Raw genomic sequence first — 283,320 nt, forward strand, 5'->3', positions numbered from 1 at the left:
TGCTGCGCTGCCTCGTTGCTGCGGGGGAGCAGAGCTGCTGCAGAAGAAAAGAGGTCACCTGGAAGTTGATTTTTTTTTCTTCTTTCTCTTTCTTTTGCATTTTTTCAGCAGAGCTTTATAAATAACAGACAAAACCCCTGGGGAAAAACCTCCCAGCCAGCTGCCTGTTGCAAATACTCCAGGAAATGGGAGGTGGAGGGGGAAGAGGGAAGGAAGGCTAAATTTGGTGGCTTTTATTTTTAACAAGGGCTATTTCAATTGGCTTTAAACCCATGTTAAAAAAAAAAAATTAAAAAATAGAGCCATGGCAAACTTTTGCCAGCACCAGAGGGGCCTGTGGAGCCAAGCACTTGCTCTGGCCAACATGGCACAGACGTGGGGTCTGTGCCAGCCCTTGCTCCAGGACTTGACAGCTCAGACACTGCCAAGGCCATCACAGGGACGGGGAGCTCAGCAACAGTGATGAGGAGATATATTTCAAGGCCTTGCAAGATTTCTCCAGCAAAGCCAAGAGAGGCTCAAAACTTTCCAAAGCAATGAAAGGAGGCATCTGCAAGTCCTCGCTTTTCTGCAGGACTGCTGTACTTGTGTGCAGCACAGCAAAGCTGCAGTTAATGAACCCAAACAGCCAAGCAGAAAGCAAATCCTTTCTCTTATTTTGCTTTTTAAAAAAATTCAGTGACAACTCTTTCCTTCCTGACTGGCCCTTGCTAAATCTTAAAAGAATAAAGAATTTATTCCCAATGTTTGCAACACCTGAAGTCGAGGCGTATAAAATGACTTGGCATCATCCCTCTGACGTTCCCCTGGCACTTTCTGGAGAGCAAAGGTGTTAACCTTGGTGTCCTGGCTGCATGCCAGGGTAAGTAATTACATTTGGCCTCTATAAATTAGCCCATGCTCACAGCCAGGGTGCTGCAGTGTCATTTCCTCCTGGCTGTGCCATGCCCGACACGCTGCACCTGGGCACTGGGTGCATCTCAGTGGAGGACAGGCACGGGGAGCAACGTGGCTTTGCTGGTGCTAATGCTCCCTTAGATTGCTCAGAGGTTACAGGTGTGGCTCTGGTGGCTTTGCTGGTGCTAATGCTCCCTTAGATTGCTCTGAAGTTACAGGTCTGGCTCTCAATGCTCCTGTGCTCAGAGAGTGCAGAACTTATGGTAAAATCAGGATCCCTGAGGCAGGAAATGATTGGCATCTGACTCCAAGGCTTTGGAATGCTGAACACTCGCTTTATTAAAACTGTATTATATATTACATTATACTACTATTTCTATACTAACTACTGAAAAACTCATGGCTGTTGCCGACAGTCTCGACACACACACACATGGATCCAACTGGTCAATGAGTCAAAATCACCTGAATCCTATCAAGCAATCCCTTCAGGTAAATAATCTTCCAGCACATTCCACAAGTTCACAAACACAGCAAATGAGGTAAGAATTGTTTTGATCCTTCTTTTCTCTGCTCCTCTCACAGCTTCTCTCCGTTCAGAGGGCGTGCGAATACCAGATCCCCACCCCAACAGGGTGACCTGAGAAATCGCCACCAGTCAGCTGAACCTCAGTGACTGCCTCTCGGCTGGCAGCTAAAATTAGCTGAAATGGCACGAAGAGAATTGCTGAAACCTCCAGGAAAGTGATTTAAGGCGAGGCACGTGACGGTGCATTTGTCACGGGCCGCAGCACGCACGGGCTGCTGGCACGGCGCAGGTGATGCACGGGTGAGGGTCAGCCCCCAAGTCCTGAGCTGCAACTCCGTGCTTGGATTGCCTGCTCCGCCTGTGACCTGGTCCCACTGTTCCCCAGCACTGACTCAGCTTAACCCCTGCAGCTTTAGGGGTTTTGGCTGGTGTCTGGTTATAGCTTTGGAGTTGGCTTTAAAGTGTAGTTAATTTATCTTTTTTCCCCCCAGAATGAGCTAAGTTGGAAAAGACCTTTTGAGATCACCAAGTCCAACGTATGACCTAACACCTCCTCATCAGCTAAACCATGGCACTGTGTGCCACATCCAGTCTTTTTATAAACACATCCAGGGAGGGTGACTCCACCACCTCCCTGGGCAGAGGACATCTAATTTAAGGTTAGGTACAATGTGTTGGTCAGCTGTGTGCATTTCCCACTGCGGACACCAAGATGACCCTGTCCAGTCTGGGCTGAGATGGAGAGTGCCTTCATGTGGGAGATGATAAAGCAACCAGGGCTGGAAGGTCTAATCAGGAGGAGATGTGGTGCCATGCTCCAGACTCATCATCATCCCTTTCAAAGGTTGTCTGCTTGGTCTTTAATTTCTGTGGAACTGCTGCACTTGGGATGGGGCAACGCTGGATGTAGGGGAAGACTGGGAGTGAGATGCTGGGAAGCAGTGCTGCAGAGAGGATCTAGAGGTCCTGGTCCATGGGAAGTTGAATGTGAGTGCCCTGGCAGCCAGGAGGGACATCTTGCCCTGGGGGGCATCAGACAAAGCACTGCAGCCTGGGCCAAGGAGGGGATTGTCCTGCTCTGCTTTGCTCTGGCATGGCCCCACCTTGCATATTCAGTGCCACAATATATGAAAGATATTAATCTGTTAGAGAGGATCCAGAGGAGGGCAGTGAAGATGGTGGAGAGCCCTGAAGGGAAGCTGTATGAGGAGTGGCTGAGGGCACTTGGTCTGTTCAGCTGGCGAAGGGGAGGCTAAAGGGAGGCCTTATCACATCTACAACATCCCTGTGAAGGGAAGAGCAGGGGCAAGCACTGATCCCTTCTCTGGGGTGACCAGTGACAGGACCTGAGGAAATGGCCTGAGGTTGTGCCAGGGGAGGTTTGAGTTCAATATTAGAAAAAGGTTTTTCCCCCAGAGGGTGGTTGGGCACTGGAAGGGGCTCCCCAGGGAAGTGGTCACAGCACCAAGCCTGACAGAGCTCAAAAAACATTTGACAATGCTCTTGAGATTGGTCCAGGAGTTGCACTCGATGATCCTTGTGGGTGCCTTCCAACTCAGGATATTCCATGATTCTGTGTTCCCTGCTCTCCTCTCCCCTGGCTGCAGCTGCCCCAGCGTGGGTGCCCTTTCCAGGCTGGCAGCACAGCCTGCGGCTCCCCTGGTTGCCCACAGTGGAGCAGTTCCACCTTTGCATGGCTGTTCTGTGTGTGGGAAAGGATTTCAAGAAACAATTGACCAAATGAAACCTCCGTAATGCTTCTAAATACTCAAACACATTAGACATGCCTGCCCAGCTCAGAGATAAATTAGAGCTATTATCACTAGAGCCCAGACAAACAAACTGAGGGCTCTCTCCAAACAAGCCATTCACTCAAGAGACTGGATTTACAAGGGTCATGGAAGCAGCATGAGCTGCAGGCACCTGCTTTCTGCAGAAATCTCTTTAAATTGGCCATATTGACTGGTGCAGAAGGAGGGGAGAGAGCACACCTCTGCCCTTTGGGATGTGGGGAGTCACCTCCAAGCAGGGGCTGTGCTGCTGGGATGTACTAACTGGCATTTTGCTGTCTTCAGTCAAAGCTGGAAGTCAGAGACTGGTGCATTTTGCTTTTCTCCTGTGTGATGGTTGGGATATCAAAGTGTGCAGGAGCACGTCAGGGATGCCAAGGCCATTTTGCTTTGCCCTTGGATTTTTGTGTCTGTTTCCAAGGAGGGATGGGGAGCCAAGCTGGTGGTGAGGCGGCATTTGCGCAGACATCTTTTATGGAAAATCCTTTCCTTAGGATTTTTCCTCCTGAGAAGCTGAGAGGCCTCAGGAACAAAATGTAAACAATGGTTATCTGCTGCTGTGGAATGCAACAGGTGGATCTGTGATTGGTCTCATAGAGTTGTTTCTAGTTAATGGCCAATCACAGTCAGCTGGCTTGGACTCTGTCTGAGACAGAAGCTTTTATTATCATTCTTTTCTATTCTATTCTTAGCTAGCCTGCTGATGAAACCTTTTCTTCTATTCTTTTAGTATAGTTTTAATGTAATATATATGATAAAATAATAAATCAGGCCTTCTGAAACATGGAGTCAGATCCTCATCTCTTCCCTGATCCAAGAACCCCTGTGAACACGGTCACAGGCATTGAGAGAGAGGTCAGTTCAAATCAGCACCTTGGCCATCAAGGAGACTGCCTGAAAGGGTAAATGGAAAGTCAGAGCATGTATTTTGGGCTGGGGTTTGCATGGCAGCTACAGGAAAGGAGCAGATGCAGGGACAGAAAGGAGTGAAGAAAGAGATAATTATTCTGCTAGCTGGCTGGGATGGGCAGGCAGTGCCCTGGAGCAGGGTGGCCAGCACAGCTTGCCACGGTGGCCAGCAGCACCACGCTGGGGCCGAGCGTGACCGAGGCGTGACTCAGAGCCTGGCCCAGGCAGGGTGTCTGGAGAAGGGCCATGGTCACTGCAGGGTCTCAGGGCTTGGCTGGACCCCCAAACCAACCTGGGGGAGTGTAGCATTGACGGGGGTAGCACGGTTGGGACAGACGGAGACCAGAGATCTCTGCAGCCAGGTTGTGGAACTTGTGGTTTATTGCAAAGGGCCTGGGTGCAGGGCCCTGCTGGGAGCTGCCAGGCACAGCTCAGAGCAGGCCCCAGAGAAGAGAGGGGGAGAGAGGATGAGAGGGTAAGAGAGTAAAAAGCAAGAGCTGAGAGACAAGAGGTAAGGGTAAGAGTAAGAGGTAAGAGTTAAGAGCTAAGACAGTGAAGTTCCCATTACAATACCATAAATCATCTTCTGTGTTGAATATTCTGATTCTCACTAACCAATCTAATACAAGATACAAATCCTATAGCATTTCCATACAGCCTATAAGAATCATTACTGTGCTACACTTTAAACCCTAAAAACTCCTCTTTGGACCCCTTCTGCCAAGCTAGCAGGGTCTGCTCGGACCCTTGGACCTGTCTGCAAACAGAGGGTCTTGTTTGATCAAAAGGGAATTACCTTCAGTCAGCCTCATCGTTGTTTTCCCGTTGTTCAGTAACTGAGGGATCTCAAAGCTTGCTTTCATTTCAATCTTGCTTATAGTTTCTATATTCTCAAAATCTTTTGCCAGACAATCGTCTTTATAAGGCTTTCCTGTTTCATCTTCCCCAAGAGGGGAGCCTGGAGGAGCCAGGCTGGGGGGAGAGGCCGGGCTGTGAGTGCAGCACCTCACCCGCCCGCCTGGCAGCTCCGGCAGCCACCCACGGAGGATGGGATGCAGGGTGGCATTCTCTTCTCAGGGATGCTCTTGAACACAAAAACTTGTTCCTCCACCAGAGTGGTGCTTTTTGGAAGACATCCAGTCCCCATGCACGACCTCTGACTGATGATGAATTTGCCATTTCCCTTGGTAACTGGAGCTCCTGATTAACTATCCTCCCTGCTCAAAATTTTCTTTTATTTCCCATGCAAGGTTCCCTCGCTCGGTGTTGTCAAGTCTCACTATTTATTCTGGGTTTTGCTGCTTACTGTGCCTTTTACCTGTGAGCCTAACGAACATGCCAATCTCAGCTATTTTCACTCTGTGGGTATCTGGGATCAAGTCACGACGAAGATTTTCTTTGACTGCTGAGCAGACAGAGCCCTTTCAGTCTTTTGCAGGGTTGAGCACAGGCAGAGCAGAAGCTGTGCTTGCCACTGCCTTGAGCATCTCCTAGTGCGTGGGATTTTATTTAAAGTCCCAGCCTCTGGACTTGCACCATTACAAGGACCTTCCTTTTTTATCTTTTTTTTTTTCTTTTTGTCTTTTTATTTTTTCCAGAAACCTGAAAAACACAACCTAAAAGACAAACAGAAATAATAATAATAATTTGGGGATTTTTTTTTTAAAGGCATCAAGGAGCTCCGTGTTGTTTTTGTTTATTGTGAGCAGAAGAGGGACTAGATGCTGGCTTGGTGACTAATTTGCAAAGATGCAAACTTGCTGAGAAGACACCATGGGGCTCAGGGGTGTCTCCTTCTATGCTGTGTGGTTCTTGCAGGCAAGGCAAACACTGACCTGAAATTCCCACAGCTCTTCTACCTGCACAGTGCCAGGGTAGGTTTAGTTAATGTGGGTGGCCTATATGGCCTTGACAGCTCTGAATTTCTAACCTTCATCATCTGCAGGTTCTTCTGTGTTGCTGGGCAGGCTGAAAGGCACAAGTGGCCTCAGCATCAGTGTCGTGCACATGGAGAGAGATGGAGTTTATTTTCTGGCTTCCTTCGAGGGTCAGAGGTGCACTGCACTGTGTCAGCCTCTCTCAGCTGAGTTAATGTGCTTCAGTAATCCCGTGGATTCAGCTTGCTTTGTCCTCCACTGTGTTTGGCACCCTCCCCATGTCTCCTGGTACAAACCAGGAATGTTTCACACTGAAACAGCAAGATGTCTTGTCTAAAAATATTGAAATTATGTCTTCCCCCTAGATTCATTCTTCTCTTTATACTTCTTCAAAGGAAAGAAATTTGTGAAGCTGGATCCAGAGCAATAGTAGCTTTGGTGGCTGAACCAAGCTGGTTTTTGGTTGATTTAAAGCAAGTCCTCCTAATTGCAGCCTGCCCCTCTTAAATTTCTCCAGCCCTTGCAGTGAAGATCTACTTCACTCACCATTTCCAAACTTCAAGATTTGGGTACCATTATCTGTCATTTCTGCTTCTAAAAGGTCTCTGGAGACTGAGAGATTGGGAGCATTCTCCAGCCCCCTGTAGATTTTGTTATGTGTTATCCCTTCCATAAAGGAATTAAGGTGGTGGTCAGGCCCTGAAATGCTTGATTGTTACTGAATGAAAACAAAAAGCTGCAGCAAAAAAGGTTTGTTGATGTCTTAGGGCCTGGAAAAAAAAAAAAAAAAGAGGGAAGGATGTGTGTGTCCATATGTTCCACGTGTAGAGGGTCAGGTTTCCTATGAGGTGAAGGAAAACCCTGTTTGCAGCCTGTGGTTATTGTATTTGCTTCAAACTTATCACATGAGGCCTAAATGAGGGTGTCAATAAAATATTCCATGATGGGCATGTAAGACAGCAGTGTTTTATGAAATGACCCAAGGAGCAGAGAGGAGATGGGTTGTGTCCATCTGGCATGCCTTGATGAGCCATGGAGAGGCTGCTTTGCCCTCATTTTCAGAGAGGAATGCTTGAAGATGCCCAGCTCTGCTCCTGTCCTGGTACCCAGGTGCTAAAGACATTGGTAGGGGCTTAGCTCCTTGAAAAATTACCCTGCTTATTTATGTAATGACAAGTGAGAAATTTCTGTTTGGAGGCCAGTGAATTAATGAATTACAACACCCAGAATCAAACTTGTGTTCATTATTTTCTGTAAAACAAACACAGCCTCGACTTTCATTTACTGCAGAAGCGTTTGAGAGGTTGTCCAAGCAGAGATCAGAGCTCCAACCCTGTAAGGAGGAGACAGACAGACAGACAGACAGACAGCGTAAGGCAAACAGAAGCAATGAGTGGGGTTTGAGCACATTTAAAAGAGCCGAGGAACAGGGCTGGGAACCCCAGGCCATGGAACCACCCTCCTTCCTCCCACAGCAATGCTCCTGACATTGACCAAGGCACGCTCGTTCATGTGTTGCCCCTGGAGTCAGCGGCTGGAAAGCGCTTTATGAGGCAGCAGAAACACAATGGGCTATTATTTTTAGGCTAGAGCCGTTCACACATTTTCTCTGCAAAATGGGTACCCTCCCCTCTTTGTTGTGTTTAGTTGTTTGTGCTTGCCTAATATTCCCTGCCCACCCAGCATCTAACCAAATGAGATGCTGGTCTTGTCTGGGGAGGTAAAATAGTGCAAATTACCCTCATCTGGAAACCCTTGGGGTCTGAACCTGAGCGCTGCGCTTCTGTTGTAGCTCGGTGTCCAGAGCAGTGGAGCTAATGACCTGAGGCTGCAGGGAAGTTTGGACGCACACTGCAGCTCCTTCTCCCAGAAATGCTCTCCTCAATGGATTAGAAGAAGCTTCCCCAGCAAACTGGGAAGGAGTCCAAGCTGGGGAGCTGGTGTGATAGGAACTGACAGGGCTGGAAATTTGATTTCTGACTCTTTGTGCGTGTATTTCTTGTGAAAGGAGAGGGAGAGGGAGCCAGGGGTACTTTGAATCCTGCAATCATTAAAACCAATTCCACTTTTCCTGCCCCTGCCCACCTCCTGATATGTGTGTGAAACAATCTTTACAGCTACACAGCCATCAGATGGTATCGACCCTGCGGTGGAAATTGCTATTGACTGCTGCTGGTGCTGCTCTCTGCACTTCCGTGGCTTTTAAAGCGACACTCTTCAGGTGATTTCACTTTGCACTTGATACAGCCCGAGAAGCACAGCCTGAAATGGGCTGGGAAGAGCCTGGGGGGGATTCGTGTGTGCAACAAACACCCTCACCACCCCTCGGCCACAGGAAGGGTGTGTGAGCAGGTGGGAAGAGATGCTCCTGCAGAAGCGCTTGTCTAATGGGAAGATTCAGAAATTTGATTTCTTTTTTTTTTGCTTTAGTCCATCATGAAAGGATTCCTGTGTCCCACTACAGGACACAGTTTTTTTCTGCTGCAATGGTAACATAAAGCCAAGACCATTCTTCTATCCTTTTGAAGGATCCATCCACTTCTACATCAGCTGAGGTTGGACTAGGACTAGGTTCAAGACTAGGTTCACTGATTTCTTGTTTTAAGGGCCACCTCTGATTCCATATTACAAATTCTCTCTCATCTGCTCTCATATTTACCTTTGAGGCAGGTAAATATTTCATTTTGTGCAGTTTAAAGAGCTCTTCTCTCTCACAGAGCTCTGCCTTTGCTCCCTGACTTCAGCCACACGGCATTGCCCAGGAGCAGCAGCTGGCCAGATGTGTCCAGTGCGTGTGTGCAAGGAGTTCCCTTTCTTGTTATCTGGAACAGTGGCTGCCTAAATCTTCCGAGGCAGCCCCTTAGCTTGAATGCAAATAACCACTGCTATTAGCTCTGAGCACTCCCTGACAGCCTTGATTTCAGGTCACAAGACTGGCAGGCTGCTGAGGTGTCAGGAGACGTGCCTGGCATTTCCCCACTCTCCAGCCCAAGCCCTAGGAACAGCTCTCACTGCTTTACACTGAGCCTTGATGCTCATGTGTGGAGTGTGGCTCTCCTCAGCCTGGCTCTGCCTCAGCTGAATGGGAGGAAGAGGTGGGAATAGAAAGGGCTGGATGCTGAGAGCATTTCTTGGTGGGACAGTTGGTATTCCCAGCCCCAAGCACCAAGCAGGCTGGGAAGGGAGATGGGGTTAGCTGGAATTCAGCAGGGCTCAGGGATTTGCTATAGGGGCAGTAAAAGGCCTGGCCTAGGAGGGGTTTAACACGCCAAACACTGCCCTGCATGCCTGGGGAGAAAGTAAGGACATTTGGGGTGAGCACATGGCCCTTTGTCACCTTGATTTTTTAAATTTTCTAAGCCATTCTTGTAACGGACTTTCTCACAGACTTTCTGTAGATAACTTATTGTTTTGTATTCTTTTATGGAGGAAGAGAAATTTGATAGACTGTTGGTTTGTCCAGTGTCATTGGAGAGGTGGCACTGCCACCCTCCAATCCAGTGCCACTTTTGGAAAACTATAAATGTTGGAGTCAGATAATAAACTTTCCTTTTTTCTTCACCTTAAGAGCAGTGGTGTGTGTGCTCCTGTTGTTTTGTGTCCTGTAGTGACAGCCCTTTGCTGCTTTTGGATGCTGCTCACCCCTGGGATGGCCACAGGTCACAGCTGTGACAGGGACTGAGGGCCTTTGCCTGTCTCATGGCAGGTTGCATCTCCCAGCACACTTTCCCATTTCCCTCCTCCCACCCCGTTCCCATCCAGCTCCTGGAAGCGTGGTACTGCTTCTTCCATGGAAACAGTGGGGACCTGGGATGACTCTTCTCCTCTCTGCTCCTCCTTGGACTCTGTCACTGTCTTCTCTCTGTCCTGATTAATGTCTTGCTCCAAACCCAGACTATCCAACCAGGGAAAGAGCACTTAGCTGGGAGAAGGGGCTGGACAGCCTGGAACAAAGGAGTTGTTTCAGCTTTTTTATTTGAGGCCAGGGCAATGTGAGCCAAGTGGGATCTTCCCAGCCTGGACCTTGAAATCCACGTCTTCTGTGAGTTAAATTGGGACTTCTAAAAATTAGAAAGCCATGTCTTTACTCTGAGTTCAATTGGTGCTGCTTCAAATGAGATTTATTAATTTACATCCTTTGAGGACCTTCCCCAGTATGAGACTGGGGGAAAAGCAGCGTGTTAGAGTTGTCATTAGCTTTTTGATTGTTATATGTCCTTTTGTCTTCCCCATTGCCAGAACCACAATGCCACCTTTGTTTTCCCAGCCCTCTGTCCCCTGTCCCTTGGACACCTTGACTTTTGTGCTTGCTGAATTGAGGCTGGGAAGGCTGAAGCTGCTGCTAAATAGGCCAGTGTGGGAGGCTGAAGGCTCATTCCAGAGCAGTGTCCAACAGCTCCACCTCCTTTGGTTCCACAGGACCTCCTTCCAAAGCCACAATCCCAGTGAATTTGCCTTTCCATTCTCAGGTCTGAGGCTTTCTCTGCCTAGCAGAGCTGATGGGGCAGCTGTGCCCCTCCTGGAAGGTGAGTGTGGCTTGGGGCTCACTGCAAGATGTGAACAGTGTTTGCTCTGCAGGTTTTGCTCAGCTCCAGAGGCGGTGACAACCTGTCCCCTTCTGGCTTCCCCTCTGGAGAACAGTGCCCAGGAAGGGCAAGCTGCTCCCTCAGCCCAGCTTCCAGCTCCACATGTCCCACAGTAACCAGGTGCTGCTGGAGTGTACGTGTGTCCTTATCAAACAAGCAGCCTTTGATAGTTTCTCTTTCTTCCGGGCTTAACCTGCCTAAGTCTTTTTGGGGTGAGATACGATATGTGACTTGACAGCAATTCGAGGTGAGATTTTTTCCTCCTGGGAAAGCATGGCAAGAAATTAAGCTTTGCAGGTTTTCTGCCCAGTCGACCAAGCAAAGAAAAGTCCTTGGTGAACTTGGGTTGGGTCTGGGGACAGGAGAGCTACTGCTGTGATTTGTGGTTATTCTCTCCGCAGCACTGCCTGCGTAGTCACAAGTGAGAGGCAAGTGGTTTTGACACCTCTTTACGACCTGGGAGCCACAGGGAAGTAGTGGTGACTTGTGTTCTGGAAAGACAAGGTCATTGACAAGGCTGGTGCAAGCAGCTTTGGGTCGTCTGACCATGCTAGAATCCAAATATTTTCAATTCACAGGAATTAAGGTGAACATCCTACTTTTAGGCTGCTGGGTATTCCAAAGTGGGTGCTTCCCAAGGTGGTGTGCAGTACAGGGATATTACAGGGAAAGCTGTTGATAAAAGCAATAGTGAAAATGGATGTCTGGTTTGAAGCCTATCTGTCCTACAACCTTCTGGGCCTGCCAGGGGACGTGTTTCCTGGGCTGTGAAAAACCAATATGGGACACAATCATATATCAGTGATTATATCGATCACTGTCTCAGGCCCGTTCAGTCCAAGGACACCAGCACCTTTTGGAGGAGGTGTTGCTCCTACTCCTCCTCTGGGAGGATGTGGAATGTGTGGCTGGTGAGTGAGGGGAGGTGACTCTCCTTTAGGGGATGCTGGGTCCATACTCAAACCAATTAGTAGAATGGAGCTGAGCAAAGTACAGGAGGGACCTGACTGATAATAAGCAAAATGCTCAAATATGGGAATTTGGGGAAGAAGCCAAATGAAAATGAAATGAAAGGCTAAGGTCCAACTACAGCAGTTGTGCAAAAAGGATGGGACAGCTGATAATAGGAAAGCCTGCAGGAACAAGGGGTCAACCCCCAGGAGAGAGGCTGCAGGAGTCTGTGAACGAGCCAAGCAGGGGTGGGGGGAGGTTTATGGAAAAGCATTTCAGCAAATTGGAGCTGTTGGCTTGCTTACCCCCACGGAGAGCTGTGTGACCTCTTTGTTCAGTTCTCTGTGCTGATGGCCAGCTTGAGAGGAGCATGGGAGAGTAAGACCCTGACTCAGGGAGCAGCAAGGGGATCCTTGGCAGACCTTTGTATGCGAGGACACTTCTCATAAACTGTGGTGCTGCAGACGGGCCAAAGGTGTTGGTTCTATCCCTCAGCCCAGGGCTGGTGGGAAGTGTCTTTGGGGACAGCCTCAGACCCCCCTTTTATGAAGGTGATACCAGAAACCTGTGGCTGAGCCTCTTCAACGGCAGCATTTCTTAGTCTGGGAAATCCATGGAAAATTCAGGAGAGGAAAACCCAACTTCTGACTGCAGATGAACTCCATAAAGACCATTTGAAGGGAGATGGTGGTGTGGTGGAAAATATATCCCAAAACCATGAGTCTGCATCTGAGATGCAAAGGAAGTAATTCTGGTTAGCTCTAGCTCACATGGGGCAGCAGGGATGTCTTTCACTGTGCTCAAGGCAACTCCATGAGACCTTGGAGTGAGAACCTTGGCTCTTGCTGGTGGTTCCCAGGGGTAGGGCCTTAATTTCTCTTGTCTCTCCATGTCCCTGTCTGTACAAGAAGTCTGGGGATAAACCTTCTCAGTAAATCATCTGAAAACAGGCTTCCCACAAAAGAGAGCCCATCCTGATGGTGGTGAAGAGGTCTGGAGGTCTCATTAGGAGGCTTGACTTGTGGGAGCTCATGGACAAGCTGTGGCATACAGTCATGTGTTCATACCTCTAATGTGGCTTTTTATCTTTTTTTTAAGCACTGCACAAATGTGAGACTCTCTAGATAAAAGTGAATTTAACAGCTATTTGTATCCTTTGAGGAACATCAGTACTGGTTGAAAGAGGGTAAAAGACCTTTTTTGTTGAGTCTGGAATGGACCTGCTTTTATTGGAGGACTCTATGACTGCTTTTGTTGCTATTTCCACTGACAGCTTTTACCTGACTTGTTTTCAAAATCCTTCTTGGAGGATTTTTTTTTTTCTGTCTTGAAAAACTGCATTTTCTTGCTGAAATTCAAGTTTGGGGTCTGGAAAAATATCAAAAATTACTTTGCAGATGGCTTTCTGTGATATAGAAGTCCCAGAAATGGGAGATTCTGTAGGGGAAGTCACCTGTTTATTTCCAGGAGGGTAGACAATTTATTTTAAACAATGCCATTTTCTTTTCAATTATAGACGTTTTTGTGGGAAAAAATTGCAGCAGTCTCTAAGAAGGAGCACGTGACCACAATTAAAGGATGTGCTGTGCTGTATCAGAAGGTAGTATTTAAACCAGGGAAAGTCTGAATATTGGCTATAACTCATTGTAATTATACCATCCATTTCAAACATGTAAATATGTTTGGTAGCACTTACATGTTTATGTCAGCTATTGGGAAAAGACGTTTTTCTTTTTGGTAAACTTCTGGTGGTAGGAATGTTGTTACTTGTATTTGAATAAGTAACAAAACAATTTACGCACCACAAATTTTTGGGTGAATAGAATTTGTTCCCCTATCTTGTTGTTTTAGGATTTTGCCTGTGGTCAGTTTATTTATGAAAATTTCATGAATAGGTACTATTAATAAGCAATGTATTAATGAAGATATGTATTTCTTAATAGAACAGACCATGACCATGGCAGAGTTGGTGTGACGCACGGGTTGAAGGTGAGGCTGGGAATGGAATGAGTGGGAATATATCCCATCCTGACTGGGATCAGTGGTATTTAGCTCATTTTGAAAGGGCGTTGAGATCCCTCCAGAAGACCTACAGTCTAACACACAAACCCTGCAAAAACCTGAAGGCTGATTTAACCTGGCACCTGGAGTGAAGCTGTGTCTCTGCTCAAATTGATGAGAAAACTCCCTTTGCTGCTGGGGACTGGGATCCTTCGCCAGGGGAAATCATTCTGAGCCTATTTCCCGTCCCTTTGACATTTTCTGTCTTATCAAAAGCCAGAGGAGCAAGGAAGAAGGTTAATGACTAAGCTGATAAATAAACAATCGGTTCAAAGCAACAAGACATTTCCAGGAAAATTTTAGAATTTCCTCTGGAAACCAGTGAGGAATGTAAACACTGCCACACTTCAATATAAAGGGGACCATCTATATGGCACTCATTGTGTTACAGGGACATAGAACACTCGTGCTACAGGGACTATTTCTGGGAAACAGAAAGGGCTTTGGGTTTTCCATGGAAAATTTTCTGTTAGAGGAAAGTTGCGGAAGAGAAAAAAATTAATTTGGTCATGGTGAACAAAGAAGGGCACGGCCAAAGCGGTGTCTGAGGGAGAGCACCTCTGATGGTGTGAGGTGTGATCTGTGCACTGGATGGCTCTGGGAGGTCAGGTTTGGGGTAGCAAACCAAAGGAGTCTCTCTTCAGCAAAAAGGAAATGTTTAAGGAGTCCCAGGACAGGAAATTGCCTCTCATCCCAGTGGCTTTGTGAGTGTTGAGCGATGGTGACAGTGGGATGCTTCTCTCGCGCTCGGAGAATGAGAAAGAGCGTTTGGCCTTCATTTCCAAGGGCTCCACTCTGCCACAGTAATGGTGCATTAACAACAGCTTGATTTTCATTTAATAAATAATAGGAATTATGCTGTGACGCGGCCAAGATTTTAAACAAGAGGCTCCCATAAACATTTTCTGCAGGAATCTGTGATAAACCAAAGATAGCTCGACGTACTCGGGGGGAGTGGGGACGCCAGACTTGGACGCTGTCCATCTGCTACGCCATTGAAACAAAACCACTTTATAATAACCACAGAGGAGAGGAAGCGAGGCAGCTTGGCACATACACTTACACTATGTGTGGTGGAAATGTTTATTCTTTATTTCAGAAAGATTTAGTGGGTGTAGAGATAATAGAGCATAGTGCTCACTTGTGTCTTGGGGAAGGAGGGGTGATGGTGTTTGGGTTTTAAGGGAGTCCAGTGTCGGCTCCCATGGGGAATATTTTTGGTAATACCTATTGCAATCTCATGCACTTGGAAGGCAGGAGGAGACAGAGGAATGAAATGTGCTTTTCAGGAGAGGTGTTGTAAAGGCCCCAGGATTAGTTATCTCTGACAGGAAGGATTTAACAGACTCCAGCAGACAGCAGAGGCAGAATCCTGGCCATTTCTGCACTGGCACGTAGATCCTCCAAGGTCCTGTGCCGAGATGCTTCCCTTGGAGCAGCTTGGAGGGTCTCCTGGCTCCTGCTTTCTCCAGCCTGATATGCTGAGGCATCACACTGTGACTCAGAAAATAGAGAAGGATCTTCAAAACAAGAGTCAGGAGGGTCAACAGGCCAGTGCACCCTACAGTCCCCAACGTCAGTGTCATCATGCTCCCTTTCCCGCCGCGCATGCTCAGCTCTGCTGCACTGCTTGTCTTTGGAGCTGCTCAAAATCAAACCCAAGAGACCCTGGGCTGACCTGTGGGGGTGGGAGAGTCCCTGCCAGGGTTTGAGACAGCAAACGTCTAGACTTGGTATGTGAGCAAGCAAGTGGAGGGATGACTAAGTGTCTGAAAGTTTGGACCTTTGGAGAGGTGTCCCTTGGCTCTTCGTTTCTTGGATACAGTTCTGCTTCCTGTGGAGCCATGGAGATGATAATATTTTTTCTCCCTTTTTTTTTTTTTTCATTTTTTTCCCCTTTTCAGAAAAGTAAAAAACATCCAGATATGTCTTGGGCGAGAAAGCAGAAACCTTTGAAAATTTTTGGCAAATCAAGACACATGAAGAACGTGTTGAGTGAAACATTTCAGAGCGACAAAAATCAAAACATCTCACTGTGCCTTCAACCGCTTTAAAACATTTTAATGGTTCGAAAGGAAATTTCAAAATGAAAAGTCGTGTTTTGCTTAAAACACTAGAAAGTGTTTCATTAAAAAGGAAGAGTGGAAGCAAAACAATTGCCTTATATATTTTTTTCTCGCCAATGAACCTGATGGGTCTTTCCCCAGCTGATGGTGAAGTCAGGAGCTGGGACTAGACACATCTTGCATTGTGTTACAAGGTGCCTGGAGTTGGCATCCTTGGATCTGAGAAAGGGACAATCTGATGAAGCCATTTGCCATGCAAGACATTCTTGAATCACGATAACTGTTTTATTTATTCATTTTTAAATGCAAATTTGCAGGCCAGCCCAGTCCTAGGCCCATGCCTGCTGATCAGCTGGTGCCTACAGAGATCTTTCCATACACAGGATAGACTCAGATGCTAGGGAATGAAGAAAGGGGCTGAGGAAGTCCTTCCTTGCCGGAGTGCTGTGACATGTAGGTTGGAATGGTGGTCTTGGTGGCCTTGGGATCTCTGCTGGCTGTTGCTGTGCTGTTTGGGCAGCTGAGGGGCCATCAAGTGTGAGATGTGGCACTGCTGGCCTGCGTAATGTGCTTGGACAGGCTCTGCACCGGGAGAGAGAATTACAGAAGCAGTCCTAAATTGGAAGGCACCACAGTCGGCCATCCGGACCAAGGTTTAGAGAGACAAACAGCACCATGAAGATGCGCTGGTGCCTGAGATGAAAGGATCTCCCTGGGGGCCACAGTGGCTAGGGAACCCTGCTCGTTCCTGGGAGACTTGGGGACAGCGTGTGGAGTCAGAGCCAGCTGGATGGCAGAGGGGCAGCGGGGAGGCACAGAGACTGCCTGGGGGGCACCAGGGGGCCGAGGGGATGGGGAAGGCCGACAGGAGGGGAGGAAGGCTCAGGGGAGGTGGGATGGCTGGCTAAGGGGAGGTAAGGAAGACAGGCTGAGAGGAGATGGAGAAGGCTGAGGGGAGGCAGAATGGCTCAGGGTAGGTGGGGGGCAGAGAGGAGCCGGAGCAGCGGCCGGGGGGCCGCGATGCTCCCGAGGGGCGGCGGAAAGGCTGAGGCAGCGCTCGGAGGGGCGGGGAGCGCGGGCCGGGGCCCGGGCGGGGGCTGAGGGCCGGCGGGGGGCCCCGCATCCCCGGCCCGGGCCGCCCCTTCCCCTGCGGCGCCGCGCTCGGCCGGGCTCGGTCGCTTTAAGGCGCGGGCGGGGCGCGGCCCCGTCCCACCTCTGAACCCGGAGATTGACGGGCGGGCGCGCAGGGGGCGGTGCGGCCCGCGGGCCGTCCCTCCCGCCGCCGCCGCCGCCAATGGGGCCGGGGGGGCGGGCGGCGCCGCTGCCCCTTCCTCCCCCCGCCCCCGGGCTCCTCCGTGCCAGTTTGAGGAGTCCGGAGCCGAACAAAAGCAGGCGGCGAGGGCCGGAGCGGTGCGCGCAGGCCCGGCGCAGGGGGGCCCAGCCAGCCCCGAACGCGGCCCCAGGGTGGGGAAAGTTTGGAGCCCTCCCCCGGTGCGCGGGGGCTCCGCCGCGCTCCGGCCGCGGTAGCTCCGGCGCTGCCATCGCGGGCGGCCGCCCCGCCGCGGCCAGCGCTGCCGCCGCCGCCGCCTCCCTCCCCGGGCGCAGCCCCTGCCCCCGGCCCGCCCGCTGCCTCCCCGGCGCGGGGCTGAGCTGCCCTGCTTTTGGAGTCGCCGCCGTTTCCCCTCCCTTCCCCGGAACCCCCCTTTCCCTCCCTCCTCCTTCCCTCCCTCCCTCCCTCCTCCCTCCTCCTCCTCCTCCTCCTCCTCCTCCAGCAGCCAAAGGGATTTTTTCCCCTTTCTTTTTTCTCTCTTTTTTTTTTTTTTTCTTCCTCCCCCCTTTCATTTTTCTCCTCCTCCTCTTCCTCCCCGCCGCGGAGCCGGGCGCCAGCGTGAAGGATAAATAAAAAGCGAAGAGGAAGAGGCTGGGGAGGAGGAGGAGGAGGAAGAAGGGGGGGGAGGAAAGAAGAAGAAGAAAGCGAGCAAGAAAAGAAAGCGAGGAGCCAGGCGGCCAGCCCAGCCGCGCCGCTCCCGGCAGCCAGGGCAGGAGGCGGCGGCGGAGCGGGGCCGGCGGCCGGCGATGGATGACCAGCCGCGGCTGATGCACACGCACAGCGGGGTGGGGATGCCGGGGCACCCGGGCCTGTCCCAGCACATGCAGGATGGACCAGGCGGGGCGGAGGGGGAGGCAGGCAGGAAGCAGGACATCGGAGACATCTTACAGCAGATCATGACCATCACGGACCAGAGTTTGGACGAGGCGCAGGCCAGGTGAGAGCGGCGGGGAGCGGAGCGGGGGGGCAGGTGCCGGGAAGTTTCCCCCGCGCCCCGGCCCGGCCTTTGTTGTCCGGCGGGGGGAGCGCGCCTGGCCGCGGGAGCATCGGGGGACGGGGGTGCTGCTGTTCCTGCTGCGGAGAAATGTGGCCAGGGAGGACGGGGAAAAGAAAGGGGACCGGTTAATACCCCCCCCTCCCCGTTTATTATTTCCCATCTTTCTCCCACCTCCCAACTTCGGGGCGGTTTCGAGGGGTCGCCGCGCCCGCAGCCTCCCCCTGCCTCCATCCACAAACTGGGCCTGGCTTTTCCCAGCCTTTTTTGGGGTGGGGGGTTTAACTCTGGAGGGTGGTCGTGGTTGGGGCTCCGCTCCGGGCTCCTCCGAAAGAGCCACCAAGTGCTGCCCCGCTTACTAGGGCTGCTATTAATGTTCTTTCTTAGGCCCCTGTAGTGGTGTTATTTTTTCAGCGCGTTTCTGCGCCTTGAAGATGCTCATAGAAGCTCTGCCTTTTTTCCTTTTTTCCCCCCCTTAATTGCAGATGTATTTAAAAAGGAAAAAAATAAGGCTATAAGAGCCGGTATCTGAATTGCCCTGAGCTTCGGAGAGTGCAAACCTAATGCGCACCTTCAAAGGCACTACCAAAAGTTCAGGGAGGGGAGGGAAAAAAAAAAAACCACCTCAAATCAAGGAATTAGAACAAAAAAGTTGCCCTGAATTGCCTGGGTTACACTTGATATTTCTTCTGGGCTGCAAAGCTGCTTGGTGTGTTGTCCTTCCTCCTGATATTTATGCCCCGAGTAGAAGCGGATTGCTCGAATACATTGTTCCTGGAAAAACGCACCGCACAGCCCCCAAACTCGCTGAAGAACTTGCAGAAGGATAAAAGTACCCCAAACCTCAGCGTCCATCCTCCCTGCCTCCACAGCTTCTCTAGAGCTCCTGCTTACCAAAAATGCTTGTTGTAGGGTTGATCTTAGTCATTTTCTTATGTTCTTGCAGGGGCAGAGTAGCTGGGAGGAGAAGGAGGAGGAAATCATTCACTTTCTCCCCGGCCAGACCCGGGGCAGTGAGGGGCTCTTCCTTTGGAAAGTTGCAGGAATCGTGTGTGTTCCTGCCTGGATAATTTAGTGTAGTTAATCAAATCAATAAAACCAAAGCAGAACAGAGCTAGGAGAAGGCTTTATGGGTTTGCCTTGCTGGTCTATTTCAGCTGCTTCCTCACAGTGCCCTTTTTTTTTTGTAAATTATTATTATTATTTTTAATTCTGAGCTGGCAAACACGCCGTATTTATCAATAACATTTGGCTTTGCATTTCCTCCTTCCCTTCTACTATGGCAAGGTTGTTTTGCTGCCTCTTTTTTTTTTGTTTGTTTGTGTTTTCTTCTTTGGTTATTTTTTTTCCTAAATTAAGTTTTTGTAAGATGCAAAGTGCCAGCATTATTTGTAAGAGGGCCCTTACAGCGTATGTACGTGATTTGCGTATACCCAAATGTCTGCGCCCATCTGGGTGTGCTGATAAGGGAGCACTGTGGTTCTGCAAGGGTATATACCTTTGAGAGACTTCATCAGATATATAAATCTTTTTAGCATGTTGTGGGTGGTGGGGTAAGTAGTGTGAATGTTTGCCAGATGTTCACATCATCTTTCGCGTGTAATTTTGGTTGGTAAACAGAAATCCCCGCAACCGGCGCCGGATAGCAACAGCCCTGTGTGCAACTGAACCCTTGGCTAAATCACCCCATGGCTCAAGAGAAAAAATGAAAATCACGCTGTTTCTTTGCCTCGGCGGGCGCGTGGTGGGTTTTAAAACCAGCCAATTAAAGCGCCCCCTCCCCAAAGTCTCTCCTCAAAACCCACAGGAGAACGGTCAGCTCTGGAATAACAGCAGCCGAAAGGAGCAGCGTTGAATAGCATTCCCTCCCCTTCCCAGAAGCAGCCGGCTGTGATTTTTTAATGTGTTTACTGTCCCTATTGTAAAGAATTAAATTTTAACACCTGCAAATAAGCTGGATGTAAGTAGCATGGAGGCAGAGGAATGGGCTTCTCTGTCCATGTGTCTTCCTGTGCTCCACGTTGGGCGCTGAAATTCCCTGAATTGACAGCTCTAAGCAGGGGATGTTTCCAGCACTGGGGCAAGGAGGAGTTCATTTCCCCTCTGCCTCACAAATAAAGCACATGGCCTGATGTGATATTGGAGATGGAGGACAGGGAGAGCCCAGTGCTGTGTATTGAACAAGGCAGTTGATATGAGCTTGGCTCCCAAAAGCTGCTGGCTCTGCCGTGGAGCATCGCCTGCCTCGTGCTGGCCGTGGAGCTGCTCGGTGGCAAAGGCGCTTTTCATTCCTAAACTGGTGACATTCACCTCCCCTGCCTTGGGTAGGTGGCTGTTTGCAGCACTGGGGGCTCAAACCTGCCCTCCCTTCAGCAGCCAGCGTGAATTTGGAAAGTTGTTGCTCGTGGTGACATCCTGAGCTCACCCTCCCCTTTTCTTTTCTCTCCAGGAAACATGCTTTAAACTGCCACAGGATGAAGCCGGCGCTTTTTAATGTCTTGTGTGAAATCAAAGAAAAAACAGGTAGGAAATCAATGCTGTTGGTTTTGTATTGTTTTTCTTTTTGTTCTTTGGGGATTTTATTTCCCAAGTTTGTGTCCCCCCCCCGCCCCAATGCAGCGCTATTTAAGTGGGGAGAAATAACTCCTTGGTATTTAATGCTTCTGGCAGTGGACTTGCATGATGTGGTTTGTGTCTAGAAGAGAAAATATCGTGGTTTAATTTCTATTGTATGGCCTTTCTTTATTTATTGCTTTTTCTGGGGAGGAAAAAAAAATCAACCCCCTTGCAATTTGTGTCTTGCTCTAGTTTCTTCTTTAAGACATGGCACTGCTTAAAAAATAGCAAAAAAAATCTGAATGCAGAGTGGGTGCGTGGGAAATAATCGCAACAAAATGAAACTGTGCAGTTTTATTACCATTAGTATTCAGGTAAACACAAAGGTTTCTTACATTTTTTTTAAAGAAAGAGTTAAAATGCTCTTGTCTGCCAATCATCCAGGCTAGCTCATGTAAGAGCAAGTTGTCAGTTGCCTTTAGTGAAAGCAATATATTAGATTGTTAGTTACTTTAGGGTACTGTTGTTTTATGGTGTGGGGTGTTCTCAGGCTTCTTTAGAAGCTAATGGCATGAGAGCGTTGGTTCTGCTGTTTCCCACTTTCCAGACCTCCTACCATGTACTAACACACTTATAACACATCCCAGGGGGGCATTTAAATTTTAAAAGCAACAATTAAAAAATAGCAGTCATCAATCAAGGGTGATCTTAAACAACAGATGCTCAGGGAAGGACATTTAGCAACATGCACCACTTATTTATGTATTTGTTGGAATCTTTTTTTTTTTTTTTTTTGGATATAAATGTAAAAAAAAAAAAGTGGGGGGAATGATGGAAATTTGGGGGTGGTTAATCTCTCCTGTTGGCTTTCTGAGCTGACCAGAGTTGATCTGTGGGCTTTCCCAAGCCGCCGTAGCTGCCTTGTTTTAGCACACTGCAAAGTACTTGACTTTTCCCCCCCTTCCCCCCTCTTTACAACAAGGACTGAAACAGTCAATAATTCATATCTAAGCCATATAAGCAAGGGCATGACATGAATGAAAGTGACAATAAATATGATTGCACACCCAGTTGATATACATTGATAGTTACACATAAAAGGGGAGCAGCTTTCAGAAACCTGAACTGGGTCTTATTTTTTTTTTTCGCTGTTCTTAAATATATATATATCTAAAACCTCCCAGCATGAGCAGCTGATTGAAAATACAATTACTTGACTCCTGCAATATATATAAAATGACTAAGAGGGCCCTTTGTTAAGCGTTGTTTGTGCAGCGTGTAGCCCAGACAAAGCACCTACCGATGGCATTCGGCTCTCCCGAGTCCTCCCGGCTGCGGGGCCGCCTCTGACCTTCCCGAGGAGTCCTTCCCTACAGACTTCCCATAAGAACCAGCAGTGGGTTTGGTATGGGGACCTCCAAACTCTTCTTATGCTGTAATGTGAGAGAGTCTACGTAGAGAGAAAGGTTCAGGATTTTACAGCGTTCCCCCGCGCGCCTCCGCAAAAAAAGGGAGCCACCGAGTTCCTTTCCCTCTTCTCTCTTTCTGCTTTAATTTTGCGTGAGCCAAGGAACCTTTGCCTGTCTCTTCCCTAAGTGTGTTTGATGCTGTATTTGATGCTCCATATGTTGCCTGCGCAGGGACACTTTTTGGCAGAGTAACTGTTTAATCCCAGCTCAGCTTCGCTATCAGCGCAGTGGCAAAGTTAGGGAACAAGGAATCTGCTGGGACCAAACTTGGTGGGGAAAGCCAGGTGAGCTCAGGGATGCTGTGAGGTAGCAGTGAGCTGGAGAGGGATGAGGAGCTGTGCATAGCCACAGTGCCAGGGTGTGATAATTCCTGTCTGCGAAGGAAAATGGAAAGAGATGGTATAGGGCGAAGCAGGCTGCTGGAAATAAGGATATTCAGGTGTGAACTGGGGCTGTTTTACATTTTTATAAATGCTGTTTGTTGGTGTTGTGCCTGGATTACTTGCCTTACGGGGCTGTGCTGTGGAGGTCTCCAAAGAGGTTGACTCGAGATGGCTTTTGGAGTGTTGTTTATCTACCCTTGGATATGTTTGCGGTGAATTCTTTCACTTTGCAAATTCAAAGACCTCCTCCTCTCTCCCCCCTATCTGCGTCCCCAAAAGTCACACTTCATAAGAAAGCAAACAGCCAGATGGTTTCGGTTTATTTTTATTATTTTTTTTTAATCATTGCTTTGTGGGCCCAATGCTAGGAGGAAGTTTGCCTTGTTTTTTCTGGGGCCGAGGGTACCGCCTGCGTCTGTTTGCTTACCCCTTCCTTGCGGGCAGCGGCGTGAAAGTTGAGCCAACTTCTCGCTTCCCACTTTCCATTTAGCTTCCCAGATTTTTGCATGTGTGGCGTTTGAAATCCTGGTGATTGTTTGTGGTCACTGGTGGGTGTTTGAAAGTGCGTGCGTACATCTTCCCCCCGGCGTTATGATGTGCAGAAATGTGCGTTCGGTTACCCCGCTGCCTGATTTAAGTGACTCCAGAGCCTTACAGAGACTTTACCACCATCTCTCGCAACATTATGGCTACTATTTCATAGTGTTAACCTTGTCTTGAGCAAACCCAAAGTGTCCATAAAGTTCTCACAAAAATAGGTCATCTCTACTGGCCAAAGAGTCGCCTTTTGCATTTGGGCTCTTCTGGTTTTTTAAAGTATTTATTATTGCTTCTAAAAATTATAATGATAAAATGCAACCCCCTGAGCTTTTTTTTTTTGTCTGCAGACCTTTGGGGTGATATCTGTTTAAAAGTAATAAAAGTTGAGAGGTCTGATCCAGGCAGGAGTATGTAGGGGAAGGAAAAAAATTGCTGCTAAATATACATTGAAGTTGTCGGCGTTCATTTGGTGTGTTTTCACTTGCTGTTGGTCGCTTTGTTGCGAGGGAAGGGGCAGGACTGCCTTCAAATGGCTGGCTGGCTGGCTTTTTGGAATAATAATTATGGAAATGGGAGGCATTGTTGTCCTAAATACAATTGATTCCTCCATCAATAGGGATTGAAATCGGAAATTGCATTCCTGATTTATAAAAAGTTTGAAGGCAGGGGTAGGGTCTCTGTCTTTACGGCTGTTTATTTTTTTTCCCTCTTGTTTTTTTCCCCTCTCTCTTGGTATGTTTTTTTTTTAAGCTGTTCTCTGCATGAGCAGAATAGCTAAGCAGAAGAATCAGGCAAGGCGTACGCAGACGTGGGGTCCTTGGATGGCAAACTGGAAAATATCTGCTGTCAAAATGCAGCAGCATCTATTTCAGCTGTGAGCCTTTCCCAACTCCCATCTCCTTCGGCAGGGACCGGTGGGGAGAGGCTGAGCACAGGATATATGACCATTTAATCTGATTCCTCCTCCTTAAGAGCTTTTCCCATCGTTTCACTTTCTCCGCTCATTTGGGGGAGGTGAGGGCATCGGGCAAATTCTACTTGTTAAGAAGACCCTGACTTTGCATTTGAAATCCCACAGTTTTTATTTTCTTAGCCTCCTCTCCCTCCTGTGTCGAAGGAATTTGGGATTAAAAGGAAAATGTACCTAGCACCAATGGGGGGGGATTTACAAAGTGGAATGTTTATAGACAGCACTGATTAGCCATGCAGTTGTTTTTGAATAATGGGTTTGTTGTCTTTTTTTTTTTTTTTAATTTTAGAACATAATAGCTATATAAGGTGCCTCTTAGCTACCTTTCCCTGTGCATTATCTTCAGCAAACTTAACTCAAATCAGATCTTTGGAGGAGGTAGGATTTTTCCCCTTCTTCTCTTCCTTAACACCCCTTTGTTCTCTCCAGCTCTGTGTTCAATTAACACCCCCATCGCAGAACTGTAGTCTTTTTTTTTTTTTTTTAATGTCTGTTACTGTATTTCACTTCTGACACCTCTCTTATTATTCTTGCCTGCTATTTCTCTTTAATATAGCAATTATGATATGGGGTTTCTTTTTCTCCCTCCCTCCCCTCTTTTCCCCACGCCCCAAGTAAAACCCCACCACGAGCAGCATGGGGAGAAGAGGGGCAGATGGGGTGTGTGCAGTGCTGGGGTTTTTGGGGTGTGGGGCAGAGCTTTAACAGGGGTGCACTGGCAAGCCTAGAGCCCCTTGGCTGGAGCATTCCTCCCAGCAGGATGGGGCAGCTTGCTTTCCTTCCCCCCAGCCCTTCCCCAGGGTATCAAATCCTGCCCTCCTCCTTATCCTGCCTTTCCACTGAGGAGGTTTCCCAAGGCGCAGGAGAGAGTTCAAAACCCCGATTTGAATTTCAATGCAATTCTTGCACCTAAGGCATCATTCTGCTGCTTGGAAAGAAAGCTCATCAGGAAAGTGCTCAGTCCTCCAGCCCTGCAGGATCTGGGTCCCTGCTCAGCTCTGGGCAGGTCCAGCCCTCGCCCGGCTGCTCTCCCTCCTGCCCTTCAAAGGGGAGGAAGCCTTTGCTTTGATATTTGTTATTACTGATTTTTTTTTTTCCCTTCCAGTTGAAAGGCTTTGAAGGCAACAGTGATGTTTCTCTCTCAGTGCCAGGCAGAGCCTGCAGGGTCCCTGGTGTGGCTGCCCTGGGGGGAGGTGAAACATTTTGGGAGAGCGGGGCCTCCAGCTCCATCCACACTGCCTGAGGAAGCCTTGCTATAACTCACAATTAAATTGCTTCCAGAAACCTGATGTCTTCAAGGGAAAGGAGGGGAGGGAGTGTGCAAGGGACTGGAAGATAGGGATGGTTTGATAGACCTTGTCTTGGTGGAGGAGTGGCTACCTCTGGGACTGGAAACCATTCATCCTGATGGGAGGTGGGACATGTCCCAGTAGGTCCTGGCAGCTGGAAGGAGCAGGGTCTTCAGGGCTGGACCTGTCCCTAAAACAAGTCAGTTTTCTGGGCTTTTATCTTCCAGTATGGTGGTGTCCATCAGGGATCTGCTGGGGATGGGTGCCTTTGGAGGAGCGTGCTTGAGGGCAGGCTTCTCTTTTTTACTTTTAATTTCATATTTTCTTTTTCTCCCCTGGTAGCATGTGGTAGGAGCTCTTTGAATGGAGCAGGCTTAATTAGTTTAATCAAAATTGGCCTCCTGCAATCCTCCAGGGGAGGAGGTGGGAAGAACAGGGCTGCCAGTGGGCTCTTCTTCCCACCTCCTCTCCCTCAGCCCTGCCATCAAAGCAGAGAAAACAGGGCTGGCTCTGGCATAACATTCCTGCTCCTGAGGGGCTCCCCATGATTTGGGGTGTAAGGGAGCAAACCTGTTTGCTTTTTATTTCAAGCAATTTGTTTTGTTATGGGTGCCTGATGCTCAGCAAACTTTGTTGTGATTGCAGCAGGGCAGGAAGGTGCTCTTGGAGGGTCTGCTGTGTCCTGTTGCTCCCAGCCCTGTCTGTTTTCTCCTGGGAGGTGGATGTGACAGTCTTGCAGCTCTTGATCCCCATGCTCCAAACTTCCAAGCCTTTGCTTGCACTGGCCTCCCAGGTTTTGGATGGCTTTGGGTCCAGGGAAAGAGGGTTCCTGAGAGCAGCCCACTCTTTGGGTAATTCCTGCTGACAGCACTGAACAAGGCACAGAGGAGAACAAATCTGCGTTCACTATTAATGCATGCTGGAAAAATACCTGTATTAACCAGATGTGGGCATAAACAGCAGCTAAGCAGAGCATTGTGTTCCCTGAATGTTGAGTGTTTTCCCTGCTACCATGGGTCTCTCTCCAGTCCATCTCCCCTTGCCTCTGCATGATCCTGGCTGCAGTCAGTTTGTGGGTGAGTCCGGGGAAAGAGATCCTGTTATTGGGCCTTGTAGCTCCAAATGAGAAACTCAGAAGATCTTTCAGGCCTAAATTTCTCCTGGGAAAAGTGGTTCAAGTTCCCTTGTTTGAGACCTGCAGAGGGATTTCCTCCTTGGAGCGCTGAGTGTCTGCAAGCAGAGCTTTTCTAAATGCTCTCAAATGTGAAATTTATTCTTGTTAGCAGGACTCGTGCCGGCCCTGGGTTTGAGGGCAGCGGTTGTAAACAAAACACAGAGAAACTCTGAGACAATTTCATCATGGTTTGTTTTTTTTTTTCTTCCCCGTCACAAGGAAATTACTGCATGCAGCAATCCTTGAGGGGAGTAGGGTGGTGGTTTAAACATAAATAGGTTTGTTTGCAGTGAGATATAGTAGGCTGTGCTGCTGCTGGTGCTTCTGCTGAATCAGAGCTGTGGATTTTGGCAGGGAGAAGGGAGGAAGACAGGATTCCTCATCTGCCTTTGGTTCAGCACCTTATTCCCCAGTTCCTCCTTTAATCCTGGAACTGCTGCCTTCTCTGCTAATGAAGCTCTGCAGAGGGTTTCGTGATCTCTTGGAAATCTGCTGAGAAGCATTTTACTGCTACCTTTTTTTCCTTCTTGTGCTTGGAGTTAGGGTGCTTTGGGAGACAGGAGTGCCTGTCTTGTCTGCCCTGTGCACTACAGGGGTGGTTTGCAGTTGATGCAAAATAAGAGGAGCCCAATAGGAACAGGGGCTGAGTTTTCCCCAGAAGATGTGATGTTATCTATTTCCACCTTTTTTATTATTTGTAAATTTTTTTTCCTTCCTGCTTTGCATTCCTATGGCAGTGAGTTTCTCTGGTAACATGTTTTGCTTTGGGAGTTGCTGTGGGGAAGGTGGGCTGCACAAAACTGGCTCTGTGGCACCCAGAGCAGGATGCCCACACTTTTGGACTGAGTCTTCAGGCGTTTGGGTGCTGTGCAGGGAGAAGTGATGCTCCCTTGTGCTGCAGGGATGTGCCCTGTACAGCGCCTAGCACAGGGGGACTCCGTGCTGGGTCAGGGTTTGGAAGGAGGTAATGTGATTTACAGCAATGGATCTGGTTAATAATCTCCAGCAGCTTCTGTATACTCAGGGGCTGCTCGTATTCCCAGCCAGGTGTTTGCAGACCAGATCAATATGGCCCTATTTGCATGGGGCTGTCCTTAATCTAATAAACCAACCTCAATCTGCATCCTTTGCTTTCCCTGAGCATCCATCGGGTCCCGGTCTGGCGAGTGTTCCCCGTGGTGGGAGAAGGTGTTTGTGAACACCTCCCCACTGTGCCCCCATGGCATCAGTATTGGGGGTTTTCTGTGAAATCCACATTGCCTTTGGGGAGCATCTGCTGGGAACTCCCTTGGAAACCAAAACTGATGGTGTTGTGGGCTGGGTGGTCGGCGGCTTTTGCTCAAAACTGCCTCGGAGGTGCTGCATCCCCCGGCGACTTAATCCAGGGTGGCGGGTGCTGTAGGGATAAATTACAGAAAGCTGTGGCCTGAGGAGGCTGTGGACTGAATACATTAGTGTGTGTTGTCAGGCCAGGCTGAGGAGGGACTCAGGTGATGCTTTCTCCCAGTGCTGGGAATCGCTTGGCCTGGAATTATTGATTTGCAACTGTGTCAAGTAAAAAAAAAAAGGAATAATAATATCTCTTGGCCTTGCGTTTGTGAGCTCTGCCCCTGTATGTGTGCATATATATATATTTTTTTTTTTTGAGCTGGAACAGAAAGCCACTTCTCCTGGCTCCTTTTCCTGGTGGGAAAGGCAAGGCAGCCAGGGAATGGGCAGCCCAGTGGAGGGTTTGGCTGCCAGGAAAGCCGTGTCTGCCGAGGAGCAGAGTGCTGCTGGTGATGCTCTGTGTTTTGGGGAGCCAGCATGGATAATAGAAATCCCCTGTGACACCTTGAGGGAGCCGTACATTGTCACTGTCCCCTCCCTTCCCAGCCTTTTATTTATAGGAGAAGCCTTACCCAAAATAGCTTTTTTGCTTGCGCTAAGCTGATGGGCTCTTTCCAGCCCTCTCCGCCCTTTTTTTCCCTTAAATCTACTGATAAATGGAAAACCCTTGGAAGAGCCAGTGCTGTGAGGAGCTGCTCTAATCTAAAATGATAACTTTGCCATTTTACTTCAGCCTTGTTGAAAAACGAGCGGAGCTGCCTTTGCAAGTGGGATCAGCCTGCTTAAATGCTGGTGCCTGGATTTTTGTTTCTCACCCGAGTAGAAGCCTGGAGACTCAGTTCATCGTTTCCACATCCCATTTTTGGTTTCACACAACCTGGCTGGCCTGCCCATCCTCGTTACCAGAAGAGGAAAATCAAGTTTCTCTCCTGGTTGGATAACATTTTCAAATTCCAGAGTGATGTCGATTAGCAGAATTAGCAGTGGCAGGTTACCCAGCAAAAATACCCTTCCAGTTGTGAGGTGTTCCTTGCTGGTTGCTGCTTCTTTCCCAACTCCAGCAGTCCCGATCCCAGATATGTCTCCACAGCATGGGGATTTTTCTCTCTTAACTCAGTGCAGTTGTTTCCTTTTGACATTTGATATTTACAAGGCTGGAGCCAAACTGAAAGTGAATCTGCCCATAACTCTACTAAATGTGCCTTTCTAATTTCAACATTAATGTTTCAAAACCCAAGCTGCTGGTGGGTGTACCTTTGCTTGTTTACACACATCTTTTTTTTTATTTTTTTCCTTGTGCTGTGATTCTCTGGTGGAACATTAGGAATGATACAATACCTGGAGCCTCTGCATGGATTGCTTTCTGCCTTTCAGCTGTAAATTTGGCTTTTAACCCCTAAGTCTCTAATTTAAAAAGCCTGCAAGTGTTTTAGGTTAGTATTTTTTTTTTGTTTGGTAGGAGCCTGCTTATATGCAAAATTATTATTGTAATATATGATTCATTACAATAATATTGCAAGAATTTTCAATAAGATGATTGATTGCAATATTGCAATAAATTGCAAAAATATTATTTCAAATACTGCGATAATGTGATGAATTTGCAATACTCTGATTATTGCAAATCTCTAGACAAAAGGCTAGAGATTGCAGTTCACAGGGTAAAAGGAATTAGCTGGAAAGAGTTGTGGCTGTCAATCCTGACTTGATAGCACAGGACACAGCCCTTCCCCGGTAGGTTTAGTGCGGAGCTGGCGCTTTCCAGAAGAGCGCTCGTTCACATTTAGGGAAGTTACAGGCAGTGGGACACGCTGCATGGTTGGAAGTGTGTTTTGAGGGGTTTATGACCCTTTCTTTGAAGGGGTCACCTCTTTATTTCTGATACAGAGGCTTGTGGGTGCAGCGTGGTGCTGTGCATGTGCCGCAGAGAGCGCGGAGCCGCTCCCGGAGCAGTTGCGTGTTTGGGGGGAGCAGGTGGCAGGAATGGTGTTTTCACTGAATGTATTATTCCCCCGGAAAATCCTGGCTGTTAGATCTGGTCAGCAGATGTGGAGTGTCGATCGCTATCGGCGGTGGGAAGGCACTTGCAATATACTTTGCTAATGGAGAAGAACCCGAGGAGCAATTCCCTGATTTACGCTTTCGGCGATGTGAAATGAAACCGTCTTGAAGCGCTTTGCTCGGCGAGCTCGTAGCAGACCACTTCTTCCTCCCTACTTGATGCAGATTTTTCCAAAGAGGCTTTTTATTGGCTCTGTTGCTGGGTGGACAGAGGTGGCTGGGAGGCATGGACCCCTTAAATGCATCTGGAGGCACAAAGCATCCAGCATGGGGGAGCGGGGAGCAAGCAGCACCCGCTGTAGCTCACTCCAAAGCCCCGGTACAATTCTGTCCCCAAGTGGCTGAAAAGGTCATTTAGCACAAGAGCAAACGTTTGTTTTTTTTTCATTCCCTCAAATAGTCAAATTAGCATCCCTCCTCTGCCACAGGAGCTGCTGGAGGGGGCATCCTGAGAGGGATTATAGGTAGGAGCGCCTGGGCCTGGGCTGTTCCTCTCCCGAAGGTCCCCGGCTGCTATTTGCACATCCCAGTGTCTGACTGCGGCTGGCATTTCCCCCGTTTGCTGGAATTTACTTTCTGCCTGGCGAGGGCATTGGGTAACATTTGCACACCTGGGCTGCTTAAGCTGCACAGGGGCTGGGGGGGATGTGTTGGAGAAGGTCAGGGGTCTCTGCTTTCCTTGTGGGCAGGAGGGAGCAGGGAGAGCAGCTGCTGGTGCTGTGTCCTTTCCAGAGGCAGCGAGCAGGAGGGGGAAGATGGTGTTGTGTAATGTCACCATATCTGTGCAACCATCTGGACCTGCTCTGATGCTGGGTGGCTGCAGGCTTGGCCCTGGCTCTAGGGAGCTCAGACCCTGCTGGTTTTCCTCTTGTGGATGGATCGGTTGGGCAGTGGGTGCCTGGTTGGTTTTTATTGTGGTGGAGGGGGCTGTGTTTCCTTCTGGATAGGATTGCAGTGCATGTCTGGCAGGTGCACAGCCTGGGGTGGGAGTTTTCCTTAGAAATAACTCTTCTGCATCCAGGTCTAGGAAGTCATGGGATCCTCACCTGGGGGCTCTTGGGGATAAGGATGTGCAGCGGCATGATGGCTTGGCTGGAGGCTTAGAGAGACTATGCCAAGGGCAGACTGGAATTGTTTACCATGAAAAACTCACAAGTGGTATGGAAGAAGGTGAGGCACAGCAGAGGGTGGTGGTAGGGGACGTCCTTGGTCTTTCCATGTGTCCTGAGGCAAATCCACATGGATAGAAGGGTAGATTTTTATTTCCCTTTTTCTGGTGTTCTTGGTTACACCTTGCAGATGTCCTTCTGCACAGGCAGCATATCCAGGGCTCTGAGAGCCAGGGGCCAGGACAGAAAGTGAAGCCCATGGTGCCACAGTGCTCCCAGACCCCGTTGGGAGCAGCGGGCACGGCTGGCAGAGCGTGCCAGTGCTGCGGGCAAGGGCAGCCCCTGGACCTGCTGCATCATCCTGGGCTGGGATTGGGAAAGCAGCTGTGCAATTAGGAGAGGTCCCTGTGGTTTGTGTTTGAGAGGAGCTCCATTAGGGTAATTTTTAAGCTGCTGTTTAATCAGAAGGCTGTCTGCTAATAAGAGAATGAAATGCTGGGTGGGTCTGTGCTTGTGCTGCATCCCCTCTTCCCGGTTCCTTTTGCTTTTTTTTTAATTGCTTTTGCTTCACCCTTTGGGAATGCTATCCCAGAGGCACCCAGGTGCTCATCAGCACCATTGGGTAGGGCTTTCCAAGGATTTCCTTGGCCTCTTGCCTATTGTGTGTAGTTGTATCCTGCTGCCTTCCTCTTGCTGCATCTCCTCCCTGTGCAGAGGCACCAGTGCTGGGTCTGACCCTGGTCAGGGCCTGCCCTTGCAGGTTCCTGAGGGAAGCCAGTCCTGATGGCTCCATGGAGGGCTCCTAAGAGTCAGCAAGGGGCATGGAGGAGACCTAAACGAAGAACAAATGAGAACCATATAGAGACAAATGGGAATCAGATTTAGGAAGCAGATGAGACAACCCTTGGAAGGGGCAGGGGGGATGTTTGCTTTAATCAGTCTCCTTGGGTTTCAAGCAATAATAAAGCGGATTTGTTTTCTTTTCCCTTCTTTTCCCCAGACCCCACTTTTTCCCTCTGTTTGCTCTCGCTCTTCTCAAAGCAGCCCTGCATTCAGCAGCACCAGCATCTCCTTCCCAAGCTCCCACTTTCTGCAAATTGGATTGCTGACCAATCCAGTCAACGCTTTCCTCCTCCTTCTGTCTGCTTCACACTGGTGGGAACTTAGTGCCTTGAGACAGGCTACCTTGGGTGAGCTGCTGGGTGCAGGTCCCTCCCACTGCCAGATGAACTTTTTGGACTTTCTGAAGCGAGCAGGAGAACAAACTCTTCCAAAAGGGCTGTGGTTTTCTGTGTGGAGTCGCTCTGCCCTGGCACGCTCTGCTGTGTGCTTTAGAGGCAGTCCCCAGGGACTGGCTGTGCTTGGAGGAGATCAAAGTTTCTCCATCAGAGGTCTTGGGCAATGCCTCTGAGATGCTTGAGTGACCTCCTCACATGTGCTCCTTTGGGATGTGGTGGTGGCTGCAAGGGAGGGTCCTGCTTTCCCAGCCTTCACAGGCAGGTTGGTTCCCTTAGAAATGTGCTGCCTTCCCCCTTTTCTTCCATTTTTCCCTGGTCATTGTCTTGGTGCAGAGCTGGTGGATCTTGGGAGGGCTGGGGCCGTGCGTAGCTGTGAGTCAGTGAAGCTGAGCCTTTGATCTGTTCCACTTGCTGGCTCTGGAGGTGAGTTATTACCTTCCCAAACAGAGAGGCCTGATGGAGCTGGGATTAGTGGTTGCTCTGACCGTCTCTGCAGCTCTCCTGTGCTGGGCACCACAGAAGGGATGAGATTTTGCCCACCCTGAAAGGGAATGTGGGCCCTGTGCCTGCTTGGGGACATCTCACCAGTGCCTTCTGCTGGGCTGCTGTGTTTGTTTTCCAGGTAGAGCTTTCTTGTGCAGAACTGTTTTTCTATTTGCTGGTGTTTAGATGAGAGACAAGGCATCCAGGGTGATCTCCAGCATGTTCCAGTGTATTGCTTTCAAGTGCTCTCCTGGGTTTTGTAACCCACACAGCCTCTGTCTCATCCTGGAGAATGCATTCACCCAGGCTGCTGGGATTTCCAGGGAAAGCTGGTGGTGAACAGCCTCCAGTGTATCCCTCAGATTCCCAACTGCTTGTGCCTCTGGCAGACACTTCCAAGGTGGCAGAGCTGGTGTTCCCAGCCAGCCTGTGGGGCTGGGAGTCCCCTCTGGGGTGCAGTGGGTGATGCTGGTGCAGCATGGTGGGGTGGTTTGTGTGGGACACCTTCACCCCAGCGCTCAGCAGGTCTCTCATGAGCACTGCACAGTTGCCTGTGCAGTTGGAATTGTTTTCCTGCCTGGCTTTGCCAGTCAGTAATCCTCCACGGAGGCCGTGTCCCATCCCAGGGCAGGTGCCTTGGCTGCTGGGCAGGAGCCATTCAGGAGAAGCTGTGTGGTGGCCCTGCTGCCCAGGAGGGGCTGATTTACCTAATGTCTGCAAGACTGCCACAGGGCTTTCCAGCTGCAAACTGGTTTGGCTTAGCCCTGAAAAGCAGAGTGAGGCCAAGGAGCCAAGTGTGCCCTGTGGTGGCTTTTTGAGGTTACCACGAGGGAAATCACTTGTGCCCCAACAGAGCCTGAGCCTCCTCCCTTGCTCAGAGCAGCAGAAATCGTGGTTGTAAGCCTTCACCCTGGTACGTGACTGTGCTGTAGGCACTGTTCTCTCTCAGCTCCTCCGGGTGGGTGCCAGGGGAGCTCACGGCTGCTTTGGTGCCCTGGCCCTGGCTGCATCCCAAAACTCCCTGGCCTGCACTGTATTTCATCTTCCCATGCTTCCCAGAGAGGTCTGTGTGTGCAAAATACTTCATGTTGCTGCCAGCAAGCTTCCCTTTACCCGTGCCACGGTGGGGCTTTTTAAAAAATTTTATTTTATTAGGAAATTCCCATTTGGTTGCTTTAAAAAGCAAGCCCTTGTGGCTGGCCCCTGGCCCGCCGCTAACAGATTTGTTTGAGAAAAGGCTGCGTTGGCATCCTGCTTTATTGAACATGCCTCCTGGGAAGGCGCTTTGAATATCCTTCTGTCTCCTCGGAGCAGGGAGCTCTCAGGACTGCCTGCCGCCATGGGGATGGGGAATGCTCTCCTCTCCCTTTCCCTCCCACCCATTCCCCTTGTTCAAGCCTCCCCCTCTTCTTTTTTTTTTTTTTTTTTTTTTTTGGAGGAGAGAGAGCGCTGTGCACGGTGCGTCCCGCTCCATGCGGCTTTTCTCTTTCCCCACGGAGTTCATCCAAAGTTCGTATCCAGACGATGAACAAAGTAGCTCAGACCTTTTCCTGACTCCTCACCCTTTGTCCTCATCACTTAGTGACAGACAGGAATCAAATGCCACAGACAGGCTGACGGGACAGGGCTGTGTGAAAGTCCGAGGAGGAGGAGGAGGAGTGGAGCAGTGCTGCCTGGATGGGGGACTCATGTTTAAACTCATCTCCCCCTCCCTGGGGAAAGGCCACAGCTACTTTTACTTTGAAGAGCAGAGGGGAGGTGCAGTGTTTTATATATATTTTTTTTATTATTATTTTTTTTTCTGTCAGAAACCGGATAAATTTTTAGCTACAATAGACGTAGGGAAGGAGGACCGGATGGAGTTAGGCTGAGTGTTTAGCACTGGGTGTGCCTCCCTTTGGGAGCAGGGGAAGGAAGGGGCTACAGGCCATTATGGATCAGAGGCATGGAGCCTGCTGGCCTGCCTGCATCACCTCTCTGCCCCAGGAGCAGCCCTAGGGAGGGGGGTTGCAGCCTGACTGTTCCTAAAGGCTGCCTTGATCTTCATTTCCCTGGCTTTGGAGCTCTCCCCTGGGAGTGCTGGGTGGGGCAGAGAGCTGGGCTGGTGTAGCTGCCCAGGGTGGGCTTCTCCCTGCTGCCAAATCTGGGGTTCTGGGTGCTCTGAGACTTGCTTTGGCCTGCCAGGAAGGGAAAGGAGCAATTTAGCCTGTTTGTTCATTAGCACTTGTCTAACTCATTCAGCTGTCAGGACTGGGATGACTCCTGATAGGTATTTATTCCTCTTCCAGATGTCCTCTCCAGATTTCACCTTTTTTTTTTTAATGGAAAATAATGACAAGTCTCAGGCAAGGAAGGGGTGGAAGCACCTCATGGCAGAGATTTTGTGGAGGCTTTTATGGAAGCTGGGTTGGCTGTAGCCTAGGTCTGGCAGAGTTTTGGAGGGTAAGACTTTTAGGCATCCAGGGGGAGGAGATCTCTACAAAAGGTGTGGTGACCCTTTGCTCAGGGGTGCTCCTCATGAGGTGCTGTGATGCAGCAGATGTGCTGTGCAGGGACCACCCTCTTGTCAGGGAGATGTGAATGTCCCTTGCATAAAGCAGCTCCATGGTATGAGGCACGAGTGTGTCATTGGGAGGGAGGGGAAACACTGCTGTCAGAAAAGGACTTTGAAAGGACCATTTGCATTTGGTCCTTAAATCCTGGGAAGTGCTGTGTGTGAGAGGAGGTTCTCCTGAGTTCACTTTGCATGTGGAGAGAGACTGCTCATGGCTTAAATGAGCAAGGTTAACCTTGTCTTCCTGTGTTGGCAGAGGAGAAACAAAACTGCTCAGCAAGCCCCAGGACTGTGTTCCTGTGCTCCCCAGGGAAGTGAGGCGACCACCTCCTGGCCCCAAGGCATAGCAGGCTGAGTGAGCCTTTATCCCAAGCCTGGCTGCAGCATTCCACATGCCTCTGGCTGCTCTCCTCAAGCCCACACTTGTGGGGGTCATCTTGGAGGCAGCAGGAAGGGGCCAGGGTGGTCCAGGGTCTGCCCTCTTTTGTTTGCTGATGTTGCAGAGCTTGCTGATCTGGGTCCTGGCCAGCGAGGCTGACTCACAGAAATCCTCTCACGAGTCTCCTGCACCCTCCATTACCTGATCCGAGTGCTTCCTGGCGTGAAGGGAGCTGTGCATTTGTGCAGCTCGGGTCTGCCTCAGGCTGCTGTGGGCAGGGACCTGTCACCCTCTGCACTGCTCGCTCCCATCAGTGGTGACCATCTCCCTGACCCCGCAGACAGTCCCTAGGTGTCTTTAGAGAGGCATTTGCTCTGCTTGAGAGGTCAAAGGAAAGACCTCCTTGCTCCTTTAGGAGGGGGGTGTGTGTATGAAGTGGAATCCACATGCCTCGTAGTTGGTTTTTGTAGGGCTGCTGCCTTTCAGTCCATCAAGGCACCAAGTCAGACCTAGAGGAGGATTGTAGCAATGAGGCAGGTTTTAGTATCCAGGCTCCTTCCAGCATTCCCTATCCCTGGTAGATGGCGGTGGGTCAGCAGGAGGTGACCACAATCGAGTCAGAATTCCCACGTTTGGTGCTGCGAATGCTGCGGTCCCTGTTGAGCAGAGGTGGGTGTGAGACGCCTGCAAATTCCCTGCCTTGCAAAGCTGGGCAGTCTCCTGGAGTTCCTGCCTTGCCAGTCGTGCTGTGAGGCTCCTTGCACGCAGCTTTACCTTCCCAGGGAAGCAGCTGGGGCACGTTCCCATCCGAAGCTGTGCCCCTGTGAGCTGCTTGGGTTGGCAAAGCGCTGCTGTTGCGTCAGGCTGGGCTGTGCCCAGTGAGCTTCTCACGCCTGTGGCAGGAGCATCGCTCAAAATAGTCCCATCTTGTGGCTCCTCTGGGGGCTTGGGGAGGTCTGTGGGTTTGTGGCTTGTTTGCATGTGCTACACGTGAGTTTCTGTCCCCTGGGTCCTGCTGAGTTGCAAGATTTGGGTGTTAGGTGGCTTTGTGGCCTGTGGCTGCTGAGCTGTGTGTGATGTTGTGCAAGTGGTTTGCATCTTGTGTGAAGTTTGCAGGCACTCTGTGGGGAGCTGGAGAGCAGGAAGGTGCTGGTTTGGGACAATCAGGGAGTCACATCCCCACAGAACTATGGAGCAAACCTCTCTGTGTGTTCCAGGGGTCAGCCTGTCCAGGTTACAGTGGCAGGGAGGCATTTTTGGGGTCTTGCAAGCCGTGTGCAGAGACTCCCTGTTGTGTGACAGGGGGCCATTGAGGGGCTTCACTTGACTGATCCCTCACAGAGAGGGGAGTCCTGGATGTCCCTGGGTGCCAGAGGAGTGGGAACAGGCCTGTGCAGGATTGGAGGCTGGAAAAGCAGCGCTCTCCCTTCTTGCAATGGGGTTATGCCAGTGTGGGGTGCACTCCTCTAGGATGGTAGCTGAGGTTTAGGTCTCCCCTAGCCTGAACTTCCCACTCGTGGGGCCTTGAGGCAGCCTGTTGCTAAAAGAGGAAGGTGATGTCCTGAAAATGCCCTCCTAGGTGACTTAAGCACTGAGGTTTTATCACCTTTTCAGCAGAGCTGGAGTCCCACTGCTGGTAAAAATTAGCCACTTGTTCGCGGTTGCAGGCTCTCCCTTAGGCAGAACTCTGCGTGCATGGGTACAGAATGGGATGTGGGGTATTGCAGGGGAGCACTGGGTCGATTCCCCATCGCAGTGAGTGTGGCAGTGTCCCCCGAGGCGTGTGACGGGCTGCTGAGCCGGCCCGGAGCTGAGCTGCGCCGCCGTGTCCCCCTTGCCCGCTCTGTCCCCGCCTTTGTCAGGCGGCCAGGACCCCGCAGCGCACAGCCAGCCTCCCTCCAGTGCCAGCCATGCCGTGCTCGGGTCCTGGCCCCACTCCTCGCCTCTGCCCCAGCATTTATCAGCAACCTCCCTTCCCTCCCAGCCGCCAAATTCTTTCTCCGTGCCGTCATCCTCCAGCCAGAAGCCGCCCCATCCCACTCTCTCTCTCTCCCCCTCCCTCCGAAACCAGCCCAGAACTGCTAGGCAAACATTTTGCCTGTTGTTATTACAGTATTCCCATCTGCATACTTAGTCATAAACCCCTTTTAATTCCAGCCTTTTTCTGGGGCGGGGTTAAGAGTTCAAACCCATCATTTTTCTTTTGGGGCTGGAGGCTCACAAAAGCAGCCCGTGGCGAGATTGTTCAGTAGGATGGGGCCGAGAGGGACGGGGGGAGGGGGCTGCACACAGCAGTGCTGGCTGTGCAGCCCCTCATCCCCAGGGAAGGCTTTGGATGAGGTTTGTGTGGGGCTGGCTGGGACAGGGGATGCTCTCTGCCAGCCCCCCCTTTTCCCCTTGTTTGTGTGGGGCTGGCCCCTTGGCGGGGAGGCATCGAGTCATGCTGGTCCTGCTTCCTTTGCTGGAGAATGCCAAAAGGAGAGGTCCTGACTGTGCAGGCAGAGGAGCAGCCCTGCATCTGTGCAGAGGTCTCTCCAGGAGAGCTCCCCAAGAACAGCTCGGTGCTGCTGATCCTTTAGTTATCCCACAAAGATTCAGAAATCAGTCAGGTCAAAATCATTCTGCCATGTTCTCGTTCACTTCCACGGACACACAACACCTACAGCCTCCAGGAAAAACCTAAATAAAATACCTTTTCCTCTTTCCAGAGCAACAGGCAGTGGGTGGTAGTTGTGAGCACCATATTTGGCCTCACATTCAAAGATTAAATCTGAGGAGAGAGGCTTCTGAATTTTTATTTTTTTTTGGTTTTGGGAGCAACTGAGGTAGCAGAGCTCAGTGAGGAATGAAGACCTCGGCAGAGAACAGCGAGGTGCTGGGAGCAGGTTAGCTTGGAAAGCATGATGGACTTCAGGAATTCTGATACAGGTCTGGAGGGGAAAAAACAGAGAAAGTGAATAATTAGCACTAAGAACTCAGACTCCCTTTGTCAGACTCCCTTTGCCCAGCTCTCCATGCCCTTATTTGAAAAGGCTGTGCTCTCCACACTTGTGGTAGTGAGGGTCCTGCTGCACACCCTCTGGCTGTTGCTGTGCTCACCTCCCACCCTGTGCAGGCATCTCCAGGCTGGATGAGCCCAGATATCTCTTCACATCTCCCAAAAACCATTGGGGTCCATTGTTGGTGAGCCTACCTGGACTTAGTAGGTGGCTGTAGTAACAGTTCCCTATTGCCTGTGGGGTGTGGCTGCTTTTAATTCCCTCTGTGGCAAGGGTTCCTAGGTGCTGGCACTTCCCACCAGCCCAGGGCTACCCCATGGTGAGGAATTCCTGCCCTCCCTTGGCTTCCCATTGGCCTGGGTGGTGTGGGTAAGGCAGCAGGAGGCAGAGAGCTCCTAAGGGCTGTGATTAATTCCTGTGCAAGGTTTGGTGCCTGCATCCTGCCCCTGGAGCTGCTGCTGGACCCCTGGACTGGCTGCTGACCTGGGTCTGGTGGGAGATAATCCCTCCTTCCTCTTGCCTGTTGCAGATACAGCGCTGCATCCCTGTGGGATGGGGTATGGACCAGTTATTTCTTGGGGGCTTGAGAGGCACTGGCATCTCCCAGTCTTTGTCTCCCCCCTCCAAATTAAAAGGTCTAAAGGATGAAAAGAAATAAGAATGTGCATTTTGGTTGACAGAAATGTACAAATTTGTGTAGCTCAATTTCCCAACATGTTTCAGTAAAGAAGAATCTCCTGCTTTGCTTTTGAGAAGCATTAAAAAAGATGGAGACGTCTCATATTTACATATTTGAAATTAGGCCTTTGCCTTCTTTATTAGAAGTATTTCTCTAAAATTTGACTTCAGTTTTAAATTACAAATGCCTTTAATGACAAACGCAGCTCTCAAGTGATGCTGTTAAAAAGAAAAAGTCCTGAAAGAACAGGTATTTGGGTAATTGTGTTGGAAAGCTGCTCAAAGGCAGGGATGCAGAAACAACTTCCACTTCTCTCTGCATATCCCACCATTCCATCTGTGGCTGTTACCTCACATGGACATTGTAGTTTTCCTGCCCCTTCCACTGCTTTTCTTAGATGGAGGGTTTTATCCATGACCCTGTGGATATTGAACAGCTACAGGAAAATAATCTAAACAACATGCTCTGATTTTTAGTGGATCAGGTAGGAGCTTTCTTAAAAAGCACTGTGATCTTGCAGCTGGACCCAGGTGGTAGATCCTTGGCAGGATGAGTGGTCCAAATTTGCATCTAAATTATCTTTACTGCTTGATCCCCTAAATTGCACTTCTAGGTGGAGAGACTTTGAGTTTTCTTCCCTACATGGATGCTGGGCGGTTATTAAGCTGCTGTAGAGGGAAGGAAGCTCGTCACACAAGAAATTTGGTTTTAGCCCCCATTAATCTCAGAGGCATTCATTCTGCTGGCCTGAACACTTGGGTCTCTTGATGTGATAAGCCTCAGCATGTGTTAGATGTGCACTTTTCTCTTTGCAAGTGCAAGGGTGGAAGGGGAAAGGTCCCGCTGTGAGCCAGAGCAGCTCGTGAGCCTTTCCGCACGCCCGTGCCTGTGCGGGGAGCAGGAGGGGGGGCTGTGCCGGCTCCTTCCAGCTTCCAGCATGCCCAGGATTGTGTGCTCGGAGCACGGGGCTCTGCCTGCCTGCCCTCAGCGTGCCTGGCAAGCCACGGCTTGCAGGGCATGGCAGGTCCTGCACACAGCCCGCCTTGCTCGCTGCAGCCTCCCCCGGCTTCGGAGGGGAGCCGGGCAGCTCACAGCCATCACCCACTTCTCAGCCTTCCTGAAGGGGGGCTGCTCTTTCCCTGCTGCCACGTGCAGGTTTGGGAGGCAGCTTTCCTCTCCACAAGCAGTGCTGAGCTGTGCTGGCTGCTCAGAGATGCCAGAGGAGAGGCTCTGCAAGGTGCACGCAGCATTTATTAGACCTGTTTAACAGGAAGTCTCCAGAAAGGACTGGCTGGGCTGCCTGGTGCCGGGCAGGAGAGCGGCTCAGCCCTTGTGCAGGAGCCAAAGGAGGTGTAGGTTTGGTTTCTGGGCATGCCGTGCTGCTGAGCGATGCTGGTCAGGTCACTGTGCTCCCCTGCTGGCCTGCCTGTGCGGCAGGGAGATCTGTATCTGCAGATCCTAGGGCTCCTTGATCGATTACAGCAGCTCGGGTTGTTGCAGAGGAGGGAGCCCGCCTGTTGTCCTCTGCCTGCAGCCTTGCCTTGTGCAGAGAGGATCGCTGGCAAGAGGGGAGCACTGCTGGAGTTGGTGTTGAGTTTTCTTCAGGGAAACAGAGACCACTGATCCCATTCCCCTCTTCCACACCTCCATCCTCAAGGTAGATGCATCCTCAGGATTTGGATGCTTGCAGGCGTTGCTCCCTGCAGGTGCCAGCAGGGACATTGCAACACCATGTCCTGCCTCCCACACAGAACTGCTCCAGCAGGAGGGGAGCTGCTGCGTGGAAGGGCACTGGGGTTACATGATCTGTGCTTGAAGATTTCATTAAATCAGGATTAATTTAGAGCTGTTTCTGTGTACAGTTTCACATTCTTCTGCAAACGGGCACCTTGCCTGTGCCAGGAATTGGAAATGTGGAGTATGCAAGCTCTTCTTCTTCCCGTCTCCTTTTATTTGAAAATAAGAGGGCTTGTGAGATTTTTTTTTTCCCCCACCCTGTGCTCACCTGTGCCTTTTGCCTTTCTGCTGCCCAGTGCCTTAATCGCAGCTGAGGAAATGACGTGCCAGTAAATCTTGGGAGAGGTTGGCCCTGCCATGTGCCAGCCCCGGGACATGGACGCGCCATCCTGGCTCCAGCTCCCTCCCCACCACGAGCACGTTTCCATCGCTGCTCCTTCAAGCTCTCTCCCTCTCTCCTTAACGTGCTGCTTGTGTAATTGTTGGCTGTTTGTCCGCTAATGATTATAAATTAGCGGCCGAGTGTATAAAAAGTTAATGAAGTTCTGTTGGTGGAACCATTACGCCTTCCCAGGCTGGCACGTACAGGTCGGCCGAGCCGGTAAGAAAAGCCAGACACCGAGTCCGGCCTTTCAGGGGATCAGGTTTCAGCTCGCTTGCTCTTTCCTGCTGTGTTTTTTTTTCTTGCTGGATGGAGCCAAAGTTGAGCGCTGGGAATGCCAAAAAGGTGGCAGGTGATATTTTCTCTGCTGTGGAGTGCAAAGAATCACCACAGTGCTTGGATTCCTCCTACCATCACTTATTTCCAGCCCTCTTGTTCCACTGTCCCAAGGGCACATCCTTTACTTGTCTCCTTCCTGGCTATTTCAGGACAGGGGCCTGAGGATGCCCTGGACTCCTCAGTTCTAGCCTATAGCACACCGGCTTTTTGGTTTGAACCCAAATATCTCAGACCCCTTCAGCTTCTGCTGCTTTGCTTCTTGAGCATCTAACCTTGACCTGGCAGTAACAGCTTCTTCAATCACAGAGCTCGTATACAAGGTGTAGGATGGGAGTTGGAGGAGATGGCATGACCATACAGGTATAAATCTACCTGCTATAAACCGCCCACCCCCTTAGTTTTTTTCCTCAACACTCAGAACTTGGCAGGACTTTTAAGTGTGTGCCCTGGCATTTCTCTGGGTGGAGGCAGGCTTGGCATAGGCCTTGCTAAAATGAGCTGAGTGGCTTTGGGAAAAAAGTGCTGATAAAAAAAGAAGGCGTCCTCCTTGCCGTGGTGAGATTTTTTGGAGGTGTCTCTTGGGCTCTGGCACCCCTTCTCTGAAAGAGCTGTGGAAACTTGGCAGGAAGGCTGTCTTGTGTCATCCTCATGAAAACTCAGCTGAATTGGGAGCAGATACTCGTCTGCTCGGCAGGTCTCCGAGGAGCCCGCACAACGTTTTGGCAGCCAAGCCCTGGAGAGTGGCTGCTAGCCCCACGGAGCTGCAGGAGAGGCGTCCCCTCTGGTCATTCCTCAGTGGAACTTTTGCTGAGCAGTGGCTGCTGTGGAGTGGGAACAGGGGGAAAGTGCAGCTCTTGTAGCTGCCTGGAGACAGAACAAGGTCTGCAGGGTCAGAGAGACTGTGGGATCCTGCAGTGGATGCATGATCTATGGCGTGGCCATGCCATGTGGTGCCTGAGTGCCTTGGAGAAAGTGCCATCTTTTCTGCCAGACTCTGTTTTTTCCCAGATGAGATGATCTGTGCTCTTGTGGTGCTCGAAGTGTGAACACCAGTCTCCTGGCCTTCTTCCAGGCTGAGTGATCGCTTTCAGCATCCCTTATTTTTCCCCTGCTGGGCTGTGCTCAGCAGGGCTCCTTCCCAGGCCTGGTGGGTTTCCCTCCTCCTTCTCCCAAGGAGTGGAGAAGGTTGGAAAAGGTGGCAGGAGGAGCATGAGCCTTGCCAGACCTCCAAGGGGTGTTTTGGGGTGGGCTGGAGCCACTGGCCAAGCTGCCAATGTGGATAGCCAGCACAGGGCTGGGGAGAAGCTCCTTGCTGTCAGCCCTTTGGTTTGGCTGGGGCTCAGATGGGCTCCTGGATTTTGGGAAGGACTCAGCGAACCTCTGTGTCCAGCTGCTGGCGCGGGGATTAGCGGCGGGAGGCGTGGGTGAAATCTGGAGCTGAGAGCGGTGTGGCAGCAGCCCGGTGGCCTTGGGCACGTGGTGGGGATTAGGGGCAGGAGTCCTCCCTGCCGACTGCATCCCTGCTGCTGGCTGGCTCTGTGGGGCTGGCCTGGGGCTTTTGGGGTCTGCACATCCCTCCCTCGGCAGAGGAGACCCACGGATTTGGTTGGAAAACGCTCCTCTCATGGAGGAGATGACAGCCAGGAGCTGCTGCTTGTCACTGGGGAGCTGCCGGTGGTGAGGAGGGGTGACTGGGAGAGCCCCCAGCCCCTGCTCCCAGGGCCCAGGCCTGCCTCTGCCCTGGGCTGGTTTTCCGGGGCGCAGGCATTCCAGGAATTTGTAAGGAATTAGGGAGCGGGTGGGGAAGAGCGGGAAGACTCCTGCAACATGAACCATCTGGCCTCTTCAGTCTGTGCGCGCGGCAGTGTCTGGGATGAAGGAACTGATCGAAACCAGACATTGTTTGAGACAATAAAACCGTATTACACGTTAATGAGAAAATACATCGGAGAGCCCAGGGCCTGGGGCAAGCTGGGTGTTCTCCTCCCTCTCCCCTCGACCCCTGTGTGGCCTGGTGGTGCTGTGCTGCCCACAGGCCATGGCAGCTCCTTCTCCTCTGCCATGGGGAGGCTCAGCAAGCCAGAGTGCTGCAAGCAGGCAGGGTTCAGGCAAGGCAGGCTTGGCTGGGGTGCACTGTCCTGTGTCCCTGTCTTGGAGGGGAAAGCACCATCCCAGCAGGAAGGCAAAAAGCAGCCCTGCAGTGTGAGTGGTCCAGGGGGGCTCCATTTGTGCCTCCTTCACTCCCACTTGCCTCAGGCTCCTGCAGTTCTTCTCTCGCAGAAAATGCAGTGGGTTAGGGCTTGTTCCCTGGCTGTGGGGCGAGTGGCACAGCCTGTCTCCCATCTACCTGGCCCTGCATTCCCTGGGTGCTGTGGGAGAGCCCCACAGCCTGTGCCTGGCCCTGCAGCACTCACAGGCTGGGGGAGCCTGGTGCTGTGCTGGTTATTAGATCCTACAGACCCTGATTTCCTTCCCATTCTTCAGCTCCTGCCTTTTCCTGTGGGGTGGGCAGATGCTCTCTGCCTCGAGGTGTGGGGGCTTGCTTCAGTGTCCATGACTTGGCAGAACTCCTATCGGGCTCCCTTCTCACCCTTCAGATCCTGGGCTCCCTCTGTTTTATCCATGCAGGAGCTGGGCTAGGGTCTCTGCATGTCCTGTGCTCCACATCCCTTCCTGTGAGGGAGTTAGGTACCCTTGGGAAGGAAGCCAGGATGGATCCTCACCTGGAGGGAGGAAACCATTGACTCATCCTGGCTTAAAGTCAGGCTTTAGTGATCCAGTGGCTGGGCTTTCAGGCTTCCTGCCACCTTTTTTTTTTCTTTTTTTTTTTTTTTTTTTTTTTTTTTTTTTTTTAATCCTAGTAATGGCCAAAATTTATAAGTAAGGGAGAAACAAGAGTTTTGAAGGTGGGGATGGAGAAGCAGAGGGGTTGTGGGGGGTGAATGTCTGGAGTCTGCACCTCCCAGCCGAACATTTTTGGAGATCTTTCTTCACCTCAGGCAGGAGCGGGAAGCTGATGGTCCATGACAAAGGCCCCTTTTCTTCTCAGGGCTGATGTTTTCATAGTGTTGGGTTACATCCCCCTCACTTTGGGGGTGGGCGGGAAGGGGGGCATTGATAGATCCTGACACAGCTACATGATGTAATGTTATTTTTTCGGTACCAAAACGAGGCAATTTTTCACTCAAGGTCAGCAGAATTTATGTCAAGCCCTGCTGGAGGGAGGGAGCCCGGACTGGGGGTACAGGATGGGGCGTCTGACCCAACCCTGCACCCCCACACCCCCTCTAGCCCTGCCTCAAACACCACTGCAGAGCTAACAAGGACATCGCCCCCAGACTTTTCCCCACTCCCCCTACCCCTTGCCTCGTGCTTGAGCTAAAATATTTTAATTAAAACGGATTCTGTTGGGAGTGTGGAGCCAGGGAAGCCTGCTGCAGACCCTGCTTTTGGTCACTGGGCCCTCAACATCTGTTTCCTATTGAAAGCTCCTTTGGAAAAGAGAGCTGGCCCCTCCTCCCATCCCCAGATTCAGTCCCTTTGGAGACCAACACGCAGCCCAGCTTGCTAAGGGTTTGTCCCCCTCCCGGCCTTCTTCCAGCCTAGCCTAGCTAACGTTTAGCTTAAATAAAAATAAACAAGCAGAGTTGATTGCGGGCAGCAGGGAGGCTCATGTCCTGTTATCGACGTGATCCCCCCCAGTGTTGCTGGGGTTGAAGATGGGGTCTCCACACTCACCCAGCAGGGAGGGGAAAAAAAGCAGTAGCTTTGATGCTCGAGGGCTGAAAAATTAGGGTTGGTTGTGGGACTAGGAAAATTTATTTGTGTCCTATGAACAAGAGCTCTGCCTGTTCAATGATGCCACTGGTGTGAGCATTTTTGCTCATTGATGTAGTGCCTGCCCTGGCCATGGTTTGCATTCTGGGCATCATTTGTTAAACTTTCTGTTTGCTCCCTCCAGCTGAGATGGTCCCAAGGTGTGGGGAGCAGCTGTGGTCTGGGTGGGAAGATGTTAGGAAAAACCACCCCGAGTGGGTACAGTGGTTGTTTGTGGGCCCTCCTGGGTTGAGGTCTCCTGTTCCTCAGGACCATCCTTGCAATTTTCCAGCAATGTGTTAAAATTGTTGGTGTTTTGGGAAAGGTGGTTCCTATGAAGAAATGTGGCAGTGTGAATTGTGGGGAAACGGGTGCAGATGGGGAGGGAACACTTGGACCCCCATATGCAGGAACATGATGGGCTATCAGTGACCATCTGGTTTGGCCCATGCATGGCTCGGAAAAGGCAGAGCATGGAGCCCCTCATGCTGAACTGTCTGGGAAAGGCTGAGGATGTGTCAGACAGTGTCCTGCTCAACAGCCTGGTGAGGTCTGGTGGACTTGGTGCAGCATGAGAAGGAAGCAAAGTCACCAAGGCTTTTCCAGAGCTCCAGCAGAGATGGTCATGGGTCTGTAACCTCTCTGGGCTGGTTGCATGATAGATATACTGATAAAGGCAGCCTACAGGGGATGGCAAGTGAAATGGGGGTAGGATTTGAATGGATTTGTTGGTGTTGAGGCTGTTTGCTTTAGTTAGTTTCATTTTAAGTTTGTAGTCTGGATCCTCTTCTCCTTGACCCCCCTTCAATCTTTCGAGCAAAACCACCCTGGGCTGGGGCCTGTGGGAGCTGGCAAGGCAAGGCCTGTCTGGAGGATCTGCACCCTTTGTGAGGCAGTGCCATGTCCCTAGCGTGGCTGGGATGGAGTTCAGCAGAGGGACAGGAGATGGGTGGGTCGCAGAAGGGAGGTCAGGGGACCACGATTCCGGGAAGGTCGCCGCACTGCCGGCGTTCGCCCTTGAGAGCCGGAGGTTGCAGGCATGTCCAGATGTGGAGAGGTCAACCCAGTGCCCTCCTGCACAGGGAGGGGAGAGGTTCCTCCCTGGCCATTTTAGTGGAGTGCTGCCGCCATTTGGAAGCGTGGGAGAGGGGGGGTAAAGATGATTGGAAAACTAGAGGGGGAAAAATATAAACCTGTAACCTGTGAGAGCTGATTCTCACCATATTAAAGGGTTTTAAAGAAGGTTGTTTCTCTTCCCTTTCCTGGAACTTTTTCCTGACCTCTTTCAAATTGAACAGCTTTATCAAATGTTAGTGGTTTTTCTTTTTTGTGGTTGTTGCTTTTGGCTTGAAAGGCAGGAGGCCAAGAAAAGCAGTTTGTGTTGTGCTGACTACCATAACCCCCCTCTCCCCAAAACAGTGGATGCTTTCCAGTGTCTGTATTGGAGTGCAGTGCTCTGGTTGGGGTGGCAGGGCAGGGAGTCTGCTTGGGACTGAACAAATACATCTGCTTGTTTAGGGAGACCTCCTGGTCCTTCTCTGGGGTGTTGCTGACCTCCTTGCAAAATGCCTGGATGTGGGTGGTACCCAGTTGTGTGGTGACTGAAGAAGGGAGATCTGGCTGAAGCTATGAGATGAGCAAGTCTTGGTTCCCTGGTGACATTCCATCTCCCAGAAGGGAGATCTGGCTGAAATGATGAGATGAGCAAGTCTTGGTTCCCTGTGCCCTTCCATCTCCCAGCACAAGTCAGGCTCCTCTAGCACTCTCCCGATGGCAAAAGATGAGACATGGACACCCCGTGACTTTCCCAGAACCATTCCTAGACATGAGTGGTAGGGAATGAAGCCCCTTCCCTAGGATTCCTGTTCCTATAGGCTACTATCCTGCACTCTGCTGCCCTGTATTTTATCTTCTTGGTGATAGTTTCCTGGCTGTGATGCTCCTCTGATATCGAGACCAGCTGCCGCGTGAAGGCGCGCGCATGTGCGGGATGCAAAGGTTGTGCGTATGAATGAGTAAAAACTTGGAAAAGAGTCTTAATACCGCCTGTATCTCATGGAAGAGGAATTTTTTGATGAAGACTCACAAAATCATCCATCTTCCCCCTGTTGTTTTGGCAGTGGTGTTGCCCATGAGGATGCGTTCTGTGCATTCCTTAGGGACCTGTGGGGGTCTCTCCAGATGAGTGCGTAAAAGCCCCCAGGCTGCCTTTGCCGAGTTTGTTTTATGTCTTTGTTCTAATGAAAGTTGTGTTCTGCTTCCCATTTCCAAGCTGTTGCTGCGGTGGTGGTGGTGTTTGCTCTCAGCAGCTGAAGAAAAGCTCTTGGTTGTTTTCTCCCCGCTCCACCTTTGCATTAACATCTGGACAAAGATAAATGCACATGCGGGCTGTTTGCACTTGCTTTGGTGTCTTCGCAGCTTTAATGAAAAGATCATTTCTGCCATGGAGGAGCAGTGGCCCGGATTGCAGAGGGGTTTGATCCCCACCTCTCCCCAGACAGCGTGTTGGGAACAAACTCTGCAAACTTGGCGCAGGCAGGGGGAGCGTAAGTGAAAGCTAATTGGAAGCAGCCCTGACTTGCGCTCTGCTGGAGCTATTTACAATATCTTTCATGCGGTGACTTATTGAGTTATTCTCTCAAAGGGGAAAAAAAAAAAGCCCCTGCTTATTTATAGCAACGGTGGTAACCACTGATACATGAGCTGGCTTGGGCATGGAAGCATCTGTCCTGGTCAAAGCTTTGCGTGTTAATTCACATCTCTACCCCTGATGCATTGGAGCACCTCTGCAGATATTGTCCCATCTGGGTACTGGAGATCTCTCAGGCTTTTTTTTTTTAGGTTCTTGACCATGGTCCTGTGCTGTTGTACCACCCCAGGCTGTTGTGTCCAGCACCCTTCATCTCCTGCTGTGTGATGCTGGTGGGTGGTGGTTTTCCAGCCTCAGGTTAGCTGGGGTAGTTGCTCAGTGTTGTGCCGTGTGAGCTGCTGGGGTGAGGCTGGTGCTTGGCATTGCCTCAGACTGCTTTTGTGTTGGGGCTGGGCAGAAGGGGAGCTTAGTGCTGGTTTCATGAGGGAGGAATATGGGTGTCTTGCACAGGGTATCCTTGCAGGGAGCAGGGCTGGCCAGAATAGGTATGAGGGGTGTCCTGGAGCTGGCCAGACAGGAAGGGTTCAGCTGGGGCCATAGGTCTGTGCTATGGGGTTTCTGTGGACCCTGGCCACAGCTCCCATTTTACCCAGATCCTGATGGTTCAGGTCTGTGATCCTGACTCATCCCTGTACCTGTGCTGTATCCAGATCATGGGAAGGTTACCTTAGGCTGTGAAAGACACACCATGTGTGTGAAATATTTGCCTGCCTGGAAATGCTTGTTTCACCTTCCACATCACCCTGGTTTCCCAGCAATTGGCTTCTGCCCCTGCTTCTCGCTGATCTTGTTGTTATTATTTTTTTTTAAGCCTGGCACTGATGCTTTTGATGTTCCCAGCCTCCTATCTCTGCACGGCTCCTGCAGTACCAGCCCCGTGCCTTTCATTACCGCATTAACAAACTCGAGTCGTGCCTAACGAGGACGCCTCATACGTTATGCTAATGATCAAGAGACATGTTAATGATATTTTAGAAGCCTAATTAGTGGAATATATAACTATATGCAATTTGGTAATGGACTGTGACAAGAAGTTGTTAAAAGGGGGCTTGACAAATCCAGTTGCATGTGGCCTCAGACAAACAGTTGCTGAGAATAGATGAAGAGGAGCGGGGTCTCTGCATGCGTGCGGGTGCTTGCGTCTCTCTTCCCCATGCTGAGGGGTGTGTTTGTTGGCGCCTGCGCTCGTCAGCCTGACTGACACAAGCTGGTTTCTTGGCTCTAAATTTTCTATTCTGCTTCTTGAACTGACGTGACCAAAGCTTCAATTTATGGGCACAGTAATTTTCTCGCTCCATCTGTCGATATCTGCACGAATACGTATAAAATACAGTCGGTCTGTCTGTGCTGAGGGTGGCCAGAGCTGTGGTTCTTCACTACTTTGGAGGAGGCAGAGGAGTTGTCAGAGCAGATCTTGTGTGCTGTATGAGCCCCCTGAACATCTCGTTTAATGGCAGCTCTTCCCAAGATGGGTACCCAGCTGTGCTTGAGGGTACATGACTGTTGGGCTATGGGAGAGACCCACAAGTTGTGCAGGACTTGTGTCAAGCAGGTCCTGAAAGCACTACCTCTGATGTGAACCTCAGCAGGAGGTGAGCTCCTTGGTTTCTCTTCCCTGAGTGGAGAGAGTAGTCTGGCTGTAGAAACCTCTCCATGGGCAGTGCAGATACTTCTCAGATGGTTTTGGCTGACGTGCTTTGTGCAAGCTTTGAAAGCTGCTTGCCTGGTTCAAGGCCAGTGCTGAGTGTTTGGAGATCTGAAGTTCAGTCTTGGCTGCACCAAATGCAGTTTGAACCTTTAAAAAAACCAGTCTGGATATAGTCTTGAAGAAGTGCCAGCTGGAAGGTGTGATTTGGTGGCATCTCCTGGGGTCTGTCCAGTGGGGATGTGAAAAACACAAATCTGTGTCTCACGCTACCCGTGTCATGGATGGGAGCAGGGACAGCAGCTGGGTGGTTGTTACCCATCTCAGTGCAGACTTCCTGAGGTTGCAGGCTGCTTCTTTGTGTGTCGGACATCTCTTCTGCTTGGCAGAAAAGGAGCTGCCTTCCTGCATCCCATGGGAGAGGTGAAACCTGGTTTCTCTTCCAGCCTCTGCTCCATCACTGCCGCATGACCTGCGGCAGCTCGTGTTGCTGCTGTGCTGGAGCCTCTCATGTGGGGGAGGTAGGTCACTGTCCTTGTCTGACAGCAATGGGGCCAAAGGGTTAACGGTATTAATTCCCATTGCTTATGAAACAGTGCCAATTATTAGATCTTATTTCATGATACCAAGCCTAATTTTTGTCCGTCCTTAATGACTTCCCAGTTTTCCCAGCTGTATCCTGAGACCTGCACCGTTTCATTACTTTGTGCCTCTTCACATGTATGAGTTATGTACCTGCCCTAAAATCAAGACTTTAATAAGATTAAATTCCCATTAAAACTCTCACTTTCTTATTATGTGAATATATGCACTGTGCCTCTCTCTGGGAGGAGGTGCTGAACTGGAGGGACAGGGAAAGATGTGCGTGGCCTTTCAGAGGGTTTCCAAGTGGAGGGCTGGGTGACAGGAGTGGGATCACTTGATCCTGCTCTGAGTGGAGGCGTGCTGCCATCCCAGGTGTCTTTCTGGTCTGGGGGACACTGCCTGTTCCATCCAGGAGCACAGATGGATCTGTGATGGGAATCTGACCCCAGAGCAGCTTACTGCCAACGGGGCTGCCCGAAACGTTTGAATCAAGAATTCGCAGCTGCTTTGAAGCTCAGAAAACTTTCATCCTGTTGATTTTTCTCCTCCCTTTAAAATACATTTTTTCAAAAAGATGTTAAATTTCTTCCACTTATTTGGTTTCTTTTTCCCCCTGCTAATAACTAAATTATAATGAGGCTCCCAGTGGGATTTAAAAATATTAAGCAAAAAAAAAAAAAAACACATAAAAACCCCTGCAGAAATTATTCCCCCCCTTTTTTTCTTTCCAGTGCAATCCGTTCTGCATAATAGCTCTTTGTCTGGCTGGCAGATAGGCACGGGGGAGGCCAGGAGCTGCAGCGACGACAGCAGAAGAGTTCCGTGCTGTCCTCGGCCAAATGGCACAAAGTCCCCTTTGGGGGGGACAGTGCCAACTCTGCACCAGGGGGGCTTTGTGCCCCGGGACCACCCTGCCTAGTCTGTGCTGAGGCTCAGATGAGCTCACCTCACCCAGCATTCCTGCCACAAGACAGGTATAATAAAGCAGGAGAATCTTTACACTCCACGATTTCATTCCACGGATCAAAGATCAAAGCAGAGGAATACACAGTGACCATAAAATTAACTGCTTTTTCAATTTTACAATGCTTTCGGTGATAAAGAATCATATAAATTTAATATTAATTAAACACTTAGCTTTTAACCTCCTCCTGCATCTACTTTTGGCTCCTTGTTGGGGAAAAATTAATTGGGCATCTTAAATCTTGTGTTACTAAATGCTTTGACAGGGGGTTTCAAAAGCACTTAGAACTCGAGCAAAATGTATTTGCTCCATTCGTCCTTCCATTCACCTAATTGAATATCTTAGAGGGGAAAGGGAGGGGGCAGGGAAGAAGAAAGGGGAAAAAGTACCATTTTATGGGTTTGTTTCTTGAAAGGCAAAAAAAAGGGGGGGGTGGAAGGAGAAAGGCATAACTTATAGCCGCTCTTACATTCTTGGCTTTAATTCAATCCCCGTCACACTTAACACCTTGCAAAATGGAAGCCATTGATCTCCTATTGCAGATGGCCTATTGATCGGGAGCTGCTGCTTGCTCCCGTGCCTTCCTCCCCTCCATCCCCAAATCCTCCTCTGCAGAAACCTCTCCCTGTGGCACGTGGGTCCGTGCCTCTCCCTGCCGTGTGGGAATGTGTATGATCAGCTCCCGACCATCGCACCACATCTGCCTTTGGGGGAGAGTCCAGCAAGTGGCTTTTTAGTGGCAAACGGCAGCACTTCATGAATGTGTGAGGAATGAATTGCAAAATACTACCCTCACGATCCAAACCGGAAAGATTCAGTGGGAGGAAAGCCCTTGGAAATCAGTAATGTTGCACGAGACCTGAGGAGCACAGCGGAGAGCAAATTAGATGTGTTACTTGCAGTGTGGTTTGGCAAAAAGGGTAGCAGTGGGCTTTCTGGGCTGCAGAGGCCACACTTGATAGAGCAGGAGAGATCTTAGTTCCTTTTCCTTACTGGGTATGGCATGTGTCTCTAGACATCTTACTATTGCAACGATACTGGTGAAATGAAGGGAGTTTTGAGAACTCCAGGTGTGTGGAATCAGAGCTAGGAAGTTACAGAGAGCAATTCTCCCTTGGTGGTGGAGCCTCATTAATTTCTATGGCAGAGCAGGAGACCCACCAGCAGCCACTCTCCAAGGGGATGTTAGGTGTTTGTACATGGTAGGAAACACCTGGATCAAGAGAAACCAAGAAACTCAATTAATGAGCAACAGGATGTTGAGTAGAAGCTTGTTGGATGAATGATGCTTTACCTGTTTGTACTGATTCTTTGCACAGCACCAGAGTTTCATAGGATTTTTTGGGAAAACAAAAGAGTAACAGCAACAGAAGACCTTCTAGAGCAATCTCTCTCTCATGGTCTTGGCTGCAGATTATGGAGAGTCTCTGAGTGCACATTCATGGAGCTGCATAAGCATGATGCAGGAGTTGGTACTCTGTTTGGGATTCTCCATCTGAGTTGGAACCCAAAATTCCCCCTTGGTTTTGGGGATGCATAAAGATTTTTTTTTCCAAAAAAAGAAGCAGCCCCCCTCTTGCCAAGTTCAAGGAGCAAATATTGCTGCTTTACTTCTCCCTGAGGGAACTTGATGGGGGTATCAGATGGTGAGGAATTATTAAATAAGTAACATAGACCTACCCCTGGACTAGGAACTGGGCAGTGAAATTCTGGATGGACAAAGAATGAATTGAAAAAAATGGGGCCAGAAACAGGGTCTGAGTAGAATTGCAGGGGATTATACTGTGGGGGGCAAAAGCTGTGAGGGGCTGGAGATATTTTGCAGCACGCTGTGTGGTTGGCTCTGTTCTACATAGCTCCTCTTCTGTGTCAAGATCCCAGTTCCTGGCAAGGTTCATTTTAAACTGGGGAAATGGAGGGAAGCAGAATAATCTGGTGCAGATCACCATGGATGGACATGTCCCAGGAGGATGGTCTGTTGGGTTTTTTTTCCTCTTTTTTTTTAAATTGTAATTAAATTTCTTTGAGCATTTCCCCATCCCATTCTTGGCTGGTTGTGCATTTTTAAGAGGGGATCTCATGCTTGATGCTGAGAACCATGTGGTCCAGCAGAGCAATTTAAGGACTCATCATTTAAAGTGGGCAAAGCTTTTCACTGGAGGCTTGCAGCCTCTGTGTCCAGCAGTGTTAGGATAACAAGACAGGGCCAACAGATCTTTGCCCTGCCTCTTTAGGCTGTTGGAAAAGCCACCACAGTCGTGGCACTGGTTCTTTGTGGCCAAGCAGTGCCCTCTTGCCTCTCTCCCAGGCCATACCCCTTGGAGAACAGGCACTGCACCTCATTGCCATGCTGGCTCCCTCAGGTCAGCCCTGGGAGAACGAGCTGTGGTGTGTGTGTGGACTTTGCCCGACGGGGTCTTGCCCTTTACTCATGAGTGAAAGGGCTGACACTCAGACTCAGTGCTTTCATGGATTGATTTAACTCTAAAAAACGTCTCGGGTTAGATGGAAGGCATTAGTGGAGGACTGGGGAGTGTAGATGTTGCAGTGACTCCACATGAGCTCTCACAAAAGGTGTTTGGGAGGGATAAGGGACATCTTGAGGTGTGTAGACAAATCCAAGGCTCTGTGTATTTGGGATGTGGGACTCAGTCCTTACTTGCAGACTGATTGTTGGTCTGTTTAATAAATACATTGCAACTCAGCATGTGCTTTCAAACAGGACTAGATGAAGAATGTGCCAAAGATACCTCTGAAGTTTTGTGCTAAGCATCCCTGTCACCACGGGGCCTTGCTTTCTTTTGCCTTCACCCTTCAACCACCAGTGCTGGGCTAGAGGCTGCAGTTGCTTAAATAAAAGGCTTAGGTTACCCCAGCTCTCTGTATGCAGCTGTGGAAATGCTTTGATGCGGCTTATCCTCCAGGATCCATAAGAAAAGTCATTGAGAAACAGCATTGCTCCAGCGAGGCTTTTCTAAGTAGTCCTTTGTGCTTTGGAGTGTGAGATAACGTTAAGGGGAGAACGCGGAGCCGTGCTCGCCCGCCGTCCCCTGCAGCAGCAGCAGCACTGAATGCAGGAAAGGGCTGCTGGGCCCTGCTTGCTTCCCTATCCCCAAAAGCTCCAATTTTAAAGGTTCCCGTGTCTTTAGGATTGCTAGCAGCAGAGAGAGGTCTCCTGGATTAGAGGTGTACCTTGCTGTACCCTGCTGTGGCATAGAGGACGTGAAAGAACCCGCACGATGGCACGGCTTGTGTGGGAGCTTTGCAATGGTCAGAGGAGCAATGCTGGAAAGGAGATGGGGGAAAATACAGTGAGGGATTGACAGGGGGCTTAAACCAGGCTGTTCCTGCTGGTGGTGGAGCTCTACCCATTTAGACTAGCTGGGACTCATTTGGTTTTTCTGCCTTGTGGCCGCAGCTGCGTGTGGGGACATTGAGCGCAGAACTGCTGGGTTTGGCTTGTGTTTAAATCCCCTTGGTCATGTTCCTGGATTTCCCAAGACTTGCTCTTTGGAGAAACTGCATTCCTAGCCAGCTTTGAAAAGGAGGTTTGGGGTGTTGAACAGCTCAACTGCTTTTAAAAAAGTTGGTGTTTCTTCAGGATGTTAATTCCTGATCAGAGGTGTGCAGAGTGTGTGCCTACAGTGTGCCTATGTGCATGGACAGCTGTGGTGGATGTAACTCAAGCCTTGTCAAAATGATTTCATGCTTTAACAAAACTTTGACTAATTTGGAGTTTGGTAAGAAGAGGAAACATTTCAACTTTGGTTGGTGCCTGACGCAAAGCAGCTTTGGGTGGTGGATTGCTGCAGTGCCAGAGAAGCTGTGAGCAGCATGGAGATGTTCAGGGCATGTTTGCAGATGCAAAAAGAGGAAGACCGCAGTAAGGTTTATTTAAAAAGCCCAGACCTTCGGAGTTCAGCAGAAGCAGGACACAGACCAAGCCTAAACCTTCTCATCCTGTTGATCCCATGGCATGCAGTGATTGGGATGAGTGTTTGAAAAGATGCCATGGATCACCCTCGCCTATACCCCAGATGGGGAGCCTGCCATCCTGGCAAAGCACTCCTGGCTGAGCATACCCCCACACATTTTCATTCTGAGGGGCTACAATGAACCCTAAGTGTTGAGTTTCTGCCTCCTGTGTTCAGGCTCTCATCAGTGCAGCACAGCAAGGGCCCGAAGGCAGCTACAGCTCAGCACTGGTCACTTTGCCAGTGCTGGCAGGAGGAAGAAAGTGTTTGAATTTGGGTCAGTCACTCACCAGTGCTCCTCAGGGAGACTCTGGTTTCTGTTCATACAAGAGTGGGATTGCCCGGTTGTGTTCAGAAAGGCTTGAGAAACGTGCAGGACTTCTTGTTACCTGCTCCAGCCATGGAAAATTAACTCTGAGCATGCATTTTGCTCTGGGGAACTTCGCAGTCTTCTGCTCTTAATTCATGGTATTTTCTAGCTAGCTTCCCCCTCTAGTCCCTTTTCCATAAAAGTAAGTAAAAGAAAAAAAGGCAGGCAGTGGAGAGGAGAGGAGAAAGTGGCTGCCAAAAGGCTGATCCCCCAGCAAGGGGCATAAACCTGTTTGTCAAGCCCTCGGTCGTGCTGAGAACTGGAATGAGCTGTTCAACCCTCAAAGGGGGGTTGAAACCACCCTTGTTGGGGCTGTCCTGCCCCTTGGCTGTTCTGCATTTCCATCCCCATCCACCCGAGGCCCATTTCTCTGTGGCCCCAACACGTGCAGCATCACGTCCCTCTTGTATTCCCATGCCTTTGTAGGGTGTAAAAAGCTCTGTTCTGTGACCAGGCACATGGAGAGGAAAGGAGACCCTGCCACCCTTCTTGGGCAGCTCATGGGGACATCATCTGGCCTCCTCTGTCCTCTTCTTGCCCACTAAACCCCCCCTCCTGCCATCGGAAGGAGGGAAAGAAATGGAGAAACAACCATATGAAAAAAATGTTAATTTATTAATCACGGAATATATAGCAGTTCATCTGAAATGCTGTTGCTATGCCAACACCCTGGGAGTTTATTTTCTTAATCCAGGAGCGAAGCGTTTGGTCCCCCGCTCTCCTGCTGAGCTATTTGAATATGTTGCTGCTGCCGCCATATCTGTTTAAAAGGGAGAAGGAGGGGAAAAAAGGAGGAAAAAAAAATAAAGTAGGCTAAACCACCAAAGCAGTCAGATGCAAAGCAGTAAGAAGCCTTTCTCAGTACGACTTAGTAAAAATGACACAAATTAATATACTCTACTTAAACCAGACCAAGATTAATGCTTCTCTTTCAGAGCAGCTTAGTCCAACTGTCACTCGACAAGCGTTCGTCGGACAAAATCAACACTAATCAACATTTATTCCTCTCTTGCCCTTGGGTCTGAGGAGCGTAGAGCGGGCTGCGCCATTCTCCGGCTCGTCTCGCCACGCTTTTCACCCTCCATCCAGCTTCGCCATATATCACCCTTCCTCTCTGTGCTTCTGCTCGTACGGATCCACACGCTCAGCTATCAGGCTACATTAGAGGCATGATAGATTTTCTGTTTTAATTTACATCTATTATATTACAACATAACAGATCCTGATTCAGTGGAGACCAGTGTCTCCTATTGCCAGGCTCTTTGGGAGGGTTTCTGCATGAACTTTTTGAGGTTGGTCGCAAAGTGGCTTCAGGTGGACTCTTCCTCCTCTTCTCACTTGTGAGTGCTGAGCGAAGGTGTTGTACACCTTGTGTTGGCTGGCTTGTCATGTTGTTGGGAGGTGATTCCTTTGGAGGGGACAGCCAGTTAAGTACTGGATCCTTCTTTTTCTATGATCTGGCTGTCAGGCTGCTTTGTAAAGCCTGGAGGAGCTGTTGCTGATGCCCGGTGCCACAGACCCCCTAATGGGGTGGAGGGGAAGAGGCTTGAACCCAGCTGTTGGTGTTGGGAGAATAAGGTCGCAGCATACCCATAGGGCATCCTCCCATTTCCTGTGCAGGGATGCTGAAGCCATGAGTGTCTGGCACACATAGAGTGGAAGGGTTTTGTGACAATTCATGGCTCATTTCTGGTCACCGAGGTGCTGCTTCCTGCCATCCCTTTGGAGCAGGGAAAGGACAGGTCTGACCTGAAGTCTGGCTGATTTCTCAAGATGTTGGTGCAGTAATGCTCCAGCTGGCTTTGCTGTTGAGCATTACATTTGTCTTCTCTGGTTGTCTGGAGGGTCAGTGGGGAAGAGAAAAAGGCAGAAGAGTGGAAGAAACTGGAGCACGTTGTATTCATTTCCTCTCCGATGAGCGGAAAACCGGTGAAGGTCATGATGCTGCTGTGCCCAGCTCAGTGTGATTTTGAAGAGCTCTTCCTGTCCTTGCAGCAGTGGGTTATTAAAATGGGAGGAGGGGAATCCCTCCTCCACCTTCCCATTTCTGCACTTTGTGCTTAATGCTTTTTTTTTTCCCCTGATTTGTTTCATAGAGCTCTCATTTGGGGTTTGGGTGATCTGTATTTGACTTTTTTCCAGGCCCACATAGCCACAAGCTTGGGTAAGATTTTGTCTTACAGTCACCTAGATGGGAGTGTGTGAGGTTTCTGGGCAGACTAAAATCAAAGTGGTTCTTGCTCTCCTTAGTAACCTGTTCTTCAGGTTGTGTGCAGGTGTAAATCCATCTGGGAAGGTGGTAGACTCAGCTTCCCAGTAGATGTCTAATAACAGTTTAAAATATCCATCATGGATGCTCCTGTTCCAGTGGTAGATAAAGAATCATTCTGCAGGTGTCTGCCCCAGCCCTTCCTCTGCTGATTTGGGGTGTGAGGGCCAGTGTGGTGTTGAGCCTCCCAGTAAGTTGGTGCTGATGTGGTTTCCATCCATTCTGCTCCTGCCAGTCGTGGGTAACATGCTGAAGTTGCCCTTTATTTGGATGGTGTTACGGGTAATCCTAAATCTAGAGTTTGCTCTTTTGGATTCATTGTCTGGGGGTCCAACACATAATATCTTGATTTCTCTGGCTGGGCTTTTCTCCATAGCATGCTGTGGATGATGGATCAGCAGTCTGAGGGATGGGATCCATTTCGGAAGTCACCGTCAGTCTCCCAAATCAAAGCAGAGCTCCATGATTTTGTCGGGAATTCCGTGTTCCTCTTCTGCTGTAGGTCCGTTGTGCCCTGTTGCTACAATCTAGTTTGGAAAGTTGTGATTTCTCCTTTTTCCCTGGGAACACTTAGGTGTGTGCAGGCTGTGGCACAGAGGTTTCTGCTGCTCTATTCAGCCCTCATGGCACCAAAGCCCTGGAGCGTGCTCCTTCCTGGCCTGGCTGAACTCAAGGCCGGGCCCAGGGAGCTGGTGGGATCTCCCTCTGCCTCTTCCCCCCTCTCTCTCTCTGTGCTGGTGGGAATGAAGATTTGATTAATGCGGGCACTTTAGCACAAGTGCCATTTTCCAGGCTGTAGCTCTTGGCACGGGGAGCGCTGCGGGGCCGGAGCAGAGGAGGGAGAGCTGCAGCAGCATCTGCGCGCGCCGGGCGCTTTACGGCGTGCCTGGAGAGGAGTGCCCTGCTCCCCTCCCTGCTCCTCACTGCTGAGCTGTAAACTCAATGGTGCTTGGTATAACTTTGCACTTACAGGACTGCAACTTAATTTAAAAACAGCCCCAAACTCCAGGAACAGGAGGGGGCTCTGTAGCCAGCTCGTCTCTTCAAACCCACCTCGTTAATTTTAATGGTGGGAGAAATTCTCCAGCCAGGGAGAGAGACGAGGCAGAGATGCTGAACTTGGAGTGCCAGCAGCCCTCAGGGATGGGAGGACAGCAGTAAGCCCCAGCCCGTGGGAGACTGGCCAGGGACAGACTTCTCTGTCAAGTCCTGGCTCTTCTGATGACTTCTAAATTATCCAGGCTCCCACTCCAGCTCCAAACAATGGTCTGGAGCAAAGGCATGGTGGCACCACGAGCCTGCGTGGGGGACTGGTTGCTCCAAGGCTGCTCCAGGCTGTGGGGCTTTGCCAGCTCCTCAGGGAGGTTTTGGAGCAGAGATAACGTGTAGGAATTAATGCTGTTTGTAAAGCACTTGGTAGATGGGAAGAGCTATAGGAGAGCTGTAATTAATAGAGGCTGGCTAATTTAATGTTCTGCCTTGACATCATCTCAGCTGATATATATGTAAAGAAAAGCACCTCCATTAGTGCTGGGGAAAATCATTCCCCCTCCAGTGCCGAGGCTTAAAGCAACCAGATTTATTTCTCTTTATTGTGTCCAGGAACCGAAATCCACCCATCTGAGTCTTGGAAGAGGCTGTGACTGTGAAAGAGCAAAGCTTTGCAGAACATTCTTGCTTTGGACAGATGCCCAAGTGTCCCATGGCTGAGGTGCTGCCACTGTGGTGGCAGAGGACAGCCCAGGTCAGGGCTGGGGGAGAAGTTTGGGGCAATCGTGATCAGTGAGCTCTTAATGGGTCTGCAACAAACTGGTTTTTACTGGGAAGAGAGGGCACATTTGTTAGGGGGTTGGCTCTGTGCCAGCCAGGATGGCCACGGGAGTGAGCTCTTTATTTGGGTCCTGGGGAAACTGAGGAAGAGGGCATTTCCTTGGCGGCAGCATATGAACTATCAGCTGATTTCTGCTGCCCTCAATGGGATGCCCAAAGAGATTTGGAGGCAGCCAGCATGAAATGAGTGAAAGGAAATTGGTCCTGTCTGCAATCATTATTGCTGCAAAACTGAAAGATTTGGGTGCTGGTTCTTTTCCTTCTGAGATGTCTTGTGTTAAGCCAGATCTGGGCTGTTGGGAATGCCTGATGCTGCAGTGCTCTTTCTGAGAGCTGTGGTGTTCAGTGACATATTTATACTGCAGAAAGTCTTGCTTTTGTTTTGTTTGAGGATCTAGTGTAAGCTGCATCTCTTTAATCCGTGCTCTCATTTACTTTGCTGCTCTGGAATGGGGTGAAGTGGAGGAAATCTCCACTTTTTGTTTTTCTTTTAACTGCTGTAAACCCATTCTCTAGTTTTCTGGTAGCATGTCTGCTGTAGCTGTGTCTCAGTAGTGCTGGTCAGCACACCCTCTTCTCCCAGGGTAAACCAGAATCCATATATAGCTCTTGGAGAGGCTTTCTGTGATGCTGGCTGGTTTCTGTCCAGCTTTGGATGTGCTAGGCTCACTGGGAAGCCGGGCTATTTCCTGCACCTGAATATGGCATTGGGGCCTGCCCAAGTCTGAAGCCATTGGCCTTATATGCATAGAACAGGCAGCTTCTATATAAATGTTTTTATAAGGGCTGTAAACCGTAGTGCTTTGGAGTGTGAGCCAAGCTCTGCACGCTGAGCTTGGAAGAAACTTCCCTGTGAGCATCTCATCCCGAGCTCCTTGTCCATCGGGCTTGTTGTGATGGCATGTGCAAACTGGGGAGCTGCCTGCATGGCAGGAGCAGGCAGAGGGCATGGGGAGTCAGGGCAAGGCTTGCCACACTCCTGTTGGATGCTGCTGGTGTAGGAAGCAGCCCTGAAGGAGCTGGGGTGTGAAACCAGACACGTCGCCCGGAAGGTTTGTGGGTGCCTCTGTGTGTGCACATAGCCACAGCCCCCCAAGGGCATCAGCTCGCTCAGTGAGTGACCTTCTCCCAGGTCACTGCCTGCCAGGGTCACTTGGCTGCTCAGCTGCATGTCAGGGATGCTTTTCCCTGCTGCTGAAAGAGCAGAGGAGAGATCCTGCTGGAGGAGGGGAGGGCTGGCATCCCCCGCGGGCCGGCTGTGTCTGGACCTGGTCCAGAGGAGGTGTGAGAGGAGCTGGGGAAGGGCAGTGGCTGTGCAGCAATCACACTGGTTAGTGCAGCATTTCACGAGCCTGAGCTGGCCCCCGGGGCTGCCCGTGCCTCAGTTTCCCCCAATGTAAAGCCAATGGTCTTGCACCCTTTTTTCTTGGTGCAAAACACCATTGAGACTTGGTTGGAAAGTGCCAAGGGAGTCTGTGCAACACGTAAGCCACGAGTGATGGTCTAGGTAGAAAGCCTAGTTGCCAAGGCTCGCTTTTTCCTGATGGAGATGCAAAGCCACTGCTGGAGCAGGTCTCCCTGCAGGAGGCAGTCCGACCCATCTGTGTTTAATGGGGACCACACAACACGGCAGCTGGCCCTGGGCCCAGAGATATTCTTGTAACTTAATAGCACCCTGCAGAGTCAAACACTGCTGTAAAGGGGGGTACAGATTTTTTAAAAGGTATTTAGAAGCCTGGGGCTACTGAGAGGGGTCCTGTGGACTGTTTATAAGCTGTATGCTGCCCACCTTGGCTGTCTGTCCTTACATATTCCTGAGCCACTGGGATCATGTTCCTGCAGCGAGCGCCTGGCTCGGGGCCGCAGGGGTAACAGGTGCTGTCCTCTGCTGCGGCCTCGCCTCCAGGCAGGGATGACTCAGCCTCAAAAGGTCTCCAAAATGAGTCCAAGTGATTGGGGAGCTTGTGGTCTAGGGTTTCCAGCAGGACAGGCGTTGGATGATTTTGTGTAAGATGGACGGGGGTCTTGGCCCTGCACAAGGTCTTCTCCACAGCAAGTGTACCGTGTGTGATCTTGGAAAAATTGGGTGATCCATGGGGGACATCACTCAAGGTCACACATTTCTGCTTTTTGGTAAAGCAGAGTAGGGGAACGATTCCTTGGCAGAGGGATCCATGGGGAGGGTTTGACAGTGCTCTGAAGTGTGCTTGGGGTGTGGAGGGGAGCTGACTGTGCCTGGTGGCCCAGCACAGCTGCTGCAGGCCATGTGCCCTGAGTGTGAAGGGGTAAGCTCTTGGGAGGAGCTGGAAGGAGATGTGCCCAGCCTGCCAGGTGGATGTGTGGAGTGCTGGGGCTGGGAGCTGCAGGGACATCCATCACCCTGCCCAGCTGGCTGCTGGAGAGGTGTCAGGAGGCAACAGCTTTCTGTTGCTGCTGACCTGGGCTGGGGTTGAACTTCTGACCTGGAGATAAAAGCCTTTCCCCTCCCTCCCTGGCTCCTGTGCCCTTTTCCTCAAATTGCCCAGGCTTTCCAACCCTCATCCTACTAGGCTTACAATGGAAAAAGATGACTTATTGTGCTGCTGCCCTTCTGCATCCCATTCCCCTGGTACCTTCACCATGAGACCATCTGGCTCTACCAAAAGCCTACCTGCCTCCTGCTTTCCTTCCTCATCCTCTGCTTGCCACGGCTTTGGCCCTCATTGCACAGAAACCTGACAGCAGATGTGGTGTGCCAAGGCGAAGAGAGAGGGGCTGGTGGTCCTTTGGCTCTGGTGGGAGCTGGTGGGAGCTGTTGGAGGGCGCTGATGGACAATGTAGTTCCATGATGCAGAGGCAACTTCGTGAAATTTGTAGAGATTTTGGCTTTCATTGGGTCCTCAGAGCTAGACAGGTGTAGGCATGAAGGTGGGAGAGGTCTCCCTGTGCTTTGCCTCCCTCTCCATCCTGCAGAGGGAAGGGATGAGCTGGGCAGTGAGAAACAAGGTCCATGCAAATGTGCGTTATGTCTGCCGCTAATTTTGTGATTGGAAACGCAGCAACAAAGGGAGGTGGTGCAGCATGAGGATGGTTTAACCTTGATAAAACAGTGATTTCACCAAGGATGATGTTCTCCCATCTATCTTCATCCATCAAGGCGCTGCTGAAATATGCTGATGAAGCCTGTGGATAGGAGTACAGTGCAGTTAAATGGGGCGTTGCAAACTCTCTCTGCACCCCCGTGACAAGGTGGCGTTACTTAGTGTCCAAATGTAGGGCTGGGAACGGCATGATCACTGCCTTTTGCTCCGTGGGCTGGGGTGGGATGCAGCCAGGGCTGTGTCCCCTCTGTGGAGAGTCGGAGATGGCAGTGGCACCTCAGCACACGGCTTAATTTCCTCCTTTCCTTTAGTGCCACGGAGAGCCAGGAGCGCAGAAGCCGTAAACAAATTCAGCGTCACTGTAAAAATGCCTTCCCCTCCCTAGCAGGGGGACACATTGGTTCATGAGCGATACCAGGTGTGCAGGTAAGGCAGGCAGTGGTCCTGGTGGCTTCAGCAGAACATTAACTGGTGGGTCTGGTGTGTGGGGGAGTCAGGAAATCCCAGGGCTTTGCTGTTTGTTCGGCTAGCGCGCGTTTCGCCTGCGCTGTGTCGGAGGAGCAGCAATTAAGCTTTATTTATCTGGGGTTTCCCAGCTTGCCGGGTGGGAAGTGGTGCTACGTGGGTGTGAGCGCTGTGTGTGTGAACTTCTCTTCAAGTTTGGGGATTAGCAGCACGGGCCAAGTACCACAGTCTTTTTTTGGTCAGGTATCTGGGGGTGGTTTGCTGGCCATGCAAAACCACCATGAGTGTAAATGTTGATAGGTCAGTGGTAAACTGAGCCCTGTAAGCCAAGCTGCTGCTGTGCCCAATCCCTCTGGGACCATGGCCATGGACATGGCTGCAGCACTTCCAGCTTGAGTTTCAGCAGAGGTGTCCCCATGTCTGAGCTGGGCTGTGCCAGTGCTGGAGTGAGCCGGCATCTCCTCGCCTTGGGAAGGTGGAGCTGGCAGGGAGAGTTGTGCCATGCCTTCCATGCTGCAGAGAAACAACCTGGTGCTGCTGGTGGCATGGGCCCATCCTGACTCTAGGGTTCAGAGTCCTCTCTGAGTGCAGGCATGGCTCATCTCCAGCCAGCTTCTCCTTTTGCAACTGGGTTTATCTTCCTACGCTGTGCTTTCAGGAGCTGGCAGGGTGTGAGTGCTACATCCAGGCCTCCTTCCAGACTTAAGCTTGCAAGAAGGTAAAGCTCTGTGCAGTGCTTCTGCAGTCAGCAGGGCTCTGACACTGCTCCAGAGCTCTCCTCCATAAATAGCCCAGACAGGCGGATGCCTCCCCACAGACCAGACGTGTGGTGAAGGCTGGAGAGCTGGCTCTGGACCTGCAGGAGGGACATGTCCCTCCAGAACATCACAAAGCTGGCATAACCTGCCATGAGAGGGCAGAAAGCCTGAGCAGAGCTGCCACCCCCACTGAGACCAGAACGCTGTGATTTCACTGTTGAAGTTCCCTCTGTCTTTGATCTTTTGGGCATCCTGGTTTCCCTGCTCCATGCCAGCCTTGGAGCATTCTTTGGGCTCTCAGTTGTTACTCAGGATGCTGCCCAGCTACACTGAGACCATGCTCAGCCTGACTACTTCCAGGCACAGGCAGCAACATAGACACAGCAAAGCCTTTGAGCCCACAAGGTCTTTATCCCACCTGCAAACTCGCTGCTTCTTGGTAGCTCAGAGTTTGTGGTGGCCTCCCTCCTCCTCAGCCATCTCCTGAGACACTTTGGGAGTTGGAGTGATGTGCTGGTCAACTCTAAGCAAGGCTGTTTCTTCCCCTCCTCAGCCTCTTGTGTTCCCATTCTCCTATTGCTGCTTCCACTCCTGATGCTTTCGGGAGCATTTGGGGGAGAAAAAAAAAGTTGACAAAAGAAATGAATTATGCATAAGGAATTAATTTCCTTGATGAATAGGGACTTACAAACTCAATTGCCATTCGCTTTCAAGGAATGCTTGGGGGAGGGGGGGGGCAGAAGGAATAAAAGCAGAGGATGGAGCAGTGGCTGAGTGGCTGAGCCTGGAAATGTTCCTGGCCTTTAAGTGGACTTTGGGAAACAGCCCTGGGTCATTTAAACCATATGATGGGTCTTGTATTCCCATCAACGTGGGGGGTTCTTTGCTGGAGTGAAAATCAGGGTGGCAAAGATGCAGCAAGTCTTGCAGTGCGTGTGTTGGTAAGTGCCATTTTTGGTGTGAAATGGAAGGAGAAGAGGGACAGATGAGGATTTGGATATTTTAATAGACGGGGAAACTGAGTCAGGTGTGCACATGTGACTTGTTCAGATTGGATACAGGCCAAGAGCCAATACAGGAGTGGTACTCAGTGCTCTTGTTTTCCAGAATTTTGCCTTTTTTCCCTCGTGTGCCCTTCCCTCCTGCATGCTGCTGTGTCCTGGGAGCAGAGCCAACAACTGGGATCACTAAAAGCAGTGGAGTGAAAATGCTGTAAAAGAGCCTTCTGGAAACTTTGCCCAGCCAGAAAAACTTGCCCCCAAACCCAAGCAGAAAATTCAGATTCCTGATGGGAAAAGAGCATCTGTCAACCCAAGTGATCTGCTGGGCATTAAGCTCTTGTGCTGTGTGTCTGTGTTCATGGGAAACACAGAGGGATGGGGCAGGTCAGTGTTTTGGAGGACAGGAAACCCTGGTGTTGCTCTTGGGCTGAGAAGTATTTCAGCTTGCAGAGCATCAGGGGCATTGCAGGAGGGTCTGACCTGGCTGGCTTGTGCTGGCAGGAGAGTCTGGCCTGGCTGTGCTGGCTGATGCATTGGGGAGGTGATGGGCAGAGCGAAGGCACCAAGAGGAGCTGTGCTGGGCCCTGAGCTAGACAGAGATGCTTCTTCTAGAGGATCCTGCAGCTTTCCTGCCCCTTGCAACTTGCATATTGCCCCTCAAACATGACAGTGTCGGTAGGAATGATGTACCCGAGTCCTCACAGACTTGGGATAAGGGTTTGCAGGTGAGCAGAGTAAGGCGTTGCTCACCTGCATATCGCATATTGAACGCTGCGTGCATATTGCCAGGATCAAAGAGGGCAGTGAGTGTTGGCAGAAGCTGTGCCAGAGCCATGGATTCCTGTAGCCAGGACACCAACCCTGTGACACACTGGAGTGTGCTCCTCTCCCCTTGGCTGCTGCTGTGATGAGCCTGGGGGATTTGTGCCATACTTGCTCCCCCTTCCCTGTGCTGTCTGGAGGAGGGAGAAGGGTACCCCAGGCATAGATGGCACCCCCAGAACCCCCACCCAGTGACCAGGCACGGAGTTTGGGATCACGCAGGCCAGCTGGGAGGAGGTGTGACAGCCTGGGGAAGGGCTGTTCAATCACGGGAAGGGTGATTTGATCATGGGAAGGGTGGTTTAATTGCTGCTTTTCTTTCCCATCCCCATCTCAGGCGCCCTCCCCTTTGCCGGGCTGAGGGCAGAGGGGATCCGCGGGCAGGGGGCTTGGGAAGCTGTCGCTTTGCATTGCACGGCTGGGGAAAGGTCTCTACCTGCCTTATTTTGTCCCTTTTGCTGTCAGTGCTGACAGTGCTCATGTTTATTTCATCCTGCGTGGCGGCTGTCTCGTTTCCCTATCCTCCGATGTCATTAGCGCGCCGAGAGCGGGCCCTGCAGTGCTCAGCCTAATGAATTCCGCTGTGGCTCCTCTCTCCCCACCTCGTTACCAAAGCTCAAGGTGTCAAATTAAACCTGGCCGGGGAAAGGAGAGAAGGGAACGAGGCGCAAAAGGAGGAGGGGAGGGGGAGGGTGTGTGCTCTAGGGGTTCCTTTGATTCCAGGGTTTCCCCTTTTTCCAGCTATTCTTCCTTTTAAGCTGCTTCCCTTGCAGCTGGGGTTTCTCGTGGAGCTTGGATGTGTTGTCACACCAGAGGTGGTGACTTTGTCCTTGGTCCTGAGTCCTCTTCTGTGGCGGTGGGAGGAAGGATGGCCTCCTCTGCAGAGCACATCTTGGCTTTGAGCAACCTGGGCTAGTGAAACGTGTCCCTGCCCATGGCCGAGGCTTGGAACGAGGTGATCTTTAAGGTCCCTTCCAACCAAAACCATTCTGGGATTCCTCAGCCCCTGCTCCGTCTTGTGCACACAGGAGGCAGCAGTGAGTGTCAGAGTGCTGTTTTACAAACCAAGTGGCTGATTCTCAGCTCCTGCTCCACCTTCTGGGCTGTGCCCTCAAGCTGGGATGAGTTTTGCAAGTGGCTGTAGATGAAAGCTGCCATCCCCTGTCTCTGAGAGCTGGTGAATTTGAAGTGAGCTCCTGTCTGCCTTGAGAGAGTAGGGGTACTAAAAGCCGCACTGGCAGTCTCCCATCAGCTCTGAGGCCATGCTCTGCTGGGTCATGTTTCACTTTGCTTTAGTATTGCTCAACCCTGGTTTGCCCAGCCCCTGGCAGAGAAAGCTTGGGGATTCCCTGCCCTCCCTAGCCAGGGAGTCCAGCCCTTTGGAGATGACTGGGCCATGGAGGACACCTGGAGTGATGGCAGCCTGTCCCCAGCACCCCCTCTGCCCCATCCATCTTGGCTCTCATTGATTTAAAATAGTTTTGTAATATAATTATCTCCTCGTGGATGGGCTTTCTCATTATGTCTGCTGCTTCAGCTGTGGGGAGCATATTAATATGGGATTAGTGCCATGGTGGAGTGTGCCAGCAGGGGCAGGGAGGGACAGCCCTCTCCTCTGTGACTGTTCCTGATGTCCCCCCAAACTGGGGTGACCACAGGCTGTGCTGGGTCTGGGGTCTGCTAGGCACAGAGGAGCAGAGCAAGAGCCAAGGGGAACAGGGCCTCTCTAGGATAGCTGGGACCCTTTTGCAACCCAGGTTTGGCTTCTCAGGGCCACTGGTGGGTGCTGCTGGGAGTCTTTGGCTTGGAGAACATCAGCTTGGGTGACAAAGTGGCCCTGGGGTCCCTCCAGTGACCTCCTGCCCTGGTGCCCTCACTGGGTCTGCAGCTGTGACAGTCTGTGGTGTTTGGTTTTGCTTTGCCTTGCTTGCTGGAAGGGGGGAGCACATGGTGAGAGGGGACAACAGGTTTGTCCCTCTGCATGGGGAACCTGGATCTTGGTCTCCCAGCCTGGAGAACAGAGAAGGGACCCCAGACCTGCTCCACTGCCTACAGCAGCAAATTTTGGGTGAAAGGAATGAAAGGAAGAAGGCTCAGAGTGGGGAGAGGGCAGAAGTGTCTGTCTCTTTGTCCTCACAGCCTGGGACTGTTTGACCTGGTGGGCTCAGGACCCACGGCCTGGAGCTGTGGCTTGTGGCAGTGGTTTTTAACCCTGAGCTGGTGTCCAGGGCACAGCTGGGTGTGCTGGGAGGTGAGGAGCAATTTCACGTGCAATTGGAACTGCAAAGGGAGAGCGGAGGGAGGCACGATTTAATCACCTCAGCTGGCCCCGGGCCAGGACCACCAGGGTTCAAACACCTCTCCATTGCAGGAGATGCCAGGGGACTATTAATTGGCATAATTCATCAACTGTTTGGTGCTTCTTGGTGTGTTGTCCCTGCAGTGTCTGGGTGCTCTAGACTAGGGGGGAGCATTTTGGGGAGCTTTGAGGCTGTTTAGGAAAGCAGGATAAAGCCAGTGGGCCTGGGCAGCTCCTGAGGCCACCACGTGGTGCTTGGGGATCAGTGGAAGGTTCTCCAAAGCTGCCTGCTGGTGAGGAAGGTGTTCTGGGATGGATTGGGCAATGCCTTCTGGTACACTGGGCACCTCTTCAGCAGGTTGGTGCAGGAAGTGAATGGATCTTTCGGGCCCAGCTCAGACTCCCCATGCCTGCTTCTTGAGAAGGATTTGCACCAAAGATGCTGTGGAGGCCAGACAAGCCCCTCTGGCAGCACCTGGCTTGCCAGCTGCCATGTTTAGTTAGCATGGGCCTTGGTGGGCTCCCTGGACTGGTATGGCACTGAAGGTCTGAAGAGAAGTTGAGTGATGTGAAAACTTGGAGAAGGTGCAATCTGAGATAAAGCAGAAATGTTTTCCCTGGACTATCCTGAGAAGAGGCAAGAGAAAAAGAAAAGCAATCCTTTGGTCTGATTTGCCTCTCTGGGTAAAGCCTCAGCCACAGATGAACGTGCCCCGTTTTACTGTGCAGCCAAAAGGGGTGAGTGTGGCCCAAACTGGACTCAGCACAGGTATCAACCTGGTCATGGAGGTATTGCCACTTTTCCTGGCCACGGGAGGCTTGAAATGCAGCCAAGTCATCTTGGTTTGAGTAAGCTCATGTCATGTCCTCTCAGCTGGTGCAGCTGTCTCCTCCTCCTCTGAAGAGAGCAAAGGCTCACAAGGTCTGAACAGCATCATCTTCAGGGAAAGCCTGAAGGTGTGGCATGGCAAGGGCCTGTGTGGTGTGGGTATGTCAGGGTGGCTGTGCCACCAGGCTGAAGGTGGACACAGCTGTGTCAAAGCCTGGTGGCAGCCGCCTGGGGAAGAATCAGAAAAAGGAGAGAGCCAGAGTGAAGTACCCCTTTGCTGGTGTACCTCCCAAATCCCAGCAATGTGTTTGGTGATGCTCAGCACAAATTCTCTCACCCAGCTTGGGTGGCTTTTGTTTTGCTCTGTGTGTAAACCTTCTTGTGTGGCTGGGACGGGTCCCTCTGCCCTTCCTCAGTTTCCCTGTCTGGGCAGAGGGGTTGGTATGGGTTTGCTTCTGCTCTGGAGTGCAGTGGAGAGCAGTTCAGTCAAGCACTTTGAAGTCCTCTGATGAAAAGCACCGGAGAAGGACAGAGGCTTATTAATTGTTGTTGAGAATTATCTGTCAGTCCCACGTGAGGAGCTGCTGGCTGAAATTCTGCTGTCTGCTCTTCCTAGCAGAAGGTAGTGAAAGTAGTGAGACGATGAGAGTGGGACTGTCATTCTCACAGAAATCGGTCCTGAAGGCTGAAAACCTCCAGGTTTCTGGGAGCAGAATGTCCAGGTTGTGAAGGGAGACGTGGCTCTGTCCTGACACAGCACTATGAAGACTTGGCCAGCATTTCCTTTCAGATACCAGTGGAGCCATGAAGACACAGGTATTTTTTGGCTGTTGGTGGCCTTCCTCTTCTGGGATGGAGCTGCTGCCTGGCTTTTGGGTGCTTGACATTTGTGTTGACAGCAGCCTGTGGGAGACTTAGGCACAGGTCTGTTGGCAAAAACAGGGAGTTGACACTGTGTGTGCAAAACTGATGGCTCTTTGGAAGGCTGGATTTGTGCCTGACTCAGTGACCTGATAAGCCTCTCCAGAATGTTAAAACACAGCGTTGTCTGCAGCTGTGAGAGCTGTGCTGGGGCAGCAGTGAACCTCTGGGCTGTCTCACATTCTGGTTGGATTCATGCATGTTCTGCAGTGCTGCTGAACAGGTGGTGGAGTGGGAGCTGCAGGTGCTGTGTCCACACTGGTGCTGCTGCCCAAAGAACCTGTCCCTTCCACCTTGGGAAGGAGGCACAGACTCCTCTTGGAGAGCCATGGAGGAGATAGCTGGGGGACAGAAGACCCTTCTTCCCTCAAGCCAGCTCATCATCACCTCTGTGCTTTCACCCTTTTGAAAGGCTGGAGCATCGGCTTGGCTTGCAGGGTCTGACCTTTCTGGTGGGGTGGGTTGTCTTCCTCAGCCCAGAGGGAATTTGGAGCTGGGAGCTTGACTGTTGCAGGTGATGTACCCCATAGTTTGGAAGCAGGGAGATCTCCATGCTCAGAAGCTGCGACAGACAGGGAAGAGCAGAAGTATGCCCCAGTGACAAACCTTGGTAGGACAGCACCGACCCTGGCAGTGAAGGCCATGGAGAACTGGCTGACCTCAAACAAGGTGTGTGGGTGAGCACTGATGATCAGAGCCTGGGCCATCCTCCTGGCTCTGCTGAAGCACCAGCTTCCTCCCTGGTTGTGGTGCTGATGTGCATTCTTGTCCACCCACTCCAGCCAGGCTCTGGGGTGCTCTTCTCTTCAGACTGGGATCTCCCAAACCTGTCTCCTCCTTGGGATCTGTCTGCTTTCCCCATCCCTGTCCTGTGCTTTCACACCCTGCCATGACACTGAACATCTTTCTCATGGACGAATTTGGCAGTGCCAGGCCCAGCTTTCTTGCCAGTGTGGCAACAGACACGGCTCTCAGCTTGTTAGACTGAAAGAATGTGCCGTTTTAATTAATGATATGTAAATATCCTTGAATGGGCCGCATTTGCATATTAAGAGAGATTTGCGGAATCTGCGGAGTAATATATTTTAATTAAGGATTAATTAAAAATAATGGGAATTTCATTTCGCCTGGCAGAATCTGTTTAGATCTTCGCACACGTCTGCTCGGGAGCCGGGCCGCGCGCGCCGCGGTGCCGCGGTCCGCAGCTGGGGCGGGGCGGCCCCGTGCCACGCCGCTCCTCGCCCGGGCCGGGCGCCGCCGGTCCCCTCTCGGCCACACGGCTTTTGGGGCTGCTTTTTGATATTCTTTATGGCAAAATAAGCAAATGGCTGTGAGACACGGAACACTAGTTGTGTTGGCAATTATGTTAATAGCATGCTATTAGGCTATGATTCTATATGAGCAATTGGGGAGAAGAAATGCCTTACTGAGAGAGAATGATACAACAGACGTCTGTCTTATTGATATAGCTCCAGAGGAGCTTTCTGCATAATTACACTCGGCCACTTTTCGGAGGTGGGAGAGAGGCTGTGGCCACAGGGTGGAGAGGAGAGTGGCCCCCTGCATGTGCCCGCATCAGAGGCGGAGATGTGTTGGGATGCCCTCATGATGCTTCCAGGAGGGATTTGTTACCCAGCTGCAGTGGGCTGGGTGTCCAACACACCGAGTGTCCAGTGAGCTGCTTGGTGTTTTGCTCTAGATGGTCTTGCAGAAAGGATTTGTCCTGCATCAGTGGCTGAAGGGTCACAGGGAAGCTGTGGGGACCTTGGCTGGACACTGCAGCTTGGTTGTTTTGATGCCTCAGGTTTGAGCTTTTATATTTTTCAGATTCTGTGCTGCTTTAGTGTGGATCTGGGCTTCCTATGAGGGGATGGTGAGCTCTCTTCATAGAGTAGGGAGACAAAACAATTCCTTCTCTAGCTGGGAATCAGGGACAACCGATCCAAATCTCAGGCCCAAGAGCACAAACAACGGTGGAATGAAGAGAGAAAAACAAGAAGGATGGAACTGCATGGGCTAAAGCTGTAATTGGACAATTACCTCCAATATGCAAATGGAGCAAAACTTATAAAAGTGAGAGACCCTGTGACAGGCCATGCGTTTTGTCACCATTTTGGGCCCATCTTGGGTGTAGCCCTGGTTGGGCTCTTGTGCTGCTCAAGATTGGTCTATTGAGGCCTCCTAATAAATACCTTCTTTATTCTTTAGCTCCATCTAGTCTGTGTTCTAGGTCAGCCTTCGCAAGGCATCGATTTGAGCCGTGGTGATGGGGAGCATCAATGGGGAACCTCGTGGCTTCTTTGGGAAAGTTGGCTGCCAAGGCAGGCAGATAGGTGGCTCTGGTGGGACTGGCGTGGCTCTGGATGGCTTGAGGTGGGTGGGGAGCAGCAGGAGAGAGCAGGGAAGGGCTGGGGTGTTGCACCCTCCATCCCACCCTCCTTTTCCCGGCGCTAAGCCGGCTGCAGCATATCGAATGCAAATGGAGAAAATGCAGTTTGTGGTAAGTGTCCGCTAATAAATAACCTCCGAGTCTTCTCCCTATCAGCCGGTGACATCCTGCATTTCTCTTCCCCGCCGCACCAGCCCAAGACATTTAATGATGTGGTGCTCCTTACGGGATGTGCCACCCATGCTAAATACCTCCAGCCTGCACAAAATGGTGGGCAGGGAGCTGGGCAGGGAGCCTGGGCAGGGAGCTGGGCTGCTCCGGGCTCGGGGGTCAGCGGTGCTGGCCCCTCCTGGCCCCTCCTGGCCCCGGCGCCGCGCTCGCCCGCGGCCGCTGGAGGATTTCATTAACTGCGCCAAGTAAAAAATAATCAATTTCAGATGTTCCCAGTGTTTGTGGTAATGGTCTCTCTAACCATTCTGATTAGCCGACTGAAATGGAATTTTTCTTTTAAATTACAGCGCGTTGACGTTAAATATAGGGAAACTTTGTGTGTGCAGGGGGAGGGGACAGGCTCTCTACATTCATCCCTGTCCTTCTCCCCCCCTCTTCCATCACTCCCCTTATCTTTCCATCACCCCCTCCCCAATCACTCTGAAATCTCCAGCGACTTCTTTCTGCTGCCCACCAGACTGGATTGTTTTTCTACACTGGGCTTTGTGAAACCAGTTTTCTGGTGTTTCAGACTGGTGGGGTGCATTTCCCCCCTTTTTTGACATTTATTTTTTAAATTTTTTAATATTTTCCACTATGCTTTTGGGCTCGGGTCAGTGCCACCACCAGGCTGGGCTTCTTCCCTCCGTCCTCCTGCCTTCTTCCCTCCATCCTCTGGGCTGTGCACACGGTGTTGCTACTCTCCCTTTTTACTTCCCAGTTTCCTTTGGATCCTGAGCAGTGCAGTCCAGAATGAAACAGGGAGAGCCTTGACCATGTGCCTTGGGGATGACACTGGGCTCCTTCCTCCTCTCCTCCCCTCCCTGCACCCCTTCTCTCTGCCCCAGCCTGCATTTTTCAGACTCCCACCAAGCCTGCAGCAGCCCTTCCATTATTAATTCTATTTTTTAAATTTATTTTTCATGTCTTTTGCCCCCACCTCCCTCTCCTGGCCCTGTGGCCAGCACATGGTGGACGCCAGTTGTGGCAGGGCTTTGGACTTCTCCTTTTGATAAGCTGTCATCCCCCGGCCTCGCGCGGGGATTTGATCAGAGCGCTCTCTCGACCCCGTGGAAGACATTAAACACCCTCCCAGACCCTTTTCTCTGTCTCCATCTCTGAACCTTTCACTCTCCTTTAATGAGAATTTCTCCTAATTATTTCAGTGGCTGCAGCACAGGGACCGCAGTGTAGTTAGATCTTGATACCAGGACGTGACTGTTATGCTGATAAAGGCAAAAGATCAATAATTTAGGCCCTAGCGTTAATGGCAGAGCTGAGAGCTTAAGTGTCTGTATTCAGGTTTAGTCCTGAAGGTTCCTGGAGTATTAATGATTTCCACAGGAATTCCCCCCCCTTCCCCTTTCCCTGTGCTGCCATTGCTTTTTCCCTAGTCCTGTCTTTAAACCCCCTTTCTCCTCATATTTTTATTTAATTTTGGTTTGTTTTTCCTCATTGTTTCCCTGCTCTGCAGCCATTCTGCTTTACTTTTGGGTCACCCCTTTCACAGTTTATCCTCTGTGTTAGGAAACCAAGGGAGAGTGGGAACCTCAGTCAGGAAGAAGCATTGGAGGGGGGATAAAAAAATGATCCATTCCTTTTTGGCTTGCTTTGGAGACTGCACGATTGCCTTCTGGAGGTCTCTGTCATGGAGGTGGTGGTGCAGGTAGGGTTCTGCCTTCTTGCTTGCTGGATTTTCTCCCCCAGGCCAGCATGTCTGAGCAGATCCAGCCTACTGGAAGTGTTTGGAGGCCCAAAGGTGGAAAGGGGGAAATCTGAGAAAAGAGAGAGGGGTAGGAAACATAAACCAGTTTTCTAGTGGTTCATAAGCACTTTCCTCATAGTTTCTTTTTTTTTTTTTCCCAGCCTGTTAGTACTTGAGAATTCAGGAAATACTGAGTTGATTTGAAGAAAGATGACAAATGATGAAGGGAAATTGGGGGATAAAGACTGTAACTTAGCCATGAGGAGCCCTGCCTGGGAAACACTGCTACATGCATTAGCTGGTTAATAGGAATTTTGCCTGGGTTATCTCCATCCTGATCAGGGAAGTCAGGCTTAGGGGTGTGTGGATGTTGTGGCTTTTTGGTCTGTTTGTCACCCTGGGGTGTCCTTTGCTGCAAAGGGAATGGGAAGGATTTCTTGAGAGTTGCAGAGCATCCCTCTCCTGCAGTTCTCCTGCAGGTCTCTCCTGAGGACCTCTCCTCCTCTGCCATCCCCAGCCCAAGATCTGGGCAGGAAGTGGCAGAGCTTCCTCTGTCCTAGCAGTGTCAAGAAGCATCTTGTATGTCCTGAGTGCCACAAACCAGAGTCCCCAGAGGAGCTGGAAATACTGTTTGCGTTTTCTAAGGATTTCTTAAACCATGGGGAAAACCTCTCTGCTGATTCCTGCTCTTTCCTGAGGATCACAACACTCTGTGTTGTGCTTTCTATTCTGATACTGTTGTGGTTCTCATGGAGCTTTGAGGTGGAAAAAAAGTCCAAAAATGCAGCACTGCCAGTGCCACTGAGCTCTTCCTTCCAGCTGCAGAGCTGCTATCTGCTCTGGTTTGTTCTCTTTTCTTTGCTGGCAGCTGAAGGGTCACGCTGGCATCCTGGGCACACAGTGCTCCTTTGCATGGCCACCAGCAGGCAGAGCAGGCTGGGCCTTGCTGAACACTCCTGGAGCTCCACGGTCCAGCTGGCTCCTCCTCGCCAGCTCGCCTTGGCAGGGCAAGCCTGAGTATAAATTAGTTTCAACTTATTGTAGTCACTGAAGTATAGAAATATAGCTGGGGACATGCAGGGACAACATCTGGGCAGTGCAAAAGGGTTTGTTGGCTTTTATGGGATGGCATGAGTTGGGGCTGGGAGTGAGCAACCTCAACAGCAGGTTGTTTTTCAAAGAGTAAAAAAGTGCTTGAGTGCTGCCTGGTTCTGTGCAGTTTACAAAAACACATTTATTTGGTTTTGTGCACACTCATAATACTGGTGTGGAATGATGGGAATGTGAGCTGTTGGCCTGGTGTATAAGAAGCTGGCTTGTAGAGATGTTCCAGGGAGTAAAGGAACCTCATTCAGGGCAGGGGGCCACATGTTACACGTCCTCATGGAGGGTAAGGGATGATGTATCCTCATCCCAAACACTTCCTTTGCTTACTGATAAAAGGGAGACTGACCTCGTTGGGAATGTGGCCACCAGGGCCAGTTCCCTGCTGTCACAGGAGGTCACCTCCTTATTGATGACAGCCTGTTCTCCAGGCAAGGAACTTGAGCACCATCTTCAGTGTCACCTTGCTTTTCCTAGCAAGTCCCCATTCGTTCTCCTGGGCAGGAGGTTCAAGAGCCACCTGATGTCCCTCCTTGAGTTAGGTGTTGACCCCTGGATGTTGGATAGCCAAATCCAGCTGACTTCAGTAGGAAGGTATCTCAGGCTGCCCAAGGTGTGTGTTGGATTTGCCAGGCTCACTTAGGAGATGGTTTTTGGATGCTCTGGCCATAGGTTGAGTATTTTTTAGAGCTTGTCTCTTCAGCAAGCTTTGGAGAGGAGAGCACTTTTAGGGACAAATATGAGTAGCTGTAGGCTTTTCAAGCCACCAAACTGGTGGTGGAGTAGGGGGAGGATTGCCCAAAGCTCTGCTGATATTTGTGGTGGGTAGCCCTGGGGAAGCAGGTATTTGTATCAGAAATGTTAATAGAGAGGCTGAATTGAATCGTGCATGCTGTCGGGGGAGCAGTAAAAGCCATTTACAAAAGAAGCCAAGAGAAGATCAGTAGCAATGCACACAAACCCTAAAAATCCCAATGTGACGCCTGAATAATCGCCCATTTGTCTGGGGAAAGAGATTAATCCAGCCAGGGTTCAGTTTAACAGGATTATTGAATGGGGTGGGAGGGAAGCAAGAGGGGAAAAAGGCTCTGGGATTTTTCCATATGACTTCAGACCATGGATCTTTCTTTTCCAATGGCCCCAGCAGGATGGGGAAGTGTCAGGAGCTGGGCTGGCTTTGCTGGATGTCAGTGGGTGAGCTGTGGTGGGACAGTTGGGATCACAGAGGTCTGGCCTGGTCCTTCCCTCTGCGTTGCCTCACTGGGCAGTTTGGAGCTCTTTGGGGGTGCCTGATGGAATATGCTCCTTGTGAGGAGCTGAAATTGGCAATTCAGTGGGTTTTTAACCCTACCCAACCAAAAGCATGAAGTCCAGCTGTGTCTCCATGGGGGCTGCCAGCAGGTCATTTGTGTCCTTTGCAATGCTGCTGAAAGTGGCTGTCTTTGGAGAGGTCAGGACAGAGAAATGGGGGAATTTTGGGGAGGAACACAGACCTTCATCAGTCTCTGCTGAAGGGTGTGGAAGGGATTTCTGATGGGGCTGGAGTGGCCATTCAGTCACCAAGGGACCATCCTGACTCCTCAATCACCTGGTGTTGGTGAAAGCCCTTTCACTGGGATCAGGTCCTAGAAGGTGTTTGGGACAAGATGTTTTCTCTCTGTCACTGCTTGGCTGCCGTGTGCCCCTGATCATGGCAACTCTCCTGTCATAAACTCCTTTCTAGGCATTAATGTGTTTTCTTCTCAAAGCAGCTTTTTACCCTTAAAAACAGAGATATGCATGGATGAGAAGGGAGACAGTGCTGCTGCCTCCATAATGTCCCCACAAAGCAGATCACACAAAACAAAGCAAAAAGGAGAAATGTTCTTGTGTCATTGCCTACATTTACGTGTGTGTCTGTGTCTCTCTGTGCATGCTTCATGTTAAACAACTGCAATTGCTCTACAGTGCTCCCAGAGAGCTGTTGATGTATGTCAGGTACTGAAACTTCTTTAAAGCCTACCTCATGTGTAGGATATCTGGCGTATTTGGTGATCAGGGAAAGAAGCAGGAGGATTAAAGTGGGAGGAAAAACAAGGGGGCAGCTCTGGCTGTCCCTTGTTCAGTATCTTCCTTCCTGCCCTCCCCTGTCTTGGTGAATATCTATTTGAATATCTGTCCCATCTTTTGATGGGATCTCTCTTGTTTGGAAGAAGGAGAGCTCTGCTGGAGCTCCCATGTTTTGGGTGGTGGTGGATGTGTTCAGGGTGGGGTGGGATAAGCAAGTTCTGTGGCACTCACATAAACAACACCTCACTGTTTCTTAAAGCCATCATTTTCTGTTTCTGTGCATCTTAATCCACAGCTTATTTTAAAAAAGCTTTTCTGCAAGAAGCATCACCTCTTAGAGGTGTGTGAGAGGAATAAGGTGGTGTTGCCTTCCAACCACTCTTTCTTCAGCCTGTCCTGCTCTCCTGTGCTGTGCAGCAGAACCCTGGGTCCTTTTCCAGGCCATACTTGCTTCTCATTATCCCACTCCCAGATGGCTCTGGGACTCTGACACTTCCCACTCTCCATGCCCACCTTGCTTCTTGCACTGCTCGGTTCCTGCCAGCTCCATTTATTCAGCCATGCCTGCAAGGAGCTGAGGGCTGGGCATGGAGAGAAGACACAGCCATGTGCATCCATACCTGCATTTCCCTGGGGAATGCTGTGAGCATTTTCTCACAGTGTAACCTGTGTATCTCCAGAACCCCATTGACCACAAATCTGCCCAAATGCTTGAAGCTGGGAGCTGGCTGAGGTGTTCCCCCATAGAGTGGTTGTTCTGGAAGGAGGTAGGTGTGGTGGAGCCTCAGCAGCACATCTAGTGCCCTGTCCCTGCAAGGCCAGCACTGTGCCCTGTGCAGGATGTTTGCTTTTGGTACCACACTGAGAATCTTGGGTCTTCAAGATGGGGATACAGAGATGAAAGTCTGAGGAGTCCTGGAAGATTCAGGAGTCTTCCAGCACTGATATTGTCCTTCCACCCCTGCCACATCCCATGCTTCAGTGTAGCTGCTAATACTCCTCAGAGCCTGTTCCTGAGGAACAGTTTCCCTGCCTAGGCTGGGAGCTTTCCTTCAGTGATTCTGTGGGATGGCTGAAGGCTGCACCCCAAGGCAAGCAGCCAGGTGGGGCTGCCTCTTTCCTAATGTCTGGTCCTTCTTAAGTCATTTAAATAGCAAATGAACTCCAGCATTCTCTGCAGAAGGGTGAAGCTGGGGCTCTGCTTGTCCGTTTTTTTCCCCATGCCAGGGATGTGCTGAGCCAGGGATGAATGATTGGGAATCAACAAGGTGTTTAAACACCAGAATTGAAATTAATGTCCCCTCGTTGCTGGTGAGGTTGCCAATACATTACAGCAAGCACCTTCCCAAAGTGAAATGAATGTTTGTTTATCCTCATGAAATATACATCAAAACATGTTGGTGGGAGAGGCTGCTAACGAGAACTGGACGGTTTTCCCTTAACTCCCATCTGGGAGCAGGCACTGCTCCTCTCCTTTCCTTCCCTCTCTGGGCCTGAGTTTTGAAGCCTACCCCATCCACAGCTGTGTATCCAAAAGCATTAATACAGCTTTAATGAAAACTCTGGTTGATCTGTCCAGAGATATTGATGAGTGGTCCTCAATGGTATTAATCTTCTCATTGCGGGAGGAAATGAAGGCAGCGAGCGGGGCCGTCAGGTGCTGCAGGAAGAGGAGGGTGAGCCAGGAGCAGGGATGGTCACACCAGCCAGCCTGGCCCTGCCTCCAGGGCTGCACCTTCTTCTGCTTCTGCTTGGCTTTTTCTTTTTTTTTTTTTTGGTTCTCTCAGAAATGAAATGAAGGGTGGACTGCACGACGCAATTCCAGGCCGGTATTTAACATTCAAATCATTAAATTTCCGCCAATAAATCCATTACTGTTAATTATATTGAAGGGCCTAACGATCCGTCGACAATATTCCACCATTGATTCCCATTCCCCTCCAATGGCCACCTCACCTGCAGCCCCTGCCCAGGGTGTGTTTTTGGAGGGTTCCCCCCCTGCTTTGCAGCTTTCCCCGTGGCACGGTGCTCCTGCCATCCCCTTCTCCCCGAGCGCAGGCTGCTCCTCAATAGGAACACGCTACACTTCTTTATGGCTTATGGCAAACTGCCTTGATTACTTCTACTGTTGTACCCATTATGTGAATTAAATATGTATTCAGTTGCATGCTGCTTGCGTTGTTATTGCAGGGTGACATATGGTAGTGACTCAATTAGAATGAAACTAGCATTAGATAACCCTTCTGATTACATGCATCCCAGCCCGCTCGGCAGCCTGGCTGCTGCTGCCTCGCCTGATCTCCCGTGAGCGCCTGGCTGCAGGTCCCATTAGCCAGCAGCAGAGTCAGAGCTGGGCTCCAGGCAGGAGGAGGCTGTGCAGGATGAGTCTGTGGCCTGTGGGTGCCGTGGCGCTGCCTGCAGCAGGAGGGATGCTGGCACTGATGCTCACAGCGATGCTCACAGCAGTGCAGCGGCGCATTGTTTGCACGCTGGGCTTTCCGTCCCAACCTTGGCAGCAGTGCCTGTGTGTTTCAGAACCCAGAAATTCCCAAGCACAGGGACTGTCCACTGATGGGAAGCAGTGCCACCCTTTGCAAGCACCCGTTGGCACCAGGATGAAGCTCCCAATGTTTGATGTTGTCCTCAAAGCAGCAGCAGAAAGCACCTAAGTTTGGTTTGGCTTGTGGCTGCTGAATGGCACCAAGCTTTCTGGAAAGGAAAGGGATCAAATGGTCGGTGGTGGTGTTTTCCTGCCTCCTGTCTCTCCGTGAAGGTGCCTGGTGGGAATGTCTTGGCAGGAACTGGGTGTCTGTGGCTTTCAGCAGGGCAGTGCTGGGTGGCTTTGGCACTGCTGCCCTCTGGTGCCACGCTGGCTGCTCCCTGGGGAGCCCTGGTGCACCTTCATTGGTACTAGAGCATCTTCTGCCTCTTCAGTTTCCTTGTGTCCTGTAAAAAACAGCCTGAATCTTACATGTCTTGAAGCTAGGAAAGCTGGGTTTCCCTGCACGCTGCTTCCATCACTTCTGTCCATTGGAGGGCTCTGCTGCAGGCACAGCAGAAGATGCTGCTGGTCCTGCAGGCAAGTCTCCAGCCTGGAATTTTGGTAACCAAAACCTGGAAGGTTTGGCTATTCCACATAACAGCCACACTTGCTGTGTCTATCCACAGGGCTTTGGGTCTCCCCAGAGCTTGGAGACTGAATAAAACAAATTGTGAGCTCTCCCCCTTGCTCCAAACCCACTGATTTTGCTTTATAGCTCTGCGAATTGTTTGTCAGCAAATCCTAATGCAAAAGCAAATAGGAAATGGATTAATTGTATAAGCATGTGTGGGTTTCAGAAACAAATCCCAGCCTGTTTGCAAACATTTCTCTCTAGGGGTTGCTCTCTGGTTAGTCCCAGCGCCCAGTTTCCCCTCTCATGTTGGGCAAAGAAGGGCCTTTTTTTTTTATTTTAATAAAGCCAATAATGGCAGCAATCAACGAGCAAATAACATACTTCCCAGTGACAGGACTGAGCTAAATACAAATTTTATCTGGGCACATATATAGCTATTGAGAGGGATGTTTATGAATGGGAAATAATACAGCTTGACAGAAAAAAAACCCCAAACATTTGTGCGTTTTTCCACATCACAGCTCAAGTGTTTGGTTTGCACCTTTCATTCTTTGTATTTCTCGTGCCTGTTCCCTGTGAGCCTGTGTGGGGGTGTGTGTACACAGGGGCTGCACACACATTATGCTGTCAGACCACTGCGGGAAGCTTCATTCTTGCTTTTGCCAAGTGGGAAGTTTCTTTTCGCAGCAGAATAAAGGCCTTTCCCAGCGGAGAACCAGGAGGCTGTGGTAAGGTGGTTGCTCCTGGAGCCCTAATCCTTTAGCTCGTTTCAGACAGGAGCCCAAATCCCATTAGCATCCTTCCAGGCTCAGGGTTTTGTGAGCAGCTCTGGGGGCTTTGCAGCATAGCAAAGCTTGTGGTGCAGAGGACAGGCAGGGTCTGGCCTGTGAACCAGAGCTGTGGTAGGTGTGCATGAGCCCTCCCAGCTCTGGGGGATTCATGGAGACGATGCTCTTGTGCAAACATTGTTTCTGTTTTGAGGTCTTCAAATTTTGGATGCTCAGCAGAGCTTGGTGCTGGTGTTGCTGTGGGGTCCTGAGGTGATGCTCTCCCTTACCAGGAGTCAGAGCACTGGGTTCAGTTTCCAAACCCAGAGCCTTTCTGGTTGCTGGGTGTGTTTTCCTCCCCAGGCAGAGGTGGCAGGGTGAGCTGGGGCTGGTGTGGAGCTCTCAGAGCAGGATCTATCCCTTTGTGGCTTGCCTTGCTATTGCTTGGGTGGCTTTGGGCTAGAAAACCGTCAGCTCATACAAATGACTGACAGCAGCCAGCGTCAGCCCTTGGCAGGTATGTAAACAAAAGAGGGAACTGTTTTCTGCTTGCTCTTTTCTTTTTTCTTTTTTTTTTTTTTTTTTTTTTTGTTTGTTTTGTTTTGTTTTTGGGGTTTTTTAAATTTCCTGGGTGAGGTGATGTCACCCTCTGCATATCCCCATTCAGGGCTGATTGAGTGCCTTGCCTGGTGTCAAGCTGCAGGGTATCAGCTTGATTTTAAAGCTGCTTTGCACAAAGGAGTTGGAGAAGCAGCTAACTGGGGATCTACAGGGATGGTTACCTGCTCCCCGTGTTTTCTGAGCCCTCCAGACCTCCCTCTCCTCTGAGCATCCCCTCCAGCCTCATCCTTTGACTGCATCCCTGCTGGTTTCTGCAAAGCTGCCTGGTGAGCACTGCTCCCAGATCTGCAGGCTGTCAAGGGCTGCGTCTCTCTCCAATTGATTGGAAAAGTTCTTGTGCATCTAATTATTTTTAAATTCTTTTTTCCCAGTGAAGAGCACCACCTGACCACCAGGTCTCTGTTTGTCAGCCTGGTGTGGCTCATGCAGAAGGGAGGTGAGCTTGCAAGTAGGGACTTAAAATGAGCACCAATGCAGTCCTATCAAGGAAAAGCAAAAATATTGGAAAAAGTACATTTTCTTTCTGCTGGATTTTTGCTTTCTAAAGTGCTAGGCAGTTTGTTAAGGTGGTATTTATTATTTTTGGATTTGTTACTCTAGGCTGGCAGTACTTACTTGGGTGGGTTCCCCCTTGCCCTCCCTGCTGCTGGGTGCTGGGGTCACCTGTGCAGCTGCAGAAGGGAGCAGGCAAACCCCTGGCATGGCAGCCTGATTTCAACCCCAGGGAATTTCACAGGAGTGAAAGGAGATGAAAAACACCGCGAGGCCCCTAAGCCACGAGCTGGAGTGGATTATCTAAATGGATTAGGGATTCCTGACCGGGGCTGGTGTGGGTTTTGCCTGCTGCTGCTGTGGGGTTATGGTGGCCAGTGGTGGGTTGAATCCTCCATCTCCAATATCTGTCACCCCTCTCCCCTCGCTGCCCAGCCTCCAGTCCCCCCAGAGAGCTTCTGTGACTGCTGCCCAGCCTGTTCCTGCCCTTGGGTGTGGGCAGCTGCCTGCACTCCCTCACCTCAGCTGGTGTGGAAGGGAAGCTGGGGTATGGTGCCCTGTCCCCCTTTTTTAAGCCATTGTGTCCCCAGGGAATCTGGGCACAGGGTGGGGGCAGCAGGCTCCCTGTTCCATTGCACTGAAGCACCGTGCTCACCTCTGAGGAGCTTTTAGGCGGGAAGGAAACTCAGGCCTGTCTCTCTCCCCATGTAACATGCCTGCGCTTTTTCCCCCTTTTTTCTCTCACTCTCCTATTTTTAAAAAAAAAAAAAAAAAAGGAAAGAAGAATAAACTAAACCCCCAGCAGAAAGCAAGCTGTGATACTGTCGGGCCTGGCGTTGATGTTATTTATTTTCCTCAGTTGCTGCTCTGGAAGCCTGGAGTTGACAGAGCGGTTTTGTAGAATAGAAACATTATAGACTGTTACTGTCAGAGTGTTAAATGTGATGGATAGAGAAATACAGGGGAGGGAGGGGACTTTACACTAGCCATGTCTGCCAGCGAGGGTGCTCATGGGAGAATAAACCATCCGCATATAAGAAATGAATGAGGTAATGTGGCGGGAGGTAATGGACTCTTGCAACAGAGATGCGCCTTGCCGGCTGGACTTAACCCTTGCCACGCCACTGATGGCACAGGGTGCCCTGGGGGTGCCTGCCCTGCTCACCTGTGGCCCCGAGATCTATCCAGTTGTGGGCCAGCACGTCAAGGTGTGGTGGGAAGAGCTGGGTTGTCCCTCTGGAGCAAGGGGAGCACTGCTAAAATCCATGCAGACCTTACTGCTGTGTTGTGAGGGCTCCGACAAAGGAGGAATGATGAGGAGCACTCTATTGGTATTAGAAGGCTAATTAATTATTATATTGTATTATTTTATACATCTAAAACTGAATTCGTTAAGTATTTAATTTTGTACACAACTGCACACACTGCACTGAATTTTGTGACTGTTACCCAACAATCCCAACACACACACACACTCTTGGCCCTGGTAGGCCAAGGAAATAAAACACTATGATTTTGGGTAAACAATCTCCATATTGCATTCTACTTTAGCACAAACACAGGCACAGCAAATGATAAGAATTGTGTTTTCTTTCTCTGAGGTTCAGAGAATGCATAACCCAGAAGTATTTTTGGGAAGAATTGTGCCCTGCTTTTCTCTGTGAAGAGAAACGTGGGGCTACAGACCCTGCTCCCTCTCAGCAGCTTGTCACAAGCCCAGGATGGAGAATCTTTGGTGAGCACCAGCAGATGTATTGGTCACCCATTAGCAAAGGAACCTGTAGCTGTGGTTCAGCAGCAGCCCAGTGGCTGGCTTGGGGTCTCTCTGGCCTTGGAGTCTTCCTGAGGGTGGGTTTGGAGGTCCTGGCGTTCAGCACAGGGTGGCAGAACAGGCAGCCCTTGACTCTTTTGGCACTGGAGAAGTGCTGGGAAGCTGAGGGGCTTCACCTGCATTCGTGGCTGGCTGTGCAGAGTGCTGAGTGGGGATTCAAAACCCCATGGTGTTTGTTTGTGTTTGAAATGCCATTTCTTGTGTTTGGAGGGATGGGTTGGGTGGAGAGAACCTGTGCTGGTTGGTGCCCTCCAGCTCTGTGGTTACGCAGGCTGTGTGTGTCTCTGGCCTCTTTTTCTGGTTCACACTGATGATTTTTCCAGTCATCCAGTTAGCTGACAAATTGTGTTTGGAAGGCTAATGAGTGCTTGGTGCTTGTTTCCCTTGCTCCTTCTCACAGAGTGTGTCCATAGTTCTCCCTGTGAGGAGATCCCATGGATGGCATATCCTCCTGCCTCAGCACCACAGACACAGAGCAGTTTGGGTTGGAGAAGGGACCTTGAAGATCATCTCATTCTAAGCCCCCTGCCACGGGGGGGATCACTTTCCAGGAGATGAGTCTGCTCAAAGCCCCACCTAACCTGCCTTGAACACTCCCAGGGATGGAAGGACATCCACAGCTTCTCTGAGCAACCTGTGCCAGGGCCTCCCTGCCCTCACAGCGAAAAATTTCTTCCCAGTACTTACCCAAACCTACCCTCTGTGTGTTGGAAGCCATTCCCTCTTGTCCCAGCACCAGAATGAAGCCTCTGTCTTCCTTCCAAGGCTGCTGGGCTTGCAGGGGTGAGGAGCCTGAGGGCGAGGGGCATCCCTGGCAGCTCTCTCTGCCCCTTCCCTTCACGCCTGGCTGCGCGTCCGGCCTGACTGCGCAAAGTTTGTCGTAGCCACTGTGTGTGAGTAATCCAATTACTTCCTTGTGCATTTTACCCTCGCTGACACCGTCTTATCTCCAGCTCATGGAGCTTCATTCATGTCCTTGAAGGAGGCCCTGAGCCTCCACGAGACCTTGCTAACTCCCGTTGCTCATGTTCTCGTCAAACCCAGCGCTGCTCACGCTCTGAGCCTGGAAATAAACTTATTAAACAGCAGTGGGCAAACCTCCTACATCGCTGGTCTTGTTGAAAAAGCCATTTATTTCTACTCTCTGTCACCTCTTAACCAACCTTTAGTCCTTGCTTTTTCTGAGAGGAGAGTTAAATTTGTCAACTGATGAAACTTTGGGGGGCTCCAAACGATGCCAGAGGTGCCTTCTGTTGCTGGGTGCACAGCAGCTGTAATAGATTAGCCAGGTTTCTTCTTCCTTACGGGCACTGCTAGTTAATCTCGGTGGTATCATGTCCATCTCAAGGTTTTATCCTATCTATTTATCATCTTAGCCTGTACTGAAGTGAGACTCAGAAGTCGGTGAATCTGTGGCTCATCTCACTCCATTTTTTAAAAATAGGGTATGACACTTTGTGTCCTCTAGTGTAATGAGAGATTGAGCTGCTAATGAAAATATGCAATCATTTTATTTCTGAGTCCCTACAGAACTCTAAGGCAGGTATTATCTGGTCCTGGTGACTCCTCATTTTTCATTTTCCAAACGTGCTTTACCATCACTTCTTCTGACATCTCAATCTCTGATTGAGCCTCATCTTTGCCACCTGAAAGATGGCCCACGGTTGTGGATCACGTGCTGTTGGGTTGCTGATGCTGAGGGCTGGGTTCTCCTGCATCCTTGCACCCAGTGGCCACTGCCACAGCCCGTCCTGCAGCAATAGGCCCTACGTGGATGATGCCAAGGTCCAGCCTTGCTGTCGGCTTTTTTGGCAGAATTTATCCTCATGTTCATTTGCAAGCTCCTGGTTAGTTAAAGAGTAAAACAAATTATAGCATTATCTGTTTGTGATATTGGTGGGTTTGAGGATTTCCCTTGAATTTGCCTGCTTCTTCTTTGGGGTCTGGATCAGATTTCTTAAGGGTTCAGTGGGATTCCCCAGAATGTTTCTGTCCAGGAGGTTTCTGTAGACTCTGGCTGCAACCACTTGAACCTGGAGATACTGATGCTGGACCTACCCTTGCAGAGAGGCAGGAGGAGCTGATCTCAACCCAAAGTCTCTTTCTTGTGAAGGAGCAGTGGGCCTGCAGCCTCAGTGGGAGCCACAGGGACATCACCATCCCTTGTTGGATGGCAGCTGCTCTTACCCCAACAGCCAGTCCACAAATCCCTTCTCCTCTATTTTTTTTTTTTTTTTTTGAGTTTTGCTCTCCGAATCATCCTGATTTGGCAAAAGGCTTCCATTGCAGCACGTCACAGGTAATTTATTCCCGGGTGCTGTAATCTGAAGGAAAGCAGAGCGAGGGACCTCCAGTCACAGCCGCGCGCGCACGTAAAAAGTTAAGTATTCTTGCTTTCGCTGACAGTACAAAGGTGTCATATACGAGAAGGATTGACACAGACCAAAGGGTCTTGTGGGAAATATGATAATAACTATAAAGAAGACAGATTATTCCCCAGTTGCCAACATTCAAACCTTTTTACAGTCAGTTCAAACATATAAAACTTTATTGCTGTAGCAGAAAGGGGAACAATTTCTGGTTGCACAGCTTTCCCAGGGCTGGGTTTATACTGTCTGTGTTATTGCTCTATAGTGGCATTTTAAAGTTTATTGAACAAGACTTTTACAATTGAAGGAAGTATATAAAACTGTAAATTTATTAGATTTTTCAGGATAAGTGCCCTTTCTAGTTGTGCTCAAGAATTCGGAGCTACAAGAAACTGCTAGTTACAAGACTTATTAATATTAAAGACTGAGAGAGTGCACATTTTATACCTTAACTGATCTAAAAAATAATATTATGATATTACAGAAAATCTGAGCTGTCACCGAGCAGGGTGTGTGGAGCATTTGTATGGTTTGTGTATGTATAAATAGTTGCTACCTACATGCAGATAGAGGGGGGTGTGTGTGTGTCTGGGTACGCCTCCGGGGGTGTCCCTGCTCCAGGAGGGTGTGTGCACACACCACGTGGAAGCACACAAGTGCCTGTGTGTGTTTGAGCATATATGTATATATAAATCTGTGTATTTCTGTGCTGTATTTTATTTTTATATGGGTTTATTTCCTGTATCCTGCAGTGCTTTCCAGTATGGAGCCTTGGTGTGCACGTAAGGCTTTAGGTGATGCATAAATACAATTAATGAGGTGCCTGGGTGGGTTTGATGGTTTTATCGTGCTTGCTTGATGTGGTGTTCACAGGCATCTCTGTGTAACTCGGGGATGAAGGCCTCTAGTATGTAAAACTCCACAATTTATAGCACGTTCAACCATTCACCTGGTCTTTTGTGCCTAAAATCAGCGAGTACACGAGTGACAGTGGGGCAGTGTGTTCCTGAAGGAATGCCTGCCCCCCATCCCTTCTCCTTTGGGCTGTGGCTGAGTAACACTGATCATAAATTTGCAGGGACTGGATTCTCTGGTCGGCACATTTGCTCGGGGCTGCTTATGCAGCAAATCTGGGCTGCAGTGCTGCCAGAGACAGCCCTCGGAGAGCTCAGTGCAGTCTGAGGGGAAGCCTGCTCTTGAGGGGTTCCTCCTGGAAGCTTGGAGATCATTTCACCCAAATCTGTGACTGGAATTAAAATAAGTCATAAATCTGCTCTTCTGCCTGTGGTGCATCACCTGCCCACTGTGATATCCAGTGCTGCTGGGGAAACCATGGGGACATCTGAGAGGAGTTTGCTGTGGGATGAGGATGCCTTGCTGAGGCAAAAACCCTCTTTAGGTGCCTGTCTTCAGGGTTTGGGGCTGGGAATCCATCCCCTAGCTCAGGAGGAGAGCTTTCCTCCAATGCTCTGCTCAGGAGCAGATAGATTCAAGTTTGGCATCTGTGGTGGCACTTGCAAGGGGCAGCAGCGGGTGCTCTGGGGCTGAGCAGGAGCACCACGAACTGGCAGCGAAGGCAAGGGAGTCAATAAGCCCTGAATCTTTTATGAGACCTTGGATATTCTGATCACAGCTCTGCTGGCACTGAGATAGGAATACAGATTATCTGAGAAAGCGTCCGTGACTTGAAGCTCAGTCCTGGGTCTTCCTAAGGTTTTTAGCTTGTCTCCACAACATTTTGCTGCAAAGTTGGGATTTTTTGAGGGGGTTTCCTGTTTTCTCCTGCTTTTCCCTGCAGGACAAATGGAGCTCGGGTGTGATTTCTAGAAGCTAGGTCTGGCTGGAGAAGAAAAGAAGGTTAGTGTGGCTAATGGGGCTGTAAGAGTGTTATCTCTGAGTATTAATAACAAAACTGAGCAGCAGCACCGCATGCCGGGAATTGGAAGAAAAGGAAACCCTCGGATCCCTTGTAATCCTGTGTTGCACAGCGCTGGAATTGCAAGGGTTCTCACTGAATTCATTTCAGGTTTGGAGAGAAAAGAAGGGAGGAAAAGAAGGAGGATGGGGAGGGGAAAAAAAAAAAAAGACCCCTGCACTGAGATGAATTTATGCCTAAGCTTGTCTTGGGAATGCAAATGTGTTTAAGACTCTCTGAGCTAAACCACCCCTTTTGGGAAGAGGGAGGGAGGAAAGGGGGAAAAAAAATAAGTATGACACAGAAGGGACACTGGGAGAATATGAAATGAGGCTTTGCTGCCCCTCCTCCCATGCCCTGCCTGCTGCCGAGCTGGCACACGGGCAGGCAGCGGGGGAATGCAGCACCCAGGGGGGATCCAGGCCCATAGGTGCTGTGCTCTGACCTCCATCCCTGCAGAGAAATGGGCAGAGAGGTGTCACCTCTCCATCACAGCAGCCAAAAGCCCCCAGCCTCTCACTGCCTGGCTGTGAGGTGTGACAGGGCCACGCTGGTGCCACCACATTCCACCTGCTGGCACAGGCAAGCAGCGGGAAAGGCTGGGATGCAGCACCCAGGGGGGATCCAGGCCCGTGGGTGCTGTTCTCTGACCTCCATCCCTGCAGAGAAATTGGAAGGGAGGTGTCACCTCTCCATCACAGCAGCCAAAAGCCCCCAGGCTCTCTCTGCCTGTCTGGGAGGTGTGACAGGGCCAGCCTGGTGTCACCACATTCCACCTGCAGAGGTGAGGATGCTGTCCCATGGGGATTGGGCAGGGTGGGACACCCTTCCAGAGCTGCTCATCCAGGCTCTGCACAGGCATGGGGAGGAGCAGGGAGCAGCAGGGAGAGGAGCAAAGCAGCAGCAAGCGGGAGGGAGGGAGGAGGGCTGCAGGAGGAGATGGAGCCCACTGCCAATTGGGCAGTTGTGTGTGTTGTCTGGAGGCTGCTGCTAACCACTCGTTACAATTAAAATGAAGTGTCCGTCAGCGGCTATCTTCGCTGTGTGGCCCATATGTTTCTGAGCTGATACTGTCCGGATTATTCTGTTTGGGAGAACGATAATGGCTGTTTATAACCTTGGCAAAGACTGAGCCCTAATCAGGCTGGAGCACATTTTCACCGACTGGCTGATAACGGGCTGTTAGCTGCCTTATCGCTGGGGAGAGATAGGCCAAAATAAGCAGATCTGTGAGCACAGGAGCCCAACCAAGAGGCACATACCCTGGCCTGGCCTTTATTTTTAGATGCTCTTTTCTTTTTTATTTTTTTCTTTTTTTTTTCTTCTTTTCCTGGCTGATTTCAGAGAGAAGAGGAGATTATTTCAGCAGAAGGGGAGGGAGGTGATGGGTTTTGTTCACTTCAGTAAATGAGGTGGCGAGAAAGGCATGAAAAAATAGCACAGGGGTGTTGTATGGCTTTCCATGTGCCCCTCAATTACCCTGGGGTGCCCCCAAGCCCCTGAGGGAATCTCCTTCTTTGGGAATAAGAGTGGAGTGCATCCTTCCTCACAGCATCCCTCCTTCCCTTGCTTTTCTGATTGCTTCATCCTCTTTTCTCTGGGGCTGCCTCTCCCAAATGGAGCAATGGGCTGGTTTTGGGGTGGAAATGGTTTTGTGTGGAGGAAGGGAAATTTGAAAGAGGACAGTTCTGCTGAGTTTTTTCCCCGAAACAGGCTTATGCATAAAAGATGATTTATAGCAGCACGACCTGGGCATTCCTGCTGCAGACACCACGTTGGGCCAGAGCATCTTGAAATCATGGGTGATTGGATACCTAAAGAGCCAAATTTCCCTGAAGGAAGCCTCACGTTGAGGCTGGCTGGAGCATCTTCCCAGTCTGCTCTTCTGGCTATTCCCAGCAGCTGGATTAACCCAGTGCTGTTTGTGGGGCAGGTGCTTTATCCCAGCCATGCCATCCTCTTCCTTGGCACAGCCCAAGTCTTGCTCCATCACACCTGTGTCACTGCTCTCGAATCTTCCAGGGAAAACTGGTCCAGATCTCCCAGTGCTGCTCCTCCCTCCCTCCCTCACTCCCTCCCTCCACTGCTCAGGCTCCGTTCTCTGCCTTGAAGTCTCAGGCAGGTGTTCAAATAAATAATGCAGCTAAAAATACCTTTTGGCAGCAGCTGGGAGTTGTTGCGAGAGGCGCTGCCGGAGTGGTGGGAATACAGCATCCCGGCTCCGCGGGCAGGTGTGTCTGTGTGCTCAGGAAAACGAGAGCAGGCACTGCAGGACGAGGCTCCCTTGCCTCCTGGGCCCACTGTGGCCCTGCTGACAAGGAGGTGGCATCACCTTCACTGTGGTTGGCTTCCAGGGGAAGGAAGGGGGCCCAGCAGCTCCATCCCAGCTCCTGGAGGAGTGTCACACCAGCCCCGCACTCTGGATGTGGCAGGAAAGGATAATTTGCACTGTGGCAGCATCTCAAGCCATTTCCCCTTTGGGGAGCACTTAGCAGGCTGGATCATGCAGCTGCCTCTGGGGAAGGGTGCTGAGCCCTTCCCAGTCACCTCCAGGTGCTGAGAGAGAACCCAGCACCTCAGGCTTTCAGTCTGGTGTGCTGAAATTGGCTGTTTAAAAACCTCCCCCAAAAACCCTTTGCTGGCTGCATTTTGCTAGGGAGTCATCCCAGCTGAATGTAGCTCCTGGTGGCTTTTCCTCTGCCCTTCACCTGCCTGGACCTTGATCTGGCAGCCCAGGGGGTGCAGAGGACTCCGTGTCCACTGGCGCTCATCTCCTGGCACTGCTTGGAGACCTTATGAGAACTGCCCTGGCAGCAAATTGTTGGACGACAGATTTAATTATTGCAACAGAAATGTTGCTGGGGGCAGTTGGCCACAAACAAAACTGACCTTGGTTTTTCCTCTTGCCCAGCTGGTAACAAACCTTCGCTGCTCCCGAAGGCCAGAGCTGCTCCCGATGCGCAGAGGAGGAGGAGGAGGGATGCTCGGTTGTGATGTTTCTGTATCCATGCATTTTTGGCAAGGGCTGGCCACTTTCTGCACCACTTGTGGGCCTTTTGGTGGGTCATCCTCATGCTTCTCATTTTGTAGAGCTAAGTGACATGTAAATGAATCCCAGAGAAGTCATTCAGGAGTGCAAGGACAGGGACTAACCAAGGCTGGGGTGCTCCTGGGTTTCACGCTGCTCTGTGAGGGCTGAGACCTGGTCCTGATCACCCTTCAGAACCTGCAAGTGCCCTTGCTTTTCTAGAAGAAGAGGAGCTGCTGGTGGGGCTGACATGGTGGCTGAGGGTCACTGGTGGTCTGGGCAGTGCTGGAGTGATGCTCGAGTCCCGCAGCGCTGCCGCCTCATTGCGGCTTTGGCCACAGCTCCTTTTGAGATCTGAAAAGACAAAGCCAAATGGCGTGTTGGAAAACCTTCCCAGCTCTGAGGGAGATGCTGTCTAGGAATTGCTGGCTGCTTTTCCCTGCTTCTCCATGCTTTTTGGGTGTATTTGACCTGTTTTGACAGCAGAAATGCAGTCTGGTGCAAAATCAGCTCAGGGTTGGACAACTTTTGGAGGGAAAACATGGTCCAGCTGTGGCATGGTGACCCAGCTGTGGTGTGGTGGTCCAGTGCGTGCCCCCCCAAACCCGTCTGCTGTGACTTATCTCAGTCCCCAGGGCTGGGGGGTTTGCTGTGGCTCTCCAGCCTGCTGCTGGCCCATGAAATGCAGTCAGAACTCCGCAGATGCCATGAGCCAGGGCAAGCTGACTCTTCCCATCTCATCCTGCAGAGAACAAACAGAGCTCAAGGTAAAGCGCTGAAATTTCACCGTGACCTTTTCTTAAAGCATTATAATCAAGTTGAACGTTTCCAGTTGTCCCACTAATGTTTGCCCCATGGGGGAAGGCGTCCTGCTTTGAGGGAGGATGTTTGTGGCGAGGAGCGTGCCGGCCCCGGGAGCTCGTGGCGCTGGATGCCAAGTGCCTGCTGGGGCTGGGGAGGCGGGGGGCAGAGGGGCTGCTCCCTGCCTCCTGCTGTAATGCAGCCAGGGGAGGGAATCTGCTCAACGCTCTGCATCTGCTCCAGCCTTTGCTCAGGGCTCTCCGACACATGGATTGTAAAGCATGCAGCGCCTGGCGTGTCGCCGGGCACCCGCCGGCCTCCCACGTGTGATGCCCAAGCTTGGTAGCTCCTGCCTTGGGGGCCACGTTGGGATTGGCTTGAGGGCACCTGGGGCTGGAGCTGATCTGGCTCAGTCCGAGGGTGTGGAGGCAGAAAGAGCCTTCAAAGTCCGGTTTGGACAATAGAGGAGGCATTTCTGTGGGGAAGGGATGAGCTGTGATTTTGCTGCTGTGTCTGCTAGACCTGTCTTTCTCATGTGGTCGTGGGCTCTTTGTGCTGGTGTTTTGTAGTGCTGGGTTCTGGGGGCACAGTGTTCAACCTTCAGCTTGAGCAAGCAACTGCTCCTCCTGTGTCCCCTGGTCCCTGTGACTTGAGTGGCACAGATGCTGGGGTTTCAGCGTCCCACAGGTGAAGAAGGTGACACTGTCTCCACGATGAAGTCTCCCAGAGTGACACAAGGGGTGACCCAAGTGCTCCATGAAGGTTGTCCTCCAAGCACAGCAGTGTTTCCTGTAGGGAAAGACTCTGGAGGGAAGATGTTTTTGCAGACCCTTCCCCATCCCAGATTCTCTCACTGAGTTTGGCTCAAAACGCCTGTCACCACCTGGAATGCTTTTCAGGTCCCCATCTAATTTTTGAAAGAAATTAGAGGGATGAAGGATGGAGACAGTCATCCCACGTGTGTGGGAGCGCTGGTGATTTGAGCAGCAGCACTGGGGGAGTCACACAGGGGCTTCCAGACCCACCCAGGCACCCATGGGGCTGCAGGCTGCCCTTTGCTTTCACCAGCCTCCCCAGCCTGCAGCTGCCTCCCGGAGCAGCTGGGTGTCCACAGCCCCATCCCCGTGTGGGGTGAGCCCTTCCCTCCCCTGCACCGGGCCCACAAAGCACCTCCCTTTGTCCTGGGAAGCAGGGTTCCCTCGGGCTGCCTGGCTCGGCTGACATTTAGCTTGGAACCATGCATATGGATGAGGAGCAGGCGGGTGATGGGGGGCTGGCCCCGCGACCCCGCAGACACCAAGCTGCTGCTGCTGCTGTGTGTGGCTCCGGGGGCTTTGGTTTTATTTTTGAATTTTCTCTTTGAAACGTTCCAACAATCCTGGTTGAGATTTGGCCGGGAAGGAAGGCAGGCTGGCTGGGTGGGGTGCTGCTGCTTCCCAGGGGCTTCCTCCAGGCAGCAGCTCTGTTCACACAAGGCATTGGATGCAGCTGTAGTGTTCCCAGCAAAGCTCTGTTTTAAGCATGGAAAATCGAGTTCACCACACTGTTGAAGTCTTGTCTGAATCAGCTACCATGCAGTTTTGTGGGGTTTTATGGTCTGGACGATGCTTGGGACCTTTGGGAGCAGCATTATCCTGTCTGGTTGGTCCCAAATGGTGGCTCATGAGGTGCTAGTGTTGGGGGCTGCGTGCTGGGGTCTTTCAGGGTGGCACCCCCTGGGTGATCTTGCTTTCTTCCCCTCCTGTGCATACCCAGAGTGTCTGAAGACATGATCGTGCCCTACTTGATGATTTCCAGAGGGTGGATGGTGCTCCTGAGCACAGCATTCCCTGCTGCTGCCCTTGGAGCAGAGTCCAGCCTGGCTTTCAGGGGCAGGTAGCTTCACCTCGTGGAGCTGGGCTGTGGGCACAGCGACTTGGCAGAGCTGCTGCCATGGCTCGGACGCAGTCACCCCTGGGAGGTGGGATGGTTGGGAAACCCAAGCTTGGGGCTGCTCCGTGGGGTAGGGTTGAAGGCAGTGGTCTCTGTGAGAGCCCACAGCAGGGCAGGGAGCTGAAGCGTGCCCTGGAGAGCGCTGTGACAGGCAGGCAGGTCTGCTCTGCGTGCGTGTGCCTGCTTGGCTTGTTCCTCACTCCCAGCCGCTAATTGCTGATGGAGCAGCAGTGTCCCCTCCCCACATGTCCCCGATCTGGCTCCGGGTGCCTTCCTCCCCGAGGTGACGCCGCTCCCTCCTCCTGGGCAGGTCTCCCTTGCACAAAATGGCTCCCTCCCAGCTCCCCCCGCTTCCCCTTCCTCCCCTTCCCCAAAACTTTCTGGCTCTGGGGTTCGCCGCAGAGCTGTCCTCCGTCTGAGTTGTTCCCGGCTGTCAGAGGTTATATATATCTGCTCTGCTCATGCTCATCCTCTGTAACCATTTTCTGCTACAGAATCTTCTGGCTGCTCGTTGAAGCCTTAATCCGTAATGCAGCGATCAATGGGTGTGCGCCTTTACCACTCGGATGCTCATTTTTTAATCCCCACTGCCTCCTTCAATGTCATCCCTTCCCATTTTTCTTTATAGAATTTCAGGTCTACTGTACCTGCTGATTACTTAGCGGAGACCGCTGGACATCTCCCTTAATTAATTCCATCGATTTCTCAAATCCCACAAGGTTTGGGGTCCTTAGATTTCTGAAGCAGCTAAATGGAATGTCTAAATTCCGACATTTTCCCTCTATAAATTGTTTTGCCAGGGAGACGCTGGGAGGCAGCGCTCCAGCTTTATTTATTTGGAGGCGACGTTAGCCCCGGAGCCCTCCCCGTCCTTGCTGCGGGCGTTGGGAGGGGGATGCTGCTCGCCCTCATCACCCCCATCCCCGGGGTGCTGCTGCAGAACCCCAGTCCTCTGCTGCCATGCATCCTTCCTGTGTGAAAGGAGCAGGGTGGGACCAGCCTCGGGAAGGGAATAAAGCTCCTGGAAAGGGCCTATTAACCAGTTGGGCCCTCGCCGCGTGCGGCTGGGGAAGACTCTGTTGCTATGCGCAGGGAGCTTAATTTTATTATTACTCTCTGCTATTTAATGTCTGTCTCTCAGGCAGCTGGTGATGTTTTAATGAAGCTGGAATTGCGTAGTCTGTAGCGCTGGATAATCGTAAGCTGCCGAGTCAGAATCAAATTAATAATTCATGAAATTAAAGTGTATAATTAATTTGAGCCGTGCAGATGAGTAGGGACCCGAGTCTTCGGCCTGAAAGGAGCACACACATGTCTGTGAAACGTGCGTGTGTTGGTCTGAAACGAGGGGCAGATCTGCCACCTCTCACCTGCCCAGCCCAGCTCCTCAGGCCACGCTGCCCTCCTGGCCTGTATGGCATTGGAGGCTCAGTTTTAGCTGATTTTATTTGGGGTTTATTTATGTGGGGTTTATTCCCCACACACACATTTTATTTTCAGGTCAAAATTTCTACACTAGCATTCAGTCCAAAAAAAAAGGGTTGTTTATTGATGGCTGGGGAATGTCACTGGGTATGGCTGTGTCTCCCATCCCCTGGAGAGGAGGAGCAAGGTGTGCCTCTCCCTTTCCTTGGTATTTATGGCGTTGTGTTTGTTTTCTCTGGAAATGGAGCAACCACTGGGTTGCTTTTTGAAGGGCTCTTACAGCAAAAAGTCCTGAGCAGCTGCTTGGGGTTGTAAAGATGGAGAGGGTCAGCTCAGTGGAGTTCACAGTTCCCCAGCACGGCAGGGATGTTTCCCATGGTGGTTCCCCAGTAATTTGTAGTGCAAAGAGCAGCTATGTGTGTTCCAACACCTCAAGTAAAAGCCAGAGGGACTCACAGGGCCACCATGAAGGGTGGGAATTTTGGAATGCACCAGTTTCAGACAGGTTGGGGCAGCTGGGCTGAGCAGCACTGGGTGCTTTGGGAGCTTTTGGCTCTGTGTTTAGTTGGATCCCATGGCAGTGTTGTTGATGCATCTTGCAGGAGGCACTGACCCAGTCCTCACATTCCTGCAAGTCTTTACTGGTAGTGAGAAGAGGTTTCACAGCTTCACCCGTGCTGTCTGCTGGGGAGAGGGGTCTTGTTGCATCCTTATCCAACATGGGACAGTTCATAAATGTCTTGGGAGCCAATTCTCTTGAGCCTCTCAGTGCACACAAGGGTTTTCCTTGTGCGTGCAGAGCACCAAGTAAAATTGGAAGAAATTTGGATGTAGGACATGCACAAGCTGAAGTCTTGGGAAATGCCAGTCTTACCATAAGTCTTGAGTTGTCCATGCACTGAAAACTTGATTATTCACCCAAACTGAGATGTTAAATATTTTGCAGCTTCAAAGGCTGCACTTTTAGCATCCATGGTCTGAGGAGAAACAGGCCCAGCCAGGCTTTCCTGCCTTTACTATTAAATCATCCAAGGTCACCATTGCTTCTGTAGCAGAGCAATGTACTGCTCTCTTTCTTCCTGGCCAGAGCAGGCTTTGCCCATTCAGTTACAGTTTCCCAATTTATGTTATTTTTGTACAAGGCAAAAATGTTGGCACTGTGGATTTGGGGCATGAATTTCTTGAAGACATTTGTGAGGCAATCTTTTATTCATACGAATTTAAATTATTTTTTTTTTTAAAGCCAAAAATCTGGCTGCAGCAAGATAATGTGATTTGCTGTAAATGCCATGGCTGTGAAGGATCTCAAGCACAAAGCTGATGGAATATCTTCTTAGAAAACTATTGAATGAAAGCAAAATTGCACTGAGAGGACGGCGTGAGTTCATTTTGGAGGTGTGAATCAGGACCCCTCCCCACTTTTTTAAGTTGGTTGCAAAATCCTTTTTCCCCTGGTAGGCACACAATGTTCTTGCTCCAGGCACAGCCATCTCGAGCAGCATCCATATCTAGGGACCTGCCTGGGCTGGGAAGGGGAGATTTGGTGCAGCATCACTTCAGTTTGCTGGATCTTTCCTGCTCTGTTTGATGGCTGGTGGCCAATGGTGGCTGAGGAACACCACATTTCTTCTTAAGAAAGGAGGAAAGCTGTGAATTCCCCTTTCTCCAGCTCAAACAGCGACAGCAGAGTGTATTTCTGTACTTGGTAGACACTGATTGACTTGTAGCCATTCCAGTGTTTCAGTGGTACAGGGCAGTGCTGCCCAGTGCAGAGTTAAAGCTGAGGTGGAGAAACCACGTCTTTCTTTTTTTTTTTTTTTTTTTTTTTTTTTTTTTTTTTTTTTTTTTTTTTTTTTTTTTTTTTTTTTTTTTTTTTTTTTTTTTTTTTTTTCTTTTTTTCTTCTGGGCTCTTGTGCAGGCAGGAAATTCAAAAGGTTGCTTTTATTTTGCAGTCAGAGGCAAATGTAACTCTTTTTCATGTTTCATTAAATGAGGTTTCTTCTGATCATTTCCAGGGCCTGTTGCAGCTGTTGGCTTTGGCAATCCTGAATGGTTTTAGTTCCAGAGGAAAGACAATATTTCAGTGTTGAAGGGGTTTTTAACACTGCTTGTCTAGGTTTCAGGAGCCTGGATACACCAGCCATGCACCCTGGATGATGGAAAGGCAAGATACACAGCACCTTCATGCTCATTAATTGCATACAATTAAGCCCTGAAGCTTTTGCAATACCTACTGAAATCAGGCAATTGCTTTTGGAACATGATGCTTGCAATTCTGCTTTTGAAATCCCATTTCTGCTTCTGAAATCCCAATCTCTGTCCCTTGATGGAAACCCCAGGGTTTGGGGTGCTGGTGCATGGCGTAGTTTGAGCACCAGGAGTGTATAAGATATTTTTATGGATTTTCACCAGTGTTTTTCTAATAGCTCAGAGTCAGCCATATGTTCTGGCCATGTGGGAGGAAGGCATGAAACCAAGTCAGGCCACCACAACTTGCTCCCTGAGCTTTTGTTCCAGTGTTCCAACACAACAAGCCATAGCCTGTTTCACCTCTCTGTCTTGTGCTTTCTCCATTGTAGGAAGAAAGGGAAGGGCAGGATTTCCCCCTCCCTCTGAGCATGGCTTAACAGCAGCAAAGGCACTGGGTAAATACTGATTGGTATTAATAATAACCTGCCCTTTTTTGCCCATGTGCTCCCTTTTGGAGTTCTGGTCCTATTATTATTATTATTATTATTATTATTATTATTATTATTATTATTATTATTATTATTATTATTACTGTAGCTGTTACAATACAAGATGCAGGGAAGCTGAGGAGTTGAGCTGGCTGCCTCCATCTCTCTGCCTCCATCGTGCTCCATCATCCCCTGCCTTATGGGGTGGGTGGTTTAGGTACCAAGCCCTGAGCAGTCCCTGCTCCCTGGAGGATGTGAGGGAGCCCGGCAGCTCCCTGGCCCTGTGCTGGCTCATCCCCACCAGGTGGGGATGGTGGGAGACCCTCGGCTCCTGGCTCAGAGCTGCTGCCTCCTCCTCCTCACACACCCAGGCAGCTCTGGGGAGGTGGAAGGGGGCAGGGGGAGTGGGTGTGGGAGGGGTGCCCGGCAGAAGGGCTTAGTGCCAAACACAAACAAAAACACGATGCAAATGAGCTGCTTGCAACAGGTAGCCTTAATCAGATGCTGTCAGATGAATTCAGCATCTCTCCGATTGTCGCCTGCACTAGCCTCCCATTCGGAAGCCCTCATCTGCTCCAGATGTGGTTTAATTTACTGCGACTTGGCTAATTACTGTAATTAAGGATTAATTACTGTTAATTACTTTCACATAAACTCAACGCCAGTCAAAGAGCGGAGCCTTATGAAGCCTGCCACGGCAGCGAGCACAGCCTGGGTGGGCCCGCCGGCTCCTCGGGGCCATCCCGAGCCAGTGCCCACCGTCCCTGGCACCGACCCCTGCCCCACGGATCCCCCAGCCCTGCCCAGCCCTCCCGAGGCTGGCAGGCAGGCATGGCAGGGCTCCAGATGGCATCCAGCAGGCCAGCCACCGTTATTATCGTTAATAATTAGATAGAGCGGGGATTTGCTGCGCAAACCCTGCTTGGGAAGGGGAGGCCAGCGGCGTCTCCGGCAGGCTCTGCAAAGATGCAACAGGTTAATTAATACCTGTGCCATCCTCAGCCCTTCCCAGTGCTCCCACCTGCTGGGTCCTCCACCTCTCTGTGCCCAGCCAGGGCCTTCCTCGAGTCCCTCAATAGGGACTCCCCTTCCTCCCTCCCATCTCTCAATAGGGGAGAGATGCAAAATTCTAATGCTTCCCCCAGTGTCACACAAGCAAAAGGTTCTTTAACAAACAAGGGAAGAAACCAGCCCTGTATCTAAGGGAACAGGAGCAGGGAAAACCTGTGGTGGGTGAGGGAAGGAGCGCCAAAATGATTCATGGACAGTGCAGTGTGTAGTGTTCCCATGGGAAACAAGTGTCTGCTAGTGCTGCCCTGCTTCCGTGGCTCACTTAGACTTGTTAGGCTCCATATCTATTGGCCTTATTAGTTTTAAAAGTCCTGGGGCTTTTTCCATTACAGCAGAGGGAGGAAAAGCCTTGGAAGGTGGGGTGTGAGGTGTGATGGTGGCAGCAGAGGCAGGAGTGGGCCGTGCCCCATCCTCACCCATCGCCTGCAGCCCTGGCCTGCTCCCGTGGCCACGCGTGTAATATGAAGGCAGGATGGGAGAGAAAAATCGGCATGATTAGATGGGTATTGTTCTATTAGATCTCTGCCTGCTTGCTCTTGTGTCTCAGCATTTGAAGATGAAACATATTCATTTAGCTCCCAGGATGAATGGTTTTAATAAGGGGAGCAAGATGAGGTGGGGTAGTCCTGATGACTTCGGAGACCCATCAGCTCTCCCCCTAAGGCCATTTTGGTGATGACATGGGCCACACGACCATTAATGCTGCAATCAGGACAAGTTTTCCGTGTCCACGCGAATCCTTCAGCTGGGAAGAGCGTGTTTTGGAGCCCAGGAGGAGATGTGTATCAGCAGTAATCAGATTGAGCCTGCAGGGAGGGCAGGCAGGGGCTGAAGCAGGGGCTCCCTGCATGTGTTTCCTGGGGGCGGGCAAGGGCAAGCAGAGATGCAGGCAGACCACCCAGCTAGTGGATTTCCACCTTGCCAGCATCCCAGCACTCCAGTGATGCCACCCTGATTAGGGGCTGGGACCTGGCAGTGCTCATTAGTTATTTCAGCATCACCCACCCTGTGCCACCCCACCCGGCCCCATCTGCCTCCAGGCTGGCTGTGGCCTGCTTAAGCCCCAAATCAAGATCATTCCCGTTATCAGGAGCGTGTCTGGGGGCAGGGCAGGGGACACCAAGGGGGCTGTGGTGCCCCCAGAGCCCGGCGTGGCCGGGTGGAGCCGGGGATGGGGAGCACGCTCTGGTGAGCGAGCGGGGAGCCACGGCTGTCAGCTCTGCTCAGCCCTGCTGTCAGGCACAGGCATGCCCAGGCCCTCATTGCTTTAATTGACACCTTCCTCTGCCATCCCACGCTCCCAGCCCCATCCTGGCCATCCCAGCCCCATCCTGGCTTCCTTCTCTGCAGGAGGAAGCTGGGGTGTTGTTGTTACAGGACACGAAATAAAACGACACGCACGCTGGAACTTCTAAGGTAAAAAGAAGGGAAGTTTTATTTTGATTTTAACACTTATAGATTTATTTTTAAGTGACAGTGGATTGAAGGATGAAAGTGCTACTTCTCCAATGACACTGGACAAATCAACAGTCTATCAGATTTTTCTTTTTCTAGAAAAGGATGTAAAACAGTAATTGTTTCTATAAAACTGCGTGAGAATCTTCATTACAAGAATGTAAACATCAGAAGGTTTAGAAGAACAGGGTGACAGGGAGTGGTCCAGCCCCTTTCCTTGTCACTATGGCCCTGGAGCCAAGGCTGGAGGAGAAGTGAGGAGACCAAGGGCTGGACCAGGATGGGTTCAGGAGGGTGGCCAGCATCCCTCATGTGATGCTGATCTTCCCAAAGGTTGGAACATCCCCTGAGGATTTTCTTGCCCCTTTCCTTTACCAGGGCACTGCAGAAATGTCTTGTGGCAGCACTCTCAGGTAATTGCTGCCCATGGAAGGACCAGAGCCTGAAGAAGACCCATAGGATCTCTGGTCACACTTTGCATTTTTGGAGATGTCTCATAAGCGAGGAGGAGCAAGGGCTGGTTGCTCTGTGGAGCATATTCTGGCTGTGCTGCAAGCCCATAGGAAAGGTGGAGGTGGAGGAGCTGGTAGGATGGCTCCATCTTCCCCAGTCATCTCCAGTGCAGGTGGTGCCAGACACACCAGGTTGTCCTGCTGAAGGCCAGGAGAGTTGGCCACCTTCTGGGCCAGGAGTGGGGCAGATGGCCATGAGGTGCTCGTGGTTTGGGGCTGGTGTCCCTTTCCTGGAGGGGACAGCAAAGGCACCTTCTCTCTCCCCCATGTTGGTCAGGAGCTGCAGGCACAGCCTGTGACACTGCTTGAAGGCTTCCTCTAGAAAGTTGCTGTTTAGGGGCAAGTTTGGAACAATAGTTTGGAAAATGCCACCTCAGAAGCTCCAGGTGCAATGGGTGCATTAGTTCTGGGGAAAATGAGGTGTGCAGTGCCTGGAACTGGTGCTTGGACCAACCATGGTGGCAGCCACTACTGTCAGGTGTGTGGCAGTGAATCCTGCCCCATCTTTTTCCATAACTTGACCTCTGTCCAGTGCCCCACAACTTGCCCACCCCAGACAGCAGACAGATTCCACAGCTGTATGGGAGATCCTGTCACATGGGAGAGATTAGAGCACACCCTCACTATCACCTTGATACAGGTATTTATTCTCAAACCAAGTCCTCAGGATCCTGAAAACCACTTTGCCAGTAAATCCTCTTCCTAGGCAAGGAGGGCATCACCTTTGCTGCCAGAGCATCTTTTGCTACTCCTGTTGCAACCTGGATGGGTCCCATAAATAATGTGAAAAGCAATGTATTCGCCTGCCTCAAAAAAAAAAAAATTTAAAAAAAGGCAGGAAAGGGACAAAGGCACATCCGGGGCAGCATAAAAGGTTTGGTGGAGGCAGTGAGGTGCCTTACCTGCACCAAAAGCAAGAGGAAAGAAAAAAGCCCATGTATGGAGTCTTCAGAAAGCTTTGCTGGGACCGTGGTTGGTCCTGCAAGGAGCAGCCCCAGCTCTTTGCCTGGGCCTGCTGGGAGCCTGCCATGCAAATAGAAACTGTGCCCCTCTTCCCCGTTTGTCCTCACTGGGGGGGTCTTGTGAGCTGAGGTACCTCCAGCATTCCTCTCAGGTGGCCGGTGCAGGCAGCAGGGAGAGATCTCCCGTGGACTGCTCCGTCTTTGCTCTCTGTATTAAAGTTGGGAGCCCTTTGATGTCTGCTTGTGCAGCTCAGATTCTGCCAGGAGGCTCAGAGCAGCCTGTGTAATTAGCCCAGAAAAATGCCTCTTTCATGTGGGTCGGGGGACCCGAGCAGAGAAGAGATTTCCAAGGGCTTTGTTCTGCTGCAGGGAAATGTTCAGGCTTTGGTGGGTTTCGACAGAGCTCTTCTCCCCCTTCCCTTTTTCTCCCCCTGTGGGGTGGAGCTCGGGGTTTTGGCAGGGAAAGCACATGTGGCAAGCTGCTGCTCCATGGGAGACAGGCCCTTCAGTGCTGGACTGCACTTTGGGGACATGCAGAAGCAAGGGATCAGTCAGAGCCATGCTCCAGCTGGCCCAGGGGAGGAGAAAAAACAGCCCAGATATTGCAGGATTGCTTCCCACAGCTTCGGTTTTCTTCCTTATTTGCCTAAGAAGCGCTCAAGGCAGGCTCTGCTTTTCCAAGCCCTGCTGGTCCCTGCCTGCAGGCGTTGCTGCTGCACCAGTGCAGGGGTGTAAATCCTGGGGGTGTAAATCAGAGCAGGGTGATCCCTCTCTGGCAGGGCGTTCGTGCTCCTGGTCAGCTCTGGAGCTGGTTTTTGCCAGGGATGGCTGGTGGCGGAGGATGGCAGCTCCGTGTTTGCTGTCCTGCTGGGGTGTGGAGAGCTGTGCTCTGACTCCAGACATCCTTTCTCACACCGGGAGTTTGCTAAAACCAGGGTTGCTTTGGCACAACAAGTTGCAGTTTGCAGCCTCATCTTTTACCTGCCTTTCCCTCTGCCCTTGAATCAGCACCAGCAGATCCATGGCAAACAGGCCATGGGCTTTCCTCTTGCTTTTGGTGCAGGTAGGGCACCTCACTGCCTCCACCAAACCTTTTATGCTGCCCTGGATGTGCCTTTGTCCCTTTCCTGCCTTTTTTTAATTTTTTTTTTTTTGAGGGAGGCGAATACATTGCTTTTCACATTATTTATGGGACCCATCCAGGAGTAGCAAAAGATGCTCTGGCAGCAAAGGTGATGCCCTCCTTGCCTAGGAAGAGGATTCATTGGCAAAGTGGTTTTCAGGATCCTGAGGACTTGGTTTGAGAATAAATACCTGTATCAAGGTGATAGTGAGGGTGTGCTCTAATCTCTCCCATGTGACAGGATCTCCCTGCTATAAAATCAGCAAAAGGCACAGACATACTGAAAACTGAGCAGTGAATGGATTTTATTTTCCCCCTGTATTTTCTCCCCTGGGACTTAAAGCAACCCCAACCCACTTCACCCAGCAAACCCCAAACCAACAGATTTCTCCTCAGACCAGGGCTGTGCCATCTGCTGTGCCCGATTCTCCCAGTTATTTCTCATGTATCTCTTGCTTATAGACCTTGTGCCGTGTTCCTGCCTAGAAGGGAGCCGTGGGGCCTCCCTGGGGGTCCCCCTTCTCTTCCTGGCTCTGATTTCTTTCAGGTGAATGGATGCAATGGAGCCCCCTGCACGTGGGGTCCCAGCACCGTGCATGTGAACATACAGGGTGTGGGTTATATATGGCATTGTGGTATTTAGATCACACTAATGAGCATACAGGAGAGCAGGGAAAATGGATCATTTATGGTTACGATCTGGCTACTGTCAAAATAGGGTGTTATTTTGACGGTTGCTTTGTCTTAGCTCTCCGAGCAAAATGAAGATAGTTTCTTAGCAACAAAACTGTGTTCGCAAACAACACCGGTGAAAAACAACCCCCCAGGAGAAAAGGAGGCAGCCTCAAAAGCTCTGCTCCTTGTGTGTGCCCCCTGGCCATTAATTAAGTGCAGGATGGACGGCAGCTGCTTGTCCATGGTCATGGTGTCATGCCAGCACTGCCCTGGTCCCTGCTGGCATGGGGTGTGATCACGGTTCCTTTGGCAGAAGGGTAAACTGAGGCAGCTTGGCAAGAGCATTACAGGGTGGTCTTTAGGCAACATGGGAGGGTTTGAGCTTTGCTGAGTGCTGCTTGCCACGTGGCAGCTGGCAGGCGCTGCCTCGGACCTTTCTTGGTCAAGGTCTTCTGCAGGGTCTTGTCCCTGCATCTGAGATGGATTGCAGAAGGAGGGTGGGAGGGAGCTGCCCCGAGCCGTTCTGGCAGCAGCTCTCCCCTGCAGTTTGGAGCATCTCTCCTTGGAAGGAGGCTCTGGGCCTGGTGTCTGCGCTGACGTTGGAGTCCGTGAGAGCAGGCGGTTCCTGCAGCCAAGTATCTGCCAGGCTGTGTCGGGAGAACTTTTATCATTTCTGTCACAGACATCACAACTCGCTTGTCTTACCATACATCTTCCTAAATGTGACAGAATATTCAGCTGTTATTAATTGAATACTCTCTAATTTAACTGCTTAGCAGGACAGAGAGCGACTGGTTTGTCTCAGCACCGAGAGCTGCCGTCAGGCACGCAGGAGGTTTTGGGGTGCAGAGAAGTTATTTGGGGAGTGAAATGGGCTTTTATTTTTTTTAGTATCCTCCCCAACGCCACCTTGCGTGGGACTGATCCTCATCCTGCCAGCATCTGCTGTAGCTCCTGGTCCTGGGGCACGTGGCCAAGCCCAAGATGGAGTTGCTGATGGCATTGCTGCTCCTCCATCCCATCCTGACTTTACCTCCCAGGGTTAGAGAGGAAGGCACATCCTGGGAGCACGACCAGGAGCTGGTGATGCTCCCTGGGTGCCCAGGATGGAGGAGGGATTTGGACTGGCTTGTCCCAGTCTCCATTCAGGTGGGTAAATACCTTCTTCTCTGGAGAGCTGCTGGAAGCAAAGCTCAGTCCTTCTGTGCTCTCCTTGATGGAGTCACATGCCCATCATGGCCTGGCCATCCCCTCAGCCCCTGGCAGATCCCAGTTACAACTCCTTGTCTTCCTCCTCCTCCTCCTCCTTCTTTACATCCATGTCCAGGAATGCCAGAGACGTCCCATATGCAGACTGGATGTCATGTTAGGGTTGCTGGGATCCTTTTGGGGATGCAGGAGGCAGCTCTCCTTGCTGTCACCTGGGCAGCAGGCTGGTGGGGGCCATCCCCTCCAGCCTCCCCAGGCCCATGCCTGCTTGCACACACGTGTGTGTGTCACATCTCTCTGCTGCTCTCCCAGAAAGTTCAAAACCCAGAGTCAAGTTTATTGTTTCTATCTCGTTTATTTTAAGTATAGTTTTACACTTTATTATATGCTGTGACATCTTAAATGGAGCCTGTCACTCTATCTTGACTACTGCTAGGGGCTACAGCCACTTACTGTGTCAGGCTTTTCGGCAGCCCTGATTAACGATATCAATGGAACCCAGCACAGGCACAAGCACCAAAATCAAGGGGTGATTTGCATACTCAAATGGTGCAACACATCAAAAGGCTGCAGCCCGTGCAGGTATTGCACTGGCACGGCCCAGGGATGCGCATTCCTGCTGTCCTGTGTGTGGGATCTGGTAAGTGCTGTGCACACCTAAGTCTATTTATTCAGTGTCTTCAGCCTAAAGGAAAAGCCTTGCCCTTTCTAGCAGGAGTTTTTTCTACTCCCTGGACAACATATCAATTATGATAGTGAAATGGAATAATATTGTTTTTTCTCGTGCGCCTGTTGGGATATGTTGCAGAATTACCAGTGCAAATGCTTTTTTTTCCCTGAAAGTAACATTTTGTTAGGTTAATTCATGCACTGGAGAAACAAACTTTCTGTTCTTCCAGTCCAATCTCCACTTACAAGTCAGGTTTTTGTAACCCTGTCATTGAAATGCGAGGTAGCCTACAGTAATTTGAATATTTCATTCTGCCGGCTGCTAATGCACTCTGCATTACAGATGGTACTTGCTCCATCCTTCTGGACTGGGTTCAATTATAAATGAAAGTAGGGAGCTGAGATTTGTCTTTTTGTCTGTGCTTAGTTGGAATAACACAATAAAGCTTGATGGGTAAGAATTCCTCAAGCTGCCTCTTCTTTGCCCACGACGTCTCCGGTGTAGCTTTCTTCTCTGATAGCGGATCCCACTTGCCTTTCAAGTTGAGCTTGGAGTATTAGGCTTGGCAGTGGTGGGGTTTTTCACAAGGAATTTTTGGCTCAGATGTCCCCTTTTTGGAAGTGCTTAATTCAATCCTCTTTCTAGCTGTTTATTTACCGGGCTCTGCATCCCCCTTTGCATCCCAGGCCAGGAGTGGTGGTAGGAGAAGCCTGCTTGGGCTGGGCAAGAAGGGTTGTGTGTGGCTTTTGGGGTGGTGGGGTCGTCTTCCCTCCCAGTGTGTCCCTGCTGACAGGGTCAGCAGCCTGGTCTGCAGCAAGAGAAGCAAATGGGGATGCAGAACAGCCCTCCTCCATCCCAGGGTTGCTGCCATGGACTCTTCCCAAAGGCCCTAGGAATAAAAGGGCCCCTAGAGATCCAAAGAAAACATTTACCTCTGCTTGGTGATTAACAGAAAGGGGGGTTGGAAGCCTCCAGCCCAGCTGCACGGGGGCTCTCTATTACATACAGATGCCTTTTGCGAGCTCCTTGGCCATCCCGGCCGGTAAAAGCAATATTGCCGAGGGAGTCAGAGGAGGTGAGGGCAGGGCTTTCAATTTGGTTTTACATTTACAAGGACCAGATGGCCTTGCTGGAGATGATCTTTGATCTGGGACGCAGCCGGAGTTGGGCAAAGATTTTTTTTTTTTTTTTTTTTGCTCCGTTTTTAATCTCCTCACTGGTTCTGGCGGGGCCTCTCCCGCAGGAGCAGGGGGAGCTGCGTGTCCGTGTGTCTGTCTGGTGGGGCTGGTGTGAGCCCCCTGTGCCCGTGGAGATGGGTGGGTCGCTGCTGAAGCCCTGAGCGGGGTTGTCTGAGGTTGAAGGCAGAGCTGGATCCCGTTACACCACCGCCCCACAGCACGGAAATCTGCGTCAACAGCCTCTTGCATGGAATACAATTAAACACACGCAGGCGCCTCGGAACAGAAATGCCACTTAATTGATAAATTTTAAATTTTTTTCCCCACTTTTTCTGGCGTCTCGCACCCTCCCAGCCGCGCGGATGTGTGGGGGCGCTCTCCTCCTGCCTTGCCTTGCCTTGCCAGTTCTGGGTTTGTTTCTTTCTTTCTTTCCCCCACATGTTTTGAATGGAGCGGGAGCGAAGGCAGCCGATCCTATTTCACAAGCGCTTGGACTCGCAGCACTCTCCCTCCTGTCCAAACAGATCGTTTACAGAAGGGGCCTCTATTTAAAGAAGGAACTGAACATTCAGAGCTGTTTTCTGGCCCTAAAACGCTGCCGAGCGGCTGTTGCCTCTCAAAGAGCCGGGCTTTGTCTGGCACGCCCGAGGACCGGGTCTGACGCCAGGCTCAGCAGGTCAGAGGGACCGAGCATCGTGCAGAAAATGTGCTCCTTTGTTTGCTGCCATCACTGGATCACAGCAGAGTTGGGTTCAGGATGGCATCTCATCCAGGGGAGCTTGGTGGAGTGTCTAGGTTTGGGCAAACTTTGCCTGTCTGTGCTGGTGTGGGTGGGATAAGCTTGAGAAGCAAGTAAATGGAAAGGGAGCATTCAGATGGGTTTTGGTGGGATCTGTGTATGGCATTGAGAGAAGACCCAGAATTGTAGAATCATTGAGGTTGGAAAAGACTTCAGTGTCTTTGTTTGCTGCCATCACTGGATCACAGCAGAGTTGGGTTCAGGATGGCATCTTATCCATGGCAGCTTGGTAGTGTGTCTAGGTTTGGGCAAACCTCTCTGTGCTGGTGTGGGTGGGATAAGCTTGGGAAGCAAGTAAAGGGAAAAGGAGCGTTCAGATGGATAGGTTTTAGTGGGATCTGTGTATGGCATGGAGAGAAGACCCAGAATCGTAGAATCACTGAGGTTGGAAAAAACCTTCAGGATCCCCAAGTCCATCTGGTAACCCAGCACTGCCAGCGCCACCACTAAACCCTGCCCCTAAGAGCCGCATCTGCCTGTCTTCTAAATACCTCCCGGGATGGTGACTCCACCTTGTGTGTAAGGGAGGTCTGCAAGGAGTTGAACGTGTAGCTCTGGAGAGCTGTGCTACTTCAGAGCCACCCAGGAGTGACATGAATACAGGCTCCAGAGAGGCTGGGTCTGGTCCTGTCATCTTGGTGTCATCTCTAACACTGAAATTGGGTGCCTGAAATTGTCCAGTGGTGAATATGTTGCGTGTAAATGAATGCAGCAGGAGTTGGGGTGGGATTTCTGATGGCTTTGGTTGTGATTGCTTCTCTTGCTTTGCATTTGACCTATCTTCATAGGTGTGTAACTTATTTTCACATTTTTTGTGGAGAAGGCTTTGAATTGCCTGCTACCATGGCTGGCAAGAGGTGCACATGTGGAGAGATGGTTTCTAATGCTTCTGGAACAGGAGACCCTGCATGCCAGGGTTCAGCAGTGTCCAGGCACTGCTCCACAAGGCAGAGACCCTGGGCCATGGCTGAACCTCAGAGGAGACTGGGACTCATGGTAGCACTTCTGATCCACTCCTACTCAACAATGGTTGCCATCTCCCCTTGTCCAGGGCCATAGGTTTCCTACTACAAAACCCATCCCTGAGGTTTTACACTGGGTGGAGAATCTTTCCTTAATAGTTGCTCCTCCTTTCTCCTTTGTTTCCCTCTTGTTCTCATACACCAGAAAAACCCCGAGGATACACTGCTCCTGCAGCCACATCCTTAAAGCAGCAGGGAATGAGGCTGCCTTTGAGTGAGCAAAGGAGTGGTAAGGGCCACACTCAGCTCCTGTGATCATCAGGAGGTTGCTGCTGGAGATGGGAAGGTGTTCTGGGCAGAAAATGTGTCTGTGAGTGGGAGGTGGGGAGATCCCTTAGCCAGGGGAACAGTTCCCTGTCTGTCCCCAGCTTTTGTGAAGATGTCTGTTGTGGTTCTGTGCTGCCCACTTTGGGAGAGAGAAAGGGAAGGAAGAGTGTATTCCATACAGTGGCTCGGCTCCAATACCTGGAAGATCTTTCCAGTGTTGCACAAGATCCTGAATCTAGCCCATGGCAAGGCCATCAGCTTGGCAGCAGAGTGGCAGCACTCTTGGAGGTGAAATGGGCAGCAGCAGGTACCTTCAGAGTATTTGGCAAACCTGAGACTTGAGTGGGACGTTGCCATCTGTGAGCTCCAAGCCAGCTTTCCTTGGATGCAGTCTCATGGGTCATCTTCTTTAAAGGATGGCAGGAGAAGGGAATCTGAAACTCAGCTTTTCAACCTGGGCTTCTGCCATTCTTTCCACTTAGGACTTTCATGCCCCAGCCACTGTGTGCATCGAGCAGCCTTTAGCAGACAGTGTGTCCAGGGAAGATGACCTTTGGAGAGGGGAGCAGGCTGGAAGGGCAGCTTCCTTCTGGGAGAAAACCTCTCTTTGTTTGTTCTCAGGTTTCAGGGCTTTGCCTGGGGCGGTTGAAGTGGGACCCTTGTCCTCAGAGGAGCTCTGGAGGCCCCAGCTTCTCATTAACAGATTCAGCTCATTCAAAGAACCCATTTCTTTTCAGCGAGGAGAATTCATATGCAAAACACCTTGCCGATCCCAGCCCAACCGCTGCCTTCAGAGCAGAGGGGGTTTATGGCTGGACCTGACCTGGGAGCAATCCCATCCTTTGTTTGCTGATTTGTTCCTGCAGCGTTTAGGCAGCCCCAGGTCCATGCGGCTCCAGCGCCAGGTCCTTCTCGTTTCCTTGAGTGAGGACAACGGTTTGCTCTTTCCCTCAGTGACCATTTGTTCTCTTGGTACTGCTGGGGGGACTCGAATCCATCTCCCAAACTCCAGCAGGAAAAGGTGAAGTCTTGGCACAGGCTGTCTTGGAGGGACTGAAGCTTTTCTCCATGGTCTGTGCCAGGCCAGCCTGTGGTCAGTGACCTGGGTCACATCTTCTGCTCAAATCTGATCCAGCAGCAGAGCAGTGGTGAATCTCACTCTGCTTTCCTTTAACTCCTGCCATGCTGGCTGCTCTGAGCAGCTGGAGGTGGGGTGAGGAGGCTGGGTGGAGGTGGCCGTGCACCATCTGTCCCTTACAGTGTGGTCAGCTGCAGAGTTTGGGATGTGCTGGGTTGCCCATGCAGATAAGGGATTGATCTGATGCAGGGCTGTGGCTGGAGCCTGCTGACCCTGCCCTGCTCAGGAAAGGGAGAACTGCTTTGTGAGATCAGTGTGGGATCACTCCAGGCAGCTTCAGCATCTCCCAGCATCAGCCTGCTTGCTCAGGCCATGAGCCTGGCCTGGGGTTTGTGAGATGCTCACAGGGGTGGGGAGGGGGCCTGTGCATGGCCACCATTTATCTGTGCTCTTCCAAGGACAGAGTGTGCCCGTGAGACACATTGAGCCCCCTGAGCCCAGAGTTTGGCTCTGGGGTGATGGGTTATTTGCAGTACGTTCCTGGGGGAAGCAGATGAGCTTCATTAGGTGGATTTGTGAGGGTTTGTGCTTCGTGGGGCATGGCAGAGGCAGGCTTGAAGCTGCTGTGAGTGGGAGGGGAGGAAGTGGGTTGTCCACTGGTGGGGTGTTAGGCTCTGTTGCCTTGTCTCTAACGTGTGGAAGCACTTCCAGCCTGCTTTCTGCTGCTGAAGGCTCTGCTCAGCCATCTGCGTGTGGTGCAGAAAGTGCTACCTGTCCCCAAATATCAGCTTTGAAAATTCCAGCTGGGCAGTCTTGCTGCCCAGGCCTGCCAGCAGCACGAGGAAATGTGGATTTTGGCATCAGGACCACCAGGAGAAAACCAGAAAATACTTAAATTTGAACCACAGCCATCCGTATCAATAACTGGGGGTGTGGGGCTGGGGTTAGAAGTTTCCATACCAGGCTCAGTCACTGGCCATGGGCTAAACTGGTCAGCAGGAGCAGGATACAGGGAAAGCCTGGAAAGATGAACTCATCTGTGTTCATTCAGCTTCCCCATGGAGTCACATTTCACAGAGAATCTGGTTTTCAGTAATCACAGCAACATTTTGCTTTATTTTTTCGGCTATTTTAGATCATTGTCCACTTTGGGGGGGAAATAATTTTTTCCGCAGAATATGTTAGTAATAATTTTCCAGATCTTTTGATCATTTTGCTGCCAGATCCTCTCTCACTGTGGCAGCTCATTTGGCATTTGGGATGGGCTTAGGAGAAAACTGGTGCAGACTCTTTGCCAGCACTATGAAATAAGTGTCTCTTTTCTGCAGCTTCTGTGGCACATCCAAGCTGCACCCTCCTGAAGTGATGGAGAGCTGCTGCTGGGAGCTGAGAAACTTTTTGGCATGTGATAAATTCCCTTCTCCCATTTCCTACACCCCAAAGTTAAGGTTTAAGGGAAATGCAGCTTTTTTTTTTTTTTTTTTTTTTTAATGTTGTATTCAGCAAATAATTTTGTCACTTCCACCCCAGAAAGATGGGGAGTTACTGTTTTTCAAAGTTCCATTTTTTAAAGCAGTTTAATTGGTTTGAAATTGACCCAAATTTTTATTTAAACAAGAAAAAGAGAGGAAAAATTGATAAAATGAAGTGGGAGGAGATTTCATTTTTGATTCAGGAAGCATTTTTGATTGATCTGAATTTAAGTTGTGATGCAAGTTTCCAAACTGGTGGTGGGTAGGAGGGATCTGGGGGAGGTGCTGCTGCCCTGAGCATCTGATGCTTCTGTTGTTGGCCTTGGGCTGGTTGGCCATGGCTGGAGCTGACCCCTAGGACTGCATGGACCATTACTCTGAACTGGTGTGGCTTGCTCCTGTCTCTGTGGGAGTATCTTATCACAGTTTTATGGACTGCAGGAACTTTTCTCCACCTTTAAAAGCATCTCTGCTTTGTTTCCAAAGAGCCCTGAAGCAACTCTGTGTTTGGAAAAGAGGTGGGTTTACAATGATCCAAGGTGGCTTTGCAGTGCTTATAGGTACAGGCCTCTCTCTTGATTTGTTGCTGGGATTTTTGGTTCATTTTATGGCTTTACACAGTGAAAATTGGTGGCAGAAATGGCCCATTGGTTTTGCAGAGTTCCTCCTTTTGCTGGGAAATAAATAAAATAAGTAGATGCACAAAAAGCAGTTTTGCCAGCTGAATTTTTCCATGCCTCGTCTCACGGCAGCCTGTTTTGGAAAATTTGAGCAAAAATCTGTTCATCCATTTGTAAGTTTTGGAAAGGTTGAAGTGAGGAGGGGAACTTTAATGTCAATTGTAAGAAAAAAAAAACCATGAGCTTCTCTTAATTCCTGCTCCCCAGAAGGGCGTGTGTCTGTGTATTTAGAAATTCCAGCTTCTGTTTATGTTGGAAATAGGTAATTGCACTTTGACCTTGATTTTCTCAGTGGCTTTACTTAAACATGGTGAATATATTTAACCAGGGTTTAAAACTCCTGTGATTATTTGACATTGAAGTGCTCCACCTTTGTTACAGACTGTGATTGAAGTTGGGCACTGTGTGCTTTGCCAAGAAGGGATTTCTCTTGTGTCCCATGGACCTGGCAGGGTGAAGACCCAGCCAAAGGGTGCTTCAGTAATCTCCCCAAAGCTCTGGGAGTTCATTTCTTCTGAGCATTGGGTATTGAAGGCAACTTTGTGTTTAAAGAGGGCCCTGTGAGGGTGGTGAGGCCCTGGCACAGGTTGGAACAACCTGAAGTAGTAGAAGATGTCCCTCCCCATAGCAGGGGGTTGGAATGAGATGAGCTTTAAGGTCTTTTTCAGCCTAAACATTTCCAGGATTCTCTGGAAGGATCCAAGACTCTGGATTTTCCTTGTGGTAGGGGATTTGCTGTTTCAGAAGAAAGTAGGCTGCAAGTACACTTAGATAGGAGAAAAACCCAAGAGTTTAGGTAGGTGCATGGAGTCTGGCAAGTCCTCTGCACAGAGAAAGTTTGGGAAGAGCAGCTCAAGCCTGTGGCATCATGGATCAGCCAAGGAAGCAAACCCCAGTTCTCCTGACTTGGTTGTGACTACATGTAAGGAAGATGCAGCCCCTGAACATCTAATTGTCCTCAAATGTGAGGCAGGTGAGAGTATTCTTGTCCCAAGTTCAGTCTTCTGATCCTCAGCCTTCAAAATGTAGTCTCAGGCTCGAGGGAATGTTGGGATAGGCTTAAAGTGAGGTGGTTAGGTACTGGTTTTGTTGGGAGAGGCATTGCTGGCATCACAGCTGTCCCTGTGTTTGCTGGCTTTTGTTTAGACCTGCAGCTGTAAAAAAATACGTTAAAAAAAAAAAAAAACAACAGCATTTTCCAGTGAGCTCATGAGTCCTGAAGCTGAGTCTCCCCAAGCAAATGTTGATGATCCTAAATCCCAAAAAGCTGGAGAGCTGATGTCCCAGGTGTGTTTCAAAGCCAAGCTGTGTGGGCATGTGCAGGAGTTTTGGGGTTCCCAGGGAGAAACTGCCACGTCCTCCTTGTCTGCACCACCCTCAGGGGCAGCCACTGCTCCAGGAAAGGATTTGGGGTTCACCTTGGTGTCTGGGTTGGGTGTTTTTGGGGCAGATGAGTGCCTTGGTGCAGGGGGAGCAGGCATCTCACCCACCTGAGGCCGTGTGAGAGGACAGAGAGAGCAGCCAGACGTGCTCCACCAGCATGGACATCTCTGCTTTCCCCATGAGAAAGTGACACCCAAGGCCTCCTCACAGCCTGACAAGAGGAATTGTCTGTCCTCCTCTCCCAAAACTCCGTTGTTGGGTGGGTTGTTCCCGCCTCCCAGTACATCTTAGGCACAGTGGAGGCAGGAAAAGAAAACCCTTCTGAAAATCACAACGTAATTACTCCCATCTGCTCCAGCACCGCTTCCCATCTCTGCCTGCCAGGATGCTTGTCTCCGATGCTAAGTAGCACATTATTTTCGATAAGTTGCAATCATTTACTTGAAATCTCCTTCTCCTTTAAAATGTCCCCCTGGAAAGGCAATTCAGCAAGTTGGGAATGGGCAGAAAGAACCAGGATAAAACCATGCAGAAGCAGCTGAGCTGGGGCGGGAGGGCGAGCGCTCCTCCTGAACTCATGAAAATCACCCAGCAGGTTCCTCTGCAGGGAGGGTTTGTGTGAGTGCCCAGTCACCAGATCCAGCCCCTGGCTGGTGGTGTCAGCAAATGGGGCTGCAGAGGAACTGCCAGCTCCTGTCGTCAGAACTCACACAGAATTCACAGAATCACTGGGTTGGAAGAGACCTTCAACACCATCGAGTCCAACCCAGCCCCAGCACCTCAACTAAACCCTGGCACCCAGTGCCACATCCAGGCTTTGTTAAACACACCCAGGGATGGTGACTGCACCTCCTCCCTGGGCAGAACATTCCAGAACTTTATCACTCTTTCTGTGATATCCAACCTGAATTTCCCTTGGTGCAGCTTGAGGCTGTGTGCTCTGGTTGTGTCAGTGCTGCCTGGAGAAAGAGCCCAGCCCCAGCTGAGCACAGGCACCTTTCAGGAGCTGTGCAGAGTGATGAGGGCAGAGAGAATCTTAACCAGGCAGTCACAGAAATTGTGCAGGACTGTGCTTTTGACTGCTGAAGTCAGCAGAGGAAGAGCCACCGGCTCTGGGGGACCAGTTCCTTCATCATCACAACCTGGGCTGGCATCTTGTGTCACCACCACATCCTCTTGTGAGGGGCTGTATGGAGCCTGGCCCTGCTTCCCACATCTCCTCAGCTTGAAGACACTGACCACCAGGATAAATTGTCCTTTCTAGAAGAAAGATGGGAGCTGGAAGGTCCTTTGCTGTTGTCCCTGCTAAGCCACAGTCTCCTGCTTAGCTTCTGCCATCACCCTCAGCATGTTTGATTGCCTTCATCATCTATTTCTGTCTCTGTTGCCTGCACACCTCTAATTTGGAGGGTTTGGAAGGGCTGGAGAGGAAAGAGTTGCTAAGTGGAAGTGTTTTGATGTGGCTTTGGAGAAGAGAGATGACTCTGTGCTCAGCTCCTGTGCTTTTCAGATTCCCTTGGAAAAATGCTCCAGAAAAATGGGGTAAATAAGGTAGGGCATGGTGGCATGGATACCAGAGAGTCTGGTGCCCTCCTTTGTGGATTTCTTAGGCGTTTTCACAGCCCCAGGCTATGCCCAGAGTGGTGTCTGTTCCAAAGGTGTCTGGCAAGTGCTCTTTCCCTGCCCTGGCTGTACCTCAGACTGCCTGACCTGAGGGGACACCAGGCACAGGTGCCAAGCTGTGGGGACATGTGGGGTGAGATGGAGCTGGCTGCTTTGCAGGTGCTCCTTGGAGACGTTCTGGGAAGCATCTTGGAGCATCTGGAAGCTCTGGTGGCTCAAGGCACCTTCCATCCTGTGTCCCTGAATCTCAGGGCAGGCCCAGAGCCAAGGAGCTGCTTTTGGCTTTGTCCTCTCACCTGCTTTCCTGAGGACAATCCTGCCACCACTTCCCGTGTCCTGCAGTGCAGCCACACCACAGAGCCAGCCCAGGGATGTCCTCTGAACCCTGTGGCTGTGATCCCTTCCTCAGGAGGGGAGAAGGAGCACGTGTGGGAGCTGGGAGCCATTCTCCAGCTGCTGGAATGGGTCTCTGTGACCCTGGTGGCTCCATGGTCCCCAGGTGCTCCTGCTGCTGCCATCAGGGATGGTGACCCTGTGACAGCCACATTCCAGCTGGGGGGGACAGGGCACGTGCCATGGGTTTGCTTTTAAAACACACCCATATATATATATATATATATAAAACGCATATATCTATGTGTATATATACATTTTTAATTTTTTTTTGTTAAGTGTATATATTTACATCTAAAAACGCATTTTGATCAGCTGGGGACCTGGCTGAGGGCTGAGCACCATCTAGTGGCAAGCACCACAGCTCCAGAGGCTGCCAAGCCAGCAGGAAATCAGCCAAGGACAGAAAGTCTTGCAGGAATTCTCCTCCCCCCCGGCTGCCAATCTCTGTCTTTCCTTTTTGTTCTTCCTTTTTTCCCCCTTTTCTTTAATCAGGAGCAGCACATGGGGGTCCTGAGGATGCCTGGGTGCCTGTAGCCCCTTGCACCACTGAGAACCATTCTGCTTAATTTCTTCTGTTTTTAATTTGGTGGGAGAGCAGGGTTCTTTTGCCACCAGCTGCCTGGGCACTACAGATTGGGTGCTGCCAAACCCATCCCAAACTCCTCATGCCATCACAGGGGACACTTGGGAGGCTGGGAGCTTTCCAAGGAGCCCAGCATCCCAGGCATCCTGGCAGGAGACGTGTCAGAGCTGGGTCCAAGATAAAAAAGGAGCTTTTAAATAATCATTTTGTCTTCTCCTCGGCTGAGCACAGCCTTTCAGGGATAAATAAGCAGCATCAGTCCTGCTTAGACACCTTGGCCTTTCCATTTATTCACTCCCAGGCTTTATTGTAAGTGAGCAGCCAAGCCCAGGCTGTGGGGGACACATCTCCTGCACTGGGCGCTGGAATAAAGCTCCCAGGAATACACAGCACTTTTCATCAGGAAACAGCTCTCTAAACATAAACTAATTAATCACTCGTGCCTACCTGTCAGGTCAATGATTCCTGAGATTTTTAATCTAAAAATATTTCCCTTTTGAAATCCAGATGCGCCTGTTTTGGCAACTTCGCTTTTGATTTGTTTATTTGAGGTGGTTTTTAATATTTTTTTTATTTTTAACCTGTGTTGCTTTCCTTTTGTATAAAGGCTTTTGATGTGCTTTAATTGACTGTTTTTTATTTTGGTGGTTTTTTTGTCCTGGAAGAATAGGAATTTATTCTCTTTATTTTCATGGCAAGTGTCTCTCCCTGCTGCATCCTGTCAATTTTCCTCTTCTCTTTTTAAGGGATTTGGCTACTTCTGCCTCATATTTCAGTTTATGGACCATAGACCCCAAACCATTTTCTTGATGAAATCTGTCCTCTCTCCTTGGATCTATTTATCATGGCTGGGTGCCATGGGAAGCCTCCCGTGGTGGGGGGAGATGCTGGTCCTGTCTCCTGAGGGCTCAGCTTCAAATTTGGCACTCTGCCCTCATTCCTCCATATAGAAATGATCCTCCCTAGCATAGAATTATTTATTTTTAGTTCCAGTTTTACTGTTCTTAGGCTTTTTTCCTGCCCACCTTCCCACCTTTGTTGACAGTGCATATTTTAATCACAAAAAAAACCCCAATAAATGCATGAATGAGTAACTGGTCCAAATGTATGAATAAAATAAAATTAAATGAATGAGTGAAATATCCTGAAAATAGTAATTTTAGTAGGCTTTGAGGCTTTTTAGAAAAGCTCTTTTTAGTCTTAACCAAACCTCTCAACAGGGTCTTTTACTTCAATTTTATACTGATAATAGCTGTATCTTTACCTTATTGCAGAGTAGACAAGACCATACCTGGTGGTTGCTGGGGGTTTTTAGCTGCTGTGATTTTATTTCTTGTTGCTAACAGATCTTCCCCTACTTTTTTATTTTAAATGACAGGAATAATCACTTGCTCTTGTTTGTGCCATGGACTGGGAGGGAGTGAAATTCATCTCAGGTGTCAGCAGGCACGGCTTTATCAAAATCCACGCAGCATTTCCCAGCTCTGCATGTGCAAAGAGCTCAGAGCCCCTGTGCCAGATGAGATGGGGAAATACCATTGTTTTCCCTTAGGAAATGCCCTTTTTTATTCACTCATCGAGGATTTATTTTCTTGATGTTGTTTATTATGCAACTGTGCATGTGGAAATTTCACGTTATCATTTTGTGTTTGAGCACAGACCTTGGAGGGGGACACAGGGGGAGCACATGGGGCACCTCCACTTTTCAGACATGAGACATCCCAGGTTGTTTTTCCAGGAAAGCCCTCACAGGATAACTTTTACTTGGAGCAATAATTTAGGCAGGGAGCACAAAGATGGGAGGAAGATTTTTTTTTGAAAAGTCACTTTGGGAGGATTAATTCATCATTGCTCCTTTTCTCAGCATCACTGGAATGACTGGATTCTTAAATAAAAGGCATTTTTGCAGGAATAAAATTTATTTCATGCATGTTTTTACATGTTTCCAGTGCATGGCTAAAAGCATGGACTTCAAGCCCTCTCCACAGTCCATATTTCAGGATGTGGAAGCCAAGGCACAGCTGCCCTGGGCTCTGTGCATCTTTCTCTGCCATCAGGGGTTGATGCAAATGACATGTTGGGTGACATGAGAGGACCCCTGAGCGAGATGGAATCAGGGCTACAGACTTCCCTTCCAACTTCCCATCTCATGCTTGTGTCTGGATATGGTCCCTATGGCTTCTGGCAGCAAGCATGGGTACATTTATTGGGTTTTTTGGTTGCTGTTGCTAGGAGTTCTGCAGAAAGTGTGGCTCTGTGGGAAGGAGGGAAAGGAGCAGGGAGAGGAGCTGGAGTGCCAAGTAGTGATGAGTGAAGCCAGGCTTGGTGCTGAGTACTTGGAGCATCAGGATACCTGTTGGGGAACCTGTTGGAGAACTGTCGGAGCATCGGGGGGTGGTAGGACAGTTGGGATGGATGGAGACCAGAGATCTCTGCAGCCAGGTCGTGGAATTTGTGGTTTATTGCGAAGGGCCTGGGTGCAGGGCCCTGCTGGGAGCTGCCAGCCACAGCTTGGAGCAGGCCGAGAGAAGAGAGGGGTAGAGAGGATGAGAGGGTGAGAGAGTAAAAGGGCAAGAGTGTAAAAGCATAAGAGAGTAAAAAGGGTAAGAGAGTAAAAGAGTAAGAGCGCAAGGTTCTCATTACAATACAATAAATCTTCTTCTGTGTTGAATATTCTCATTCTCACTAACCAATCTAATACAAGATACAAATCCTATAGCATTTCCATACAGCCTATAAGAATCATTACATTACCATACTGTGTTACATTTTAAACCCTAAAAACTCTTCTTTGGACCCTTCTGCCAAGCTGTAGGGTCTGCTCTGACCCTTGGAGCTGTCTGCAAGCAGAGGGAATTGTTTCATCAAAAGGGGATCACCTTAAGCTGGCCACACCATTGTTTTCCAGTTGTTCAGTAACTGAGGTATCTCAAAGTTTGCTTTCATTTCAATCTCACTTATAGTTTCCATATTCTCAAAATCTTTTGCCAGACAATCATATTTATAAGGCTTTCCTGTTTCATCTTCCCCAGCAGGGAGCCTGTTAGGATAGCTATTGGGGAACCTGTTGGGGAACCTGTTGGGGTACCCGTTAGGGAGCCTATTGGGGAACCTGTTGGGAAGGGACACAACCCCTGCTGATGGGCTCCGTCCAGCTTGGGACGAGCTTCCCTGAATTAAAAACCAGATGTGACTCAGACTTTCCTCTCCCCATTGTGTCTCCCGCAGTGCTGAGCATCCGGGGGGCGCAGGAGGAGGAGCCCACGGACCCCCAGCTGATGAGGTTAGACAACATGCTGCTGGCAGAGGGGGTGGCAGGCCCCGAGAAGGGAGGGGGCTCGGCCGCCGCTGCCGCCGCCGCCGCCGCGTCCGGAGGAGCCGGCTCCGACAACTCGGTGGAGCACTCGGACTACAGAGCCAAACTGTCCCAGATCAGACAGATCTACCACACGGAGCTGGAGAAGTACGAGCAGGTAACAGGCTCCTTCGTGGTGGGGCTGCTGGGAGCAGAGAGTGGGTCTGCACAGCCTGGGTCACTGCTGGCATGTGTTGTTAGGAGGCTCTGGGTGTTCTCTAGAGTGAGAACATGGGTTTTGTAGGGTTGGCAGGGTTGGGGTTTTATGCTGGGGTGGGTGTCGATGCAGGGTGACCCCAATGTAGGGAATAATGTGCTCTGACTCCATGATTCAAAAGGCTGAACAAATGCTTTATTTAATCTATACTATATTACACTAATACTGTACTAAATTACACACTCAAGAGATACTATACTGAAGAGATACTAAAGAAAAACTCGTGACTGTCTGCAGGCAGCCAGGACACAGCTTTGACCCAATTGGCCAAGGAATAAAACAACCTTCACTGGTGTCCAGCGAACAAATCACTTTGGGTAAATAATCTCCATAACACATTCCACGTGTGCCAAGCAACAGGAGCAGTGAATAGAGATGAGAATTGTTTTCTCTTCTCTGAGGATCTCACTGCTTTTCCCAGGAAAAATCCTTGGGGAGTTGTGCCTGCTGCTCTCTGTGAAGACAGCTGTGGCTACAGTATGGGTTGCCCCTTGGATTTTCACTTTTCACTCCTCCCCTGATATCTTACCCAGAATTGGCCCTCTGAAGGAAAAGGCCTCTCTGAAATGCTGGCCTCAGTGATGACAACTGTCCAAGGAAGACTTGAATCAGAATCTTCCTTGAATATATTTTCTCCTTGAAAAGGTCTCTTTTCAGGGAAAAAAAAATCTTTTTCTTGTGGCAAATTGCTGTTAAAAAAGAAAAACTGCTTGGGTTATGAGCACAGCTATTGGTAACACTGACAATTTCATGAAGAGCTTTGCAGGTCAGTGCTCAAAACCAGTTGTTTTCAAGTGCTTCCAGATGTTTTGCAGACCTCTCTTGGCCGCTGTGCACCTTGCCCTTGTGGTTTCTACCCCAAGGTTATGGTTTATGGATGTGGACAAGAAGGCATCACCTCTTTGGGTGCAGGACAAGCTCCAGTGCCAGGGGCCAGGTGGGCTTTCAGATCCCTGGTTTAGATCCAGTAAAAGCCTCCATTTCACCTGGCTAACTGGATGTGTGGTGGGGCTGGGGGATGTCTCATCCCCATGGCCATGTGGGCCAAACTGAGGGAAGGGTTAGAGCTGGAGTCAGGGTGGCCAGGCAGGGCTCTGGTGATGGAGAAACCAAGCACAGTCATGCCATGAGAGGCATTTTGGAGAGCCTTAGGGCAGGCAGGGAGCTGGCAGAGGGCTGGTTGGAAGGATGGATGACCTTTGGTGGCTTTCCTCAGCCCTTGCTGTCATTGCCTTGAGGCACAGGGAGGAGCCTCAGCCATCCCATATGGAGTGGAGAGCACATCAGGGATCATCTTTCAGGCTGAAGAGGGGTAGAGAGAGACCTCATGTCCTCTGCTACCCAAGTCCAAGGAAAGACCTTTGGCACAGACAGGGACAGCCTTCAGGGAAGGACTTCCAGGACTTACTGCTTCTTCCTCCCCTCGGGCAGGAGTTTTGTTTGTTTGATGTTCTGATTCTGGTTTTGCTTCTCTTTTGCTCCTCAAAGAGACACCCAGATGAGAGAAGCCTTGAGCCAGGCCCAGAGGGTGGGATGGGCCACATCTTTCCTTCTCACAGCCCACTGACAGGGTTTAGTTTTGCCAATGAGTGCTTTGCAAGTGGCTCTGCTGGTCCACCATCTCTGGTACCATCTCTGGTACTATCACCTACATTCCTGCAACACCAAGGCTCACGGTTTTTCCACCTCCTTCCCACTCTCTCCAATCCAGCTGTTGGGAGCTCAGCCCCTGGCTTCTCAGTCTGGCTGCTGCTGGGTCAACACGGCAATCAGTGGTGATTTTGCCTTTAATGCTCTTTATTTCATGCCAAGAGTTGATGATCTGAAATGGCTGGTGTGTCTGAGAGCTCTGATAGCCGGCACTCATCCTGGGAGATGGGAGTCAGCAGCTGGAGCCGGCCTTGGGGATGTCTCCTTGTTGGGTCTGAGCCATGGTGGGAATTCACCTTGGAAGGGTGGGGTAAGACACAGCAAGCCAAGACCATGTCACCAGTCCACAAATGCAGTGTTTCTTTCCCCTGCCAGCCCCTTTTTCCCCATCATGGTGTGGGGGCTGCAGACACTGTCCCCGGAGCAGCCACCCACATCCCAGGAGCACCAAAGGCTTCTCCAGCCATCACTGTCCGCTGGTTTTTGGGGCTTGGTTCTGGGAATCAGAGGATCCCATCATGCCAGTGGGGTGCTCATGGGGATGAGGGAGAGGGAAGTGAAGTGGCCTTGATCTCAAAATCCTCAAAATGCCCCCCTTGTCCCCTGGCTCCTCTCTGTGCCCTGTCCTCAAGGCACAGTGTGGGGACAGCAGGAGCAGGCAGACAGTGCTGTGCCAGCAGCAAACTAATTGGGATTGTTACCTGCTTGCCCTTATTTGTCAGGGCTCCTGCCTCACTCAGGCTTTAATTATTATCCTTATTTACTTCTTACCTGATGTGCCACGAGCACGGAGCAGGGCTGTGTCTCTCTGGGAGCTGCTCCTGTGAAGCACAAGGGGCTCTGCCGGACACATGGTGGGGCTGTAGGAGGAGGGGCAGTGGGTCAAAAGGTGCATGGTCCTCCTGAGATAAATCTATAGCTCCTCCAGGAAAACAGTGGCTGGCATTTCTTCATGCTTTTCATGAATCCTAGGGCTTCATCTGCCCCAGCTCCGTCCATGATCCCCCTGGGAGCTAAGAAATCTGCTCCTGTCTTTCCCAGCATGTTTGTTGGGAGTCTCTCACACCCTGTGCTTGGCAGACCAGGGAGATTTCTGTCTCCTTGATGCCTATTTCAGGCTTAGCTAGAAACAGAGGGCAGATGAAGTTAAAAGGATAAAAGTGGATATATTTAATGGAGGGCCTTCAGGTACATGAAGGGCAGACAAAGCCTCCCCAAGGGGCTACACCCAAATTGAACCATGTCCTGAGTTTTTCAGACACATAAAAGTTTGGTCTATTTGCATATCAGGGGTTAATTCTCCAATTACAGCTTCACGTGATGAAGTCAAGATACTCACAGTTTGCTACCTTCCCAATTCACTTTTGTTTATACTTTTTCGGGCCTGAGGCAGAGGGTGTCCTTGAGTTTCAGGCCTAGAAGGATTGTTTTGTCTGACCAAAACGTGAAGAGAGTTAACTAACACTCTATATGGAGTTCAGAGTTATACACTGATGCAGTGCAGGATCTGAAAAATACAAAAGCTAAAATCCTAAGGCATCATCCCCTAAGCCCAGTACGTTCTTGCTCTGAGCCTGCTCTGGAAAGCCCCAGCCAGCAAGGCCTGTGTGGGGTATTAGTTGTTGGTTTGTTTAGGTTTGGATTGAAGGTACTTGAGATAGTAATTTGTGTTTATTATTTTTTATCAGTAAAACAGTCTCATTATTGTGAGTTTGATAGCTTTTCATTAGAAGGCACGAAATGGCCAACAATCTTTTGTTACAAGGTCTTTTAAGACTAAACTATCCAATTAAGAACTGACACTTAGATTATTTTCACTTTTAACCCAGTAACTGATCCCAAAAAGCCCTCAATGCAGACTTTTCTGCCCAATTACAAAATGCCACCCAAACCCATGAAGAAGAAGCATGAAGAAGAAGCCCAGGATGACATCCTGTGCCCTTCATCTTGCTTCCATCCACAACATACTAAAAATCCCAAACCCTGAATTTCTCACCAAGTGATACACCTGCACTGCTCTCTATAATCTGTTGCACACTTTTGCAGATTCTAGTCTATCTTGAAGTCTAAGAAGCTTTCTTCATGAATGAGGGTCAAATTCAGTGCTCCCCTGTGACAGTGCTCACAGGGGTCTGAGGATAAGGGAAGAGACGAGGATGTGACTCCATGTTTCAGAAGGCTGATTTATTATTTTATGATATATATTACATTAAAACTATACTGAAAGAATAGAAGAAAGGATTTCATCAGAAGGCTAGCTAAGAATATAAAAAGAAAGAATGATAACAAAGGCTTGTGGCTTGGACTCTCTGTCTGAGCCAGCTGGGCTGTGATTGGCCATTAATTAGAAACATCCAGCATGGGCCAATCACAGATCCACCTGTTGCATTCCACAGCAGCAGATAATCAATGTTTACATTTTGTTCCTGAGGCCTCTCAGCTTCTCAGGAGGAAAAATCCTAAGGAAAGGATTTTTCATAAAAGATGTCTGGGACACTCCACTGGGGGTCAAGACACCCCAAAGCAGACAGAGAAATATTCCCAGCACCCTAAATTTCCACAGCCTGCACTCCCATCTCCTCCCGCAGCCACGCTGCCTCTACCCTGTCCTCAACACCACCGAATGACCTTCCCATCCTGGGGTTTCTTTTGCTTTTCCTGCCATGCCAGGCGTGCAACGAGTTCACCACGCACGTGATGAACCTGCTGCGCGAGCAGAGCCGGACCCGGCCCATCTCGCCCAAGGAGATCGAGCGCATGGTGAGCATCATCCACCGCAAGTTCAGCTCCATCCAGATGCAGCTGAAGCAGAGCACGTGCGAGGCCGTCATGATCCTGCGCTCACGGTTCCTGGACGCACGGTGAGCCCAAACCCCGCCAAAGCTTCCTGCAGTGCCCTTCGGGGTGGGAATCCATCAAATCAGAGGGTTTCGGGAAAGCTGGCCTCAGAGACAGCAGAGCTGTGATTAGAGCTAAGCAGCAGTCATGAGATTGATCAGCAGAAAAATTATGTAAAATGTAGAAAAGCAAGGACAAATAGAACAATGGTCTGTGTATTAAGGCTTGGCTAGAATAACTCCCTAAGCTACAGAAAAGTTTATCTAGTGAGATATTAGAAAGTTTTAAGTTTAATAATGGAGCTCTGTGCATTGTGTTTTAAGGCTCACAAGCAGGTATTGTATTCGAAATAAGCAGGCATTGTTTTAACCAAAGGTATGTGTGCTTATAGTGGTTGGATAGAACCACTGTCAGTGTGCTTTTGCTTTGTGTGATTGGTCAAAAAACTTATAAAGTAAGTTGTAACATTGAGTTCTTGGTCTGTTGCCTGGGATGTGAGCTGCTGGCATCTTCCCATTGTCATAACCATGGAATGAGACTGGTGCTGGAAAATCAAACAGCTCAAGGCACGTTCCCAGCAGTCCCATCCTGTTCATGATTTGTACTGAGACCTCCAGCCGGAGATAAATGGTTTTGTGTGAGGAGGGGAGGTTTGTTGGCCAGGTTTGGTTCCAGAGTAAAATGAAGGCCCAGCTGAAGGGCTGTGTCTTGAGTGTCATATTTTGGAAAAACAGGTACCTGCTAAGGAAGGAGGAGCCTCCTGAAATGGAGAATGTAAACCCCCCCCACCTCCAAATTGCTATAAATTTTAAATTAAGGGGCTCTCAGGCAAAAAATATGGGAGCAGGAAATAACAGTTCTTTAATAGGGAAGAAAATAAAAGGATAAAATAAACAATGCAGTAAACTAAAAACAACACTGACAGAGTCAGAACCCAACCTGACACCCTGTGGGTCAGAGTGTTGGTAGCAATCCAGTTGGAATTGTGGCTGCAGCCCTCCTGCAATGTCAGGGGTGGTTCTGCTGGAGCAGGGATCCTGTAGAAAGGTGCAGTCTTCCTCTGAACATCCAGTGGAAGAAGAGGCAGCTGCTGTTCTTCTGGGAAATCCAGTGCAGAAGCCGTGCTGGTGTTCCAGAATCTCCAGATTATATCCAGTTAGGAGTCCTTGGCTCCTCCCTCTGGGTGGAGCATCTCCCAATGGGATGCTGTAGTTCTTATCAGCCATGCAGTGACATTCAGTAGCCTCTTATCAGCAGATGTTCCCTCTCCCAGAGGGAGGGGTGGGTATGGAGAGATAAGGAAAAATGCCCACTTAATAGAAGACAACTGCTGTACAGATGGCAAATAGAATCCATCTTGCCTTGCAGTCAGGGACATTGAGCCAGAGGGGCTTTTTGCCTTCTTTTTTGCCAGGGTTTAGTTGAGGTGTCAGGGCATGGGTTGGACTTGATGATCTTGAAGGTCTCTTCCAACCCAGTCATTGTGGGAATTCTGTGAATTCTTTATCCCTTAGTGGTTTGTGGCTCAGCAGGCGAAGGGACTGCAGTTCAGACCATCCATGGGTGAGGCTCCCAGCTGTACCCTGAGAATTGCACATCCTGGTTTTGCTGTGGCAGAAGGAAATCCTGTGGCACATTGCAACAAGCCTCTGTGGTGAAAACGTGCACTTCAGTTAGGAATGAAAGTTTATCCTCCAGGCCATCCTGCCCCACCCCTAGATTCCCATTCTTTTCCCACTGTTTTTATTGTCCCAGATTTTCAAATTGCTGTAAAATTACTTCATTTCCCAAGCTGGTTATGTGCAGACTGCAGCTCAGGCTGTGGCTTGCTATGGGGAGGAGAGGCAGCCGCACCAGGGGTACAAGGAAGGAGATGGCAGACAGGTAATAATGCCTAGGTGTGAATGGAACAGACTTCCCCAAGGATATATCCAGCTCTGCTTCCTCAGCACAGAGCTTTGCAGAGTAGCACTGTCTTTGGTCACGACAGCCAGGTGTCAGGAGTCACCTTCCCAGGTGGAGGAGCTGCATGCCAGTTTTCAGAGTCTGCTGTGAGCTGGAGGATGCAGTGATAAATTTGAGACGGAGACTTGCTTGCTTTGAGAGGTGCTGAGAGAGCAGTGACCAGCAAGGGGCAGATCAGAAACTTCCTGGCTGTGAGTCTTGCGCTCCATGCAAGCAGAGCGGGGAGGGAGGAAAGTGGGAAAGTCAAGAGTATCTAAAATTGCATTCCATTTTTGGATCCCTGGTGCTCATTCCCTTTCCTTTTCCTTCTGTTTCCCACTCTTTCTTCATGTGAAGGCGGAAGAGACGAAACTTCAACAAGCAAGCCACGGAAATCCTGAATGAGTATTTCTATTCCCATCTCAGCAACCCTTATCCCAGTGAGGAAGCCAAAGAAGAGCTAGCCAAGAAATGTGGCATCACAGTCTCACAGGTGAGAGAGCTCAAAGCCTGGACCAGTGGGAAACCTCGGCATGGGGAAGGGAATTCCAGACCTCAGAGCAGTCAGCCATGTCCAGTGTTGAGCATTTAATCATTAAATCAGTTTAGTGCAGGTTAGTGAGAGTGGGTGGGAGTGCAGGTGGCACTTGCAGATTGAAGCCATGGATGGAAAAGGAAAGTCTGAGGGTGGATTTAGGAGGTATGAAGGCTCCATGGGGCTGTGTGTGCAGCCAAGGTGTTGACGACACAGAAATGATGTGGCAGCACCCAGAGGGGTAAAGCCTCCTCAAGGAATTAGTGCTGGCCTGGCCTGCAAGAAGAGCTTGTTTGAGCTGAAAGTCCTTTCTTCAGGAGATTAAAAGCATCAGGAAGAGTTGTGCAGGTTTTGCTTGATAAGATAGAATGGACAAGTCCAGGTGGGAAGGATCTGGGTGCAGCAGGTACAGTTTGTGCTCAGTGAGGGTGGGATTTCTCAGGGTCATTTCTCTCAGTCGTTACCCTTGTGCTGCAGATCATGACATCTCCCTGACTTGCACATCCCTTGAAACCTGGTGGTTAGTAACAACAAAATGAATTATTTCCATATGTTCAAGGAAGCCACGTAGTTCCTGGAGTAGCTTTGACTTGGGAGCTGCTGTGATTTGTGAGGAGCACAGCCAGCCCTTGAAACGTTCAGCCATACATTGCTCAGGCCTGCCCTTCTTTATTTCCTCTCTTTCTGGAGCAGGCTGTGTGATTGAGAGCCAGTCTTTGTGGCCTGTGGTAGGCTTGTCCTCACATGAGCTTAGCAGCCCCTCTGGGCTCCCGTGGCATTCCCTGCCTTGGGCTGCTTCCCAGCCCCAGGCACGTGCCTGCTCGTCACTTGAGTAAACTGCAGACAGCAGCAGCATCTGGTGTCCTTGTGGGAGCGTGTCTGCCTTCTGCAGGAGCAGCAGCATCCAGGGGAAGGTGTCATCACCGTGCTGAGTGCCTGCTGAGTGACTCCAGTTGCCTCCCCTGGGCTGGAAGACCCAAACGTTGCTTCTTCCCAGAGTTACCCACAGGAGACAGCACATACTGGCTTAAGGAAAGCTCCAGCTGTCCCAGTGCTTCCCCTCTCACTTCTAATTTATCTGTTCACACTTACATCTTCTCCTTTGCAAAGACAAAATGCCCAGGAGAAGTGCTGCACTTAGGAGGGGGTTTTGAACGTGCTGTGTCAAGGCTGCTTTGTGCCTGTCTCCAGGATCTGCCTCCCTTCTTCATCCAAGTAAGGCAGAAACAAACACACATCCAGGTCTGGTTTTGCTGGGACTAAGTGGGAGCACAGGTCCCATGAATGTGTGCAAGTCCTGAGCAGAGCTGATCTGAACTCAGAGTCTGAGTTCAGATTAGGCAGGTGCTTCACAGATTTTAAAATGCAAATAGGTTGTGGTGGCTGGATATTCCAACCTCTTGCCCTGTGGTGCTCAGGGTTCACCCAGGATGGGAAGAGCAGTCATGAGGAGATGTCCATGTGGGAAGATCATGAAGAAGGAGCACATTGTCATCAGTGACAAAGCTGGACCAGGAGGTGGAATGGAGCTCCTTGCCAACAGCACCAGCTCCTGGTGGTGCCATCAAAATGTTGGCTCCCAGATCTGGGCTGGGTGCTGATCTGAGTCTCTGCAGGTTATGTTTTCTCTGTCCTGCTCTGCAGGGTTGGATACCTGTAGCTCAGTAGCCATTAAATTGGTGGATGAAGCCACTTCTGTGTGGAAGCTGCTGGATGCTCTGATAAGCACTGCAGATAGAAAGCACAGGAATCAAAGCTTATGGGTTTCAGTTATCAACTCCAAGCCCAAGCTTTGCCTGAGATAAGGAAGAAATCATGGTCTTCAAAGGATGAACATCCATTATTGTGTTCTGTGTCTTTGGCTCTTGCTCAGTTTATTTGGAAGAGGAAGCACTGATGTACTTGCTCACCTGCAAGCAAAGGGAGAATGCCCTTGGAATCTTTCTGAAGGGGTTGGTCTTGCTAGCTCAAGATTGCAGCTCCAAGCAATCCTAGGAGTGTTGGAACCTTTCAGGAGAGCTGCAGCATCCTCCTCATTTGCCCATTCCCTTTATCCTGATAAGCTCTCTCAAAGAAAGTCAGTAGTGGCTGGAAGTTGTCTTCTGCTTAGAGACCTGCACATAGGAAGACATTACCCTGATTCTCTGTGTTCAGTGCTGATGAAGGAGAAGCTGAGAGCTGCTTCTCGAGCTGTGGGGTTGAATCTTTCCCATGTCTTCTCTGAAATAGTTCAGTGTGAGGTAGTGCCCACGAGTGAACAGGAATATCATCAGCGTGTCTCTGGGCAAACAGTGGAAACACCTTCCACCCCTTCCCAAGGCACACACTTCTTTCCTGGGACCAAAGTTAGGTTTTAGGACAAGTCCTGTGCTCCTTCTCCATCCTTCCCCTGAAGTTCCTGGCTCAGCTAAACCTTGCAAAGCCAAGCTCAGTTGGACAAAGAGCATCCACTTCTGGCTTTGTGCCCCGATTCCCCTCAGATGGATCAGAAGAGAGCTTTGCTGATACTGAGACAATTCTGAGTGTCAGCCAGGCCCAGTCAATTCTCTGATCAATCAGGGCATCTATCCCATCAAAGGGATACTGAGGAGGAGGCAAATAAAAATTACATGCACCTGTTCTCAAATTGTAGAACTTTGAGGTCATTTGACTTGGTCGTGGTTGTTTGAATCCATCTGGAGATGTTTGTGGAGTGGGTCTGGTGGTTCCTGTGGAGCATCATTTGACTTTGTTGTGTTTTTTTGAATCCATCTTAAGATTTTTGTGGGGTGGGCCTAGTGGTTCCTGTGGAGCATCCCATCTGTAGCAGAACCAGCTACACCCACACAAACCCAGTGCTCCCAAGGGGCTCCCATCACATTTCCTGAGCTTGGTGTGGCACACATGAGTGGAAGGTGCTTAGGAAAACTGAGGGGGGAAAGAATCTACACTGCTTAGCCTGAACTAATCCACCTTCCTCACCCAGGTGTGCACTTGGCAGAGCTGACACTTTAACTTGTCCTTGTGTTCTCTTGAACTCGCTCTAGGTATCAAACTGGTTTGGAAATAAGAGAATCCGGTACAAGAAGAACATAGGTAAATTTCAAGAGGAAGCCAATATTTATGCTGCCAAAACAGCTGTCACGGCTACCAACGTGTCAGCCCATGGAAGCCAGGCTAACTCACCCTCAACTCCCAATTCAGCTGGTTAGTTTTGATTTTTCTTTTATTTTGGGTTGTCAGTGTTCGGTTTTTTGTTCGTTCTCCCCTCTCTCTCTAGTCTCTCTCTTGTTTTCTCCTTTTGATTATTTCAGCTTTTATTCTCTGGGTCTGGTTTGCTCACTTTTGTGGTCTTAAAAAAAAAACAAAAGAGGGAAATGGGTTTGGTTTGGTGGATTTTTTTTGGGGGGGATACTTTATTTTCTTTGCTTTCTTCTCCCTATTTTCTCCTTTTTTTCACGCTTCCCCTTCTCTGTTCTGTTTTTTGTTGGAAAAAAGGATGTGATTATACCTTGTGACTGGTGGTGCTGTGGTGGGGGTTATATGCATGGATGGTAAACACAAAACCAGAAAAGTGGTCCACAAACCATGGCTGGGATTGCTTGCACTTTGAAGGGAGAAAAAAAGTAATAGAAACATTATTGTGTAATGATTTTATTTCACTGGGGCTGAAAGCATGAGTGATCCTAATGGACAAACCACAGCATTTCTGAGATGTCCTAGCTCATGCCATTGTGGGGCTTGTTTTGGGTAAATTTTTATCCTTTGATTTTCTTTCTGTTGTGGTTATCTCTCTTGATTGCTCACATGACAGTGTCTGGATCACCTGCAAGAGTGTGCTCTGTGTGAATTTTATTTTCCCTTTGTGTCAGTGCAATCCAGAGAAATTCATGGGTCGTTCCCTTCCCTTTCCCCTCCTCCTTCCCATTTGCTGTGGTTTCCATTTGTTTGTTTTGAGAGTCAAAGGCACAGAGCGCTTTGCCCAGATTTCAACTCCTCTGCTGGAGAATGATGCTCAGTTCATGCCTGGTGCCTGCTGCAGGGTTGGCCAACCCAAAAACGATCAGGGGCTGTGGATCCAAGAGCAATGGAAAATTAGGATTTGTTTACAAGGAGAGAAAAAAAAAATAACTTCATGGGTGCCATGTACTTTGTAATCCATGCAAATATCTGTGTTTTCTTTTTAGGGGTGGGAGGGAAAGTGGGAATGTGCCACTCTTGAGCCTTTGGGCTGCGTGTTTGTTCACGGTGCCTTTCCCCAAGGATGTGATGCTTGGTGTTGTCAGAGAGGCAGGAAGGGAGCAGAGAGGATGGTGAGCAGCAGGATGTCACACAGGCCATGCAGATGCTGGCTGCCATCAGGACATGCTTCTGTAGTGAGCACAGCCCTGCTTCTGCAGGTATCAGAGGAATCCCACTCCAGAAACACCCCTGGCTCTGGAGGATTTGAGAGCCAGGGGTCAAACAAAGGGAGGAAGCAGTGACATGGTCTCTGGCCAGGACAATCTCTTCTTCACCCTGGAGTGTCTGCTCAGGCCTAGGTGGATGCAGCAGAGCTCTGCAGAGACAGTTTGCTGGAGTTTTGTTTGATTCTTTTTGGTTTGGGGATTTTTGTTCCCCTCCCGGTCTCTCAACCGATGAAGATTTAACTGCATTTTCAAAAATGTCATTCTTTCCAAAGAGCTCACACTAAATACCTGGTCAGGTGGGCTTTCCTGGTGTTAACACCCCCTTTAGAAAAAGGCTGGAGGGAATTCTGCTGGAGAGGGCAGAATTGTGTGTGTGGAGGGAGAGGCCTGCTGCCTGTGATGCTGTCCTGCAGCCCCCATCAGTCTGGACCAAAGAGATGCACTTTCCTTCTTTTCCTCTTTCTTCAGCTGGAGTCAGATCCAAAGGTCTGGAATAGCAAGGGAACAGCTTCAGATTGCCTGAGTGGGTTTGGATCTGGGCTGCACATAGGAGAAAAAGCATTTCCTCAGTGCCTGACTGGTTAAATAGTGCTCCAGAGCAAGGCTGTTTCCTCGCCTTCCCCACAGGCAGTAACGCGGTTGTTTCAGAGATAAATTGGCCAGTGCCCTGCAGTAAACAGCTGAGATAATCCCTGGGTAACACTGCTCTTTCAAGAAAGGACAAACAGTCCTGTTATTAACAGGGAAAACTTGAGCTCCTGGGTCCTCTTTGTGGCTCACTTGTCTGCAGTCTGGAGTCATTGACCTCTTTTTGCGTGCCTGAAGTGTCAGCGGTGCTAAAGCAGTAAAGTGGAGCTTGCAGGCCACAGAGATCCTTCTTCTGCTTAAAGTGTTCCTAACCTGGCCCTGGTCCCACACCCTGCCTGTAATGCTGCAGCAGCAGGGAGGCCCCGGGTGCTCTGGGTCAGCTTGCAGAGGTGGTGGGTTTGGGTGTCCTTGTAGGTCCTTTCCTGAGAAGACAGCTGGAATTGTGTGGGATTTTTATCTCCTGACAGTTGAGATCCTCCCAGCTGAACCACACAGATGTAACAGCTAAGTTGAGCATCCCTGCATGGTCACATTTGGGACAAAAACATGTCCTGAGGGCATCGTGTGATCTCCCCTGCTTCAAGTTGTCCTGTAGGTCCTAGCAGGAGGAAGCAAACCTGCACGTGCTGGGTCTGAAATACCTGTCTGAGAAAGACTGGGACAATTGTGTCCAGGACCATGAGCCATCAGATGTGCTGAATTCTCCAGGGAGGATCATGGAAGCCGATGAAGAGATGAAGATGGCCAATGCCTCTCCTTTTACACTGTGGACTTCTTTCTGTTCCCAGATCATTGGCTGAGACTTTAGTGAGGAAGTAGCCTGAACAAAGGTAGGACTTCCTGGGAATTTGTAGGACTTCCTGGTTTAAATACATTATAGGAAAGAAATACGTGTGGAAAGAAAGTAAGCAGAGGACAGGTCATGAGAAAGAAATAACCAGCAGTGCAGTCCCTGGAGGGCTGTGATGTTGGAAGAGGAGGTGGAACTGGATGCAGTGGGACCTGGGACAGGAGCTAAATTCATTTCTGCTGTGGCCACGCAGGCCCATCTGTTCCCTCATTGATGCCCATGTTACTGGAGATCAGTGAATGGCTACAGTCAGTCAAAGAGATTGGCCACACATTGACAAGGGCAAGGATTGCATCTGTCTGGCCATCTGGCAGCTTGAGAGCAGGGTCCCCCATCCTCAGTCACCCAGGCCTGAATGTCAAACACCTTTTCATCCAGAATCGCGCGGCTGGGCTTTATCGGCCAGATGTTCAAATAAGCTGAGAAGTCTGGCTCATTTGGGCTAACAACTCCCCATCCTCACTTTGATTTCCTGGACAATCTCAGCACAGAAACCACATGGCAAATGAAAGCTGTTTTATGTGGGCAGAGACTTTTGCCAGCTGGATTCCTCAAGGGCCACGCACAGGTGATGGCATCCAGTGAAATCTTGATTGCAGGGCAGCCAAAATTGTCCTGAGATGTTTTTTTTTTTACCTGCTCATCCTTTTGTTTTGTAAAAATCTTCTTGTGAAGCTGCTGCTTGGAAATGTACGTCATCAGGCATAGGTGTCTTCTCTGCCTTCCTCCATTTGTGTGCAGAACACACCACTGGAGAGGACTCCACTGTTCTGGTCATGCCTTCTCTGTCCTCAGTGTTTGGCAAGTGAAAAAGAACAAATATCCTACTGCATCATCCCTGGCTTTTGGACCTGCACTGTGGCTTTGTCCAGCTAAGGAGCTACACAGTCCATCACCACATTCTTCCCTCATTTTTGGCCACAGCACAGGCATCACAAAAAGTCATAGGAGGCGTAAATCTTGTGCTCTCAATGCATGTGTGTGAATCCTGTTGACTTCAACTAGGAATCTTGTAGACATGACCAAAGTCACCTCAGAGGTTCAGCTGGATCTCTCTTGTTGGTGGAGGTGGAATGAGGCAGCAGATGAGGATGGCTTGATTTCAGCTCCTGTGAACACCATTACCCTGTTTGTTTATTCGTGGTGCCATTTGAATTGTCAGATACTTTAGAGAAAAGTACTTACTAGAGGTCCTGGAGAATTGGAGGTGGAAGTTGAGACTGTCAGAACACAGAAGACATCAGAGAAGCTGGAGAAGAAGCTCTCTGAAGAGCTGGAAAAGTGGTTCAAGAAATGCCTGTGGTCACGTTTGTGAAGACTTTTGAAATAGAGGCAAAATTGAGGTGGGCTTTGCTCATCAGAGGTGTTAGGGGTGGAAGAAATCTCTTAGAAGGCATTTTTTAATGGAGGCTTTCACCCAGGGCAAGATTTGACTGCCAGAGTTTGCTCAGACATTTCCAGCACTCTTTCTAAAGCTGGTGCTGATAGAAACTCAACACCAAGGAATGGTGGGGATAAATCTTGTCTTTAAAAAGATGTCTGGATGCTGAAGATGAAACACTCTTCCATGCTGCTGCAACCATGGGTTTTCTGATAGGTTTTTTTATCTACCCACAATAATTCCAGGGACTTCCACATCAAGATCAGAGCACTTTCCTCCTGGACTCACATTTTCAAAAACGTGAAGAGCAATGGAAAATTGGGATTGAGAAGCTCAAAGATGAGCTTCTCTCATTTACGACCTCTCAACTCCTGAGGAACCCCAGACCAAATTACAACCACCCAAAAAGCCTGTGATGCATTCAGGAAAGGAGCCTTTCAGAGGGACGGGTTAGATTTACAGTGGGGCCTCCTCTAGTGGAAGGACTTGACTTGTATTCCTGGATCTTATCTCTGTGGAGGATATCTGAGTCTAAATTTTCAGGGCTCTTCACACTGCTGCCCCCTCTGCCATCTGGGTGCATCAGCCCCTCTTAGCCGTGTCTCAGGCTTTGGGCTGCTGTGATTTTGGGCGTGGTGAGTGCAGAGACAGCGAGTGCTGAAGCAGCAGCAGCGTGGCAGTGCAGAGGGCTCTGCAATTACAGCTCTGATCCAAATGCATCCATACATAGGGGCCATTGCTATGCGCATATTTATCTCTGCATCCACATCAGCAGCAAGACATATTTACTGTTTAGATATGCACATATATTGTGAAAACACCCTTTGCCAATAGCAGTGTATATCTTGTAAGTGACATTTCCAGCGCTCCTCATGATTTCCAAGACACCGTCGCTCTTCAGAACTGGAGTTTGTGGCTGTTTGTTTATTTTTATTTCCTCCCTCCCAGTCTCAATTTTATGGCCAGGTTTGTTAAGTTTCAATAAAATATCAGTTAAGTTTATGGCATTTTTATTTGTTATTGTTGTTGTAATTTTCTTTTGGTAGGGGAAGGTGGGATGAAATGTTGCTCAGCTGGGGGCAGAGTGATAGCAATGCCATGTCAGGTGCTTAGGGATTCCAGAGTCCTCTCTCCAGCTCTGCCACTGATTATTTGTGTGATCTCAAAGATTTCTGCTCACTTCAAGAGGAGGGAAATATTCTCTGCGTCTTGTGAGTGGTAGCTGCAGAGTCTTTTGGTTCTCAGCAGCAGAAAATGGGGTCGGAAGCATCTTTGTGTGTGTGAAACGTGCCCATGTTCACACTTAAAAGTTGAGCACTGTCAGGGTGGGCTGGCCCCAGTCTGCCAGCTCATTTCTCTAGGTTTCTTGCCTTCAAAGTGGCAAGTTACCTGAGAGGTTGGGAAGCGACAGGAGCCCTTTGCCAGCTGAGCAGAGGAGGTGATGGTTACAGCTGCCTCCTGACTAGTCCCGGTTATTTTACGCAGCGCTGTGGGATTGCTCTCTGGAACAGGTTGGGCAGGTTGACAGTGAGCACAGACAATGAGCTATTCCTGGCTTCACAGAGCACCAGTGGGAGGGTCCTGATCCAAGACTCACTGTGCTCAAGATGAGTCTTTCTCTGGGCTGTCTTGGGTGTTGTATTTAGCAGTGATGTTTCTGCTTCCCTTGGATTCTGAGAACTGCCAGCACCTGACAAAAGAGCTGGTCACTAAGAGAGCAGCAGAGAATGTAATGGATATAAAGTCTCCAGCATAGGTCTCCCACCTGCTCCCTGACCTCTGTCAGAGGTGGGTTTCTTCCCTGCCCAGCAAAGGGAGGGGGATTGCCAGGCATTTCTCAGAGCATGCACATGAGCCATAGTTGGGCAATTCCACCAGGACTGTGGTTGCCAGTGTTCCAAGCTGGAAATGGCAGTGTAGATGATGAGAGTATATTTGGGACTGGAGCTGAAAGCATAGCTGACCTGGGCCCCTGAAGTCTCTCCTTTCCAAGGCTAACGTCATGTATAACTAAACCTTGCACGTTGAGCTGTCTCACACTTAACGCGCTGATCTGCACGATAAATTCTGAAATAATCCCATAAAACCTTTTTATTTATTTTTAACCCCCTTGCTGCCTTCCCTGCCTTACAGTTACATGATGGGTTTGTTTCTTCTGTTTAATGGTTGAGGAGGTGCTCAGATATCTCTCAAAGCTGGAGGCATAAAACTTTTATTTCTGCAAAGGCAGGATTTATTTTTTCTTTTCATTTATGATTTTTTTTTCTTCTGATCCCACCCAGTTGTCTTCACTGTTACAATTTTTTAGCGTAACACTGATGACTGGTGCATGCAGTGGGGAATTTGCTTCCAGAGCTTGTTCTTCTGGGGCAGCTGGCCCAGGAAGGCTGTGACACCCTTGTGTTCTCTCACAGCAAAAGGCTTTTGCCAGCATGATGGGCACTGGGAGTTTAACCCAGATGCCTTATCATTTTTGTGAGCCTTTTCTCCTGGTGCTCTGCAGTTCCCACCAGTAATGGGTTCCTGATGTCCCGAAGGCAAACCCCATGCACCACTCCCTCACAGAGCCCCACGTGGCTCAGCCAAAGCTCCAGCCGTGGGGCTGGGTGGGCTCTGGATGTCTCACCCTGCAGGGAGCAGTACGGGCTAGAATTACCCACCCTGTCTGAGCTTCTCAGCATGGGCTTGGTTCACCTGCTGCAAAGGCTTCTGCTCTTGATAGCAGGGCTTGTCTGGATAATTCTGGTCTCTAGTACAGTCTTCTGGGTGGACACCTCCAACAACTGGGGTCCTTCAGAGCTGTCTGAAGGATTCTGATGCTGTCAGAGTCCTCCAGGCTGTATTTTGTTTGTCTCAGTCAAAAGCATGAAGAATCCTTCCTCCAGCTGAGGAGCTGTTGAAGAATGTTCTTGGCATTGAGCTGTAACAACATGTGGCTTTGAATAACCTCAAGAGTGCATCCTTTTTTTTTTTTTTTTTGCTTGCTCTGTTCTTCATACTACTAACCTGACTGTGTGTTTTTGTTTTTGTGGTTGCTTTGCATGTCGTTCCTTCCTCTTGGCTGAGAGTCATGGGGTGGATCTTTTTCCTTTCTGTGATTCAGGTGCCTCACTCTTTCCTTTCCAGGTTCTTCCAGTTCTTTTAACATGTCAAACTCTGGAGATTTGTTCATGAGCGTGCAGTCTCTCAATGGGGATTCTTACCAAGGGGCCCAGGTTGGAGCCAACGTGCAGTCACAGGTAGGGACCCATCCGATGTACTGCCAGTGAATGCATTAGTGTTGGAGGAGCCTTTGGTTGTATTGGCACTTCTCCCTCCCGTCTGAAAAGAGCAAATCTCAACCAGCACAAATCAACCAACCAACGCTTAAAAAAAAAGGCAAACCAAACCAAAAAAACCAACCAACCAACAAAAAAAAAAAAAAGGCAACAGGAACAACCACCAAAAGAAAAAAAAGAAAAAAAACAAACCAAAAAACAATCCAAAAGAAACCAAAACCAAACACCCAACCAAACCAACAACCATGGTCTTGAGGAGACTTGCCCACACTTTGTGAATGCATTTGGCTCTGGCTTGATAGTCGTACTAGGAGGAGAGAAGGTATAGAAGAACAGGCACAAAGTCAAACAAAAGCAGCTCAGGTTTAGGTTCTGCTTGCTTTATTCTTCCAAGGGAATGGGCCAGATGTTTGGACTGGTGTCTCGTTTTCCAAGACTTCCACTTACTCCTTTGATGCCAAACTAGGTGTCTGCTGAAAGGCAATAAATGTTCAAATATGTAGATAATTTTTTTAAATTTATTTTTTTATAATTAAAAGCCACCCTTGACCATCTCCCCACCTCCCCAAAGCACAGGCACTCACACCACCCCTGTACATGCCAGGAGGAGAGAGCAAGGGAGCTTTGAGCAGCAATGCTGAAGCATGCTTGGGGCAAAAAGAAAGAATTTAAAATAGCCAGGATCTCATTCAGATCTCCCACTTCCCATCCGATGTCCAGATATGCCACGAGTCCCCTCTCTGGCATCTAAGGCTCTGCTCTGTGCTGAGAGACGACAGCCACTCTGACACTTCTGCATTGGGCGAGGAGAACTCTCTAGAGCTGAGGCTGCTCCCCCTGGGGCTGGACGTGGAGCACACATCATCATGGGCAATGAGACGTGCTCACCACGTGTGCCACCGGTGGGGCTGGGCTGGGGTGTGAGGGAGAGGAACGGGGCACCCAGAGGAGAGCTGCTGGTGCCTTTGCCATGGTAGGTATATTTCCTTTCGGGGCCCTCCACAGTGGAGGCGCTCAGCCAACTCCAAAGATCTCCTTCTGCTGCCGTGAGCAGTGCTTGGGGTCGGGGTGGAAGGGGTAGGGGTAGGAAGGTGGGTCCTTGAGCACGATGCTGGAGATGGCTGCAACAGTGTGCTCCAGGAGATGCCACCCCGCACTTGTCATGCTGTTCTCCCTCCCCACTCTTTCTGTCAAAGGACATGGGACCAAGGAGAGTGTGACAGGGCTGCTGGGGCAGGCAGAGGATGGTGAGGGAGGCAGGAGAGGTCCTCTGGCTCATTTCTCTCCACAAGACCAGCTGCGGCTCTCTTTGATCCCTCTTCGAATGTCCACCTTTATTTTTATTACGATGGTGACCGCGATCATTGTTATTCGTGTTTGTTTGCTTTTATCTTGCCAAAGATGAACGGAAGCAGCTTTGGCCACTTACCTTTCCTTCCCTCTAATTCGTGTCTTTGTTGTTGTTGGTCTGTTTAGGTGGATACCCTTCGCCATGTTATCAGCCAGACAGGAGGATACAGTGACGGACTCGCGGCAAGTCAGATGTATAGTCCGCAGGGCATCAGTGTAAGAAAAAAAACAGGCTCGGGTTCTGGTCTTTTGGGTTGTTTGTTTTTTGTTTTTTATCATTTTTGTTCTCTCACTACCAATTATTTCAAAGCCATAGGGCTCAGAATGCCACTTAGTAGGACTTGTCTTTGCTTTTACGGTCACCTAGTTTATTGTTTCAGTATCGGTCACGCCAGCGGCGCAGCTTTGCCCACAAAAAAAGTGGCGGTGCCGGGGCAGGCAGCGCGCAGGCAGCTGGCGTCTCGCACTGTCACAGCCCATCAGCGTCTCCCCGCCACCTGCGGCCACGCACGGAGCTGCTAAACAGGTGACACCTCCCGTAGCCGTGGTGGGCAATGTCACCGCAAACGAGGTGGCTCCATGCTGGTGGCACCACCCTGGATGGTTAAAAATAAGCCATCCCTGGCCAGGGTCCGAGAGCGCGGCAGCGATGCGGGCTTGGCGGCGATGGAGGTTGCGAATAAAAGGAGGAAAAAAGCCTGCAAAGCCAACCAGCGTCAACCCAAGGAAACCTCGCCCAAGCGGGCTGGGGGAGGATGCGAGGGGGAGGGCGGTCTCTGGAGCATCTTCTCCTTGTTCTTGGGTGCGCTGGCGGGTTCTGACTAGCATGAAAATTCGTAGCGACAAGCTGTGTCGCACAGGGGGAAATCGATCAGACACACACAAGGAGAACCCAGTGTAGATTCGGGACAGCAATCCAACTTCATTTCTCAGATCAATCGTCCACCCTCTCAGCAGCAGTGACAGCAAGCTGGGAGAGGAGGGCAGCCTGGAAAAGGAGGCTGCGAGCGCTGAGTGGGTGGTGGCAGCGGTGTCCAGGGTGGCACAGAGGAGGAGACAGCTGGCCCTGGACATGGGGACGCCGATGGTTGAGATAGCCTTGAACTGGTCAGAGAGGTGATGATCCTCTGGGTGGGATGGTGGTGGCCCCAGCACGGTGCCATCACCAGCCAGTCCCATCACTCTGCAGTGCACTGGGCCGTTGTCACCTGGCGTGTGACCATCTTGCAGGACAGCCACCACCAGCATGCAGAGAGGGGTGCCCTGGGACGGGGGGCTCTGCTCCCCTCTCCTGCGGGCGCCGGGGCTTAGTGGGCGGCTTGACGTCAGGAGGCAGAGGCAGGGAGGATTTGTGAAGTAATGTAATTGAACATGTGCAGATAATTATGTCTCATTACATAAGCCCCTTGCAAAAACGGCACTTGGAAATGCCACATGAAAGAGCCTATCGTTCCGCATTAATTTCTCCGTGTGCTGAATTTATTCCCTTTCTGGCTTTTTAATACTTGGAGAGTAAATGAATCGCAGGCTGATCATGATAAGAGATGATACTTTTGTATAAATTAAAATACCCCCAAGGAAAGAGGCTGAGCTGATTCCAGTTGCATTTGGCTTGGAAAATAACAGTGGGCTGGGTTAAGCCAAAATTTGGAGGGGGGGGAGAGTTGCTCCCGGGGATTGTGAGGCAGGGAGGGGGTGATTGGGGAGAGGAGAAGGAAGAGAGAGCAAAAACTCAAAAGCTGAACAGGACAAGGAGAGCTGGGCTGGTGTTTCTGGCTGTGGTTCTCTGTGGGAGAGCCAACGTTCCCCTGAGTAGCAATGAGAACTGGTGAACTGAGAGTGGCAGGGGCTTGGCAGTTCCCTCTGTGCATCCCAAACGGGGACCTGGCATGTTCGGCATCTGTTGTCTTCTCTGGCTGGTTTTCAGGGAGGGCAGGAGCCCAAATGGACCCATTCTGGATGATGTCAAGAGAGGGGCAGGTTGGCAAAGGGACTGCACCATGTGGGTGACTCCTCAATTCCCCACAAAGCTGTGGTAGGCATGGGGAATGAGGCAGGGAGTACAGAGCCGAGCAGTTTAGGAAGCACCTTCTGGATTGCCTGTTTGTTTCCCCTGTATCCCAACCAGGATGTCACTTAATGTCTTCCCATCCATTGAGGTCCCAGTTTGTGCACCCTGAGGTGTGGCTGCCCCTTTGGAAGCATTGGTGCTGGGGATCTCCTCGGTGCAGGCAGGGTGACCGTGTCCAACAGGCAGGGAGGGCTTCCCTGCCTTTCCCTGAACGCTTCCATGGCGAGGAGGAACGCGGAGCAGAGCTGACTGTGACACAGAAAGCTGCCGTCCCCACATCACCCGAGCGTCCCCGTGAGCTGCTGGGAGGAGATGAGCCGAAACCCAGTCAGGAGCCCTGTCACAGTGATGTCTGCACGGGGCTCAGGTTAAGCCATCCCTGGAGCCCGTCAGCAGCGGGCAGTCAGCGGCAGGTTGCCCAGCTCCACTGCTGGAAACCTTGGCAGGAGAGACAGCGCTCGGGGTTTGCCTTCCTTGGTGGAGGATGAATTTTTAAATGCGTGTAAGTCGTGACAGCTGAGAAGAGGGATCTACCCACAGCCCAGTTCCCTGGGAGGCTGTGCTGCTGTGGCTGACAGGCTGCTCCGAGGGCGGGAAGGGCTGGAGCCGGTTCTGCATCATTAGCAGGATAATGGGCAATGTCCCAGCCATCACCAGCGCTGTGACCCACGGCTGAGGCAGAGACAGAGCTGAGCCTTCTCCTGCACAGGTGGGGACAGCACCGCTCCCAGCAAGGGATGGGGACAGTGGAGGAGCTGTCCTGTGGTTACCCAGCCTTGGGTCACACTGAGAAGAAGGAGAGACCTCCCCTCCTTTCGGGAGGTTTGGGGTGTGAGCCACCCCTTTTGGCAGACTTGGAGGCTGTAGGGTGTTGCGCCATGAGGTGAGATTTGTTAAATGTTAAATCCTTTCGGGAGGTTTGGGGTTTGAGCCACTCCTTTTAAAGGCAAACTTTGAGGCTGTTTTGAGGGTTTTGCACCCTGAGGTGAGAGTTGTTAAATGTCTGGGCTGTCTGGACAGTGTTTGTTCATGGAGGTCCACATGTGTATCCAGGAGGTCCCCCAAGAGCAGGGATTTCAAAGCATTTAGGAAAGCTCAGGTTCTGTTGGGTTCCAGTAGAAGTTGGATGTTTATTGCCACAGTCCTGGAGTGTCCTACCCCAAAACATCAGCTTTCCTGCCACTGCCCTATGGCTGTAAATCCACCAAGTGTTCTACTTCCCCCATATGCTACTGAATGAGTGAACTACAGTCATCTCAAAGCCTTTCAGAAATTTGGTTTTGGATTTAATTTAATTTACAGATGATTTAAACATGTAGATGAGCTGTTTCTCAAGTTCATCAGAGAAAGTGAAGGTTTTGATTTAAAACTGCTGCTGTGCAGACCTGTGCCTGTTCACAGAGCAGTGTGTGTGACCTGGATGGTGGTGGCCAGTGGCAGGGTGTGACAGGGAGTTTTGGATCCACTCTTGTCAGCAAGGATTGGTACAGAAAGAAGCTGAGAGCTCCTTTATTTGACCTGAGATCTTTTGCTCTAAAAAGCTGAGTCTTGGGGAAAAAGTTGTTGCTCTGTTTCTCAGCCAGCTGCAGTTCACCATCATGGTCAAGTTTTGGTTTATGGTCCTGACCACCAGCTGGGATGTGGAAGTTGGTCTGGCAGGGTTTCAGTGCACAGGCTCCATCCATAAGGGGTGCCTTGGTGTGTTCTGATCACCAGGGATGCCTGGCCATGACCAGGCTGGATTCTCTGGCATGTGATAAGACCTTCAGTGCATATTGTAAGGAGACCCTGACAAAGCTCTTAGGAGCTGAGAGGTCTGAAAAGGCATTGAGGCTGCTCTGTCAGACTGGCTGGTAACTGGTGTGTTTGGAGGCTGTTCTGACACCCTGTGCCATTGTTGGGGGGACAAGGATTTGGTCACAGGAGGTGGGGTGCTGAGACAGCCTCCTTGCTAAGCAGAAGGAGTCCTTAGAAATTGGCAGAATTCGTCTCCCAGCCCCATGCAGGAGGCCTGGGCAGGGGGCCAGCCATACTTGCTGGAGGTGACAAAAATGCTGAGACCTGTGGAATTGGGCATCAAAACCAGTTGCTTCAGGACTCTTTCACTGGGGCTCCATATTTGGACAGTCCCCAAGGCTTTGCCTGTGCTTTGGCACCAGAAGGTGACATCTGAAGAGATGTCCTGGAGACCACTGCTCTGTCTTTGGCATCTGCCCCTCCTGAAGAAGTCACAGCCATGTGCAGGGGCTCTGCAAGGAGGAACAGCCTCCTCAAAGACTCCCTTGTCTTTGAGGGAGATCCCAACTGATTTACTACAGTCAAACCCCAGGAGATCTCCTTGCTTGGAGGAGGTAGAGCCATCTGGGTGGAACTGGATGGATCCCACATGTGGCTTGGTCCATGCAGCCATGGAGTGAACTCCAGGATGAGCGGGGATGGTTCCTGCATGCCCTCTGCCTGGGGAAGCATACAGCCTCCTCATGGAGGACTTTTCCATACCAAAGGATGGCGTCAAGATGTCAGAGCCAACCTTGGGTCCTCCTTTCTATCACTTGACTCACAACTTAGGGCCTTCCCAGGCCACACTGGCTTCTCCCCAGCATCCCCTTGGCTTCCCACTGGATGCAACCGAGGTTGTGCTCAGCCACCCAAATTCCTGAAGCACAGGAAGGCTCATTCCCAATCTGCAGTACCTCCCAAGGATTTTGGGTGCTGAATGTGAAGCCGCCGCTCGATTGCTTCTGTGGCTGGCAGGCAAAAAAGAAAAAGGCTAAAAATAGTTGAGCACAATAGGGCCAGAGCCCTGCTCCTCCCCAAGCCCCCACTGCTCTCCTCTCCCCCCTCCTGCTCCTGTAACGACCCTGCAAACACTAAATGGCATCTGAGTGCATTAAGCAGCAAACTCTCCGGTGACATAGCAATTACGGCTCTGAAATAGATTTGGTGCGTCACGCAAGATAAGGGTTTTGAAAGTTTCTGTTGTGATTATAGCTTGTAACTCCAACAAATAACAGGCTTGGTAATAAGAGGCTGCCAGCACAGCTATTGTGGTTCTCTCTCACTGATGGCACGTAAATTGCTATTAATGTCCTAAGTGTACTTGAATATGCCAGTCTCGGGGCGGCGGAGTTGGCTCTGTGTCTCTCTTTACGCGGCCTGTCATTGTCGGGCTGATAATCTACAGTAATTGCTGCCTCTTGCAGCAGTCCAAGATGTGTAAGGGTGGGTATTGCCTCCTGGGGAGCGCAGGGATGCTGGGTCAGGGCCTGGCTCTGGGTGGGAGCTGCTGGGGGCAGTGGGCATGGGGTACATGGGGCTGGTGATGCTTGGGCATCGTTTGGTGTCACACTTGCACCCGAGGTGGAGCAGAGTGGGTTTGCTAACCTGTGAGCGAGCTGAGGTCGTGATTCCTGCTTTCCCTGCTGTTTTCTGAGCCCCTTTGCTGCCATGCAGGTATGGAAGAGCACAAGGGCACAGCAAGGGGTGTGCACACACCTCTTGTCCTGTTTGCTTTGTGTGTGTCCTGCTGGGAGGTGGTGTGACTCCTCAAACGTGGCTTCTCCTGCCTGCCAGCTCTTTGCTCCCATCACAGCAGCTGCTCAGGCAGGCAGGGGCTGGGCAGCAGCACCTCAATGGTGCCTTAAGGAGCTGGAGCAGAGGCTGGATGGAGTTAAGGAATGAAGTGGGTATTTATTGAAGTGCCTTCAAAGGCCACACCCTGGCAGTACCCAGATGGCTCCAAGATGGAAGCAAAAGAGGGCTTGGTGACAAGATCTCACATTTTTATAAGTTTTAGTCCATTTGCACATAGGAGTTAACTGTCTAATTAATAGCTTCAAATTATGAAGTTTCATCCTCCTTGCTTGCTTGCCCACCCTCCTCTTCTCACATTGTTTATGCTTTGGGCCTGAAGTTTGAAGAGATTGTCCTTGAGTCTCCAGCTAGAACAGGATTGTTTTGTCTTCACCACCCCTGTGAAAAGATCCCAGTAACACTGAATATAAAGCTAAAAGCTGCACACCAAAACAGAACAGAAACACTTAAAACCTAAGGTATCACTGGGGTGGGGAGATTTCCTCCCCTGAGCCCTGTGGGGTGTGCAGGGTCCCAGCTGGCAGGGCCAGCACTGGAGGATGCAGCGGGCAGTGGGACAGGCCAGGCAGGCACAGTGGGCAAGGCAGCCCGGGCGTGCCTAAAGCAGGACAGCCACTGCTGCCAACTGGAGCTCGGGCAGCGCTCGGGAAGGATTAATTTGCCGAGCACTGAATCAATGTCAGAGCAAGCAGAGGAGGTTGGGTGCGACATCTGCTCCTCTCCAGAGGGGATGGCAGCAGCAGAGGAGCAGCTTCTGCGCGCTGCCGGCTCCTGCCCGCGGCAGCCGGGGCCCTCCGGAGCTCAGCTCTGGAGCTCCTGGAGAATTTGGCTCTGCATCTGGTTTTAGGAGAAGGAAACAAGTTGTGTGCCGTGGTTTGCTGCATGAACCCTCAGATGGGATATAGTGTTGGCACCTCTGTGGCTCTGTTTCCCTGGATGAGGCGGGGATGTGGAGCTTTTCTGGGGGACACAGCACGGCTCAGCAGTTCCATGGGACCCACTGCTTGTTCTGCATATTCACAGCACTTGGGTTCAGATAACATTCAGGCTACTCATTCTGTTTGCTATTTTTTTCTTCCATATGAGGAAGAGTTATAATCAGGAGTTTAAAAAGCCCAAACAACCAGAGCTCAGGGTTCTGGAGAAATACACTGGGTTTTTTTTTAAGGGATGAGCTTTCTGTGAGCAGTTGCAGTTTATCAAAATCTGTTTTCAACAGAAATGTTTCTGCCCTGTGATGGAGCCTGATGCAGCCCTATGGTCTGGGGTGGGATGGGGGAGTCAGAGGGGACATCTTTGCCCCCTACACCGGTCCCAGCTGAGGGAGAAGGGGGCGGATCCGAGGTGGATGGGTGCAGTGGGTAGGGCTGCTTGTGCTGTGCCGTGGGGTGACTGATGTCCGTGTGTGTGTGTGTGTCCCTCCCTTCAGGCTAATGGAGGTTGGCAAGACGCTACTACCCCATCGTCGGTGACCTCCCCCACAGAAGGCCCTGGCAGCGTTCACTCTGATACCTCCAACTGATCTCCCAGCAAATTGCATCCCTGGCTGAGCCGGCCCCGGCGGGGGCGGGAGAGGAGGGGGCCTCTCCTAACACCGCAGCAGTCAGACTGGAGGTGAACCCAATCAGCACACACAAGAAGACTCCTTCTCTTCTCTTCGTCGGGATGCTTTTTTCAGCCAATCTGGACACTTCTTTATACTCTCTTCCCTTTCTTTTCTGGGTAGAAGCCGCTCTCCCCCTCCCTGCCACCGCCACAACACCGCTCCCTTCCCCTCCCCGCTTCCCACCCAAGGTAGAAGGATTTTAAGGAGGAAAAGCAAAAATCCACCACCACCACCCCACAAACCAAGCCCAGAGCAGTGTACAGCCTCATGCTGGGTGTTTTCTGAGGAGCTACAAATGTACCTCGCTCACGTCTCGCTCCCTCGCTAGCAGGCAGCCCCTGCCCCCCTTCCTTTCACGCTACCTCTCCGTAGGGAATTGCCACCACAGGGAATCTGCTCCCTCCTCATCTCTGCAGCTTCCCTGAGCTGTCCCTCAGCTGCTGCAGGCACAGGGCAGGTGGCACAGCCCCCAACACGTAGAAGGAGCCAGCGTGCTCCCCCTCGCTTCCGAAAGGTACCGTTCCCATTGGCAGCCCTGGGGAAATTCCCAGTGCCACCAGCCCTTCTCAGCCAAGCATCCCTCCCACTGGCTGCTGTGATCTGGATGAGCTGTGGAGCCCTGCTGTCCTGCCTGCCTGTTGCTGGAGGGGAGAAGAGGAGGGAAGGAAGGGAGGCAGAGGCAGGTGAGAAGCGGCCATCGCTGGTAACACCTCCAGGAGCTGTGTGGGATCAGGCATGGATGGCTGCTGGGACACCAGCAGTTCTCTCACAGCACCTACAGAGCCTGGTGGTGGAGGGCAGTGCCACGGGGTGTTGGCTCCCGTTTCCAGGAGGAGCTGGGTTCCCCAGTTCAGGCAGCACCCACAGAGGTTTGTGCCACCCCCTGCATTCCCAAAGCGTGCACTGAGGGATGGGCAGCAGAATGCCAGGGGCTGGAAGTGCTGGGGTGAGTGTTTTGGGTGCTTTTGGTAGCTCTTCACACCACAGGTTTGCTCTGTAGGACGGGAGGCAGCCCCTCTGGGGCATGTCTGGGTGCTGGAGCTGCTGGTTTGACCCCAGGAGTTACCTGGGCAGTGGCCATGGAAGGACTCACGGGACTTTCTGCCCAGCTTTTCTGGCCCACTGCTGGGACAAGCAGTGGTGGCTGGCAAGCAAGGCTTCATCCTGCCCCTTCAGGCTGGTGCTGGGAGGATGTGGCTTCTGTGGAAGAGCAGGAAGAGGCAGCACCAGCTTCGTGCCAGGGTGGGACTTGTGGCCATCGGTTCTTTCCGTGGGCACGAGGAGGCTGAGCCAGCCTGCACCAAGACCCTGGGTGTGGTGGCACTGGTGAGGGTGCAGGATGTCTGGCACCTCGTGGTGGATGCCAGGATGCCCTGGGATCAGTACCTCACGCTGTTGAATGTCCATGCCCACCCTGCTTGTGCTGGTCTCGAGGTGGGAACTGCCGGCGCGGAGCAGCATGAAACAGAAACGGTTTAAAATTAGAGCTCTGCCAAAAATACTTCAACCTTTCTGCTGGAAAAAATAATGGTCCTTGGTGGTGTGGCTGCAGCTCCAGCACGCTGTCACCTTGCAGCACAGGGGTGTCACGCCAGCAGTGACACTTCCTGCTCCTTTGGCATCCATGGCAGAGCGGGCAGAGCAGGATGTGACATGAGGGGCCTGGGGCTGCCTCCCAGCTGTGTGCTAAGAGCATGGAGAAGGTTGTTTTCCTGCAAGGACAGTCGGGAGGTGCTGCCCACCTTCCCCAGCTCTGCACCTTCCCACTTTCCTCCTCGTCTTCCCATCTGCCTTTTGTCCACCTCCAGCTTATTTGACATGAACCCATCCTGTCCAAGCGTTCCAGGGACACAGGACTGGCTCAGGCCTCTCCTGCTGAGCCACAGCAGTGCCCTGCCTGCAGGAATGCCACCAATCCCTTTGGAAAGCACCTGGGAATGAGCCAAGCCACGGCCTGCTGGAGCCAGCCCACGCTGGGGCTGCCCCCCTGCCCTGTGCTCCCCTGCCCGGGCTGCCCCTGCTCCTCCATGGTACTTTGCAAATCCCCTCCTGGGTTCCCCACTTGGTGCCTCCAGTTTCTGTTGGCTTGCCTTTTCCTTTGCTTTTTTATTTTTATTTTTTTTTAATTTTTTGGTTTTGTTTGTCCTCCCCATTCTTCTCCTCCCCTGCTCCAGCCCTGAGTGTTGTGGGGTTTTTTTTTCTTCTTCTTTTTTTTTTTTTTATTATTATTTCTCTTTTCTGCCCAGAAAAACCTGACTTCGATACCAAAAAAAAAAAACAAAACAAAAAAAAAACCCACAAAAAAAACACAAACAAAAAAAAAAACCTGCAGAAACTCAAAAAAAATAAAAACAAAAAAAAAATCACAAAAAAAAACTCGACGATTCTTTCAGCTTTATTAACATTTTCCATTGTTTCTTGCGATTTGTGTCTCGTTCTTTGTAGTATTGATGATAACGAACATTTGATAATGAATGTTCTTGTATATTCAGATAAAGGAGAAAAAAAAAACCAAAAACGCAGTCGGAATTTAATAGTGTTTATAATAAAAGAATAAAAAATGACCCTCTTAGCACGCAAAATTGAACAGGGGGAAGGTCCCATCCCTGTTCTTTCTGTGGCAACAAGCGCTTCATTCCTGTATAGTTTATAACATCAAACTACCTACATTCATCCTCCTTTTTTTTGTTTGTTTGTTTTTTCCCATGGTTTGGTTTTTTTTTTTTTCCATTTTCTCGCATTTGTGAATTAGTTCAAGAATGCTAGAAAAGTGTAGAGTTGTGCACACTCATTTCTTCTTACACAATGTTTAAAAAGTGACGGTAATTCATTTTGTAAAACTTTAAAAAGAAAAAAAATGGTTGGAATAGTGAGCATTAATAGGTACAGTCTAACACTTTATGTTTCTTAACGTTGAGACCCAGAAATGAATCTTTTTCTTGGTTTTTTTTTTTAATTTTTGCCTTGTTTGGGGTGGGGGGAGTGGGCTATGATGATGATGATGATGATGATGATGATGATGATGATGCTGAGTTTATTTTGACCTGTCCGAGACGATGGCCTTGCCACCTCCCCTGCGCTTTTGAGCTGTGACCAGAGTGATGTGAAAAGTGCTGGTGGTGTTTTTGGGGAAGCATTTCTCCCCGTTCCTTTCAGATCCCAGCTCCAGAGGATCCTGGTGTGGCTGCTCTGGGGCTGAGCTGTGGCATTCCACCTCTGGAAAGAGATGGAATTCCCAAGGGTTTTGGGGAGGAGGAGGGGGGCAGTCAAGCCCTGAGCCCCCCTGTGGGTTCCACAGGTTCCACCCTCCATTCTGGGGGTGTTGCTGAGCTGCCTGGAAGTGAGGATGAAAGGGCAGGAATCTTTCCCAAAACGTGGGGATGGTTGGTTCTCCTCCCTGAATCCCAGTGTCCCAAAACTGAGGCATTTGGGGTAAGGAATGTTCCAACCTCACCTTGCTGGAGATGAGGTCTCAGAGCCTGGCCCCAAGCCCTGAGCTGGGACAAGGGGTGGGACGTGGCCAGAATATCCCAAATCCAGCCCCAAATCCCAGTGGGGTTCAAGGAGAATCCCTGAGGAAGGTGCTGGTTGGCATCCCTTCGGTTTTCTCCTAAAATATTTTCCTGCTCCTCCCAAAAAAACCCCTGGGCTTTTCACATCACTGACCAGTTTAGGGTTTGGGGTGTTCCTTTTAATCCCAAGGTTTCCTGGAGTCCTTTTGTTTTCGTACACCTTTATTATTATTATTATTTTATTATTATTAAGAGGATGTAAATCAGACATTGCCTGGGGGGTTGGTTTTGTCGGTTTGCTTTTTTTGTTCTTGCAAAGCCCTTTGCTATCCCTTGATGATCCACTTTGGAGTTGCTTTTTCTTTTCTATTTTTTTTCTCCCCATCTTTTTGTTTTTTTTCTCTCTTCCTAATGGATTCCAAATATTAAAAAGAAAAAAAAAGAAAAAAAGAAAAACCTTAAAAGAAAAAAGGAAAAAAAAAAAAAAAAGACTCTCTGTTCCAACCTGGTTTTGAAACTTTTCTGCTTCTGTAAAAAAAAAAAAAAAAAGGCCTCTGTCTTTCTGATCCCAATTGAAACTTTTATGTTCTATGACGATACTAACAAGGTGTAGGTTTTACAGTTTCCTGATTTGTACTGGTAATGCATATTCCAAATAAATAGTTTCTTTTGTTGCAAAAAAAAATTCAAAAAAAACCAAAACCCTGAAACCAAAGCTGGTGTATTTATTGGGGAGGAAAAAGAAGAAAATGAGATACCCTGGGGGTTTGCCCAGGAGGTGCAGGAAGGGTTTGGGGTGCAGAGGTGGGGGTGAACAAAGGCAATAAATACCCTGGTGCTGGGATGGTGTGAGCCAGAGGGGTGTGATTTGGGATTCTGCCTGAGGCACTGCATCCCTGGTTTTACCAAAAAAAAACCTCAAAAAAAAACCCAAATAAATAAAATTTTTTTAAAAACCGAACAAAAAAAAACCCCAAAAACCCAGAAATAAACAAACTCCCACCAAACAACAAAAAACCACATCCAAACAAAACCAAAAACAAACAAAAAATACCAAAAAAACCCCACAACAAAAAATCCATTTATTGCTCTTTTTTTGGGACTTGTTAAGTGCACTGCTTTCCAAAAAAAAGCTAGAAATGGGAATTTCTCTATCACACCAAGGTCTGGGGCAGGGATGGGGAGCAGGGGAAGGCTTGATAGCCTCTCCTGTTTTCCTAGGGGTTGGGGGATTATTTTTAAAAAGGGGAAAAAAATTGAAAACGATTCTGGGAAGAAAAAGAAAAATCATTTATAATTTCAAAAAGAGCTTGTGCATAGGATGAAAACCAGATTGTGGATGGACTGGGGGGTGGCTGTGACTCCGTGCCCCAAACGCCCCGTGGGCAGCATCCCCTCGGGATGAATCCCCTGGGAGAGCAGCCAGGGATGCTGGAGCTGCCTCCCCACGCTGCTCCCCCATGGATTTCTTGTCAATGATTATTCAATCTCCAGCCTGACCTTTCTGTTCTAAATAACACGGCAGTATCAGCTCGGGCCAGCCTCCAGCTCGGGCTGCAAATTAACTGTATCGCTGTGCGCCAGGGCCCCCCGAGCCGCCCGGCCCAGGAATTATCTCCCTCCTAATTCCAGTTTAAATATCAGGCTGCTCCCAGCTGGTCCCTTCTCAGCAAGGCTCAGCCCGGCTCCAAGCAGGGAAATGTTAAGTCTCTCCGGGCCCCGGTTGTGGGATGGCCCTGGCGGTGCTGGGGGATGATTTTGGGGCTGGGGGAGGTTCTGCCACACGTCCTTGGGTGGGTTTTGGCCATACCGACTAGGTGTAGGTTTTACAGTTTTCTGATTTGTAATGCATGTTCCAAATAAATAGCTTCTTTTGTTGCCAAAAAAAAAAAAAAAACAAAATCCCAAAATCACAGCTGGTGTGTTTTTTGGGGTGGAAAAAGAATGAGTTCCCCTGGGGGTTTTCCCAGGAAGGGTTTGGGGTGCAGAGGTGGGGGTGAACAAAGGCAATATACCCCAGCAAAGGTGCTGGGATGGTGAGAGCCTGAGGGATGTGATTTGGGATTCTGCCTGAGGCACTGCATCCCTGCTGCCTGCCCCCGTGCCTCAGTTTCCCTGGGCATAAGGAGGCGAGATCTCCTGGACGTGAGGATTTGCCCATGCAAAAACAAAAGGAAAAAAAAAAAAAAGAAAAAATACAAAAACAAACAAACACAACAACAAAAAACTAACAAAAAACCAAACAAACAAAACAAAAAAATCCAAAACCAACAAAAAAAAACAAAACCCAAAACCCCAAGAAACCTGGCTCCACTCCCAGCTTGGGTCTTGGCCGCTCTCTGCCGAAACCAGGTGGGTTTGAGGTGGGAAAAGGGCACTTGGAGCCTCCCAGAGCCAGGCTGGTGCAGCATCCTCCCTGCCTTCCTCCCTCCCTTCCCCCTCACTGGCTGCTTGTGGACGAAAGGGAAACCCACAAATGCCAAACTGGATTATTTGCCTCTTCCTCGCCATCTCCATCCCCCTCTCTGCATCCACATTGATTTTCCCTTCTCCCCCTGCCGCTCACTTATCTGTAGAATTTTTTTTTTAATTTTATTTTTCCCCCTCTGTTTCCCTTGGTTTCGGGCAACCAAGTTCAGCAAACCCCGAGGTGCAACTCCTGCACTTTTCCATTTCACATTGCAATATTTCAGACCAAAAATCCCGGGGAATAAAAAAGGGCATGCACCGAGACCTACATAATTCCCACAGCAGAAGCTCCAAAAGGCTTTTTGGTGAGCAGACAGCCCGGGCTGGCGACCCACACCCACATTATTAATAATCCTCCCCTCCTAACCGAGGGGCTGGGAGGTGTTAAAGTTACAGTTGGCAGTAAAGCCCCGTCTACTGGCAGGAGAATTTAATATACGGCAGAAGTTTCCCCTATAAAAAGGCAGGGTTATGTTTTCCTCCAGTTCACCAGGAGTCTATAACTTACGACCTCCATAAATGTGAGTGGGTCTCACAAGTCAGCCCATCAGTCTTTGGAGTAATTCTGCTTTGTAGTAAAATATTTTATTGTGCCTTGGATGCAGGCAGCCCGCCCTACCCTGCTCGGGGTGGGTGGGTGGCCGTGCCCACGTCCACCCTGGGGATGGGGTGGGGGGCCTAAAAAAGAAAATGAAATTTTAAAAAATGTAATGAAATAAAATAAAATAATAAAATAAAATAATATAATATAAAAAAATAAAAGAGAGCTACAACGCAGTAAAAGAAAAGAATAAAAAGATAAGATAAAAAAATCCAGGTAAAATAAGATGAGTGTAAGATAAATTTAAATGAAACAAAATAAATCCAAACCAAATTAATAAAATTGGAATGGAATGGGATAGAATAGAATGGGATAGAATAGAATGGGATAGAATGGAACGGAATGGAACAGAATGGAATGGAATGGAATGGAATAGAATAGAATAGAATAGAATAGAATAGAATAGAATAGAATAGAATAGAATAGAATAGAATAGAATAGGAATAGAATAGGAATAGAATAGGAATAGGAATAGAAACAAAATATCCTACCCCCCGGGCATGAGCTGTTGAGAATGTGTGCTGCAGCTTTTAATTATTGCTAATGAGGTAGAGTTTTAATCGCTTTACGGGGGAATTGTGGCATCTCTGTGTGTGCCGGGGGTTGTGTGGGAAGAGGGAACCCAGTGGAGTGAGGGGAGAGGAGGAGAAGGGCGAGGATGAAACCCAGAGGAAGGGGGGCAGATGGATGCCACAAAGGCAGGGCTGGACCGAGCTGAAGCAGAAGGAAAATATATCAAAAAACAGAGAAAAAAAGGAAAAAAATATTTTAAAAGGAATGTTATCTTTGCCTTACCAACTCGCCCATCCTCTGGGCCACCAAACGCCCCCGTTCAGCCCCAGCCCCGTTGCCTGCAGCCGTCGCTGACCCCAGGCAGGGCAGCTGAGGGGCGCAGGGAGAGCCCAGGTAATTAAAAATGCAAATGAAGGCTGGGGCCGCGCGGCTGCCGGCGCCTTCCGAAGGTGCAAATTACGAGAGGGGTTTGTCCTGTGCCCCGGGCTGGGTCTGTCCTCTGCTGCCGGGAACCTCCCGAGCACAGAAAAGGGGGCAGGGAAAAGGATGGGAGAAAAAAGTAAGATCGTTTTAAAAGAAAGAAGTTTTCCCTGATTTTGTTGTGTTATTTTTGGGGGTTTTTTCCCCTTTGTTTTCTTGGGGAAAATGATTCTTTAGAATGCGAAGGGAAGAGATATAACCAGAAGCAAATAGTCCCTAAAAACAAATTCCACAGTGGCTAAAGCAGGTACCTCACAGATACCTCAGTCCTGCTCCACGCCGGCTCGGTGCCACTGCCCCAAAAATTCAATGTATGCCTGGAAACACTGCAAAATCCCACCTACAACGCACTCAGGACGGTGGTTTTGGGGTGACCCCCGTGGGCTGTGTCCAGACAGGACCCCAAATTGAAGCTGATCTGCCCAGACCCTTCCAAAACCAGGCGGGTTTTGCCCGATTCCCGTGGTTTTGGGGGCAGTTTGGGACCGCGCCAGCGATTCTCACCCTCGCTGACTCAGCTCCAGCGCTGCTCCCTTGTCCTGCTGCTAATTAGGCTCCAGCCTCTCATCTCGTTAATAAGCTTCCAGTTCATTTGCATACAAAAAAAAAAAACGAGGTGTTGGGAGGGGGAAGGAATGAAAGCAAGCAGCTCGTTTTACCTTCAACATGTGGCTAATGCTTATTAAAATATTTAACCTTTTCTTACGGCACAGAAGCATCTGTTCCAGCAGAGACCAGGGCTTTTCCTGCCTGTAAGGGACACCTTATGGAGGGTCCCCACCCCTGCAGGCCCCCGGGGCCATGGGGAAATGAGTTTTTAGAATCATTTAGAATCTCTTTCCTATTGAAACCCTCCTTTCCTATTGGAACCCCTCTTTTCTATTGAAATCCCCCTTTCCTATTGAAATCCCCCTTCTATCAAGATCCCCCTCTCTTACGAGATCCCACTCCCCTATCAAGTCTCAAGAAAGATCATTTTAAAAGAAAATAAAGAAGTTTTCCCTGATTTTTGTTGTGTTGTGTTTGATTTGTTTTGTTTTTCCCCCTTTGTTTTCTTCCCAGCGTTTTGTGGGGGAAACGATTCTTTAGAAAATTTAAAAAATAAAATTACAATGCAGCAAAAGAAAATAATAAAAAGCTATTGTAAGATTTAAAAAAAAACAGGTAAAATAAAATGAATGTAAGATAAGTGTAAATGAAACAAAATAAACCCAAACCAAAATAATAAAATTGGAATGGAATGGAATGGAATGGATTGGAATAAGAATGGAATGGAATGGAATGGAATAGAATAGAATAGAATAGAATAGAATAGAATAGAATAGAATAGAATAGAATGGAATAGAATAGAATAGAATAGAATAGAATAATAGACTGGAATGGAATGGAATGGAATGGAATGGAATAGAATGGAATAGGAACAGAAACTAAATATCCTGCCCCCCTGGAAATTATTTAGAATGAGCCCTGCTGAAGGTGAAGCTGCAGTCCCAGCTGTGGTTATTCGATGGCAATTACTGAACCTGGCACTGAGAGGTTTGTGGGATTGTGGCTGTGGGCACGGAGAGCTGTGGGCTCTGATAAACCAGCCCTGCTCCCAGAGGGGCTGGCAGCTGCCCAGCTGTGACCCCTGCATCTGCCAGAGCCCTCTCCGTGATGGATTCACGCACATCTGTGTGGATTTGGGTCTGTGAGCCCCTGGGATCTCGGCTGCTGAGGCCAAGGGATGAGTTCCGTGCTGGGAAATGCGGGAGGGGAAACACTGGAGGAGCAGGAGCAGCTCTGGGTGCTGAGCATGGCCAGTGCCAGCAGTGCTGGGTGCCAGTGCCACCCTCGGGATGTCACAGCAGCCTTGGTGCTCTGCAGCCCTGCTGCAGCCTGCAGAGGGAGGATTTGATGGAAGGGACACGGTGGGCTTGGGAAGGCTGTGGCTGGGCGGTTTTGGTCAGGCACAGGGGGAAATGAGGAGGGACAGGCACAATCTGCACCTCAGATCACCTCAGGCTGGCTCCTCCATCCCCCTCTTTGCTGGTGGCATTGGGAAAATGTCCCCGTGTGTCCCAGGGACATTTCCCTCTGGGTGTCACAACTGTTCTGATGCTTCCAGCAGAGCCTGGGCTCACAAAGTGCTTCTGCAGCTCCTCCCCACCAGATCAGCAGCCTCTGCAGCCTCTGGGGTCACCCTCAGCTTGGTGGCACTTCCCTTCACGGGACAACCCAGCTGTGCTGTCCTTCCCCACCCTCCCTGTCCCAAGGCACATTTTCCTCCCAACTGGAGCAAAAGGCATTCAAGGGGCTACGCTGGCTCAATGGAGAACAAAATAATTAAGCTTTTTTTTATTTGCTTATTAGTGGAGACAGCCTTATTAGAGATATTTGGTGCTGATGACATGTGTGTGCTCTGCTCCCGTGGAAAACTGCCTTGAAATGAATGGGTGTGCAGCTCAGCTGCTGCCATGCCTTTAACCAGCACTTCCCACACATGGTACAAACTTAATTGGCTCCAAAGTCCTGCTTGTTTTCTGCTTTCTGACATCTCCTGACACAAACACCCCCTCCCCTCCATTCAGTCCTGGCCCCTTGCTCCTCTGTGGGCAGCTGAATGGGGGGATGGTGAGGCTTCCCCTGCCCTTGCAGACACCCCCAACCCCTCGCCAAGGTGAATTTGTGCCACTTTAAACACAGAGAGCAGAGGTGGAGCTCACAGGTCGTTTCTCCTGTCTGCAGGTGGATTCTCACCACAGCAGGAGGGTTCCCTCAAAAAGCTTCACTCCCAGGGCAAAGGCAGGACAAGGATGTCACCCTTGGGTCCTGGTGTTCTTGGTGTTGCAGGAATAACTCTTATCCTTAGTGATAGGAGGTTTTAAACTGACAGAGGGCTTGGATTAAATATCAGGAATAAACATTAGGAAAAAACTCTTCCCTGTGAGGGTGGTGAGGCCCTGGCACAGGGTGCCCAGAGAAGCTGTGGCTGCCCCATCCCTGGAGGTGTCCAAGGCCAAACTGGATGGGAGTTGGAGCCAGCTGCTCTAGGGGAAGGTGTACTGGAGCCAGGTGATCTTTAGGGTCCCTTCCATCCCAAACCATTCCATGATTCCCTGGCACATCCAGCAGATCCTGAGCCACGCTCTCAGGCTGAGACCCCCAGCCCAGCCCCCCGTGCCTTCAGTGCCACCCCCTCAGCCTCCATCCCGCTATCCCAAGCAGGCTCCTTGCTGAGCCCTGGCTGCCAGCAGGGCCTGGAAAACGCTGCTTTGCAGGGATGGATCCAAACCCCAGCGCCAGGCTGGGCACCGGCGCCTCCCCGCAGCTCAGCGCCGGCAGCAGCAGCAGCAGCAGCGCCTTTGTCTCCTCCCAGAGCCCTGAAAGCTTGACAGGGGCTGGGAGGAGAGAAATCCCAGCCGGGCCGGGGGCTGCTGGCGAGACTTTGAAGCTGATAGCGGCTGAAGGCTTGCGGGGAGCATCCCGGGAGCTCCGGCAGCGCTGGCCAGGTGGAGGCGCGCCCGCGGCCGTACCTGTCCAGGGAGATCAGGGCTCCGGCCCGTCTGCTGCACGTCCTCTGAAGGTCACCCGGGCCGGCCCTGCCTGTCCTCGGGCTCTCTGCAGACGCTGCTGCCTTTTGTTGGGAGCTAATAGCCGGAGTGTGGCTGCAGCAATAACTCTTGCGCTCCCCGGCGGGACGGCTGCGGCCGCTCCGTGCGCTCCAGCTGCCCGAGTGTGGGAATCCACAGAATCAGAGGGGTTTGAGGAAAAGCTGCTAGATGCAGGCCTCAGAGACAGCAAAGCTGCGAGCAGAGCTGTGCAGCTGTCATGAGTTCTGTCAGCAGAAAAATTATTTAAGCTGTAGAAATAGCAAGGGCAAATAGAACAATGGTCTGTGTGTTAACGCTTGTCTGGGATAACTCCCTAAGCTACAGAAAGTTTATCTAGCAAGATATTAGGAAGGTTAAAGGTTAATAATGGTGCTCTGCGTGTTGTGTTTTAAGGCTTACAAGCAGGTATTGTATTCGAAATAAGCAAGCATTGTTTAACCAAAGGTATCTGTGCTTATTGTGATTAGATAAAACTACTGTCAATGTGCTTTTGCTTTGTGGGATTGGTCAGGAAGCTTATAAAGTAAGTTGTAACATTAAGTTTTCTGACCTGCTGCCTGGGATGTGAGCTGCTGGCATCCTCCCATTGTCATAACCATGGAATGGGACTGATGCTGGAAAATAAACCAGCTCAAGACACTTGCCACAGCAGCCCCGTCTCGTTTGTGTCTGTAAATGAACCCCCTTGCCAGCTTCACCTGAGCATCTCCACCGCTCCTGAGGGTGGAGGGCAGGGAGGAGATGGCCCTGGAGAAGCTGGAGGAGCTGGAGAAGCAGTGTGGGGAGAGCTGCCGTGCCCAGCAGCAGTGAGGTGGGAAGCAGCAGCTGGAAACTGGAGCCAAATGCCAGCCAGGAGCACGCAGGTGTTGCATGGCACCAAAGAGTTATTTAGTTGTTTGCACTGGGTAATTTGTTATAAGTTATTTGGTAATTTGCACTGTTCACACCATTTGTACCCCATGCACAGGCAGTGCTGCAAAGCAGAGGAGCAGCCTGTGTCCTGCTGTGGCGGGGCCTGGGGACAGGAGCAGCAGGAAAGGGCACCTGGCACCGTGCCACTCTTGGTGTGGCACAGTCAGCACAGGGGGTGGTGGGGGCTGCGCTGTTGGCAGCACCCAAAAAAGCCACCCCACAGTGCCAAACCACTCAACCCCTTGGGCTGGTGAGGATGGGGCCTCTCCCTGGTCTTCCCTTCAGCTCTGGGGAGGTGCCCAGACCATCCTGGCCCGGGCAGGAGGGTGCAGACACACAAGGGGACAGGCTGGCACCCCCATGGCTGCACACCCAAGGTCCCCCCTCACAGCCTGGTTTGTCACAGCTGGGCTGCTCCCTCTGGCACTGGGCACTGCAGAGCACAGCTGACACCCTCTGTGTGACCCCTACCAAGCCATGCCAGAGTAAAGCTCCAAAGAAAACCCTCTCCAGGGCTCCTGGGATGGACCAGCACCCTCATTTCAGGCCCTGCCTGTTGAGAGTTTTTTGCAGGTTGAAGAGTTCTTACAGGACAATGGCCATATTCAGCCGATGCACAATCCAGCCTGCTTGTACTGATGGACAATGGACACGTGCACAACAATGAATAATGGACATATTCAGAAATGGGGTCGGTACATCCTTGACAAAGATACAAGAAGTCATTGGACTCAGCAAGTTTGTCAGCGAGCTTGGGAAAGTAAGGAAAAAGTGAGCCATGGGTGGGCCAGACAACCACAGCAAGACGTGAAAAATTAGGCGATCCAATCAGCATTCTAATTTAGACACGTGAACAGCTAGGATTAACCAATCATGTATTAGCTAGAGACACATGGACTGTAAAGATTTGTTATAAATATAGCCTTTTTAGAAATAATAAACTTGGCTCCCCTGGATCATATTGGTCATGGTGTGATGTCCCTGAAGCTCCGCACGCCGCACCTGCCCGCTCTGTCCCTGCTGGGGCAGGGTGATTCTCTGGCCACCGGGTGCTGCCACCACCACCGCTGTGCCGGGCACTGCCTGTCCAGGGCTCGGCAGCAGCAGCGGGACGGCCGCTCCCCCTGCCCTTTGATCCTCGCCGTCAGTGACAGCTTCCCCGAGGATGTTTTGTTGGTGGTGTCACCCTTGACCATTAGCTCTTCACGCATGACTATAACGTGACATCTCCGCTGCGCTGCCGCCAGCAGCCCGCCACTTCGGGGAGCAATTAAAGCCCAGTGAGTCACTGCGGGCGGGCGGGAGCAGCTCTGACCACACGTCCCCATCGCCCTCCCAGCCCCAGCCCCAGCCCCACACCGCCCTCTCTGCCCAAACTTCCCCCGAATACCCTCTGCCCCCGTCCTGGGCCGAGGCAGCCGGAGGGAAGGGCTGTAGGATGGAGCAGATGGATTCAGGAGCCCCGGCAGAAGGTGACCCATCCCTGTCCGTGGGGATTTCAGGCGCATCCCGAGTGCTCTGTCCTTGGGAACATCCCATCCTGGTGGCCTTCACCGAGAGATTCCCTGCTCCTGTGCCGCTGTTATTTTAAGAGCAGGGAGGCGCAGGCAGTGGGGCTTTTATGCGATTAGCTGCTGAGATGAACGTTAATTAGTTTTCAATTTCCATAAAGTACCCCACTGACAGAAAGATTAGTTAAACCTGCTCACGACTGCAGAGGATCACTCAGAAATTGGGAAGGGGTGGAGGAGGAGAGGGGGGAGGATGGAAAACAGGGGTCAGAGCTGCATCACTGAGAAGGCAGCTGGACTCTGCGGGCTGCCCCTGAGAAATATCAGGTATATAGATGTGTGATAAGTGGGAAAAGAAAATCCGGGGGTATTTCTGGGGCCAGACCCTACAGAAAAGGTGTTTGCCAGGCTTCTGAGAGGAGAGGCTGAGCCACCTCACCTGGCCGCAGCACTCACAGCAAACACAGCTCTGGGGAAGGGGTGGTGGTGTTTGGATGCTTTTGTGCGTGTCCCCCCCATTCCCAAAAGCCCCTCCAAAGCAGCACCCCCCTGTGCGAGCCGGTGCCAGCCGGGGGTGCTGCAGATCCGCCGTGCGACAGCCATGGAAGTGAATCGCAAATGACATTTCATTAACGGCTCGGATAAAGCTGTTTTCCCCCTTTTCTGCTACGCCCAAAAAGCGCCGCATAAAGCGCTCTTCAAACCCCAGCCTGAGCCAGCCAAGCTGGGGGGGGCTCTTAGGGGAGCCGTGTTCCTTCCCCATCGGTTTCCAGCTTTTGGGATGGAGAGGAAAACTGTGAGTGCAGAGGCGCGGATGCAGGAGACACGACTGTGCTCTGGAGCGAGGCAGAAGGATGCTTAAATATTTTTGAGGCAGGTTTGGGCTCCAAAAGGCAGGGAGAGCGTGCCGGCCTGGGCAAAGGTGTTCGGTGCTTGGGGCAGGGCGGCAAAGCGGGGCCGAGGAGCTGCCGGGGGCGCTCCGCTCGCGTTCGGTGCCGGAGCCCGGCGGAGCGGCGACACCGCAGCATCGCTGTCCCCGCGGCCGCACGGACGGACGGACGGACGGACGGACGGAGCGGCGGGTCCGGGGCTGCGCTGCCCTCGGCGGGGCCGTGCCCGGTGCCCGGGGTGGCCGCGGTGCCCTCGCAGAGCGCAGCTGTGCCCAGCAATGCCAGCTGCCACCGCGCCGGGCGGCGGGGACAGCGCTGCCCGGCCCGCATCCCGCCCGCAACACCCCAAAACACCCACACTGGGGTCCCTCCGCCCACCAGCGAGGTTTTCCCCCGCTCAGGGACCCCGATCCGCGACCCAGGAGGGCGGGCGGGGCCGGGGCTCCTTTGGGGGCGAGCGGCTCCCGCTGCCGCCGCCGCCTTTGACGTTATTCGGCTGGACAGAGCGATGTCTGCGCGAATCATTTTCAACGCTCTTCCATATTCATAATGGGCTAAATATAGGGGAGCAAAGTGGGACCTGGCGGGCAGAGCCCTGCCCGTGGTCAGAGCCGATGATTTCTCCGCCGAGATGAAACGCTGGCGTCAGCCCCGCCGCGGCCCCGGGGCCGGGGGAGCCGCGCCCCGCCAGCCCCCCGACCACGCCGCCGTTGTGCTGGGTTTTTTTTTTTTGGTTTGTGCTTTATTTTTTTTATTTTTTTTCCTTTTATCTCCCGGTGGCCAAATTCAAAATCACGTTTTTGAGGCGGTGGAGGGAGTGGGAGCAGCCCGGGAGGGGCTCTGGCGTCCCCCGGCCTCCCCCCGGTGCTCTTCTTCATTAAGCGAGAAGGTTAATGATTTCAATTAGGGAGGAGGCAAGAAGCTAAATGAGTATAAATAAAGCTCTTTCTGAGCAGGGAAGGAATGGGCAGGAAGGGTGTGGGGGGAAAAGAGGTTTATAGGGCCAGAGTGGGGCACCCACAGCAGGAGAAAGTGCTGCCCATCCCACTGTGCTGGGCTCTTCACCCATCCCGGGCTGAAATGCTTAGAGAAATATCATCCAAGTGGTGGCTTTTGATGGTATTCTGACATTCCCCAAGGAATAAAGTCTCCATGAGCAGAGACCCTGGCTCTCCTTCACCCCTGGCAGAGCCCCCCTTGCTCCAGCAGTCCTCAGCCACGCCTGCGGCCAAAACTGTCCTCAGCTTGATTAGCACCAAGAAAAAAATACTGTGGAAAGTTAGAGCTAGCCCCATATTATGGGAAAAGGGTAGAGGTTTCCTGAGGTTTCCCAGGGCCTTGGCAGCTGCGGTGAAACTGGCACTGAACACAGGAAAGACCGTGGGTGTCATCAAGCCTGGCAAAACAGAATTTGCAATGTTATGGAGAACTCCTAATAAAGTTGATTGGAGTAAATAATGTAGAGTAAATCTGCATTGTTTATTAGAGTAAATAATGTAGAGTAAATCTGCATTGTTTATTAGAGTAAATAACGTAGAGTAAATCTACATTACTTAGAGTAAACCTGCTGGTCCCCTCACCGAGGTGTCCCTGGTGAGGCCTGGGAAGGTGAGCCCAGGCACAGCATCCCAGGAAACTCCCATGGAAGGAACCTGGGGCTGCCCCTCCCTGTTCCCACCTGGTTGAACCCTGCCAGGTTTCCTGGTTCAGCTCGCAGGATGGGTTTGTGTGCAGGTGCCCACAAGGCTGTGACAGCTGTGGGGTGTGCTGGCTCCTGGGCACAGTGGGAAAGCCCAGGCTGCAGCAGAGCTGTGTGGCCAAGTCCTGGGCAAAGTCACATTCAGGGCTATGACCACGGGAAGCAGGTTCAGTTTCCTCCCCTGCTGTGAGTTTGCAATTCAGCGTGAGACAGGGTGAGAAAAGGAACGGAGGGGGGTTGCTGTTCTGGGCCTTGAATTAACATATTTTGGGGCACCTGGTGTTCAAACAGCAGAGCAGAGTGTGTCCCTTCCAGCACGAACAGAGCAGCTGCTGCACTGGGCTGCTTTAGCAGAAACTCAGAGTTTGTGTTTCATGTGAGCAGTTCCACTGAATGCAAAGCAGAGCAGGCACAGGAGGTTGTGTGTGTGTGTGTGTGTGTGTGTGTGTGCCCAGTGCCACAGCACAGAAACACAGCACCAATGTCCAAACCTGCCACACCCAGCCCATCAGCCCACCCAGAGATTCAGGGCAGACACATCTCTTGGTGTCTCAGGGACCCCAGAGCATCTCTGCCCTCTCTAACCCAACCTGAACTCACCAGCAGGTCTGCAAGTGAGGAAAACCTTGAGTTCATCTCAGCAGCAGGGATGGGAATGGTCCATGAGGCTGGCACTGGCCAGGGTGCAGGATGATGATGGTGCTGCTCAGCTGCTGCAGTGACAAGTCATGCCCTTGGCGTCCTCCAGGACATTTTCCCATTGTGAGAAACTCAGCAGTATCTTTTCCCTGAAAGAAATTTTTTAAAAAAAGTATTCCGTGACTCATGGAAAAGGTAAAATAAAGTACAGCCCCCACACTGGAATAGATATGTGGCTATTTTAATAGATGAGGCAATAAATAAAACCTGGTAGAGATTTTTTCAAGTTTTCATTCATTTTTGATAGAAAGAAATTACTCCTTTTCCTCCATAAATATAAAAAAAAAAGTTCTCACTGGGGAGCTGGGAGCTCCCAGCACAATTTCCAGGTTCCCCAGTTTTACCCTAAGGCACCTGAAATGCTTTTTAAAGCCCCAACTCCGAGAGCTTGGGTGTCAGTAACCATGACAAAGTCTCCAGGTGCCAAAGACTCTAAAAGCCCCAGCCCTGGGAGGGTTTATTTTAATTAGCACCGTTCACTTATGCCATGCAGTGTTTAAAAATCAGCATTTTAGGCTGATGCCCTGATCCCAGCAAGGCTGAGCTTGGCAGCACAGGGTTAAATGTCAAACACAGGGACATCTCAAGAGGCTCAGGTGAGGCAGCTTCTCTTCTCTGCCAGCAAGAACCTTCTCAGGGCCATCCACAGCATGGCAATCTGAGTCCCAAAACTCAGCCCTGGACCTCCCAAACGCCTTTGAGCTCACCTCTGAGACACATTTAGTAACTCGCCTTAATATTGATGCCCTCCACACAGGGAAGGACTCGGCCTTGGCCAGCGTAATTATGTGTTCAATATTAACAGTCTCCATCTGTCACAGCTCCCTGGTGCCTGCCCCTCCTCATCCTGCAGCTCCAGAGCTCTCCAGCCTGCCAGCCCCTGGAGAAGAAGCCAAGGTGGGTTTGGAGAGCACCTCCAAGCAGTTTAGGGGTGAGGCTGGAGCAGCAGGAGGTGCCAGTGCTCACCCAGCTGCCCAGTTCCTCTGGGTTCATCAGTGTCTTCCTGCCTGGAGCACCCAGGCCTGGCCAAAGGAGAGTGACACTTGGTGGCCAGACGAGCTGAGCAAAGAGGATGATGCACCCAAGGAGCTGCAGCCATGGAGCTGCACCAAGGGAAATACAGGTTGGGTATTGGGAAGAAGTTTTTCACAGAAAGAGTGATAAAGTTCTGGAATGGTCTGTGTGGTGCAGTCCCCATCCCTGGGTGTGTTTAACAAAGCCTGGATGTGGCACTGGGTGCCAGGGTTTGGGTGAGGTGCTGCGGCTGGGTTGGGCTTGATGAGCTTGGAGGTCTCTTCCAACCTGGTTGTGCTGTGAATTCTGTGAATATCTCACATGGCTTCAGGGAAATGTCACATTGACATGGCATGCTGCAGGCTCAGGACACTGCTGTGGGGCTGCAGATGGCCCCAGCCACACACCCCACATTTCTTCTTCCCCAATACCGTGGGGAGCTCATTTGTTTGGACACACACAGGTGCACATGCACGGACTGGGGGATGTGGTGGCCACAGAGAGGGGCCCAAGGGCTCTGTCTCCATGCCATGCATGAACCTCTCGTGTCACACAGAGCTTGTCCAGGGAAGTCACACCATCCCCATCAGCAGACTGGTGACATTTGCATTCCCTCTGGCAGGCAGGACCCCCACCCACTGCAGAGTGTGCAGCAGCAACAGCAGCCTCTGTGAGGATGGCAGAGCAGGATGAAAGGGCTTTTCCTGCCTGGCCCTTTCTTCTATTAGGGCTTTTTCCTCTGGGTAAACATGAAGTCTGCCTCTTTCCTGGCTGTTATTAAAAGTCAGGGCTAAAATCCCTTTGGGAATGGGGAAGGCAGATAATCCTCACTCCTCCTGACCTTCTTTCCCTTCTCGCTTTGCAGGCTTATTGCAGCTCCCCAGGAGTACCTGCTCTGTTTGTTTTACTCCTTCTCCTCCAAAAAAAGACCCTCAAAACCCACATTTACACCGAGAATCAGCCAGAAGGGTCCCAGCAGCTGGAGCCAGCTGCCCCCCAAGCACCCCATACCCACCCAGGCTGGATGGGGGATGCCTTCACAAACAGCAGCTACAGAGCCAGCTGGCAAGACACATCTCAAACCTACTAGAAGGGCAAAAAAAAGGAGGGGGAAAAATTTTTAAAAATAATAAAAAAGGGCCTTAAACCACCAAACTGCTCTGCTATTCCTCCTCTGCAGAATAAACAGCCCAGAGCAGTTGGCTGTTCCCTTGCACAGTCACAGATCTCTGTCCCCAGGGCTGCAGGACGAGCTGCAGCAGTGGGAGGGGGGTGTGTGTGCCTCTGCTTCTCCAGAAGCCCCCAAACTCCGGGGTTTGACCCCAAGAAAGAGCTGATGCAGCCCTGGAGGGGCAGGGATGGCAGAGGAGCCGGGCAGAGCTGCATCCCCAGCCCCAGAGCTGCATCCCCAGCCCCTCCTGCGCTGGGACCGCTGCCTTTAATGGCAGGTCCATCACTCCGAGGGGTTGGGAATGTGGGAATCTGGAAATCCCAGCCCTGCCGGGCGGGTTGTGCGTGGCTCCAGCTACCTCTAGTGGAAAGCAGGCAGAAGCGGCCACTGCAAGGGGCTCAGCATCATCCCCCTGCCCGGGAGTCCCACTGAAACATCCAGCTGGGAAATAAAACCACTTCACCCCTTAATTCCCAGCGCAAACACAGATTTTGTGACAGGATGTAGGAATTGTGGGTTTGGGTGGCTTTTCTCTCCCAGGAAGAGCCAGGACCTGCTCATCCCACAAGGCTGGGCTGGCTGGAGGAGCTGCATGTTGTTCATGGGCTCGTTGAGCTGCTCCCAGCAGGGATTGTGCAGGAGCACAAGGATCACAGACCCGCTTTTCCCGGGGCTGGCAGGGCTCTGTGCCCTCCCTGGGAGGACACCCTGGGAGCAGAAGGATGGGCACCCCTCTTCTGGTGTCACCAGCCCCCGAGACACATCCTCAGTTAGCGCTGGAACCGGGATATAAATCAGGAAAACCTGGATATAAATCAGGAAAAGCAACGTTCAGGGAAGGAAATGTCAGCACAGCAATGAGCAGAACTCACTGCAGAGGTGGATGGTGGCAAGGAGCTGCCAAAACCCACCAGGGATGAGCAGGACAAGCTTTCCTTTGCTTTTCCATGGCACATCTCTGTGCCCTTCCAGTGGATTTTCTAGCTGTAACCTCATGGACACCAAATCCACTTCTTGTTCCCTTCTAGCCTCGAAGCCTATTGCATTTTTGTGACAGTATTTACAGGGATTTTAGGATGAGGGAAGAGACAAGGATCTGACTCCATGTTTCAGAAGGCTGATTTATTATTTTATGATGTATATTACATTAAAACTATACTAAAAGAATAGAAGAAAGGATTTCATCAGAAGGCTAGCTAATAATAGAATAGGAAAGAATGATAACAAAGGTTTGTGGCTCGGCTCTCTGTCCGAGCCAGCTGGACTGTGATTGGCCATTAATTAGAAACATCTAACATGAGCTAATCAAAGATCTACTTGTTGCATTCCACAGCAGCAGATAATCAATGTTAACATTTTGTTCCTGAGGCCTCTCAGCTTCTCAGGAGGAAAAAAATCTTAAGGAAAGGATTTTCCATAAACGATGTCTGTGACATATTTTCCAGAAGCACTGGAGTGATTTTATTTCAAAAAAGAAAGTTACTTATTCACAGGGATCCAGGAGCTGACACTTTCCAAAAGGTTTGGAGTGGGTTGCCCCTGACAAGAGCAGAGCAGCAGCTCAAAAACCTCAGGTCCTCAATTCCACAGCCCCACAGGGCTCTGCACCCAGAAACAACTGCTGTCCACGTGGCCCTTAAAACCATATACACAAATAAAAGAATTAAGAGACAGGAATAGTTTGCCTCCAGCAAGCTCTGGCTTTGCCTGGAAGACGCTTTTTAAAAAATAAAGGTGGGCCAGGCAGCTGGGAAAGAGTGGCACCCAAACCAGAAACCACTTTTTCACCTGAAGGCAGGGAAAGGAGGCTGCGCCATTCCCCCCACCCCTGCCCCAGGTCCAGAAATCCCTGAAAACCATTGCAAAAAAATGGTTAACAAGCTCCAAGTGTCAGGGACAAGTGGGGCTGGTGGGAAGGATTAGGCATTAATGAGAGCCATCTTCCAAAGCATCCATCACTCTGCTTCCATGGGCTCCTTAATGTGGTGGGAGCTCTGCCATAGCTGGGATCTTTTTATTTAAAGCAGAGATAAAAAGCTGGAGAGGTATTAATATTAATTAAGAGACAGACATTCACAGAAAGTTTCTTTACCCCGTGTCACACCCAGCTCTCAGTCCCACTGCAGGGAACAAGCAGATTTTTTCCAGAAAGAACGAAATTGTTCTGCAGAATTTATGAGTCTTTGTCGTTTCTGCTGGGACTTTTATCCCACAGGGCAGGAAGAGAAGGCTGCACCAGATGAAAGCTGCTCACAACCCAGTTCTCTGTCCTGGGCTGCCTTGCAAACATTTCCATTTTTCATGAAATTCCCTGTGGGATTTCTGAAATGGGAAGGGGGGGAAAAAACACCACCAAACCCTTGTGCTGATGCTGAACTAAGATCTTAATTTTTGAAAAGTGGGGAGAAAGAAGTTGGAGGGAAATGGGAAATGCTGTCAGTTTGCGTGTTTCCCTCATTAGGGGAGTGAGCTGAGGGTTTTAGGGGACAGAGCTGCTGGATGCTGTGAGGCAGGGCTGGCCCCTGGGTTCATTAAAAGGGTTGGAAGGAGGCTCAGGCTGGGAGAAAAGCAAAGGCAGAAGAAGCTCATTTGAAGCGGGGAAACTGAGGCACAGAGGCTTTCCTCACCCTGGGATGAGCATCCCACTCCCTCCACCATGGATGAGACAACAGGAATTTTACAGGACACCAGGCTGGTGAACATAATGGATAAATTGATAAATAGATAAATTGATAAATAGAAAAATTGATAAATGGTACAGCCCTGCTCCTGATGCCCCCAGCCAAGAGCCAGCAGAGCCCAAGGCTGGGGGAGATCCCTCTCTCATCCCTCGGCCACGGACCAGCACCCCAAGGGAGCCCCACTGCCGAATTTTACCCTGCTGCCTCCTTGGCTGCCTTGAGCCCAGCTTCAGAAATAAAAATTGGGAGGAAAAAAAACAAACAAAAAATCCCCCCCAAAACCAACCAACCAACCAAACAACAACAAAAAAAAGCCTTGTAACCTTCTGGAAAACTAGACTGCTGAAATAATACATGCAGACAAGGTCAAGAGTGATAAGTAAAAATATCCAGCTCAGCTCGGGGAGACTCCATGAATTTTCAGTGGGGGGAAGGTGATTCTATGCCCAGTGATGAATTCCAAGGATGTGTTTGGGGGGGCGTTTCCTCATCCCCCGGTCCCACCCTCCTTGTCCCCAGCGTGTCGTTCGGGACTCGGCCACGAGGTGGAGGCTTCGGCCCGCGGAGAGGAGCAGGGCAGCCCCGCAGAGCCCCGAGAGCTCCGGCCAGCTGTGCTGTCCCCAGCTGCTGTCCCCAAGCCCCGGGGACGCTGCCCAGGCACTGGGGCGCTGTGGGGATGGATGGTGAGCGTTCCCAAGGTGAGCATTCCCAGAGGTGATGGATGGTTCCCAAGGTGAGCATTCCCAAAGGTGATGGATGGATGGCTCCCAAGGTGAACATTCCCAAAGGAGATGGATGGATGGTTCCCAAGGTGAGCATTCCCAAAGGTGATGGGTGGATGGTTCCCAAGGTGAGCATTCCCAAAGGTGATGGGTGGATGGTTCCCAAGGTGAGCATTCCCAAAGGAGATGGGTGGATGGTTCCCAAGGTGAGCATTCCCAAAGGTGATGGATGGATGGCTCCCAAGGTGAGCATTCCCAAAGGAGATGGGTGGATGGTTCCCAAGGTGAGCATTCCCAAAGGTTGGATGGATGGCTCCCAATTAAACCCCCAAGGAGATGGATGGATGGTTCCCAAGGTGAGCATTCCCAAAGGTGATGGGTGGTTCCCAAGGTGAGCATTCCCAAAGGAGGTGGATGGATGGTTCCCAAGGTGACCATTCCCAAAGGTGATGGATGGATCCTCAAGGTGAGCCATTCCATGGAGAGGATGGATGGTCCCCAAGGTGAACGCTTCCCAAAGGTACACCTCCTGGTTCAATTCTGTCGCCATCGGGGGCTGCTCCAAAACCTCCTGGTTCAATTCAGTGGAAAGCAGGAAAAGAAGGGGATTCTTCTCTCCTTTCCCAACACCACTGCCCCCTCACCTGGCTCAGTTTTTCTCTGTGAAGAGTTTTGTTATTTTGCCTTTTATTAAAACTTTTCTGTTTCCAACTCTACCACAGAAGCCATCCTGCTGATTTTATGCCTTCCAAGGTAGCTGAGCTATCTTGGGTGTGATATAAATCTCCAAGAGCTCATGAGACCTGGCTCAAAGAGACCAATATATCACGAGGAGCCCAGGAACACACTGTGAGGGCAAAATGGGGCTGGAGTGACCCCACAAGGTACTCCTGGCTGGGGGAAAATTGTCAGGAACTTCAGTCAGACATTCCCAGCAAAAAACATAATGTTTCAGCAAAACTCTCCACTTGGATTTTTTTTTTTTCATCTGGCTAGCAGGGAAAATGGGAAAAAGCAGTCAGACAGAACCAGAGGGCACAGTCTCAAGCTATGTCAGGGAAGAGATAGGTTGGACATTAGGAAGACATTTTTCACCAAAAGAATAATAAAGGACTGGAATGCTCTTCCCAGGGGAGGTGGTAGAATCACCATCTCTGGATGTGGTTAAAAAAAGACTGGACATGGCACTTGGTGCTACAGTCTGGTTGAGGTGTTAGGGCACAGGTTGGACTCAATGATGTTGGAGATCCTTTCCAACCTCATTATTCTGTGATTCTGTGATTCTGGGATTCTGGGTTTCTGAGGTTCTGGGATTCAGTCTGGGTGGGTGCCGGAGGTTCTGGTTGGTGGCTGAATTGGAGCAGCAGCAGCACACGGCTGTGCCAGCACACACAGGACAACATCCCAAAGGAAAACAAGCCCTGCTCTCTGTGACATTTAGAAGGTGCAGATCTTTCCAGGGGGAAGGGAATTCCCTTTTCCTGCCTGTCTGAACCCCTCAGAGCTGCAAGCACAGACTCTGTGTGTCCCTGTCCCTCGGGGTGCCTGGGCTTCAGGGTCCCCAATTTCCCCTGGGTGCTCAAGCCGTGGGGATGCCAAGGAATGATTTACAGGGTGGCTGTGCCTGCGTGAGGGGTGAGAATGAAGCTTTTCCCACCTCTTTCTTGCAGCAGCCAAAACCTGACCGCGGGGTGACCCAGGTGGCAGCGGCTGTTTGTCCCCGGCGCGGCTCGAAGGGACAGCACGGGGACAAACACCCGGGCAGTGCCACCCGGGCGGGGCAGGGTGGTTAATTAGCGGCGCTGAGCATGTGCCGGCCCGCACAGCTGCCCCTCGCCAGCCAGGTGTCACCGCGGTGTCCCCGCTCTGCCCGGCGCGACGGGCTGCGACATCCGCGCCAGCTGCTCCGAGCGGGCACCGAGAGCTCCTGCCAGGGTGCTCCGGGGTGCCCAGGGCTGTGTCCCCATCGTCACCTGCGTGTCCCTCCCTCTGTAGCTGCTCACAGTGACCCCGAGATGTGTACAAGTCTCTTTTCCCAGGCCAGCGCTCGGAGAAGGAGTCAGAGCTCTTCATTTCTCAGTCTCAAGGTTGTTTATTGTTTCTTGTCTATAAAATTCTTATCTCTAAAAATTCTTATCTATAAAATTCTTTCTCCTGTCCAGCCGAGGTCTGCTCAGCAGGACAGACAGAGGCACTCTGCCTGCTCCCGGGGCAGTGTTATCTTTTTATACTAAAACCCACATGTACAATATTCACAATCACTTCCCAGTACCTATCACCTGTGTTAGACAGTGAGCTTCTACTCTAAACCAATCTAAAAGTGCCACCATCACAGCAGAAGATGGAGGCCAAGAAGAAGAAGAAGGAGAAAGGCTGGACACACCCAGATTCCTCCATCTTTCCCCCTGAACCCCCATTCTAAAAATCCCAAAAATCTATTTTTCCACTCTGTGATAAATTCACTATCATTCTACTTAAACTTACGTGGCTTGCAATTCTTCATATAAAGGTTGGTGATTGTTTTTTCCAAGGGCTAAATCAAAGGCACAGGGTCTTGGGCTCTGTGCCAAGGTCTCTGAGGCCCCTGGGCAGGGCCTGGAGCCCTCCAGGGCAGCCAGAGGGATTTCCTGGGTTCTGACACCTCCCAGCCCATCCCCGATGCTGAGGCAGGAGGTGAGCAGCAGCCCTTCCACATCCACCTTTGGATGTCAGGAGGCTGGTGGGTTTCTCGTGCTGCATTAGTAATTAATACAATCATTAACAGCGTGCTGGGGGTGATTGGCTCAGCAAAGCCGCTTGCAGCTGCTCTCGGTGGAGGTGAGATGGTGACGAGTGTTTATTATGTTATGATATTATATTAAAAGAAATGCTATACTAAAACTATACTCAACCATAGAGAAAGGATAGAGACAGAAGGTTGGACGAGAATGAAAATAAAAACTCATGACTGAGCAGACAGTCTGACACAGCTGGACTGGGATTGGTCATTAATTAAAAACAATTCACATGGAACCAATCAAAGATGCACCTGTTGGTGAGCAACCTCCCGAGCCCATTCCAAGCAATCAGATAATCATTGTTTGCATTTCTTTTCTGAGGCTTCTCAGCTTCTCAGGAGAAAAACCCTGGCAAAGGGATTTTTCAGAAAATATCACAGTGACACTCTGGGATCTCGCTGCTCCTGGGTGCACTGTCTAAAGCCCTATCCTTTCCCCCTGGCAGAGCCAGTGCAGGGAAAGCCCCGCTCAGCATCATTCCTGATTTCCCAGCGCAGTCCTGAGGAAGTGCTTCCCCCAAAGGAGGCAGCCTGGCTCAGCCTTCCTCCTGCACAGCCCTCATCACGGCCCTTCCCTTCGCCAGCCTGCTTCCACGGAACTTGTAGGAACTTAATTATCTCTGAGACTTCTCCCCCTGTCAAAGCAGGCTGCAACGGGCCAGCAGCCTTCAAGAGATGATAACAGGGACGGACAGGCTGCGAGCATCCTCTGCGAGCAAGGTCAAAACCATCCCTCCCTCTCTCCTACAGCAGCCGGGGCCAAACCCAGGCGTGGGGGCAGCGCCATCCCTGCCTCGCCTCTCCCGCAGCCACAAGTGGGAATTGGGAGGATGAGGAGGAGAGGGATGCTGCTGCCGGCCGTCCGTCAAGCAGCGGGCCGGTAATAACCTCATGATGAGGCTGGAGCTGGCGGGCAGGGGGGGCAGGTGCGGTCCTGCTGCTGCCCTGCTCGGCCGGCAGCTTGCGGAGATGTCAGGCTGGCTCTGCCTCTCACCTTGCTGCTCATTAGCTCCCCGCAGGGCTGCCGGCCGGGCAGATGGGGCAGATGATGGGGCAGGGCCCCGCCGCCGGGCCGGGCGTGCTGCGGGCACCGCTGCCCGCTCGGATCACAAACACGTCCCAAACACGTCCCAAACACACCCCAAACACATCCCACACACATCCCAAACACATCCCAAACACATCCCAAACACATCCCAAACACATCCCAAACACACCCCAAACACACCCCAAACACATCCCAAACACATCCCAAACACATCCCAAACACACCCCAAACACATCCCAAACACACACCCCAAAACACATCCCAAACACATCCCAAACACACCCCAAACACACCCCAAACACACCCCAGACACATCCCAAACACACCCCAAACACATCCCAAACACACCCCAAACACACCCCAAACACACCCCAAACACACCCCAAACACACCCCAAACACATCCCAAACACACCCCAAACACACCCCAAACACACCCCAAACACATCCCAAACACATCCCAAACACACCCCAAACACATCCCAAACACACCCCAAACACACCCCAAACACACCCCAAACACACCCCAAACACACCCCAAACACACCCCAAACACATCCCAAACACACCCCCAAACACACCCCAAACACATCCCAAACACACCCCAAACACACCCCAAACACACCCCAAACACACCCCAAACACACCCCAAACACACCCCAAACACACCCCAAACACACCCCAGACACATCCCAAACACACCCCAAACACACCCCAAACACACCCCAAACACACCCCAAACACACCCCACACATGTACCCCAAACGCGGCCGAAACACACCCCAAACACATCCCAAGCACACAAACACACCCCAAACACACCCCAAACACAGCCCAAACACAGCCCAAACACATCCCCTTGTGCCCCTCAGGGAAGGGATGGTCACCCCGGGGCTGGGTGCACAGATCCCGCACACACCCCGCACAGACCCCGCACAGATCCCAGACACACCCCAAACACATCCCATGCCCATCCCCTCCGTGTGCCCTGCAGGGAAGGAAGGGATGCTCGCCCCGGGGCTGGGTGCACGGATCCCTGCACAGATCCCAAACCCCCGTGTGCCCCGCGGGGAAGGAAGGGATGCTGGCCCCAGGGCAGGGTGTGGGCAGGGCTGGTCCGCAGGAGGAGGATGAGGATGGTTGGCTGTGCTCGCAGGAGGAGGATGAGGATGGCTGGCTGCACTCGCTGCTGCCTGCCCGAGGCGATTGCTGATATCCCGGTGGGTGATGTGTCTGCCAGGAGGGTGAGCAGGGAGGAGGAGAGCCCCGGTGGCTCTGGGCAGTGTCACAGCCTCGGTGGCCCTGGCAGGGCCGTGTCTAGGACAAGCGGACAGCCTGGGTGCTGTGCTTGGGGTGTGCAGGGGGCTGAGTGACCCTGGGGACCAAGGGTGGTCCTGGGCAGCCCCAGGATGCATTCCCTGCCAAAGCAAGGCACATTTCTTCCAGCAAGAGCAGCCAGAGCTCTGGATGCTGCCTGGGCAGCCTCCAAAGCAGGAGAGGGATCGTAAGTCACCAGCAAGGACCAAGCCAGAAGGGACAAGGACAAGCAGAGGGGAAGGGATGGGACTGGTTGGTCAATTCCTTCTAGATCCCATCTGCAGGAAAGGGGCTCCTACACACTTCCCCCATATCCCACACATCTGCTCTGGGCAAGAGATAGATCTGGAAACACAGCCCTGTGCTTTTCACAAGAACAAAGCAAAGCACAGGCCCCTGCATTTGTCCAGAATAAACAACACTTCCAGGATGGACAGATATTCCCAGCCAGAGCAAGAGCTGAGCCCGCTATGGAGAGCAAGGGCTCCCTGCCATTTATTGCCTGAGGACCAAACTGCTTAAGCATCTCCAGCAAGCCAGATCCAGCAGGAGCATCACCAGCTGTGGGGATGTTGGAGGGCACAGGCTCCCAGCACCCCAGGGGGACCCACACTGCAGCTGTCCTGCCAAGGGGACCGTGTAAGATCCCTGGAAATGCCATGGGAATGGGAACCTGGAGAATGCATGGAGCTGGAGCCCCCCATGATGTGTCCTCACCCCCTTTGAGGGCTGTCCCTGGTGATCTGCAGGAAGGGCACTGTGCAGCCCTGGCAGGAGGCAGCTGCAGCAGGGCAGTGGTGGTGCCATGTCACTGCGGGAGGAGATGACCCCGTGTATCCCTCTCACCCAAGAGCCTGGGCAATTCTGGCATGGTCAGGATATCCAGGCACCCATCTTTGATCTTGGATGCCCAGCAACACCTGGATCAGAAGCAGCAGAGCATTGAATAAAGGGAGGGTGGGGTGGGACTCTCCACACCCCTGCACCCTGCCAGCCTTTGCACCTTCTGGGTGCACACATCCCAAACACATCCTCCAAACACATCACTTCTGCTGTGCCCAGCTTTTGCTGCCAGTCCTCACCAGAAATGTCCAGCTGTCCTTCCAACCACAAAGGTTTCCCCTCTCCCTGGGGCAGTTTGTGCGCTGCTCCCACTGCAGGGACCCACAGAGGCCAGAGCAGCTCCTCTGGGCTCCTGGCCATGCTGGGGGTGGCCATGCCCCTGCTGCAGCCATGGTGATGGTCACACCACCGGGAGCCACGGCCCCAAACTGGCCTCCTCAGGCTAGTATTTGCCTAAAGCAGCATTCAGGATCACCATGGATGAGCCCTCTCAGTTGTCCTAAAGCAAGCCAGGACACCTCTGCACCGAAACTGCAGAGGTCCCAACAGCAGCCATCTGCCAAGCTGTGGCTGTTCACATCAGGGGAGAAGCTGGCTGTGGAAATGGGATTATTTTTTTTTTCCTGATGTTATCCTGCACTTGAATAAAGCCTGCTTTGGAGGAGCAGCACAAATGCCCCCTCAGTGCCCTCCAATTCCCCCAGATCCAGGCCAAGAAGCTGGCTTAGACCTGCCAGCCCCAGCAGAGCTGAGAAAACCCCTCTCCCCCCTCCAGTCTTGAGCAGACACAGAGATTTGGACCAAAATAACAGGTTTATGAAGCTGACTAGCTCAGATCATTGCTCAGCTCAGCCTGCATATGTGTCACCACCGAAAGACCCAGATGGAGGTATTCCAAAGACCTTTGCAATAGCATTGTTGAATGAAAAAAAAAGCCTCAAAATTAAGCTTAAGTTCCCCTAAGTTTTTTCTTTTTCTTATCAGCGTTCAATTAAAATGCAGTTATTTTCTGCTTATATATGAATGACAGAAATGAATGAAATGGGAAACCCTTCTGCCCCAGAGCCCCCACGTTTATTGGGATGCTCAACCCCACAGAGCAGACAGGGAGTGGGGGGCTCCAGGTTCAGTCTGGGGGTCACAGCCTCAAACAAGCAGCACCAACTGGGGCAGAAGGAGCCTTTCTTGCTCCTTTTGTGCAGGCAGGCTGCTGTGGCAGGGAAGGAGCTTTGAAGGCATGCTGTACCTGTGCAGAGCAGGGGGGTGGGGGAGCGTACAGAGCTATTAATTAAAATTGCTCAGTCAGATGCTATAGAGAGATTAGTTGTCACTTTGTGTTAATGGCAAGCTTGGCAATGCCGCGAGAAGGGGCAGGACTGCCCGCCGTCCCCTCAGCTGTTCAAGTGCCACACTTATACCCAGCCAGAATGACTAATTGGCAGGGTTTGTCCAACAGAAGCCCCCTTGTTGTTGGGAAGAGATCAGTGCCTTAATGAAGGAGAGGGAGGAAGGGGATGTGTGGGTCCAGGGGAGCTGCAGCCGCCTCTGCGGCAGAGGGCACCGGGGAGGCAGAGCTGCTCTTCTGTCCTTGGGGCACAGGGAGGCTGGAAAAGCCCAGAGCCAGGGGATGGAATGGCACAGCACTGGGTTCTGCACCACCAAACCCACAATCAGCCCCAGAGCCAGGGGATGGAATGGCACAGCACTGGGTTCTGCACCACCAAACCCACAATCAGCCCCAGAGCCAGGGGATGGAATGGCACAGCGCTGGGTTCTGCACCACCAAACCCACAATCAGCCCTTGGGACTTCTGCTGCTCACAGTGACCCCGAGATGTGTTAGAAAGTCTCTTTTCCCAGTCCAGCAGTCGAAGGAGGAGTCAGAACTCTTCATTTCTCAGTCTCAGGGTTCTTTATTGTATCTTATCTATAAAATTCTTTCTCCTGTCCAGCCAAGGTCCACTCTGCAAGACAGTCTAAGACACTCTGCCTGCTCCCAGGGCAGTGTTATCTTTTATACTAAAACTACCTGTACAATATTTACAATTACTTCCCAATACCCATCACCTATGTTAGACAGTGAGCTTCTACTCTAAACCAATCTAAAAGTGCCAACATCACCCAGAAGATGGAGGCCAAGAAGAAGAAGAAAGGAGAAAGGCTGGACACGCCCAGATTCCTCCATCTTGCCTCCTGAACCCCCATTCTACAACCCCCCAAAAATCTATTTTTCACCCAGTGATAAGCTAGCTATTATTCTACTTAGACTTTTGTGGCTTGGACACCCTCATGTAAGGTTGGTAATTTTTTCCATGGGTCATAATCAAAGGCACGGGGGTCTTGGGCTCTGTGCCAGGGTCTCTGAGCCCCCTGGCAGGGGTTTGGGCAATCCAGGACAGCCAGAGGGACGTCCTGAATTCCAACAAGCCCCAGAGCTGGGTGCTTAGGAAGAGAGGGAAATATCCTCCTGGGCCCTCCCAGCTCAGGGGTTCATCGTAGGGCTGCACTCCCCAGCTCTGCACTTCATCCTCCTTCTCAGGTGTCAGATTCTCTCTGATTTGTGTTCCTTGCCTCCTCCTTCTTGCTACAGGGAGAACAGAAAAATGCTTGGGGAAGCTCCCAACTGGCAGCTCCAGGAGAGCATCACAGCCTGGGCTGCTGGAGGATGTTCAGTGCAGGCTGGACAAGCACAGAGCCCACCCAGGGCATAGGATGGGAGGCCCCTACTGCCTATTCCAGCTGTGATTTCTCCCCTTCTTTCCTACTGAGGTGGCCTTCCAAATTTCTACACCCAAATTAGCTCCTTTTTGATGTGGAAAGAGATCTGGGCCCTCTGTCCCCACCAGCAGGGACAGAGATGTGCTGAGCTCTGTGCCTGGGCACAGTCTGTAGAAAAGCTTTTGGTGAACACAGATAATCAGCAAATTTACAGAAAAGCACAGAGCAGTTTGGTATTAGCCCTGCAATCTTTGAAAAGATTGGGGGCAATGGGCAATGTTTCTGCCTTCTGATGGACAACCATACCCTGAAGGAGGAGGAATCAGGAGAAAATGCTCCTCTCCCCATTTTACAGAAGGAAACTCAGATGTGGGGTCACAAAGCTCTACAGGTGCCCAGCACATGCAGAGCCTGCATATTTATGCCCCTTGAATCTTGTCCTGGTTGGTTTGACAAGGTGCCCCTTGGAAAAGTGAGGGGTGTAAGGCTGAGGTGCAGCATGGCTGTGCCACCCACCCCAGGGACTGGCCTAGATATCCCCATCCAGGTTTTCCTGAGCTTTTCAAACTGATCAGCCTGTTTAGCCTAACCAAGACAGATCTCACAGGCCTGATTCTGCCTGTGAATAACTGGTTCTGGAATAACTGCCTGCAATAACTGGTTAGGCAGTTGCAGACATCTGTTATGAAAAATCCTTTCCTTAGGATTTTTCCTCCTTGAGAAGCTGAGAGGCCTCAGGAACAAAATGTAACCAATGGTTATCTGCTGCTGTGGAATGCAACAAGTGCATCTGTGATTGGTCTCATGTGGTTGTTCCCAATTAATGGCCGATCACAGTCAGCTGGCTCGGACAGAGAGCCGAGCCACAAACCTTTGTTATCATTCTTTCCTATTCTATTCTTAGCTAGCCTTCTGATGAAATCCTTTCTTCTATTCTTTTAGTATAGTTTTAATGTAATATATATAATAAAATAATAAATCAAGCCTTCTGAAACATGGAGTCAGATCCTCGTCTCTTCCCTCATCCTCAGACCCTGTGACCACCATCACAGCACCCCACCCCAAATTCACCTTTACTGTGTGGATTCTGGGCAACAGGGAGCACATGGGGATGCTGATATGGAGCAGCAAGTCTTTTCCTCTCCCCCAGGCACTAGTTTGAGAAACTTGTTAAAACCCATTGAAAATGAGCCCTATATGAGGGGTATCAGCAAGTTTCCAAGCTGCCACCAGCCCCCAGGCTCTCTGGGATGGAGGGGAGGCAGACAGGTCACCAGCAGCACCATTTGCCCCCTGAGGGCAGGTTTGGCCTGGGGTGATGTGACAGCTGGACATGCAGAAATCCCCATGGTGCTGGCGTGGTTCACACTCCCAACAGCCTGTCCCTGAGCAGATTTTTGGAAGGTCACTGAATAATGCCTTCAAGCAGTCCTGCAAGCCTCCCCCTTGGCCCCAGGGTGTGGCTGGAGATGACCAATCAAGCTGGTGTGTCATTCCTCAGCACTGCTCCAGAACAGAATGCCAACCTCCTACTGATGGCTTCCTGTTGTTTCACTTTTTTTTCCAACTTTACCATTTCACAAGTCCCTGCTAAGCAAATTTCTGCAAGCTCCTCATTGCCCATCAGGAGGGACAAGACAAGTCCTGAAGACTTTTCTTCCCTTGCTTCTGAAAACTTCTTTTTTTTTGTACTTAATCCTTTGTTCCCAAGATGTGAAGCTGACCAAACTAGAGCCAAGCAAGGAAAGCATTTCATTGCACTGAAAAAAAAAGCCCAAAACCAACACAAACAGTGCTGGACCCAAACTTCTCCTTTGTTCTCTGCTTTTGGCCACTCTGAGCCACTCACTGCCATCCCCCATGCAGCAGGCACCTGTCACAGAAGACACTTTGTTCACGTGTTTGAGGCCAAGTTCTAATCACCGAATGTAATAGGGCAAGATGAGTGATAGATTGACACAATTAATTTCCATGTTCTCACTAGTAACATTGATTTTAGGGCACTCAGTCTGTTACAAGTCACTGAATGCAAGGGAAAACTTGGCTCTGATCTGTTCAGTAAAGGTCAAAAGGGTGCTCAGATCTTCCTATGGGAGCTCAGCTGCTCCAATGCCCTTCAGGGCTCTGATGTCTGCCTGGCCGTGAAGCCAGGAATTGCCTCTGGCTGCATTTGCTGAGGAAGGGCCCCCTGAGAAGGTCGTGTGCACACATCTGTGGTACTCCTTGGACACTCAAGGCTTCCCTCAGCCTGACCATCCCCCGAGCAGAAGTAGAGGTTGAGTTCCACTGGCTGTTGATCTTCTAAAGCCCAGCTCCAGTGTCCATCTTTCCATCTTTCCTAACCAGGAGCTGATGTTGGCCAGCCCTGTGATTTGTTCTTGCAGCTCTTACCTGCCCTTCCCATCCTAACCCAGCTGGAAGGACACAGGTCCCATGAGAGCAGTCATGGAGAACCAGTCCAAGTGGCTGAGAGAAGAGGGTAGAGAGGTCCCATGGGGACTTTACACTGCTGGGAGACACTCAGAAACGAGGCAGTCAGGAGTCTGTTCTAGCCCTGCTTGTGGCTGCCCTGGTTGTGTCCTGGTCCATGGCTTGGGGACTCCAGGGTGGGATCTGGCCTGATTTTTCTTCTGGCAGAGAACTCCACAGCACAGTGAGTGAGTGTTAAAGCAGCCTATGAAGTGAGTGGGAGGGTGTTAAAGCAGCCCATGGAGCCTGGTTTCATGGCCCATTTTGGGGAAAACCAGAATTCTTTAGCAGATTGCAACAAACAGAGAAGGAGATGATTTTCAAATCCAGCCTGGATCCTTCCTTGGATCATCCAACACAAGATCCTGTATAGTTGATATTTTTGCCCCTGACAAAGGAGAGGAATGGTAAGGAGGAGTCTATTTTATCAGAAGATTAATAAATTACTTTATTATACTGTATTATTCTATACTATATGACATTACATCTAAACTGAATCTGCCAAGCACTCAACTGCACTCATCTCGTGACTGTCAACCAACAGGCCCGACACACACACACACTTGGTTTTGATAGGCCAAGGAAACAAAAAACTTTGGGTAAACATTTTTTTATATTTCATTTTACTTTTGTACAAACACAGGTGCAGCAAACGAGATAAGAATTGTTTTGATCATTCTCTGAACATTCTTGGGAAGAATTGTGCCTTGCTTTTCTCCGCGAGGAGAAACGCGGCGACAACCTGCAAAGCTGCTCCCTGACTCCATCTTCCCCCATGCCCAGGCTGCCCCATCCTCTGCTCTGCACCCCTGCAGCGTGCCCAGCCGTGGAACAAAGCCTGTCCTGAGAGAGGCAGCCCTGAGCGAGCAGGTGAGCGCGGCCCGAAGCAGCCGCGCTATGCGCGGCATCCCTGCGGATTCACCTGCGCCGCCCAGACAGTGCAGGATTGTTTGGAGCAAAACACTGTGCAATCAAGTGGAGATAGCAGAGGCAATGGGGTCAGGCAGGCTGCCTGGGGCATCTTTCATCTCCAGCTCGGGGAGGTGGGGTGTAAAGTGCGTGCTGGCTGGGCCCAAGGTGGGCTCAAAGGCGGCCTTGTTCTGCCAGCTATCTGCCATCTCTCTGATGTCACACGTTTCATTCGGGCAGCTCACTTCAAAGGCCCCCTTCTCGTGCTCCCTCCCTCCCTCCCTTTCTCCCTTCTGGTTTGGATTTTGTTGTTGGAGGGATAATAGCCCAGCTTTCCAAAAACGCATATTGCTGTACAATTAAAAAAAAAAATAAAAATCAAAGATTCTAAAAGAGCAGCAGCTCAGGTTAACCCAGTTCAAGCAGGGCACGGCTGGGACGGTCACCAGGAAGCCAAGGTCTCTCATTCTCCTTCCCAGCAGCAAATCTAAACTTATCCTGGCTCTGCAGCACCCCAAATCCTCCTCCACTGACAAGAGGCTCCTCTTTATGTCCCCATCCACCCTCCATTTGGTGCAGGTCCCTTTGCGTCCTGGCTCCTGCCAGCCACACCTGCAGCCCCTATCAGAGGTCCAGTTTTGGCTGGAGTTTCTAACACCCCCTGCTTGAGCCACATCAAGCAGCACCTCAGCAGAGTTGTGGCATCAGGACATGCAGCATCCAGCTCCACAGCCCATGCTGGGTGCCTTGAGGCACGTCCTGCAGGCGGGAGGCCAAAATTCCAGCCAGAATAGCAGCCACCATGTGCTGGCCATGCCAAGACAAGACATCTTGCTCAGCTGCAGCCTCTTGTTGAACAACTGTCTCTCTGCCAAGCTACACAAACTTGTCCAACGCTGCACAAGAGAAAGATGGCATTTCAAAGGGCTAATCAGGCTCTGGATGCAAACTGCCTACTGGGAAAATGTGCATCCCAGTAAGTGAAGCCTAAAGAGCAGAACACATCCAGACACAGCCAAAAGAAGTACTAGGTGACTTCTGCTTTTTGAGTTTAGAGAGTTTGGCAAGGACAATTTCAAGCTTTTTTTTCCCCCACAAATGGAAGCTGTCCAGTATAGCCAATCTCTTCCTGCACACACCACACTTCCAGAAGCTGGGGATTTAGTAGCTGGGTGGGAAAAGCTGTGGGAGGAAAGGAGTGGAGGGTGTGCTGGTACCCAGCAGAGGCCCAGAGATGCTGGGCAGAAGCTGTTTGAGCTGCACCCCATCAGCACACCCCTTCACACAGCAGCCACTTCACCACATGGACATCTGGCAGCTGTTCCTTGGCTCAGCTCCTCGCTGAGGCCATCTCAGTTTTGGTGACAGCAGTGGGAAAAGGTGCATCAACATTCAAATAAAACGATGAGAAATTCAATGGAGGGAAGAAGAAAATCACATCACCTGCAGACCCATCAGCCTGCAGACCTGTACAAGGGTGCCTGGGCCTCAGGCCATAACTTTTCTAGATGGAGTCAAGCCTGCCTGAAGGGCAGCTGGCAGCACATCTCAGGGGTGCTCTGATCCTCAGCTGCCAGGCTGCAGCCCCTGAGGGTCCCCCAAATCTCCCTGGCTTCTGCTCCCACCCCAGCACCCTGCCCTGGACAGGCAGGAGCTGAGATGTGCTGCTGCCCTTCCTCTGCCTGGGGCCTGCTGGGGCATCTCCAGCCCCACCCTGAGCATCTCCTCACCCCACAAGGAGAGGGGATGCAGTTTGCATCCAGGAAGCCCTCATGTTGGGGAAGATGAAACAGGAAAGCCTTACAAATATGATTGCCTGGCAAAAGATTTTGAGAATATGGAAACTGTAAGCGAGATTGAAATGAGAGCAAGCTTTGAGATCCCTCAGTTACTGAACAACTGGAAAACAATGGTGTGGCCATTGCTGAAGGTGATCCCCTTTTGATGAAACAATTCCCTCTGTTTGCAGACAGGTCCAAGGGTCAGAGCAGACCTTACAGCTTGGCAGAAGGGGCCCAAAGAGGAGTTTTTAGGGTTTAAAATATAACACAGTATGGTAATGTAATGATTCTTATAGGCTATAGGATTTGTATATTGTATTAGATTGGTTAGTGAGAATCAGAATATTCAGCACAGAAGAAGATTTCTTGTATTGTAACGGGAACTTCACTCTCCTAGCTCTTACCCCTTCTACTCTCTTACCCTTTTACTCTCTCACCCTCTCATCCTCTCTACCCCTCTCTTCTCTGGGGCCTGCTCTGAGCTGTGGCTGGCAGCTCCCAGCAGGGCCCTGCACCCAGGCCCTTTGCAATAACCCACAAGTTCCATGCCCTGGCTTCAGAGATCTCTGGTCTCCATCCATCCTGACCGTGCAACCTTCCGATGCTCTTACACCCTCACAGGGAGAGGGGATGCAGTTTGCATCCGGGAAGCCGTTCTGAGACCTTGGGGAACGTGGTGGCAGAAATCCCTCGAGGCCATTCCCTCATGCTGACAGCTGGGAGAGGGCTGAATGCCGGCAGTGTGAGCAGCAGCCTTTGCTCCCCATCCCGAGCATCCACAGGAGGATTTAAAGGACTCACAGAACTTACTGGCAGGTATTAAAAGTTCACTGGGGCTGTAATAGCAATCTGTCAGCCTGCTGCTAATCCGTCTTGACAGAAACTTTATAAGAAGCTGAAGCGTGTTAAATAGCCCTGGAGTTTAGGCAGAGCGAGCACAAGGAGGGTGGTTTAAAGCAAAGGGTGTTTCCATGGACCTCTGACCAAAAACCCACGGAGCAGCTCCGGATTTGACTCCTTAAATGTCATCTCTGGAGGAGAAAAAGGAGAGACATGTTTAGGAAACCCCAGACAGCAGCACCCTGAGCAGGTGAGGTGCTGTCCCACAGGCGGCTGGGGCACAATAGCGGCTCTGTGCACACCGAGGGGTGCTCAGGGCCACCCTCTGATGCACCTGCACTCACCTCCGAGTCAAGAATGCAAATAATTCCCATCTGCAAATCCTGGGAAAGGCATTAGAGTGAAACTGGATCCGCTGGGCCCACGAGGGAAGGCTGCCCGCACATGGCCGCGGTTTGGGGACGGTTGTGTCACCCGGCTGTGACAGAGCCCTCAGCCTGGGCTGGCCCATACAGGCAGAGCTGTGGTTTGTGTCCTCCAGCCCGCAGATGTGAGCAGACAGGACAACCAGGTGCAGCTGATGCCTTAAGTTTGAGCTTTCCTATTTTCCAGATTCTGCACTGTGTTAGTTTATAACTCTGAACTCCATATAAAGTGCTGGCAGGTTCTCCTCACAGCTCAGCCCCACAGAACAATCCTTTTCCAGCCCCAGAACCAAGGACACCACTGCATCTTCAGGCCCAAAAAGTGCAAACAACAGGGAATTGAGGAGAGCAAACTGGGAGGGTGGGACTGCATCACCTGGAGCTGGAATTGGACAATTACCCCAAGATGGAAATGGACCAAAATTTATAAAAGTGGGAAAACTCATGACCCAGGGTCCATCTTGGGTGTAGCCATGACTGGGCTCTTGCTCTCCCCAAGGTGTATCCTGTGAAGGCCTTCAATAAATCCCTATTTTATTCCTTTAATAAATACCTACTTTATTCCTTTAATAAATCCCTACTTTATTCCTTTAATAAATACCTTCCTCTATTCCTTTAATAAATACCTTCCTTTATTCCTTTATTCCTTTATTCAGGGGTGTCTCCTAGGACAGCCAGCCTGCTGCAGGGGTGTCACACCAGTTACCCAGCAGTGCAAACCACGCCGAAAGCACAGCTCAGAATAACAGGAGTGCCCTGAAGGGCAGCTTCCCATGGCTCTCCAGCAGAACCTGAGGTGCCAGGTGCACTGTAGGTTTCATTAGGGACCAGCAGCTGAGATGCCACCTCCAGTGGGTTCCTGCACCAGCAGGGCTGCAGACATCGCTGGGGCAGGTCTGTGTGTGCTGGCACTGCTCTCAGTGTTCCCTGCAGTAGGTTTGCTCTGGAGCAGATGGCAAAGTTTCATCACCATCTCTGCTCTATTTCCCATGGACCTCCTGAGAGTTTTGCCTTGTAGCTGAGACTCCTGTTCCCTCTCTGAGGCATCCCACGCTCCAGCAGGAGCAGTTATTATTAGGGTGACTCAAGACTTGCTCACAGGAGGAGTTTTGCACACTGTTAAACTCTCAGTGAGAGCCTCCAGAGGTTTTTTTTTCAGCCTCACATTCCGCACAGCTTGCTGCTGAAAGAGGGATGGAGAGCAAGACTTTTAGCTAGAAAGAAAACTAAAGGACTTTTAGCACCCTGCCAAGACACAGACACCTGGATCAGAGGAAAATAAGTGCAATAAATAACAGCATACCTGTGAGGGTGTTCACAGGGGTCTGAGGATGGGGGAAGAGACGAGGATCTGACTCCATGTTTCAGAAGGCTGATTTATTATTTTATGATATATATTATATTAAAACTATACTAAAAGAATAGAAGAAAGGGTTTCATCAGAAGGCTAGCTAAGAATAGAATAGGAAAGAATGATAACAAAGGTTTGTGGCTCAGCTCTCCGTCCGAGCCAGCTGGGCTGTGATTGGCCATTAATTACAAACATCCAACATGGACCAATCACAGACCCACCTGTTGCATTCCACAGCAGCAGATAACCATTGTTTACATTTTGTTCCTGAGGCCTCTCAGCTTCTCAGGAGGAAAAATCCTAAGGAAAGGATTTTTCATAAAAGATGTCTGTGACACACACCCAGTAGAGAAGGGTGAGCAGCAGCAGTAACACATCTCCACACTCCAGCACACCACACGCACTTGTGGGTCTCAAATCAGCTGAGCAAAACTCCTGGGGTTCTTCCAGCAGAGAAACCTGTTGGCCAGAAGGACTCAGTAGCAGCCCAGCTACTGGGAAGCCTGCTCTGCCATGGCTTTGTGAATTCCTCTGGTGGGCAGGCACAAGCCTTTCCTCACACCTCACCTGCAGGTGTGACATCCTAGCAGGGCTTGCCAACATAATTCCAGCAAGGGATGTGCTCCCACTGAAAACTCCCCATGGAGCAGGAGGGAACTAGAGGACAGATTTATAAATCTCTTCAGCATCCCTTTATGCAAGATCCAGAGAAACTTAACCCCCCAAATTATTTTGGCAAGGAGCTGACAGTTGCTTAAGCCTTGCCCAAGCAGAAAATCAAAGTGGAAACATTTGCTGGGAAAGAAAAGAGAAACAAGAACCACTTGCCTTGCTGGGAATGCAAGGTGGGACCTGTAAATAGTAGCTAAAAAGGGAATATGTGCACTTGGGTGAAAGTTTGAGTAAGCTCATGACAGATGTCAGCAGCGAGATGCAGACCTGGTAATCCGCTATAAATCCCCGAATGCTCAGGTGCTCCTTGTGGAAGTTTCTATTTTCTATTATTTTCTTCTCTTTTCTTCTTCTATTTTCTTCTTCTATTTTCTTCTTCTATTTTCTTCTTCTATTTTCTTCTTCTATTTTCTTCTAGTCTATTCTATTTCTATTTTCTTTCTAAGGCGCTTCTTACTAAGGAAGCGCCTCCAAACAACCGCAGAGGAACACACAAGTTTGTGCCTTTTTTTTTTCCTTTTTTGTTTCCAAGCCCTGCTTCCCCTCAGCCCGTTGTCATCGTCTTCCCCGGGAGCAGAGCTGCTCCCAAGAAACCAGATCCCCGCAGGCACAAAGCACCTTCTGTGCTGGCCGCGATGCTATCGGGAGGGGCTGGCGGTCAGGCAGCACCTAAGCTCGGGTGGCCCGGGCTTTTGGGATGAAACAAGACTCCTCCTCCTCCTCCCCCAGCACGCCACAGATTTGAGGCCATGGCGGGGAGGGCTGAAAATGCAGCATCTCCTTTGCTTGTTGGTATTTCAGGGGGAAGCTCCGGCCCTGGCTGACATAACTCTCCACCAGGTGCTTCTGTCAATCCCTCCAGCACTGCCACAAACATTTGTGAGCTCCTCACGAGCTCCTGGCTGGAGGTGAGCTGGTCATATCACCAGCAGATTTTTGTTTCGAGGCAAGGAAAAAGTAAGCAAGTCAAGGAAACAGCTGTTAAATGGCAGGAATAATCAATTAGGAGGCAATTTCATCATTTTGAATAAGCTTGCTCATAATTAAAAGCCTCCTGAAGGAAGTGATTATGCTCTGATTGATGGGAACTGGAAAGCCCAGGAAAGAGGCAGAGCAATGGTTTGTACAACCATTTCTGGGGCACAGGTCTCACCACTGTGTTTTTGAGGATGGCACCTGCCCTCAGGCTTCTTCCTGGCTCCAGCTCCTTGCCAAAGGCTCTCTGATGTTTTTTCTCTGCATTCATTGCCTTTTCCCCATCTCACACTCCCAGGTAGCCCATCCTGACACGGGAAAGCCACTGGTCCAACACTGGCCATGCTGCCCCCTTCCCTGCCACTGCATGCAGATGGCTCAGCCAGCTGGTGCTGAGAATCGGCCCCATGTCTCACAGCTTAAATCTGGGGATCCAAACAGGCTTTCAGGTGGTTCATGGTGCCTCTGATTAGGCCTCCTCATCAGCCATGGTGGGACTGCTCCTTTTGTCTTACAGGGAAGTGACCACCCCCTCTTACCCAACCTCCTGGCTCCCAGCTAACATCCCCTTTTTAACCACCATGTCGTGATGTCCTGCCTGAGCTTCCCATCCTGTCTGCAGCTCTGACACCCCTGCCTTTGTTGAAAAAGCAGTTTTGGCCCCGTGGGATCAGGCTCTGTGTGCCCCAGCCCCCAGGTCTTCTGCTGGGATGTCACCGCTCCTCCCTCACCCCTCCGCCCTCTCCAGGAGGAGACAGAGCAGCCAACAGTCAGTTATAGCTCCTGGCAGGCTCCAGCTAATCCTTTTGGAAGGGTTTCACCAGCCTCCTCTCCCCAGGCTCCTCAGGGGCTCTCTGGTTACTTCCCAAATACCTCCACGCACTCCGCAGCAGAGCCAAACCCTCCAAGCCCGGGACACCAGTGTGAGGTTGTCAGGACAACACAAGCAGCCACCCAAGGCACAGGTGCTCCGCTGCATCTCCAGTTCCATGATCTCATGCTGCATTTTCCAGGCAGTCCCAGCCTCTCTGAGCAGAGTTGCTCACTGTTTCCCCTCTCCTCCTTCTCCTCCCTGTCTCATGCACAGCCCCGGGGCTCTCCGTGCCTGCACGTTATTTTGAGCTCGTGTTGAGCACAGACTTGTTTCCTCGCAGATGCTCTGGGGAATGTGCAGAAAAGGCCTAAGGCTTGGTGGAAACCTCCCTGCACAGCTCCTCCTCTCCCAGGCAGATCCTATTGCAAGGAGCAGAGGTGAGAGAGCCAGAACTGCTTCAGACCCCCGAGCTGAGATGCCAAAGCTGAGCTCTCCAGAGCACTGCTCTTGTCTGGGGGCTCTGAGAGTCCTAAATAAGATTGGTTAGGAGCAATGGTTAGGGTTCTTCGCCACACTCGAAGCCACCAATTCAACAGGTATTGTAAATCAAAGGGGAGAGAAAGATGCATCTGACTCCATGGATATCAGGAGGCTAATTAATTACTTTATTATACTATATTATTCTATACATCTAAAACTGAACCTGCCAAGCACTCACTCTGCACACACTGCACTCATCTCATGACTGTCACCCAGCAGTCCCAACACACACACACACACACACACACACCTGGCCCTGATAGGCCAAGGAACCAAAACACACATATAATAATTATTCTATTCTATTCTATTCTATTCTATTCTATTCTATTCTATTCTATTCTATTCTATTCTATTCTATTCTATTCTATTCTATTCTATTCTATTCTATATTCCCTGACAGGCCAAGGAAACAAAACATCCTCACTTTGGGTAAACAATCTCCATATTGCATTCTACTTTGGCACAAGCACAGGCACAGCAAGTGATAAGAATTGTGTTCTCCCTTTCTCTGAGGTCCAGAGAATGTGAATCTCAGAAATATTCTTGGGAAGAATTGTGCCTTGCTTTTCTCTGTGAAGACAGGGCAGAGCCTTTTGGGGTTCACCACCAGCTCCCCATCATCCCTTTACACCTCAGGGATTCACTTCCTTCCACAGATTCACCCTGCCCTGTGATCCAGCCCAGCAGGCATCCCTCTGAATGAGCCCCCTGTTCCCGGGGTCATCACAGGGGAAATCTGATCCCCCCTCTGAAGCAGCAGCTCGCGGGGCCCGGGGCAGAGGGAATCTGCTGCTCCTCACCGAAAGTGCTGCGGCTATTTGATCACTCCGAGTGTTTTGACATGGTTTGCAGTTGGATACGCTCGTCCCCAGCCTGTGAACTTAGAGCTGCCAATCAGGCAGGCACATGTCAGCCTCCATGGTGGTGTCTAGGAGGTCTGCAGCTGACAAGATAACCTTTTCATGGCCAACACAGTTGCCACTTAGAGGAATGGAGACAAGAATTTGGTCTGATCTCCAACAAGATAAGCAGCTGTTATTCACCTTTTTACACCTGAGGAGCTTCTAAACCCTTTTCTTGCCTTTCCATCACAAGTCTTTGTTGTTTTATAAAGAATTTTTTTGTTCCTTTTTTCAAATAAATTTTCCATGCAGATGACCAGCAGTGGAAGAGAAGCAAATGCAAGTAACAGCTTTGGACAGCTGGTGTTACCTGGGATCTTGCTCACAGACCTACCATAAAGCCAAGGCTCTGCTCCTCAGTGGTTTGAGCCCTATCATGTGTCACAAGACGAGCATTTTCTAATGGTGGGTGACACTTAGTGCCCAGAAGAGTGTCAGTGTAAGGTACCAAAACATCTGGCAAATTATTTCACACTGGAAAGGTGACAGGAACAACCAAAGCTTTGGCATTTTCCTACCAAAAAAAAAAAAAAGAAAAGCAAAGGAAAAGCAAAGAAAAAGGAAAGCAAAGGAAAAGCAAAGAGGAGAGGAAAGGAGAGGAGAGGAAAGGGAAGGGAAGGGAAGGGAAGGGAAGGGAAGGGAAGGGAAGGGAAGGGAAGGGAAGGGAAGGGAAGGGAAGGGAAGGGAAGGGAAGGGAAGGGAAGGGAAGGGAAGGGAAGGGAAGGGAAGGGAAGGGAAGGGAAGGGAAGGGAAGGGAAGGGAAGGGAAGGGAAGGGAAGGGAAAGGGAAGGGAAAGGGAAGGGAAAGGGAAGGGAAAGGGAAGGGAAAGGGAAGGGAAAGGGAAGGGAAAGGGAAAGGGAAAGGGAAAGGAACCCAGAATTTGTCACCTCTTATGTCCAGTTCCAGGAAAGGACCCTGTCTATGGGTTCCTTGGGATTTGGGCCCTCTCCACCTCCTGCATGCACAGAGATGACCCAGGGGTGTGGGCACACAAGAAACTCTCCTGCAGGTTCTCCTCTCCTAGGCCATGCCCGCATCACACCAGAAATCCCCTCAAAGTCCCAGGGCAGCAAGAGGCTGCGGAGCTGGCCCTGACCTGGGCTTCCCCCTGGCTGTGTCCCCACTGCAGCAGGACCTTTGCTGGGTTTGGGGGCTCCTCCTGCCCACAGCCAGCTGGAGGGAGCCAGCACAGCTCTGCTGACTGCAGTTACCTGCTGAGCCAGGGCACTCAGAGCAAGGCAAGGCTCCAGCCCTTCACTGCAGTTGGTTTTCCTAGACAGCAAGGTCACATCCTTCCAGGAAGGTTGCTTGCTCCAACTCCTTTGTCTGTGCACTAAAGTCTCCAGCAAATACCTAAAAACACCACCAAGGCTCAAATACCCAGCTGCAAACCCAAGCCAGCACTGGCCAATGCCATTTTGATTTTCATTCCAGGCTGCATCTGCCACGAGCTCCTGAGCTGCCCATTCACAAAGAGCAAGTTAATTAACATAATATCACTCAGAGCTGGCTGCCTATCAGTATCATCTAATCAGTGTCCTCAACTGACAAGTAATCTCTGACTTGATCTCTCCTTGGCCAGGAGCAGAGCCTGAACAGAAGCAGCTTTGTTTGGAGGCACCAGAGTCACAAAGGTCAGCTCCCAGCCCGTTCCTGGCATTGCCCTTGCCTTGCAGAGCAAGGTAGAACCTGTTTGCCCGTCAGACCTTGCTCTTTTCCTCCTGCCTTTGACAAAGGGGGTGTCACCTGTCCTAGGGAGCCTCTCCCCAGCTGAGAGTGGGCTCAGACACTGAGCACAGCGTGGTAAAGCAGCCCCTCAAAAAGGGGGACAAAGCAAGGGACACCTGACAACCCACCCAGCCCGTCACCTGCCATGCAGTGACTCCACCACCTGCAGGAGATAAGGCCCAGCCAGTTTTGCTTTGGCAGGATCCATCCACACCCTGAAATAAGGAGCAGGAGGATATGAAATCCAGATGACAGGAGGACCCACATCTGCTACTCCATGGCAAGATTGCAAACTGGGCTCATGTTTGGCCAGTGTCAAGCACTGGGCCAGCTGGCAGAAGAACAGGTTTAAAACCATGAGTTCTCCTGATTTTGCTCGACAAAAATCTGCCCTCATCCATAATTCTGATCCTTACCCAAAATTACATGCTCTATGTAACAATTTTAGACATATACCAACATTTGCATCAAGAGACTGTTATTATAGGGTGCCACTACATTTTTGCAAGATTTTAAAAGTAGGCAACCAGTCTGTATGACATGGGGGGTTTTTATTTGGGGGAAGCAATTTAGCAAGTGTGAATTGGCAGTACGGCTGATGAAAAACCAGGCTGATGCACCTGAGCATTTTTCCAACAGGAAATAGCTGTAGGTGGGAAAGACAAACCTTTTATCTTTAAAACATTAATAACAAAACCCCACAACTTTAAACATGATGTTTTAAGAAGTATCCAAGTGAGAGGAATTTTTGAGGCAGTTTCAATAACCATTAAAGGAAACCTATTTTTACATTGCAGGCCTGGGTGGTGTTAACCCAGAGTTGATCCTACAAATTGTGCTGGTTCATGGGCCACAGCAGCTCCTCCACACCCCTTGTAATCCAGATCTGCCCTCTTTTCACCAGCAAAGTATTTCTTCAAGTCCACAGAGCCTGGCGTTAGAGAAACCCCAAGCTGTAATTTCCCCAACCTGCCCACCAACCCCTTTCCCTGCTGCTGTCTTGAGACAGAGCAAAACCCCAAACCAACCCAGGCACCCAGGCTGTTCTTGGGCTGCTCTTTATTTCTCACCTTGGGAAATAAAACATGACAAGTTTTCTTCTTACAGCCACGCCATTTTAGAATCATTAATTTTTTGCAGGTTGGACTTGAAAAACATTTCCTAGCACAGGAGCTGCAGAGCAGGGACTGATGATGGGCAAGAACACCACCTTGTTTTGAACAACAATGTGGATCCCCATTTGCTGGCATATTTGTGGAACCTGTCTGTGTCTGGGAGCTGTGGTGAGAGCAATTCCCTTGGGAAACACCCACCCACACCTTTAAGGCAGCCCCAACACGGAGTTGCTCATGGTCCTATCGTGGAGGGCTGGGGTTCATGAAGTGCTAGTCCAGGTGAGAGCTTGGTGAAGACTCCCAGCAAATCCCTCTCTGCCACGTTGGGTGGGAGCCAGAGACAGCTGTGTCACCTTCCAGGACACTCCAGGAGCCACTTTAGTCCCAGACCACAGAATATGATGAGGCCCCAGCACAGGCTGCCCAGAGAAACTGCGGATGCCCCACCCCTGGAAGTGTCCAAGGCCAGGCTGGATGGGGCTTGGAGCCACCTGGGATGGTGGAAGGTGTCCCTGCCCATGGCAGGGTATTGGAGCCAGGTGATCTTTAAGGTGCCTTCCATCCCAAGCCATTCCATGATTCCATGACACAGCCAGCAGATCCTGGGCCACGCTCTCAGGGTGAGACCCCCAGCTCAGCCCCCGTGCCTTCAGTGCCACCACCTCAGTCTCCAACCCGTTATTCCCAGCAGGTTCCTTGCTGAGCTCTGGCTCCCAGGCCAGAATATTTGATATCAAAAACCCATCAAGCAAAACCTTCTCACCACACCCTACCCATGACCTTTCTTCCTCAAACCCTTCCCTCTCCCAATCAAGAGGACACAACCATGCAAGAAAACACCAGAAAACACCAGGCTTTTCTTTTTTTTTTTTTTTTTTTTTTTTTTTGTCTTTTTTTTAATTTCACCTGGGTGCGTGATTTCTGACAGTGCTGTCAGCACCTCCCGCCGGGTCAGCCATCTCCAGACCCTGCTACATTCAGTGTCAGACAGCATGGCAGTGACCAGCCAGTGTTTTTTTCTGCGCCTCACAGTCACTTGCACGTTCTCTCTCTACGGGCTCGTCGCTTACATGGTTTGTGAACAGCAGCACAAAAGGACACAACGCATGAAAACGAGGGTGGGGATGAGCTGAGGGCCACCTGCAGGCTCCACCCCAAGCAGAACTCCCCCCAGGGATGAAAGGCAGGGCTGTCCCTCCTTTCTGCTTCCCCTGAGGGTGGGGGCTTTGGGCTGCAGCGCTTCCCAGGGCCAGGACACCAGCTCACCCCAGCCTAGCACCCAGGCTGGAGGACACGGGATGGGGTGGCTGCTGGGGGCAGGCTGGCACCTGCTGGGGAAGGAAAAGGCGATGTGGAGAAGCATGGCTGAGCTCCAACGGGCTGGGATGCCCACCAGCTCCAGCACGCCCACGCCACACGGAGCTCCTGGACACGTCCAGCAGTGGGGACAGGGCCTGGCCACCACGCTGCCCCCACCCATCTGCTGGCCAAAAGCAGGTTCTGGAGCCAGCTCTGCTCTGTGTTTCAAATGCACCTCGAAACCAGTGGGGCAACCTGAGAACAGCGAAAATAACCAACCCCAAAACCCAAACCTGTTGCCTGAAATGAAATGATGCTCCTTCCCTGCCACTGGGCTTTTGCAACCTAAAACATAACGTTTATAAAAAGTAAAATTATTTCCTCTTATAACTTAAGTGCATTGAGTATTTCCTTAAATATGGTTCACACTGAAAATAAAGTTACTTTTGCTGTACAGTAAATTTCTGATAGACTTAGAAATAAACTTTTTTTTTGTTGATACAATCTGGCAGGCGTGGCCGTGCAGTGCTGCACTCCCAGCCACACGGCTCTGCACGCACACGCGTGCGTGCCCACACACACACACATCCACACACACAGCCCCATCCTCGGGGACAACGCTAGGGGTTTCTAGCTCTCTATATTCACATGGGAACATCTAGCTTAAAAGTCCCTACGTTTAAGCAGCGGGCACTCCAACTGGTTGAGGGAACAGAGGGGAAAAAACCAAACCCTGCAGTGACAGAGAGTTCCTCTCCTGTTTCTCCAGATCGTTGTCAGCTTTTCAGATTTCAAAGCCCAGCTGATGCTGCAGGCTTTCCCCATGAAGATCAGCAGTTTGCTCTTTCTAAAGGTGGGATACAGCGCTGGGATGCTCCTACAGGAGAATCCCCCTCCCCCTGCCGAAACGAGAAATTCGTGTCCCCCGTCTGAAATTTGAAAATCCACCAGCCAGCTGCAAAAACCACTCCTGTCCCTAATCCTAGGCTCCTAAGAGAAACATGAAACTATGCAACCCACAACTTAACTCTCTCCTTGGGAATCCCAAGCTACAACATTATTTGAGGGCATCCCAGCAGAGCTGCTCCCCTCCCTCCCTCCCGACCCCGGGAGCTCTGCGGCCCCTCCTGGGGGGACCACGCTGGGCTCAGGAGGTGAAGTAGGAGTTCTGCATGGAGTACAGGTGGTCGATGGGGTTTCCCACTCGTGCCTGGAGCGGCCCTGCATCTGCTGTGCCCAGGAAGCAGTCCCCCAGGTTGCTCAGTGAGGTATCGTCGCTGTCCAGGTCGTGGAAGAGGGGCTCGGCACCTTGGGAAGCAAGGAAGGGACAGCAGGGGTTCAGAGCCTGCTCCAGCACCTCCACAGTGCCTGCTACCCCCAGCCTCTCTACTGATGCCTTAGGATTTCAGCTTTGTATTTTTCAAAACCTGCACTGCTTTAGTATTTTTCAAATGCGGTACTGAGGGAGCGGCGTCCCTCAGTATGGCAATGCTGGGATGGCCCCAACAAGGGGAGAGAGAGCTCTAAACTCCATACAGAGCGTCAGCTGCTGTCCTCACATTTTGGTCAGAAAAATGATCCTTCTGGGCCTGAAACTCAAGGACACCCTACAGCATCAGGCCCTGAAAAGAATGAACAAAAAGTGAAATGGGGAGGAGCAAATAGGGGGAATATGACTTCATTACCTGAAGCTGTAATTGGAGGATTAACCCCTGATATGTGAATGGACCAAACTTATAGTTGTCTGAAAAATGGCTGGACCATTGTCCATCTTGGGTGTAGCCCCTTGGGGAAGTTTCATCTGCCCTTAATATACCTTCAGTAAATACCTGCTTTTATTCTTTTGCCTGGCCTCTGTTTTTAGGTCAGCCCTAAAAGGCATCAGTAGCACAAAGCATTTAGGAGTGAGGGGACCCCAGCACAACCCCAGCATCTCTTTGAAGGAAAGAGGGCAAAGAGAGCATCCCCAGAGCCCTACCGTAGGGGTGCATGTGGTCTCCGGGCATCTGGGGCGGGGTGAGCCCCTGCCGGAAAGGGTCGGAGCCGTAGACACCCTGCTCCATGCCCAGCAGCTGCTGCTGCGGCGGGGGCAGCGCCGTGTAGGGGCTCAGCATCCCCTCCAGCCCCGGCCCGCCACCGCCGTTCGTCTGGGCTGCAAGATAACATCCAGATAAGATCACTGGCTGCTGCTTTTTGGGTGGCTGAGCTCGGCTGAGAAGCCTGGAGAGGGCTGGGAGATGGGGAAAGCCGAATTGCGAGGGGGGTACCTGAGCTCAGGCGCTGCGTGTTCTGCTGGTCCTGCTGCTGCTGCTGCTGCCTCCTGGCGAGCTTCTTCATCTGGGAGAGAGGAAACGGGGAAAAACAGAATGAAACCATGCCCTGGCCAAAGCCAGGTGGGAGGGAGCCCCAGCAATGGGTGCTGGCAGCCCTGGCACCCACCTTTGCTCGCTGGTTCTGGAACCAGACCTGCACCACACGGACACTCAACCCCGTCTCTGCCGCCAGCGTCTCCCGCACCTGGAGAGAACAGGGACAGTGCTGCCCCTCAGTATGGCAATGCTGGGATGGCCCCAACGAGGGCAGAGAGTGATCCCTCTGACTCCATGGACATCAGAAGGCTCATTAATTACTTTATTATACTATATACATTACATTTAAACCGAATCTGCCAAGCACTCACTCTGCACACACTGCACAGCATCTTGTGACTGTCCCCCAACAATCCCAACACACACACAGACCTGGTCCCGACAGGCCAAGGAAACAAAACACCCTCACTCAGGGTAAACAATCTCCATATTGCATTCTGCTTTTGCACAAACACAGGCACAGCAAATGGTAAGAATTGTGTTTTCTTTCCCTGAGGTTCAGAGAATGCGAAACCCAGAAATATTCTTGGGAAGAATTGTGCCTCGCTTCTCGCTGTGAGGAGAAACGTGGGGCTACATCTCAGCCCACTCAGCTTTTCAGGGAGGGTCAGATCAGCCAGGACAAGGCTGTGCTGAGCACCCAGGACATCCCCAGGAGCTGGGCATGGGCTCTTCTCCCCGTACCTTCCTGCAGGGCTTGGAGGAGACCTCAAACGAGGCCTTGAACGCCCTCCGCTGCTGCGTGGTCAGGATGGTCCGAGGCCTCTTGGGCCGTTTGTGATCCTTCCCGTCCTCAGCGCCCTTCCCCGAGGCCTGGCCCAGCTTGCAGATGCTGTCCTCATCATCACTTTTGCCTAAGGATGAAATAAAAGCAGGTCCTTTACAGAAAACAGGCGGCACACACCATCTCCAGCATGGTCAAAATAATCTGAGGCATTTAAAACAAGCTGGTGTTGGTGGGGATCCGAGTATGAGAAGCTGAGGTTTGGGAGTGGGGCAGAGCTACTGGCACTTGAAGTCTGTGACTGCTCAGCCAGCAGATGTGTTTTTGGGTTCTTCTTTTCCCCAACAGTCTGAGAGCTGCAATGTGAAACCCTGGGACAGCGGATTTTCCCTCCACCACAGCCAGATCTCTGCCTGCTGCACAGGAATTTCCAGCTGGAGGCTCATCTGGACAGAGACACACAGGTCACATCATGCAGGTGAGGGGCCAGCAGTTGTCAAGGACCACTGTGCCCCTGGGGCTGTGCCCAACCCAGGTGGAGACAGAGACTGGGTCCCTCTGCCCAGGCAGGCCAGGCTGGGGAGGTCAGGGGGATGGGTGGGCAGGGATGCTCAGAGAGGGCAAAGTGTTAGCCAAGAACCCTTCACAAACACCTCCTGACCTGCTCTACCATGGAGGACAACTCCCTTCAGAGCACAGACTTTTATTCATACATATAAGGGGCACCTTTCTGCCTGTTATTTCCTTCTTTCTGTGGAGTTTTACATCTCCCTGGGCAGAACCCCAGGGTCTTTCAGCCTTCACCCCTCAGGTACTCACTGTGATGTGCTGCCCCACTGCTCTCCACCACTCAGGGCACGGAGCCTTTGGGCAGGAACTGCTCCAGGAAAAGGGACAGCGCCTCTTCCCAGCTCTCCTCGTTTACTGCACCTCCCCTGCTGATGACCTTGCTCGCTCAGCTGTGATGCAGGTTTGACAGCACCTTCCCCCTGGCTAGCTGTAAATCACTCACAGCCTTTTCCAGAAAGCTCCTCCAGTGTTCATCTGGGAATGGCTAATGGAGCTGAGGTGCAGGTTGGGTATGGACGGGGCTCTGCAAGGCTGTGCTTGGCCCAAGTCCATCCCAGGGCTGCCGTGGCTCTGGGACATGGGGGATGTACCAGGGAGTGTGAGCCTGGCTCAGGGTAATTCCTGGGGAAAACAGGCCAGGTCAAACCCCATGGCAAGGGCTAATCATGGATCACACACAGCAGGAAAGTTTCAATCCAGCGCCAGCCCAGGTGGGAATGAGGAAAGGCAGGAGCAGATCTCCAGGGTGAGGGGAGGCAAAGATCCCAGAGGAGCAGCAAGAATGCTCTCAGGCACCAGTCACCTCTGCTCTCCACACTGCTGGGCTCTCTCCTGGGTTCCAGCCAGGAGCCTTCCCCTGTCAGTGGGCAGGGAGAGCTCTGAGTGCTGGCAGTCCCCAAAGAGCCGGGAGCTGGGTCTGGCCGCCAGGAACCAGATCCCTGCTGCTGCTCCAGCTCCCTTCTTGCTCACAGCACACCCATGGCGTTCCCACACCAACAGGAAGGACAAACCGATGTTTCCTTGCATGTCCCAGCCCGAGGGATGCCACACTGGAGCAGGTGTGAGAGCCCCAGGGAGGGGAGGCCCAGGCTGTGGAGCCTCTGCTGGCTGATGGGGCCGAGCAGTGGCTCCTGCTGCTGCTGCTGCCTCCTTCCCAGTGCCAGCTCCCTGCTCTGCCAAGCTGCCGGCTCTCCTGAATGCTGAAGGGGTTTAATTTTGATGGAAAGGCCGAGATTTTTACAAATCATGGGAGAAGGAATGTCAACTGGTCAATGAACCACCCGAGCACGAGGTCAGCACCCCACTCCTGTCCAGCGCAGGAGGGGCAGAGCCACAGGCTCATGGGCTCCATCGGGTCCATGATGCTCAAAACCCTCTCCAAAGGGGAAAACCCTCTCAGAGCAGCCTCTCCAAGCCCTCCCCCCGCCAACACCTGCTCCCCAAATCCCTTCCAGTGTCAAAGGGAAAGAAGGAAAAGTGAAGCCGGATTTGGCGGGGTATTACTTTTAATTAACTCTCCCTTTCAAGCCTTTCCCCACTGAGGAGGGGGGAGAAATTAATGAGTGTCTGGAGCTGCCCTGACGTCACCTGGGAAGGGGCCGGGGCCATGGATCTTGTGGATATTGTGGATCTTGTGGATATTGTGCGCCTTGGTGCCCCCGCTCCGACCTGCCGAGCCCACATCCCGCCGCCGGGGCCGGGACATTCCTCGCCCGGGAGGATTTAGGGAGAGCAGGAACGTTAGGACGTTTTTAATTGGAAAGCAGGGTCCTCTTTCAGAGGGGCTTGTTTACTCAGGCTGGGCGGCGGAGGCTCGGGGGAGGCAGTAATTGAAGCGAGGGTTTGGGAGATTACAGACAACATATGGCTCCCTTTTTATCTCTGCTTTCTCATAAAGTGGCCCTTGGTGTGCGGGGGCCGGGGGCAGGGAGGGAGGGAGAGAGCCTGGGGGGCTTCAAAGCAGCCAGGGGGGGACAGGGAAGAGGCTGGAGGAGCTCATCACATGCTGCTGGTGAGGGGCATCCAGAGAGGGGACACCACTGTGCATCCCCTGGACACCACTGTGCATCTCCTGGACACCCCTCTGCATCCCCTGGACACCACTGTGCATCTCCTGGACACCACTGTGCACCTCCTGGACACCACTGTGCATCTCCTGGACACCGCTCTGCATCCCCTGGACACCACTGTGCATCCCCTGGACACCACTGTGCACCTCCTGGACACCATCTGCATCTCCTGGACACCACTGTGCATCCCCTGGACACCCCTCTGCATCCCCTGGACACCACTGTGCACCTCCTGGACACCATCTGCATCCCCTGGACACCACTCTGCACCTCCTGGACACCATCTGCATCTCCTGGACACCACTGTGCATCCCCTGGACACCCCTCTGCATCCCCTGGACACCACTCTGCATCCCCTGGACACCACTGTGCACCTCCTGGACACCATCTGCATCCCCTGGACACCACTGTGCACCTCCTGGACACCACTCTGCATCTCCTGGACACCACTGTGCACCTCCTGGACACCACTGTGCATCTCCTGGACACCATCTGCATCTCCTGGACACCACTGTGCACCTCCTGGACAACACTGTGCATCTCCTGGACACCATCTGCATCCCCTGGACACCACTGTGCATCCCCTGGACACCACTCTGCATCCCCTGGACACCACTGTGCACCTCCTGGACACCACTGTGCACCTCCTGGACACCACTGTGCATCTCCTGGACACCACTGTGCATCCCTGGACACCACTCTGCACCTCCTGGACACCACTCTGCACCTCCTGTACACCATCTGCATCCCCTGGACACCACTGTGCATCTCCTGGACACCACTTCACCCTGGACACCACTGTCATCCGACACCACTCTGCACCTCCTGGACACCACTGTGCATCCCCTGGACACCACTGTGCATCCCCTGGACACCCACTCTGCATCCCCTGGACACCACTCTGCATCTCCTGGACACCACTGTGCATCTCCTGGACACCACTCTGCACCTCCTGTACACCATCTGCATCCCCTGGACACCACTGTGCATCCCCTGGACACCCCTCTGCATCCCCTGGACACCACTGTGCACCTCCTGGACACCACTGTGCATCTCCTGGACACCACTGTGCATGTCCTGGACACCACTGTGCACCCCCTGGACACCCCTCTGCATCCCCTGGACACCACTGTGCACCTCCTGGACATCACTGTGCATCTCCTGGACACCACTGTGCACCTCCTGGACACCATCCGCATCCCCTGGACACCACTCTGCATCTCCTGCTTCTGTGGGGAGGAGAAGCCACCACGCCTTGAGCATCCATGGGGGATGTGGATCTGGGCTGGTCCCTGCTGTGTCATTGTCCCCAGCGTCCCAAGACAAAGCTGGGAGCCACCAGAAGCAGCCAGGGACGAGCTATGGGGTCAGTGGGGAGATGGCAAGAGCTGGGACCCCCCAATCAGAGGCTGCCAGGCCATGTCAGGGGCTTTGGGTTGGGTTTCTGATCAGCCAAGGGGTTGCCTTGCCCTTTTGACTCCCACACTGGCCCTTCACATCCCTCAGGTCTCAGCTGGAGTTTCCACCAAAATAAATCTTTCCCCTGGAGGTTTTTGCTAAGCTGAGGCTCTTGGTTTGGCAGTGGGGCTGGACCACAGGCTGATGAGTGGCTGGGGAGGAAAAAGCTCCCCAACCTTTCCCCAAATGCCCTTTTCCCCCACTAGGAACAAACCCAAACCATTGTGGCTGATTTGCTTTCTCTTCCTCATTGGTTCCTATTTTAACTGAAAAAGGGTTTGTATATCCCAGAGGAAAAAATAGTAATTTTTCAATCAGTTAAGGACTTTCCCAGGGCTAAGGGAAGAGCCAGTGCCAGTGGGCTGGCTCCTCCTGCACTCCTGCCTCTCCAGCTCCTCCAGTGCTGGACCATCACTCACCAGCTCCCCACAGCCACCTCCTCCCATGGACTCACTCTGATTTTTAAACATCACCACTGTTAATTGCAAGGAGGAAGGACTTTATTGTCCTCAGCAAGCAGGGCTCACACAGAACCCACACAGGCAGTGCTGCAAGAGAGATGGGCTTTCACTGCAGAGCTCAGTATTAAAGAGAAATACAATTCTTGGGCAGTTTTTCCTCCATATCTATGAAAACCATCCCCTCACAAATGTTCCCCCAGTTACAGCACTCCAGTGACAGAGAGCATCAGGCTTTGTTGTGTCCGTGTTTCACACCTTAACAACACACTCCTAATCTTGATTTCTACTTTTTTTTTTAAATTCAGTGCTTTGCTCCAGCAGGGAAAAGACAGCCTCATTTGCCCACCCCACCCCACCACAGCTGCTGGCAGTCTTCTCCAGAGCAGAGAATTTCCGAGGTAAATCCTTCCCCTCCACAAAGCAGCCTTTTCCCCAGTAAGGGATTTTAAGGGGAACTGAGAGACTGCTGAGGAGCAGGGTTCTGTGGGGATGGTGTTATCCTGAGGATTTTGGCTAGCAGACCATCAGATCATTTCCACCCTCCCACTCCCCAGCGCTCGGCTTTCTCTCTAAACTTGTCTTCCTGAGAAACGTTCAGGTTTAATTTGCACTGAGTGCAGATAACATATTTTAATGCTGGTCTGATGCTCTGGGCAACCTAACCGGGCTGTGACACTTTGACTGGAGCAGGATGCTGGCCCCCTGCCCACTTCCAGCCACAGGGCCACCTCTCCTGCAGCCCCCCTCGGCTCTGCAGTGTCCCCACAGTGTCCCCATGATGGGTCAGCAGGCTGGCTCTGGCCATCAGCTGCTGGGGACACAAGGTTTGCAGACTCCCGGCTGCCAGCTCATGTTTCAGCTCTGTGCCTCAGTTTCCCCTTGTTATTAAAAGGAGTGACTACAGCAGAAGTGGCTCCCTTCTTGTTCTCAGCCTTTCCAGGGACAGGAGCAGGGACAGGCAGGGACAAAGGTTTAGCCCTAGGTTTAGTCAGTGGCCAGCTCTCCCTTCCACATCCGGGGAAGCTTCACAGGCCAGGAGCACAAACCCCTCCAGAAATGAGCCTTATGAGGTGGGATGGAACACAGAGCATCCTCCAGCCCTCACTGCTGAGCTCCCTGCTCAAGCCCTCACCACCGAGGTGCCTGGAGGACCTTACAGAGCTCATCCCCTCAGACCAAAGGGCAGAAGTTCAGGGCAGCGAGCCCACACCTCACCTCCAGACCCCTGAGGGGCCTGGCAGCGGGACCAGCCAGGGAGTCCCTTACCAGAATCCGACAGAGCCGGGCTCACCAAGCTCAGCAGTTCCCGCTCCTTCTCGTAGTCGCCCTTACAGAGCAGCTGCCCCTCCTTGAGCACGAACTCGTCTCCCTTCTGCAGGCGCCGCTCGCAGACGCAGCAGCAGAAGCAGTGCAGGTGGTAGACGCTCTTCTGGGCGCGCATCACCAGCTCGCTGGGCGCCACGGCCTCCAGGCAGCCCGCGCACTTCACCGCGAACAGCCTGCGGGACGGACAGACCAACAGACACGGCTGAAGGCGTCAAAACACAACTGTCGCAGACGTCTTTTCATTAAAAATCCTCTCTTAGGATTTTTTTCCTCCTGAGAAGCTGAGAGGCCTCAGGAACAAAATGTAAACAATGGTTATCTGCTGCTGTGGAATGCAACAGGTGGATCTGTGATTGCTTTCATGTGGATGTTTGGAATTAATGGCCAATCACAGCACAGCTCGCTCTGTCTCTGTCCGAGCCACAGACCTTTGTTGATTCATTCTTTTTCTATTCTTAGCTTAGCTAGCCTTCTGAGATGAAACCTTTTCTTCTATTCTTTTTAATATAGTTTTAATGTAATATATATCATAAAATAATAAATCAAGCCTTCTGAAACATGGAGTCAAACCCTCGTCTCTTCCCTCAACCTGAGACCCCTGTGACCACCGTCACACACAACCTCTTTGCCACGCCCAGACCAAGAGACATGTCCGAAGGTGTCAAAGCACAACTTCTTTGTCACACCCAGCCCGCTGTGACACCCTGCAGGTGCTGGGACAAGGCACAGGGCAGCCACGGCGGGGAGATTGTCACCGTGGTGTTTTATGAAAAGTCCCTTCGCCGGGATTTTTCTCCTGAGAAGCCTCAGAAAAGAAATGCAAACAATAATTATCTGATTGCTTGGAGGAGGTTTGTTGTATTGGGGAACAGCCTCTTTTTCCATGTGTTTGTCCATCTGATGTGTCTCTTGGAATAAAGAGAGAACGTTCCCACGTGGAGAAGAGCGCTTCTGATATTTTGCTTTCGTCTACGTAAGACAGTGTGGGCTGACTCTATCGTCAATGGTCCAGAGTGGACCCAAACAGCCCATCCAGACATGGTCTTACAGAGATTGTTTACCAACAGATGGATCTTTGATTGGTTCCATGTGAATTGTTTTTGATTAATGACCAATCCCAGTGCAGCTGTGTCGGACAGTCTGGTCAGTCGCGGGTTTTTATTATTCATTCCTTTCTAGCTTTCTGATGTATCCTCTCTCTTTCTTTAGTATAGTTTTAGTATATGATTTCTTTTAATATAATATGATATGATAAAATAATAAATCAGCCTTCTGAGAACTTGGAGTCAATTCTCATCTCTCACCTCATCCTGGGGACCCTCACATCACCGCAACGGGGAGATGGATGAGCACAGCGGTGCTGTGTCACCCCCCTGGAGCATTGAGGGGCTGGGGACAGCAGTGCTGGCACTCTGCAGTGACAGGGATGTGCTCTCAGTGCTGCACAGTCATCCAGTGCCAATGGGGGATGCTGCTTTGGGTCAACTTTAGCAGTTTTGGGGCTCGCCAGGTGCTTACCATAAAAGTGGGCAAGTGATGAAGAACCCGACGCCCAGAAAACAAAGGTATCAAACCCAACAGCCCAGGTATCACTAGCACAAGGTAGCACCAGCTCCACATGGGTTCCATCAAGCCAACTCCCCATTGTCACCTCCCTCCAGCTCATGCCAAGACCCAAGGAGATGCTGGAGACAGCAGTGGGGTCAGGGAGCTCATCTGTGCCTCTCCACAAGCACCTGCAGAAAGTGTACCCACCCTCCCTCACCCACAAACCACCCCATCCCTCTGGACCCATCCTCACTTGCACAGGAATGGACACACAGGAATGTCTAATGTATCATAAAAATCAGGAATTTCATAATAAATATCATAGCACAAAAATCAGAAACACATCAGGAATGTCTAATATATCATTAAAATCTCCCAGACAGCAATTCTGGGGTTAAGGCCGGTGCCAGACTGAAGACTTGACGTGTCAAAAGGAAAAGGAAAAGCTCAGCTTGTTCCTTGACATTGATGTGACAGCGTTTGAGGCGTCCCTAATTAAACCGTTCCCAGGTTTCAAGACTCTGGCTCCAGACTTAAAAGCCAATAATAATAACAACAGCAATAACACTTCAGGTTGGAACCGAGCTTTCCTTTCTCCCAGTTTAAATGTCCCTACTGAGAATGATCAATGATTTACAGCTGGGGGAAACTGAGGTGAGAAGAGCAGAGGTGGCAGCATCAGTGTTGGCTTCAGAGCACTTGCAGGCACCTGGAATTAACCTTAGGCCCAGATATTTTCAGTAAATGGGATGACCAACAGAGATGTTTGAAGGTATCAAACCAAAACCTCTTTGCCACACCCAGATATTTGAGTTCTTGGCTTGGATATCACACAGAAAAAAAAAACCCCACTGTTTACCCAGCCTTGTCCGAAATATCTGTGGGAACTGGACATTATTATTCCCCTGTCTTGGTGACTTTGGCCCAGAAAGAGAAGTCAAAAGTCAGCACACATCCTGCAGAGGTTACCTCCGAGCTTGCAACCCCATCTTTTTTTTTTTTTTGGCTGTTAGGAAATGTGCTGAATCAGCCCCGTTCTGAGAAGCAGAGGACCAGATAAATGCAAAACCCTCACAGGAAAACCATCAGAAAATGGGGATTGTTTGAAAAAGTGCTTTCTTCTTCACAGCTTTTCCCCAAACAGTGTTGGCAAGCACGAGGGTCTGGTGCAACACTCTCCCCTTGCCAGCCAAATCCTGGGCACACTCAGCAACAGCATTCCCAAAGAAATAGGAAAGGAGTGTTATAAAGCTTTTGTAAAACACTGTCATCACCACAGAATGTGAGAAATCATCAAATAAAAAGCTTAGAGAGTTCAAATTGCCATTAGTAGCTTTTATTTTTCTACATTCAGCTTTATTTCCCCAAATTTACCTACAACTGCCTGTCCCTAAGATGTATTTCCAACATCCCTGGGAAGAGAGGGAGGTGCATTCCCTTGAAAGCATCCCTTCTGAAGGGTCATTTTTTTTTCTTGTTCCAGCTCAAACATACACTGGCTTGCATTAATATTTCTGTAGTCACTTCATCTTTAATTATGTCTCTTTTATGTCAAAGTGGAGGCTATTTGTATTCGTCTGGCAACACATTCTCATCCTGTTTAAACGATGTTTAAGCCCTACCTGTTGGGATTACCAACTGCTCTCAGCAATAAAATATTGATAAGATATTACACTACTGCCAGCTAATCTCCAGGAATAAATGTGCCCAAAATTTGTTTCCCAAGCACTTACTAGAGAGCCACAAACCTCTGCCAACCAGGCACAGCAGCACCACCCCAGCAGTGGATGTTTCCAAGCCCAAAGGGTGCTGCACAGCAGGGAGGTGTGAGATTTAGGTACATGGCTGCCTGATATCAGACACTTAAAGCCATTCCTAGGTCGCTGAATAAATGACTTTATTTCCAAAGCAGCTCTCACTGAGGGGTGCTGTTCAGTCCAGGTGTCTTTCAGTGCCCAGTGCAGGACTCCCCCATCCCTGAGCAATGTGAGCTGCAGAGAAACCCCCAAAAAACCAAAGAGAGCTCCTTATAAACACACAATAAACTCAGACCTCAGGCACTAAAAGGTCACAGGCAGAAAAACCACGATCTGGCCCAGGTAGTAATGGAGAGAGAGAGTAAAGGATCTTGGTGTCTCAACTCCCTTGAGATCAGGCTGTACCCTTGAGACCCAGACTCCAGCAATTAATTTAACATTTTAGCCTGAGTGAGACACACCAGCCTGGATCCACAGAGGTTTTCCTCCATCTCTGGGACCTTCAGCTCCAAGCCCAGCTCTCTCCTGCTTCACTTATGGCATTTTAGGGCTTTTTTTTTCCCCTCCATAACCTGTGGTTCCAAAGTTAAGTCAGGCCTGAGGGGCAGCACTGGCTTTGTTTAGGCAGGTGGGAAGCTGGCCAGGGCACCAGACAGGGAGATTGGGATGCTTGCTGGAGAACCAGGCTGCCCCCAGCAGCTCAGTAAACACCTCACTGAAGCACTGACAGTGAGTATTTGTAAATAAAATCAACGTGCCCAACTTAGGAGGAACTGGAACAAAAAAAAGATAGTAAATGATGTGAGCAATTTTTATCACCACACATAGCACCTTTTGTGTCTGATCTTAAAAATATTCCTATTCTTGAGGGTTGGTTTATTTTGGTTGGGGTTTTTTTTTAAGTTTAGGTCTCTTTTGAAATGACAAGCTGCAGTTTTGAAGCTGAAAGGGGCTGGTGGTGACTTTCAAGAAAATCTTGAAGCAAAATAAGGTCTCTTTTGAAATGACAAGCTGCAGATTTGAAGCCAAAAGGGGCTGGTGGTGGCTCTCAAGAAAATCTTGAAGCAAAATGTTTGGGCATTTCCAAAAGTGCAACATTTCTGGCGGCGTCAGGCATATCCCCCAGGATGCAGCCCCACTTCTCCTTCCCCATTCCTCCTTCCCAACAAAGCATCCCAGACCTCTCCTTTGGGGTTTCCCATCCACGCAGCATCACCAAAACCTAAAAAATACCGACACACGGCCAAAGCCACCTCTGGGATGCTCATCCCTGTCCCCTCCCGATGGCCGGGGTGTGGCCCCGGTGCCACCAGCGCCTCTTTCCCCGTTCCTGCGGGGGTGGCAGGCTGAAAGGGGCCGTGATTGACGGGCGCTTCCCGGCTGCTGTCTGTCTGTCTGCGTGCCCCGCATACAAAGGCGGCCCCGCGGAGCCTCCCGGGGCGGGGACGCCGATATTGAATCGTGACGGACAAATCTCAATCGCCGAGCCGAGCCCTGGGCTGGGCTGCAGGGAAGGTGAGAGAGCTCTGCTCCCCTCCCTGCCTGCTCCAGGGATGGGGCGAGAGGGGCAGGGGCAGCCCCTGGGTGACCCTGCATTGGCACCATCCACAGGAATGTTGGGTTTTCCAACACACCTGCCCCACTCACCCCAGGTTGTGAGTTTTGGGTTTTCCAACACGCCTGCCCCACTCACCCCATGTTGTGAGTTTTGGGTTTTCCAACACACCTGCCCCACTCACCCCATGTTGTGAGTTTTGGGTTTTCCAACACGCCTGCCCCACTCACCCCATGTTGTGAGTTTTGGGTTTTCCAACACGCCTGCCCCACTCACCCCATGTTGTGAGTTTTGGGTTTTCCAACACACCTGCCCCACTCACCCCAGGTTGTGAGCACGGCTCAGGAGGAGCCCGAGCAGGTCCTGACTTGTTGGAATCTTGGATGCTGAGAATTTTAAGTTTTCTGTGCTGGAGGGCACAGAGCCACAAGAAAATACTAAACTGGCATTGATCAATCCATCAGGAGGTGCTGGGAGCTCCAGCCTGGCCTGGACCCTTGACCCAAATGCCTCCTCCCCAAAATGTTTTACTCTGCAAATGCTCTTATCCCCCAAGTGCCATCAGCCTCCAGCACCCTCACCTTCAATGGTCCTTGCCCTTGCTTCCAAGCAGCCTGGCATTCAGAGCCATGAATCCCACCAAGGCCACGATCCTGGCACGGGGATGAACCAAGGGTCAGTCCAAGGGGTGCAGGAGGAGGCTGGCAGTGAGCACCAGCAATGAGCCACAGGGAATGAGGACACCAGATTGAGTTGGCACTTGGTCACCTTCTCACCCACTGCCACTCGCCCCAGGGGGGGACATCAGCACCAGGTCCTCAAGAGGCTGGCAGTGGAGAAATGTCACTTTGCTGTCAACCCTGCACCCCTGGCTTGGGAATGAGCCACTGCCCTGCTGCTGCTGGGCTCACATCACCCTGTCCCTGCTCACGGAGCCAAGGGAGGGGCAGAGGGCATGGACCATGGCCAAGCAGGAAGGGGATGGTGGCAGTGAGTGTATCCCCCAGCTGCAGCCATGGGGCGCCCCGTGGATCCTCAGCCCTGGCAGGAGAGGTGCTGACACCACGGGAGCAACTCAGAAAGAGCTGAGTCCATCTCAGCACTGTGGAGAGCAGGCTGGCACATCCTGGGCATGGGGAGCACAATCCAGAGGGCAACTCCACACCAAGGATCACCTCCAAACCTACACTGTGTCTCCGGGCTCCCAAGCCAATGGAGGAAAGCGCCCACAGCCACCCTCACGTCCCTCCCTGTGCACCCCAAGCCCTCAGGGAGCTCTCTGGTGGGACAGGGGAGGGATGTTTTCCCCGGGGCTCTTCTCCTGACCCTTCCCTGTCTCCCAGCTCCCTCCCCCCCGAGGCGGACAAGTGTTCGCTTTACTGCCTGGCAACGGGGCCGGGGCTAAGCTTGCTAAAATATGAGTGTTTTTTGGCTGGAGTACCAGAAGGCTGCAGTCCTACAGAGAGAAAAAAATTGAGCACTCCATGCCATGGCTCCAGAAAGGGGGAGAATTAGGTTTCACACCGAGCAGGCTGGACCATGGCATTCTTTAGTTAATGCTTAACAAACGCCCAAACAAAAGCAGCCAACTTCGCTGCATGTTTGTAAAATGTATTCTCAGCAGATTCAGGTTTATTGGAGAATTCGCTCGCTCTGCAGCAAGTGGCGTTTTCCTTTTTTTTTTTCTTTTTTTTTCCCTCTCCTTTAATTTCCCCTCTCCTCCCTCCTCCCCCCAGCTCAAGCCCTTCTCATTCCTGCTGCCTGAATGCATCTTCCAACACTTTGAGGGGACATGGCAACCGAGCTGAAACGGGTTTATTTCACCCCGGGGGCTGATGTGAGCTCGCCTCCATGGCCCTGGGGTGCAAGTTCTCCCCGGGGTTCAGCTGAGCTGCTGCTGCCAACAGGGAACAGGGAGCCCAAAAAGCCAAGATTTGGTCTCTGGCAGATTCACCAAGGGTGAATCACTGATTCACTTGGCTGGTGGCTGTATGCTCCGAGAGGCCAGAGAGCAAGGAAGGGAGGAGAAGCCTGAGAGTCCTATTTTTGGCCTTTCTTCACCTAACCCAGCTCTCTCAGGGTCCTAACCCAGGGGTTCTACCCCATCCAGCATCCCACTGTGCCACGCATTCTCAGAGAGCCCATCATGGCAGAGGATGCCAGTAAGCACAGCTTGCTCCCAAAGGCAGAGCCAGTATTGGGTGTGGAGTAGGGGGCAGCCCCATGCAGGGACCCAGAGGCTTTGAAGAGGTTAAATTATGGAGTCTATGCATGGGTGTTCTGCAGGAGCATCCCTGAAGGAGCTCCTGCTCTGATGTAAGCACCTGAGCAGGTCCCATGTCCCCCCCCAGGGCCTGGTGCCTGGCAGAGGACACCAGTGATGAGGGACACGTTGTGGGGCTGCTGGCAGAGAGGAAAGGGGGAGCAGAGGAGAGGGGGTGATGCTGGGCTGTTCAACCCTCCTTCGGCTACATGGGAACCATCTGAGCTTTCCCAGGAAAGGGCACCTTCGCCCCTGACGCCTGGATGGGGTCCAGAAGTGGTCACTTAACACCTCCTGGAGCCTCCAGAGACCACGGCAGGGGCACTGCTACAATGACGGGGTTAAGTAAACAGACAAACGAAGCCTTCCCAGGGAGCAGCCGCTGCCAAAACACACCAGGAGCCTTCCCTGTGTCCAAGTAAAAGGTGGAGCAAGTGCACATCTTCCAAGGCTGCTCTGTGCTGCTCCATTTCTGATCAAGGACACACTAGTAAGACTTTCACCCACAAGGTCCTACGGCTGCTGATGGTTCTGTCCCCCCTCTAGGAGCCTGATAAAAATCCTCTGCTCAATGGCAGGAGAGGCCAGAAAGTCATCTCCTGAGTGAGGCCAGAAGGCCAAGACCAAAACGCTGATTTTCCTTCCCATTTCCCTCAAGACCTCTTCTTTTGGTGTCCCCCCACCCTCAATAACAGCGTGTAGCATCAGACAGGGGCTTGGTCCCACCCCAGCACTGATGAAGCACCAGGTTTTAGAGGCACAGGTAGGAGGGGGAGAGGCACACACAACACCACGTCCAGGCCCAAATGCCATCCCAGTGAAGCCAACCCAAGGATCAATCCCATCCACCCCACAGCCCAGCAGTCCTGCATCCAAGCAATGCATCTCCCACCAAGCTGAATTTTGAGCAGCGACCCCCCTCATTCCCCCCACCCCACCCATGCCCCCAAGAAAACAAGGATAATTGAAAAACCACAATATCACTAGTCAAATTTAATATTGAGAGTGAGTGAGCGGGAGCCAGAGGTCAGAATTAATTACACCCCACCATATTTCAGCACGCTGCCGTAGCTCCGTGTCCTTTCCTTGGGGAGCAGTGCTTCCACAGAGAGGTCGACAGACATTATTAGAAAGGACTGATTTAAACGTACCCCCAGGAGCTTTTCAGCTTGTCTCTTCAGAGCCTTTGTTTGTACTGAGATTAATGGAGAGGCAAATGATGGAAAAGCAAAGTCACCAGGAGCAAGAGGATGTGCCATTGCTGCCGCCACCACCCCGATTTGGCTGCTTTGTGAGCGGGGCAGGAATAACCAGGAGAGAAGGAAACGCTGCTCATGCCATTCATTTTGTGGGTAAAAATGTGAAGATCTTGAAAACTATTCTTTTTTTTTTGTGTGTTTGTTTTCCAAGAAAAAGATATCCTGGCTGAAACCTCCTGCAGGCTGGCTTTCCTACCCCCTTGGGGATTTTACACACACGCTGGTTTTTTGACGTGCTGTACCACCGTGGGGGAAGGAGTTATTTTCATTCTGCTCCAGATTAATGTACTCCTCTTGCAAGCCATTATATTTGTTTCTGAATTTTTTTTTAAACCTCCTGTGATGGAAAATTAATACAGACACAAACCAAAATTAAACCTTTCTATTTTCCATTCAGATTTTCAAACGGAGAGTTACAAAACAAAAATAAAAACAAAAAACAACAAAGGAAAGATAGAGCATTCTGATTAAACAGAAATCGCATTCCTCGGGCACAGCCAATTCTTTACTGGTTCCAGCCCTGAACAACCTGATCCACATGCAAGTGAGCCCTGCTCCAAGGAGAAGAAGAACTGAGAAGAATTCCAGTCTTTTCCAGCCCTATTTCCCTTGTGAGACCACAAATTCACCTCCACCTTGCCCCAACAGGTTCAAAAAGGGATCAGGCAAACCCAGGCGACCGAGTTCAACACTTGCCTGGACCCTCAAGTCCAACCTCACCTTTAGGACCCCCCAAATCCCAAATAATCCCTCAGGGCTGCCCTGGCCCTGCGAGGCTTTCCTGGAGCATCCCCACCGAGGCCAGTGCGGGTGCACAGGTCCAGCCGGGAGCCTCGGCTGCTCTCGAGTCTCCTAGGCTACAATCAAGGCTTGCCTTTCCCTTTATTAAACAGCAACCCCACGTTCCCCCCAAGGGCTCTGGGAGCATCCAGGGATGGGGCTGCAGGAGCTGCGGTTTCCCAGGCGTTTAACATTCACCGGGGCTGTTTGCGCCCGACGTGCCGACGCGGCAAATTCTCATTAGGAGCCGGCCAATATCCTGTGGAGCTTCCCGGCGCTCCGGTGGCCATAAAAATCGCTGGGCTGTATAAAAGCTAAACAGAGTAAACTCACTTGGACACAGGGAGCAGCTGCTTCGGAGCAGCTCGGCAAACAGAGATCGGCGGGAGCGCGCCGGGCAGGGAGATAGCGCTCGCCCGCCCCGCTTATTTCTTGCCTTATCTTTTATTTCCCTCACCCTCGCGCAGGGTTTTGCATAAATATCATCTGCGTGTGTTGTCAGGTTGTTGGGATGGGGTTGAGGGTTTGTTGGAGTGTTTTTTTCCCCCAACTCAGCAGCATCTCCACAATGGGAAGCAGCTGCTGCGGCTAAGGGGCTGCTCCGGAGCAAAAGCTGCGCTCGCATGGAGATATCTCAGAAGAATCATCCTTCATACATAGCTCCGTGCACTAGAGAGCACTATAACATGTGTTTCCATGAAGTTTGTTAACTGCTCAGCTAAACAAGCGTGCTGGAAATGCCAGAGGAATATGCTCTGGAATGAATGGAAATACTCGTCTGAAAAGACATTAAATTTAAGCCATCTTTTTTCTTTCCCCCCTCCTTGCTCTGCTCAGCTCATGTTGCTGCTCTCTCCTGGCGTGTGTTTTTGGGAGAAACAAATGTTTGGGGTGTGTTTTGCAGCCTCGTGGCACTTGAGACAGGGATGAGATAACAGATGAGGGTACATGGGGGCATTTCATGCCATCGGTGGTCTGTGGACGCAGAGGCAGAGCCAGTCCAGCAGCTCATCCTCTGTGATCCCCGCAAGAGATCTGCTCCCAAATGACATCTCACGTGTGGAAAATCAGAGCTCTGCCCCTCATGGGCCTGAGCATCAGCTTCTGAGAGGTACAGAGCACCCTAGAGGGGCTCAATCTTACAACAAGACGGATAAAACCTCAGGAAAATTTGACTATAAAGAGTTCAAAATTTGTTTGAGCTTCTCTAGAGCTTTCTCCTCTTCAGTCTGAGGAAGTTGACATTTTTAGCCAATGTTCTCTTGAAAATTCAGCAATCTACCAATGCAAATCCGAACGTCTTTTTGATTTCTGTGTAGTGAATGGATTTCAAGGTGATTCCAGTAGCCCCCAGAAAAGGCTCTGACTAATGTCAGTAAATGACAAGACGTCTCAGATCCTGACACCAAACAGGAGGGTCAATATCCATCACTGGGGGAAGATGCTCAAAAGGCTCCAAAGTGGCCTGAAGATGCTCAGCACTGGAGCTGGTTAAGAGCTTCCCCATAAAATTATTTTCCTTTGTTCTACTGGCTCTATTTTATACATATATGTGTGTGTGTGTGTGTGTGTATATACATATATGTGTGCATGAGGTATTTTTTTCTGAAAAACCTTAGCTTTACACAGAGATTTTTAAACTCAGCCATGAGCCTAAGTTCAAGTCACACTGCAGGGCTGTGCCCAGGGATGCTGAGCCATCTGGCAAAGAGGGACTCGGGTGCTTTGCTCCATGCAGCCAAAGCCCTGGCTGGATGCCATCTCACCACTCCTAACCTAAAATGTTTTTCTGGAGCTTTCTGATCTAAAAAAACATATATTTTCTTTTTTTTTTTTTTCCCCTTAACCATTTGTATTTTCACATCAATGAGTGCTGAGGCACCGGAATGACATTCCAGGCAGGAATTGTTGATCTTTCCCACACACCCCTCACATCCCACAGCACCTACAACCCTCCCAGTGTGCTCTGATCACCAGAGAAGGCTGAGCAGGGACGTGGCAGCAAAGAGCAGAGACCCCTACAAGAGGAGACAAGGGTGCAGGGACAGTGCCCAGCTTGCCAGGCTACCTGAGACAGGTCCCAGTGCTGCCAAGGCAGCAGGATGAGCTTTTGATGAATTAGATGGCAAAAGCAAACATGCTTTCTCTAGGAAACAGGTTCCTGCCACTCGTCTGCTCAGGGTTATCGCAGCATCAGGGGCAGCAGCCCTTCCCAGCAGCCTTCCCTCGGCCGTGGAGGCAGGATATTACTTTGTTGCTTATTCATTTTATTGCTTCTCCTTTCTAAATATTTGCTTGGCAGGGGAAGGATTCCCTTTACACTGTATCTGTTCTTACAGGTCAATTGAATTTCTGGCGCTCTCAATCCCTCTTTCCCTCCAATTGCATTTGCAAAACAAATATTGGTTGTACCAATTAGCTGTGAACCCCTCACAGAAGATATCCCAAAGCCTTCATTCAGGAGAAGGCTCTCCCAGCCACTGGGATGGGAACCCACTGCCAGAGTGGCAATGCCACAAATTCCACCCCCAGCAGCCAGAAATGGGTCCAGGTAGGAGGTCAGACCTGACCAACTGATAGGTTCTTGCCAAATCACATCCTTTAAATGAAAAAAAATAAAGGTTTTCCCTCAAAACATCTTGTGGAAACCCAGGGCGCAGGGAATATTTCTCTGTCTGCTCTGGGGTGCCCTGACCCCACAAGGGCAGCACTGACTTTGACCCTCATTCATGGAGAAAGTTTCCCAGAGTTCAGGATAGACTAGAATCCACAAAAGTGTGCAACAGATTATAGAGAGTAGTGTAGGTGTGTCACTGGGTGAGAAATTTAGGGTTTGGGATTTTTAGTATGCTGTGGATGGAAGCAAGATGGAGGGCACAGGGTGTCGTCCTGGGTTTCTTCTTCTTCCTTCTTCTTCTTGGGTTTGGGTGGCATTTTGTAATTGGGCAGAAAAGTCCCCATTGCAGCTCTTTGGGATCAGTTATTGGGTTAAAAGGGAAAATAATCTAAGTGTCAGTTCTTAATTGGATAGTTTAGTCTTAAAAGACCTTGCAACAAGAGATTGTTGGCCATTTTGTGCCTTCTAATGAAAAGCTGCCCAGCTCACAGCAGTGAGACTGTTTTACTGATAAAAAATAATAAACACTTGAGTCCAAAAATGAATTACTGTCTCAAGTGCCTTCAATCCAGACCCAGAAAAACCAACAGCTGGAACCCCCACAACATCTTTAGGGTTTGCCCATGCAGTGCTGGGCTTTTCTAAGCTGCCCCACCAAGAGCAACAGGCACATCCCACCCAAGCTTCATCACCCTGATTTCACTGCTCTGGGTTTTATCTGAGACTTCCTTCAAAGGTTTTGTGAAAATCTACAACTTGCCACAGGGAGAAAGCAAAGACACCTGGGTGGATCAAACAGCCTTAAAAACTTGCTGGGTTTTGCTCTGATGAAGCCCAAACAAATGTGAAGAGAACCAAGGAGATGACTGGATTGCACAGCCACGGTGGGGATCCTTCACCCTCACACTCGCTTTTGGTGACTTCCACCTTCTGCCAGCTGCCACGGGGACAGGGATGGCAATGCCAGCCCTGGTGTCACTGCAGCAGGAGCTGTGACACAGCCCCACGGCTCCCAGCCCACCGGTGGCCACTTGCAAAGCGTTCAGAGCACACTGTTAAATGTGTCCTGCCTGTGCCAAAAGTCACAGCCCAAGGCAAAGGCGCCGGGGGTGATGGATGAGCTGATGGATGGGCCATGGAGGTGGGACATGGAGCAGCAGGACAGGCGATCACCCTGCTGCAGCTCTGGGCACTGACAGCCACTGGTCCATCCCAGTGAGGATTCCCAGGCTGTCAGGGATGCCCAGCTTTGGAAAAAGCCTCTTTTCCCAGGTGCCACCCTCAAAACAATGCTGCAAATCCCAGAAAGCAGGGAAAGCTCACATTCCCCTCCACATCCCCTGCAGCCCAGGGAAGGCAGATTGCCCAGCCAGCCCTGGAGTGCAGGACTGGCCCAGCATCAGGGAGAAATGCTTTTTCCCCCCAAAACAGGGACACTTTTTTCTCCACATTTCTCTGAATCACAGCTGGGGCAGTTCCCACTGAAGCTCTGGGGTAAAATGAGACAAGAAGACAGAGCAGGGCCCCCCATACCAGGCCAGGTTACCCACGGGGGGTCAGGTCACCCCAGCAGGCTGGGCTAAGGCCAGGACAGGCTGGGGATGTATAAGATGCTGACACACAAATATGAGCCAGTCCCATCTATGACAGCATGCACACAGCCAGCACCCCGGGGTGGAGGGTGGGAAGCAGATGCCTGCTTAGAGAAAGGAGGGACCAGCCACAAACCACTCATGCTCCTCTGCAGCTTGGACAAGCATGAGGCTGCCTGGCTCCGCGTTCTGGGGCCAGGCCCATCTCTCTGGTTTAAAGCAGCTGAATTGAGCCCAAAGTCTCATTGAGTCAGCCTGCCCGGAGCTGGTTCTGGCACCAGGCTGCTTCATCCCAACATGAAGCTAATGCTCCCCTTTGTGGCTACAAGAAACTCAGGGCCAGAGAGAGCAAGCAGCCCCCAGTGCTGCCAGCTCCCAGCATTACACCTGAAATGGGTGACAGAGGGTGCTGGAGGCCCTGTGCCCCCATCTTTCCACTTTTCCCCTGATACCACCTCCCATTTAAACTGATCTCCATGGGTTGCACCAGGAATGGGAGCTCTCAGGCTGGCCAAGCGCCACCAGAGCTTGGAAACGACAACACAGAGGCAAAAATCTTGGTATTTACCCTCGATCCATGTCAAATGACACGATGGGCAAGCCAAGGTCAGGAGCAGTAATTTGTTTTGCCAGCCTGTCTCCTGGAGCAGAGGCAGCCTGAATCCCCCTCCCTCGCATCGAGCAACACGTGTGCCCCATTCCCTGCTGGTGGCATCCCTCAGAAGACGTCACCATGGCACCTCCCAGCCCTGCTGAACCCTCTAAAGGTCAGCACCAAAGGCATGTCCACCACATATGGTTATCAGTTCTCCGTGGGTCCATCCATCCCTCCCTCCACTACAGCTGGGTGAACAATTCACAGCGCATAAATTTATCCAGCAGATCTCAGCCCACGTGCTGTTTGCTAACAGTCTGTAGAGAGGCTGTATTTTATCCCTTTGGGTTTCTTGGCCAGCAGTCAAGCTCCTGACCCTGATTTATTCGCAATCGGTCAAGAGCCACATTTCATCTCCGCAGGCCACGTCTGCACGGAGCTATTCCGAGCACGTGGCTCCGTGTCCCACAGCAGAGCCAGGGGGACACCTCGCCACAGGGCAGCCCCAGCTCCCTGCAGCACCTCCAGGAGGCAGTCAGGGGGTTTTGGGTTCCAGAACAGGCTCTGAGAGGGCAAACCCGGGGCCGGGACAAACCGCGGCTCCCGTGCGCACGAAGGCGGTGAGAGCTCCAGATGCCGGCCCGGGCTGGCTCCCTGCCTGCCCTCATCCCATCTCCCCATCTCCTGGCCTACCTCTCTGCCTATTTATAGCCATGGGAGACCTTTGCACAGTGCCCCAGCAGCCAGAGGGGTGAGTGAATAGGCGGGATGGCAAATGCCAGCCTTCGACTTTCCAAAATCCTTCCCCTTCTGCCTCCCAAGGGAGCTGCCATGGAGAGCCAGTCATGGCCCTGCCTTTGAGACAAAGCCTTGGGAGCAGCTAGGAAGTGTCTCTCAGAGCTGCACCCACCACCAGCACGGCCCTGGGGGGTTTATAAAGCACCCTGGGCTGGGTCTTTGCTAGGGGAGCAATCTCACTGACACACCTGAAACCAACCCAAAAGGTGATGGGAGAGGCACAGAGGAATCAGGGAATTCAGGGAAGGCACAGAGGAATCAGGGATTCAGGGAAAAGCAGTGAAGCATCAGGGTTAGCACTGTGAAGGATCAGGGGTAGCATCAGCCCTATCTGACATCTTCATCGGCAATTGCAATTAGGGACTAATTACCATGTTAATAACATTCGTAGAAGATAATAAACTGGAGAGGATGGAAGGGAGCAAAACAATCTGAAGGGGACCCTGGAGAGATTAAAAAAAACCCAAAAAAACAAAGGAAATTCAGCTTGGAAAAATGCAGCTTCTGCAGTTCAGGGAAAAAACATCCGGAGCAGATGCTGCAGGAGGAGGAGGAGGAGGAGGAAGGCGGGAGCAGGGAAGCAGAAAGAGGCTCGGTGTGGGAGCACAAGAGAAGGCAGCTCTTGGCTGCATGGCTTCACCAGGCAGTGGGAGAAGGAGCAGCACCCCATGGTGGCACAGCATCCTGCTGGGCTTTTCTTGTAGGAACAAATAATAAAATAAGGTCCTGAGTAGAACCACTGAATGAAACCTGGCTTCAAACCTGGAGCTGTTTCCCCTCTCACACATTGCTCAGACACCTCCCCTCCTGGCCCCCAGGTGGATTGGGCACACATGGGAAGGTGAGAGGTGGCAGAGCTGTCACCTCTTCCCCCGGTGGGCAAGGCAGGGGACAGCAGTCGGTGTGTGGGGCGTTCATGCTGCAGAAGGAGAGCCCCCACACCCCAGCTGGACATGGAAGCAATTCCTCTTCTCCTCCTCTGCAGAGCTCCAGCTCAGTGCTCAGCCCCTCTGGCCAGCATGATGTGCCACATACCCCTGTGTTCCCTGTGAGGCTGAAGCCCCCCCTGTCCCCTCTGTCCCCAGAGCCCCCAGATCTGCCTGTGACAACTGCCCCGTGCCTGTCTGATGGGACACGGGGCACAGGGGGACCCTGATGGTGGCACACCTCGGTGATTCCAGTCCTGGCTACATTAATAGTGAAATGCATGGAACTGTTTTCTTGTTAGAAAATCCTGTAATCACTCAAATGACCAGAATGAGGTAAGCAGAGTGCCTTTCTTCCAGGGATCCTCATGGACCTGCTCCTCCTGGCACAAACCACATGGGAGCAAAACCAGGGAGGATGAAGCACTCACAGTCAGGGGATGGAGGGGACGGGGGATGGAGGGGATGGAGGGGATGGAGGGTGGCAGCCTCTCTCACACTGCTCTGGGTGTCCCAGGACACACAAAGAACACTGCATGAAGCACTCCTACACCAACAGTCTCCATCTCTCCATTCCCACGGCAGGAGGGACTTTGCCCATCCCAGACATGCCGAGGGTGAAGAGGAGAGCTCAGACAGGCTCTCCTGATCTTGGCAGCTCCTTGTGCCAAACAGAAAGCAGCAGCCAGCAGGACTGCAGGAAAGGGCTGGGCCCACTAAAACCCCCTTCATCCTGGGACACAACTGCTCCTCTGCCTCTCAGCTGGAGCCTACAGCACCAAACTCCCCAGCTGGGCATCCCTGGCAGTGCCTGATAATGCAGGCAGATCAACCAGGACCTGAGTCACTGTCACTGGTGACAAGGAAGGTGGCATCAGTGGTGTCACGGTGTCCCCTCCAGGCAGCTGCTGCCCCCCCCAGATGTCTGAGCCCTACAGCCCTCCCCTGCAGCATTTGGAGGGTGTAAAAGCACAACCAGTTCAAAGGAAAGCCCAAATTCTAACCCAGCAGGACCAGTGCATCAGCACGCAGGAACTCTGGGCTGTGCTGGAAGGGACAAGAGTTTGACTGCCCAGAGGGGAACTGAAGTGGTTCCTGAGTACTTGGAGGCAGGCGGGGAGGAGGGGAGAAGCTTTTCCATGATTTGTGGGCTGTTCTCAGGCTGTCCCTGCTGCCAGGTCTTGGGCAATTTGACGACTTTTGTTGCAAACTGGAAGAACGGGAGACATATGTGAAGGAGAAAACTTGCATTCCTCTCGCCTAAGAAATCCCTTCTCACTTTCCCCCAAATCACACATACACCCAATCCCAGCCTCTCTGGGCTGGCTTGGACACCAGCTCCCCTCCCACACCCAGATGACCTACTCATCCAGAAATGGCCAGGGCCTGAGGCTGGGGCGTTATCCTCCTCTCCTTCCCTCCCCATGTCCTGCCTGCACAGCCCTGCTGACAGCCAGGGGAACCCTTCACCTTCCACTGCTGAGCCCAGCGATGGAAAACACCAGAAAAAGACAGCCCCTCCCAGCAGCATCGGTGCAAAGGGAACCCCGAGCCCCCAAAATTCACCCCACCCCTCCAGAAGCTGCATGCCAAGCACCTCTACACTTCCTCCTCCTCCTCCTCCTCCTCCTCCTCCTCCAGAGATGTCTCCAGTGACTTGCAAACATGGATGTTGTATTTCTCTGTCCCTGCTCCCAGAATAAAATCCACACCTGGCACTCTCTGCCTCTAGGAATGGTGATCCCCAAGCCAGGCAGGGTGGGACTCACTGTGTGGTGGGACACAGCGATGGACGTGGCACACCAGGCCACCCTGCCTCGATTTCCACAGCACCTCTCCTCCCCAGGTGACTCCTCTGTGCCTGGGAGTCCCCTGTGGGATGCAGAGCTGGGGAAGGACTCACACCAAGCTGAGCCACAGTGGTGGCATCACCACCTCGGGCCACAGGAAGCCAAAGGCAGCCTCAGTCCCTGAGAAAAGCTTGGGGAAGGAGGAGAACCACCAGAGCAGGGACAAAATCAAAGCCACACTGAGCCCTGGGCTAGGGAACCAACTGCTGACAGACCCTCCCTGCTGATTTCCACTGATAACACTGATAACTAACACTGATTTCCAGAGTGTTACCTCTGAAGCCTAAAGGACACCTTGGTGGGCTGCTCCTGGGGTAGCAATGTCAAGAGTGCCAGCATGGAAAGGTCCCCCCAAGCCACCTCCTGAGAGGGAAAAAGGGAGGGACTGCTTTCAAAACAAGCATCACAAGGGAGTTCCCACCTCTAAGTAGGTATCACAGAGAGCATCCATGCTTTAGAGGCTGATTAAAACCTGCCCCCAAAAGAAAACCCAGTCCCCAGGGCCAGCCCTGCCATCCTGGGGAGCTCCTCAGTGGTGAAAAGGTGAAGCTGGGACCCCTCAGGAGAACTGTGGGGGAAAGCCCAGCAGAGCTGGGTTAAGCAAGACCCTGCAGTCTGGCCACGGGGCGTTTGCCTCTGCAATCTTGGCTCTGCAACGGGTTCCCAGGTCCATTTAACACAGCAAGACAGAAAATTGGACACCAAAGCCTGCTCAGTGCAGGGAGAGCCACCCTGCTCCAAGCCCATCTTGCCGGGGCCTCCTGAATTTCCTTTTCCCCCCTTTTAAATGGAGAATAAAGACAAAGCCCAAGCTCAGACCCAGACCAAACACAACCTCACAAGGAAGAGCAGCATTGAAGTGGAGCACAGTCCTCTCACACAGACTTTTCCATCCCCACCTCCACACCCAGCTGAACACGGCGCTTCCCGCCTGGGGTGGGACTCCTCTGGTAAGAGCAGAAAAAGCTCCGGGGTGGATCCCACCATTCCCTATTCCAGGAAGGCCAGAAGCCCTTTGAACTCTGTCCTTCTGCTGGAGAGAGTGAAATGCAAAGCCACACACCCCAGCGCTGATTTAGACTCACACCTTCCCCAGTGCTGAGCGCTGGCATCCTGAAAACTTCACTGACCTCTCTGTGTGCCAGGCAATTCCACAGCTGATGGACCAAACATCAGCCACTAGATTTGGTCTTTCAAGCCCCAGTGCCTTGCCCCAGGCAGCCAGCAAGACTATTATTAGGACTGGAGGCAGCCTGGCCTCTGTCTGCCTTCCCTGCAAGCGCTGCCCCACGGAAGGATGTGCAATTCCCACCACGGTGCCCTCATTGCATAGATATTGGATTTGGGAAATACTTCTCTATGTTTTTTTTTTTTTTTTTGCTGCAGGCGAAACAGCTCCTTTCCCACACCTGCCCTTTCAAATGAGAGCGGTTTAACGCTGTTTGCGGAGCTAAAAAAAACCCCCAAACCATAGGCATCCCTAAAGCTGGCCCGGCCCCATCCCTCCGGTGGGGAAGAGTAAAGCAGAGGAGGGAGCAAGGAAATGAAAGGCCTTGCTGGAGGGGGGAGGCAGCAAACAGCCCCACGTGCCAGCAGCTCCCTGTGAAATAGCTCAGCAGCCCCATCCCTGGGCTGGAGAGCTGGCAAGGAGGGGCTGGGGCCCCCAAACAGCTCCAGGACAGCTCACGGCAGGAGAGGAGAGATGCAGTATACACCAGACAGGCTCCGTCTCCCTTGCTCCAACAGTTCAATATCTTTGTGAAGCATCTCCTCGAGCTGGGCTGAGCTCAGCAGAGGCACAGGAACCCCCCAAGACATTCCCACAAAGGGCTGCAAGGCACCCCAGTGCTGCTGCAATGGGTGGTGGCAGCCTCAGGCATCCTCGACCCAGCACCACCAGCCCCATCCCAGGCTGCTCCTCCAGGAACCCCTGTGGCTTTACAACTCACCTTTGGACATAACAGGACCCCATTTTTCTCCCCAGTGTCACATGTGAAACAAACCCTCAGATAATCTCATTTTCCAGGCTGTAAACTCCCGAGGACACGTGGGGGCCTCCCCTCACCACGCTGCTCTGATGATCTCAAGGCCCTTGGTGGGGAACCGTGCCTGGTTTCTGCAAACTATGATCTAACCTAATTCCCTCCATCCCATTACTTCAGAATTTACAACACACAACCTCTCCTGAAAATGGTTTCTGGTAAATTCTTTGAAAGCTCTTCTGGTCCTCACATCATCGTCAGGGTCAGCCAGGCATTAATGGCAAAGCATTTTCGTGCCAGGTAACTCCTTCCCCAGCAAGAGAGTTTGCTTTTTAAATGTTATGCTTTTTAAACTCAGGAAGCAATTAATAGTTGCCACAAAAGCAACCAGTGCTTGTCTTGGGTGAGGGCCATAAAGGCCTGACTTGCCCTGGGGGATTCTGATGCCTCCATCTCAGCAGGCACCTTCCAGCAGCGTGGTGCTTGCAGAGGTGAATCCTTAATGGTGGACACCTGATGCTGGGAAATCGTCACGAAGAAATGAAGAAGAAAGAAAGAAACCTGATGGGAAATCTTCATGGGAAATCTTCATGCTCCCTCCAAGCTGAGGAGCTGTGGCTCCAGCTTCCTGAGCCAGCTCAGGGGACCATTTCAGGGAACAGCATCAAAGCCAAACAAACACGAGACCCCAGCATCTTCTGGCTTCTTCCTCTCTAGGCAAGGGCTTCGTTCAACTCTCTAACTTTGGGACTTGCAGCTTCAAAAGCCAAAAGGTCACAGGAAATGCTGTGGATGAAGCCAGGATTCCAGCAGAATCCATGGATCTGATAGAAAGGTGGAAAACTTTGGTCCCTGGAGCTCAGCATCCTCTGCTCACACCAAAATCCCCGTCCCCAGAGTCCAACAAAGTCTATCCACAGCAAAAAAAACCTGCACCCCAGAGCCCAGCATTCTGTGATCACACTGAAAACCCAGTCCCTGGAGCCCAGCATCTTCCACTTACACCAAAACCCTGCTCCCCAGGCCCCAGCAAGCTCCATCACACACAAAAAAACCCCAAACTCTGCTCCCCAGATCCCAGCAAGTTTCACTCACACACAAAAAAACCCCAAACTCTGCTCCCCAGATCCCAGCAAGCTCCATCACACACAGAAAACCCCCAAACTCTGCTCCCCAGAGTCCAGCACGTTCCACTGACACCAAAAAAAACAAACCATCCCTTGAGCTCAGCATCCTCCAGTCTTGCTGAACAACTGCAACACCTGGAAAGCAGAGACAGAGCCATGCACACCACAGTGCTTCCTCCCTCCTGACCAGCACAGACATCTCTCAGGGACAGAAGATCCACTCCCTGCATCCCACTAAAACCATCACCCAGCTGTGGAGACCCCCAGGTTTTAGGAGCCATCCCTTTCCACGCTGGCCCCCTCACACCCATCAGAAAACAATGATTTCCAGGCTCCCCCCTCTGCACCAGACTTCAACCAGCTGCAGACAGGCCCGTGCATATCCTCTTCCTAATCCTTCATGCACAATCCCTAGACAGTCCCTGGCTTTTATTATTTTCTGGCAGGAGAGAGCACCACGTTAACCCCCGTGTGCAGGCTGCAGCCCGAGCATCTCTCAGCACATCCCAGCCCGGGTCCAAAGCACAAATGAAACGTTTGTGTAGCAAGAAAACTGGTGAGGGCCAATTATATTTGAAACCTTCGCCCACTAATATTTGAAACCTTTAATTCTTATTTAACAGCCTGTCCTAACAGTCCCTTGAAATTTTTTGGTATGGGAATGTTGGGCCTCAAACATTATATTTATATTCATATTTATATTATTTATATTTATATTTAGATTTATATTTATATTTTATATATTTATATATTTATATATTTATGTTTATATTTATATATTTATATATTTATATATTTATAATTTTATATTTATATTTATTATTGTTTATGTTTATATTTATAATTATATATTTATATTTATATTTATATTTATATTATTTATATTTATATTATTTATATTTATGTTTGTATAGACCATGGGAGGCTCTTCCCATTGGGATGGATGTGCTTTTCCTCAGGAGGGTTGAAAGCCATGGGACAGGGCAGGCAGGAGCATCACTGATTATTCACCATGACACAGACCCTGCACTCCTCACCTCTGCCAGACCCTTCTCTACTCAGCAGTTCCCTCAGCTGCAGGGATACAAGATAAATTCCTTATATATATTATAAAGAAAAATTCCTTATATATTCCTTATAAAGGAGAATGAGGGAATATTGTCTGTGAGTACCCTGGAAGGTCCTGTCCTTGGCATGATGCTGCAGAACTCTCGGGGAACAGAGCTGCACCCAAGTTCTGGCTGAGGGTTTGCAGGTGTGGGGACAGCATGCTGGGGCCACACAAGTTATGGGCAGGGTTTGTATCCCAGGATCACACCCTGCAAGGACACATCCTGAGATGTGGGCTGCAGCCTCTCCATGTGGGAGAAAGCATCCTGAGCTCCCACGGTGCTGCAGCTTTGCCCCAGCAGAGAGCAGAGCCTGGTGAGAGGCACAGAGGCAGCAAGGGCTGCAGCCTCACCAGATGAGAGGGGAAATCAGCCTCCAGCTCCAAGCCTGAGCTCCTGAGGGGACAGAGGCTTTGCCCCAGGAGGGAGCTGAGCCCAGGAGAGGCACGGAAGGCAGGAAGGGCTGCAGCCAGGAGCTGCCCCTGCGGCCCCAAGCTCAGCCCTGACCTTGAGGCGCTGCCGCCGGCATCGTATGACCCGTTACAAAACACAGCGGGCTCTGCTCAGGGGTTACACTCTGCAGGACAAATTTAACACCCCACAGCCTTCCCAATCCCACTGAAGAATTCCTGGCAGGGGCTCAGCAATCGCCCACTACTGTAAGTGGCCAAGTGCCACCGCGTTGGTTTGGCTCCAGACACACAGGGGGGACCTTGCTCCTTACTCCTGCAGGGAGAGATGCTCCAGCTGATGGAGGACACCAGGCAGGATGATGAAACCCCCAGGAGCAGGTGGGCCTTGAACCAGGGAGCAATGGGAATGTGGAGAAGATGTTGCTCCCAAATTGCTTTCACTTGTTCCAGAAAGGTATTTAGGAGCTGCAATTGAAAGTTTGCATTGAAGGCAGCCTGACTGCGCAGCTCTCCCCATGAAGTGATCCTTGGGGTGAATGACGAGAGCATCCTCACTCAGAACAAGCAGATGGAATGAAAGCACCCTCAAAAGATGCCCAGTGCAATACCAGGGGACTTTCCTGGCCCAGCCACGAGGAGGAGAGGCTCAACAGGAGGAGACCTTGTCCCTGCTGCCGCCCTCCCAGCCACACACGGGCTCTCCCAGGGCTGGTTTTGGACATGGAGCACATGGATGCTGCTCCAAAGAAGGTGCAGGCCAGCAGGGTGAGAGAGCCTCTCCCAGCAGCAGACCTGGTCACAGCTCAGCAGCAAGCCAGACCCTGCCACTCCCTCCTCCTCCTCCTCCTCTTCCTCCTCCTCTCCCATTGCCCGGCCCCAGCCCCGCAGCGCTGCCGACGCTGCTGCAGGGCCCCCAGCCAGCCCCGGCTGGAACCTCGGCATAAAAACATCAGCTCGGCAACACAGCAACGGCAAAAACACTCAGGCAGCCACGTGTGAGCACATGGGGACTCCTGAAGCAGGGGAGCTCCCACCCGAGCGCTGAGGTTTGCAGCAATGAGCAGCGTGGACTCGTGATTCCAGGGAAAAAGGGATCCTGGGTTTGGTGTTTCCTTCCAGCTCTCAGGAACACAAAACCAGGAGCTGCTGCTCCTATCTGAGCGTGGCCTCAGCCCTACAGCCAGTGCCCACCCCTGTCCTGGCCAGGTGAGGATGCTCAGGGTGTCCCAGCAGCTGATGAGGAGAAAAGCCCAGGTTGGGAGCACCAGCGCAGAGGCAATGCAGCAAAGATGAGATGACAGAAAATGTCACTGGCCCAGCGGCTATTTTTATCTGCAAGGACCAACACTTAATACTCTCCTATCTCCCACAAAATGTCACTTGAGCCCCAGCAGAAAAGCTACACCACTTGCAGACAAGGGCTGAAACCCAAGCACGTAATCCCTGCTCCAGTCAAAAGTTTTAGTGGGATTCACAGCGTCTGGACAGGGGAAGCTGAGAAAAAAAACCCAAAAAATCCCTTCCCCTGAGAAATGAGAGAGAGCCAGGACAGGCAGGTCCCCTCCTGGCACCACGTACTCCCCTGCAGAGCCACCTGCCATACCTGCAGGGCACAAGGGGTTTTGTGAGCCCTGGAGCTACCTCGTGGCCTCCTCACCAGCTCAACCCGAATTTCAGTACCCTAAAAGGGTCTTCAGCAGAAGGGGGAAACGGGAAAGCAAGGCATTCACCACCCCACTCTCTGAACACCCCAGCCCCAAGGGAGATGAAGGGAGCAGTGGGGTGAGTCAGGCAGAGCCCACAGGGGGGTTTTGCAGAGGGTCCTCACCAGGGTATCACCCTTCTGGGCAATTCCCCATTCTGCAGCAAGCATCTCTAATTACTTCAAATGCTCCCCCCTCTCCTCTCCCACCTCCTTCCCTCTCAGCCCAAAGGGCAGACCCTGACACGCCTGGGGTGGAAGGAAAGGAGGCTTCCCTCACTTAATAAAGCCAAGGTAGAGCAATGCTGTTATTAACAGCAGCCTGCCCACGGCAGGAATATTGCAGCAGCAATCCCAGGGGAGCACCCAGGCACTGCCCTGACAGCAGAGGCAATAAGGCAGCCCCAGCACTGCCCTGTGATATTGCAAACACCAGGGAGTCCTCCCAGATCCCCCCCTTGCATCACAAGCAGGGCTTAGTAGCAGGGAAGAATGGATACCTGGTCAGGCATGGAAGAGCTGGGATTTGGGACTGCACCCTCCAGAGGGCTCTTCCAAGAGGGGCAAAAGAGCCAGGGGTAAAAAGAGCTCCAGGCATGGCAAAACATGGTGCAGCACAGGGGTGCTCAGAAAATTAGGGTGCCATGCTAAGGGCTTCCATGGAAACTCACAGGAGGTGGATTTTCCCAGGGATAAAAAGCAGAAACTCATCTGTGTCTTGGAGCTGCCCCCAGGAGGTTTTCTTCACATCACTCTCTCTGTTTTTTAAATCAAAAAGAGTGGGCAAAGCATTCAGGACGGAGGTGCAGGCAAGGAGAGGAGCCAGCAGAGGACAGGGTTAGCTGAGCCCCTGGGAATGCTGCAAGATGCTGAGGAAAGGGGGATGGCCATGGCTCCCCAGAGGGACACACAGCACCTTGGAGGAATCAAATAATAGACACTGACAAGGAAAACCCTCTCCACCAGCCCCAGAAATCTCCTCTTGCAGCAAGGAGTGGGGTAAGGAAGCCTGGGGAATACACTGGAGAGGCAAAACTCGCATTCCTGAGATGGCCAAGAAGTGATCACATCTATCTCCCCTCCATCTCCAATTCCTAAGATCCATTTCTGAAGCATCACCAGCCAAGAAACTTTGGTTGGTTGGACGTGGTTAAAGCGAAAAACTCACGCAGAAAACCTTATAGCTGAAACTTAAACAGCCTCCACAAACATCTCGCATATTTTCAAGGACACTAAGGAAATTTCACATTTTTCCCCCCCGTATTTTAGACTTAAAAAAATGCCTCAAGGGAAAAAGTTATTTAGAACTACTTAGGAAATACAAAGGATAAAAAAGCCTGTAATTATTTCTCTGCCAAGGGCTTGTCAGTTTGAAAATCCCCGCTCTTGAACCACTAATCCTCATGGAAAAAAAAAATGCAGCTTCGGCAAGATGCGTCGTTGGTTGACTTTTGCTGCACTTTTCTGGCACAAGGGAACTGAAGGGAAAGGCTGAGATTTTGGGTGTTGTTTCATCAGCACCTCTCACCCACAATGTGCCTGATCCACGTCCTTGGCTGAAGAAGGAGACCTGCAAAGGATCACCCCAAAATGAGGCTGCTCTGCCTGAGAATGGTGCTCTGCAGGCATCAGGCTGGGCAGGGAAGGATCACGGCTGATGCTTGGAGACAGAAGTGCCAAAACAGGCAAAAATAAATCAGTTCAAGGTGGGGGTATACTTACTTTAAAAGCCAAGGATTCAGGGAGTTCCTGGGATGTTTTGTTATGTGGTTGGAAATAGCATAAAGACATTATTGGCAGGGAAACTGCACTTCCTCTGGAGGATGGGGATGGGCCATCCCAGCAGAGCTGGGATTTGGGGCTCTGGTTTAGCAGCCAGATTCATCACTTCACGTCCTCCCGCATCAGTGCCTCTGAACCTGGCTGGCCATGGAGAAACAAAACAATGCCACAGAACTCGCTGTGTCCCACATCCCAACAACCCTCCCCAGCCTGGAGCATCTCCCACAGGAGCTGGCTGAGCCACCCAGGTCCTGCTGCATGCCAGCACCTGCACCTCCTGGGTTTGGGGCTGCACAGGGCATCTTGGCACAGCAGGAGCCAGAAAAATTTTGTCCATGTCATGGGCAGCTTTCCCAGTGCCAAGGATAAACCTCTCACATGGAGCTACACTCACCACACAGGGCCCTCCACCCACCCTCACCCATCTCTGGTGTCTTCTCTCATTACTTTCTCCTAATCCATCTCCACAATAGCTTCTCTCATCAACGTGGGGTTTAATGTCCTTGAGGTAATGCATGCAGGAAGCCTCTCCTCCTTTCTGCTTCAGCCTCCTTCCCAGATCCAGAGCTGAAACAAGCTCACACTCAAGAGCCTGACCTCCAAGGCTTTAAGCTTCATTAAACTTTTACATCAGCCCACTGAGGCTGCTCTCTCAGCCTCTCATCATGAAGGGTGCAGAGGGAAGGAGCAGCACCCACCTGAGCAGGCATCAAGAAGTTTCAGACAATGATTTCCTAACCAAGCTCCCACACCCACAGCACCGTTTAAAAGGATCTGCTCAATAGCGCTCCCGCGAGCTGCTGGGCAGAGGGGATGCCAGGATTTAAATCATCCAGGATTTCAGCTCCCTCCCCATCACCAACCCAGCTGGTGACCCCTCTGGCACAGGTGAGACTCCAGAAGAAGCCTGAGCCACCCCACCACTCCAGAGTCCACAAAAACCAAGCCAAGAGGATGGCTGGGTTCAAGGACACCGTTCAGGCGAGCAACATCTTGCTCTCCCTGCAGCCAAAGCCTGGAGTTCTGCATTTCCATGGGGCAGTTCAGACCTTGGCTGGGCTGAATCCTGTGTGAGCCTCTCCCTCACCTTCAGCCCTTGCAGGAACCTACAGAACATGGTGTGTAAGGGGAAAGGAGGCTGTCATCCCCTCCTCAGCCCCCAGCACAGGATCCTACACACCTGACAGCAGAGCACAGCTGGCATTCCCTCCTCTCCTGCTGCCTCTCCAAGAGCAGAAACACAAAAGATACCCAGAAAAGTTGCCCCAGAAGCAGGTTGGAGGGCAGTTCCAACCCAGGCTCAACACAGCAATCATCAGGCAGGAGTTTTGGGGTTGCTCCTCAACAAACTCCCACCTCCACTAGCAGCACCCATGAATTTATTCATCTCAGTCACCCCTGTGGAGGCCGCTGCAAACATGTGACATTGCCCTCCTCCCATTTAGACAAATCACTGCAGGGGTTAATAACCCTTTTCATAGCTAAGATGCACTTTTCCAGAATTAAAGGCTTAGCAGGGCCAGCAAATTCCAAGCAGAAATTTTGCCAACAAAAGCATCCCTGTGATTTTACAATGGCAGGGGTTGGAGGCAAGAAATGACAACACTGCCTCTTTCAAATAAAAAAATCTGCTGCAGCTGAAAACTGCCTTCAGGTCCCTTAACCTGTTTCTCTCTCCTTTCCAAATTTTTCCAGCCAAAAGCTTCCCTGAGCTTTCAGTAGCAATGAGAAAATTCCCACCACCCTCCTCCTGCTCAGCCACCTTGGGCGATGCTATGCAGCGAAAAATCAACTTATAGCATGGCCCCACTCGCCCCAGGCAGGAAGGAAGGAGTCCTTGGACACACAGGCTCCAGGTCCATCCAAGGATCTCTGAAGCACAACATCAGAGGAGAGGATGCACCTCCCAAAGAGATCAATTGCATCCAAACAATGGATTCTCCAGGAATCACCCTCGCCTCTTACGCTTTTAAGACCCCACTTTGCTCCCTTACAGGGCAGGGAACCTTGCCCAGAGGGATTTCAGGGGCTCTCCACCCCGCTGGGATGGTGGCTGTCATTCCAGAGGAACAGGGGAGGGGGATTTTGCACGGCAGGGGCGGGGGGCAGCGGGCCGGGGAGCGATGGTCCCGTGAAAAGGGATTTGTTCCGCTGTCAAGGACGGCGCTAGGGAAAGAAACCCACGAGGGAAGGAGAGGGGTGGGGAGCAGAGAGACACAATGTAGGGACAGCAGCGACATGGAGACAGCTCGGGAGGATCAGTGCTCACAAAGCACAAGGGCTGGCAGAGGAAGCCTTCTCCAGCATCCTCTGCCCTTCCAGAAGGGAAGAGGAAGAGCGGGATGAAGGCTCTCCGTGCAGGGAGAGCCACTCATCCACGGAGCCACAGGGCCCCTCTGGCATCGCTGCCTGCTGGGATACAGAGGAGAGGGGCTCTCCTAATGATCTGTGCCTTCTCCTGCCAATCTGTACCTTAATCACGCCAGCCTGTGCCTGGGAGGAGCTGCAACACAAACTCAGGCTCACCTGTGGCCCAAGGCAGCCCAAGGTGGAAAACACAAAGGCGAGCGTGACGTAAAAATCAGGCAGATCTGGAGAGACGCAGAGGACTCATATCCAGCACTCAAATTCACCCAGCAAGATGCTGAAAGCACTGATGATGATGAAAGAAGCATTTTTAAGCTAGATTTGTATTTCCAGCTCCATTTCATGGGTGGCAGAGCCAACTCTCAGTTCTTTCTCTTGTGTGCAACCGTGGGCCATCGTACCCAGACCAGGCACTAGTGCAGAAGTCCTGACCCCAAAAAACAGGATCATATTCATGGGCACTTGAAACACTCTACTGAAAACAGCAGTTCAGTGCAGCAGGAGAAAATAAATTATTTGCACTGAACACAACATGATTTCACCCCTGCACTCAGAAACTCACACGTCACCCTCCTGAAAACTCCAACATTTGTGGGAGAAACTCCCGTTTTCAGCCAGCCAGCCTAGAAAACGTGGAACACCTCAATGATCCCTAACAAGCTTTTGTTAATAATACCCCAGAAAAATCCCAGATAAGCAAGAAGACAGGGGAAAAAAACCCCCAAATAAAGGGGACTGGGGTGCCATCAGCCCAACCCTGTGCCCTGCACAGCCCCAGCACGGCACAGCTCAGCCTGCCCCACGCCTTTTGCAAAAGCTTTGGCATCTGGCTGTCCGTAAATATTTGAGGTGGGAAGCCAGGAATTACAGAACTCCTCTCCTGGGCAACCAAGGTTTGACCATCTTAAAAAAAAAGAAAAAAAAAAACCTACAAAAACAAACAGCAAACCTCAAACAGAGCTGCAATGAGATGCCTGCTGGTTTCACAGAGACATGTAAGACAACACTGGTGCATCCTTTGCCCCTGAGGGCCAACAACCCCAGGAGAAGATAACCACGGACCAGCTGGATTCTTTCTGCCAGGAAGCAGGATTCCAACCAGGATAAAAGTATTGAGGAACAAAACTAGGGGTTGTCATAGGGTTTGCCATGACAGAGAGCGCTGCTAGGCCCCCTCACCTTTCCCCTTCTGAAATCTCAAATACACAGAAATTCACATTTCTCATGAAACCACATTTATGTAAAAAAAAAAAAAATTAAGCTGGTTTGACCCCAGTATTTTTGCCTAGTAAAATCCAAGTATTTTCTCCCTGCTTTAAATATCTTCCTCACTCCGGCTACAGAAGAGGTGCTTGATTGAATTGCAGGTAAAGGCACAGTCCTCCAGCCCAGGCCCCATCCCCGCTTCGTGTTTGCATCTGCAGAGGGCACGAGCCAGAGACATGAGAGCACAAGGAGACAAAGAACATCTTGAGAAGAAAAATCCCCGGGACAATTCTCATTCCCACCTCCCTCAGACATTCTCCAGCACCGAGTACCCCCTTGGCTGCCCACCACAAGGTTCACCAGAAGTGGGGAACTGTGAATCCAGATCCAAACTGCTGGGTTCGGATTTTCCCCCTCCCCAGCCAGGAGCAGGACCTGCACCCCTGTGAGCAGGAGATCAGCCCCGGGTCCCAAATTCCCTTTTCTCCTGCTCCAAGGCAGAGGGGCCTTTGGGGTCCCCCTTGTCTCACCCTGGGGTGAGCGTGCAGCATCAGAATCAGAAACTGAAGTGGGTTTGGGCACGCTGAGGCCACCCAATGCTGCCAGCAGGGTTGGGGACAGCCAGCAGAGATCAGTGTCCCTGCAGCACACGCAGCAAATCCTGCCTGCACGCTGGGCACAGCTCGCACCCAGCACTGCCACCCGCTCCCAAATCTGCTGGCCCTGCCACAGCAGCAGGTTCAGAGCCTGCTGGAAGGCTCCCTGAGGAAGCACAAACCCAAGTGGGGGCTCTCTGAAATTCCCATCTCGGCAAAGCCCTCCCTGCGCCTGGCGGCTGCGAGCAGGTGAGGAGCCGGCGAGGCGAGGGCTGGCGAGCTGGGGCAGGAGAGGAGCCCAGCTGTCTCTCCAGCTGGTGGGGACAAAATTCTCATCAAAACCAAACAAACCCCTCTTTCTTCCCCAGCCGATTTCTTTTTGGTGCCTTTGTCAGGGCTGCAAAAACCTGAAGCGATTCCCACAGCTTTAAGAGCCACATAGGGGCGGAGCAGGGAGCACCAGCTGGTAGAGTGGGGAAAAAAAGGTAAAAAAAAGTCATGGTATGTCCAAAATGAGATGGCAGAAACCCTAAGGAGTCACAAGGATGCTCAGGTTGTGACTCTGATGGAGACCTGCAGTCTCCAGGACCCCACTGCCAATGGGGTGGCCCCAAAGCCACCCCTGTCCCCACCACGGAGAGAGAGCTGACAAGTCTATTCGGCTGCCTAGCTCCAAATGTGGCAAACCTCACTCACTTCCAGGCCTTTCTATGAAACATTAATTGTAAGACAAATCTAATTAAGGGCCGAGAGAAGGGGCAAGATGCCAAATCTGTCCTTAGCTCCCTCTGGAAAGGGGGAGCCCCATGAGTGAGAGGACAGGGCTTGGTGGAGATGGAGGCAAGGCCTGTTTAGCTTGCCTGGCACTTCCAGCAAAGATCCTACAGTGTAACACCTATCCTGCTGCTTCCCTGCATTCCCACCCCCTGCCAGCACTAAAAGTTGATTTAATAACAAAAACCAAAAGAGGTGGTGCCTGGTCCCAGCCCAGCAGTACCAACCATGGTGTCCCTGGTGGGGATTCGGCTGCCCCACAGCCACGCTCCTCCCAGCCCACAAGGAGTGAGCACTATTCCTCCAGGAGCTGTGGGTGAGGACTGAGAGGTGTTTGCTACTGGAGATGAGGTGCTAGGTGGGGATGGAGAGCACGCAAGAAGCATGGGAAGCACTAGAGGGAAAGACTGAGAGATGGGGAAAGAGAGATCACCAAGAGGGACGTTGTGTGTGCTCTGCTACCCCGTCCAGGCCAGCCTGACTGCTCCCAGAGCCTGGCCAGCTGGAGAAACCCAAGTCAGCTCATCCTCTTCACAGGATGCCCTACAAGAAGGGAAACGGGCCTCCAGAGAACATGCTGGACTGCAGCTGGGCTGGCCTGTGGCTCTCTGGAGGGACAGTTCTCTCCCATCAGCCACAAAAAGCACAGAAATTCCCACTTCTCCAAGCGAGAGACTGCAAACCACCAGGACAAACACACCACACCACACCACAGGAACTCTCCAGCTAGTGGGACCAGGCTGTGCTGAAGCATCCAGCATTGCCTCCATTCGATCCATCTGGGATTATCCCCCTCACAGCCCCTCCGGGCTGGGGAAGCAGCGCCAGGTAATTGCGCAATTCCGTGACCCACGTTGAGCAGAATAAACAGCCACCATGCTCCAAACCTCTTCCTCCTGCCTCCTCTGCCCCAGCAGCTGCCAGAGGAGCCTCCAGCAGGCCAGAGGAGGATGTGCAGATCCATCCACAGCCTGGCAGGACCACGCTTGCTGAGGACTGAGGCTCAGCCCCCATGCAAAGACGCCGGGCGTGATTTTAAAACCCAAAGCCGACGAGTTCCTCCGCACATATGCACACCGGGAGGGTGGAAGGATTTTTATTTTTTTCCCTTTGCAGCCGGACACAACTTGAGATTTTAACTCGCAGAGGAGGAGGCGGCAGCACCCACACAAGCTCCAGGATTTTGGAGGCAGGCGAGGAGAGCCCCGCGTGGAAGCTGGCACCGGCACAGAGCCATCAAGCCGTGCGAAGACAGGGCGAGCATCACACAACTGCCTGCCTCGGCCGGGGAGCCCGGCACGGCGGCTCGGGGGCTGCAGCCGCCCCTCCACTGCCGGCGCCCACATGCCAGGCCTGCTCCGAGATGTGCTGGCCATCTGCTCCTGCCAGCCGGGGCTGGGGCCGGGGCTCTGCGCCGTGGCTGGGGACGTGCCAAGCCGTCCCGCCGTCGCCACGCTGCCCAGCTGCGCCCCCCGTCATGACCGCACCGCTGTCAGCGGCCCCCCGAACCTGCCGTGGGGATCTCCCCGTGCCTCCAGGCCCTCCCTGCAGCCCTGGCTCTGCTTGGCCAGTGCAAACTTACTGTGTGAAACACCACTAGGCAAGAGGGGGCTCAATGATTCCCGTCCCCGTGTAGATTTTAAGGCTCCCAGAGTAGCCCTACTCTTCCCATCGCTCCCAGCACTCCTCCCTGTTTATGGCCAGGTTTGGTGTTGCCTCCCTAAATCCACCACTACAAAAACCCAGCCCCTGACCACCACCACAGGGGCCCCACAGCCGGGGCAGGTCCCCAGGGCCACTTTGCAGCCGGGGAGCCAGCCAGGGCGAAGACTGAACCTTGTCATAGTTGAGACTTATCAGGTTTGGACAAGCGCCGGGGGCTGCCGCGGGATTCGGGATGTTCTGTAACGAGCGTCCTCTGCCCCAAATAGACGCCGTCCCAGGGGCACAGGCTTGAGCCGTCCCTCTCCAGGAGCCCTCCCCGCCAGTGCTGGGGAAACTGCTCCAAGAGTGACCCCCAAGTTCCCACACAGCATCCCTATCCAAATCACCCCTGGGCCCTGAGTCGTGGCACCCCAAAGAGATGCCAAGACCTGACCTGGCACCCTCGGCCTTTAATCCATCCCTTTCCAAGTCCTCTCCCAAGTTCTTCCTCTTTGTGAAAGACAAAGAAATGTAAAACATGTGTTTTAACAAATTGCTCCTTGATTTCTAGAGTCCAGCGAGTCAGATGCTCGCTCAAACCCATCCGTAACACTTTCCATGGGTGTATTTATAACTGAAGGCATAGCTGCTCTCTCGTGCTCCCTCATTAACCCTCTGCGGCCTTGCCACAAACAGAGCTCAAACAGAGAGCACGGAGACCGTGCCGGAAAATTCTGCACCTACCCATCCCTGGGAAAACACCTCAACATTCACCATCTGCAAGAGAAAACCCTTCTTTTGATTTAAAAAAAAAAAACAACAACCAAACACAACCGCAGAACACTGACGCCGTGACCGCGGCAGGTTGGATCCCGGCCGCTTCCCTGACACCCCCAGCATTCCACACGCAGCCCTCCCACCCGGAGAGGCCTCCGGAGCCCGGCTACGCCGCTGCCACCAGGAGGATCCGCGGCTCTCCACTGCAAGGAGTGTCAGTCACTTGTGATAATTAACCAGCTCGAGATAATGAGCTCAGTCTGAGAGCAGCGGCTCTCGCTCCGCGCGTTTCGCTCGCAAATCCCTGCTATCGGCGCTGGCACCGCGGCCAAGGCAGGCACGGCGCTCCTGCACCCAGGAAAACGCTCAGTCCAAAGGCAGGATGGGCGTTTGGGAAAAGAAAGAAGGATTTTTGGTAAATAAAGAGTGTTATATAAAGCTTGGCAGAGCCCAAAGGGAGCAGTTCTTTGGGACTCTGCTCTGCATCCTTGCCGCCACCAGGTAAGGAGTCGCACCAGCGGCACAGCAGAGTCCTGTGGCTTGGATGAAAGGAGAAGGGACACAAACCTGCACCCCCGTGCTAAAATAATTAATATTAAATGTAAGGAGACAATTAAACAATGGCAAGAAGCAGGCAGGGGCAGGAGGGGAAGAGGCCAGCAGCGATTTAGGGTTAAAACCATCACATCAGGAAACTGCCCGTCGCAGAGCCTCAGCCTCCCGGCTCGGGCAAAATCACCAACCCAAACACAGCTGGGAAATAACCAGAAAAAATGGTGCTATCACTGGACCTCAGGAAAAATTTGTGACATTTTTTTCCTGCAATCATCCTTGTCCAACTCAACAGTGAGATAGATGGGCACAGCAAGAAGCCAACTGCGGCACCGATTTCTTTCGCGGCCAACAGACATCAGAGGAGGGTTTCAGGTTGGAGCCACTTCAAGAGCTTGCAAGCTGCAGTCAAGAGTAAAATCCACATGTGCTGCAAGCTGGAAAGGCATTGCTGGGTGACAGTCACCCCAATTTCCCCTTGATGGTCCAAACAAAAATACAGGTAAAGCAGAAAATGAGGATTGAACCACGGTGGAAATATATGGGAGCCAGTAGCCAAATTTCTACAGACAAACAAGCAGGGCACCCAATCTCAAAAATTCTTTTGCCTACAAAAACCCACCCCGTGGCGCAGCTCTCTCCTTTCCACTCTCACAGCAGCTAATTCTTCCGTTCTTTCGTAAACATTTGAAAACAAGGTCACGCGCACAAATTCTGCTTTCAATTTGCCTTGTATCCATAGTGATTAAACTCAGATCCACAATACGGGATTTAAAGGACGAAAAAAACCCCCAAAACACCCAAAAAATCCCCAAACCCTAACTTTAAGAAGGCCTGGAGCTGGGCTAGACCCCGGCACGCTCACCAGCTCGGCGAAGGCCAGGGATGAGAGCATCAGCAATCACTGTTTTCTGCTATAAAAAAGGGAATTAAATTGCAGGGCCTGGGCAGCCGTGCTACCACCATAGCGAGGGATGTGGCCCCCCACCTACACCCTCCTCAAGAAACAACCAGCCCAGAGGCAACAGAAATTTAACAGCTCCGAAACTCGGCCGGGCAGTGGGGTCCGGAAAGAACAGCAAGAGCAGGATGAGCAGGGAAAAACGAAAGCAGCTGCAGGGGAGGAAAGACTCAGCAGCCTTCTCCCCATTCCCACTGGAATGGTTTTTCTTTTAAAAAAGAAAAATGATTTTCTCATTGTCTTTCCCCCTAACCCCACACTTCCAAAGGGGAAAGTGTCAGGGCTGGGAGGCTTTAAAACCCAAATTTCTTCGCCATCACAGACCCGGAAAAGCCTCTGCGTGACAGTCAACACTCCGAATTCAGCAGGGCCTTCCCCGGTTCCTGCCGAGTGCCTCAGTTTCCCCACCAACCAGGGGGGAGAGCAATAGCATTTCCCTGCCTGTGAGGATATTAGGATAATAGCCTCGCCCAGGACCGGGTCAGGGAGGATATAACTTTCCTCCTGTAGATGCTCCATAGGAAAATAAAGCCAGGAGAAAATGCTTGGCCCCGTCCCCGCGCAGACCTGGAGTTACCGTGTGTCTCCCAGTTTCCCAACAAAACATCCTCAATTCCCAGGGCACAACCTGAGCACAACGAAACTCCTCTGAAAAGGGGAGAACCGCGGGGCAGCGAGACCGCGGGGCAGAAGCACAACTCGCCGTGCAGCACGGCAAGGGCTGACACCTCCGGGGAAACACGGGGCACGGAAAGTGACCGGGAAAGCAGCACCGGGACCCCAGTCCGCCCCACCACAAGCTTTTGCAGGGCGCTGGGGCTTTGTGGGCGCTGAGAGCAGAGCGAGGGGGGCTCCCCGTGGGGCAGCGACACTTACTTCTCATAGTCCAGCTTGCAGTAGAGCTTCTTGTCGCGGTAGAAGCAGGTGGTCTGCAGGGGCTCCTTGCAGGACGCGCACTGGACGCACTGCTCATGCCACAGGCTGTCGTTCAGGCGCAGCAAGAACCGGTCCAAAATCACTCGCTGGCACCCTTCGCACACCGACTTGGGGGTCGCGGCTCTGCCTGCGGGGAAGGAGCCGGGGGCTGGGGTGGGCGGAGGGGAGACGGGCCGGGCGAGGGACGGACGGACGGACGGACGGACGGAGGGTCCCGCGGGTCTCGCTTGCCCCGCACCGGCTCGTGGGTCGCGGGGGGACGGGGGTGTGCGGGGAGCTGCTGCGGGATCCAGGAGGGACCTGTGCCTTAGGGCAGCTCCGGGGGGGGCGCGTCGCCCCCAATTTCGTTCCTCTTGGAAAGGCGGCAGCGGAGCCGCAGCTCAGAGAGAGGGCGACGGTTTGAAACCGATATTAAAACGAAGATAAAAAGAAAAAATGAATTATTTATTGCTCGATACGAAGGCTAGCCCTTCGTTACAAGGGGGGTTTAAGGGGACACATAATTTAATGCGATCGCGGAGCGAAGCGGGGGCAGCGAAGGCGGGCGCCGGGGGCACACCCCGGGCGAAGGCAGCGGCGCCGGGCAGCACCGAGCCGGGGAAAGCCGTCCCCGGGCCTCCCGAACCCCCCGTGCCCATCCATCGCTCGGGCCCGCCCGGCCGTGCCCCGCCCTATGGGGTCCCCAGGAGGGCAAGCGGGGTGCCCCGACTTACCCAGCAAGGAGGAGAAGGGGGTCGCGGGATCCAGAGCGCTCTGCAAACTCTCCTCCATCTTCAGCCCGTCCAGCATGGTGGGGAGCCGGGCCGGGCGAGGGGCCGCGCCGCCCGCCTGCCAACACAGCCCGGACACACCGCGCTCAGCCCGGCCGCCGGCCCCGCCGCCCCCGGCCGGGGCTTCCCCGCCCGCTCCCGGCGCCGCGCTCCCTCCTCCCTCCTCCCTCCCTCCCTCCCAACGGGAGAACCCCTCGGGCCCCCCGTTCCGGCTGCGCAGCCGCTGCCCCGGGCCGGGGTGGCTGCAGCCCCCAGCCCCGCGGCCCCGACGTGGGAGGCCGCCTGAGCCGGGCCCCCGCAGCCGCGGGCGGGAGGATGCGGGACGGGAGGATGCGGGGCTGCCGTCGGCGGGGCTCGGCCGCTTACCTGGGGCGGCCCGGGCGGTGCCTTCCTGCCAGGAGCCGGCGGGAGAGGCGTCGGCAGCCGCGGCTCCTGGGGGGTCCTGCGGCGGCTCCTGCCTCCCCGGCTGTAGCGCAGCCCCCCGCGTCCCCGCCGCCGGCGCTGCCCGGGGTGCGCAGCGAGCCGCGGCTCCCTGGACGGCTCCGGAGAGGAGCGCACCAACCTGCGGGGAAGCGCCCGTCCGACTGCTGCCAAGACACATTTCCTGGAGCTGATACCTCCCTGCCCGACCCCCACCCCCCTGCCCTCCCCTCTCCACCCCACTCGAAATAAGTTTCCTCCCCGCTCTCCTGCCTGGCTGCAGGCACCGGCCCCGCCACGCCTCGAGGGGCTGTCGGCCTTTCCCGGCTCCGGGGTGCGCGGCTCGGCCTGGCCGCCCCGGCTCCGCTCCGCTCCCTGGCTTCGTTTTCCTTCTTTTCTTAGAAAGCCAAAAAGAAGGAAAAAAAAAAGAAAGAAAGACCAAAAAAAAAAGGTAGAGGGTGGTGCCCCACCACAGCGTCTCTCCCAGTAATGAAACCGGCTGGAAATCAAGTCCCCCTTCCAGGAGAAGCGCAGTCCGGCAGTTTTTGGGGAAAGTCGGTCCCCTGCCCGCGGCGGTCCCCGGCGGGGATGCGCTCCCCCGCGCCGCGCATCGCCCCGGGCGCCTCGCTCCCGCTGCTCCGGAGCGTTTAAAGAAAATCAGTGCTGGGAGGAGGAGGAAAACAAAAAGAAATAACAACAACAACACCAAAAAATCCCAACAGCAAAGCCGGAGAGCTGCCCCGGAGGGCTCGTCTCCAGTGATCCCTGGCGCCGAGCGGGGCCCGGTGCGCCGGTTCCGCGGGGCCGCAGGGGGAAGCGGCCCCGGAGAAGCGGAGCTCCGTCTCCGCCAAACCGCATCGGTTTCGGGGAGGAGAAACCCGCGGAGGAACGGTCCCGCCCGGCCGGGGAAGATGAAACTTGGAGCCTTCCCGCAGCCCCGGCGCTTGCCCGTCCTTCCCGGCTCTCCCTTCCCTCCTGCTTGCGGGCTTTCGCTGTTTTTCGGGGAGTTTCGCGGCCCCGCAGGTCGGAGCGGGGCTGGGGCCGCGTACCTGCCGCTGCCGGAGCAGCCCGGACGGGAATCTGCGGCTCCCCCAGCACGGAGCAGGGCTGGGTCCCCCGTCTCCGGCCGCAGAGCTGCGAGGGACGCGCTGTAGGATCGCGGAGGACGGGAGGCTTTTAGGGACCTCACCTCCTGTGCTCACCGCTGACCTTGGCGCCAGGGGCAGATGCGCTCCCAGCCTCTCTGTGGGGCATCCTCGTCACCGAGTGCTCCCCACACCCAGATGACGTGGGTGATGCAGGGACCGAGGTCGTGTCCTCTGGGAATTCGTAGGAAGGAGAGAGGCCACAGGTTAGCACAGGCAGCTCAGCGCCCTGCCAAAATCCCCCGGGAGAGGGAAGCACGGTCCTGGGACAGTCCTACTGCGTCCCAATGTGACTCCACCGGGAGTTCGGGCGGGAAAGCCTTGGTACTGTCACACGGGTCAGTGTCAAACAGCTGTGACCACTCACATCCAGGAGGGCTGGGCTGCAGCAGGGAGGCACTGGGCTCTGACACCTTTGTCTTTGGCTCTCCCGAAGGTCTCCGAGCAGCTACAGCCAAGTGTCAGAGCAGCCAGATCCACTGGAGCCACCTTGCCAAGGCACCAGCCCAACAAGGACTGACTGCAGCACGACCAGGGGCTCCAAGCACTGCCTGCTGCTCTTCCCCACCCTGTCCATCCCACAGAGCTGTGCAGGACAGATTTTCCTTACCCAGCCAGGGAGTGGCAGCCCTGTGGGGTGGGAATACCATCCACTAGCACTGCTAAAAACTGTGTCCCTGTGCAGGGCACTTTGCTGGCAGACTCAGCCCGCCCACCTGATTTTCCCTGCTCAGAGATGCAGGAGCAGCTGGGAGGGAAGGCATTCTTTCCTGGATGTTGCCACCCCATGGTTTTCCTCCTCTCCATAGAGGGAGGGTTTGGAGACTGTCTCACCTTGCAGCTCTCGTGTTCCATTCCCAGCTTGGTCTATCAAGATCAGGTTTGGGGGCTGAGGCAAGTGTGTAACACCAGAGTGTTGCTGCTCATGATTTACGCACCCACCAGCTCCCACACTGGTCAGAGGTACTACAGCACACCTGGCCTCATGCAAAAGGTGATCACCAGGTGAACCAGTAAAATATGCAAGAAATACACTCCAAACCCCCCCAAACTGCAATTTCAACACGGGCAGTGGCCCTACAAAACATGGGGGAGTATTTCAGGCTGCTCACTACAGCCTCTGAGGACCAGTTTCCATTATTAGCTCACCCAGAGCTGAACTAGGGGCAACATCAGCAGCCAAAGAGAATTAAACCAGAGGAAAAGCAGGTCCTGCCTTTTTCCTTCTAGCTGTAGGGTCTGCAGGCTGCCAGGTGTTGCAAAAAGTGGATGGTGCTGGAGAAGTGCATGAAACAGAAGCTGCCAACCGAGTGAGCAAGGCCACAGCGTTGGCAGAGGGGCTGCACATCTTCCCCAGCCCTGCTGGGGCTGCCCAGCTGTCACATTCTGTGCAGGTCCCCACTGCTCACTGCTGGAAGGGGACCAGCAGCACTCAGCTCCCAGGTAGCCACAGCCACAGCCTGCAGCCAGCAGCAGCCAGATCCCTCCTCCAGCATCACCTGAACTCTGCCCAGCCAAGCAGAGGCAGAAACCCCCAGGAGCAGGCAGGGCTGGCCCCAGGAGCAGGCAGGGCTGGCCCCAGGAGCTGGCACGCAGGAGACCAAGGAAGAAGGTGGCTACAAGCCACCTGCCTTGGGACAGGAGTCACTGGGCCAGCACCATCCAGGTGCCTCAAATGCCCAGAGCCAGCTTGACACAGAGGAAAAAGCCTTGTCCAGCAGCAGAGACGTCCCTGGATGCCACTGCCCCCTGCAAGGAGCACACCTCCCTGTCCTGCTGCCACCCCCAGAGCCCTTCAGGGACACCAGCAGCTGCACAGCCAGCTGGGCTGGCCAGCCTGGCACAGAGGCAGGCCAGAGACCAGCCCACAGCCACCAGGCTGTCAGATAGCCCTGGGGTGATCAAATCCTCTCCTTTCACTGCTGAAGTCCACCAGACCAAGCCTGTCTCAGGTAGAGTTGACTGCACAGAGGGCACAGGAAGAGAGGAGTTAAAAATGGAGTGGCAGCCTTGCTTAGATAGAGGTTGGTCTTTGTCACACTGATAAACACCTGGGGATTTATCAGGGCTTCTCTACCACATTTTCCACCACAATGTACCTTGCCATCATCCCTGAGAGAAGAGGATACACACACTGCTTCCCACTGCCATCAGCAGCAGCTCTGGGGAGCCTCCTCTTCCCCCTGCTCCCTGTGCCCCAAGAGGCACCAACAGAGCCCAGCCTGCCAGCTGGGCCTCCCATGGGACAGCAGAGAGCTGGGAGAGGGACACAGAGGGCAGGAGCAGAGGAACCAGGCAGCAAAGAGAGTATCTCAGGAAGTTCAGGTGAGATGGGAAAGGCAGTCCCATCAAAGGGCTCAGTCCAGACAAGAGGTCCTTGGGAAAGGGTCAGTGTTGGTGGCACTCAGTTGGATTGACACTGTTGGTGTCTGAGAGTCATGTCAGGTCTACAGGATGTGTCCCTGAATCACTCAACCCATCAGGGAGCCCAGAGTCAATCTGAACATAAACCAGCTCAAACTTTTATAGTTTGAGATATATTTTTTTATTCTCAATCCAGAAGGGCTGTTGTTGGACTCAGCAGAAACTGAAGCAGCTGCTACAGAACCCAAAACTCCATTATTTTTGAAGCCCCCTCCACAGAGCATTGCAGAGGGAGCAGCCCAAAATTAATAAATGCTTTGACACATTTGGCCTGTGCACCAAAACTAAGCTTGTCCATGGTGGGGGGACCTGCTGCTAACTCAGGAAGCTCATGAGATGTGATGTATGGTGGCAAAGAGAAAATAGCCTTGCACCAGTCATTCCCAGAGCCTGGCTTGCTTATTAATCCCAGAGCAAAGGAAAAATTCTCTGAGCTTGATCTGAGGCTTCAAGGGGCTTCATGGGGTAACCAGTAACTGGATGGAGCTTTCTTTGGTGTATCGATGATGGTGATTTCTGCTGTTTTATGAAAATTAGGTTTTTCCAGGGCTGGGGAAGCTCCAGCCATGCCAAGCTGCTGTCCTTCTGCAGCACCTGACAGAAGGATAACCACAGCAGTGAGTTACTGCCAGCTGCTATGGGATTTGTTCCCTGGGGTGTCCAAAGACTCACTCCTATGCTTTGCAAGGCTTGGGGAGGCACAGCTCTTGGACAACACCCCTGTAGAGAGGTCTACAGTATGAATGAGGAATCCAAGGGTTGGGACCAAATCCAGGAGATTGCATCAACCCTCAGGTCCCCAGTGACTGCAGACAGAGCTGGGTTGCTCCATGACTTGTTTCTTCTGCATTGGTTTGCTAGGGGCACTTTGAGATGAGCAAGTGGTGTCTCACTCACTGAGGCCACGTGGAGAGTCATGGTCTGTCTGCCCTGCCAGACACAGGGTGGGGGAGTCTGTGGTGTGCTGTGTGTTAATTCTTTTTTCCAAAAACCCAGTAGTCATCTGGACAAACAGGACAAAGCCCTGCTCAAACTGCAGCCTGCAGACCTTGTGGCCCAGAACCCAGAGAGTAACCTTCCAGACTGCTAAGAGTGAATGTATCCAGCAGCCACCTCGAGGCTTCCTGCCCCACTTTGGTTACCATATCCATCACTTCCAAAATATCACAGGCAGCGGCCTGGGTTTGTTTACAAACAGTGGATTGAGATCAGCATCAATCAGAAAAGAAATCCAACCCAGGCAGCTGGGGGCCAGCTCTTAGAAGTTTACATCTCTTAGAGGGGAAGCCTGAGCAGCCCAGGCTGGAGGTGGCCTCCTGCTTCATCTAACCAGCAGTGTGGTGTGGCACCAGCCCAGCACAGCCTGTGTGCAGCATCTCAAATTCCAGCAACACTTTTACAATGAGCAGGCTGTGTATTTTCTGTATTTAAACACCTCTTTTAACCAAAAAAAAATGCCTTTTCACTTTAAAAGTATCTTCTTGGTCAGTGCTTTTCACAGGTTTTGAAATTCTCCCTGGGTTTTTCTCAGGAGGAAAAGAAAAAATAAAAACGTTTTCGTAATGTTGGGGTTTTCCCTCTTTTTCCCCTGCTCTTTTAAATTCTCCTTTTCCTTCTCTAAGAGAAAAACTGGAAAATGAATCATGTCCCCGTGTGGGAGCTTTAACAAAACGTTTCATTTTTATCCTCCTTCCTTTTCTGTTGTCAGCCCTCCTCTCCCTGCAACCTCCCCGAGCCGGCAGCGTCGCAATCTGTCACGCGGACAGCCGAAGCTGCATCTCACCCCACTGTCTGCTGAGAGGGTCAGGAGGGGCAGATCACTTAACACTACACCTGTTTTATGAATAATAATACAGACAGTTTCGCTGGGTTCCTGGGAGGACATTTTCCCACCAGGATAAGCGCTGCATATTGAACAAATTAATGTCTTTAACTCGTTTGACTCTGGTTAGCTCAGCAGCAATGGGGAGCTCCAGCGGTGCTGTTGGAGCAGGGGAAAGAGCAGGCAAGCCTTTTGAGGGTGGTTTGTTAGAGGGTCTTGTTCTTTCCTTCCCTGCAAGTTTCACTCGTGGAAGTGGGAGATGATAAATTTTGGGGTTTGTGAAGTTGTTTCTGGAGCAGAAATATGGAGGGAAAAAAAAAAAAAATGGGACGCGTGAAGCTTCAGGAAAATCAGGAAAATGGAAAGTTATCCACGAGCACACGAGGTCTGCTTCACTTCAAAATGCTCCACCTGGACCAAAATGAAACACCTTGGTTCTTCTGTCGGTGGCTAGACTAGCTCAGAAAAGAAAAACAAAACACCAAACTAACCAACCAACCAACCAACCAAAACCAGACAACCACCCTCTCACACATGAAAAACTTACTTTAAATATTACTTTAGAATTTCAAAGAATTCAAAGAGTCCGAGAGTTGAAGATGGTGGAATGAAATGTTTTGATTCACAGCAGCAAGCTTCTCTTGGTCTTTCCTTAGCAGAAACAAGAAGGACCGATACCTGTCTTCTCTCAGAGTGTGTCCATCAGCACAAGCAGAGATATCCCAAGTGATTTGGGCAGCCAAAAAGTGTCAGGAGGAACCCTCAGCCCCACCCCAAGCTGGACCTGTGACCACAGCAAAAGAAGACACTGCTCTGCCAGCTCAAATCAGTGCCTCACTTGTAATATTTTATTTGTTTTGTTGACTTTTATTGAGAATGAAAAAATAATTTAAAGCAATTATCTGTACAGAGGGGGCAGGGGGGTGGTTAGCTGGGTAGAGGATCTGTGACCCCCCCCAGACAGGCCAGGGAGGGCTAGAGGGGGTGATTTACAGCTGTCCAAAACCACGACAATCCCACTGAGGAGGAGCAGAGGGCCAAGGACATCTCTGGAGCTCTCACAGGCTCAGAGCACAGGGGCAGGAGGCTCTGCAGGGGCACAGGGGGCCAGGCTCTGGCCAGACAGACCCTCAAGTGACCTGCAGGGGTGTCTCCAGCATCTCCATGAGAAAGGTGTCGATGGGGGTGTCTCCAATCAGCTTGAAGAAGAAGAGGTGCTCCAGGCACTTCAGCCCGATGGAGCGCAGTGCCGGCAGGCGCAGGAGGAGCTTGGCAAACCTGGGAAAGAGCAGAGTCAGAGGCACAAGGGAGGCACTGCCTGCCCTCTCCCACCTATTTCCAAGCCTGAACCAGCCCATATTCTCCAAAAAAAATGCTTTTGGGGCATTCTCAGACTTAGATTCCCTTAAGCTTTCAATATAAGCATTTGTTGCCTCGTGGTGGGAATATGTACCTTTCCAAAATGGAATTTGGCATTTTTTAAACTTAAAAGAAAGCAAACAAAAAAGAAGATACATCCAGATTTGAACATCTTAACATGACCTATATCTCCATGGTACCCTTTAAATCTATCTTCAAAAACTCCCCAGGCTCCCCAGAGTGTGTGCAGCCCCTCAGCTGTCAGGCACTGCCTCTGGTTTGGAGGCACAGCTGGAAGGGGGTGCAGCTGGCAGCCTGTTCCCCCTGCCCAGAGCCCACTTGCAGTGTCTGTGGTGACAGCCAGAGCCTATTTGCAGTGTTTGTGGTGACAGCCAGAGCCAAGGCCAGCAGAAGATTCCACGGGCACCGACCCAGCTGCCGGCGCTTCAAGAGCTCGGCCAGCAGAGGGTAGGATTGGATTGGAAAGCAACAGAATTCCATCTCCACGGCACCCTCGAGGCTGGGGATTTGGGCACTGTGGTTTAGGCAGAGCCAGCACAGCCAGGCTCCTCTCTGCAGGGTGGGCATCACACTGCCCTGCCGGGGGCACTCACCGCCCTGGCTGCTCGGGGTACTTCTGCTTCGTGTAGGCTTCCAGCGTGGCATAGACCTTCTCCCGCAGAGACTTCCACTTCTGAGGGGCTGGACAAACCCTTGGCATCTGGTTAGGGGAGGAAATACAGGTGGGGAAAGGGTCTCTGCAGAGGGGGTCTTTGCACTGTGTGCACCGGCAGGAGAGGAATGGGACAAATCTTGGTCTGCTGGGAGCTGTCCCTGCCCACAGGGGGGTGGAATGATGTGGTCCTCGAGGAACCTTCCAACCCAAAGCATGAAATCTGTCTGCAGCCCTGCTGCTCACTGTCACAGTGACCTACTGTGGCCCAGAGGGAGTGCTTGTCACCTGGGACTGTCCCCAGCCTCGGGCTTACCTGGGTTAAACAGGACAATGGCTCGCAGGCACCCCAGCTCCGACTTATCCATCTGCATGTCTTTCATTTTGGACACCAGCTCTGTCAAAACCCTGCATGTGGGGGACATAGGTGAGCAGACAGTCAGAGACCAGTTTCTCCACTGAAAATAGGCACTGGAAATACCCTCAATTCTTCTCTGCAGGAAGAGAGGCATCTTTGAGGCACAGCCATGCCCCACACTACTGTTCTACAAGTGCGTCAGCAACACCCTGAGCATCAAATTTGCTCCTGTTCTCACTTTGTTCAGCACACAGCACTCCCAATTTGCACTCACTCAAGGAAAACCACATGGGTTTTCTCCACTTTTTACTGTGTGGTGCAAAACATGGGCACTGTCCTTACATGTGCCAGGTGTGTAAGGAGTGGTGAGGCAGTGTCCTGCCAGGCAGGGAGCAGGCATGGCAGGGACAATATCCATGCACTTGTTACACAAGCAAGTTAGAGGCTGAAGGCTTTGCCACCTAAAGTTCTTGGTGAGCAATATTAGGCCTAGATACAGCCACAGCAAACTCTCTAGACAGGAGCATTCCTCCCCCGGCACACCCAACCCAACATCTGCTTCTGCAAAACCCTTCCCACTGTGCTTTCACCCCATTCTTGGTTTTTTTTTAATCAGTCAAACATCCCCTGCTCATTCCAAGCTCCCCTTAAGGACATGTTTCCCACTCAGAGGGGAAGGCAGAGCCAGCCTGGCCAGCCCTGCTGGGGGATGGCAGCTATGTACCTGTCAAAGATGGAGCCCACGCCAGCGCTGTGGGCGCTGCTGCGGTGCACGTGCAGGCCCGTGGCCAGCAGGATCCCATCCTGCACCGACACAGAGCGATGGGAGAAAGAGGCAATGAGCAGCTCATTCCAGCCTGCAAGCACAGGAGGGCAGGACACGTCAGGCAGTCCGGCCAAAAATCAGTCCCACACAGAGCAGCAGAGCTGGTTTCTCCCTGCTGGCTTTGGACTAAACTCAGGGGAGAGTTGGCACCCCAGGTACCAGCTGCACCCCTTGCAAGAGGTGGGAAATCCCTTGGAAATATTTGGAAAATGCTCTCAAGCACATGGTGTGATTCTTGGGGTTGTTCTGGGCAGGGCCAGGAGTTGGACTTTGATGATTCTTGCAGGTTCCTTCCAGCTCAGGATATTCTATGATTCAGTGACCTTGACTAGCAGCAAGCAAGGAGCACAAACTGGCTCAAAGGGAAAACAATTAAAATTGCAAAAAAGAAAAGGGGGAAAATATTCTGGGTTTTCTTCCTGAAAAACATTCCTAGCAACTGCAATCTCTTTACAAACAACAGATTCTACCGCCTCATCCACAGCCTCTGCCAACCTCTCGTTGTGTCTCAGAATGGGACATGCAGGAATGGATTGGCTCAGGATTGCACATTCACCACCCAGCCTGGCTGGCTCTCACACAGCCCAGAGAAGGGACAGGGGCAGCAGGGACAGCCCCAGGTGGGGGACACTACCTGCCCGGAGGAGAATGACTTGGTCTTCCAGCGTCAGGTCGGAGAAGTGGGGGATGCGCTTGGCCCACTCGACCAGAGTGAAGAGCTGCTTGTCAGCAGCGTGGCAGATGTTGGTGACAGGGTCATTTGTCTAACAGAGAGGGGTACCAAAAGGAAAAGAGCAGAGGAAAAGGGGAGAATTCATCAATGGAAAGTCTTTGATAAGCACAATCGAGTTAACGATACTCAATGCCACAAGTACAACACCCAAACTGCCAATAATCTCAGGTGGGTGCTGTTGGGAAGAGCGGGTATTTGTTACCACTGTCCCCTCTGCAGCCAGCCAAGTCAGCTTGATGCCTCAGAGTGGCCACCTAGAACAGAGGCTAGACCAGATTAAGAGGATAAAAACAGGCATTTATTGAAGGTCTTCAATAGGCACACCTTGGGCAGTCAAAAGAGGGGCTACACCCAAGATGGACAATGCTAAGTTTTTCAGACAATTATAAGTTTGGTCCATTTCCATATCAGGGGCTAATCCTCCAATTACAGCTTCAGGTCATGAAGTCATATTCCCCCAGTTTGCTCCCCCCAATTCACTTTTGTTTATACTTTTTGGGCCCTGAGGCTGTAGGGTGTCCTTGAGTTTCAGGCCCAGAGGGATTGTTTTGTCTGACCAAAATGTGAAGACAGCAGCTAACTCTATATAGAATTTTAGAGTTATAAACTAAAGCAGTACAAGATCTGAAAAATATAAAAGCTAAAACCCTAAGGCATCAAGCTGGTTGCTAGACTTTCTGTTTGCTTGTTGCCTTTTGCAAAGCAAGTCCCTTGTGGCTGGCTCCAGTGCTGCTCCCCAGGGCATACCCAAAAGCCAGGGAGCAGCTCCTGAACAGGCATGAGCACCAGTTCCATCCAAACCAGTAAAACCACAGCAGTAAACCTGCTGTGTTCAGCTCCACCCCAGCCAGGGGCAGACAAGAAGTGTTCAGGGCTATGCATATGTGAAAGCCAGCACAGGGCTCAGGCTCTCCAGCATCTATTTCAGTGAGGAGATTCCTCATTGAAACTATAAAGAGACTGGGGAAAAAATGCTTGGAAAATAACATATAGGTGTCAGTCAGAGTATCTCCAAAAGAGAACCTGCTGGTGATTTTCAGGTGTTGTGGAGAAAAACCCTCTTGTACAATGCTTGGTGCTTGTCTGCTCAAATCCCAGCTCCAATCTCTGGCTGCAGGTGCTGCCAGGGGCTCTTACCGAGCTCTCTGTGCCCATGTCACTGTAGGCCTCTGTTTTGGGCTCCATTGCCAGCTCAGCTTCCAGGATCCTCTCCACAGGCATGTCCTCACTGCCACTGCTCGTGGACTCAGCCTCGGTCTCACTGCGCTCCCTGCTCCTCTGCCTCTCCTCCTGCACAGCTGTGGGACACAAACACAGCTCTCTATAGCCACAGCAACGCTCACCTGCTCACAGGGGGTCCCCACAGGTGGGATGGAAACCCCCTCAAGCAGGGGACAGAAAATAAATGGGTGTGGCGTTCACATTCTCTGAAAAAAATTCCTTCGCCCAGGGCTTTTCTCCTGGGAAGCTGAAAGGCAGCAAGAGAGGCCTCAGAGAAAAGGAAAGCAATTCTTATTTGTTTCTCCTGTGTTGTGCTCACATATGGAATGTGTTTGGGGATCGTTTACCCACAGGTGATTGTTTCATTGGGTTCTACTGTGAGTTGTTTGGCTCTCTGGCCAATCAGGGCCAAGCTGTGTCACAAAGAGTCCCAAGTTTTCATTATTATCTTTTTAGCATTCAGTAAGTATCCTTTCTGTATTCTTTAGTAGAGTATAGTATGGTATTCTTTAATATAATATAGGATAATAAAGTAATAAATTAGCCTTCTGAGAACATGGAGTCAGATGCATCATTCTCTCCCCTCGTCAGTGAACCTGCATTTGACAATAAATGGTTATTTCAGATGTGCACCCATTAAAATGGCTGCTCCCACATCAAAAACTCTGAGGTTTCTGCAGACCAGTAGCCTCCAAATTTGACCAAAGATTGTGATTTCCAAAGTATGAAGCTCCAGAACAGAGGGAAGAGGAGTTGATGCCTCCAGGTGGCAGCCTGGACTCGGCTGTCACTGGTTGCTGGAGGAGGCAGCACTCACAGACAGGCTTTTTGTGCTCTCAGCGTGCTTCCAACAGCCCCAGTATGCTTTCAGCAATCCCACAGCAGCCAGAGCATCCAGGAGCAGAGCTAGACAGTCCCAAAGCCCCAGCTGGATTCACACCTGCTGCTTGTCTCATTCCTGAGCAAAATCCTACCCTGTCTGGCCCAGCCCTGGCATCACCTCTCCCTCCACCACCTCTCTTCCGGATCCTCCCCACTAGAAAATTCCTTCTACATCAGTACCCCGACACCTTCACTCCCTTCTCCTCTCTCTGTATGTTTTCTAAAGAAGGCACAGAATCATGACATTCTCTCCAAAGCTCAGTTTTTAACTCCCAGGGCTGCTCTGTGTAAGACAGGTCAGTGTAGGAATTGTGTATCTTGTATGCAACAAAAGTCCTGGGTACACTTTTTTTTTTAAGAAATCCCAAAGGGAAATACAACAATCCTGCTTAAGAAGTGACCAGCAGGCATTATATTTGTTTAGTTCACTGCTGGGGTGAAATGGCAGCACCCAAGGAGATGGATCAAGGTGGGCATCCAGCCTGGTGCTTGTGAGGGAGGGCAACACAGGACACAAGTATATGCCAGCCTGCTGGGGGGAATATTTGTGCTCTTCAGAGTAATGGACAGGAAAAACCCATGCAGGTATTTCTGAAGTCACCAAAATCTTACTGGAAGAAAGAACATGGCAAGGAAATACCAGTCCCATCATTCAGCCCCTGAACTCTGCTGCCCCTGTTTCTGCAGCTCCCAAAAAGCCCCTGTGATTGCTGCAGCCAAACTCCCACAGGATCCACCAGGATCCTGGGGTTTAAATTTTCACTCTCTGCAAAAGGAAGTTGTCCTAACACTCTGGTTCTCTGAACCACTTTGCACCTGGCTGGAAGAGGGAGCTATGCCTGGGATGAAGTTTTTGATTCCAGCCTGGCATTGTGCAGTCCCCTGCTGCCCTGTGAGCTTGAGGCAGCACAGCTTTGGTGATGCTTCAGGACTAGGATCAGCTCATGCCCAGTGTTACAGCTGCTTCCTTGGGCAGCTCTGTTACTTTATCTTAGAAAAAAGGAGCTTAAATGCTGTCTTGGTTGTCACTTCCCGACCTGGCATCTGTTAGGATAATTTGGGAGACAATCCAGCTCAGCAGGTGAGTGGAAATGACAGAGGGGAAATGACAGAGAACTATAAAATGAGAGATAGAAATAAATCATTCACCCTTATCCTCCAGTACAAGAATTAGGTGGTGACAAATGAAGTCAGCAAATCAGAAACAAAAAAAGGAAGCTGCTCTTCACAAAGGAGGCAATAAGTCCCCTCACTGCTGGGTGCTGTTCCCAGCAGAAGTTTACAGGTCTCCAAGGGGTCCAAGCTATTAAGAGTCACTAACTAGAGGCAAGGTTGGGTCAGAATCAGTTAAAAGCTTCAATAATCACCAGTGTGGGTGATTAGGTGAGAAGAAAAATACACTGTAACAGCTTCCCCATCAGTCTCTTCCCTTATTAGCCCTTATTAGGAAAAAAGTCTTCACAGAAGGAAGAATTTTTTGCACCCTGTCCAACATGGGAACAGGCTGCTCAGGGAGGTGGCTGAGTCACCATCCCAGAGGTATTTAAAGGACAGATAGATGTGGCACTTAGGGACAGGGTTTAGTGGTGGAATCTGCATTGCTGGGCCATATGGTTCCACCTGATCTTAAAACTCTTTTCCAACCCAAACCACGATTCTCATTTCCTTTACGTAACGAGGTCCAAAACCCCCTGATGCCCTCAGTGTGGGCTTCTGGAACACACCAGCCTTGGGAGGGCCACCAAGAGCCTGATTTATCCTAATGAATGGAGGAAAATGTCTCCAATCCCATTGTTCCCAGCAGCCCTACCTTCCCTCTTCATCCCCATGGCGAGGCACTTCTGGTAGCGGCAGTACTGGCAGCGGTTGCGCTGGCGCTTGTCGATCAGGCAGTCCTTGTTATCCCGGCAGGTGTAGATCAGATCCTTCCTGATGGTCCTCTTGAAGAAGCCTTTGCAGCCCTCACAGCTGTACACCCCATAGTGCTTCCCTGGGGAGGCAAGGGAATTGCTGGACAGGCAGGTTTTTGCCTTTCCTTCCAGCGTGGAGGAGCTCAAAGCAAATCCAAAGGTGAAAAACTGCAAGGTATCACCTTGGCAGGCCTGAACTGGCTTCAGTGAGTCTTAGCAGCAGCAGTCAAACCACAGGACCACTGTTTTCCTGGGATCAGGAGGGGCTGCATGCCAGTGGAGTGATGTGGAGCATCTGAGCTGCACAACAGCCACAGACAGCAAATGGGGGGCGCTGATATGGAGAAGGTTTGCAAGGCTCACTGGGGTATGAGAGAAAACCCAGACACAGCCAGAGCCCAGCTGACACAAAGCACAGGGAGATAGGAACACAGAGATGGTTTGGTAGATTACTGGGGTACCTTTGGAAACAGCAACAGACAGGACAAAAAGGAGGTTACACAAGAGGGGGAGTGCAAGGCTCACTGGATAGAAAATTCAGGCTAGCTCACTTGAAAGCACAGAGATGGGAACACAGAGATGGGGGGGGGCTTACAGGCCAGGCACAGAAAAAGAACCCAGCCAGAGCACAGCACAGGAACAGTTGTGGTAGATCCTTCCAGCAGGCTACACACACGAGAAAAAAAGCACAGTGTCAGGTTTGCTTTCACTAATGCACAACAGCACCAGGAGAGCTTCATGCCACTGGCCACAGAAGCCTCCACACTGCTCAGTGCTGCACAACAGCACCAGGAGAGTTCTCACTGCACAAAGCCTTCCCCAAGAGAGAAACCCTCCTACCTGAGGACCTGTCCCCACAGATGGCACAGATGTGTTTGGCTAGGGATCCTGGACTCGTGGATGGATAATTCATGTTCCCCATCCCCGGGAGACCCGGCAAGGGCTTGACATCCTCTGAGCTGCTGACATTGTTCAGGACATTGAGCTGCAGAAACCACAAGACAGGTTAGAGGGGAGAGACTCACATCTCAGTGAAACCATCCCCAAATGGGGTGACCCTTCCCTTGCTGCTCCTGCCAGGCTTGTCCCACAAGCTTATACCCATGGGGCTGCCCTGGGCAGACAGACATCCTCTGCTGAATCCAACAGGAGGAGTTTAAGCAGGCACTAAAGCAGACACTGCCTGATGTTGTAACCAAAGCCAGGAGTAAGCAGAGCTGGAAAAGGGCAGGCACTAACCTCAGCTGCTCAGTTACAGCCTCCTAGCCATGAGGCTGGTGGGATCCTGGCTGCTGCATCAGAGGATGCTGATTGCTGGCTGCTGGCAGCCACAAGCACTAACAGCTTAGTAAAGCAGAGCTTTGCAGACAGGTGATTTGTTACAATCAAGCCTGCACTGCTGCATGGTTAGGGAAGCTGTAATGGTGTTTAAAAAAAAAGGAAAAATAAATAAAAATTAGTGGGTTACCTACCCTGACTCACAGTATCTGCATATGCACATGAAAACATGGTCATTTGGTGACTCTCTGGGACTTAGGTTCCCAAACACTATCACAGGTGGCAGATTTGGTGTTACCAGATTATTAAAAAAAAATAAAAACACACAAAAAAAAGGGATCAGGCTGAGCATCTAAAAATCAGCAGCTGTGAGATGCAGGCAAACGATGCAGAGCCCCCAGCTGAGATCCCCAGGAGCTGCTCCTGGCTGCTGAAGTTAAAGGTTACAAACCCACATTGATTAGAGACCAAAGCCTGACGTTGCCCAGGGCTTCCTTTTATTGCTGTTTGCTTTGGAGCCACGTCAGGCAGGGCAGGGAGGGTTAAGGGCCATTGAGCACGTCTTGTCAAAAGCTGTCTGGGCAGAACAATCTCTCTCCAAGCCCACCATCCACCACCAAATCACCTTCCCCATTACTGTGGGTTGAGGGCTGGGGATGGTTGTTCCATCCCAGGGTTTGTTTGGAACAGTCGTGCCAATTTATCAGCTCAAAGAAGGCAGAAGCAGGGATAGAAAACGAGGGTTTGGATGAAGACCCAGCTCAAGCCTTCATTGCAATCTCTGTAACATTTAAAACAGTAGATTCCATGCGTGTTGCTGAAAGTTCTCCATTTGCTCCAAGAAACTGCACATTTCCCACAAAAAAACGTGGTAATTTCCACAGTAAATTTTGGTAAAGAACAAGGGTTCATCCCATTTGAATTTCTGGACCTGTAATTAGAAGAATAAAAAGGTGAAGCCTGTTCTCATCTCATCTTCCCTCACCTCTATCCCCTCATTTTCAAGCTTCAAAGGTTTTAATAACATGAAAAATAAAATTAATGCAGCAAAAATCAGGAGCCAAGTTGTTTTGCTCCACTGGGACATATAAGTGTATTGGGAAAAATTGCCCAGAGCAGCAGAGATTTGATCTCCCCACCAGAGACTCAAACCAGGCACTGGCAACTCTAAATCCTTATGCTTCAAAATCCAGGCCAAGGAAAGGAGAAATAAACCCCTTCCTCCCCACAAGTGTCCATCATCTTGGCAAAATGCTGAGCCAGGAGGAACTTTTTATGGTTTAAAATGTTACTCAGAACTCGGGTACCACCTTTTCTTCCTCTCTGCCTGCACTTTGAAAGAACAAAAGGGAGAGAGGGTACAGGGGAGGGGGACACACAGGGCAGTTTTAGCCATCAGTGTCCTTAGAGTTTGACTTTTGCAGGTGAAGTGCAATCATGGATGATATCTGGGACAACTGCTTGAACCCAAATCCATTAGCTGCCTCCCTGCTGAATCCCCAGAGCCCAGCTGTCTCCTTGCATTAGAGGCAACACAAATGGAACCTTCTCCTCAGATATGGGAACTTGGCACAATGCCCAGGCTGGGGAAACCACTTCCCAGAGCATCCCCAGTCCCAAAGGAAACGCTTCCAACTAGCCAGTGCTGCCACAATTTCCTGTCCAACCATCCTGTCCTTGATGTCAGGGGCACAAATACCATCAGATCCATGGGGAACAGTTGGGTGCTGCAAGGGGAAGAGGGATCCTCCAGCATTCCCACTGCTGACAGCTGGGGCCCACACAGGAGTTGAGGATGCTGGGGAAAGGTAAGCCAAACCTCATCCCCTTTCAGAGCTCTTCAGCACATGCCATCCTCTCCCAGCCTTCCAGGCACTATGAAGAGGTTCAGGCATTCCAAGGAGCAGCAGCATGGTATGGGGTAGAAAGGGCTTGGGGACCATCTCCTTGCTTTTTCCGCAGCAGGAGCCAAGAGGCTTCTGAGCACTTCCCACCTTCAGGTCCCACTAACAAAACACAAGATCTTGCTCCTAAGAGGCAGAATTTTCACTTAGATCTGGACACCCAGAACATTTCAGCTCTCTGTCCAGATGCCACAGCGCCACCAGAAATGCAGGAGGCGGTGCCAGGCTTTTGGAGCAGCAGGTCTCCCTCCCACAGAGCCACCCTGGGAGGCTCCCAGCCCTCCCATGGCTCTGGGGAGGCACCAGCCCTAACACCTGTCTGGAAGGGAAACCTCAGCATTCACGTGAGCACAGGCAGCAAGGATGGGAGTGCTTCATTTTCCTTCAGGCCAAGTTGATATGCAACACAGTAGGTGGCTGGCATTTAGCATTAACATTTGTTTCTCCCTAGAAAGCCTGTTTCCTTTCCAGATAACCAAACGAAGCAGATATGCTTTTGCAGGAGCAAGGGCAATGTTTCACATGCTGCAGCCCTTGGCTGTCCTGTCTCCACGTACAGTAATTATACACTGCAGCAGAGGGGAGCTGGACTGCACCCACAGCGAGAATAAAGCGGGAAATTAGCTCTCTTCCCTCATCCTGTGTTGGAACCTGGGACATTCCTCTGGCTGCCCTGGGTGATTCGAAACCCTGGCAAAGGGCTCAGAGACCTTGGCACAGAGTCACAAACACCTGTGCCTTTGATTTTAGCCCATGGAAACAATTACCAACTTTGTGTGAGGATTTACAAGCCACAAGAGTTCGAGTAGAATGATAGTTAATTTGTCACAGGGTGAAAAAGTAGAATTTTGGGGATTTAGAATGAGGGTTCAAGAGGCAAGATGGAGGAATCTGTGTGTGTCCTGTTCTCCTTCTTCTTTTCCTCCATCTTCTGCTGTAATGGTGACACTTTTGGATTGGTTTAGAGTAGAGATGGAGTGTCTAACATAGGTGATAGGTATTGGAAAATTATTGTAAATAAAGTACACGTAGTTCTTAGTATAAAAATTTAACACCACCCCAAGGGCAGTCAGTGTGCCACAACCCGACCTGCTGGACAGATCTCAGCAGGTCAGAGAAAGAATGTAACAGATAAGAGAAAATAAACAATCTTGAAAAGCAGAATTGACCTAATCTCTACTTCTTCAGTCGCGGGGCTGGGAAGAAAGAGACTTTCTAATATCTCAGGAGCCATTTAAACCACAGAAACCCGAGAATCCTGTAGGGTACTTTAAAACTGGTGTGCTCTGTGTGTCTGTGCAAGGCAGATTAATGCAGATTCACATGCTAGAAAATATTCTTTCCAGCTGAGCTCCCCGAGTGGCTGCACCCCTCACCAGCCAACCCTGTCCCTCAACTTTTGGGACTTCACCCATCCTAAACACCAATTATAGCAAAGAAATCATCACATCCCCACCTGCGGGCTGGCGTGGGCCACGAAATTCATGCCGGGGGCGGAGGACAGAGCGACGGGGTGCGAGCCCAGCGAGGAGGCGATGACCCTGTAGGGCGAGCCCAGGGCGCTCATGGGCGCCGGCAGCGCCCGCGCCGCGCTCCCGGGGGGCTCCAGGAAGCCGGGGGGCCCCTCCACCACCGGGCTCCCCGTGGAGAGCCCCGAGGACAGGCTCACCGACGTGGAGCTGGCGTGCACTGGGGAATCTGCAGGGAGAAACGGGGAGATGGAGTGAAACAGCCACCAGCTGCCCAGCCGCAGTTGTTGTCACTGTCGTATTTTTCTGGAAAAATCCCTTCGCTGGGATTTCTTCTCCTGGGAAGGTGAGGAACCTCAGAGAAAAAGGAAAACAATAATTATCTGATTTGCTTCTCCTGTGTTTTGCTGCTTTGGAATGTGGTTGGAGATTGTTTATCCCACAACATTGGTTTCATGTGAATTGTTTTGACTTAATGACCAATCACGTCCAGCTGTGTCAGGACTCTGGAAGAGGTCACAAGTTTTCCATTATCTTCTAGCCTTCTGTAAGTATCCTTTCTCTATTCTTTAGGATAGTTTAGTATAGCATTCTTTAATATAATACCATAAAATAATAAATTAGCCTTCTAAGAACATGGAGTCAGATTCATCATTTCCTTCCTGCCACGGGAGACCCTGAAAATACCACAGGTTGTGTCAGCTTAAAATGCCAGCCCAGCCTCAAAACCAAGCAGCAAACCATGCTGTAAAGAGAAAAGAACAAAATGTTGGTTATAGTACAAGAAAGTGAGTTATCTACTGTTGGAATGCTGGTTACTGAGAATTTTAGACTTTCTGTGCTGACCCCCCAAGAAAACACTACATTTAACCTGAGACCATAGAGAAGACTTCCAAAATTAAATGATAAAACTAAGATTATGAGTGTGTAGTTTGAATAGAAGTGTGTAATATCACATAGTAGAAAACTGAGAGTTTAAAGTTTTAGAATATAGAATGTATATATATATAATTTATATTTTTTTATATAGGATATATAAAACAAGATAGAACTTTTAGAGCAAAAGCTAGTCCTTCTCCTTCACCTTCTTGTTCATGAGTTTGAGCAGTATTGTATTATAGATATAAAATAATATCTAATATATATTATATAATAGATATAATATTTCATTATTATTATTAATAATAATAGTAGTAGTAATAATAATATAGTATATATATTAAATTAAAAAGTCCACATTGCAAGTCACGGGTAATTAGTCATTGAGTTAAAAGTAAAAATAATTGTCATTTCTTAATTAGACAGTTTATCCTTAAAAGGCCTTGTAGAGAAAGAAATACAACTCCATTTTTAGCTTGTTAGAGTGAAACGCTGTAAAACTCCCAGTTTGTGAGACTGTAATATAAATAAGAACCAATAAACATCCAAGTCCAAACAAGAAATACCGTCTCACACATTTAATCCCAGCCTTGGCAGAAGAAACAAACGAAGGAATCCGCAATATACAGTAACAAAATTTATTGTGGAGATAACGCTTAATAACAAAATATTCCTCTTCCACTTTGGTGCCTCGGCAGACTTGGAGGAAGGCACCACTGCCTGCCTGCCTCAGGCTGATTTTCAGTTTGCTCTGAACTCTTTCCTGAAGTCCCATTTCTTTTGTCCAAGCCAGCTCTAGGGACAGCACACTTCTGAAACCCTGAAATCCTCACCAGCCAGCCTGGAAACTCTGAATGTCCCACAAGTCTTATGATGAAGCACTTCTGCTCCTTGAGGTGGCTCTGGCCTTGTGCTCCCGTGGCTCAGTTTTCCCCCTCCCCACCCACTGTGTCTCCACTGTGCCTATTCCCATGTTCACTCCCAAAGCCAGGTGCCAGCATCTCCCACAGCAGCTGGAACAACCCAGGAATGCTTCATGACACGCTTGCAATGCAAGTTTCAGGACAAGGCAGCCCCAAAACAATTTGTCCTTTATCTTTCCTCATCTGTACAAATCAGAGCAGAGACTCTGGCCACACATATGTGCCAGGGCACCCTCACAGCTACAAGGACAGAGGGTTCCCTCCCTCCACGCTGAAGAGCTGCAGTGCACATCACCAAGCTGAGCCACACGAGATCAGTCTGCCCATGAACCCTGCTGAGGAAGAGGTGGTGTAAAAAACAATATAACCCTGATCACTGCCACTTCAGGGCAGACTGAGGCTGAACAGCTCAGCCAAGGCCTAAATGCTGTCTTCTGCAAGACCAGTCTCAAATATTCAGGCATCAAATGCCCACTAGTCCCAATGGGTCATGCATCTAGGTGCATTTTAAGGATTTCCATGACCTTTTCTCCCTCCCTTAGAATTTACCAGCCCTAGTTAGCATTAGCTGTCATTAACATTTCTGTGAACCATTATTTCTCTGTTGGTTTTCAACACAGGAGATGATTCCCTGGAGTAGCAAGGCAAAGATGTTGTGTGGGAAGGTCACACAGCTGCTTTTTCATGGCTGGCACTGAGGATACATTCTCCCGTTGCATTTGCAAGTAAGGCAGCGCTTGGGTGTTTTGTTTGTTTGTGGTTTTTTCCCTCCTTTTAACATTACTGCAAAGTTATTTACGTGACAGTGTTTGTTATTCTACCTGAAGTAACAATCAAATCTGATTCAAAGGGAAGATGCACAATAAAGACGGGAAAAGGTCAGCTTGCTGAATAACATTAAAGACATTTGTCAGAGTCAAGGAGGACTCCATCCGCCGTTATCAACCTGCTTCAGACTTAATTCTGCTGAGGGAGGGGGAGAAAAGGTCTTTGTCAATTCTTGCTTTGGCTTTTTGGATCAATTCTCCCGGTGGGAAAGCGATGTGCAGCAGGAGGAAGCCGGCTCAATGACAATAGCAGAAGCCTCAGAGGCAGCGAGGCGCTCTGGAGGCAGGAGCAGGGCTCTGCCTGCTGCCACAGAGTCACCCCACATCCCCCTGCCACCATCAGGGAGACACACAGCCTGCTTTCTGCTAGCAGACAGCAAAATCCCTGCCTTGGAATGGATCCCAAGTGCTCCAGTCCTTCATCCCAGGGACAGAGTGCCTTCAGCACTGGGCAGGGGCTGTGCTGTTTGTCTGGACCCTCCCTTATCTAAGCAAGCACTCAGCTCACACAGGCATCTCAGATGTTTCTTGGGGCTTAAAAGGACCATCTTGACTCAAGCCATTATCAGCTTCAGAGAAAAGCAAATGCATTTTTCATCACCTGTGGTACCACAACACGCAGTCCTCCCCAGCATCTGCAGCACAGACCTAGAAAGAATTTGCTTTTACGCCTGTTTAAATAAGTAGGTAAACAACATTGCCTTTGAGGATTCCTCGGCTTGGAAAATAAGTCATTGCAGGGGATACTGGGCAGAGATCTATCACATCAGGAGAGCTGAGCAGAAGAATGATTCTTCATCCTTTTCCATTAACACAGAAAAGGGCATATTTTGAAAGTATCATGCAGAAGATTTAAACCAATAAGGAAAGACACCCAGGAGAGTTAACTGTTTGCTTTTATGCCAGACCTTTCAGGAGTGCTGTCACTGCTGAGTTTCTCCATTAGAGAGGCTCCAAGTTGCACAAGGACCCAGAGCAAGGCTTTCCCACCAGGAGGCTGCTGGTCAGTGCAAGCCCCACAGAGACAAGGGGCAAATGTTTCAGGGCTGTGCCCAGGGGGATCCCCTAGACCCCAGGATGGGATCAAAGCTCAAAGCCAGGAAACTTGGAGGGTTTCACCCTGTTACACCTCTGTTATCCCAGCAATGAGATACCAAAGAGGAAGTGTGAATGCACAAAGGACTGTTTGCTGGTGGAGATAGAGGAACAAATGAAAATACCTACTGGAGAGCACAGAGGTGTAAAGCCAGGCTCTGCCAGGGCCTGATGACAAACCAGAGTTAACATGCTTGTTTCTACAGTGCCTGGCTACACTGTCCTGCCAAGGCTCTGACAAACCCCTTGGTCAAATCCAGCAGTGTTAAATTTCCATCTACCAAACAACAACTTTATCTGTTACAAATTCAAAGAAAGTCCCCATTTAGAAAAGCACAACAGCGAAGACAAACAGCCCACAAACAACAAAAAACTTTGACTTCCAGTCCCTTTCTGGGATAAGTCTGCTAACTCATCCACCACAGGAGCAGAAATGCATTCTCCTGCACCTGGGGAAAATCCTCCTCTCAGCTTCTCATTTTCAGGCTAGAGTGCTCAGAGAGGGATATAAGAAATGAGTGTTAGCAGACTATCAGCTTGTGAGAGGAGCAATTTTCATGGCTGAAAGGTGTGCAGGAAGAGCCAAGCCAAAGCATCCTTGACCCTGGGGTTAATTATTCGCTCAGCTGAATACACTCAAACTTGTTTCAGTTCAAAGAAGCCAGGGAGGTTTGGACTGTGCAAAGAGCCAAGTTTTGAAAGAAAATAATTAAATTAAATGACTTGCAAGAATATACTGATGGTCTGTGTCCCACATCTCCCAGCAGAACCCAGAAAGGTTTTAGGTTCACCGGGTTGGAATGGCTTTACTGCAGGTATTTTCTCTCATCATTTGGGAGACAGACAAATGCCAGTGGAACATGGCTAGGAACTGGGGAAGATGAAACTGGAAAGCCTTACAAATATGATTGCCTGGCAAAAGATTTTGAGACTATAGAAACTATAAGCGAGATTGAAATGAAAGCAAGCTTTGAGGTACTTTAGTTACTGAACAACAGAAAAACAATGGTATGGCCAGCTGAAATCCCTTTTTGATGAAAGAATACCCTCTGCTTGCAGACAGGTCCAAGGGTCAGAGCAGACCCTACAGCTTGGCAGAAGGGGCCCAAAGAGGAGGTTTTTAGGGTTTAAAGTGTAATGCAGTATGGTAATGTAATGATTCTTATAGGCTGTATGTAAATGCTATAGGATTTGTATCTTTTATTAGATTGGTTAGTGAGAATCAGAATATTCAGCACAGAAGATTTCTGGTATTGTAACGGGAACTTCACTCTCTTTTACTCTTTCCTCCTCTCTCTTTTACTCTTGCTCTCTCTCATCCTTTTTACCACGCTCTTGCCTTCTCTCTCTTTACTTCTCTCAGACCTGCTCTGAGCTGTGGCTGGCAGTCCCATAGAGCCCTGCACCCACCTGTGCAATAACCCACGAGTTCCAAGCCCTGGCTTCAGAGATCTCTGGTCTCCATCCGTCCTGACCGTCCTACCCCTGTCGCTCCTAGAGCTGGGGAGGAGCTGCTGTGCAGCAGGGAAGCAGCTGTGGGATGGAGCAGGGTGGGCTGGGGAGACAGGAGTCAGTCCTGCAGCCAGCCCCAGCCAGCCACCCCCGCTGCACGGGGCACAGGTGACATTTACCCAGGCCTGCAGTGTCCATCAGGTAATGCAAGGTGACAGCAGGGACGGGGATGCCCCGAGCACAGGGCACCGACCACGCTGGCCATGTCCCCACACAGCTGGGGAAGGCCAGCTGGGACCTGCACTGAGCATCAGGGCTCGCTGCTGCTTTTCACCACCCACCCTGCATTCACCATTGGCTTATTTCTGATCCACAAGTGGGGCTGTTTGTCCTTCTTCCCTGTTCTCTTCTCCACATTAATGCCTGGACAGATATGTCACCGTCGTATTTTCTGAAAAATCCCTTTGCCCAGGATTTTCTCCTGGGAAGCTGAGAAAACCTCAGAGAAAAAGGAAAACAAATTCTTATCTCATTTACTTCTCCTGTGTTGTGCTCAGATGTGGAATGTGTTTAGAGATTGTTTCATTGGTTTCATGTGAATTATTTCGACTCATTGGCCAATTACAGTCAAGCTGTGTCAAGGCTCTGGAATGAGTCAGTTTTCATTATTATCTTTTTAGCCTTCTGTAAGTATCCTTTCTGTAGTCTTTAGTATAGTTTAGTATAGTATTCTTTTATATAATATAGTATCATAAAATAATAAATTAGCCTTCTGAGAACACAGAGTCAGATTCATCATTCCTTCCTGCCACAGGGCACCCCACTAATACAACACAGGGAGTTTCCTGTCCAAGTCCAGGGCAGCTCGATTTTCTGTTTACTTCTCTCTGGAGGTGCAGAGGAAGGGAGGACAGGTGGATTGTGTGGATTTTCCAGTATCTCTGCTGCAAACATGCACTGCCCAGAGAAGCCAGTGCCTCCATCAACTCTCCACAAGCTGCCTTAAACAGAAGCACACACTCCAGCCTTCTCTTTGAAGGGAGCAAAGCTTAAGAAGGAAGAACTTGCTTCTGGGTGCTTCACTGTTTCAAAGTGGCTCTGCAAATTACAGCATTGTTTGTGGCAGGGAGCAGAAGAAGTACACACACAGAAATACAGTGTCCATACTATTGCTTCAGAATAAGGATCATATCCAATGCCAGCTTAGGCATCTCTGCTGATATTAGGAAAAATAATGAAGAAAGGACCCAAGAAACACTCAATTCTCTGCATTTTGAAATTACAACCCTTGAGGACACAAGCAACAACATTACCCTCACCCACCAACTACTGAAGCTGAGCAAGCACACAAAGCTTTGATACTCCACTCCAACTGTGCTTCATCTTCAAGTTTAACAAAATCCTAATCCAGGAAAGGAAACTTGCATGAATGGCCTCATAAATCAGGAGCAGAAGAACTCCATCTACATCACAGCAGATGTGTAGGTGTCCAACAGATGCATCTGCAGAGCACATAAGCTCCAGGTCCACCACACCAACCCAAACCAGCCAGGTCTGGGCTAGCACAGTGAAACTGAACCAAGGTGAGCTTGAAAAAGGCACTTTGGATGCACCTCTGTGTTCCGAGCACTTCAGAGGTGAAGATGAGGAAGGTGTGGAAACAAAGACTTCTCTTTTGCAAGAGCACACAAGTGACCCCAAATATCTCGGTGAAGGAAGTAGGAAGAGAAGGAATCAGGCTGCAACCAAGAAAACTGTCTTGATTTTCACACAAATAATGGCAGCAAACATTAGCTTCAGTGGTTACACCTGAGCCGAAAGAAGAATCAAAATGCAGAGCCCAGAAACATCCAAGCACTGCACACACTGTCTGTTTAACCACCACAGGCTGCAGGTTTGTTTTGGTCAATGCCCCTTCAGCTCTAACACCCAGCAAAGCCTTGAGAGAAATACTCATGTTCAGCACTGAGGTCTGACCTCCTCTAAGGCCTAAAAGAATCCTTGAAGAGCCCTGGCAAGCCTAGAGATGATGATACTCTCAACATTCACAGTTTCCTTTTTAATATCAGAGAGAATCAAAAGCTGGAACTCATCAAACAATGAAAAACACTTATGCTCCCAAGGCTTCAGAGAAAAGGTTCACAAACATTTAAAGGTGTGAGCTGCCCTGCCTGACACATGGCTTTGCAGATACCTCATCCTCTGCAGATCAGAAAGCACCAAGAAGTGGGAAGAGACAGGCAGAGAAGGGCTGATTACAGGAGAGGAGCACGAGTGTGTGTGGGAGGTGTAGCCTGGCAAACAGCTCGTCCTTGGTGAGGACCTTGAAAGGGAAATATCTGAGAGAAACACTCCTGAAAGTGGCTGCAGTCATGGTAGCAGGATACCCACCATAACTGGAATCCAGCAAAGTTCTGCTGCTGTGACTGCAGTTGTTTTTGTTTAATATACAGAAGATGAACCAAAAAACTCTTCCCTTTCTGGGGATATTTTTAACCATCCAAGCAGATTCCCACAGACAGTACAAACTGCCATGCTAATATCCCACAGAAAGGTTAGTGGGTTTGCCTTGCTTTTAAGGTCCAGTGACCTCTGTGTTTCCATCTTCCTGCTCATCTCCATGTCAATTAATAATGCAGCCTTCCCTGAGCACTAAAAACAAGGAGGAAAACCCTCAGGAGCTGTAGTCGACACACATGGGAGCAGGGGTTTCTCCAACAGGGACCTACACTGGGCAGCACAAAGTTTCCCTCAGCTCTCCAGGTGATGGGAAGCACTGCTTTCCTCTCTTCTCTGGTAATGCTCCCGTGCCCCCCTTGCAAACAGGGGCCATCCAAAACCTGGCCACAAGAAGCTGTGTGTCGTGTCCAAATGTCCTTGGACTTAGCTATTGACCCACTGTCCAATTTCAGTCCAATCAGGCCAAGACCTCAAAATAGCATCTGCTGCTGAGCCTGCACTAGGGAAAGACTCCTTTAGCAACTACACATCAAGTAATTAAAACAGAACTGCAAGCCAAATTTACTCACCCTAACAAGGTGTCACATCTCCGTGGTGACCACAGTAATACACAAGAGTTGGATAAAGTTCCTCAACAAAAAAAAAAAAACAACCAGGAAAAAGTCGTTGAATTTGAGGCCTGAAGGGTTTTTTCCATGATTGTTTGATCAGATTTCCCACTTGGCCAGCAGCCACCAGGAAAAAACATGTACAAATTCCTACAGTTGTCTTTGAATTTGTGGAGAGGCTACAGGTCCCCAGGAGAACGGATCCCACTGACTGCAGGAACTGTGGTTGCCCCAGACAACTGAAGGCCTGCTTTAAAAGAAAAATTTTCACAAAATTTAATTTATTTTTTTCCCAGATACCAGAGTTGCCCAGTCACTGGATTTCCTCACACCTTTGCCAGGTCAAAGGGCTCTTTTCCATTCTCACATCCACAATTATAGGAATGAACACAGCAAGCCATGACATCCAGGGGAAAAAGCATCCTGCAGGTCACAAAACCTGGGACCATCACATGTGAAAAAGGTGCCAGCCAGCCAGGCAGCAGAGCCAGTCCAGCACAATGTGGGTTTTCCTCTCCCTATCCCCTAAACGACCTGGCCTAACCCTGTTTTGCTTGGGAGAGCTGACAAGATTGCAGCCGGAGGTGGTGTGGCCACAGGCCAAGTTACATGAGTACCAATAAAAGAGACTTTGTGGAGGAGCCAAGTTAGTTCTTGTCCCCAACCAATGGTGCCAGAGAGTGCTCAGAGAGAGAGGACAGCCAGCACAGCATCTTTCCTTGCCCTGGGAGCTGGGCTGGGGGTGAAATGCATCCTTCTGGAGAAAAAACCACATTTTTAAGCCCTTTCTTTGCTCCTGTAGCCCAGCCCTAACCCAGCACATCTCCGGCTTTAGATGTCCAAGGGTGACTCACCTGAACATTTCCCCTGCTATTCTACAAACTCATCTGTGATACCTTGGAGTCTGATTGTTCTTTTCTCATCACAAATCATGTGCTTATGACCAAGTTGTGGACGTATTTCTCAGACAAATTTGGTGGTGCTACTCAGATGTTTAACATCAAAGTGAGTGTTGCACACCCCATCAAAAACACGCACCTTATTTCTACCCTGAATGCAGATAAAAAGGTAAAGCAAATGTAACAGCTACCTGAAAGCAAAGAAAAAGACAGCAAGTAGATGTCCTTTTTTTTTTTTTGCCATTATGCTGAAATTGAAGCCCAGAATTTCAGAGCTAAAGGAAATCTGAATGCAAGAAGAACAGCAGAACCTGCATCACCTTAACTTCGTCCTCCAGCAACACCGTGCAATGAATGCTACAAGCTGACAGCTTAGTGTGGACACTGCCCTGGCACCCTGATGTTCCAGGGAGAGTTTCATGGCTTTTCCAAGGATGGGGGAGCAGTAAACACCAGGAACACATGGTGGGCCTGATGGAGATGCAGGCTGCCTGCACAGGCTTTGTGGTGAGGACCCAAGGCAGCAGAAGATCCCTTCCACCCATGGTCACCACCATCTCTCCTCCTCCTCCAAAGCCTGGCTGCCCTCTCACACAGCCCTAAAGCTGTCTGGCCAAAACAGGCACTGCTTTCTCAGCCAGCCAGAATCCCCCTCACCCAAGGAGAGGGAGCTGCCACATCACCAAGCTGCCACAGGGACATGGAAGCCCTCTGGCTTTGAGGGGAGCATGGCCAGGAGTGGTAAACTCCATCCAGGGAGCACAAGACAGGACAGAGGAACTGTTTTAAAGCATCCTAAACAAAACTTGGCCAATGCTTTTGCATCTCTGCCAGGCATTCACATAAAGAAAACGCCTCTGTTTCTAATACCAAGTTAGAAGCAGGTTAAAACCCAGTTAAATACTTTAAATGGAAGTTAAACTCCCAATATACTGAACTGTTGGAGAGCAGTCCCTTCGCCTTCACTGGTGGAACAGAAATCCCTCTGCTCCTATTACCAATTTCCTCTCCTAGAAATCTCCCAAAGGCTCTGCTGAGTATTGTGACCCTTGTCCCTACAGGGATCTCTGCCTGGTTCCTATGAAGATCAGCTTGACTGTCACTTTTCTTTTGGTTTGTTGCAAGTTTGCAATAGAAATAAATTAAACACAAATAACACTTTCATTGTTTTGTTCTTATTGCAGCAGTGGGAGAGAGTTCAGCTTGTCTTTGCTGGGTCCTTAAAACCACCAGTGAGCAACAGATTCTCCCAACGAGTCATCCTCTTTCTGCAGAAACAGCCTAAAAAGGTATTTTGGAAAGTCAAGCTCTTGTGAAACTCGAAGATAACTTGATGCAATACTTTTCTGGAGTTGGAGAATTACCAGAGGTGAGCATCTGGTGAAAAAGGGAGGGGAAAAAAACCCCACACATAGTGGGAACATCCCATGCGCAATGTGATGTCTGCAGGAACTGCTTCTCCAGCAGAGAAATACCAGGCTGCTGCACACAGCCTGGGGGCCTCCAGAGCGAATCCTGGAGGCATTTCCCCACCTTAAAGGGCTGGGAACAACTTAAAAGAGCTTTCCAGAGGTACCAAGACTTTGCACACACATGCACTTTGTTCCATCGGTACTTCCAGCAGTGCATAGGTGGGTGCTCCCAGCCCCTCGCAGCCGAGCACTCCAACCTACAGCTCCTCAACCCATTCCCCCTGTGTCAGGGCAAGGGGAATAACCTCAGATAAAACATAAAGAGTAATCCCAAAGTGCAATTCCCGAGAGCAGTCGCGGTTCGTGCAGCCGGGGCTCGCTCTCGGTGGGCACAGGGGTGTCGCAGCCTCCCTTGGCTAATCTGACACAGCTCCACACGATTGTGGAGCAATCTGTATCACAAGGGCAGGAGACATCCCCGCAAGGCAAGGAATTAGCCCCTCTTAAGGTTTTCTCGGGAGGTGTTTCAGGTTTGAAAAGTCATTTTTTCCTCCCGTCAACAAGTTAATAAAAATGAAATCGGAAAGATGCTTACTCGGTTTGATGCTGTTCCTACACTGAAGAGATTCAAGCCACCACACACAGACACAAACACGCATCTCCCAAACGATCCGCTAAACTTCAAAGCGCAGCCTGCAGGACTTCAGGCAGCCTGGCGTGGCTGTGCAGAAGTTCACAACACATAAAACCACGGGACAGCTACGATCACAAGCACACGGGCACTGCAGGTTACAGCCACATCCCAGCTAGGTTAAACACGTTTTTAAATTCCCTTTACACCCCCCTTGCCGCCACCGTGGGATCAGTTCCTCCCCCCAACCCAGCAAACGCAAGTAAAACACTTACTGCCAAAGCCCGCAGGAAACTTAATGAAGTGAGGATAATTCCCATACATGTTTAATCTTCAGTTCATCGCTCGCTTTTCTCGACACAAGTGCCTCTTGTAAACTTCAAAGCTGCCCGGAGCGCAGCCGGGGCCGGGCCATGGCTCTGAGGGGGCTCTCGGAGGGCGCCGGGGCAGCTTCCCCCCGCCGCGGGCCCATCCTCGCCTCACGCCGGCCGCAGCCGCAGCCGGGCCCGGGCCGGCCCCGCGTTCCCCCGCGTTCTCCCGCTCCTCAGCGCCCGCTGCCCTGCTCGGCTGCCTCGGCTCCCCGCGAATTCCCGGCGCTCCGGGCACGCAGCATAATCGCCCGGCGGAGACGCCAATCAATGCACGGCGGCTCCGCTATGGATCGGGAATCGGGAGCAGGGGGAGAGGTTAAGTTGTTCAGGGGAGGAGCATCGTGGGGAAGGAGGGGGTGATGTGCTGTTCCATCAGTGTTGGTTCCAGCAGCTCCGGCCATGTGGAGGGTCTCTGTGGCCACGCAAAGGAGCAGCCCTGGCCAGGAGGAGCTGCACATCCACCCCGCTTCCCACAGCAGATCCTGCCTCAGCTGTGCTGCCGAAACCACGGCCCTGTGGTGCTGGGCTGCAGCCACCCATGGGAAATGCAGGGCTGAGGGCCGGCAGGACCTTGCTGGGGCTAGTGGAGCTGGCAGCTCAGCTCCGATCCCTAGCCCCATGCAAAGGAGCACAAAAGACGCGCAAACCACACCGAAAGCCTCATTAACCGGTTGCTAAAGCTATGTGGCGTGACAGGAGGTGGGACAGAGCCCGGGGGGCTCAATCCATGAGTGTCAATCCCAGCAACCACAAGGATTTCTAACCTGTTGGCAAAGTTTGTTGTTTCAGGACAACACTGGCTTTGCCTGCACTGCTGGCCTTTAACAGCCACGCTGGGGATCCTTGTTAGGAGCAGGAAGCAAAAGCCTGGCACCAGGCAGGGATACCTCAATACTGACTGCATACAGTCAGGAAAGTTCATAGCAGGGCTTCAGACAGCCCCAAACCCACATCCACAACTTAATCTAACGCCCAGCCCTCCCGGCAATGAAGTTCTGCAGGAAATGTGCAGAAATAAGCAGAAACAAGCAGCCAGCTGCCAGGCAGGGCAGAGCCACATGCGGTCCCCAGCACTGTCCCCTCCAGTGCCCGGTGCTCTGGGTCAGGAACAGCCCCAGTTCCCTGACTGGAAAACCCAGCCCAGCTCCTGCAGCTCTGGGGAGAGGCAAGGACACAGCACAGCCCACTGGTTCTGGGCTCTGATCTGGGAAGCCTCAAATGAAGCCACCTCAAAGGAATGGAGGAGGGAGCAATTTTGCTGGAGGAGAAGGTGGCTTGCAGACCTGGCATTGCCACCAGCCACATGGCAGAGGAAGGGGCTAAGCAAGGGGCTTTGCCTTCCCAGGGGGACCATGGGGAGCATGGCATGCAAGCAGCAAGACAAACAGAGGGAAGAGCAGATTAGGTTGTTTGGCATCCTACAGGAGCCTTCTGGTACTTGGCTCCCTCCAGGTCACCCCAGGACCCATTTTGCCCTTTGGCACAAAGCATGCTGGAAGGGGAGGGTATGGAATCTGCCATCCCAGAGCTGCTCAGAGCACCCAGCAGCAGCTCAGGCAGATGCTGGCTGAGGTGCAGTCAGCCCTGAGGCATCACGTCTGCAGGAGAAAGAAAGGTTGCTCGTTAGCTCTGTTCCTTCCTTTGCTCTCAGACATTGCCACATCCATTTATCTCTAGCTAGAGGGAAAGGGTTTTTTCCTCTCCCTTATGTTAACAACCTTTATTTTTAAAAGGTGATTTTATTTCCTTCAATTTCTGCTCTGCATCTGCGTGTGAGGGCTTGGTGATGTGCAGTACTGGGAGGACACCATGGTGTGGATGCACAGCTCTTTATGGACAGCAGGTACATCAGATCAGCTCCAGGACTTAGAGTTTACCTGGGAATGGGAACCTAACACTTGGGAGTGCATCTCCACACAGCAGAACAAATGGATAACCTGCCTGCTGTCAGGAGCAAGAGGTTTGCAGGCAGTAGTATCAGCATTCTCTATAGCCCATTAGCTGTGGCCCAGGTTTACACACACCTTCTTTTTTTTTTTTCTCACAGTTAAAAAAAAAAAAAAAAAAAAAAAACAATCCAAAGATCAGTATTCAGAGTAGGTTCTACTTAGGTTCTACTGAGGCAAAAAAACCACCAAGCAACTGCAGTCTTGCAGGGGGAATACAAACAGCAGAGATCACTCTTGTATTTTCTATCTGGCCACATTTCACATCTCATTTGTTTTACTGCACAAACAGTAATGGCACTGCAGAACTGTTTTTAGAGGAGGAGAGGCAGCTGAGCACACATCCCTCTCACTGGCCACAAGTTTTGAGCCCTGGGGAAGGGAGACAAAAGGTTTGATGACCAGCACAAGAGCACAACGCAGCAGGATCTGACTGTGTGGTGCTGTGTCCTGTCCCTCTCCTGTTCAGCTGAGTCCTGCCCTGCCACCACCCCAGCATACAACAAGGCCATCCCCAGGGAATGTCCTCAGCTCAGACCAATCCTTCCAGTGTTCACAGCTGCATCCAGGTGCAGGAGATGTAGGCACAGCTCCTGTTTCAGTGGAGGCTGCCCCACACTCCACCCTGTCTAATCCAAGTGGTGTCAATCCACAAGGGTTTCTAACCTGTTGGCAAAGTTTGCTGTTTCAGGACAACACTGCCTTTGCCTGCACTGCTGTCCTTTAACAGCCACACTGGGGATCCTTGTTAGGAGCAGGAAGCAAAAACCTGGCACCAGGCAGGGATACCTCAATGCCCTGCAGGCAGAAACCCAGGGCACTGCTGAGGATCACACTGCAAGGTGGCTTGTTTCAATCTCCTGATAGAAAATTGGATTTCTCAGCAGGGCAAGTTTTTTTTTCCCTCTGTCACAAGACCGAAAGAAACATTTTTCAATCAAAAAAGCCTAGCAAGCAACCTGCTTTCAAAAGTGATTTTTCACACACACACACATACAAACACACACTCAGTAAGACCCAAAACTTCCACACGAGAGAAGGACTTTGTGCAGCCTGCCAGAGGGATGTTTCTCTGATCTGGTGTCATGGGAAAGCTCTGGCATGCACCTGTGCAGAGCTGCAGTGTGGCCTCGTGCCCCTGGCCCCCAGGTGCCCACCAGCACCCAGGACTCAGATGCTGCTTTGACAACAATCCACTCTTGCACGCCAGTTTCACTTCCACCTGCTGGAGTCCCACCTCCCTGCCATGCCAGCCTGGCTTGTCCCTTGCCCTCAGGCTGGACAAGAGGGTTTGTGCCCTTGCCAGGCAGGGGCAGAGGCAGCTGCATGCCCTGGGAACGGGGAGGTGTGAGCAGCTTTGTGTTCTAAGCACCAGCCGTGCCGAGGTTTAGCTGTACCATTTATTCTCACCCACCACGCGGGATCTCAGCGGCTTTAATTCCATGCTAATGAAGTTTTAGTAGGGAATTATTTTTATTGATCTGCCCAGAGCAAAGAGCCTGATTTTAGACCAGCTCTGTCAGCACCCCCTTCCCCACAGCTCTTTTCTTTCTTTGGGAGAGGAAAGAAGACAAAACAGCTCTGAGCTCCTTAAAAAGGTTGGCAGTCCCAAGCAGTAAGTGGATTACTTTATTGATTTTTAGCAGATCTGGGTTAGTGAGTGCTTAGCACTGCAGAACACATGCACACACAGAGCAACTTCAAGGAAACCCCTCCAGGCCCTTTCCTCAGGCAAATCAAGTGGCAGGCAATTAATTTAGGAGGCCACCATGGATTTTGGAGTGTGGAGAAGTTCCAGTCCCTGCACCCAAGTCAGTCTGTGACAGACAGACTCCAGGAGCCAGCCCAGTGTCTCTTAAGCAGCACTGCAGGACCTTACAGAGGCAGCCCCTCAGTTTCTTGTAGAATAGCACAATTAAACTCACAGCTTCAGAGTTTAAATGCTTTTTATTCCCCTGCCTGTCCTCATTGTTGTGTGAAAGGAGAAAGCATTATGGCTGCCACTGTTAATTTAGGAAGGAAAACCATGGCCATGCTGCACCCAGATGGGATTCAGTGCTGCCAGGGGGCATCCAGCAGCCACACAGCGGGGCATCAGTCAGAGCAGGACTCCTGACAAAGCAGAACTGTTCAAGCCAGCCGAGATGCTGATGTTGAGTTGGGATCCCCAGCTCGCTCACTCACTCACTCACTCACTCACTCACTCACTCACTCACTCACTCACTCACTCACTCACTCACTCACTCACTCACCTCCCTGGTAACTTTCCAAGGCCACTGTACTGTAGATATATTTCTGAGTGTGCTGGAATAGCACCTCAAAGAGCTCCTCCACCAGTACTGCTCCACCAAGCCTTTGGGGTGCTGGTCTCTGGAGCCTGACTGCATAAGGGTCTACAGGGGAATAATTTTATCCCACCTTGCACCAGAACCAGGAAAGCTGGAAAGTAAATATGGTCCCTTTTCCTTGAACTAGGAAAACCCCAAATATGTTCAAGAATTCCATGAAGCCCCACCCCATCTTTGTTCAAAGGCAAAGGCAGTCTGTGTATATACTGATGCCATAGATATGACCAAATAAAAAGGTTGCAGCTCTTATAATCCCACAGCATTCATCTTCCTGCTGCCACACTGCTCCAGAGTGACAGAATTCCAGGGAAAACCACTTCCAGTGGGGTGCTGGTGTTGGAGCTGGGGCTCCCTTCCCATGGCTATTGAGGTGCAATGAGGGCTACCAGGTTGAGTGCCCCAAGAGCCAAAATGCCCATTCTCCTCCCTGCTGGCCTCTGAGGGTGACACAGACACCAGGTGACCTACTCTGGGCCAAACAGGTAGTCAGTGCCAGAGCAGGGACTTGAAACTGGATTTCTCCAGGCTGGCACAGTGGATGGAGCCAACCTCATCCATGTGTTGCACTACTCCATGGCACTGGCCTGGGACTGCCACAAGTCACCAAAAGCAAGCTGCCTCCCTGGAGATAGAGAGGAAGGGAGGTGCTGCATCAGCCCTTCCCCATCCATCCCTGCCCCTCCTCATGCCCAGCAATAACCACAGACACCAGGATAATGAAATTAAGCCCAGAGCCCCAGCGGGCTAATGCAATTACTGACAGCAGCACATTCAAACAGCAGCACCACGAACACACCTGCAGGAGCACAGCCTGCCCTCTGCTCCTCCCCAGGCCTTCCCTGTCTCTCCCTGAGCCCCTACCCAGTGTGAGTGCCATCCCCAGGGTGTCAGGCCAGGGCCACCATCCCCAGTGCCAGGCTGCAGGGAGGGAGGGAGGGAGGGAGGGCACTGCCTACCTTGCAGAAAGCACCGTGCCATGCAGCCAAGCGCAGCCTCTGAGGGCAGATTTAAAGAAGCCTGTTTAAACCTTGGGAGACCTGCAATTACCAGCATCCTAATGAGGCCCTGGACACTAATCAGTGGTGTCACTGAATCCTCTTACGCCTGCCTAAGCATCTCCAGCAGCTTTGCTGGTTGCGGAGCCCAGCTGCCCAATCCTGCAGGGAATTACCTCCTCAGACAGGCACCAGTGGTGGTGGCACTTAGGTCTTTTGACACAGATGAAGGCAAAGCACTCCCAGGCATTTGTGCAAGGTGACAGAGATACCTGACAAGGCCTCTGCCCAGCCCAAAGGCACCTGGGCCAAGCCCACTCTGGAGATGCACTGGAGCTAGTGCCTTAGGATTTATATTTTCTATTTTTCAGATCCTGTGCTGCTTTAGTGTATAACTCTAAAACCCCATAGCCTGTCAGCTGCTGTTCTCCCATTTTATTCAGACAAAACAATTCCTCTCTGGGCCTGAAAGTCAAGGACACCTTATTGTCTCAGGCACCGAGAGATGTAAACAACAGTGAACTGGAGGGGCAAACTTGGAGTAAATGTCTTCATTACCTGAAGCTGTAATTGGAGGATTAACCCCTGATATGTAAATGGACCAAACTTATAACTGTATGAAAAACTTGTGACCATTGTCCATCCTGAGTGTAGCCCCTTGGGGGCTTTTGACTTCCCAAGGTGTAGTGTGGTATTTTCAGGGTCCCCCGACGAAGGGCGGAAATGATGAATCTGACTCCATGTTCTTAGAAGGCTAATTTATTATTTTATGATCTATATTATATAAAAGAATACTATACTAAACTATACTAAAGAATAGAGGAAGGATACTTACTAAAGGCTTAACAAGATACTAATGAAAAACTCGTGACTCTGGCCAGAGCCTCCACACAGCTGGCTGTGATTGGTCATTAAGTTAAAACAATTCACATGAAACCAATCAAACAATCACCTGTTGGATAAACACTCTCCAAAGCAGCAAAACACAGGAGAAACAAATCAGACCATTATTGTTTTCATTTTTCTCCAAGGCTTCTCAGCTTCCTAGGAGAAAAATCCTGGGCAAAAGGATTTTTCCAGAAAATATGATGGTGACAGTGTAGCTATAGAAGGCCTTTAATAAATTCCCACTTTCACTCTCTTAATCTTGCCCAGCCTCTGTTCTGGGTGGCCACTCCAAGGGATCAGGCTGAACAAACATGGCTAAACCAGCAGAAATATTTCCATGCTGCCACTCCCTGGGATGCAAAGGCAGATTTATGCCTGTCAGCTGTACCCATCGAGCCCAGGGGATGCTCCAGGAGAGGCTGGAGCCCCCGGGTGAGGCTGGCAGGTGGCCCTGTGGCACTGCTGGCTGTGGCTGGCGGGGTGACAGGCGGCTCTGCCTCTCTTGGAGCTCCCTGCTCCAACAATGCACTTTTGAATATCATGAGGGCAGCAAAAACAACAGGTCCACTATAACCATGAGATATCCTGAGGCAGAAAATCCATTGGGAGCCCAGCTAGAGAGAGCAGAGTCAATTAGACACTTTCTGGGGCGTCAAGCTGCCAACAATCCCGGCCTTTGTGCCAGTGAAGAATCACTGCCTATGTGCTTCCCAGAGACTCCCCCTTGCCCCAGCAGAAAGGTCAGCAGCGTCATGGAAAAGCATGCACAAAGTATTCCTGGGAAGGTGGATCCAAAGAAGTGGTCATTTGGATCCTCTGGAAAATAATACTTTGTCAAAAGCATGGGCTGCTTTGGGTTGGGAATTTTTTTTTGCAGGGGAATGAGCAAGCCCGTGATGCAGGGGATTTGTGCTGCAGCACAAAGGGGTTTGGGCATGCATTGTATCCTGAAGCAGTGGTGGGGTCGAGAGGGTGGAAACTCAGAGTTTGGGCGTTCACAGCTCCCTCCTTGCTTTCAGACAGGTCACTCCAACTTTTTACCTTTCCTGGAATAAAGGTCAGAGAGACAAAAAAGGAACCACAGCATTCCAGCTGAGAGAGTCCCCCATCCCTCACACTTGAAGGGAAGCACCTTATTTCTCTTGTCCATGGTACAGGACAGCAACCTGTGCTGTAAAACCAGGATTCCAAGCTGGTTGAACACTGAATGAAGTGAGTATTTCATGTCAACCAAGCAAAAACCAAAAAATTAAAATACTAAAAAAAAAAAAAAGAGCAAAGCTCAGACCAAAAAAAGCAGGTATTCTAACAAAAGGGCCTTGCTGTCACAGAAGAGATAAAGTTTATGTCTGGTTGCGGAACTTCTCACAGCAGGAACACCCTAAAGAGGCGCTTTTCATAAAAGAAATCCCCCCAAGTTCACCTTGACAAGTCATTTGGTGTTCAGCAAGGGATATTCAAAGGACAGGTGAAGAAAGTTTCACTTGATACCTCCTTGATACCACCCTGCAAGCAAACTTTCCACTCAGAACACCTGAGAACACACAGGTTGTCATTTAAACACAAGCCCATCTTTAACCCTGCTGTTCACATGATGTGAAGCGGAGATTTCTGAAAAATGCCTGCAAACAGTTAGGTCATCTTCCTTCAAAGAAAACTACACCCTGACCAGGATTTCCTCATCTGCTGAAAAAAAAACCAACCCAACCAAAAAATCTAGGGTTCTCAGAGAAATCTTGAAAGACACAGCCCATCCAATTTCTCCGTTTTCCCACAAGAACCATTTTTCAGACAAAGCATCTCAACAGAAGATGTTCCTTGTCCAGGTTAACCCTCCATTATTGCTTGTAGGGACAAGTACTTTAAAAAAATTAAAAAGGCAACCCTCAGTCACAAATAAATCCTGATTTAGAGGCTTCTTTGACTACCTAGAAGCAAACTACCTAAATGAAACTTGGTGCTCATACCCATCTCTACAGAACTTTTGGAGAACTTTCAACCCCTTTTTTTCCCCCCTTGATCCTGCTCCATTCTTCATTCTCTTTTTGCTGGGAAACCTGGATTTCTGTGAGCAGGCTTATTGGCCAGATGTCACTGTGATATTTTCTGAAAAATCCTTTCACCAGGATTTCTTCTCCTGGCAAGATGAGAAGCCTCGGCTTCTCCATGTTTTGCTGCTTTAAAATATGATTTTGGAAAATAGTTTACCCAGCATGTGAATTGTTTTTAATTAATAGCCAATCACAGCCAGCTGTGTCGGACTGTCTGAGGAGTCATAAGTTTTTATTATTCATTCTTATCTAGCCTTCTAATATCTCCTTTCTCTTTTGTTTTTGTTTAGATAGTATAGTTTTAAAAGATATGATATGATATGATATGATATGATATGATATGATATGATATGATATGATATGATATGATATAATATAATATAATATAATATAATATAATATAATATAATATAATATAATATAATATAATATAATATAATTAATATATAAAATCAGCCTTCTGAGAACTAGGAGTCAAATTCTCCTCAGAACCTCACAACACCACAGCCAGAGGCTGAGCTGGTGACACACAAGGCATCTGCTGGACCTCACATGGCTCACCACAGGCTGGGGAAGGTCTTGTCACAGCAGTGTCCTGCTCAGGGCCACCAAGGGCCCCCACCTGCATCCTCCCTGGCAGGTGGCACAGCCTGCTGTGCAGCTGGGGGGCTTTGCTTGCTGCTCTCATGCTGTGCATCCCCACGTTGATGCTTTTATATTTCCTCCTGCTTCAGCAAGTGCAAAACTCTGGAGACAGCCTGTCAATCTCCATCACATCCAGCTGCCTCAAATGGTCTATTTATACCTGACAGGCAAACCTGGCTGTCCTGGAGTTCAAGGGAACAGGGGTTATTTCTGCTTGGAGTAGCTCCTTTCTCAGGGGAGGAAGGCTGGAGGCATCCAAGAGGAACGGCTTCACATGGCTGAGGGCACAGCCATGGGTCCCCAAGGTCCCAGCCACAGCAGGCAGGCCCCAAAAGCCCAGAAGGTTGATATCTATCATAAGGCATCTAATCCCAGGTCCATCTGGGTCCTGCTATGGGAGAGGGGAGCTAAGCAGGTACTTTTGGATTTCTGATTCGTGTTCTCTACAAGAAAGGCCACAGCTTCAAGCTTGTTTGTCACCATCACATTTTCTGAAAAATCCTCTTTGCCCAGGATTCTTCTCCTGGGAAGCTGAGAAGCCTCAGAGAAAAAGGAAAACAATATGATCTCATTTGCTTCTCCTATGTTTTGCTGCTTTGGAATGTGGTTGGAGATTGTTTATCCAACATGTGAATTGTTTTGACTTAATGACCAATCACGGTCAGGCTGTGTCAGACTCTGGAAGGGGTCACAAGTTTTCATTATCATTCTTGTTAAGCCTTCTGTCTGTATCCTTTCTCTATTCTTTAGTATAGTTTTAGTATAGTATTTTTTAATCTAATATAGATCATAAAATAATAAATTAGCCTTCTAAGAACATGGAGTCAGATTCTCAATTCCTCCTCCATCTGGGGAACCCCGAAAATACCACACTTGTTCACACTGGGGTTCTGCACTGAGCTCTGCCTGCATCAGGTGTGAGCCTTTGACTGCATGCTGTCACATTAATGCCACCGTGAGGGCTCCAGCTTTCTCTGAATCACTCCTGTCTCTCCTCACATGTCTCCAACAGAGTCTGCTCTCTGGCAGATCTGGTCCAGGATAAAGCCTCACTTATCAAATTGGCCCCATTACAATAATTTGAAAAGATCTGAGGAAGGAGAGGGCATTTATGCCAAATTAGCACTATGGGTCACATGGCCACAGAGCTTTAGATCTGGACCAAGGGCCCAAGAGTCCCATCCACCAAATCACCATGGCACAGCTCCAGTCAGCACTTCTCAGGCAGCTGTCCTTGGAGTTTAGTCCTTGCTCCAGTCACTGAGACATTTCCTGTTAGCCACAGTGGGAGGCTGCCCCTCTCACAGGATTCTGGAGCTCCTCAGACAGCTCACCTGGATCCCACCTCCACTTCACTTCTGCAGGTGCCATTGGCACATTTAATCCCTTTTACAGTACATTTCTTCCTGTCCATTGGATCCTCTGAGAGCAGGGAAGGAAATCAAATACCACTAAAACCCAAGTGTGTCCTCAAGGAGGGAGAAGCAGGTTTCTTAAAGCTTTGCTGTCTCCTCTCATACACAAAGATCTCCTGTTTCTGTAATGACACAGGATTCCTGGGGAATTTCAGGCAAGCCTTGGAACAAGTGTCCATTGCTCCAAATACCCCAATCCAGCAGCCCTGCCTGTGAAAACCCCCAGCTCACACCTGTGATGCCTCTGAGTCATCAGGGAATAAAAACCCCACACCAAATCCCCCCAGCCAGTAAACCAGAGCCCATCTTTGCCCAGAGATGCAGCCGTGTCCATGCTCTGGTGCAGATGTGCCCACACAGCCTCTCCACAAACACCAGACCTGGAGACACAGCCCAGGCATGGCAAGTGGAAGAAATAAAGCACAACCCAAGCAATGAGGCATAAAATGATGTATTTAAGATGAGCAAAGCCAAAGAATCCCTTCATGAACTGGCAGTAAAAAAAAGAGAAGGGGGATATAAAGAGCTCAGCCCTCACTGTCTCTGCCTCCACTGGTGGCCCAAACCACTCCACCCTTGGTAGTTTGTGCCTGTCCTCTAAGCCATGCAGACGTTTCCATTTCACAGGAAAGCAACAGGTTCATTTGGAGGTGATCTCTTTATAGCTGCAACCGATTCCAGCAGGCTCTGCCAGCCCAGTCTGTCTGAGATGCAGAGACCAAGCCTCCCCTTTGCCCACACAGACACACAGCTCTCACTTGTCCCAGCAGCTGTCCTTCCCCTGGGACTCACCTTCTGGTGGCAGCCAAAGGGAGACAAACACCACATGAGACTCAGCCAAGATGTTCTCCAGCAAGAAAGGTTCCCCTGCAGAAGATGTTTAAATCCCTTCACATCCCTGTGCAGCCCAGGGGTGGGTTGGGAGCCAGCTACAGTGAGCATCCCTTTCTTCATCAGTGCCCTCCATTGCCTTCCAACTTCTCTTCTCAAAAGCCACAAGTTCCCTTTACCAAATGGCAAACCCACTGGTATTTAAAGCTGTGGGAGCATGGCAAAATTCCCCATGCCCCAAAGAAAGGAGCAGCCCAGGATCAAGGCAGGGACAGACCACACTACACATGACAGCCCAACAGCAAGGATCGAGCACTTGAGGAATTTGCAGGGATGTGGAATGACATTTGCTGTCAAATATCTGCTCTTTGCCCCTCAACCCCATCTCAGGAAAAAGAGAGGGAGAGAAAAGAGCAGCAGCCACACATTTTGGCCCTGTCCTTTTGAGCCTCTGAGCAGAAGGAGCAGCCTCTACACAGCAGAAGCAGAGAAATGACCTGGGATGATGTGGGCACACTCAGGTACTGGCACTGCACTGATGTGCACTGACTTGAGTCAGCTTATTAAAGCAAGCCCTGAAGATCAGCTTCTCCACAGAGCTGTCTCCTCTGCCAGCCAGACGTATCCCAGCTGAAAAATCCGGAGCCCAGTCTCTTTTCAGGCTTTTAAGTTTTCCAGACCAGCAGCACACCATCAAAGGTTGATAAATTCACCAGTGCTAGGGCACAGTCCCAGGGTCTGTTCTGTCCTGATGGTTGCAAAGGCTGGCACTTCCTATCAGATAGTTCCCAAACACAGTTTGGGAGTCAGCACAGGCCAAGGGGTGTTCCCACCACGAACTCTGGGCATTTAAGAGTCAAGCCATATCCACACAAATTAGTCTCCATGGCTCATTTAAGTAATGAGGCTTTTAAATCACACTTATCTACTAAATCTGGCAGGCCTGGTACCTAAAATCCAGGGCAGCAAGGAGCCAACACCTCAAGCCCACCATAGACTGTACAAGATACACCCCTCAGTGCCCTGAGTATTTCCCTGAATCCCCACAGGAATCTGTGCTCAGTTGGAAGCTTTCCAGAAAGGAAAGATCTCACAAGCAGAGCAGAGCCAGGAAACACATTTACCTGCCATGCTTTGGCACACATAAACCTCTGGCCCAGGACAAGCAAGCAGCAAGGGAAGAGGAATATTGATGAACCCATGGGTAGGTGAAATGGAAGAGCTAAAAGAATCCAGGAGACACACCTCTCTGAAAAATAAAACAATCCCATTTGGAACGGCCAAGGGGAGCCTTGGGGCCTTTTCCTGAGTGGAAACCAAGGGATCTGTGTGGCCTGGCTCCCAGAACCCCAAGCAAGGAGACCCAAGAGCAGAATCTCAGTCAGTGCTCTCCACCTCTCCCACTCCTCTAGGAATTTGCACCTTTCTGTGCCTTCCCATCACCTTCAGGGGAGAATCTCCCAGAACCTCCCCCATCATCTGTAACCCTCCTTGGAGAAGAGCCTTGCTTGTGTCTCTGATGAGCACCTTGCACAGCCACTCCCTGGGAGCAGCCACATTCCTGGCCTTTGCAACAGTCAGCAGTGAGAAAAAGGCCATTTATATCTGTCACCATCTCTCTGGGTTCTGTGGTTGAGATGATCTCCAAGGTATCAGAAAGTCTTTTTTCTCCCAGCCCCACGACCGTAGAAGAAGTGGAGATTTGTTGGTTCTGCTTTTCAAGGTTGTTTATTTTCTCTGATCTGTTCCATTCTTTCTCTGACCTGCTGAGATCTGTCCAGCAGGTTGGCTTGTGGCACAGTGCCTGCCCTTGGGGTAGTGTTAAATTTTTATACTAAGAACTATATGTGCTTTATTTACAATAATTTTCCAATACCTATCATCTATGTTAGACACTCTGTCTCTACTCTAAACCAATCCAAAAGTGTCACCATCACAGCAGAAGATGGAGGGCAAGAAGAAGAAGAAGGACAGGACACACCCAGATTTCTCCATCTTGCCTCTTGAACCCCCATTCTAAATCCCCAAAATTCTACTTTTTCACCCTGTGATAAATTCACTATCATTCTAGTCAAACTCTTGTGGCTTGTAAATCCTCATACAAAGTTGGTAATTGTTTCCATGGGCTAAAATCAAAGGCACAGGTGTTTGTGACTCTGTGCCAAGGTCTCTGAGCCCCCAGCCAGGGTCTGGAATCCCCCAGGGCAGCCAGAGGAATCTCCTGGGTCCCAACAACCATCTGTGTGGCAGTGGATGGGGCCAGGGCTGCCAGAGAACAGCCAGGTGTACTCTGCAGGGATGTCTGTGCAGATATCCTCACAGATTTGGGGGCAGCCTGTCCTGGACCCACAAAGGGTATCAGTGATGGGAGATGCTGAGCAGCTCAGGCTGCTGGTGGGTACCTGAAGGAAGGGCTCTGCTCCTATCTTCCCTGGGTGCATCCATCATTTTCAAGATGGGCAGACCCTTTGGCCTGGCTCTGTCTGAGTGCTTTTTACATCCAGGACAAGCTCTCACCTGGCCCACAAAAATCCAACTCCCAGCCTACACACAGAGGGCAAACAAACAAACAAACAAACAAACAAACAAATAAACCCACAGACCCAGGTTCAAACCCCAGCATCCCTTTTTCAGCCTGGAGAGGAAGGCAGGGAGGATGCTTGACATGAGATGTGATGTGACCACTCCCTGGCATCCCAGTGCAGCCACCTGCCCCATCCCCTGCTGAGCAGGCACAGCCAGCCCCGGGGCACGTGTGGCCCTGTGCGTGCAGCCGGTGACAATGGTGACAATGGCTCCCCAGCCAGCACAGCAGCCCTCCCCACGGGCTGGGGCTCTGCACGAGATCCCTGTCAGGGCCAGGGAGCATGGCCCAGCCCAGCAAAGGGGCTGAGCTCTTCCCAGCTCCCTCTGACCGTGATGTGGGGTTGAGTCTAACCAGGGTGGGACAGGGCTCTTAGCATCTCAGGTGCTCAAGGTGCTGGTGCAGCTGTGGAGGGGTCTGTGTTGCCCAGGTGGTGATTGGCCAGGGGACAGGTCCACAAATGCTCCCCCTCCTCCCTCAGGGGCCTCAGTGCCCTGTTTCACCCCCCAGAGCATTAGGAGCATTAATAAACAATAATGCACTTATAAATATTTTTAAAACAGGACACTACCTCAAACCCACCAACACAAACACTACATACTCACACTGGCATAAAAGCCACCACAAGAGAATTTAAAACCTACCCTCTTCTTCATGCTACGACCCATAAAAAACATTGTAAACCTTAAAAACATATCCTTTAAAAACATAATACCCCATCAAAATCAAATCCAACAACAAAACTCAATTAGAAAAAAAAAAACCTTATCATAACACCTGAACCAAGAACCATAACACTCAAGAAGGAGGGGGGAACATTCATGTGCTCCAGGGTCAATCTTGGCTTCTCTGGTCACATATCCTGAAGAAAACCCACCCTGGAGCATGTGTCATGCCCAGCCTGGCTGCGAGCTGCCATTCCCCCAAACACAACCCCACATCCTGGCCTGAAATCCTGCCCCCAGCGCCCTGCTGTCCCCTCCTCGCCTCGTGTATGCCTTTAACAGTCTGCTGGATTACCCATTGCAACTAAAATAACAAAGCTACAAAAGAAGAGGGCAAACAGGCTCGATATTCTGCAGCAATTAGGGCTAAACAGGGGAACAGGGAGCAGGGAATGAATGGACAATGGGGAGGGTAGGGACGTGGCAGCCCGGGCTTGGACAGGCTGGGCACAAACTGTCCTCAGGAGGCTGGAGCAGAGCTGGACCTAAGGGAAGCAGGGAGATGAAAAGGGTTATTTAAACAAGCACAGGGC

At 51.0% G+C, this 283,320-nt stretch overlaps 3 protein-coding genes across 5 annotated transcripts; 1 reads left to right on the forward strand and 2 right to left on the reverse strand.

The window, feature by feature from the left end:
* Positions 1 to 17,495: 17,495 nt before the first annotated feature.
* PBX1 (PBX homeobox 1) lies at positions 17,496 to 148,451 on the forward strand. Of its 2 annotated transcripts, XM_030953457.1 has the most exons (9): positions 17,496 to 17,933; positions 20,440 to 20,513; positions 119,757 to 120,001; positions 124,421 to 124,611; positions 126,890 to 127,025; positions 130,094 to 130,253; positions 137,401 to 137,513; positions 139,029 to 139,118; positions 145,997 to 148,451. In XM_030953457.1, exons 1-9 carry the CDS (start codon positions 17,743 to 17,745, stop codon positions 146,087 to 146,089), a joined length of 1,293 nt encoding a protein of 430 aa, XP_030809317.1. In that variant the 5' UTR covers positions 17,496 to 17,742; the 3' UTR covers positions 146,090 to 148,451. The 2 variants fall into 2 exon arrangements, with proteins under 2 accessions (XP_030809317.1, XP_030809318.1); XM_030953458.1 differs by lacking the exon at positions 137,401 to 137,513.
* Positions 148,452 to 194,273: 45,822 nt separating this feature from the next.
* LMX1A (LIM homeobox transcription factor 1 alpha) lies at positions 194,274 to 239,875 on the reverse strand. Of its 2 annotated transcripts, none has more exons than XM_030953419.1 (10): positions 239,848 to 239,875; positions 238,745 to 238,940; positions 238,322 to 238,436; positions 237,549 to 237,735; positions 202,081 to 202,313; positions 196,217 to 196,386; positions 195,603 to 195,680; positions 195,431 to 195,500; positions 195,142 to 195,315; positions 194,274 to 194,471 (listed from the first exon to the last, which is right to left on the reverse strand). In XM_030953419.1, exons 3-10 carry the CDS (start codon positions 238,395 to 238,397, stop codon positions 194,311 to 194,313), a joined length of 1,149 nt encoding a protein of 382 aa, XP_030809279.1. In that variant the 5' UTR covers positions 238,398 to 238,436; positions 238,745 to 238,940; positions 239,848 to 239,875; the 3' UTR covers positions 194,274 to 194,310. The 2 variants fall into 2 exon arrangements, with proteins under 2 accessions (XP_030809279.1, XP_030809280.1); XM_030953420.1 differs by lacking the exon at positions 239,848 to 239,875 and adding an exon at positions 239,269 to 239,340.
* A 5,310-nt stretch (positions 239,876 to 245,185) lies between these two features.
* On the reverse strand, positions 245,186 to 268,647 carry RXRG (retinoid X receptor gamma). Its single transcript, XM_030953418.1, is given in 11 exon segments — positions 245,186 to 245,467; positions 246,163 to 246,230; positions 246,232 to 246,269; positions 246,538 to 246,629; positions 247,304 to 247,436; positions 248,040 to 248,169; positions 249,276 to 249,436; positions 252,052 to 252,231; positions 252,992 to 253,136; positions 256,790 to 257,031; positions 268,264 to 268,647. Coding segments are annotated over 11 exon segments (1,386 nt in total). The 5' UTR covers positions 268,313 to 268,647; the 3' UTR covers positions 245,186 to 245,319.
* Positions 268,648 to 283,320: the final 14,673 nt, after the last annotated feature.

The sequence above is a fragment of the Camarhynchus parvulus genome, chromosome 8, assembly GCF_901933205.1.
Source record: "Camarhynchus parvulus chromosome 8, STF_HiC, whole genome shotgun sequence".
In the NCBI taxonomy this organism is placed as follows: domain Eukaryota; kingdom Metazoa; phylum Chordata; class Aves; order Passeriformes; family Thraupidae; genus Camarhynchus; species Camarhynchus parvulus.

What these genes read in the sequence shown, in the direction of transcription:
- LMX1A (XM_030953419.1), bottom strand. Translation starts at nt 238,397, where the DNA reads ATGCTGGACGGGCTGAAGATGGAGGAGAGTTTGCAGAGCGCTCTGGAT. An exon ending in CCCGGCTCTGTCGGATTCTG is followed by an intron (nt 196,387 to 202,080) that starts GTAAGGGACTCC and finishes TTTCATCCTTAG; the next exon opens with GCAAAAGTGATGATGAGGAC. An exon ending in CCTCCAAGCCCTGCAGGAAG is followed by an intron (nt 195,681 to 196,216) that starts GTACGGGGAGAA and finishes TGTTCTCTCCAG; the next exon opens with GTGCGGGAGACGCTGGCGGC.
- PBX1 (XM_030953457.1), top strand. Translation starts at nt 17,743, where the DNA reads ATGGATGACCAGCCGCGGCTGATGCACACGCACAGCGGGGTGGGGATG. An exon ending in TCACGGTTCCTGGACGCACG is followed by an intron (nt 124,612 to 126,889) that starts GTGAGCCCAAAC and finishes CTTCATGTGAAG; the next exon opens with GCGGAAGAGACGAAACTTCA. An exon ending in GTGGCATCACAGTCTCACAG is followed by an intron (nt 127,026 to 130,093) that starts GTGAGAGAGCTC and finishes AACTCGCTCTAG; the next exon opens with GTATCAAACTGGTTTGGAAA.